Source organism: Aedes aegypti, chromosome 2 (assembly GCF_002204515.2).
Source record: "Aedes aegypti strain LVP_AGWG chromosome 2, AaegL5.0 Primary Assembly, whole genome shotgun sequence".
In the NCBI taxonomy this organism is placed as follows: domain Eukaryota; kingdom Metazoa; phylum Arthropoda; class Insecta; order Diptera; family Culicidae; genus Aedes; species Aedes aegypti.
The window spans coordinates 128,039,735-128,265,298 of record NC_035108.1 but is presented as its reverse complement, the minus strand read 5'-3'; the positions used below and the strand labels follow the sequence as shown (position 1 = coordinate 128,265,298).

Genomic DNA, 225,564 nt, shown 5'->3' with positions numbered 1-225,564 from the left:
AATACAACAGCGCGACGACTGAAGTGTTAACGGATGTCTGGTTCTCCAGATCCGTGCTCTTGAAAATTTGAACTTTGGCTTCGATTCATCTTCACCTTAATGACTAAAGCTATGAAAAAATCATATACAGTGAAACCTCCATGAGTCGATATTGAAGGGACCATCGACTCATGGAAATATCGAGTCATGGAACAGCAATCCTTTGGAAAGCTGCTTCTAGGGACCATCATAGTAACCATGATATTTTGTTTTTAGTATGGTTCCATGAGTCGATATCGAGTCATAGAACATCGACTCATGGAGGTATCACTGTAGTAAGCATAGCTTACACAGCGTAACAATAATGACATTTTTGCGTGTCTCAAGAATCAAATTATGTGTCTCTAGTAGATTTGGGTCTGCTGAATCTAATGCCGTTCTCAGAAATGTTCCAGCACGTCACAATTTTTAGCTACAGGTCGCCAAAGTTGTATAAAACACTGGTTTTATTACTGTTTACATCAAATTTGAACAATGATTTTTTAAAGAATATTGTGATCTAATCTACCAAACATGCCAAATAGGACTTCAACTTTCACTTCAGATATAATTTAGTTGAAATTGCTCGATTAAATTGAGGTTAAATCGATTTTCTCAACATGCTTGCAGTATCCATATGAAATTCTTCGTTTCTCTTATATGGCAAAATACTTTTCTAAATTAACAAAAAATAAATTTTGAGCTTCGGAAGTATTATGAACTTTGTTGATAAGTATTGTTATATACATAAAGTTTGAGTTCTGAAGCAAATTAAGCAAATAAATTGCCATACAAGCTGGCGAACTTGCATGCAAGTTGGTTGAAATAGTCAATTTCAGCATTTTCAACAGCCAATATCTCAAAAACAAGACGTGCTATGATATTTCTGAAAATGGCAATGGATTCAGCAGCCCTTAATTACGTTAATAGCGGTATTTTGGCGCTTGAGACAAAAAAGTGTTCCGCAGTGTTATGTGTCTCTAATAGATTTGGGGCCGCTAAATCTGAAGCCGTTCTCAGAAATGTCCCTACACGTCACAATTTTTAGCTATAGGTCGCCACATTTGTATAAAACACTGGTTTAACTGATGTTTCCATGAAAACTGAAGTATGATTAATCAAACTTTTATGTGATCCAATCCAGCAAGCATGCAAAATAGGACTTCAATTTTCATTTTAGATATAATTTGGTTGAAATTGCACGATCAAATTTAAAATAAATCGATTTTTTCGACATGGCTGCCATCTCCATACGAAACTCTTTGTTTCTCTTATATGACAAAATACAATACTTTTCTAAAACACCAAAAAATAACTTTTGAGCATCGATAGTATTATGAACTTTGCTAATAAGTATTGTTACACACATAAAGTTTGGATTCTATGGCAAATTATGCAAATAAATTGCCTTACAAGCTGGCAAACTTGCATGCAAGTTGGCTGAAATAGTCAAATTTTGCATTTTCAACAACCAATATCTCAAAAACTAGACGTGCTGTGATACTTTTGAAAACGGCAATGGATTCAGCAACCCTTAATTAAGTAAATAGTGGTATTTTGATGCTTGAGACAAAAACGTGTTCCGCAGTGTTAGCTTAGACTCACAACACATACTTATCAATGGTTGCTATTCCGTGATTGGCCGAAGTCAGTGAAGATGCACAAAAAACCAACTAGAAGTTGGGCTGGGATTAGCCATAATCTTCTCGAGTGTCCATAATTCAGTGTCACTATTTATACAGGGTCAATAACGGCACCGACCACGTCCTTGCAGTCAGGTGGGATTGGGGGAAGGAATGTTAGTGTTTAACCTTTGCTATTTGGAGACCGTGTTCACTTCTGCATCTCTACAAAGGTTACTGATAGGGATGTTTGTTAATGGGAAGGATCTTTGGAGACACTTCGAAATACTTTCAAATAATATGAAAAATTTCCAAGTAGAAGAAAATAATGTCAACACTTAAAATTGGTTGAACAATCAGCTAAACGCAACATTCCTCCAGCTATCAGGACGAAAGCATATTATATGTTGTCATATTTTACTTATATAAAAAGAAAAAAAAATAGATTGGCTGGACCACCACAGAGCATTCTTATGCTGACACTAACAGTGATCCGAAGCTTTTGCAAGTCTACATTATGGTATCGAACCATTTAAAGTTTTTTTTTAATACAAAAATAAAGGTAAAAGGAAAAGGGTGTTTTGACAAAAAAAAATATGTAAAACATAAATAATGTATGAATAGGAGTTTATGCCGACACTCACAGTAACGAATTCATAGTTTGTTGAAAAATCATATTAACGTCCCACCGTTGTAACATCTAAACGGGCAGTCATACATATTTTACTTATTTGAAACAAAAGCATGAAACGAGCTCACCAATTGATTCCCTCCACAACAAGAATTTACATATAATGAAATCACCTTTTGCGTTATGCGATGCTTATATGCGCAAAGTTTCACGTATAAGATGTCGCGAAAAGGCCTTATACGTACAAAAGTGGAGGCGATATACGTCTATATTTTATATGATGAAAAGTAGTATGCAATGCGAGTGTGTATATTTTATTGCGAACTAATCTGTACTCTTATACGACTTAATTTGTAGCAACAAAATTGATTTGACAGCTGCTACGGAATGATCCGACTTACTTTGTATGTTTATGCGGGACGAAACGAAATGTACATATGAACCCATAAAAAAGCGTTTTATACGAGGAAACTCGTCGGTCAAACGATTTCGCACTCCATGTAGTGCGGGTGTGATGCTATTTGTACTAATAAACGACTTTGTTCGTTAACTGTTATGCGACTTCTGGTTGTCTGGGCCTTCATCCTTGACTGAACAGCCACAATCTACTTTCAGCTTCACTTGACGCATACAGACTAACTGAGAAAGAAATCACTCTGGAGACGTGAGAAAAATACAAACTCATATACCAAAAAACTAAATATTTCATATACTTTACAATTGGATTAAATGGACAACTTGATATTAAATTTGCGAAAAAGCGCCCGCACTATACAAATCTCAGCCAGCATGTCATTGGCGAGTAGTGAGTGGTATTTCAATACCTAATAAATAATGCGCCCTCGGGCTAGGCATTGCATATACCAGGGTTTCCCTGCCGGTGGTCCGCGGACCCCTAGGGGGGCGTAAAGACTTCTCAGAGGGTCCGCGAAGCTGTTGTAAATGAGTGCCATTTTCCATTGATATTTACATAAAGAGCAATATTTCTTACCTCACTAATTGATCCTCATCAGATTTGTTATTTTCAGTGCAAACTAGAAAGCCTAATTAACATCCTTCCTTGTGGTATTGAGCTTGAGCTTGAGCTTGAGCTTGATTGGCCGCCCGTGGTTGCTTCTCCAGTATCGCCAGATCAGTTGCACTTACACAAAGAAACAACCGAATGACTGCTTGGGACTAACAGACACTCTCTGTGTATAAGCACTAGTGATCTTCTATTTTTAGGCGACAATGGCGCCAATGACAATGCAGACCAATGAGGGGAAGGGGGAGGTATCAGGTATCAGGTATCAGAAGGCCGGCTCCAAAGGCACGTTCCCCACCAGTTGGGAGATTTGTGCCATCGCCATATTTGAGCCTATTTCATCATCTACCCGATGGGAGAGGAAAGGGAAGGGAAAGATGGGAGGAAATAGGAGTGGGGTCCCTTGAAGAGGGAAGATCGCATAAGCGAAATGAGAGCATGTAGCTCCATACCACAATGGGTTCGAACAGCGCCCTGAAAAGGGCACTGCAAAACGCATGAGCGTAAAGAGAGCCTATAGCTCATTACCACAGCGGGTTAAGAATAACAGAATGTCCTGAAGATTCAGGCTTCTGAATTCAGTTTCACTTAATAAGTGTTTACCAAGTAATTGGAATCGTATTTGCGCAAAAACTGGACAGTTACATATCAGGTGATACGAAGTTCCATAATCGGAGTCACAACTATCACACACAGATGAGTCAGCACGCTGAATATTTGCCATGTGATAGTTGAGTCGGCAGTGGCCTGTCAACGCTCTGACCAAGAGACTGCAATTCTGCTTTGACAGATTTGTTAAATACTTCGCCACCCTTGGAGATGGCTCAGTAATGTACAATTTTGTTTGACGACTGTTAAGTTCTCCAAACGGGGAAGACAGTCTGTTCAAATTCCGGATAGACTCACTACCGGATTCGATATTACTTTAAGTGCTAATTAGGTTTAATGGATTTCACTGGGGAACTTTCTACTGTAGTCTAAACACGTCCGTTAGGTTTGAGTTCACAGAACGAAGAGAACGACTTCGTTAGTTTTATTTGATTCAATCATGCATCTGGCGGCAGTGTTGCCAGTCTTGCGCTGAACATATTAAGTGCGCTGAATACACACTAAAGTGTTTATAAATATAATGTAATAGAATATACATTAGTTCTTCCCTCTTCAGAAGATTGGAAATCAGAATGAACAATTATTCACAATTTAATTTACATTTTCTTGTCTTAGCTCTAGTTTTCTTCGAACGCCTGGGTAGGCCAGTAAGCGCTACCAGATCTAACAGAAATTTTCTTTTTATACTTCTATACACTATTATTTCAATTGATTGGTTTCTCAAATCACTGTCTCTCCGATCTGGTATTTGCCAGACATTGTTTTCCTCTACTGCTCTTTTGGGTTTCACTGTAGTTGGTATGGACCGACCAGTCTCGATTTCTCGCACCGATCGTCTTGGCTGACCTGGGAATCCTCGTTTATATTTAACCAACCGGATTTGTGTAGAATGTGCGATAGTTGTCGCCTCGTTAACTACCATGATCTGTAATAAGTTTTTGGAAAACCTTTTTAGAAATGATGTGTTTATCAATTTTTCGTGTGAATGCAGAATTCTTCGCTTGTACCACAACTTTGTCCCAGTAATCAAATTATCATCGTCTGAGAAAAATAGTACTAGCATCTGCTTATAGATTTCAGTTAAGTCAACTAATTTGATCATTAGTATTGTTATTTCAGAAGGCAAACTACCTTCCAACGTCAAGTAATAAAGTCCATACACAAATATCTGGATTTCTAAATTCAACTCATGTATTCTTGGTATTGAAAACCGTTTCGTAATAAGATTGTCATACTCATTATTTTGGGTTTTGTGCAACGTAAGAACTATATCACAATCACACGACGCGACGCGAGACAGGACACATAAGTGTTGTGTCCTGTCTCAAGATTGTCATACTTTACTATTTTTCCAAATATCTGTCCCCGGCCAATATTAGCAGGATGATTTAATCTTTTCAATGAATACAAGATGAGAGAAAACCCATTGTCCGACAATTCGTCTGGCAATCCAAAAGTTGTAAGAAATCCAACAAATTTCAACTTAGCTCTTGAAAAGTTTGTACTATTCTTTACCTCCACCCATTTAGAGAAATGCTTCACCATCAAAAAGAAGGTACGATAATCGAAATAAACATTGTAGAATTGTTTCTCACTCAATGGTGTCATGGTAGGTTTGCATTTGGAATAATTATGTAGTTTTAGATGAATTGCCAAACTTGCATTGCTTTCACAAGCAGCAACAAACTTCTCATTATCTACAGAATTACAGGACAAATTGTTCCCCAAATTATTACTGTCTACTAATTTTGACCATACTCATTGGCAGTTACCATTTTTGTTGGAAATCGCAACCAGAAAGCTGCATTGTCAATGATATCAACATTTGCCAGTGTTGTGACTTGAGAAATTATTGTCGATTGTTTTGTAATACATAGATTGATACACTTTATCTTACGGTACGTCATACACAGTTTTAAAAATTGGAACGTTACTATGTAAAGCTAAACCTGTTTTGCAATTATTCGTAGGATTAGAAAGATCCTTGACAATTACGTCAGAAACTTTTGGCCTAGTATGAGCAATTAGTGCTTCATTATTATCTTTTATGTTATTGTTTACTGGCAACGAACCACCAAAAAATTTTCTCCAGTTGGGAAAGAATTCATCCAACCATGGTCTACCTAGCAAAGGCGTGAACTGGTAATCACAATCAAGCACTAAAAGATTTAATTTTGCCATCTTGCCATTGTATTGAACCTCAACCTTAGCTTCTCCAGACACTTCTAATCTGGAACCATTTACCACAACAAGTTGTTTAGAGCTTTTCAACAAGGGAAGGTCAAATTTTGAAGCAAGTAAATTTTTGTCCATTACTGTTACAGAAGAGCCACTGTCGACCTCCATATGTACATCACTGTTTTCAATAGATACATTTAACAAACAAGAATCATTCTTGTCAACGGATGAAACATGCATACATTCTAGATCACCTGATTTATCATCATCCAAACCACAGTCGATGGTCATAAGCCTATCCAGTTCTTCGTCCACAGCATCCGAGTCAGTGGAAATCTCATTGGAAATATGGTTGACCTCTTTCTCACTCATATCGTCCTTGAGTTTGTAGCACTTCCATCGTAAATGTCCTCTACGTCCACAGTAGTCGCAAAAGCGCTGATCCGACGTCCATTGCTTGCCGTCCATTCTGCCTCGCCGAAGAAATGCACCTGCTGGTAAATCTCGACGCTTTTGTTGCTGAAATTGGAAATTAGCTTTGCGACGATCATCCATGGATCGAAAACCAAAACGACTATTTACTGTATTACGATAACCTTGGCTCATTTCTCTCATCCTTTGTTCAGGCATTTGTCTACCATCAGTAAATGGATATTTTATATTTATTGAAGCCACTTGGTCAACATCATTGTTCTTTAAAGCTTTTGTGTGAATATCCGCCATTTCCCATGAAGCGATAATTTTGTCCACCTGTTCCAAAGTTAATTTAGCATTGTCTTCAGTAAAAAGTCTATGTCTGAGGGAATTGTCTATTAAACCAACAAGAATGCGATCAAGAATGAGAAGATTCTTCTGATCACCAAACTCGCAATGTTCCGCAAGCACTTTGAGCGAAAAAACAAAATCACTTGCACTTTCCCCAGGTTGCTGTACTTTAGTACTGAAACTATATCGTTGGAGCAAGACTGAATCAGTTTTGTCAAGTCTCGCCTTAAGCTTTTGAATCAAAATTTCATAGGACACTTCTTCCATCATCGCTTCGGTCGGATAAAGCTTGTCCGCCACACTAAAAAGGTAATCTCCACCTAAAAGAAACATTTGATCTTTTCTCTGTTCGTCATTAATCTTGTTCACTCGGAAATGGAATGATAATCGTCTGATCCAAGTAGCAAAAGATTGACCTTTTCGGTAAGGTTCAATATTAGGAGTTACCACATAAGCCATATTTGCCAAAACTTAAGCAAAATGCAAAAATAGGCAAATTTTATAACTGATCCACAACAGTAATCGAAATTTAAATTTTAAAATGATTAAAAGTTTTTTTGACAAAAAAAAATAAAAATTTATCACTTTGTACGTCAAAATATCTAAAACAAATCACAATAATCTACACAGTTAATTTTTTTTTTTTTTTTGAACCAGTCTAATCTTCAAAATTGAGTCGCAAGAAAAATTTCGTCACTCACCCGATGAAACGTAACCTCACCAACGCACCAGCCAACAAGCGGGAAAAAGTTCCGCAACACTCGCCACCACCCAGCGAAAAACGAAATAGCACCAGAAATCCTCCCGGCAGGCACAGAAAATAACGCCGCACAATCCGCTGCGCAGATGTCTTGTTCTAAATGAAAAAAAAAAAAAAAATACCACTCTTAGTATGTTGCAAATATGAAATTCACCCTGCAAACAATGTGTAATAAAAGGTTTTAATTGTGTTAATGATGTTACTTTTGTTCTTACAAAACCGACGCCACCAAAGCAAATGGCGTTTCGGTAGGCAATTGCGTCTTCTTACCGTTTGAAAGTACCGCCAAAAATGCGAAATATCCACCCGCGTGCCTAGTTTTACCTGTACCTTACCACAAAAACAGCTCACAGACGATTTTGAACCGGTCTATTACTCCTGTCCGGCGGGTGATGAGAAAAAAAAAATCCTCACCCGGGATGACTGCCGCACTATTGTTGGTGTTCGGGAGTAAACGCGTCCTCCGTGCACGGTCGAAAAAATCTGCCGCTTTAAGATTTTCCTCGTCGCCACTGTTAAGTTCTCCAAACGGGGAAGACAGTCTGTTCAAACTCCGGATAGACTCACTACCGGATTCGATATTACTTTAAGTGCTAATTAGGTTTAATGGATTTCACTGGGGAACTTTCTACTGTAGTCTAAACACGTCCGTTAGGTTTGAGTTCACAGAACGAAGAGAACGACTTCGTTAGTTTTATTTGATTCAATCATGCATCTGGCGGCAGTGTTGCCAGTCTTGCGCTGAACATATTAAGTGCGCTGAATACACACTAAAGTGTTTATAAATATAATGTAATAGAATATACATTAACGACATGACTCCAAACTATTCCAATATTGCTTGTGCTGAGTTGCCGCCCAAGAGTCTATTTGAAGTTTCACCCAGCACTTCGAAATTGGAATACCCATACAACCAGAAATCGCATGAAAGTTCACGTTACAACTCGTTTATTTATACTAATTACATCAAACTCGCTAAACACCGTGGATAAACTCGTCAGATTGATGAGTTTCCTCGCATAAAACACTTCTTTTCTGAGTTCATTTGTACATTTTGTTTCGTCCCGTAAACACGTACAAAGTAAGTCGAACTAATTCGTAGCAGCTGTCAAATCATCATTTGTTATCATAAGTTAAGTCGCATAATATTGCAGGTTAGTTCGGTAGAATATTTATACACTCACATTGTATGTTATTATTCATCACATAATATATGCACGCATATCGCCTCCACTTTTGTACGTAGAAGGCCGTTTCGCAACATCTTATAAGTGAAATCTTGCACATATAGAGTAGACTGGCCCACCTTAGTTTGGGAGAAAAATAAAGTTGTATAATTCCACGGGGCATCCGCCAGGATTATTCTTTAGGGTTAGAGGAAGATTTCATGAAAGTTTCAGCTCATTTGGTCGTTCCATGAGCTGGCGCAATTGAATTGAAGTTATTATGGGATTTTCAGCTCCAACATATAGGAAACAGCACATCATCTCCTGTTTGAGTCAGGAAAATTGTTGATCGCATTCAATTGAACCCAGAATGTCAATAACACTTCTTGATACTATAGCAAACAATATTGTAGAAGGTTGTATGATGATGAAAATTGATAAAGTTGGTGTTTTAACTATCTGAAGTAGATTTGCAATATTGCTTAGTATTCCTTCAACTTAGCTGGGTGGTAGCCACTAAGCGCATCATAGCCACCTATGACGCTGGGCGAGCTGCGGCACAAGGTGCATGCACATGTGTGATTGTACGGGAGTGTTGATCTAAGCCTTACTTTCAACAACTGAAAGCTTAATGAAAATGAGGTTAAATCCAGATACAACCTTCGGCAACTATGTTCATTAGCGTATCAACTAGTGAATTTGTCATTCTGGGCTCAATTGAACGTGATTAACTAGTGTACGACACGAAACAGTGACATAGGGTCAATTTTCAATATATTTGAGACGAATATTCCACACAAACTTTGAATTGAATGCGCCAGCTGGGGGACCAACCAAATGAGTTGAAATTTTGAGAGAGCTTTTTTCTTACCCTAAGGCACATATCTAGGGGGTGCCCCGTTGAATTTTACAACTTTTTTGTGTAAGGGCCAGTCTATTATAGAGCCTCCAGGTGATTTCGTTATACGTACATTTTGGTTGTCTGGGTAGCCGGCTCAGGGCCAATGAAGTCATGCGATGCTCCATCGCGAGCTAGCTCATCAGCCAATTCATTTCCCGCGATGGAAGAATGGCCAGGTACCCATACAAGGTTTACAGAGTTGATTGAATTCAGTTCCTCAATTTGAGTTCGACATGCGATAACAAGCTTCGACCTTGAGTTGGCCGAAGCGAGAGCTTTTATAGCAGCCTGACTATCTGAACAGAAGTATATGACTTTACCCATTACGCGCTGTTGAAGTGCTGATTGCACTCCACACATAAGAGCAAATATTTCCGCCTGAAAAACGGTGCAGTTTCTATCAAGTGAGTAAAACTGATTCATCCTTAGCTCACGAGAATATACTCCTGCACCAGCTCTACCTTCAAGAAGGGAGCCATCAGTGTAACATACTATATTGTTTGATATACTTCTTTCCAAATAGCCAGACGTCCACTCTTCCCGTGAAGTGAATTGTGTGGAAAATGTCCTGTAAGGAAAGTGACAAGCAATTGTGAGATCACTTGGAGCAAGGACAATTTTGTCCCAATTCACCAGCAAGAGCAAGAAAGTGCTTCTTGTTTAAGATATATGTGTAGTGGCACAACGTCAAAAAGAGCCTCGAGCGCTGCCGTGGGAGTCGTAGAGAACGCACCAGACATCGCCATCAAGCACATCCTTTGGAGATGGCCCAATTTTGATTGGATTGTTCTCACTTCGCCCTTTTGCCACCACACAAGACATCCATATGCCAATATTGGTCGAACAACTGTTGTGTAAATCCATTTGATATATTTGGGTTTGAGGCCCCAAGTTTTACCAAAGGTTCGCCGGCATTGACCGAAGGCCATGCAAGCTTTTTTGACTCTGAAATCAATGTGAGGTGTCCATGAAAGTTTGGAATCTAGAATGACTCCAACATACTTTACTTGATCAGTCACATTAATCTCAGTGCCAAAAAGACGTCAAGGTCTAATTCCATCGCGGTTTCGTATTTCCGTAAACAGAACAATAGATGTTTTATTCGGGTTAACCGAAAGGCCATATTGGCGACACCAACTCTCGACTACCTGAAGAGCACTTTGCATCAGGTCGAAAAGGGTGCTTATGCACATACCACCTATCAGAGCTAGATAGTCGTCGGCAAATCCATATGTTGGAAAACCGCTATTATTGAGTTGCCTCAATAGCGTATCTGCTACGAGATTCCACAAAAGTGGTGACAAGACTCCCCCTTGGGGGCATCCGCAAACACTCAATTTACTAATCGCTGCTTGACGCAATGTCGAGAAGAGATGTCGGTTTTTGAGCTTTTGATGAATCCAATTGGTAATCATTGTGTTGGAGTATGCAATGATTGTGCCTCGTATGCAAAGCAGCAGCACTGGATGTGTGTTGTTGTATTAGTGAGGCGGCGCTGAAGGCAGTCGCAGCGGCGGCAGCGAGCGCGCCAAATAGGACGAAGAAAGGGAGAATGGAAAGTTTGCCATTCATCCGTTATGAGATGTTCGATCCGTTCAGACGTGTTTATTGAAGATTTCTCGTTGCGTACAGTAGTTTATTAGTTGTTTTCTTTCCTACCGAAATCCTGGTTCCGCGTTCCCTTGGTTTACGAATAGGCGATCAAAGTCAAGAAAAGGGAAGATCCACGACATAGTCAGAGGACAAAAACTCTTTGAATAATGTTTGGTTTAAATTTCGAAGGAGTTCTCTGCGGTTCTTTCAGAAGGTTGGTTGAAGATTCCTTTTTTTTTCCTTGTCTGTAGAGCCTTTTACCCACTGCGTCCAATAATTAGGAATATTGTGGTATGACCCATATTTAATTTTGTGCTCATCAAATATCCTCTCACAATTGAGATGTGGTGGACAATGGTTGATGGAGCACGTTATCCCAACTAGGCTCAACTCGTTTTATAAAGTTTATTACCCTGTTTGGATTGCATTGCCAAACTTCGGAGGACCCTAATAACCCTTTTCCAAATATTGACAACCTTTGATTGAACAATGCTCCACAACTGCAAAGCAAGTGTTCAGCGGTTTCGTTTTCGCTCAAACAAAATCGACATTCTGAGAATTGGATTTTTCCAATCTTGTAAAGGTAATACCTGCTCGGGCAGTGACCAGTCATCAGACCGGTTATTACCCTGGTATTCTTTTTATTAAGATTTAATATGGCCCGGGCTTTTGACAGACTGGGTCTAATAAATCTTTTCGCTTGCTTGGCTGTATCCGTGGCATTCAAATTAGTTTCTACCATGGACATTTCCCAAGTTCTTAGTTTCATCCTAAGAGTACTCTCAGGAACTCCACAACATGGTTCAGGGCCGACGAAGCTCGAAGCTGCACCCTGTCTTGCTAGATTGTCGGCGATTTCATTCCCTTCAATACCACAATGGCCGGGAACCCAGTACAACGTTACTTCGTTCCTACTGGCCAATTGCTTCAAAGAGAGAATACATTCCCACATTAACTTCGATTGACATGTAAATGCCTTTAGCGCATTTAATGCTGCTTGACTGTCCGAGAAAATACAGATCTTAGCAAACCTGTAATTCCTTTTGAGACAAACATTTGTGCATTCTAAAATTGCTTGAATTTCAGCCTGAAATACAGTGGGGCTGCATCCCATAGCTATAGACTTACTAATACCAGGACCAAAAACTCCAGCCCCGGTATTTTTGCCCATCTTGGACCCATCGGTGAGACACAACAGACCCTGGACGTAAACTTGGCCCACCAGATTCCCACGTATTGCGGTTTGGTTTAACCACTTTGAAGGGCACATCATAGTTGGTCTTCGTTATCATCCAGTCTTCTACTGTTTTTATATCTGAGTTCAAGTTGAATTCCTTGATGATCTTCAAGTGTCCCATCAGATCACCATCTAGTATTTTATTGTAACGGATAAATTGCAAGGCATTTTTTGCAGCTTGCAGTTTAACAAATTGATGCAAAGGTAGTATATTGAGAAGGGCATCCAAAGCAACTGATGGTGTGCTTTTCATTGCCCCAGTCATAGATATACACGCCAGCCTTTGTAACTTAGCTAACTTCTTTTGAGTGGTTATCTCATTTGTTTTAGGCCACTACACCAGTGAAGCGTAAGTAATTTTAGGTCGCACTATTGCTCAATAAATCCAATGTACCATGTTTGGGCGTAGGCCCCAGGTTTTCCCCAAGGCTTTATTGCAGACCCACAGGGCATTTGTACCCTTAGTTATGATCTTATTTAGATGAGAATTCCAGTTCAATTTCTTGTCCAGAGTTACACCAAGGTGTTTTACTTCTTCCGAGAACTGAATTCGAATTCCATCCAAAAAAGGCTGTTTGAGGTTCACCTTTTTCCTCCTTGTAAAAGGAACAATTCCTTGTAAAAGGAACAGATTCCAGGGTGGCCACCAATAATCCATTTTGAAATTCCCGCTTTTTTCCCGGTTTTCCCGGTATGATTTTCAAAATTTTCCCGGTTTTCAATTGAGAGGCCCAGATAGCCGTAGCGGTAAACGCGCAGCTATTCAGCAAGACCAAGCTGAGGGTCGTGGGTTCGAATCCCACCGGTCGAGGATCTTTTCGGGTTGGAAATTTTCTCGACTTCCCAGGGCATAGAGTATCATCGTACCTGCCACACGATATTACGCATGCAAAAATGGTCATTGGCATGGTAAGCTCTCAGTTAATAACTGTGGAAGTGCTCATAAGAACACTAAGCTGAGAAGCAGGCTCTGTCCCAGTAGGGACGTAACGCCAGAAAGAAGAAGAAGCCCATACGCAAAAGGATGACCTTCAACTGAATATACTAAAAAATTCTACTTTTCAACTGTATTTTTGACTCTATGACACTACCCCGAACGCCACTACCCCGAATGCCATTACCCCGAAAGCAATTACCCAGAATGGGTCATTACCCCGAACGCCACTACCCCGAATGGGTCACTACCCGGAACGCCATTACCCCGAATGCATAACATTTTGAGAATAATTCTAATTAGAAGGTTGGGAGAAAATTGTAAGATTCCTTATGAGTATTGAACAAGTTTGGCTTAACAGTCAATTTTTCAAATATTAGTAGATAAAAAAGGAGCTAGATTTTTATAAAACAACTTTTACATACTAAGTTTTGCTTGGGCTTGTCCTCTTATTTTGAAGAGATAAAATGTGTACATACAGCTACACATCAATGCTCTGAAGAACAGCCTTTTTCACAAAGGAGGGTGAATTCATTATGAATCGAATAGCTATAATATGCACAAAATAAGGATACAGTAAAGTTTTGTTTTGAACGCTGCTACCCACTAGACCTGTTCATATTTGAAAAAATGTCTGGAAATCTACCGGTCAAGCAGTATTACAAATTATCATGCTAAGAACAATGTCTGGTCAAATTTTCAGCTCATTTGATAAAGATTTCAATATGCTTCAAGTTGAAAATGTGTTTTTGAGCTTATATCAAGGTTTGAAAAATCATAACAAGCATTTGGAAAATCCACTTGCTATTACTACTACTTGAAAGCTAATTCTATTCTGTTAAAGTTTGTCGAACACGCTAATAAGATCAAATTGAGTTTTAACATTGTTTGATCGAGATTTGTTATCCGCAGTACCCTGAAATCACAGTTTTTTGAATTTATATGGTACAAAAAACACACATTGACATTATTTTTACAGACCATAGTCAACGTGAATAGAACATTTATGAGCTATGAATTCGTTAACCATTAACAGCTTACATGTTACCTAAGGCAATAAATTACAAAAAATGCCCAAAGATCGAGCACTGCATCGCAACCTAATGATAGTTAAATCACGCATGGCACATGTACCGACGAATGAATGAATTGAACACGTTAGCATTGCTTTTTCTTTCCGATTGATGATTGTTTTGATCGCATTTCATTGACGATTCAGAACGATTTGAAAACAATCATCATCATCGACTGAAAAAAAAAGCAGTGCTAACGTGTTCATTTTTTACATTCCACAAAGCTCACGATGGTGCTCTTTGCTCCCCCACAGCGGATTCACATATGTGCTTCCTAACTATTTTTTACAATTTATTTTCGTAAGATAGCATGTAACTTTCAACGGGATTGAGTTAAAGATATGTGTAATCATCATGTTCTTGAAATTAAAAATCCGAAATTTTCATACGGGTATGTTTTTAAGAGAGTACGTTTCCTAAAAATAGTGGTTTTCAAGAACCTCGAAGCACAAATCTCAACCAAACTATGTTAAAACTTGCTCCAATCGTAAAATCATATTCGACAAAAGTTCGTAGAATTGAATCAACTACTGTGTAGAGGTATTTCCAATAACTTTTGGTGTTCCGTTCGGTAGTTATGATTTTTTATAGCTTGAAATTATCCCAAAAATACATAATTGATTTGAAGCACACCTAATTTTTCTCCAAATTGATTGAAATTTTGACCAGAAGTTCATTTTAACATGAAAAATCTAAATATTGGTTGACTGGTTGATTTCCCGACATTTTTGAAAATATGAATAGGTCTACTACCCACTTTCTTCACTCATTTTTTTTAGATGTCGACTACTAGCATTGAGATTTTATAAAAGATTTTGTTTCATAAACGATGGCAAAGGAAGATCACCCTATTATCGCTGCAAGTGTTGCTCTATAGAACCCGTTTAAACACCAACCTGATACACAATCGTTCACACATTCGTCCATCGCGGCTTCTGATCATCGTTACAGTAAATACTTTCGTTAGTATGTGGGATCATTCAGCTGAATTTCAATAAGATAACTACAAAAATAGTAGTGTTTGTTTCAATACAATGCATAAATGATGATGGCAGAGAAGTAGTGAGCAGTTCCGTAAGAGACCTAACTGTTTAAATGCAAGGATAAAAGAAGGGGAAATAATTGATGATTATGATTAGAATTAGCAGGATTAACTTCAATGAATGCCTTAAGGATATTCTGCTCTCAAAAAAAAAAGCTGTTACATATGGATATATTAGTGGCTAGCTGATCCAACGAAAATTTATAAGAACTGCCTATTTAAGAAAGAATGGGGAAATTTCTGGTGAAATGCTTGCAGCTATGACGTGAATAATCACTGTTACAACGTTATACTATCGCACGACCTGTATTCATAAGAAAGGAAAATCTTTGTTGAAAAAAAAAGTTGAAGTATTAACACCACCAAGAAGTCCTAATATCGGTGAGCATACAGCTGTTCAGAAAGGCCATATTGAGGGTATGGGTTCGAAATCCTCCAATGGTGGATCTTATTGCATCGAATAGTTTCTTGACATCCCTGGGCTTAGATGCACATGTACAAGAATGGTAAATTGACAAGGAAAGCTCTCAGTCAATAAAAGGCTTGTTTTGTCGAAAGCCCATTCACACATTTCATAACGCTGAAATGTTACACCTCATACAAAATATGTAGGATTTTCATGCAAAACGGTTACGATGAGGTGGATGGGTGTCGAAAATGCCATTTTTTGGCGTTATGAAATTTGTGATTGAACCCTTGTACTGTGGAAGTACCCACTGAGTTGAGAAACAGGCACTGTCCCAGAACGAAAACATGATATTTCGAAAGAATAGCTGACATATGAAAGAAGGGAAAATATATGATGAACATTTTACGACGAATTTTACACACCATTGATAACCATGAATGGTCAATCCTCTATAATAGTATGGTCCTCATTTTTGCACGCAAAACAAGATACCGTCAAACGGGGTGACTTGCAACAGCGGGGTGACTTGCAACACATTGTAATTTACAACTAAATTTCACTATAAAACACAAATTTTAGAAGAAAATTCGTTTCAAATCGTTGCTTCAATACGTTTGACTGACAATTCAAGTAAGAGTCACTATTGAAGCTATTATCATGAATATTTTTATACATTAAACATAATTCCTTAAAATGTCTTGAAACTGATACTTGATGGAGGTTCAAAATCGTAACCTAAAACATGAGATAGATTTAATTTACAAAAGTAATACTCCACCTGGTGTTTCTATAACTAATAAGTGATAATATAAAGAATTTTATTTTACGAAATTGTTGCAACAAGTTTTTAATAAAAATCATCTTTATAAAAATGTACCTATGCGGGGTGACGTGCAACACTTTATTTCCAAGCAATTTAGAGTTTTATAAAAGTGAAAAACTTTTGTGTTAGGTGTACTTTATAATCAAAAGAGTAATAATTCATCAATCAGTAACAAACACTCATTAAAAATATTGTTCAGTTAAGATATTGGACCTTGATGGTTTGGCACATCTTTTTCCCATACAAAAATAGCTCAATTATTTTCTTACAAAAATATATTCAAAATGCTCTTGTACTGTTTCGAATGCTTTAAATACATGAATAACAAAAGTGACTAATAAAAAATATCAACATTTTGTTGGCAAAAACTAAATTAGCATTGAGTGTTGCAAGCCACCCCGCATAAGTACATTTAAAAAAATTTACCTTTTTGATGACTTTTGATATGACAAAATAATTCGATTCAATTTTCTGTCATCCCGTTCTGTATGTGGACCGGCCATTAAAAGTTTCAAAAGGAATTTAGATTTTTAGATGATGTTTAGATCATGGTTTTGGTTGATTGAAATTGAAAAGTGTTGCAAGTCACCCCGTTTGACGGTACTGCAATGTATCTCATACTATTCGGGGTAATGGCTCATTCGGGGTAGTGGCGTTCGGGGTAATGACCCATTCGGGGTAATGGCTTCCGGGGCAGTGACCCATTCGGGGTAGTGGCATTCGGGGTAGTGGCGTTCGGGGTAATGGGATGGAGCCGTATTTTTAGGTGATTTTTCCATCAAAAAAGAAAAATAATTTTCGGGTTAGTTTTTAGTTAGTTAGTACAATTAGTATGGAAAATTGCTGAAAAGAAACTCAAAACTAGGTTTCTGTCACTTACAACCATTTGTTTCTAATCCCCTCAATTGTGCCAATAGGATGGATTCTACTCTTGCCACTTTTGAGTCACTTCAACAACTAGCAGTCCTGGTAAACGTTATATTGCCCAGTAGGTCGTAGAGGCGTTGAAAATAATACCGAAGATTATGTCAAATTTACATTTCGAGTTTTCTCAACTTTTTGGACGATTTTCAAAAATATTATTCCACTTAAACACGTTGGTGCTCTTGACGACAACAAAAGTGAAAAAAAAATCAAATCGGTCGTCCCGTTCTCAAGCCAACTCGTGGCATACGAACACTATTCGATTTTCATTTATATAGATATGCCCCTCTTGTGCATCCTATTACATTATTTCAAATGTTTCAATCTATAATCTCTCGATTTTTTTCTTCATTAAAAAGAAAAGTTCACTAAAGCAAATAAAGTTTAAGGTGAGGATGAAACAAAGCCCCACAAAACTAAAGTAACTAAAGAAAGTTATGAATCCAATATGTTCAAGGTTTAATTCTGCCAGAAGTTTTGAAACTCTGATTCAAAACTTTGAGTCATAAGTTAGTGAAAAAATCAAGCCCTGGTAGTGAGAGAAAAAAAAACAAAAGATATCGAAACATTACCAATCAATTTGAAATATTTATAAGAACTTTAGTGTAGCAAAGTAGACTATTTCTTCGTTCAAAATGGTTTTCCCGGTGACCATCTCAAATTCCCGCTTTTTCCCGTCTTTTTCCCGATGGATTCAAATTCCCGTCTTTTTCCCGCTTTTCCCGTTTTTCCCGGTTCGGTGGCCACCCTGCAGATTCCTTTTGACTCACAGCATTGCTTCAACAGTTGTGAAAATCCACTAGCTAATCATTCAGCATGTTTGTCTGAAAAGGCTCTCGCGACAAAACTTCTAAATACCTCGCTCACAAAATTTATCCAAAGCTCATTTCTAAAATACCAAGCATTTCTCATAGAGAACCGAGAAATAATTCAAACCTTCCAACAGGGCATATTCACCTAAAATTATTAGAATACCCAAATTTCCAAACCTAACAAAGTGTTTGTGTGTGTGTGTGTGATACAATCCACCTCCCACTGGCCGGCAGTGCTTTTATGGAAGAAAATTGTATGCATGTATTTAATGATACCCTTCGATATCTTTATATCTGCAGACAATTTTAGCCCAGGAGATGAAAGGTGATAGCTCTACTGAAATTCCAACGACCCATTTCAAGAATGGCAGTAAATACACACACATTCTGAGGTCATTTTTATTTACAGTAAGCCCCGCATAAAAACATCCAGATATCAAATGGATATATGCAATGTTTTTACACTTCCCGAATCGAAAATTATATTTTCGACCCTGGCACGTATTTAGTTTGAATTGGTAATAAGTGAGTAAAGTAAACAATAATAAAGAACGATTTTACCAGGATGTGAAGCAGTTTTTCTCCGTCGCCGCACTGGGGTTTCCGTAAAATACTATACACTTTTTCACTGCACTCCACGCATAACACGTTCGATCCTGACCGCATCACCCGCCCCGCAGGAGCAAGCGTCGCAGTCAAAGGATCACACACTACTGCAAAACAGGGGAAAAAATTCTCCGGCAACGAAAATACGCGCGAATCGGTCAGAAAAATCAATCGGACGACGCAAAACCGAACTGTCCTGCTTGGGCTTCACAAAGCACTACCCAGCAAGACGCTCCAAAACAGGGGAAACAAAATTCTCCGGCAACGAAAATACGCGCGAATCCGTCAGAAAAATCAATCGGACGACGCAAAACCGAACTGTCCTGCTTGGGCTTCACGAAGCACTACCCAGCAAGACGCTCCAAAACAGGGAAAACAAAAATCCAGCAACGAAAATACGCGCGAATCCGTCAGAAAAATCAATCGGACGACGCAAAACCGAACTGTCCTGCTTGGGCTTCACGAAGCACTACCCAGCAAGGCGCTCCAAAACAGGGAAAACAAAAATCCAGCAACGAAAATACGCGCGAATCCGTCAGAAAAATCAATCGGACGACGCAAAACCGAACTGTCCTGCTTGGGCTTCACGAAGCACTACCCAGCAAGGCGCTCCAAAACAGGGAAAACAAAAATCCAGCAACGAAAATACGCGCGAATCCGTCAGAAAAATCAATCAGACGACGCAAAACCGAACTGTCCTGCTTGGGCTTCACAAAGCACTCTTCCAAACCTAACAAAGTGTTTGTCTTTAAAATAAGAAAAAAGTCCATGAAACAATGTTGTCTTTCTGTTTCAGACTGAAAAGCACACCCAATGTGATCATCTAATAACGAAATTAGTGATTCTAGTGAACTTTTTTTTTCTGAAAAAGTGTTTTTGTCTCTAGTAACTTCTTGACGCTACCAATGGCTTTTTAGTGACCAGTAAGTAATTTCCAGCAAATAATTTCTTCGAAGAGAAGAAATTATCTTCCATTACTCACCGGCAAGAAAATGTTCTTTTCTTCGGAGAAAATACGCGCCGGAATTCGCCTACAGGTCGAAAATATTGACCAAGTCACTAAAAAGTGACTCGCAGTAAGATCACGGATATCCTGGCTAGGCTAGCCCGTTCACAAGCGATTTAAATCCACATCCAATAAATATGAGCAATTCTCGCTGAAACCATCGTCACGCATCGTTAGAATTCCAATTTTATGTCACTGATCGCTGGTACCTATATGCTAAAACTCAAGGGTGGTCCTTTCTGTTTCTCAAATTGGTGGACCCCTCGTACACCAGTTAGCTAAACAGTTTGCGAAATAGCCCATATACAGGGCTGGTAGCAAAAAGTGGTTCCGAAAAAAGTTATTTTAGTGACCAGATTTGAGAAATAAGTGACTAAAAAGTGACTTTCGATCCTCGAAAAAGTGACTAAAAGTGACTTGAACATCAAACCGTAATCAGTTTTATTTCAATTCTATCGTACTGTTCTACGATCAATATCTAATATGATAGGGAATATTCTATATTATCTACTGCATGTAGTGGGTCTAGTTGAGTATAATATTTGGAAATTTTTATTATACTTCCTAAATTTCAAGATATTGCCAATAATTTTTTCAAACAGAAAATGTTTTTTTTTTATATCATCATAGTATTTTAATTTTGTAATTTTTAATAACAATTTGGAACATTTGTGATATCTAAATTTTTGTCGTTTCACATTTTCATGCAAATTCCAAAAAATATGACATCTCAAAAACTGCTAAAATTGAATTCATTGTAAACTGTGTAGATTCCAAAAATTTTCCATGACTTCAAGTCCATAAGAATTTAAGATTCAGTCTAGAAAAAATATAAGCGTATAGATGAAGTTCCGTCAAGTGTGATATTCATAGAAGAATACTTTCTATTCAACTTTATTAGATTCTACGTTATGTTACGTCGTTGTTCAAAATAACGCGTTTTTTTACGAGGGACGTAGACCGTCGTGAAAAAAACCATAATGTATACTCTAGCTAAGATCTATCCAACCATTTTCAAGGGTATGATTTGCAAATAAAGTCTGTCCTAATGAATATGATAAGTTTTTACTCTTAAGCTATGTATGCTGTTTCGCTCAAGAAAAGTAAAAATGTCTGCGGCAGAAATGGTCAAGAAATTTTCTACAGTGAGCTCCAGTTGTATTGACATTTCTTCTCAACTGCGTACTGCAATAAAAAGGCTTTTCTTGAGCTTTTCATGCAAGAAATTTCCCACGCATCGAGATATGTGTTTACTTTTCTGTTGAAGTGCATACTTCTCTTTAAATGAAATAATAAAATTAGTAAAATTTTACAGGGAATTTTGAAGATAAAGAGAATAATTAGGATACATATTTGAAAACGTAGTTTTCTACAGTAAAGGATTAACATCTAATTATCCACCACAAGGTATAAAAATTCATATTAAATGAGAATGCCCGAGATATTCAAAAACGACACTAAACATTCAAAGCTTTAGTTTTATAACAATATAATACTAATAATAACTTAGATACTATTACAAATTACGTGGAACTCTAGGCTTTTTTTCACAAGAAAACTGAATCAATATTTTGATACTGACATGAAGTAGTTCTGGTGTTGACCTAACTTAAAACTTAGACTAAATTGAAAAATAACCGATTCATAATTTTCTCCCGAAAATTTAGCTCACAATAGTTGAAAAAAGTGACTTTTTGATGAAAAAAGTGACTTTTTGATGAAAAAAGTGACTTTAGTTGAAACGGCTTCAAAAAAGAGACTTTAAAGTGACTGGCTTCAAAAAAGTGACCAAGTCACTAAAAAGTGACTCGCTACCAGCCTTGCCCATATAGCTTTCATCCGAGACTTAAAACAATTTTGAAACTCGGGTTTAGTCGGAGTTTCCTTGCATTTTTTAGGATTTCGGTCGGGTCCGGGTTCAGTGTTGATAGACTCACACTCAAAATCTCAATCAATACGCTCTCCGGTGAGAGCAAACTCATTAGAGATCTGCTTCGCAAATCTCACGCTTGAGATTTTGATGCAAAATCAACTCAATCAACTCAAACCGTAAAAAATGATTCAGTCGCAAAACCCGGCAAAAACTCTTGAAACCCGTATGTTTTTGTTTACGTTATGAAAGATTTACATTATTTTACCAGACTAACAAGAAATTATTGCCCGGTGTGAGTAAACTGTGGAAATACGAGACAATGAGTTAAAAAGATGAGCCAACTCATCCATGAATTTTTGACTGCTGAGTTGCATGATTGACAACTCACGAATGAAAAATCTCAAGCGTGAGTTGTGAGAAATTGAGTTTTTCACAACACTGTCCGGGTTTGTTATACACTGATAAAAATCCACACGTTTGATCCGTTTGTTTAAAATATTGGCTCGTTTCATGAACATCGATTTGTTGAGGTTTTCTTACCAACTTCGTGTGTGTTACACATTAAATTGTTTGTTTTGCTTTATGGACTGATTCATCAACCGACAACAAGGATTTTGTAACTTTTCCACATAAGTTCCTGAAGCTTTCCCTTTCAGATTCGTATGCGTCAATCTATGGCTGCATAGATCATCACCAAAAAATGGATTTGTGACACCCCGCTTGTCGCTGGCTTTCTTGTTTGTAAAAAAAAAACATTTAAGTGAGCTTGAGACAAGCAGAGTTGTCTCGAATCAATATTTTGGGGAGCAAGGGTTCTACTACCAAATTTATTTCTTCAATCTCGCGATATTCATGTTCTGTCACGCATGGCTATCTACAGCCACTACATCCGTATTCAATAAGCAAAGCAGTCAGCTCTCATTAAGGGGACACGGGAGACCGTGTTATTTTCCCTATCTTTTGTCTCGCTCTAACAATCATCATCAAAACTTTGCCGAAGCAAATCTCGAGTTTTAGTGAACCGATGAAGCTGAAAATTTAATCGATTGTGCACCACATATATAGAATATAGTGATAAATTTTTCACATCCATATATGGAGTGGTACTTGAGATCTGCTTCTTCAAATGGATAGGATGATTATAATGACGTCCCGTGCGGCCTTAACTAAACTTTAGACATTCATGTTTTGATTTACACGACAATCTAATGTTGAAACCGTGAATGCCGTGAACTCAGTAACTAAATTTATATGGCTACCACACTCGAGTGTTATTTTTTAATGCGCAAATCTGCACTTAAAGCACACGACCTTGACGTGTGGATTTTTTTTCAGTGTAGAACTGTAGAATTATTGACTCAGGTTCAGGTCAGGAAGGTGAAAAACCTCCTACCGAAGTAAATTGAAAGTGTCGAGAATGGGATACGTCTCCCTACCATAGTTGCGCTCAGAGTGTGCGCCTCACTCCACCCATAGAAAAGGCCTGTTAGGACTTGAAAAGCAGAATGTGATATCTCTCATCAACTAACCATAGTGCTCATTTTCAGATCTTTAATTGTTTTTGGAGAAAGATTTTCGTTTTTTTTTACATTTTACGGCTGCCAATTAAATGGTTTTATTGTGCAAAATAAATGTATCTTCACTTAACGCTAGAATCTTTTATACACAGACTGATTACAAATCGTACAATCGTTAGAGAAGTGTTAGAAAAATAACCCAAACCGCCAATAAGGATTTGAGCGAAATTCAATAATGCCTGCAATTTCGAAGCATTATTCGAGCCCACACAGTTTCTCCAAAGAGACAAACCTTAAAATAGGCATAGCATGAATTACTACACAAAACAAATAAGAGTTCGTCAAAATGTGCAACATTTCAACGTAATTTAAATAACTTACTGTGCAAATGTGGATTACAAATAATAAAACTTATAAAAATCAAATTTATTAAAAGACTTTGCTAACGAAAGATATTTAAAATTTTGTTGTGCATTTTGGGCCGGAAAAAATAATTTCAAGAAAATGTACATTTTCCGGTCTCAATTTCCGGATTTGCTTGTTGTTCAAACGATATCACGAATGAACTGTAATTCATTTTGCACTCTTTGAAAAAGATGAAAGTAATCAATGAGATTTACTTAAAATCGGGTAAGTTCAAATGATTCAAACTCAATTACAGGCAACTTTTTCAAGAAAGCATTGATAGCATTGACCAAGAATAAGCGATAAATTAGACAATGTTTCCGACATCTCAATAGTTAGAATTTAGAAAGCCACATTATTCAATCAAATAACAGTAATTTAGCACTTTAGAAGTTTTTTTGTAATGGATATATCAATGCATCACTACGACTTTGTAGTTTTGCTTCAATAATTTAGTTTATCTTTTTATTAAATAGGTAGTTTTGTTACAAGCCTTAACATTACTACTATTGGTATTTCGTATGCCAGCCTTACTTGTCTGAACATGTTCACACAAGAAAAATCTATATAGAAATGTTGTATGCATGTATGGTGCTTATAGATTTACTTAAACGGCTACTCTGACTATGGGAACCAATTCGCGTATAATCTAGCCATCCAACTCCATTTTTCTACATTGATCCAGCGAATCGGTAAACGATCGGCAATGTCGCAAAACCATCTCTGCCAGTTCCTTTAACCGTTTGTACGGCTGTGGATGTGCTATTAGCTCTTGTAGTAGTTCTACTCCACGCTCGTTTTCCACCAGTCGACAGTATTTTGCTGGATACACCTGTTGGAAGAAATTTCGGTCAAAAAGGGGATTCAATACAGATAAAGAAATCAATCTCACTTTGGTTAGATTGGCCAGAGCCCAGACGGCCCAATGTTGGCAAGCCGGTGTATGATAACAGCGGATCAATCCTAGAATCGGCTCAAAGCTACGGTAGTTGATGTTCCGCTCAGCGGCCAGATTCCACCGTTCGATGGCCTCCACCATGCGGATCAACACTGCATCCCTGGTTGGCGCGGTAATTGTCCATGCAGCTTCCCCATCGGAGGCAATGTGCGCTAGTACACCGGCGGCATTATAGCTGACCTGGAATGAGAGAAAAACGATCATCGTATGAAAGTGTGAAAATGTGTATCTGGGGACGTCCATGGACCAAGTTATCAGCTTTTGGCTATGACATTCAATTTGAAATGACGAATCTAGAATAAATTTCAAATGCTTAAAAAAGTGATGTCTTAGGAAACAAGTGTCGAATACGCCTTCGTGTATCAAACGGATCCAAAGCGAACACCATCTTTGCAGGGTTGCTGTCCGGCATTCTTGCAACGTGCCCTGCTCATCATATACTTCCAGCTTTTGCCACCTTCTGAATATTGGGCTCGCCGTAGTGTTGGGTGAACTAGTGGTTTACTCTACGTAGAATTATCGATAATTACTTTTTACCTCTAAACACGACAAAGGTACACCAAAACTTTGAAGTTCGCGAGCTTCTTCTGTACAAACGCCATTTCGATCCAATTTGAAAGTAGACCAGACTCGGTTCATAAGAAAAACGTATAATTTTTTTCAAACAAGGCTTGCTTTAGATTTCATAAGCACATCGTATGAAATGTTATTGAGCCACGTATGAATATTGAATTTGATTCGTATGCTTTTCATAAAAGATTTATGGGAATCATACGAATCGTATGAAATGTTTTTCAACTACACTGAGTCGATTTGGTTGTTCAACGGTATATGGTACGCATATAATTTGGCACTATTGGATTTTCATGTAGCATTCACCTCGGGACGGAAAAGCTCATTACATGTCATATGCAGTTCATATAGAGCGCTTCTTAAGGACCTGTAGCGGAAACAAAGTGGACTGTATTCGAAATTCGGCTCAATACGGAAGAGGAAAATAAAACGCGGCCATCCGCTTGAGCTTCTCTACTTATAACTAATTTTATTTGGAATTCAGTGGTATGTGTGACATAAATGTGTTATGCACTGAACGAAATGCAATTTTACTTCACAAAACATCCTCCGCCGTTGAAATCCTTGGATTTCAAAAGTCATCTGGCTTGTCTTCTTCTGTATCTATTGGAAGCACACAAATGTACTTCACCGCACGCTTGATGATGGAATTTTTCGTTCGCAAAGTGACCACCCTTGGATGGCCGTCTTCACCTGGATGTAGTTCGGTTATACGACCGAGGCTCCACTGCAAATGATGCAGATTGTCATCTGCAACTAACACCAGAGCTCCAATCTTGAAAGTTGTTGTCTTGAAGTCACGTTGTCGTCGCTGCAGTTCATGTAGATAGTCAACAGACCAAGTTTGCCAAAATTTCTCCCTCATACCTTGCAACATTTGCCATCGAGATAGTCGTCCTTGTTTGATGTTCCCATATGAAGGTTCGGCGATCGCTTGAAATTCACGCCCAATTAAAAAATGGGCAGGGGTAATTGCTGTCATGTCGTTCGGGTCATCTGAGGAAGACGTCAAGGGCCTTGAATTCAGTGTCGCTTCAATCTGGCAAAGAACTGTACAGAGCTCTTCAAACGACAGCTTGTGTCCAGCAAGAATGGGTCGCAAATGGTGTTTTACTGATTTCACCCCAGCCTCCCACAGTCCTCCGAAGTGAGGACTGCGAGGCGGAATGAACGACCAGTCGATGTTGCGCTGCGTGCAAAACTCGTTTAGCTTCTTCTGATGCATTTCTGACTTGAACAATGTCGCCAATCGGGGTCTACCCCGTTTGGCATAATGCCATTTGGCATAATGCCGTTTGGCATACAGTCGTTTGGCATAAAGTCGTTTGGCATAATAGTCGTTTGGCATAACAGTCGTTTGGCATAATAGTCATTTGGCATAATGGTCGTTTGGCATAATTTGAAAAAGGAAGATACTGCAGTGGTACAGTAATATGCCGTACCATAAGATGCGTCATCAAATTCCATGTTCCTTTTTTTCAAATGACATGGAATAACTTAGGCGTTGGATATATTTTTGTTAAGGTGAAGATGAATCGAAGCCAAACTTCCAATTTTCAAGAGCACGGATCTAGAGAACCGAACACCCTTCTTCTTCTTTCTGGCGTTACGTCCCCACTGGGACAGAGCCTGCTTCTCAGCTTAGTGTTCTTATGAGCACTTCCACAGTTATTAACTGAGAGCTTACTATGCCAATGACCATTTTTGCATGCGTATATCGTGTGGCAGGTACGATGATACTTTATGCCCTGGGAAGTCGAGAAAATTTCCAACCCGAAAAGATCCTCGACCGATGGGATTCGAACCCACGACCCTCAGCTTGGTCTTGCTGAATAGCTGCGCGTTTACCGCTACGGCTATCTGGGCCCCAGAACCGAACACCCATTTGAGCTGAAAACTTAATGAATTGGTCACCACCAGCTAGTGATCAATCGATTAAGTTTTCAGCCTGAACGGATGTTCGGCTCTTCAAATCCGTGCTCTTGGAAATTTGAGGTTTGGCTTCGATTCATCTTCACCTTAAAAATGCACCATAATATCCCGGGCTTAATGACCCCGGAAGTCATGTATGATGAAATTCCAAAAGAGCTTTATTGGATATTGGTTTCCTTGAAAAATGATGATTAGAAGTATGTCCTATCACTAACTGACAACGGAATGTACGATCGTGAGCAGTTTATACACACCCCTTTGCTTAATGGAAGGAATTTGATCAAATTCAATGTTTTTCACAATTATGCCAAACGGCTATTATGCCAAATGGCCATTATGCCAAACGACCGTTATGCCAAATGGCATTATGCCAAACAGCTATTATGCCAAACGACTGTATGCCAAACGGCATTATGCCATACGGCATTATGCCAAACGGGGTAGACCCCGCCAATCGTTCCAATTCGCCGCTTGCACCAATGAAGTTGGTAGCATTGTCCGAAATTATTTTATCTGGAATTCCTCGCCGACTGACAAAGCGCTGCAAAGCTCCCAAGAAGGCGTCAGTTGATAAATTCGATACTGCTTCCAAATGTAGGGAACGAGTGGCCATGCAAATGAAGACACACACATACCCCTTCGTCATTGATGGCTTCTTGATAGACACGGATGACTTCACTGTAAAAGGTCCAGCAAAATCCACTCCCACAGTTGCAAAGGGGTATGCTCCTTGGACACGATACGCTGGTAAATCGCCCATCAATTGTGTTGCAGGTTTCGGACGCAAGCAATAGCAAAGTGTGCACTTGTGGATTACATTTCGAATTGCATCCTTTGCTCTGAGAGGCCAAAATTGTTGACGCACAACCCCGAGCAGCCCACGTTGTCCGAGATGTAAGTTATCCTTATGGAGATATCGTATGATCGCAGTTGTTATTGGATGCTTGGATGGCAGCAAGAACTGGTGCTTGCTACCATACGGGATGCATGCCTTCTTGATTCTACCGCCAACTCGTAATGTTCCATCATTGTCGTCAACAAACGGGTTCAAACATTTTCACGGTAACTTGAAATCCTTTTCCTCGCTCAGCGCTTGTATTTCAGTCGAGAAACATTCATGCTGTACCAGTCGAACCAAAGACAAATTAAAGACTCCCATGTCGCTTGCAGTTGGCTAAATTTTTATGGCTCATAAGGTAATCTAGAATGCCGTTCAAAGTGTACTGCGATCTGTCAAACTTGGGGGGTACCTTTTGCACTACCGAGGGACCAAATGCAGTACTAGAAGTGGTACCCAATCTGAGCCCGAGTGGGACGGACCTGGTCGAACGATAAGCAGCATAGCTCTTCTCATCTCATCAGCTGTTAACAATCCCTTTGTCAACGCCGTTTTACCGCTCCGAACGAAATCAGTGAATCGAATCACGTAGGCCATGGCCCGCTGAATGATCGAAAAACGACTGATATTATCAAACAGCTTCAACCTTCCACCTGTAGTCACGCTGACTAGCGTTGTTCGTTTTAGTTCTGGTAAGTCCTCATCTGATATGGCACACGGAGGAGGAAACCAATCGGCTGGACAATCGAAGACAGGCGGACCATTCCACCAAATGCTCTGATCCTTAAGCAGATGCGGTTGCACACCCCTGGATATCAAATCTGCTGGATTTGACTTGGACGGAATATAACGCCACTCGAAACCCTCCGTAGCTGTCTGTATTTCCTTCACACGGTTTCCGACGTAAACTTGCAGAGCTTCAGGGGGCTTAGCGATCCAGCATAACACGATTTGAGAATCGCTCCAAAGAACGACTCTTGAGAACTGCACCTCCAATGCCTTCAACAATTTGAGAGTGAGTCGAGAAAGTAGCAGAGCTGCTTGTAGCTCGGCCCTCGGAGTTGTAACCATCTTCTTCTTATCTTCCTTTTTCGGTAAAATCCTGGATTTGCTACATACCAATTTCATTGCAGTACTGCCGTCGTCCATGATCGATCTCGCATATAGACAAGCACCGTACGCCAGATCCGACGCGTCGGCAAATCCGTGTAATTCCGTTTCGACACAGTGCTCGGCGAATAACCATCGTGGAATATGGAAACCGTTGAGATGTTGCAGCTTCGATCGAAATTCCAACCACAAGGAGACCATAGCCTTCGGAAGTGGGTCATCCCAGCGCAAATCCAACAGCCAAAGCTCTCGCATAATGAGCTTCGCCGCTGTAACCGCTGGTCCAACGAGACCCAGAGGATCGAAAATACGGGATATTTCACTCAAAATCACTCTCTTCGTAAATGTCACGTTTTGTTCTGGGTTCATTGTTGGAATACAAATCGTAAAACTGTCACTTACAGGATTCCAAGCAATGCCCAGTGTTTTCATCACTACATTAATGTCTGGATCTTCAATTTCACTTATCTTCTCTCTTTGATGTTCTGGCACCATGTTCATAATCTCGTTCGAATTGGAGCAGATTTTGTGCGCACTAAATCCACCACCGCTCAATAATCCCAGCACTTGTCGCAGCAGCTCAGCAGTACCCTCCTTGATCCTATAACATTTCCCCGAATACCATTACCCCGAAAACCATCACCCCGAAAGTCAATACCCCGAATGGTCAAGTACCCCGAAAACCAATACCCCGAAAACCATTACCCCGAATAGTCCGTTACCCCGAATACCATTTCCCCGAATGGACCATAACCCCGAATTTTCTTGGCACGAAAAATTGAAGATCCGACAAATGAATCCCATATACCTATTTCATAGAATTTTGATTTTCATTTGAATTTTTGTTCTTAATGTTATCAAAGATTTATTATTCTTTTAATCAACAGCTATTCTTCATGAGCCAGGTGAGAACCCAAATTTTACTCACAGGCGTGTACTTGATTTTGTGAGAATGATTGTGTTCACAGCAATAAATCATTTTTCGAACTGATGATAATGCTGACATGTTAATATTAGAGACATTTCCCGCCCTCTTTCAAAAGCGTTATATTATTTGGTAATGTATAATTATATTTTTATATTGCTGGAGGCAATGCGAGTTCAACATATTCTAAAATGTCATTAGACTATGGTTTGAAAAATGTCAGATGAAAATGTTAACTGATATTAAACTGACCACTATTTCAAAAGTACATCGCTAAAGAACAGCCTATGATAAAAGAAGAAAAAAATCACTGTTGAAAGCGTCAATAATTATGATGCCAACAATCACTTTGCTAGTGCAACTTCCGAAAGAATAGCCGATAACTAAAAGAAGGACAAATCTCTTCTTGGAAATTGTAATACTGACAAGATGTAATACAGACAAGTAATGCAGGGGCTTATTTTCATTTATTTTTTGAAGTCACTGCCAACTTTGAATTTCGCTCAAGACAATTTGGCAGTCGATTTTTTTACCGCTATCGCTCAAACTTCAACTCAAACGGTACAACTCGAAAGAACAGCCTATAACTCAATGAAGAGAAAATCATTGATTAAAATTTTTACACTGCCATTATACAACCTCGAAAGAACAGCCGATGTTTGAAAGAATAAAAAATCACCAATAGGAATAGTAGTAACTTAACTCTCCCTTACTCGATATTCTGTATCTCGATATTTCCCCTAACTCGATGGAATGCGCGGTCCCTTCAATCTAGCATACTATGCACTATGGGCGGTTTCCATACAGACTGGCGGCCAAAAATATTTTTTCCATCTCATGTCGTATTTATGAGTTTTATGATACAAATTTGATGTTTTATTTTCAAAAACAAGTTTTCGAGACTAACTTTTGAATAGGGCCTATAGCGAAATATTAAACTTTGTTACTTATAATGCATATAAGCCATTTATGCGATTAACGTTGAGCAAACCATTATAAATATTATAACTTGCATAGAAATGATAATATTAATGATTTAGCGAAATTCAGTTATTTTCCAAATTAGTTTTTAGCTGTTTTCAATAGAAAATGGTTAAAAATATTGGAAAAATTCAAAAAGCCTTAAATTAAAAAAGTGCAAATTTGTGCAGCTAAATTCTTTACGATCCTTTAGTTTACATCCCAAAGTACCCTTGGAACTGAATTTAAGCCTGGGACAACTTGGGACAAAAAAGTACTCGATGTGTTAACTATAAGCTTATTCGATTTTTTAACCGCTTTATAAAAAAAACATCATAAAAGCCACTATTTTGGAGCTTTTTTTTATTTTTTTATTGTTTCTAGGAAGCCTTTCTTGTAAGCTTTCAAATGGTGTAAAACATTTTACGTAAGTATTATAGAAAAAAAGTTATATTCATTTGAGTAAACCATAGTTTTTGTTAATAAAAACAAGTTTTTCTCCATAGGCTCAACTTTGGCACCTCATATCTGAGTGTGCAATGCAAATCATGCCCTAATATTTTGGGGATTTTTTAGCAGACATGTTTACAATGAAATGGCGAACAAGAATTGAAATTTGGGGCACATCACTTTTTTGATTATTGGCCACCTGATAAGCCATAGTGCTATGATCCCTCTGTAAGTTGAAACCTCTCTAACTCGATGTTCCCTAACTCGATGCGATCTGTTTCAGTTTCCTATGCAAGTTTACCTCTCTAACTCGATATTTTCATGGAAATTTCCAAATATTCTCCAAATGTTCATAAATTTCATAAATTTGATAATTATGATTATAGTGATAGTAAAATGAAGGTTCACAGGTCATTTCAGGGTGATAAAAAATTAAATTTTTGAAGACTATGCAAAAAGTGTCACGTTGGCAAATGTACAAAAAATTTACTATTTTTCACATTTAATTTACTATTTTAAATGTACTTTGTCGAAACAATCAAAATTTCGAAAATTGAAAAAAAATGTGTTCTGTATCTCGATACCTCCCTAACTCGATGATCCTTTCAATATCGAGTTAGGGAGAGATAACTGTAGTTACTAAGCCGAAAACTTTCAGGCTCAAATTCGCGAGCTTCCTTGAAGAATTTCTTTCTTCTCATTTTCGGGGAAGTGTCGTATTAGGGGAACTGGTTTTCGGGGTAATTTACCATTCGGGGTAATGGTTTTCGGGGTAATGTGTCATTCGGGGTAACGTTGCATTCGGGGTAATGGTTTTCGGGGTACTGGTTTTCGGGGAGATGGTTTTCGGGGTAATGGTATTCGGGGAAGTGTTATAGGACCCCCTCCTTCGTCTCCGCACCAGTGAGCATATCGTCGATGTAAAATGTTTTCTTCACCGCCTCCGCCGCTAGCGGATAGTTGTGACCATCATCTTCAGCGAGCTGTCGAAGTGCCATCGTGGCCAAGAAGGGTGACGAAGCAAGCCCGTATGTCACCGTTTGCAAAGCGAACGTTTTCAGAGGTTGGTCCTCTGTGTCCCTCCAGAGAATTTTTTGAAAACTTGTGTCGTCATCATGTACATTCACTTGTCTGTACATTTTCGGTATGTCGGCGCTTATCGCATACCGATGGGATCGAAATTGAAGCAATATGGAAATCAGGTCAGTTTGGACCGTTGGGCCAACCATCATTGCTTGATTAACAGAAACACCACTCGATGACTCAGCTGAGCCGTCGAATACCACTCGCAATTTAGTTGTTGAACTAGTCGGCTTCAAAACACAATGATGCGGCAAATAGAATTCTCCTGCATGGTCTTTATCAGCATCCGGTCCTATTTCCTTCATATGACCTAGCTCCTCGTACTCTCGAATAAACGCAGCATACTGCGCCTTCAACGGCGGATCCCGACTCAATCTCCGTTCAACTGCCAAGAAACGTTTTTCAGCCATTGTTCGCGAGTCTCCTAACTGCGATTTCAGGTCGTTGAAGGGTAAACGTAAAATGTATCTACCAACCGCATCACGTTTATAGGTGTCCTTAAAATGGGCCACGCAATCGTCTTCAGATTTATTTATTTGTTCATCAACAGGCTTGATTCTGCCCCAATGATGTGTTCTTAAAACTAGGGTAAACAATAAGCATTTTGACAATATTACAGTAATAAAGACGGCAATAAGACAGTAATAATACAGCAACAAAAAAATTTTAAACATACAGATAAAACAAACCAGTAAATTTCGAATTTAAGCATTTTAAAACTAACAACTTCAAACACAAAACACTAACAACGAGCATATAATTTCAGTGAGACTTGATCAACTAGACGGATACCAAGTACATCTTTGGCGATTGATAAATTCCCTGAATTTTATAGTCGGTGGCCAATGGGATACGTCAGATGAAAATCCTGTAGTTGCTGTTTCGTCATACGTATCAAATTGCCAGAATCGTTGCAGTATTTTGCCGACGTCCTCCTCGGTGACCAAGGTACATAGTGCTCGGCCCACGTTTGTGTGACTGGTCGGTACCACTCCGCTCACTAGCCAGCCCAAATGTGTTTCCTGCACAGCTGGTAGGTGATCTCCCACATCCAACTGCCCATGTTTCAATAACTTGAAGAAAAGTCCGGAGCCAATTAAAACGTCTACCGGACCCGGTACGTTAAACGTTGGATCTGCTAACTCGAGTCCAGTCGGAAAATTCAACTGCTGAGCGTCAAAACCAGTCATTGGGAGATCGCTTGTAATCTTCTTCACAACTAACAGTTCGAGACAAGGGGATTCATACTCGCTTACCCTGGACTTCAGTCGGCCGTGTACCTTGAACTGAATGGACATTTCGTTCCCACCAATACCGCAAATTTTGTAGTCCGTTCGCTTCCTTTTCAGGCCCAGTTTGCTTGCAAATTCTTCGGTGATGAAGTGCTTATGTGATGCTGAATCCAGTACTGCTCTACATGGAACCAGCTTCCTTCCAGCTCCGTAAACCAGAACGACTGCAGTTGCTAGTAGTGTATCCTGTTCACTTTTCAAGTTCGTACACAGCACCGATCCTGGAATATTGTCTGGGGTTGATGACGAGGTCGGTACAGTTGAACCGGCATTCGGTTCCGGAGCCTCCTTATTAACAGCACTGTTGGATTTTGGTTGTTGTGACTCGCTAGCCGTTTGATCCTTGTGTAAGTATGTGTGATGACGGCTGTTGCATACCTTACACGAATGTTGGGACGTACACCGTGACGTAACGTGGCCTCTTTCGAGGCAGTTAAAACACGACCCGGTTTTTCTTAGCGAGATATACTTATCAGCGATACTCGCCTTTTTAAATTGTTCGCACTTCCACAGCTCATGGTCGGATTTACAGTGCGAGCACTTTCCTGTAGTCGTCACCAGACTCTGGGCTTTTATATCGTGTTTCCCTGAGGCACGAACCGGTTTCACGGCTTCCGCAACGGGCTTGCTGCTTCGGCTTATCTTCTCGTAAACTCGGCACCTTTCCTTCAGAAAATCCATCGTAGAGTCGTAATCTTGCAGTTCCTGGTTTCCCTTATCCAGCTCCCATGCTTTGCGCGTTTCGATATCCATTTTCTTCGCCAAAACGTTTAGCAGCATCATCTCGCCTAATCCATCGACTGGTAGCTCCAAGTTCTTCAAACCGTCGACGTTCTTAGTGCATGTGTCGATGATCTTGCGCAATCCCACCGCACTATCCTTGTTCATGACTGGCAGATTGAAAATGGCATCGATGTGCTTATCGATGATTACCTGTTTGTCTTCATACCTTTCGCGCAACGTATCCCATGCAGCCTCATAGTCGTTGTTATTGATTATATCTTGATCAATAACTCCGGCTGCAGAACCCACCAGAGCGTTGCGCAGGTGGTAGAGCTTAATCGCAGGCGCTTCTTGCTCGTATCTGGCCATTACGTTTGTGAACATGTTCTTGAAGGCGAACCAGTTCTCGTAGTTGCCATCGAAAGTTGGCAAAGGGGCTTTCAATGGTGGAACATACGGCAGAGCTCCAGGATGGTTCGTAACTGGTGCAGCTTCTTTTTTGACAGCCGCTTCCAACAGCGTCGTAAGCTTCACGAATAGCTGACTGTAAAGCGCCTCGAAATTAATGAAGTTCATTTCTTCTTCACATCGCACTTCATCGGGGACACAAAGCTCGTATAGCTGATTCTGGAAGTAGCTGTAGTCGGCGTATGCTGTCTCCACTAACTTCTGCTGCAGGTGTAGAAAATGTTTGTTCTCCGCATTCTCCGGACCCGCAGTGAGCGCACCTTGCACCCGAAGCAATCGCATTTTCGCCGATTCTTTTTTCAGCAACAACACTCTTAGTTCTTCACCGATTCTTCTTCGTTCTTCTTTCTGTTTTTGTTGGTTTAACTGTTCACTTATCGAACCACTTCCCACGGTCAGAGTAGAATCAAGATCTACATCACCGGGCTGACCGGGCTCCTGCGCTTTCTTCTTATTTTTGCCTTTCGCAGACATGTTGTTTTCACATACGAATGTTCTCACACGAATGACTCTGTTCTAGGGAGTCGCGCACCGCCGATACAAAATGGCGTCGATCGAATTCGGTACGATCACCGTCAAATTATCGAATTGGCTCATTCCACGCTAGGAACGGCGATCAGTTTTCGTTTTTCGCGAATGTCCACTACATCCGGCTCGTCACGGACCAAAAATGTAGCGGAAACAAAGTGGACTGTATTCGAAATTCGGCTCAATACGGAAGAGGAAAATAAAACGCGGCCATCCGCTTGAGCTTCTCTACTAATAACTAATTTTATTTGGAATTCAGTGGTATGTGTGACATAAATGTGTTATGCACTGAACGAAATGCAATTTTACTTCACAAAACAGGACCAATGACAGAAATTATATGAAGAACACTTAATTTTTACAGACAGGGAGAGCGATAAGATTGCATTTGACTAACCAATACAAACCAGTGAGGCTTGTTTGTAAATGATATATGAAATAATAATTTGTTTCAAAAGCACGACAAATAATTTGGATTGACACGGCATATGCAGTTAATAATATGTTTATAAATAAAATGGTTATTGTTGATTCATAAATTAGAAATTTATTATTTTGCTGAAACATAAACTTGAATAATAACATAATTGAATAAAGAAAAAACATAAAGAATGACGGAATTGTTCAAAGCGAATTTTGCCACTGGGTCCCGATAGCCAAATTATTGAATTGAATTTCACTTCTGCATTTACCTCATTCAAAAATGTTTGAACATGTTTTTGGATCAAAAAAAAATAACTACATAATTAAAACCTCATTTTTTAAATAATAAATCATTTACCTTTGGCTTCAACACAAATGATCTGCCTCTATTTTATTATATTTGCATCTTCCCGTTATTGACCAGGAAGCCTTGAATCTAGAACGAAATCGTTCTAATATTCCTTGTATTCAATTTTTTAATTAATTACTTACCTTCAGAAAGAAATTGCTTTATTAATACTTCATTTCAAATCACAATGAAATTCTGATGATGATCCAGAAATGCTGGTTGATAATACATTATGGTTTCGATACTGACAAACAGTTCACACGAGAGACTCGAAAATTGACCAGCCTTGTGAATGTTATATGCAAAGCACTCACCAAGTATAGGCCAAGAACAAATAATTTTTGTATGGACTCAGAACTTCAACTTTTATTTGAAGCCTTGTAAATCTGAACGAATTTAATGATGATAAGTATTGAAATGTTATTGAAATATGTGTGTAATTCCTGCGTAGAGATTATATGCAATTTCCGATAAATACGCCTGTTCCAATTATTTCAGTGTAGGAAAATACTGAAAATACGAAAGGTGTTATGAATAACATAACTTCAGTTTCCTCAGTGAGGTATTTTATCATGACTTACTCTAAGAATGCCTTCAGAAAAGAAATGAAGGTGTTTTCCTACAGTTTCCTTCAGATGTTGTATTTTTCAGAAGCTCATTTAGTGATTTTTTACGGACATCCTTGGAAATTCCTCAAAGTATTTTGTTCAAAATACGTGAACCAAATATGGACAAATTACGATTTTGGTTAAGCACCTCCTGTCCCTCAGTTTCGGACAGCTTAATTTGTTATATGATATCTTTGTAATTATTGCAGTGTCTCAAAATACTTTGATTTTTCATGGGTTCCGTCGATCATGGTATCAAACATGCAATAAAATTAAGAAGAATGAACATTCAGAACAACATAGTAAAATGTGCTATTTTTCATCATATATGAAAGACGTTTTTAATCGGCATCTTGCAAACTAAGAAAAACTCAAATTATTCTAGTAAATGTTGCAAATGCATTGAATTGGTAATTTTATACTATTCCTATAGTGTACACATTCAATGATGTTCAAATTTGCAGAATTCGAAGCATTTCCAGATCGTGTCCGGTATTGGGTGCCACCTTTCAAGATCGATCAATTTTTATTTTTATTTTTTTTTTGTATGGTATTCAGTTGGAGCTGCCTGACAGCTTAACTTGTCAAGGCTGAACCCTCGGTCTGGCTTTTACCAAGTTTCCCCTCTACCAGGACCAATACTCAGACGGACTAGGCAATGGCGCCCACATGAACACTGCTTTTTTATTAGTATTGTGACGTGGTAGTTTTTGAAAAGTACCCATATTCCCTTGCTTCTGAGAAAAGGAAACATTGTGAAAATCAGCAGCTCCATCAGAATTTGTTTGAAATAGTAGTGCAGTAGTGTCATTACTAATACTGTCTAGTCGAAATGGTTTTGAATAATTTGTCATTCATGTGCTGTTCTGATTACTCCTGTCTTATGCGTAAGATTAGAGTCTTAAATGTCAATTCTTAACAAAATTAAGCTGTTTAGTAGTAGTTCTAGTTGATTTCATTTTTTCTTGTTAAAAGTATTTATTGGTCATTACGTTCATATATCCTTAAAGTAAAAAGTCGCTTTCCTTGTCTGTTCAACAATTTTTCGAAACTATCAAGTTTCCATAGTCGTTTTATAGTGAATATTTAAGAGTAAAGTTACTTTAGGCTTATATTACAGTCTCCTACAAGATTCACTTTTCGGTGGCAAATGCAATGCTTCACAACGCCTACTTTCTACTTGTAAATTTTGCGAAAATGAAGCTGGATTTAGTTTATTTATACCGCTGTTACAAAAGAGGTATTTCTTATTATGGCAACCATGTTAAAATAAGATTGTCGCCACTTATTTCTACTCAGTGAATCTACTAGTCATTTTCCTAAGAGTTCCTAAGTATTCCCTACGTCGTATATGATAACGATGTATCTAGCTAGCTAATAGTAAGAGTGGCTACGGATCATTCTGGTTAGCAAAAGGCAAACTGAACGTCACCAATAGTATTAATGTCCACTTCGAATAGATTAATTATTTGAAATGGGCATCAATTCTATCAATGACGCAGAATGTCCGTTGGATCAGATCCGAGATATTAGTGCGTCTATGCCATATGAATTATGACGCGGCTTTAAGCAAAAAATGCCAAAATGTGATACCACCACTACAGGTTACGCCTTTGGTTTCCATCATATGGGCTAATGGATTATGCCCTCCCATCGCGGCAAGGTCGCATAACCAAGGGGAGGGACCTTTCAAGATCGATCAATTTGATACTAAAATACATCATCAAAATGCAATGTCAAAATTCATATTTATATTTTCAAATTTATTTTTGTTCACTATAAAAATGATAATATTTATCATAAATGGGTAACACGAGCCCATAAAATCAATATTTTTCGAATTATGAATACAGTGGCTTAAGTGTCCGGTACTGGGGGATCTCCCCCTAATTCTACCTGGAGTTTTTTTTAATAATAGTTCGGGGGTCCTGAAATTAATCAGGAATTCATCCAAACATTTTTTCAGGAATTTCTCAAACAGTGCTTGGTTTCCACCAAGATTTTGATTTGACATCTTTGAGAATTCAACCATTGGTTTTATACGGGATGCCTATAGGGGTTCAGGATTTCTTAAAGATTTCAACCAGGATAATTTTTTTTCTAACTGCACATTCGGGAATTACTCCGAAGATTTCTCCATATTTTCCAAGGAAGTCCAGGAATTCTTTCAGAGATGACTTCAGGGAGTATTCAAGGAAATATTATAGGCATTTTTGGAGAAATTCCTGCCAAAAAACGGTAGGTATTTCTAAAGACAGGGGACTTAGGTAAGACTTGGAGCGTTTGCTAGATAAATTGCTAAGATAGTTATTGGAAAAATAATTAATGCAATTTATGGATAACATGAAGCCGCCTCCTATTCTTGGCACTTTTGATCCTCTTCGGCAATGAGGTTATTGAATGCTACCGAGCTCATGTTTGGCCTATCTAGCAGTATTTTCTATAGGATTTCCTTGCAAAAATAGGTTCTGGTGTGAAACCAGATTTCTGGTTGTATTTGTCCGGTAGCCAACCTGACGTTGTTGATGACACTGTACGGAAAATGGTACAGGAGAGCCTTGAGACAAATAAGTTTAAATTGGTGAAGGGGAAAGACCAGCGTATGCTTAGGTTCATTTTTTTCAAAGTTGGCATTGCTGCTGATTTGAAGGAAAAGACTCCGACACATGGCCCCTGGGAATCCGTTTTCGTGAATTCTAAAACCAAAACTTGCCACAAATGGGTTTTGGAGACCAGCTGCTCCTGTTCCCGAGAATAATTATATTAGTAGGCTTAGAATGCAATGCCAAAGACGATCCTTCATCATTTTGGACATTTGTTAAAAATCAGCGAAAATCAAATGATATACCGCGTGAAATAAGCTACCATTTCGCTTTTTGAAATTTCTGGGGAAAATCTTGGAAGTTTCTGGAAAAGTATTCAGAGTAACTCCTGTGGAAATTACTAGAGATAGTAGCGTTGGAATTCTCAAGGATTTCCTGGAGCAAATTCTGGTAAAATTCCTCTAAGAAACTCTTGAATGCCAGAATGAACTCTTGCGTTACACAATACACCCGATTCTGTTTTTGCACGGATTCCATGCAATTTTTTTTTCCAAAACATTATTTTTACATGAAACGTCGAGAAATGGTGTTACTTTTTTACACGGTTTTTGAAATTTTGAACTGAAATCATTTTTTGCACGGTACGCATCCCCCGTGCAAAATCAGAAACGGGTTTAATTATTTCAAATATTTAATTCACCATGCATACTAACCTCAATCCCGTCGCTGGATGAATCCAAAAGGTCGGCAAACTCAGTAATGAACTCCGGTGTCATGAGTCGTGGGCGTAAGTCCTTCACTTCCGCCACATTTCCCAGCAGTCCCATCATGTTTCGCAGCAGGTCGTCTTTTTCCGGAAACAGCTGAAAAGAGCACCAAGTTAACCAAATTCAACACATTCAAACGCTCACTTACTGTCCCGCATACCTTCAAACAGCCGAGGAAGTATTCCATTCCCCGCCCATCCAGAAACCGTTCGCAGTTTTTGGCCGTCTCATCGGTAACGTTCCACATGGTTGACCACGCCACCTCCATAACGTCGTCGAAGATCTTGCGAGACAATCGATCGCTGATCAAATTCAACATGGTCTGATTTTGAAGCACAACTGTTAGTTTCCATTACAGGTTGATGAGATGGATAAACTTACCGAGATAGCACCTAAGTCGCCGAGGAACATTTTCTGACTTCCGTCGACCTGGCAAGCGAGCGAATTCAACAGATAGATTGCGATTCGCTGTACGAATCCTTCCTGTTCTCGGTAAGATACGCCATGCAAAAGAATACGTACCAAGCGTTCGTACTCAAATAACTGTTTAGCAAAAGGAATTACGTTAAGTTTGGGATCTTTTTTCTGTTCCAAGGAAAATAACTTACCACATCCGATGGGATATTGAACTGACATAACGTGAGACAACCATTTCGCATCATGGTATCGTCCGTCAGATGAGTAGACATTCCGTTCAAGAGGGTGTGAATGATGTGATTCTTCAACGGTACTCCAAATTGGATTTTGTTGCGCCCTTTGACGATGTAGAAAAGCGTGGCACTATAATTGATCACAACGTTAGAAAAATATTTCAATGTAACAGCATTCAATCGTTTGTTACCTGCCACTGATTTGAATATTTTTGACTCGAATGTGTTTGTCCATGGCGGACAGTACAACGTCCAGCGCTTTGTGTACTTGCTTGCAGGTTTCAAACCGCAGCAGATGGTAGAGATCATTCAGTACTTTTGCCAGCAGTTCATGCCGATTCTGATAGACGGATGCCGCAACTAGAATCTGATCCTCCGTTGCCTCTCCCGCGATCTGGAAATGAATTATTTTATTTTTGTTTTTACAGGTAAGTGTAGAAGCCCCAATATACGTAAGTTCAATTCATTTACGTATTTATAAATTTTCATAAACTCGAAACATTGTAGCTTGTGTTAAACCAACATCTTAGAGGTAATAGTTAGGTGATATAGTATCATCCGTGAAGATCTAAGATTTGTCTTCTTGAACTCATCAATTCCTTAGGGGTATAAGTTTTCAAGTTCATTAAGGTAATCAGTGATCTTAGGGAACATTAATATTGCAATTTATACCCACGCATGATCAAACAACTACCTATGATCTGAAAACCAAATTTAGTACTATACCATACTATTTCACTAGAGTTTGTATCTATTGAAATACGCGTAGCTGTCAAAAGATACAAACTCTAGTAGAATTAAGAGGAAAACACTAACCCGTAACGCGGATAGATCACCTTTTCGTGGTGCGTTACGGGGTAAGATCTACCAATTTGAACCCTAGTCTCATCTTGTTTGTTGGGCTAGGGTAATATGTTCTGGTAATTCAAGGATTCGCGGTACAAAGTCCTTGTTACTGGCAACAGTTTCTGAAAATTAATCTATTTTACCTAGCAGATGGTTAAAGACTCGGAGTTGATCAGTTCCGAGACTACACTTGAAGCCAGGATAACAATCATGAGTATTAACTCAACAAGGACTGTAAGTATTCAAGGACTCACGTGAATTCTGATTACTAAACAAATTTTCTAGCTTGATTCGGTTTTGCTGCTAGCATAAAGCCCCTTTTTTCTAGTATGTTTCTACTAAACTAAATGCGAAACAAGGATGGGACTAGAGTTCCGTTGCATGGTCAAATATCAGTAGTACCGATTTGGTTTCTCAGAAATTTAATCGATTATGTTTGCTAAGGGGCGCGCCTTCGCTGAGATGTAAATTTCTATGAAGGGTGTAAATAGCGGGACCTTTTCATCATAGTCGATTTGTATCAATATCTGAGGAATCAAAACACGAGCTGTACAGAAATCGATGCTTCATTACCTATCAATGGAAATGGAATAATGCGACATGCACTATACACTAAGGATGCGGGTAATGTCACAATAGATCTAAATACTGGTCGCAGTGGCGCATCCGAACAGAGAAAAAAAGAGGAAAACAACCATCATCGTTTTACAAATTTTCAAAACCAAATTTCAAATTTGAATAATAAAAATGGTTTTTCATTTTTGATGATCTTCTATTTTTAGGCAACAATAATGGCGCCTGCCACATCAGAATGCAGAGCAATGTAGGGAAGGGGGAGGAATTGCACTTATACTGGGCCTACTATAGACCGTGGAATCCGACTGCATCTAAGCCAGTTCGTGCGGAAGTGTATGGGCTGGGGGAAAGGTATGGCAGAGAGGTTTGCTTTTTGTTTAGCAGACTGCCTATGTATCAGGCGTAAGGAAAGGCGTGTTGTAAAGATGGAAGGATGGAAGCGTTAAAGAAACGGTTTCTTGTCCGTCTCTGGTTCTAGCGTTTGCTATGAACGAATAGAGAGTGAGAGAGTGAAAGATAGAACCAAGGAAAGATACAACTACAAAGTACGAGGAAAGGGACGGGCCTGAGATTGAACCCATGACCTGCTGCTTATAAAGCCGAAGCGGTAGCCATTACACCATCAACCCCGTCCTAATTAAATAGAGCAAGGATTGATAGTCAATTCTTTTCCGAGAATGCTGAGTTAGACATAACCCATGGCTGCTTTCTGGTGGAATTGCGAATCTGTCGAAACTCTCGGTGGATCAAAGGAGAGATCTTTATGACAGAAACGATGCCTTGCCAAAAAAAATAACATTCTTTCGATAGTCGGAAATTCGACTCAATCATAATCTTAAAAACTCTCCCAAGGACGCCGAGAATCAATTCTGAAGTCTTTGGGTGGAAAACGTAACTTTTTATCGATAGTTTGTAATCCGAATCAATCATAATCTTGAAAACTCTCTCATGGATGCGACAGTTCTTAACTACCTCACCTTTGATTTATTAAAAAGCAACAAGTTAGTCCCTGCATTTTTATTAGTCTTGTCAAGTGCTTAAAATTAAAACAAACGGAAATTCTTATGTTTGAAATACATAACATATTTTTCAGGGGTGTTAGAGGAAAGTTCTCTATGGCCGGACGTTTTTTTCAAAAACGAGTAATGATATCAAGATTTTAGTATTCCAGGATTATGCTAAAACACATTTTTGCAGTGTATACAAACTATGACGTTTTCATGTCCAAAAGTAAACAGACAGTAGTTGTCAAAAATTTCACCCTGATTCGATCTATTGAAAAAATGTGAAACGAGAAAATTTCATACAAATATAGCCACAATTGTTTCTTATAATTTAAGCTGAATTGTCTCCGTACGTTGACTTCAGTAAATTTTGCATCAATCACAATGCAAAATTTTATTTTATTTTATTTTATTTTATTTTATTGATGTACAAGGGGGTCAGGGGCCAAGTCTCCAGCATAAGTTTGAAAACTCACACCGTCCATAATACACCGGGGGGTTTTGGAGTTTGGGAAGTAGGCAACGCAACATCTTTGACCAGAAGGTTCTTTAAGTTTTGCTTCTACTCTTGACTTCCAATACACGTATGAATGATGCAAGGTCAAAAGAACATGAATCAGTCATACATATAGCGGTAGTGAAGTGTTTTGCCTAAGGATATGGGAAAGGAGGGATTTTGGGTGGTGTTTTGTAAATAGCTCTGTGGAACAAGTTTGTTATTAGTTTAAAATTTAGTTAATCTGATTCACCTTGCAATCAGAATATTTACAAAAACATGATACTTAACTTTTCTCGGCCAATACGCCGCCATGTCTTTCCTCTCCAATGGATTTTTCCTCGTTGTAATGGCGGGTTAGATATGAAAACAAGGATAAAGAGAGAAGAAAAGTTAGTGATTGTTACATGCTTTATTGCTGTATTGGCCTACAATGAAATCATAGAAAATTCGCTCTTTGGATTCCCATGATAACAATCCCCATGCAGCTTACGAGAAACTCCATGGCAATGATCACTGTACGTCATGTGCGGCATTCAGGACATCTCAAAAATACTGAGGACGAACAACAAAAAATGAATCCAAAAGAGCGAAAACCTCAATGTTTCAACGTAGGACAATTCAGCTTTAATGCATGTGAGAAATTCTTGGTGATATTCTCACAACGGCCATTCAGAATGGTTCGACGGATGTAGATAAAAGATCATTATGATAAAATTAACGCGACGACATGTTAGTGAACTCAGAACGATTATTGTATTTGCAACTGTTAATTTCGATAGTTAAACTTAGGGTCGGTTATTGTATATAACTTTTAAGATAAGCAGGAGTAAAGCACGAACGCGAAGTAATGACCTTCCATCCCATCTTCAAGTGCTCCCCACAAGCACAACACTTCATTCTGGCACTTTAGAACGTCCATGTTGTAACTTGTTCACACAAGAAATCTGCTTCGACCGAGTTGGCAGAACGCGCCCATACCCCTTTCTGAACCAAAGGACAGGGACATCAATCACAATGCAAAATTTATAAGAAAATGTAGAATTCTAAAGAAAAGCAATTCTTTTGTAAAACCATGACCAATCAGTGGAAATGTTAACCTAACAGCTGAGATCTAATTCATTATTCGCTTTTTTCGTAAATGTAGGATACAATAAATGAACAACAACAAAAATGGGGCATAAACAACGAAACTTTCGGTCCTTGAAGGCCTTAAAATGTGCTGTAAACATGATGCTTTTAAGGTGACACGGGAGACCGTTTTATTTTCTCTATCTTTTGTCTCATTCTAACAATCATCATTAAAACTTTGTGGAAGCAAATCTCGAGTTTTAGTGAACCGATGGAGCAGAAAATTTATTGGGTTGTGCACTACATATATAGAATCATAGTGATACATTTTTCACGTCGATATATGGAGTGGTTCTTGGGATTTGCTTATTCAAATGGATAGGGTGATTATGGTGACGTCCCGTGCGGCCTTAAGGCAAAATACAAGCGTACGAGAAGCAGCCACAAGATATGATGTACAGTCATCTCTCCATAACTCGATAATGAAGGAACCATCGAGTTAGGGAGATATCGAGTTACAGAACACTAAACCAGTGCAAATGTGGTACAAGAGACTATCGAGGTAGCTATGAACAGCAAATTTTACTATGGTTCTCTAACTCGATATTGAGATACGGAGTATCGAGTAAGGGAGAGTTGACTGTGCCCAAGAGCACATTTCAAGACCGCATAAAAACCTTCGAGCTGGCAAAGAAATGGTCAGGAACTACAAACGCGGTCGATTCCAGAAGACTTTCTCTCCTGAATACGAGCAAACGCTAGCGTAACAAGGAGTTTGTGGAACTGAGCAACAATCTCGCTAATATGCTTCATACATTGTAGCGGAATTTGGGGCAAGTGTGCCACCTTAAGCAAATTGTTCTCTAACTTTGCCTAAAGCTTATAAAATCCACCAATTTAGCCTCATGAGGCTAGTTTCACATCTTTTCATAACCACTGTGCCATTCAAAAAAAAATAATTTCAAAAAGTATTAGTTTTGGAGCTTCTCAAATATCATCCAAAATAACATATTTTTCGACATTATGGGGCAAGTGTGCCACCCATATGGGGCAAGACGGCCACCGAATGAACATCGCATGTAGTTCTACTTGTAATGAAATTTTCTTTATTTCCTATCAATATTACTTACAAAGCAGACGCTAATCGATAATTCAAAAAAATATTTTATGTTTACCGTAACAAGGGGGGGCTTTATAACAAGGTTCGAAACGTGCGTAACTCTCTATTACTTAATTCGAATAAGTAAAATGGTTATTTTTGTCCCCATTCAATACAATATATGTATTACCCTTATGTTATGGCGAATATGTACAATATTAAACTAGACCAGCACTAAATAACGGTAAAATATTGATGTAGATATGTAAAACGTTAGTTAATAAGCCAAAAACATGTTATTATTGAATATTTTGAGAAAAAAATGTTTAGGGGGGGGGGCAAAAATGTCAGTTATTCCCCTACTTTACTTTAAAAACTACTACTGGTGCCTCATTTTAGTTTATTATTATGATTTTGTTGATGATGTTTTAATTTTTATAAATTTCACACCAATAATTTTTGTTTACCAAATAGGTGGCACACTTGCCCCAATAAGTATACATTTCAACCAAACTGGATTTCGTGTGTAAAACTAAATACTTTTTTCGTTCAAATGCCACAATAAGTTACACAATTGAATAGTTTCACGATGTATATTACGTTATAAAAATCTGTTAATAATTTATCGTTCACCATGCTATTTAGAAACAACGAAATCTTATAAAAATCCCGTAAAACGTCATATTCCCAACATGAAGATACAAATTCCAGAATCTCGTTACTAGTTGTTCAATTTGATTGCCTCCAAAATAGATCACAAACCAGCATAAAAATTAAAAATCTACTGATTTTTTCGCAAATTTTGTCCTGGAAACAAAACCCGGTGAAGAACTCTCCCTCCACCTTCCCCTGTATATGATGTCTCAGTATATGATTAGGGGTTGTCCAATGTCCATTAATTAAGTTAGGGTTTATGGGGGGAGGGGGGGTTTGAGATTTCTTACGCGCCATACAAATTATTTTTAGTTTTCATACAAAAAATCTTACTAGGGGGGGAGGGGGTGTCTAAAAACCGCCAAAATTGTCTTACGTAATTAATGGATCGCCACTTACACCCGATTCTGTTTTTGCACGGATTTTTTTTACACGGCCGTGCAAAAAAAGTTTCCATACATTTTTTTCCACCAAAACCTTATTTTTGCATGAAACGTCGAGAAATGGTGTTACTTTTTTTGCACGGTTTTTGAAATTTTGAACTGAAAACTTTTTTTGCACGGTACGCATCCCCCGTGCAAAAACAGAATCGGGTGTATAGGTTTTGTTCATAAACCCTCTAGATATCACTGGTTTCGCTAGTAGATATAAGGTATGATTCCCACGGAGTTAACAACTGACCTAGAGCACCAAGCCAAATAAACATATTGTAGACAGAGCTTAACACAAGCTTTGTCCAAGAAGTTTCGTTTTTAGTCACTTAGTATCAATCTATGGAAATTCGACGGCGAGAATTCCATTTACCTATCCCCGACTTTTTATGTAAATGGAGGCTCCGTGTATTAGAAATCGTTAAGTTACCTTCAAAGCGGGAATATCGTGCCACTTGCAAGCCGAATGTGCCGTGTAGTACAGACCGAGGAACTCCAGAGGACGATCGGCTCGACTCACCAAGCCAGGAATATCCGAACTACTAGCGGTGTTGTTCGTCTTCATCGCTACTCCATCGCCCGCTAGATTGGTACCGGAAATGTCCAGATGTCGTAAGCGGGGAAGGCTCTCGACTAAGTTTGCCAGCAACTGAAATCAATTTGGGCGATGAAACTTCAAATGCAGAGTTTATTGAAATGGAAAGTGAATTCTACCTTATTTGGAGTGAGATAATTTCCATCTACATTTGCCCTCGAGACGGACAGATCCAAAGTTTCCAGGTTTTTCAGCTTGCATATCGTTGGAAACTCGTGATCCAAGGGCCAAACGTTGAACAAAATCAGCGCTTTCAGCTTCGGCAGATCAATCAGCGCCTTCAGACTGAATTCCGCAAATATACATGCCGTCAGGTCTAGGTACGTCAACTCCGAGAGGTGCCTTTGTTGGGAAAAATGAACACATGAATATCACACTTATCGTACACACGCAATCTAGGTTAATTGATGATACTTACCCGAAATGGATCGACGGTTGCAGCACGACCCCATTGAGAATCAGCTGTTGCAGCTGGGGTAGAACCAGCTGGAAGTCGATCGGCGTTTTCTCGTTCGGTTCGCTGTGCTTCAGCATGTCAACAAAACGACCCAGTTCAAGCGAACGCAACTGCCTGCAGTTTTCGGTCAGGATGTTCCATGAGGCCGTCGTAATTTTATTGCAGTACCACATCGAGAGCGAGTTGAGCTTGTGCCGCAGCAGTATTCGCATGCCCTCATTGGTGATTGTGCTATTTCGCAGGCGGATATTTCGGAGCGGCGTCTTTTCCGTATCCCGAAATATCTGAATGAAGCGGTCGTTGATATCCTGACCGCAGTCTTGCTGGTAGCGCAGAAATCTGGAAAAATGAAAGAAAATTTGAACCGAAATATTAGATTGAGGGAATGTGGGCCAAAACGGCCATATGTAGCATACAAAATAGTCAACTGCGCCCAAAACTATCCGGCATCAACAATTTTCGGTAGGTACCGACGGCCGCCTCGGTATGACCTAGAGTGGCCAAAACAACCGTATGTAGCATTTGTATACGCGCAGCACCTCAAGGTTGCATTGCCGGAAAAGAATGAGCTTGATGTAGGGTGGAATCGATAACAAGATTGGTTCGACGAAGATTATAGGCTATAATATTATAAGACTATTATAATATTATAAGACTATTATAATATTATAAGACTATTATAAGACTATAGGCATATTCTTTAGGGGAAAAATGCAGCAAGGGGCCCGACAAAACGTGAATCGTTATGAACGTTATAGACGGAAACGGCAACAACGGACCTGCTTCTTTCTGATGAAAAAAACGCCGCCTGGAGGAGGCGGAGTGCGATAAGATGGAAAAGCTGTGCCGGTCTTAGGAAACGCGGCGATTCCATCAGAAACTCAACGCATTCCGCAATGGCTTCGTGCCACAAGCCGAGAAGAGCAGGGATATGGATGATTTTGATAGACGAACGTGAACGTTAACAAAAGGTGGAAACAGCACTTCGATGAACACCTGAATGGTGCTGAGACCTCTGGAAACGAGGGCTAAGACAACGGAGGACATGTCTTCGTCAGTAATGTGGACGATGGAAACCAACCAGCCCCTACTTTGTGAGAGGTTAAGGATGCCATTCACCAGCTCAAGAACAATAAAATTGCTGGTAAGGATGATTGCCAGCGGGGTGGAAGGAAGGGCTAATATGTCATATCTATAGGAAAGGCGATAAGATAGATTGTTGAAACTTCTAAATGCGGCCTACATTGTGTTATCTCTGTGATTTGTCACCTGTAGTAAACAAGTCCGTGGGAAGTTATCAAGTCGGCTTCGTTGACGGCCGATCGACAACGAACCAGCTTTACTGTACGTCAAATCCTTCAAAAATGTCGTCAATACTAGGTTCCTACGCATCACCTTTTGATCAATTTCAAGGCGGTAACTCTGGAAGCTATCCAGTCGGACGTTCAGACAGCTGAGATGGCAATCGAGCATAAAAGGAGCGGCATCCTTTACTGCGCGGTTGTCACTCTGGCTGTGAAGAATGGTTTCAATAGCGCAAGCTGGGAAGCGATAGCCCACGCGCTTCACCGCCTCAAGGTACCGGTGCAGTTGTGTAAGCTTCTAGAAAGCTATTTTGATGGTAGGATTCTACTGTATGACACAGAGGAAGGACAGAAAAGCGTTCGAATTACCGCGGGAGTTGTTCTATCCTGGGCCCGCTGTTATGGAATGCGATGTACGATGACGTACGGAGGCTGCCCCTTCCGACGGGTTTTAAGATTGTTGGCTTCGCCGACGATATCACTGTGGTGGTAGTGGTGTATGGTGGATCGATGGAGGAAGTAGAGTTGACAGCAGCGCACTCTACTTCCATAGCTGATGAATGGATGAAGTCTAAGAAACTAGGACTGGCCCGTCACAAGACTCGGTAGGTGATTGCACCATAGAGTCCAAGCAATCCCTTAGGCATCTTGGAGTAATGATTGATGACAAGCTGAGCTTCGCTAGCCACGTTGAATATGCATGTAAAAGGGCATCTACGGCTATAGCGGCGCTTTCGAGGATGATGTCTAACAGCTCTGCTGTAATTGCCAGCAAACAAAAGCTACTGGCAACCGTGGCGCTGTCCATACTAAGGTATAGAGGACCAATCTGGTCAAAAGCGCTTAGAACGAGCAGAAACCTAAAGCAGTTGGAAAGCACGTACAGGATAATGTACTTAAGAGTAGCAAGTGCATATCGGACGGTATATAAAGAGACCGTGTGCATCACAGCCGGGATGACGCCCATCGGGCTCATCAACAAGGAAGACGTACAATGCTTCAACCAAAGAGGTACCAGAGGAGTCTACGACACGTGTAAAGAGGAAACGCTCAGAAGTTGGCAGCAGGAAAGGGATAATTCCACTAAGGAAAGATGGACTCATCGGCTAATACCAAATGTGTCAGATTGGTATGGAAGAAGCCATGGGGAAGTGAAGTTCCACCTGACGCAGTGTCAAGACATGGTTGCTATAGACAGTACCTGCATAGGTTCGGGCACTCAGAATCTCCTGCGTGCCCCAATTGTGCTGGTGTGGAGGAAACAGCGGAGCATGTCGTGTTCGATTTTTTTCCTCATCTGTAGAGGCTTTTAACCACTGCTTCCATTATTTAGGAATATTGTGGTATGACCCATATTTTATTTGGTGCTCATCAAATATCCTTTCACAATTGAGATGTGATAGACATTGGTTGATGTGTCACACTGTCCCAACTGGGCACAACTCGTTTTATAAAGTCTATTACCCTATTAGGACTACCTTGCCAAATTTTCAAGGGCTCTAATAACCCTTTTCCAAATGCTAACATTCTTTGATCAAGCAATGCACCGCAGTTGTAGAGTAAATGCTCAGCAGTTTCGTTTTCAGCTTTGCAAAAACGATACTCAGAGGATTGTATTTTCCCTATCTTTTTTTTTTGATACCTACTTGGGCAGTGACCGATCATCAGGCCAGTTATTATCCTAAGATTTCCTTTATTCAGGCTGCTTCTACTACATGTATTATGCTATATGCACTGGACCCTACCCGAAGAAATACCGTAAGGTGGTTCCGGGGAGATAAGGATCTGAGGCAAAGGGTCATGTCGATGCACTACACACCACTTGAGTACAGTGCATGGGTTAGTTTAAGCGGGTCGTCGTTGGTGGTCATCCCTGCATTCCCAGAGTTACCTTCTCATGGGATCTATTTGCAGATTTCCCCCTTGTAAAAAAAACAAAAAAAAAGGACAGTTCTGTTTTGGACCATTTCTTGATTAGAGCAACCTTACCCACCGATGAATCCTGATTCTTGATACATGATCTGTAGTTTTAGATCTGTCCATGAAGCATTTTCATTTGGATGACCCATAATGTTCAAACTGCAATAATCTTAAGCTATAATCCCAAAACTAGTTTTTCGGGCTTCTGCTTCTAGTGACGAGAAAATTTGAACATAATCCGTCAACTTTAAGAGGGGCTTCTTCTTCTTTCTGACAATACGTCCCAACTGGGACAGAGCCTGCTTCTCAGCTTAGTGTTCTTATGAGCACTTCCACAGTTATTAACTGAGAGCTTTCTGTGCCAAATGACCATTTTTGCATGTGTATATCGTGAGGCAGGTACGAAGATACTCTATGCCCTGGGAAGTCGAGAAAATTTCCTTTACGAAAAGATCCTCGACCGGTGGGATTCGAACCCCCGACCCTCAGCTTGGTCTTGCTGAATAGCTGCGCGTTTACCGCTACGGCTATCTAGGCCCCCTGAGGGGCTACACGAGCTTAAAGTTCGTATAAAGAAAATCAAACTAATCTCGTATAACTTATGATCTCGCCCTAAAAGCTATAGGTAACCGAGTTTGTAGTACGTCATTTTTGAGATGGACTAAGTAAAAAATTATCACCCTCTGGGAAATTGAGAAGTGTCTTCTCTTCATCGTATCATTGTTAAAGCTTCACATTCTGTTACCATTTAGAGCATTTAGGGCGAGATCTAAGTTATGTGAGAAAAAGTGAATAAAAAAACAAAAATGTTTTCGATTTAAAGTTTCCCCAACCTATAGAGAAGATACTGCAACAAACAAAACTTGAAATGTACAAAACTTTTATGTAGGCTCCTAGAGCACCGACTGGGCTGAATTTTTACCGCAACTAGGAAATAACTTGAAATTTGTGCAGTGAAAAATTCACATCATTTTGATCACCCACTTTAAAGTTATCGCAAATGCTCCAAAAAATCTTAAATTTTTCAATCCGAGCTATTTTTGAACCAAAAGGATTTAGAACAATATACCCTTCGGCAAAAATGTTTGATTTGACAAGAGAAACAATTACATAAGTAAAACAAAAATGTTCTGTAAAATTCATAGTATTCAAAATATATCAAAACATTTTCAAAGTTCTGACATTTTTTTCAATACAAGACATTTGCAATACCTTCAAAGTGTGTGATCAAAATGGTGTGAGTTCTTTACTGCACAAATTTAGTTAAATTATTTCCTAGTGGCGGTAGAAATTTCAGATCAATCGGAGCTCTAGGAGTCAAGATCAAAGTTTTGAAACTTGGCCATTTTGTATGAAAAACGGCAAATAATCTTTTTTTTCGCCGGTCCCTGTACCTAGGATGCCGTATTTCTACCGTTTGTGTTTCGAGTAACTATTTATTCAAATCTACGCCAAAATTTTCGGTTCTGTACCTAAGGTCAATGACCGGTATAATTAATTTTATTCTATGATACAGAAAACGTCATTTCGATTATATGTCGAATTAGTGGAAGTTTCGCGACTGTTATATGTTACTCCGTTTGACATTAGTTACATTAGTTCTCTGCCACCCAAACAATTCTTCACTTTTACCGACAGTCTTAAGCTCTATGGAGGCTGTTCGGTAAACAAATCTGACAAAGCGCTTAGTGACCTGAATGAAATACGCCATTAATGTGAAACGTCTCAGAATCCTAAATAGCCACAATGATCAAATTGTACCACTACCCACGTTTTCAAAGCAATAAACCAAAGTAAACCAATCAACCTAAATTACAAATACTAAAATAGAAACCACACTGCAATTTGAGACCTCTTCCGTATAATTTGTGCTTTTGGAGCAGTAAGGTACCGTGGGGGAAGGGTAACAGTGGGGTAAGTGGATCACTTGTCCGTAATAAGCATAAATACTTGAATATTTCGAATGTTTTCACACCTTTGCTTCATTTTAGGTTATATTCTCACGTACATACTGATACTACTGCAAAACTGATACTACACGTGCACTAACACAAGCAAACTTGTTGACTTCAAAAATCCATTCATTTTAAAGTTGTTTTCTGTCGACAAAAAGATCATTGTATCTCTGCCTAAAAACGAATACCATTAGTTTTTTCAACATATGGTGAACATTCCAGTTCTAATTGTATAGGGGGATTAGGGGCATAATGAACATACGGGGCGAAATGGACACCCCCTCAATATCTGAGAATATGCATACTTATTCAAAAGATCATACACTGCATGAAATCTGTATTGCATTTGAAATGTTTGACGGTATAAAATTTTATTTTTTGCTCCAATTTTCCTTCAAAAATTGACTTAAAGTTTTTTTCAGTTTCAAATTGGCATATAAGCAAGGCCGTTGAATAATCTAATTTTTGAGCAAAGTAACGAACCCAGAAAGGTTCTTTTTAGCTATTATGATTGAGGGAGAGCTCTTTTAGATATAGGAGCGATTGACAGGCATTAAATATATTGGAATCATTAAATTTCATGCATGTGTTCATTTCGCCCCGATACCTTTTTACCAGCCTTGATTTCGGCTTAATTTTCTATCTCGCTTCTCTGACATATGATATGATTTTTATCACCATGAACGAATGTAGCACGTCGTACTAACATCAAACTTGAAAACTAGCCGGGGTAAATTAAAAACATTGCCATTATATGGTCTTTAAACGAACATTTGCTTAACGTGTCCATTATGCCCCTAATTCCCCTAAATCACAATAAAAAAATGTATTTTTTGTAAATAAATACAGATATATTGGTCATGGTATACTTATTCGCACTTTTTAATGGGATGGGGTAAGTGGATCAAGTATTGTTATCAAATATTGGCAGACTACTTACGCGGATTTTAATAAGTTTTAATGTCATCAAGCGTTGTTTTCCTTTTACATTTTTCATTCCTAGCTTGAATTTTCCAAATTGACCTGAGAAAATTTTAATTAATCCACCTAAAAGTGTTGTCAGTCTTTCTAGTATAAAAAAAAATTAAAATTGAATAATTCAAACATTTTTTTTCGTGGTTTATCTATGCTGAAATGCAAAGAAGCAAAATATACAAATTATCCAACTGAAAGCATACTATCGTACGTTATTTGATCATATTGATTGATTTGGACAGACGATAAAAATATTAGCATATATAACAACATGCCAATAAAATAAAAAGATTTCAGTATGTTAAATGAAAGTAAATGTAATTAATATTTTTCAACTACGAATGTCTATCAAAAACATCGTTAGGAATAATCCTCAATCCTTCCGTATAACTCAGGTGTATAAAATGGATGAATTTTCTCCAAAATATTCTGGTTACAGTGTTTGTTTTTGTTCGAATGAGAATAAACTAATGTACAAATATTTATCATAATATTTTAACAAAATAAAGATTTTTTTAATTTCAAAGCCATCAAAATGTATAGCATAGCACTTATAACAAGAATGGCAGTAATATCATTTTTACTATAAATGATTACATCACATTTGTATTGAGAATAGAGTTTTTTTTTATAGGTGATCCACCATGGTGGAGTAAGTGGATCATTTGGCGTAAATTTTCAAGTCCTTCATACTCAATACATAGCAATCAGAAAAATTGAAACAAATAATGATTTGAAGTATATTAGTTCCTCATTTGTTATCCACAGGAAAAAGTTAGAATAACATTATTCACGTTAGCTGAAATTAACAATGAAGTTGACTTTTGATTTTTCTGTATCCACTTACCCCACGGTACCTTATAATAGTTGGATTCTAGGTAGTTTCTTCTTCTTCTTGGTAAAAAATACTCACACAAAAGTGTTATCATGTTTAGAATTTTTTTCTAGATTTGTTCATTTTAATTTCCATTTAAACCTACATGGTCCGATAATAGCTAAGAATTGATCAGAATTTTATTTCCATCATAAATATTGTAAACATGATATTCGAAATTCAATTTCCAAGGATTTTTAAGAGGAAAATAACCATCATCGTTAAATACATTTTCAAAACCAGTTTTTTTGCTCAAAATCAAAGCAATGTTCAAGAAAATCTATCATTGCATTGCACTTGCTATCTGAAATGCGATGATAGATTTTCATAAGGATTAATTGCAATTTGAACGAAAAAACTGGTTTTTATTTTTTGATGATTGCTGATGATTGAATGATGGATTCTTGAACCTTAATTTGAACCGCTCTAAAAGCACTCGACTAAGTCGAGTTTAGTACACGACACTGAAGACGGCCTTACAATTGAGGTCGAAATACGCATATCTTTCATATGATGAAAACTCTAGTGGAATTAAATGGTATAGTACTGAATTGCGTTTTCATTTTCTCACAAAACAATGTTAAGCAGTTAAACATCAACTTCACAAATTGTTACCGATAAAGGGGCTAAATGCTGCAAACCCTTAACTACCAGAGTAATAACTCTAGGTTGAAGGATGGGTTCGGTTTGGTACAATTTACCTCAACGCACCACGTAAATGTGGTTTATCTGCGCTACGGTGCTAAAATTTGATAAAAAAAAGGTTGATCCTTTTTTTTTATGAAAAAATATACCTATTCCAATGCACACCATTTTATCAGACATCTGGTCTTCTTTGTATCTTTGACATGACCTACAGCTGGTACATACATCGCTTGTTTTAAAGTGTTTCGATATGAGTAATGAGAAACTGATCGTACAATAGTTAGTTCGCTACAATCTCGTTATAGTGAACTACTATCAGTCTAACACTACCCTTCGACGTCGACTCGACAGATCTGCTATACTTCCCATTCAAGTGCAGTTTAAATAAACAAACAAAAAACTGCTCCAACCACACGTACGATAGGGCACAAAGAAAAAAAAGAGCATAGAGCAAACTACAGTAACGTTTCGTTAAAAAAGGTTTTTTTTGCCAGACTAACCGGACGACTAAACACACCAGCGTCGTCGCCGTCATCATGGAGACACCAAAATAAAGAGCAATTGCACAAAAACTTGTTTACATTGATGTCACTGTCAATGCTATTGCCTACATGAACAGTCAAGCCACATACTATGTGGTGATAGTGTGCTCACATGTTATGGGTAGTAGATGCAAGATAAATACTTATGTCGAATTCGTTTTTGAACCTAGGTTGGAACTGGCGCAACCCGTTCTGAATCACAGTTTCAACCCCAACACGATTCAGGTTTGACCGAACTACAATTTGCTTGACGTTTGTTTGTTTATGTGTTGATCACCGACCCAGTTCCAAAAAACGAAAACGACATTAGTGGGTTATTTTGGAAACTGGATAATATGGATTCTATGACTAAGAAGCAATGTTGCAGCAAAAATATCTTTTTAAAAAGCTTGAAAGAAACAACGCACTAATGAAAACGAAAATCCGAATAAAACACATAAGTAGTCAAAATAAACCCAGTCCACACATGTTGGCATAAATGACCGCTAACTTTTATTTTCACTAGGATGGATTGTTGGTCTTAGTTCAGTCGGCTATACAGATTGCTATGTATAATTTCGTTCCATTAAACCTCGACCAGTTGAAGCGAACAATGGATTGTGGTGGTATAATAGCGATATCAGCTAGGCTTTGAGCTTAAATGATTAGCGATTCAACGGTCAAGGCTGTCATGCTCTTTATCATACCTATTGACAAAAAATTGGAGTGCTTTATGAACGATGTCTTTCAACAGATATATGTTAAAGAATTATATGATAGATAAAACCGGACAAAAAAGTCATGAATAAATTTTTCGATATGATTTATAAGCAATGAAAACTCATAAATAATTCAGAGTATCCTAGCTAGAATCAGAGCTCCACGGAAAGACTACCGTGATAGGCTACATATCAATAACGCAACAAATACGAACACTATAGGTAGTTTGAAATTGAATCGCCAAACTTGTTTCGGCTACCAGGTATTCGTATGCACATCAACACCACGACTGATGCTACGGCAGAGATGTTGATGACCTATCACAAGGCAGGCGTGTTTCGTGATGCTAAAACTTGGCACAAGTTCACGATCAGGGACAGTTTCAATCGTTTGTTGCGTGCCGCCTGTTTGAGCACTATTGTCTATAAAAATATTATGCAAGCTTAAAATGAACTGAGAGAAACGTTTCAATTGACCAACTCGGGTTCAATTCGGGTATTGTTAACTTTTTTTCTGAAACACTAAGTTAAGAAGCACACCCAGTTAAGATGTAACGCCAGAAAAAAGAAGAACTTAATGTAACAATGGAAAAAAATATTGTTCAGAGTATCTTCTAACAGTGACAGTATTCTTGTATATTTTCAGTAGGTTTCCTGTGAGATCTGGGATTCAATTCTGGATACCTTCGAAATCTGGGACTCCAATTGGAATTCTGGGCAGCCTTTTGTAAGTTTCGAATTGTATTCGATTACACAGCGGAACAAAGAACAATCTTTACGCGTGTCTAATTATGTTTTTCTTCTTCTTGGCATTACGTCCTTACTGGGGCTGTTAACCAAAATTGCTATTTTCGCATTCGTATATCGTGTGGCAGGTACGATGATACTCTATGCCCAGTGAAGTCAAGAAAATTTCCATTATGAAAAGATCCTGGACCGACCGGGAATCGAACCCAGACACCTGCAGCATAGCTTTGCCTTGTAGCCGCGGACTCTGACCACTCGACTAAGGAAAGCCCCATTATGTTAAGGAAGGTCTAATTATGTGTCTCTATCAAATTTGAGTTTGCTGACCTGTTTGCTGATCTCAGAAATGTTACAGCTTGTCATAAAGTGCTCGTTTTATTAATGTTGAAATAAAATTTTAACTATGATTTATTAGGTTTTTTGACTACTTAATCCACCTTAATCTATATGCCTAAACCTTTTGTATGAGATAAAATTTGAATGAAATTGCACGAATACGGCTATAGGTTCAGTGACTTCATATTAAGTTTAAGGTTTTCATTCCTATTACGGACACTTAAGGCCTGAGTGCAATATAACGCATCAATGAGCACTTAAAACAAATCACTCTGCATGTATCCTCAGCGTTATCTAGTTTCGAAAACACTTAACTTTCGAATGATGATAGAAGATTATGCTTACGTTACTTACATAATTTCAAATAAATTGCAATTTGTGGCCTTTTCATGATTGTTATTTCGGACGTGTCCTCATTTTTGCCTCATATTCCGGACGCTTTGATTCGAATTGTGGACAGCTCGTGAAAATGATAATTGGAATAGTCAAATCAATAATTGAACTCTCAAAAGGCATTTGAGAGGTGTCTAAACCAGTTGGGCAATTTAAATCTCCATAGATATCTTTGGAAAATGTTTGTGAAAATGTTAATAATTCACTTCGACAGTGGTATTTTTTGAGCTACTGAGCTATTGAAGTGCTTCTTATTGCAAAGTTTCAGAAAATTCGGCCGAGAAAAAAAAGCCACAAGAAAGAGAATCATGGAAGTGTCCAAGTAGCTCTGCACACTACTGTAAAAACTATTGCTACAACATACTTTTTTAGACTTTTTACTTATTACAGTGAAACCTCCATGAGTCGATGTTCCATGACTCGATATCGACTCATGGAACCATACTAAAAACAAAATTTCAAGGTTACTATGATGGTCCCCTCAAACAGCTTTCCAAGGCATTTGTTTCCACTTCTCGATATTTCTATGAGTCAATGGTCCCTTCAGATATCGACTCATGGAGGTTTGACTGTATTCTATTGAAGTACCGTTTTGACTCATATTCCGAACACTTAAGGCCAACGGTGCCTTCAGATGCATCCGATATGCATAAATTAGCTGATATTCATGTAAATTTTGATTTATTCGCTAAGTCTAACTGTTAGCTGCTGGGCGTGCCGGTCAAATTGTTTGTTTAAACTTGTTTAGTGTTGTTTTTACGTAAAAGTTTGGAATAAAATTTTGATTCAAATGCCGAACACTGTGTTGATTCTGTCTCATATTTCGAACAGCTTGATTCAAATTCCGAACAGCATGAATAAAACGAATTCAAATGAATATTTTCGCAAGTATATTTTTTAAGCTAGTTTTACTGACCTTGAACTAGAGAATCATAATAACTCCCGATGTATAAAATAGGTTTGAAAACGTTAAGTTTGAGTTGCAAATGACTGCCATTTTCTGATAATTTGGTGACATATTTCAGCAAAATATTTCCACTAAATCGCCATACAAAACCGAGTGTTCGGAATATGAGTCTGTTCGGAATTTGAGTAAAATGGTACCAGCCGAGTGCTTTGCGAAGGCCCAAGCAGTCCAATTCATTTTCACCCGCTCGGAGTGTTTTTTTCGCTGGCTTCGTTCGCTTGCTTAGTGCTTTGCGAAGGCCCAAGCTGTCCGATTCATTTTTCTCGCGCTCGGAGTGTTTTTTTTTCAGTTAGCACTTCATCCGCGCGCCATCGGAGTTATTTTATATTCCTGCTTATACGTGTTGACGCTGCGATTATAACTGTTCAGTCGAGGATATATTACCAATTGATGAGCTCGTTTCATGCTTGTAATAACACATTTGTATCATAACATGTATTTTTTATGAATTTGTTGAACAAACTATGAATGGTTCGTCACTTTAAGTGTTGACATAAGCGCTTATTCATGTTTTATAAAATTTCGAGATTCAAACCTTTGAATAGTTCGATGATTAAAATGTCGACGCATTGATAGATAACTTTTTAAACAGGGGTTACATGAATCGCACCACTTACCAAGGTGAATCCTGATCATGTAGCTTTGAAGCCCCCTCGCTTTAAAAGCCATTGGTAACTATGTGTGTAGCTCTTTGTTTCTATGGATTTGAGTGAATCTACACGTTTTGTAACAACCCTATAATGATAAAAGGATCATTTTCTCAGAAACAATCAGCTACACTCGTGGTTACCAATGGCTTTTAGGGCATTATCCCAGAGTACGCGAGATTTGTCGATTTTTTTTCTAAAATTAAACGTTCTAACAATTTTGCTTATTCCCATAAAAATAATTATGCTGGTGGCAATTTTATTTCCATAATATCTTACAATATTAGACAAAACCGTGTACAAAAAGCCGATTTCGATTTCATTAATAAATTTAAAAGATACAGCATGTACCAGGTGTCCACTTTAAAAAAAATATATGCCTTATGCCACCACGAACTGAGCATTCTGACGTAAAAGTGTTAATTCAATGTTAGCATTTGGAATGCTGATTAACAGTCAAAAACTTTTGAATGTCAGTCCTTTTGCTATTTTAAGGCAGCTTAGTAATCAGTCTGATGTATTAAGGCAGTTAGCATATGGAATGCAATTAGAAGACTGATTTATGGCTTATTCAAATATTGGTTACCTGGGTAATACCGGCAGGGTTGCTTTCGCGCTTAGGAGAATTGCCCGACGGTCGGAATAAGTGGCACAGAGCAGATATTCAGAGGTCATTTTTTTTTAATGAATCTGAAACCTTTCTCGTACACAGCTAAAAAAATGTTGTAAATTTAAGTTTATTTTCATGCACATATTTGGAGCATCAAAATAAACCTAAATTTCAACGACTAATCCATTATTTTTCAATCGAATTCACTTTAAATTTACACGATCATGTAATATTCAACCATTTCTAGTTGAAAATTAAATGTATATTCATTTAAGTTTACATGATGCTGTAATAACACACGAATTTGATTTATTTTTACATTAGACTTCAGTTTACATCACATTGAAAATTAAATATTTTTTTCTGTGTATGTCTCTTGCTCAAGGTGTGCATCAGACTTTATTCTGTTCTTCTTAACATTTCGTCCCTACTAGGACAGAGCTTGTTTTTCAGCTTAGTTTTTTATGAACAATCCCACCAGAGCATTCTCTGTCAAAGTTAGCATTTTTTAGTTTTTTGTGTGTCAAGTATGTTGATATTTTATGCCATGTGTATATCGTGTGGCAGGTACGAAGATACTCTATGCCCCAGGAATCGAGAGATAACTTTGCAGACAACTAAAAAAATGTCCAGTTGAATTAAAATAAGTTATTTTAACTGACTCACATAAAAAAAACCTGATTGATATTGACAAAAGCTATGCATTAGCATTTCTCCCTTCAAGTATATTACCTTTCCCTGATTTTCCAGTTCAAATAAGGAAGGTCACTGATAATTACTGACTTTCCAGTTTATTGAGGTTGTCGACACCCGGGAATAAAAGGCCGAACGACTACCAGTTATCTCTTATACGATATGATGTAGAGATTTGGAATAGTGATTCGGAACACTAAAATGAACATAACTCCGGCGGAACAAAGTTGTTGAACATAGTCACACAATATTTGCATTCTTTCCATAATTTACACATGATCGTTTCATTGTTTAGTCAATTATACAATCTTCATTCAAAATAAACATTAATATGTTGATTTATCACAAAACAAACCTATGTCTCCTAAATGAAAATTTCGATCCATAATGTCAAGTGATACGGAGCAGCACAATGCTTGTATTATTCATTCGCGACAGTATGACGATTACAGGAGTATCTAATGAAACCAGTAACCGACCTTTGATGCGTATCGAAACAAATCTGATCAATAATAACTCGATTGCTTGATAAAGGCAACCATCTAAGATACTAGCCGGATCGTATATCATTATATAAAACAAGTTGGTTTGGCTTATATGCACATTTTCAGATTCAGATTCCATTGTGACACTTATTGTCGCACCGTGGTATGCTGTTCGCATTCGATCGTTAGGATCGACTGATAAGATTGATTTTAGTTTCACTGCATTTGCCCAGCAAAAGTACACAAATGCTTCCGGTGAGATGCATCGGCCAGAACAGTACTTTGTAGTCCTTATCGTGAACCTAACGTGCGCTGACTCGTGCTGCATGGGTTATTACATCAACGGATCATCAGGACACGTAACGGTGTAACAGAGAACTAACGCTTGACTGCATACGTAGTAGTTGTAGTACGTAACTGAACACGAAACAGACTTGTGGTTTGTTCTACATCAGCGGTCATCAAACTGCAGCCCGCGGGCCGCATGCTGATCTATGATTAATTGATTAATAATTTGCCGAATATCGGTAAAGCTTTTACCGAAATTCCGGTAAATGTTTGCCGAATCTTGGTAACGTTCGAGAAGATGTCAGTAAAAAAGAATTGGGCTCTCGACGAATCGCTTCGCTGAGATCGGACCACCCTTTAGTTTTAGCATATACTAGCGATCAGTGCCATGAAATTGGAATTCTAACGATGGGTGCCGATGACGGTCTGGTTTCAGCGAGAATTGCTCGGTGCAAAGGAATCAACATTCCCTCAAACCCCCATATATTTTTTATGTTCACGAGAACACTCACTTTCTTCTTTTGAAGTAACATTTTCGACAAATAAAATGTTTATTGTCAAGGCATTAAAAGAAAGGAAGCATCAGTCTTGTAATCTGAAGTACAAAAGCTACAGAAAGTTCGTCAAGGTATACTTTTTTGCGTTTTTAAGTTGTTTTTATTATTATAACAATCTTTAAATGTTGACAATATTGTAAAATATTGTATAAAATTGTAAAAAATCGAACAGCTCAATCAGTTAGGTGAAAACCACTGCTCTAGACTGTGCCTGTTCAAGCTGTATAAATATACCTATTACACACTCACGCTAGTTTAGCATTATCTGCGAACAGCTGATAATTTTGCTGTGCAATCTGCCAGAAGTCACTTGCTGGCCTGGCACAGCCCGATTACTCCTCGGCGAAAGTATAGCAACAGACAACATTAGGCGTCAAATTGGCATTGTCGTTTGATGACGGAGAAATGACGCCAATCGACCGTTGGCCATTTCGTTTGTGAATGAACATGTCCGACGTCTATCGCTTCGGTGAGATGACACAGGTGCAGTGACCCAACGAGGGGTTAATGTATTAAAAAAAAGTACCGAGATGTTGACACATGTGAGTTTTGTTTTGATTGCATTTGTTTGAAGTAATATGGTTTTGATGGTAAGAATTTTTTATGTTCTAGGTTGCCCGAATTATTTGGGTACCTAATAATGAGTTATCGTGGATTTCTTCGGACAAGTAAATATTTGACAAGCAATCAATTAACAGCAATGTAATTTCTACGAAAAACGAAAAGTACAATCTTTTGATAAGCTGGGAAAGCATAGAAATTTCATGGATATTAGAATTTTATTCCAAATTCGCTTTCGGAATGCTAGGAATCTATAAATAGATTGCCCGCCAAATTTTCATTTAAGGTACCGTGGGGCAGGTGGGTAATGGATTTTGCATAGTTGGGATTCTTCAAATTCTAGAGACCTTAAATTAAAACATATGAGGTCGTGTATATTTTTTAGCTTGACTCCCACCAAATATAAGCAGTATACTGAAATTGATTTTTATGTAAAATTGAAGAAAAAAGTACAGAAAAAGTTTTTGAAAATAGTTTCCTTACTTTTCACTTGCCCCACAGGTGGGGCAAGTGAAAAGTTTATCGTTTTGAACAATAAATCCAAAAACTAACAGTTACATTCACGATTTCTATTACCTTTAACATTTGTTAAGGCGTCTCAATGAACAATAACATAAGAAACATGTATACAAAGAAAATTTTATTCTTATTACTTGAATTTTCTTCTGTTTAGTTATGTTTGTTGAAATGATTCGACAACATTATAACTGCAATATTCCCAATTTTTATTTTTACATCATGGGACAGCAATTGCATTTCTGCTCTGTAGATTTTCCACCGCTCGTTATTTGTTTTTAAGAAAGTCGGATATGACGTCGGATAACTCTTCAAAAGAAATTAAACGGAATACTTCAATAAAGTATTTAAAAACTTTTTTGTGTGGATACACCTATACCCCATTTTTATGTTTTGAGCTAGCTTTGCATAGACATTCCACGAGATTTCCGTGCGTTGTCTTATATTGGAACTTTCCAATCAACGTCTTCCTTTTGATCGGCTGTCCGAAGTAAACATATTAATATCGTAATATTTGGCAACCTTATTTTTAGAGAAGTTCCATGATTGGGCCATGATAATAGCTTTCAACGCTATTAGTATAGTGTTTCTTGAATTATAAGCACGTTCTGTTATTCTATGATAATTGCGAACCTTGTGTACTTATAGCTACCTAGAGAGAAAACACATATTCAATCTCTAATGACAAACTTTTCACTTGCCCCACGTGATTGGAAAATTGACGGTGTTTCAAATTAGTTATTTTTAGGTCTATGTCAAATTAATTTTAAAACTTTTTTTATTGCAGTTTAAAACTGTCAGAGGGGACAACTTAAAAGTGGTACAGAATATTTTTTTCCGCAACTTTTTTCTACTGAAAATATTAAAATAAGATTGCACGCCGCCATCTTGTTACGGAGTACCAGTTAACAGGTTAACAATCTTTTGCTCTATTATGCAATAATGGTTGAAAAATCTCAGGAATCTCTTACCTACCGTAATGTTCTGAATGGCTTCAACGGTTTACGCATGATTTTGAAACGTTAATACACATATTCAGTAAAATATACACATTATTTTCACTTACCCCATTTACCCACTTGCCCCGCGGTACCTTAATTTAAAGCTTTTTAGCAAAATAGTTGCCAAAATTTTATGTTTTATAGAATTACATCTTTTTGAAACCAAATTGTTATTACGCTTTCTAAATTCCAATGTTACTATTCTTGAGGTACACAAGGTGTTTATTCAAACAATATCATATTCTCATGTGAGATCAACTTTTTTCTTCTTTAATCTTACTTGTACAATGGATTCATTTTTGACCAATCGGTACGGTAAAGGAGCTGTAACTTTGTAGAGAAAAGAGATAGAAATCTGAATTTTCTGACACATTATACATGTTGGTATTGAGTTTTGAGCATCCCTAGATTTAGCTTAGCTGAGCTTAGACTGACTACACATATCAATGGTTGCTATTCCGTGATTGACCGAAGTCAGTGAAAATGCACAAAGAATCAACTAGAAGATCGGCTGGGATTGGCCATAATCTTCTTCAGTGCCTCTATTTATACATGGTCAATAACGGCGCCGGCCACGCGTTTGCAGTCAGGTGGGATAGGGGAAGGAATGTTAGTGTGTAACCTTTGCTATTTGGAGACCGTGTTTGCCTCTGCATCTCCACAAAGGTTACTGGGAGGGATGTTTGTTAATAGGGAGGATCGTTGGGTCACAGGATTCACTTTGATAAGCGATTAGACCATGATAAATAATTATTGGTGAGATATGAACATGCTTATATGTAAAAATAATATTTTCATTTGATATGAACAATATCTATGTAGAGAAAAAATATGCCGACACTTGACGTGACGAACCTTTCAAAGTTTGTTGAATAAGGTGAATCTTTCGCAAGTCTACACTCGCAGTATCGAACCATTCAAAGTTTTTTTTTTTCATTACAAAAATAAAGGTAAAAGGAAAAAGGTGTTGTGAAAAAAAAAATTAGATATAAATAATTTATGATTCAGAGTTTATGTCGACACTCACAGTGACGAACTTTTCATAGTTTGTTGAAAAATCATACAGTCAAACCTCCATGAGTTGATATCTGAAGGGACCATCGACTCATAGAAATATCGAGTATTGGAAACAAACGCCTTGGAAAGCCGTTTGAAGGGGCCATCATAGTAACCATGAAATTTTGATTTCACTATGGTTCCATGAGTCGATATGAGTCGATTCTAACAGCTCATCCCTAGAAGAATTTCTAGAGCAAACTCTAGAGAGATTTTTCTCGAGCAATGCTTGAAAAAATTCCTGAAAAAAAGCTAGAGAAATCTCTGCTGGTATCCCTTTACAGACTTTCCTATAGAAATCCCTGGAGGAGTCGCTGGACAAACTCTTGTATGAATCTCTTAAGGATTTTCTCGGTTAATTGCTGAAGGACTCTGAAGGCATCTCTGGAGAATTCTTGAAGGCATCCCAGGAAGAATCACTATGGAGATTTACTTGGTGAAATCCACAGAGAAATCCCTGGAAAACCCCTGTAGAGATTTTTCTGGTGACATCCCAGGAGAAATTTCGGAAGGAATCACTGAAGAGATTTACCAAAAGAAATTTATGTAAAGATTTCACTGGAGGAATTTTTGTTGAGTCTTAGGATAATTTCGCGATTTTCCTGGTTGTAACTCTGGCAGACTTTTTTGAGGAAATTCCTGAGGAATTCGTGAGTTGTAGAACACCTGGACAAATTCCTGATGGAATCCCTGGAGGAATTTCAGGTGGAATCCTTGGAGTGATCTGTGGAGGAGTCCCGGAAGAAATCTCCGGAATAAATCTTGGACGAATCTCGAGAGGATTACTTGGGGATATCTTTGTATGTATTCGCGGAGGAATTCCCGGAAAAAAATCTGTACAAATCACTAGAGGAATATATTGAGTAAGCTTTGAAGAGATCGTCCTACTGCAACTTCTGGAGGAAGCCTTAAAGATATCTCAGCGAGAATCCTTGTAGAGATTTTCCTGGAGGAATTATTGGAGAAGTCTCTGGAAGATTTTCTAGAGGAATTTCTGCAGGAATACCAGAATAAATCACTTGAAAAATCCCTGGAGAAATCCAAATGGACCAAATGTTCATTCGACGAAATGCCTATTCGACCAAATGTACTTTCGACGAAATGTCATTCGACCAAACGTCATTCGACCAAATGTCATCCGACCAAATGTCATCCGACCAAATGTCATAGATTCCACTGGATACATTCCTGCAGAAACTCCTTGGGAAATTTCTAAGGGAATGCCTGTAGATATTTTATTGCAGGAATCCTTGGAGGAATCCCTGGATACTCATGGAGAAATTGCTGAAAATATTCCTGGAGTCCTATCAGAATTGGTCTAAAATATCTCATGGCGAACAAAACTTCTTCCTGGATGAGTCGCTGGTAAAAGTGGAATCCCCGGAGAAATCGCTGTAGCGTTTGCGGTAGAAATTATCTAGGTGAAATTAAGAAATCTCTGATAGAATTTCTGGAAAAATCTCTAGAAGAGTTTCAGGAGATATATCGACAGGAATTTTTGATGAATCTCTGGAGGTTTTCCTGAAGGAGCCCCTGAAGCCCCATTTGAACTGGTTCCAAAAATACGATTGCTATCAAAAGTTATAATGCATTAGCGATAAAATGTTCGAGTGATGCCAATTCCTTATATTATTTTGTTTTTTCGTAACGGAAATGGTATTTGAGTATGATAATTTTATGTTTGGAAGGCTAATAGCATAGCGGTAAACGCACAGCTTTTCAGCATTATCCAGCTGAAGGGTTTAGATTCGAATCCAACCGGTCAGATTTTGTTTTGGGTTGGAAATGTTCTCGACTTACCAGAGCATAGACAATCTTCGTACCTGCCACACGATTTTAATACAGTGAAACCTCCATGAGTCGATATCGAAGGAACCATCGACTCATGGAAATATCGAGTCATGAAACAGCAATCCTTTGGAAAGCTGTTTCAAGGGACCATCATAGTAGGGGAAGGGGTGGTAAAATGAACACCTTAAGGAAATCATCTTGTTTCTGATAGAAAAACGAGAAATTTGTATAATTCAATCGCACAACATCAAAAATAGGGATGTAATCTATAGCAGCGACATGGATTCAGACTAAAATAGATAAATTTTCACATATTTTCATAGCTATCAAAAAGCGATGCAAATGTTCATTTTACCTGCACTATGTGGGCAAAATGAACAGCGGTTGGTGGTAAAACGAACACCATGCAAAAAACGTGAGCAAAAAAAATATTTCTGAAAATTTTCAATGCTCCCAAAAAATACATCCATTAATGATTGCAACCCAATCAAAAATAATTCTAAAGGTATCAGATTTGACATCATATCATAACGATATTCACCTCACTGAAAAACCTCAAGTCTTCCGAGCTAAAAGTTACGTCAGTTCTAATTATCAAACGTGGTTTTCTAAAATGTTAGTTTTCGTTGATATTTTCACTTCAATTGACCTACGTATCAAATCGAACACTCAGATTTATGCTCTAAATCGTCCGTGCGTGATAAAATTTCATCGGCATTTGTTTTTATTTATTTATTTATTTATTTATTCACCGTCTTCGACATTACATTGTACAGACTGCATAACTTAACCTAAAGTTTCAAACAACACTATCAATTACATTTCATAACAAACAAAAACTACACTTCCACAAAATCAACGGTTATACGTACAATATCTAAACACACGAAATCAACATAGTCTTTTAACATTATCATCAAAGAAAGCAGAACATAAATTTAGTAAACATTAAACTCGATCACATAACAAATCTATTATCAGCGAACGATTCATGCAGGTTTCCAAGTCTCATTCAATCGAGAAACAAACTCCCGAAACTTCACTCATATTTTCCCAGTGTATTCTTCAAATTCCTGGGCATTTCTCGTGTTTCCCCTGTTATTTGCAATTCCCGCTGCAAAAAAAAATACCTTCAGAGATTTTTACGCGGTTATTTCAAAAGCTCTTCAGTAACTTCTCCTCAGATCCCTCGAGCAAAAACTCCAGAAATTCTCATAGTGAATTCTTCTGGGATACTTTTGGTGACTCCTCTTGACATCCCTCCAGAAATTCCTCACCAATTCTCCCATAAATTTCGGAGAAATTCCTCCCTGGTTTTTCGAGGGATACTTAGAGGAATTTCTCTAGAATTTGCTCCAGGAAATACATATCTCAACTCCCTCGAGAAATACTCTAAAAATTTTCAGGGTTATCTCTGAAAATTCTCGAGCGCCGCTCGCTAACTAGACTGTCCAGTTATCGAGAAGATGTATTACTGCGGCACTTTGAGATGCCAGATGAATTTGATAATTGAGATCGTTTATATACATTGAACTACTACGATGGAAAAACTATTCTATAAGTTTTGAGCGGGGCCTTCCTTAGCCGAGTGGTTAGAATCAGCGGCTACAAAGCAAAGCTATGCTGAAGGTACCTGGGTTCGATTCCCGGTCGGTCCAGGATCTTTTCGTAATGGAAATTTCCTTGACTTCCCTGGGCATAGAGTATCATCGTACCTGCCACACGATATATGAATGCGAAAATGGCAACTTTGGCAAAGCTCTCAGTTAATAAATGTGGAACTGCTAATAAGAGCACTAAGCTGAGAAGCAGGTTCTGTCCCAGTGAGGACGTTAATGCCAAGTAGTAGTAGTAGTAGTAGTAAGTTTTGAGCGATGCTAAACTTAAAATTTCTGCAATACTTATTATTGCAACGATTCCATACTTTCGGTGGGTCATTCATGCATGAAGCAAAGAGCTCTTCAGGTAGTTAGGTGTTGGTTCATAAGAGTTCTTGTCAATGCATTCAAGTATTAATTGATTATTTATTGACTTGTTTCTGGCAAAAAATTTTAATGTTTTTTTGTTCGAAATATGTATATAATTTTGTGAGAGAATAATCGTAACTTTGTTGCAACCTGACCGTCACCAGTCCCGATTTTTCCCATAGTATACATGTTTCGACCTATATCTACGAACAATGAAATAAAGCAGAGGACCTGCACTTACCTATCACAAATCTCATTCGGGATGACGATATCATCCTTCAGCTCGAGCTGGTGTGTCAGCGGATTGACGTTGCAGACGACGTGCAGATTTTTGGCCAGATAGCGAAACGTCGTCTCGAGCAGCGTGGGCAGCTCCTCATCCATGATGCCGTCCTCTTTAAGCCGAACACGTCCCAACATCGTGACTCAACACCAGTAACAGCGTTTCGACGTTTCTCCTGGCTGGCAGTTGTGGTTGTTGTTCTTCCCTGTTTTGACTGAAGTTAATACACTTTGGATTTCCTATATGTTGTTATGAGCAGCTTATAGCTGATGCAGCAGCTATCACAGCTTTTCGTCTCCGTACCACTACCTCAACAAACCAGCGATATGTCAATACCCTCCCGGAAGATTACTTCGACACGGGCACTAAACGATCACTACGTTTTCAATATCAAAATACTTTCACTTTAATTTAATTTCAATTCTCCACTGCTTTTCTTTTTATCAGACAAGATATCACACAACTTGGAAAGTATCAATTTATTCTATAAAAAACAACACATTATTCCACGGGTTTCCCAACTCTCCTTAACCTTCACCATTTCATATGTGGTCTAATCTTTAGCTAGACAGACAACACAGCCCGTTCTATTTTAATTCAAATGGCAAACAAAAACGCGACACCGTGTTACAAACAACAATAAGAGAGGCTCATTTGACCTCTTTTCGCGTCACTCAACTGCTGTACATACGGTTTTGCCTCTACACTATCAAATCGTGACGTCACATCTCGCGCGGTTTTAACCACAGGGAGCTGATAGTTCAAAGGCAATTGAAAGTGAAAAGTGTGATACGATAATAATTTCGATGATGATTTGAGTGTTCCTATCATTCTGAGCAACCTGAAAGCCTTGATAGTACCTACTAGTACTGATATTTTATTGTGTTTTGAATACAGTCTACACACCTATGGCCCTAGCAGATGTTGTGTTGATCACCTATCTGGTTTATTCATCACACGCTCACCAAAATGCTTCAACGCGATCTAAAAATAAGGAGAATGTTTTCCGTACTGTTGTTGTTTGCCCATTTTACAGAGAGGAAGGTTTGGTGAGCCTCATAAACAGTCACACAGCCGAACTCTTCTCAAAACTGCAGTTCAACGTTTTCGGCTACAGAGCATAACTATGCAGAAAACGATTGAGTTCAAATATTAGGTAAACAGATCTGTTTTTAGAGACTTGGTCACTATTTAATTGTAAGTCTCTTTTATTTTTAAATTTTTTTTTATTTAAAAATCTCTTTTTAGGCAACATGTTTTTAAGGCTCCTTTTTTTAATTTCTCGATGAATTTTTCAAAATTTATTTAAGAAAATTGTTGCGTGAAATTTAGAAAAAAAATCCAAGTGTTCCTTGGAATTTATGAAAAAATCTCTCAAGTAGGATAGGAGTACCAGTTTTGGCCACCCTAAGAAAAAATATTGTTTATACATAAATCAAATAATTTTTGGTTACTGTCAATACATCAAACGAAAGCTTTCAACCCGAGCAGAAGAAAATAACTACTGAATACCAAATTGAGGTATTCCATACCAGATAATTTCCAATACTTACAACCTGAATGAGGTATGAATGAGCCCTGCATAAGAGGGAAAATACCTCAAATAATACCTTCTGCATATTCTACACATACCAAGCTGATAATTAGATCAGATATTGTAATACCTAAATAATACATGATCGATTTTAATATAAAATTGATATTTTTCAATAGTAGTTCAATACTTCCAGTAATACTTAATCATGGTTTGATACCAAAATATGGTATGTTTAAGTTATTGCGAGTTATTCTTTCCTCCTCGGGAATCCATGCTAAGCAGGGAAAATATAAAAAACTAATCAGAAACTTTGTTTTTGTATTAAAATGGTGGTTGCGAATACTGGACCACTTGCACCAGTATTCGCCACGATTTTAATTTCGGTTCTTGAATTCGCCACTTACCAACGTAAGTTTTCTTATGAAGGGTGGCGAATCAGGAACACCATGGCGAAAAATAGGTGCAAAGGAGCAACAGTTTCAAGGAAAATGATTTTTTTCTATTATTTTCTGAGAAAATTTTACGGTTTCCGTATCATCTTAAAGCAATTTAGCGAACACTAAACAATTGACAACCATATATCATAAAATGGTATATAATCTGGGGTGGCGAATAACTGGTACATGGCGAATACGCATACATTCCCTATTAAATTTAAATTTCTGAGCAAATTCTTGTAAACTTCTAAAGACAACGATTTATAGACGAACTCTTCACGGCTTCTTTAGAAGTTCCTTCACAGATGCTTCGAAGGAGAGCTTCTAATGATTCCTCTAGAGATACACATTTCGGGACTTTTAGTGATTCCTCAAGACATTCTCCCATGGATTTTTCCAAAAATTTAAAGTTTGAAGGAATTGCTCCAAATGTTTATCCAGGATATTCTCCCAGGATTTTCTTCAGGTATCCGGTAATACTTCCACTGTTGCAGATTCTTGTAGGATACTTCCATAAAAAACCTATAAAGGCTTATTTCAGAGATTTGAAAGAAAACAAGAAGTCATTTCCAAAGGATTTCCTTTAAAAATTCCTCAACGGATTCTCCTAGCAATTGCTAAAAAAAACTCTACTAATGAAATCTACTGTCTGGCATTGTTTCACAGACGCGCTATGTAATTGCTTCATACGTATGAAGTACACAAGATTTTCTTATGGAATAACGACATAAGAAGTATTTTGTTCTTCATTCGAAATTCTCATAAAATTCCACAACAGTTTTATGAAACAATACTCATTACACAGACAGATATAATTTCATAAGACACTCTCTTCGGTTATCATACGCATTGATCATTGGCTTTCATAAGACAATCTAATGGAGTACGATTTTCTTAACAATTTCATTCGAAAATGTTATGAATTACGTGGAGCGATGGTAATAACATAATATTTACGATAGAGAATCATAAGCGCGCGTATGACAATGATTAGTAACACTTGTGAAAAGCAATCGACTTTCTATCGAAAAACACGTAAGAATTTCATACGAATTTCTTGTGGAATAAAGACATAAGAAGCATCTTTTGAGATTCATAAGAAAAACTTGTGAACTTCCATCGATCATTGCGTTCATAATATAAATGGGTATAATATCATAAGATACTCTTATGACGGATCATAGATGTCAATTATGGAATTCTTTAGGACCATTATGTATTTAGAGAATCGCTCTTTGAACTTAGGAAAATAAAGATATTCATAAGATCTCTAATGATAACGACAAGAATTTATTGTGAATATCGGACGTTTTGTGTTTCATAAGAATCTTATGAAAGAGAGAAAACCAGTCAAGAAATCAATTCACAAGCGTTCTCTTATGAAATTCGTACGCAATTTCTTGCTCAGTGTACAGAAGATTCATTTCACAAAATTATCTAGAAAATCCTCCAATATGTCTTCATGGATCAAGAAGCTTGTCAGCAGATTCTTATATTCTGTGTGACCCCATCAGGTATTTTTCAACGAATTCAAATTACTTCAGCATTTCCTTTATAAATATTTCCGTTCTTTATTTCAAAAATTCTCATAACAATTCCTTGAAAACTTTTTTGACGAAAGCTTTCCTGGAAAAATGGTCAAAGATCGTAGGTTTAAAAAAAATACTAAGAAAACTAAAATTTTCACAAGGAAGCTCTGGAGGAATTTTGTAAGAAATCCTAAAACATGCAGTGAAAAATACAGTGAATGCAAATATGGCGAACTCATGGGAAAAGTTCATAGACAAAAAATCATCAATGTAATTCCACGAAAAATTTCGGTGAAAATCTCCGAAAAGATTCTGAAATAACCTCCGCCGTAGTTCATGGATGTATCCTTATGGGAATTACAGGTTGACGTTTTGAATTGAGAATGTTGGAGAAAAATAAAAGATACTGTACTTGTTTTTATTTATGAATCTTGGTTTACGGCTAACCAGACGAGTGGAAGTTTAACAACTACCGAAAAGCTAAACATTACATATAGTTTGCAATTGGATTAAAAGGACAAATTGATGTGAAGTTTTGCGAAAAAGTTACACGTCTTCTCAGTGAGAATCGAACTCATGACTCCCTGATCTCTAGTAAGGGGGCGTTACCCCTACGCCATGAGAGGACTCATGAACGCAGAAGTTAACCTGAATTCGATTTCAGCTCAATAATCACGTGGTCCTTTTCCGCAAAGTGCACCTCTTTCGGAAGAATTAGATGCCCATCCAAACACAACGCTTTCTATATATATCCAGAGCCTAGCCCGAGAGCGCATTGTTTTTTAGGTATTGAAAGAGATACTGGTTGAACTCCTGAACGAAAATAGGAGATTTCCTTGGAAATTCCTTGAATGAATCACTGGATTCTAATTTTAAAAAATATTAAGATCAACATTTTCAATAACAATTTGGAACGTACCGGGATATGGCCACACACCGAACGCAAAAGACAAACAATATATTTTATTGTTTTGCGCGAAAAATGCTCAGAAAACCATACAATAAAAGTATTATAAATTGTATTGTTTTGGTATGAATTTAACATGACTTTTGTTCCAAAATTCTATAGTAAACTATTGTTAGCCATATATATAAATGACCTCCCTTATTTATTGTGAAAATGTCTTTTACAATTAATTCAACTTTACTAAACATTAAAACAAATTGTAAGAGAAATGTAAAAAATACGTTTCGTTTTATGATTAACGTGTAGGAAATATTGCATTGCTACAATAAAATATTGCATTTTAATAATATTTTTTATCGGGATAGTTCTGTAAGATTTTTTCATTTCTATTCACTCATAACTTTAGTCAGAAATTCATCCTGGTTCTCATAAAAACTTCGGCCAGAAAGTGGCCAAAATTCGTGTCTAACATTTAATCAACAATCCGTCGCTATTTTTTCAAGCCTCGACGAAAAAAACAGACTGTTCGACAAAAATGTCTGAGGAACATGCACCTGAAACTTTCCAGAAACAGCCAAAAATCCCTATCTTTTTGAGCTTTTGAATTCAACAAAGGTGATCAGTCCTTGAAAGAGCAAAAATCTGTGAAACATAATAATCTTGCTGATTGATTTTGAAAAGCTAACCGAGCCCATAATTTCATTGCCATCAAATCAAATAGTAACTTTAGTGACTATTTTTGTGAACAAATAGCTTTACTGCTCCATTAAAGCATAACTGTTCCATATGAATTTTCGAACAACATCATTTTTTCAGTGCAACATTTGTGTCGTTTATTATCGTTGTAGGGTAACTCGACATAATACGCCCCAACGGGGCAATACGCGCCTCTTCATTTTCACGGGGTTCAGGCTTCTTTTACACGTAAATATGATTACACATCTTAAATATTCACAAAAAATGATGTTGCGCGTATGTGTTCTTTGAGAAGTATAAACAATCAATAGAAAATCTAAAAATATCGAAAATCAGGTTTTTGGTTTAAAATTTTGCTTCTGACAAGCAAGCCTCAAGGCGAATGAGAACCATTCTTTGGTATTGTACTTATTACAAAAACTTCTACCGGGAGACGACTGCTAATGGACCCTTGTAAGCTTAGCAGGTGGTGGAAGTGATAGATGTAGGAGTGATTGTTTTGATCCAGAATAAGCTGTCCAGTTTTATTCTGGCAAGGATCATTGATGCAGCCATGGTGTTGTTTTTTTTAATATGGAATTATGTACGGAACCACCTGTAAAAACTCGATTCCATTTCCCGACAAAGTGATTGAAAATCATTGTGAAAACTGTACCTTAGTTAGACTGCTCATAAACGCATAATTGTCCCATGTGAACAGGAAATCCAGCAAACATGGGAATGACATGCATTTACATAAGTTTCCATCACAGCATCAGACCCTGCATTTGGCGATGCCCAATCGCGTAACAATCAGAATGTTAGGCAAATTATCGGATTTGGAGAGTTACTAATTTTCAATACAACTACGGTTATTTCAGAGAATAGGGTCGATGTGTTTTCTCGTTTCAGAGAGCGAGCAATGGCGCAAAAACCAAAGCTCTTTAGCTAGGACACAGGGTGGAAATACTTGTGCCCCATCCCTGGAAGATACGCGCATGAAGTGATATTAAAAATATTACCATCACTCACTTATAGTGAATCCTAGACCATTCCCTTCCCTATCATCATACTCCTTGACATCTATGAGGGCGTCGGTGAGTCGCTGGCCTCTTCTTAAGTAGGTGTCAGACCATCATTTTCCTTTCCCTTCCTAGTAACGGAGAAAATTGGCGTGGCCGGCAATGAAAATTTACATGTCTATTCATCCATAAATCATTGGAATAAGAGTGATAAAGTAAACAACATGACAGTTTTCAGGTTATAATCTACGAAATACTCAGTTACCTCTCAACGCAACGCAACGCAAATATGTAGGGAGCCGGATCCTATTCTTGGCACTTTTGATTCACTTCGGCAGTGGGTTTTTTTGAAAGCTAAAAAGCTCATGCCAAAGTGAATCATGAATATGCCCAAGTAGCTCTGCACCCTAGTTACGTTTTAGTGCCTTCAGCCCTAGCTGGTAAGATCCAGAGTAGTTCTCATCCACATATTGAACTAATGGCATTTGAGCTGCGACTCGTAAGGCATATTCAAGGTGTCCATTCAAAATCAGTTTTCCGATTCCAGGACACCCAAAAAATTGAAAAAAAAAACGATGACAAAATAATCTTGTTCCTTTATACCTGATCTAACTTATTTATAAATTATTTTTGATTCATACTGTGAGCTGAATACGGTTTGAATTGCAAAAGAATTTTGGACAAAAGGAGATAAAATATTTGTTGAAAAATCCAACAGACCGTCCACCACCTTGAATGCATAGGAAGCTCAGATAGATTTTGGAATTATATGAACAAATTAATACTCTGTGTGATTTACACTAAACTTCCCAAAAACGGCAAAGTCCAATAACCAATCTTCTAAGAATGCCTTCAGAATTTCGCGTTAGCCATGGACCATGGCTGATTTCTGGAGAAACTCTTGATCTTGGGAAATTCATGTTAGAGTCAAAGAGAGATGTTTTTAACAAAAACGATATCTCCAAAAACATTATATTGTTCTCAATTGAACTGGCTAAAATTTTTGGCATAAACCCAAAAATTGCATCTTTCAAGCAATCTTTCAATGATTTGGCTAATAATCTCGTCAAGACACAACAAAAATCTCACCAAGAATTCCTGAAGGATTTCGCTATTCAATTATCCATCAAAGATATTTCCATGAATTCATGAATAATCTCACAAGAAATTAGTTGGGAATGATTGGAAGAATTCACTGCAAATCTGCAGAAATCTATACAAAATCTTGTCAGGGGCCTCACAAAAACTTTTGCGTAGATCAAGGACTAGTAGGTACTCCAAGCAAGGCTTCACCAATAATCAGTACCTATCTTTTAAAAAAATCCGCTAATCGTAATTCCGAATTAATCTGTCCAATAGATCAGTAGATCTCTTAAGAAATTTTTCAAATATTTATTTATTCCAGAGGTTTTGCCAACCTCTAGAATTCATTCTCGTCAGTTACTTATGGGGTGTTTTTCTTTGTGAAAAGTTATCAGTTTTACATTTCTGTACTATGATGCAGTCAAAAAACGTTACACACAGAATTCATTCTGATCATAATTGAAGTAGCTATAAAAATGAAAAAATGATATTATAAAAAGGCTTCACTATAAAAACTTAGCTATGGAAAGCTCCATGATAAAAAAGAGAGGAGATAAAAAAGAAAGAAAGTTAGAATAAAATACTCTTTCGCTTGGCAAGATTATTGAGAATAACAGATCTTCCTTCCTTGATTACGGCCTAGCATAATATTGTGAGTATTGTTTTCACACATTTCTAGTAGTATTCTTGCATTTATATCTTACGTTGCAGCAGCTAGTTGAATATAGGGTAACTTGCTGTATTTTGGACTCAAAATTGTTATCAAGACTTTTAGCATATCTGCGCATCTTATTGCAAAATTTCAGAAGATTTGACTGACAAAACTTCACATGACGGAGAGAACAAAACGGCCGAAAATACGTAAGTTCCCTATTTTGATTGTTCAGCATTGAAAATCTAGTGCGCCCCCAAGGTCAAGGTAGCAACGGAACGGTCTTCATCTAAAAGCACTTGAATTTTTTCATCAAATCAAATGGCATGGTGCAAGTCTTTTTAGTAGAAGACAGTCAGTCATAATATAACGCTTAGAAAGTTATTAGAGTTTCTTAGATTTACTCTAGTTTTTATCATACACAACTCTAATTGAACAATTTTCAAATATTAAATCAAAACGACTCAAAATACAACTTCACTGAAATTGTTAAACCGTCTCGTTCCCGTGTAACTGCTCAATTGATTTTTCGACGAACTTGAGACAAACCGAAACAGATGAATATTGTGCAACAAATACTAGAATACAATTCCATACACATCAGATTAATCTAATAATTCGAGTGTTGAACTAGCTGTAAGTTAAAAAACACTATAATAGGAAAAAAGATTAATCTAATAGTCAACTAACTGTTCCAACAGTTCAAATATTGATAAACAATCAATCAACTATTGAAACACAATTGCCTTTTTTAACTGATTTAAACTATTTGCAACACTATTCGTTCAAGCACATTTTATATAAACGCTCTTTTAGAGAAATAGACGATCAAATTCGTGGGAAAAAGAGGGTTAAATTTATATCTGTGAACAGCTGACACAAGAAGGATTTCCGCATCGTGTACTGAATAAGTAACACTGCGAACATTTGCTCTGAATTACTCTATGGCAAAATATGCCAAGAGCAAAACCTACCTTAATCCTTATGATTCAAACAGCTAACTAGTAAAATAGTTACTAACACATTTGTTTTTACCTTTCCAAACATTACAAATAGACAAATAGATAAGCCCTCTGAACAGAATCTCAATTAAGGAGATAAAAAAGAGTAGATGTGAGTAGGGTGCCGGTGCCATTAGTAGACTACCTAAGCTATAAAAAATCATAACAAAATAACGAAAAGCCTTAGCAGAGATCTTTTGGCGTCAATAGAAAGATTTCAACCTCTACTGCATGGGAAAAATATAAAAAGTGATAAAACTTTTTTTTTTTAACATATAATCGCTTGAGCCACTATTGGTACACGTGTTCCAGTAGTTGCGCTAGTGCTCCAGTAGTAGACGTTCGGGAATGGTACAAAGAATTTTAAACAAAATGGTAAATTTTTACATAGGTTTAACATTTTTCCCTCGGAACAGCACCTAATATCTTTCGAATGAAACATAAAGATCATCTCTGGGACTTTTCTTCATTTTTATACATCCATTTTGAACACTGTTTCCATCCGTTGATCCACTACTGGAACACGACGGCAACTATTGGTGCAAGGGAGCAATTTTTTTGCGTAAACTTTATTATTTATATAACTTTTTGATAAAATTACAAGCTGAAATTTGGCAAATCGACTAAACTAGAGGCGATCTATCCACAAAATATTGTACATGTCGTTTTTATCGATAAATGTACGTTTTTTTCCATAGTCCAATCTACTGGTACATTACAACCGTACCAATGGTACCAATGGCACCCTAATTGTTAATTTTAAATTCTGGCATAATTGATTATCTGTTGACAAATAAGCGTATTTTGACTTAAATTTACAGTCTTCTTCAGTGTAAGTTACTTGCATGCACAAAATAATCGTTTTTTTTACCTATTTCACAGACATAAGTTAAATTTTAATCAAATCACTACGACTTTTTTCCTCTAAATAAGAGTGAATAATATTCACATAATTGGTAACATTAGAATAAATGTATGTAAATGTGTAAAAATGTGAATGTAAAACAGACTGAATGCAAAATCGATATCAAACATACATCTGCTAACTTTATGAACACAAACCCCAGCTGATTCCTATTTCCAATCATTGTACTCCCCTCTTGCTCACGGATATAGGTATGGGAGCTGGCTGATAACGATATTACCGTAGGGAAAAGAAACATGTCTGCCGTTTCCCCATTTACTGCCTAGCTAGTACTTCTATTTATTGCTCAGACTGGTTCTGTAAGACTGAACTGCTTGCTTTAGTCGCGAAGTGGATGACCTCCAAAATCCTGCTGGCTCACTCTGGCCACCTCCTAACTACCTACATTGCAGATGCCCTGAACTGTCTGTTCTCTGGTCATCGGCACTTTTGATCTTGAGAATTTTTTATACCTTACTTTTTGCATTTTACTTCCCGTCGTCACCATCATAGTTAGGGCGAGTCAAGTTAGCTTATGAGCCATCAAACATATTTTAATCAACTGACTACTTCCACGACAAATAAATTTAAATATGATAAATGATAAATGTTTAACAGGATATCATTGTCTTTCAATAATTGTTATAATTGATAAAAGATGTTAGAGCGTAATTACCCGAACCGAAAATAGATACTGTCCAGCTTGTTCACTTATTGATCAATCCTATGGATGGGAGAATGTCAACTACTTTAAACAACAATAGTAAGTTTAATTTGAACGAAGATCAAATATATCACCAACTAGGATATCCATATTATAAACATTCTTATTATTACCACTCAGACTACATCGACATCGATCCCGACATTGATATCTTGTTCCACAATGGATCACCCTAATCATCATCGTCATCGTAGCACTTTTTCAGCTCACAACGCAAAAATATCACTTTCACGGTTCCACCCCGATGAAAATCGGATAAATTGCACACTTCAGCATCCTAAACAAGCTGAATTTTACCGAAATTCACATCCCGAATCACCGTGTCACGATTTGGTAGCACTATTGTCCCGAATTGAACCCAAATTTGCACTGAACAAACCGAAAATCTGCGATCGAAAATTCACTTCACCACCATCCGAAAGCTAGCAAACGCACGGGACTGAATAACTGAATGACAATGATGAAGCAGAGCGCAGCGAATGGCAGAAGGAAAACAGTTTACACTTTGACAGCTGGTAGGAGTGCTTGATGGTGTTGGGGTTAGGTGAGTCACAAACACTGCTTTATTACCATATACAAATAGGGGGAAGCGGTTGAAGACGCACCAATCAAGATTTGATATGTCAGTCAGATCTCATATGCATGGAACGGCACCACCCATTTTCCTCCCATTGCAAATCCTCAGCAGATTTCAGTTGGAAGGAGCTAATTTTCCGTTTGACCGGTGTGCAAGGCAATAGAAATATTAGTAGTAGAATGCTAATGGCGTAGTTGTCACAAAACTGATTTTATTTTTTGTTACCTTAAATTGTGGTTTTTCATTGTTTGTTTAAAACCATGACGTTGTTTTGGTTCTTAAAATTAATCTGACACTTCGAGGCCCGGTACTCACGCTGTCAGTTCGTGGCAAACTAGATGTTGGTAACACGAACAGCAGCGACATTAGCATTCTTAGGTTAATGCTTCTACTTGCACGGCATAAAAATTAACAAGGCAGGCTCTTTACTATATTTCTTTAATATGGGGCTCTGCACAAAAAATCAATCCCTCTTTTTCACTCTTCAATGAAATTGTAAACAACAAGGGCAGTACACGTCAAAATCCTATACAAAATCTAAACAGTGCAGAGCCCCATAGTACACCGTGCCGGTGTGTAATTTTAACACATGCTGAAAAAGTTGCTCCTGAAATGTGTGTTTTTTTTTAAATTCCTTCATTAGTATAATTTCAAACATTACATATATTTATTTAGGTGTTCTTTATTAGCTAACACTATCATCCTAATTTGGTGAAACGAAATTAGGCTTTTATTAAAACTTCGCTATAAACATATTGCATTTAATTTGCTGTAGCCGTTCAGATTTTTTTCAGGCGAATTGGATTCACCTGTTTATAAGAGAAAAAATCGCTTTTAATTAACTTAACCTAATTGCACAGACAAACAGACGTAACACTTAGAACAAATCCCGATCAAAATCATAGTCACGATGACATGTACGCCCAATGCTAAAATCGGTGTGTTTGGCCGATGGACCAACAGATGGCGGTAGTGTGTAAACGTCAAACGCGAACAAAAACGATGCGAGCGCTGCGGGTGGTGGATTGGCCACCTACCATATATTTGAATCGGCCGTTAAAAAGATTGTTGATGGACATCGGTGAGAGTGTGACGTCTGTTTGTCTGTGCTAATTGTATAACACATTTATCGTGACAAAAGAAGTATGCAACGATTTGTCTCAAATTATCAACAATGTTATTCGCCATTTGTTTCAATATTTCAACATTGGATATTGCATTAGGGAGCACTAGAGAGAGAGCTTCAGAATCGTTTTTGAAAATTTTAATTTTTGAAGATCAAAAGTTTGACTGTGGTTTGACCTTAAGACAAAGCTTTGATTTTCTGCTAATAATTGGAAACATACATTTTATATATATTTATTTTATTTTATACATATATTTGGCTTGAAAGCCTCCAATGTGATTTTTGAAAGGTTAATTTTTATCTACCACGAGCCCAAGATAGGTACATCATCTGACTAATTTATTGGAATTATTCTCATCGTGACAATAACATGTCTGCTTGAAGGTTTTAAATGAAAAGCTTTTGGTTTATGTAGGAGTGTTATTAGTTGAGTTTTGGAAGCATTAGGAGAAATCTTCTATTTTTGCAAGTATAAAGGAAAAATATCCAAACTTTTATGCAAACAGATGACACGCAGGCTTCGTCTTTTGGCAGAACGGCCTGTGCCAACCGCAAATAAAGATTTTTCAGATCCCTGAGTGAACCTAAGTAAGTTAGACGTAAAAATATTTTTAATATTGCCTTGAGGAACCAGCTCTTACAGAAAGCTTTCCAGACTTGGAGTTCTGATAATTTACCTGAAGTGTACGATTTTACAACTTTGGATTATTCTAACAATGTATGCTGGAATTTTTTTTTTTATTTTGCGATCAACACTGTTGAAAGCATTTTCTATATCTAGAAGAGCGAGGCCAGTAGAATGGCTTTCAGATTTGATGGAACGAATCATGTCGAAATTCCAGGTCGGCATCCGAACTATTCATGACAAAAATTGAATTTTCGTTTTTTTTTTTTTCATTTATTAGTATCATTCGAAACATTACATTCATTTCTTATATCTAGGTGTTCTGGGTTATTAGACAACACTATCATCCTAATTTCGTAAAACAAATCTAAGTTCTTATCAACATTTTGTTAACAACTCATTTGCCGTAGCAGTTCAGATTTTTTACAGGTGAGTTGATTTCACCTGCATATACGAGAAAAAATAACGTTTTCAATTTACTTAACCTAACTTAAGGTGATTATAGAACGAAGCCATACTTCAAATTTTCAAGAGCACAAGACTTAAGAACCGAACAGCGCTCCGCGTTGAAAATCTATCCCATTGGTCACCACCAGCAAGCAACCAATTTGATTGATTTTCAACGTGAACTGTTGTCAGATACTCTCGTCTTGTGCACTTGAAAATTCAAAGTTTGGCTTCTTTTTATAATCACCTTAACCTAAATATATAACGCATTTATCGTGGCAATAGAAAACTGTAACGATTTTTGCCAGAAATTATTAATTATTTTATTTGACATTTGTTCCAATGTTTCAACATTGGATATTCTATGTAATTCATTGGTACTATACCAGGAAAGAAGCTTCAGAATCATTTTCAAAATTTTATTTTGAATCCTCTGTAGAGCTTTCTTCCTGGTATTACAACGGTTAGTCCATAATGGTACAGTATACAACATGGCTGGCCTGAACATTTGTTTGAATATCAAAAGCTTGTTCTTAAGACAAAGTTTGGATTTCCTATTAATAATGGGATAGAGGCTTGAATGCCCTCAATGTGATTTTTGAAAGTTAAATTATCTAGCATGAGCCCTAGATACTTAACTTCATCTAACCAATTTATTGGAACCCCTCGCATCGTGACAACATGTCTACTTGAAGGTTTCAAATAAAGAGCATTTGGTTTATGTGGGAATATTATAAGTTAAGTTTTAGGATTATTAGCAGAAATCTACCATTTTTGCAAGTATGAAGAAAAACTACCCCAACTTTTTTGCAATCTACTACATATGACACGCAGGCTTCGTTCTTTGGCCTGTGTTGTCCGCATACAAAGATTTTTGAAATCCCTGATGTTTATCAGGTAAGTCAGATGTAAAAATATTGTGTAATATTGGCCCCAAAATGCTGCCTTGAAAAACACCAGCTCTTACAGGAAGTCTTTCAGAATTGGAATTGCGATAATCAACCTGAAGTGTACGATTTGACAGTAACTTTTGATTATTCTAATAATGTATGTTGGAAAATCGAAGTTCGGTATTTTATTAATTGGCACAAATTGAATTTTCTTTGATGTGGACCATTCTGTTCAAAATGACCTTTTCAAAAAGTTTACTGATGGAGGAAGCAAGCTAATTGGAGGATAGCTGGAGGATTTTTGTCTGGTTTTAAATTGATACAACAATTTTTTTCCATTTGTCAGAATTTTTTTCGTATTTTTTTAGTAATGATTCTCACTTTTTCCAAATCAGTCTCCGGGAATTTTTGGAAACGTTCTCTTGATTGAGAATGCTTTTGAAGTCCTGATTAACTTGATTTTCAATTGGACTAGTGAGACCTAAGTTAAAATTATTCGCGCTTTCAAACTGCATAGCAAGTTTTTGAGCTTTTTCGCAAATAGTTAGTAAGAATTTGTTTTCCTCTTTCAAGGCCGGCTTCTAAGGTTTTTTAAAATTTTTGATAATTTCCAAATAAATTTCATTTTCAATTTTTTTTTCCCAAAATTAAGAAAAACCGTTTTTTTATTTCTTTTTGCAGATCCTGAAATAATTTTCATAGCAGGATCACGAGTGCGTTAAAATTGCCTTCTCCTCATGTTTTTAAGACGAATCGAGAGTTTAAGATCATCGTTTATGATCACGGATTCGAATTTGACTTGACATTTAGGTATTGCAATGCCCCTTGCTTAAAGAATGGGATTTCGGCTCGTAAATATTTGAAAGTGGAGCTGATAGGATTGAGAATCGCTTCATGGGGTATTTGAAATGTAACAGGGACATGATCAGAATCAAAATCAGCATAAGTAACCAGTTGGCTATAAAGGTGGCTTGAGTCGATTAAGACTCAATCGTAGAAACCCTTCTAGAAGAGGAAAAACAAGTAGGGCTATCATAGGGTCCTAAAATGTTTAATGAAATCTGGTTTTTATTTCATAACACGAAAGAGCATGTCACTGCAACTACTTTAGCAATTTTTCCGATTTTTTTCAACACTTAGACTTTAGTGATCTGAATTTCGTCTTTCTTAGATGAGCAAACATTCCATTTAAAAAAAATAAAAAAATAAAATATTTTGGTTTATTAGAGAAATTGAGAAACATAATCTGATAACAATTTTATAAGTCGATTTTACAGAGCAACATTATGTGACAAAAGGCATTTTCCCCCTTGGCACCACCACAAATCCGGGCCTATTTGAACCCTTCTAGTACATTGTGGTCATTTTTTATCAATCGTACTTGGTGATATTTTTAGGATCAGGAAATCTTTGACAAATTCCTTGAAAAGATTCCCGACGACTACAGGAGTAATTTTCAGAATTAAATGTCATTTAATGCACGGAGAAACCACTAGAGAAACCTATCAAAAATTGTTGAAACAAAGCTCGAAGGATTTTTTGAGTTCCTGGACAAATTCTGAAGGAGTTCATAGGGAAATCCTTAAAAATCACTGGACGAATACTTGGATGCATAAGAATATTCTAGAGGAATATCTGGAGGATTTTCTTCCGCATAGAATATTTGAAGAAAATTGTACTAGATCTTGGAAAAATATAGCATGAACAATGCATAAAAAATATTGAGTAATCTCTAAAAATCCAAATGAAATCATTCGAAAAATCTTTTGAAATTCCAGGAGAAACTCATGATAGAAACATTTTTTGACCTCGCGAAAAAAAATCTAATGAAATTCCTCAAAAAAATACGTAGGGGAATAAGAACACCTAGATAATTATTCAGGAAGGAATCTTTGGAGCAATTCCATGAAGAATTCCTGAAAGAACCTTTGAAGTTTGCTAGCAAACCTTGCAGGTAATTATGGATGATTCCCTGGAGAAATTATTGGTTAAATCCTGGCAAAAATGGCAGATGGCATACCCGGAAGACAGGGGGCTTCCTTAGCCTAGTGGAAACGTCCACGGCTACAAAGTAAAACCATGTTGAAGGTGTCTGAGTTCGATTGCTGGTCGATCCAAGATCATTCAGAATTTCCTTGCCATAGAGCAGGCCTGCCCAACATTTTTGGCTCTTTTTCGACATAAATGGTTGGTGCGTTTGCAAGAATAGACCAATATGAACAAAACTAGTCTCAAATGAAAGCTTTGTAGTATGTCTGTCTAATCCATGCTGAAAATTTTAAATTTATATCAAACTCTTCGCTAGCGATGCAAGCAAAGGTAAAAATCAGTCCGGCCTGCGGGTCGCATCAATTTTCGGACTTACAGTCAGTGACATAAGTTAGTAACCAAATGCTGTTTTTCCATACTAAATGCCCAAGTTGGGGGTGCTGTATCTCAGCTTATGGTAGGCCGAATTGGCTGGAATTTGGATGACGAACTACAAATAACTTGAAGTTTTGCCTGTAAGAGAATTATTACATTTCAGTCATTTTACATAGAGTTTCAGAGGGTTGTTCAAAGACAAAAGTAAGTAATCGAGGGACTTTTTAATTTAATTCGAAAACGGTAAGTCGTGGAAAGTTGGTGTGTTCTGTAAATTTGTGTGACTTCTGAAATTGAACAGCTTTGTGGAACAGACCAACAACCCACAACTTACCGTTTTAGAATTAAATTAAAAAGCCTCTCGGTTACTTACTTTTGTCTTTGAACAACCCTCTGAAACTCTATGTAAAATGACTGCAATGTAATAATTCTCTTACAGGCAAAACTTCAAGTTATTCGTAGTTCGTCATCCAAATTTCAGCCAATTCGAACTACTAGAAACTGAAAAACAGCACCCCAAACTTGGGCATTTTGTATGGAAAAACAGCATTTGGTTACAAACTTATGTCACTGACTGTAATTGCATCGGTGGCAAAGAGGTTGATAATTTTTTTTAATTTACAGCATGGATTAGACAAATATACTACCAAGCTTTTATTTGAGACTAATTTTGTTCATATCGGTCTATTTTTGCGAAAGCACCAACCATTTATGACGAAAAAGAGCCAAAAAGGTTGGGCAAGCCTGCCATAGAGTATCATCGTACCTGCCATTACATATACAAATGCGAAATGGCAACTTTGGCAAAGAGCTCTCAGTTAATAGATAATTTTGGAAGTACTCATTGAAACTGAGAAGCAGACTCTCTTCCAGTGGGGACGTTATGTTAAGATAAAGAAGATTTCCGGAAAAATCTCGGAAAGAATTCTTGATGAAATTACCGTGAGGGCCCCTAACTCTGCGCAGCTCCTAACTCTGCGCACTTTTACCAAAATCCACCAAAATCTGGTAAATTATTTGAATTTTTGTTTAAAATTTGTTTTCCATATATTGATACAATAGTAATAAAAAAGTACGCGAAGAATTTTCTTGACAAATTTACGTTTATTACTTTAATAAAAAATAAAATAGCTTTAAAAATATTGAAAAACGTCCAAATTGACTGCCCGTTAGCAAAAATGCTAAGGGGGGACCTCATCACTTAAGTCATTTGAATCAAGTTAAAGAAAATATATTTCAGATTTTTAGTATGTAGGCACTAGTTTATTTATCGAGCAATCATCACTGGTAAAATGCACCTTATGTTCTCTTCAATTTCTTATTCTTCTCAAGTGCGCATAGTAAGGAACTATTTTTCAGCTATGTCCCTTACTATGCGCAGCAGTTATAAAACGTTATTTTCAACATACAATCAACCCTCCAGAGGTCGATATTGAAGGGAACCATCGACTTGTCGACACCATCGAGATATGGAATGGAAATGCTTTGGTAAATTGTTTAAGGGTATCATCATAGTAAGGGAAGATTAAAAAATGACGTCCAACATATTTTAAGGATTTCTACACTCCGTACCCTCAATCCCCTGTCGCGATTTTAACAGTACCTAATGGATGCATTGTCACATTTTCGTAGACTCCTCCTTCCCTGAACGATGGACGTAATTTTTGAATGCTCCCTAACCATGCAATAGAATAATTTTGATTTTTTGTATAGTTTCATGAGTCAATATCGAGTAATGGAACATCGAGGTTTAATCGTATTTGCTATATACAGTAATGGACAAAACATTTGCAACGTTTTCGATTTTCCATACAAAATGACCGACTTTGGTAAGCTATATCTCAGTTACTTATGGGCCGATTTGAATGAAATTTTGGCAGAACATCAGACATAACTTGAATTTTAACATATATTTTTGAGTGGTTTTTCCGATCACAAGTTTAAAAGCAGTAACGGTTTGATTAAAGTGAATTTTTTGACGATTTTTTATAATTGACATAACTAAACATCTTGAAGGAATAGCTTCATGGTATCTTTAGCAAAGTTGTAGATTTTAACGAGATGAACAAGTTTGCCGAAGACAGTTTTTGTGTAGGGCTATTAGATTTTGAGATAAATATTTTTGAAATTTTCGTCAAAATTTACACTTAAGTTAAACCGATATTTCTTATAAACTCGTGATTGGAAAAAATATTCAAAAATATATGTTAAAATTCAAGTTATATCTGATGTTCTGTGAGAGTTTCATTCGAATCGGTCCATGAATAACTGAGCTCTAGCTTACCAAAGTTGGTCATTTTGTATGGAAAATCGAAAAAGTTTGCAAATGATTTGTCCAATACTGTAGAAACGCCAATAAAGTACTGTTATTGTTCTGAAATATGAATCGTTCATTAATAACGTCACGCTTATACAGGGCGGCGATACTTCTCGATTAAGGGATGAACAATACATTAAGCATGGATATACCCTTTCGCTTAAACTATTCTTCGTATTTAGTAGGAATGTTCGGGTTTCACATATAACAAACCAGAACCAGGTTCTTATTAATTTTCTTCAAACCCGGACCCGAACCTAATAGAAGAAAATTTGGTTTTTATATTTTCTAGTGAAAATACATAAACAGTCAAAGCTAATTTTCCTTTACACGCCAAGGGAGAATGCAAAAAAGACGTAGTTTGTACTCTTTTTGTATGTTGCTTTGGATTATAGAAAGCTAAGTTAATTACATGTTTTGGAAATCATATGATGATTTCGATTATTTTGAGAGTTGCACTTAATGGCATTCAGCAACAGTAATTATCATGGATTGAATTGAAGATAAAATTCACTTCACTTAATAAACTTCTATGTTAGAGACATTCCACGCTCCCCTGGGGCGTAAAGCCGTATAAAGCAAGAAAATTAAGATTAATTCAGAGTTTGAATGCTAGTAATGCGTTTAGCAAAATACTTTAACTGTTATAAATAATGTATCGAGTGCGCAGAGTTAGGAACCTGAATGCGCAGAATAAGGAGCATCGCAAAAATGAGTGCGCAGAGTTAGGAACACGGACAACCTTGAGAAAAAATAAAAATTTGCAATAAAAATCATTACTTAGTGAAGCTTTTATATTTTTTTTCTTATACATGAAATCAATAAGTATTTGCTCCCAAAAATTCAGAGGATTGTGTTTTGTTTTCAATTAATTACAGCTGTTTGAAATTTGAAAATCCTTAAGTGCGCAGAGTATGGGGCCTTCACGGTATTAGTGGAAATTTTTGAATCCCTGGAAAATTCTTGGAGACATATCTCAACGATTTTTTATATGAATTTCTGTTAGATTTTTGTGAAAGTGCTTATTGTGGGTAAGAAGCTCTTCTTGTAAGGACGTTATACCAAGAAGAAGATTCCAGCAATAATCTCGGGATGGATTCTCAATGAAATCAGTAGTGGAAAATTTTGAAGACATACCTTAAGAAATTTCTTAAGATTTCCTCAATATTTCCTAGTGCATTTGATTCGTAAAAATAAATCAAATTTTCGAATATGTTTTGGTTTGAAAATACAACGTAACGGCAGCGCATCGCTTATCAACGCATGGCGCGCTGCCGTTACCATTTTCAGCGTAGACGTTAGATGAATCGACGATGGCGCGTGCCGGCGCATAGATCTAGTTGGGAACCCTCAATAATCGCCGAAAACTCTATTGGAAATCACTGAAACTTCGTTGGAAACATATGAAAACATATTTAGAATAACTTAGAATGCCCATAGAAAGCCTTTTGAAACTTCTAAAATTCACTTGGGGAACCCTGAGAACTCTTGAAAACCACTTGGGTACCCATGAACACTACTCTGAAAACAATATGTTTGTTATTTTAATATCGTTATATTATAAAATTTAGAGCTACGACTTAACCTAAACGATATCACAAGTCAGTACTGTTTTCCTAAAATTGTAACATGCGATTTAAAACTACACAGGAAAATTTCTATATTAACAAGTAGCCCCGTCAAGCAGGGAGATCTGATGCAGTGTACCACATCCAGCTTTCTCCTCCATATAACCTGGAAAATCTGACTCCAATATAAGGAACCGATTGATTTCATGGTCCGGGAACACATCCGTTGCATATAATCCCTCACTGCTCTTGAACACCAGTTTGAAGTTCGACTTCTTGAGACATGTTTTTGTGTCCCAGAAGAATACATTGCTGTCGCCTTCCTCTCTGAAAAACACACCTGTTGCTCCGTCTGGTCCGATGTAAATGAAGGACCCTGGCTTTTCCCCGATATCTGAAAATCAAAAGTTCTTAGAAGACCCAGAATATTGCACATTAGAGAAAATTACCTTCAATGTTACCGCCATGACCTTTTCGTAGGTGATCCGTAGCAATGGCGAATAGTCGTCGTCCACCCAGATAGGTGAAAAATAGTTTTGTTCCATCCTTGTGATACGACAAGAAAATGTACAGAACGTCGCGGAATCTACATCCGTGATGCACAGCTTTCGGCAGTACTACACGATAGCCACGACCTCCAGACACGTCGTAAATGATAATTGCATTGTTTCCAGCGTCGCTGATGTACACGAAGCATTGGCCACCCTTCAAGCACTCGACCTGCATATACTGGAGACGAGACTTCTCGGTCACGTATCGGCCAAGGTTTATCGTCTTCATCTTTTTCCCCGTTTTGGCTTCATAAACCACGATCTTCGCTGGGCATCTTTGAATAGGACTTCTCAATGCATTAAGTATACCATTGTCCAGAACCCACACGAAGTCACCGGTAGCGTAGATGTCAATAACGGACTGTAGCGAATTGCAGTTGTTCTCTTCTTGCTCAGTCCAGCACGGGAAAGGTTCGAACTTGACGTCACAGCCCTTCTTTGTTGCGTAGATTTGTCCCAAGGTTATCGGAATACTATTTCGGTATCTTGGCATCGCGCAGAGGGTCTTGTCGCCACTTCTTGCGCAAGCCATTGCGATGATATCCTTAGGAGTGTACTTTGCAGCAGCCTTAACCAATCGCTTTGTCGTCGGGCATGGCCACTCGATGCGGCCACCTTCCCAGGTGTAGATAGCATTTGAATTGTTCGCGAACGCCGTAACGCTGGTCACCGTCAGCTGCGTCACTGCAGCCAACAGCCAAAGGATGTTACCTCGCATCTGTGGATGTTCAGCAAGATTAGAACGAATTTCTCAGCAGACTCAGCTATGAAGTTCGCCTATCCTCCGTACGTACCTCTTTGTGCGGTCCGCATCCAAATAGCAACGAACACACCCCCTAAATTAAACTGGATGAACTCGTTCCGAATTAGCAGCTTTTATAACCTGCTACTGAAAGTAATAACAGCAAAGCTACCAACTAAAGAAGTGTTTGTTCTTCAGAACATTCATCAATGCCAAATATTTAGCAACGGCAGACAATTGACCTTTGCAACTGAAAGCTGAGAAAAGTTCGGTCACTGGAACACGTGCGATGAGCTCAATGTTGTCCAAATACGTGAATAAATGGTCGAGAACCTCGATGCAATGCATACCACGAGCTATTGCGTAAAGCTGGACATGCTTATGTCCTTTTTGCTGCAATTACGCAACTCGCTGTATTTGGCGTAGACTGGCTGTTGTAAAAATGGTGACTTATTTAGGCAAACCATGGAGCTATTGCGTCAAGCATAGACGCCGTACAAATAAAGCATCAGTTTTGCAAGACTTGCTCTATGTTTGAAATGTTGCAGTAGTTACCAAACTATGGCCAACGGTCTCGTACCGCCTTCGTTTTATGCGGCCCGCGAACTCATTCTGAATATCAGTACGGACAAGGACAACATTACCCTAACCATGATCTTTCAACCAAGTAACTCATTAGCATCATAGCTAGCTTGTCTGTGTTTTTACATGACGAGCAAGTGAATGGTAATCAGGAATTTAATTGGTAATTGAGTGAATTACTCAGACACATATGTAGAGTTAGTGTGAGAAAATAAATTTTCCACAAGGCTTGGAGCTTACTTGAATACGAAAGAAAGTGGATCCATGGGGACCCCTTTAGGTCTAAAAACGCTTTTTCTAAGCTCAACAAATTATAGAGATACATCACGAGAGAATTTGAACAAAATTGGAAGTGCATCCGAGGTTATCTTGGGTTCATTAAAGCTGATTGATGGTTCTTCAGTTACGCTAAGGTATATAGATATGCGAATCGAGAACATTGTTTGGCGTGCATAGGCTTCAACACCACATATCTTCAACATTTTCAGCAAGTTCTAAGTACCACACTAGTGAACTCAATAATGTTTCAAGATATTGATAAGAAATTCAAAAAATTATAGAGTTCAATATTAATGCTAAAATTACATATCTGAGAGGTTAATTCCAAAGAATATTGAACAAGGGGATGAAAGTCAAAGAAGTTGGGGAAACAATGCTCTAGAAGCAAAATATTCCTTAATATAATTCTCTAACGAGTCTCTTCAGAAAACAATCCAGAGGTTCATCCAGGAAGATAACCGAGAGGTTTTAAATTGTACACATTACATTCGACAAAGAATTCCAACATTTATTTAACAAGGATATTTTTATCCAAATACATCTAGCACAAATGCTGCTCGTATATGGATTAATAAGAAAAAACTACTACATTTTTTTTTCCAATAATCACTTTGCTCTCTTCAAAAATTTCAATTGGAGGAATCCTTCCATTAAAAAATCTTAACATAATATAATCAGGAATTTTCCCGAAAATTGCTTCGGAGAAACTCTTAGCTCACAATTTTTTGAAGCGATTTCTCCAGAAATACTTTTAGAACATGCATCAAGAATTCTTCCAGAGGATGGGATTCTTCCATTAGTTTTAATTGATGGACTTTTGACATATGACATCAAAATTATAATAACTTTTGAATTTGTCGGAAGGAAATTTTTTAGCAGGAATTCTATTTGAAGCTTTTTTTAAGCCATTTCATCTAATTTTAAGCAATTTCGATCCATTTAAAGAGACGTTTCGGCCACTTTATGCCATTTAGAGTCATATTTAGGCATCTTAAGCCCATTTAAAGCCATTTTGGGCCATAAAATAATTTTAAGCCATTTTAAGTCGATTTAAGCTGTTTCAAGTTATTTAAAGCAATTTTAAACTATTTTCGGCCATTTAGAGTCGTTTTAAAATATTTTAAGCAGTTTAAGGCAATTTTAAGACATTTTAAGCCATTTTAAGTCGTTTCAAGCTATTATAACCCGTTTTAAACCATTTTACGCAATTTTTACCTATTTCAAGCCGTTTCGGGCTATTTTAGGCAATTCTAAACCCTTTCAAGCCGTTTTAAATTATTTTAGCCCATTTTTTGTCACTTCAGTCGAATTTATGCCGTTTTATGCCGATTAAGACCATTTCAAGCCGTAATAAGCCAGTTTAAGTTATTTTAGATCATTTTAAGCCGTTTCAAGCCATTTTCATCTATTTAAGGCGATATTAAGTCATATTAGGCAATTTTTAGCCGTTTTAACCCATTTTAAGCCGTTTCAAGCCATTTTGAATTATTTTTAAGTCATTTTAAGCCGTGTATGGTCATTTAATTCCATTTTGAGCTGTTTTAAGCCATTTTAAGCCGTTTCAAGCCATTTTAGGCCATTTTAAGTAATTTGAGGTATTTTCAGCCATGTTCAATTTGGGATTTGAAATTTGGAATGTTGAATTTGGAATTTGAAATTTGAAGTTTAGTTTGTAGTTTGGAACTTGGACATGTTAAGACGTATTAAGTGATATTAAGCCATCATAAGCCATTCAAACCAATTTAGTCATTTAAAGTCTTTATAAGCCAAGAGTTTGGAGTTTGGAATTTAAAGACATATTAAGGGCCGATTTCTTCACCTTCGCTTAAGCCGTAAACCACGTTTACCCATACAATTAAACCAGGTTTAAGGCCTAAGCGGTAGTAAATAAACCGCTTATAAGTCATATTAACCCATTGTAAGCTATTATAAGCCATAAAATGGTTTAAATTTGAGTCATTTTATGCCTTTTTAAGCCGTTTTATGTCATATTAAGTCATTTTAGCCGTTTTCAACCATTTTTAGCCATCTTAAGCCTTTTTAAATCATTTATAGGCGGTTTCTTCACCATCGCTTAAGCCTTAAACCCAGTTTAACTATATGGGTAAACCTGGTTTACGGCTTATGCGCCACTTTGTGCAGTTTGAAGCAGTTTCAGGCCATTTTAGGCCATTTTAGAAAATGTAAGCCATTTTATGTCGTTTTCAGCCATTTCACGCTTTCCTAAGTCATTTTAAGCATTTTTAGGCTATTTTAGGTGATTTAAGTCTTTTCAAACCGTTTGTGATTTGAGTCTTTTTAAACCATTTTAAGCCGTTTTAACACAATTCAAGCTATTTTTAGTCATTTTAAGCCAATTTAAGCCGCTTTAAACCATTTAGGCCTTTTTTAACCGTTTCAAGTCATTTAAATCAATTTTAGTCATTTCAGTGCATTTTGAGCCGTTTTAAGCCGATTTAGGCCATTTTAAACCATAATAACCCCTTTTAGGCCATAATAAACCATTCCTTTCCCCCAATCAATACACTTCCACATGAACTGGCGTAGATGCAGGGGTATATTCGGTCTACTGTGGGAGCCAGTTTAATGCATCATCAATTCCTCTCCCTTCCCCTCATTGGAATGCATTCTGACGTGGCAGGCGCCATTGTTGCCTAAAAATAGAAGATCACCAGCACTTATTCACTGAGGGTGTCTGTTAGTCCCAAACAGTCATTCGGTTGATTCCTTGTGTAAATGCTGCTGTTCTGGCGATACTGGAGTAGCATCCACGGGCGGCCAATCAAGCTCAAGCTCTAGTTTTAGAATCAATGTCGATATTGATCGTTAGTCATCTGAATCCGAAGATACTCTAAAGCAGTGATTCCCAAAGTGGGCGAATTCGCCTCCCTGGGGGCGATTTTCAGGTCCAGTGGAGCGAAAATTTGTAAAACTGAATTTGGGGAGGGGGCGAAAATGCTAGAGAGGGAGTGAAAGTGGGATGAATTGAAAAAAAAAAAATAGATTTAAAGTTTGTAAGAGACAATTATATTTTAATGATAGCATATACATCCGAGGAAAACAATATTTGACACCTAACTATTTCATAGGTTCTTTAGCTCTAAAAGCGCTCGTTTTTTAATTATGAAAGGCAAATTGGACAATTGTCATTGTTCAGATCTTAATGGTTGTTGCCAAAAATATTTTGAATGCATTTTTAAAGCAGAAAATATGTGAAAACTGTTGGCTATGTTTGAAATTTATTTAGAATAAGGCAGCTTAAGTTTCTATTATTTTTCACGCATTTGTTAAACTACTCATTTTGATATTTTGATGACATGCATACTGATCAGTATTTGTAGTATAAATCATTTTATAAATAAATTTATGTGGCTTTGATGGAAAAAATCGGAGTTCAATGATATAATTACTGAACGCTATATACGTAAATCACCCAATTCAAAATAGGCCAGAACGACATAAAATCGCATAGATCAAAGCTTCAAACAAATCTAAATTGAACGTCAGTGAATACAGAGTTGAAACAAATCTGGGTTTACTGATATTTTTTTTATTTTTTGTATATAGATTGGACTATTTCCAGAACAGCCGAAAATGTATTATAATATACCTATTAGAGTGGTTCAAAAAAACGTTTTTGCTCCACACCGCTCATTCGATTTAAGATCAAATTCTGAGTGTCCTCCCAAAATTTGAGCTCATTTGGATGAAAAATGAGACTGCACAAGCCCCTTAAAGTTTGTATGAGAATTAGGGTAATTCGCTAATTGTTGAACGAGCTGTAGAAACCATGTTAAAACAGGAAATTGAACTATTTTCAAACAGTTTCAATAAATTATACAGATTATTTTGTGAGTTAGCTGTACTATTGGACACAATAAATTTAATTAGCACATTAATTTCTGAAACGAAATATTTATTGAAAACTTTCATCGGTAGGTGGAACGAATATTTCAATTCTCTTATAAAATAACTTAAGCTGGGGTTGCTATGAAATAAGGTGTGTGGTAAAACATACTACGTATATTGGGTTAAGCACCTATTCACGATATCAGTAAAAGTCTACTTTAGTTATTTTCTAAACATCCGTACAATTTACTCGTACCAATTAATTACATAAAATCATTTCAATTGCACTTTCGTTTCACGTACATTTTCCATTTGTTGAACATGAAAACATGCATAACATGAAAGTTTTGGTTTCATCAACAGTATTGCCAGATTTTTTATTTTTGTGCCAAATACCTATATTGAAATGGAATATTGCATTACACAATATAGTATTGTTTATTGCTTTAAATATCTGTTGAATAATTATTATAAAAAAAATCCTATAATGGTGTCTGTTGCAATGGTGAAAAACGCGATTCAGTAAAGTATAATTAATTGCATCCATGGCTATATCCTGAATCTTTTTTCGAATTTCACTATCTTCACTATGGCATCAATATGCCATCACCGTTTGTTTGTTTACATCATGATTGAAATTATGCATCGGCTGCCGATTTATCCGGAGTATAACCTCCATCTCGCGATTGATGGTGTAATGTCGAAAATAATGTACATTAGGAGAAGCCGCTAAAGTCTATGGAGTGCCGAAGGGGACGATTCACTTCCGTTTCAGCCCAGAGTGGTCAGGGAAAGTGCTTCGCGGACCTAACCCTGCCCTCACAACCGACGAGGAGCGCGAACTTGCTAGTTGAATGAATGCGGGAGTAACATTTAGCGACAATCGTTCAACATTAGGATAAAATGGGTTATGTGCGTGTTCAACAATTGGGTATAGAACTATCTTTTTAAATATATATTTTTTCAATTAAAAATGGACATTGCAGTGCCAAAAATGTAACAGCAATAATGTTAAACAATCGTTTACGGTGTTGAATGCTTTTTAGCAACCTTGCTATTAGAATTTCCATGAAAATCAAACAACAAAAAAAAAACGTCTATCTTAATCGTTCAACATTTGGTGATTTATCCTACTATGGGAAAAGTAAGAAATTCATTCAACCGATCATAGTGTTTGCCCATGAGCTCTTGGGGATTAGAGCTATGTTGATACTGTGAGATACATTCATCAGCTACAACTTTGCCGCAGACCGTTTTCAAATCGGACGTCTCAGTAATTAGTTATTGATTTATATCCAGTCACAAATTCTTCAACAGTGCTCATTTAACTTCTGAACAGGCAACATTGCTGCATCTGGCACGAAAGACAGCCCGCACAAATCATGGCTACTATGTTTTACTGCATATATCCAGTGATGCCAGCAAAATCTCAGCTGATTATTGTATCTCACAGTATTAACGTAATTCAAATCCCTAAGAGCATGGACAAACACTATGACCGATTGAATGAATTGCTTGCTTTTCCCATAGTAATTTCCATACAAACTTTAAAGGGCTTGTGCAATCTCAGTTTTCATCCGAATGATCTCAAATTTTGGGAGGACACTCAGAATTTGAACTTGAATCGAATAAGCGGTGTGGAGCAAAAACGATTTTTTAAACCACTTAAATACCTATATAATTGGTAAATTTATTCCAACAAACTTTTTTAATGATCGCACATCAGCTAGGATAAAAGCTTTGTTGATACAAAAACAATTGATGCATATGAAAGATATTGCAATTCGCTTTTATGGATATACAAGAAGAAGACACTCTTTTTTGGAGTATTTTAGTGAAGCATTGTGATTGACTGCTACACCCTTTAAATTTGACCAATTTGCGTTATACTTATGAGGTGATATTGACATGAGCGATTCTCTTCATCGATCCTCTCTTTCAGTAATAACTTCACTAAATTAGATATATCTGTAATATTTCTTGTTAATGTAGCAAGATATAGTGACCATTTATCCTACAGCACAAAAAGTTACGAAAAGAGAATCAGTTTTCTGCAATAACGCAAAGAGAGCAACGTGGAACAGAAATTGATTAATGCAGATAAGCCAATATGAAATAACAATACTGAAATGTTCAAATTTCATATCAGGGGGCGATTTCAAAAAATATTGGTCTCAAGGGGGCGAAAGTAAAAAAAGTTGGGGAAACACTGCTCTAAAGTTCCTTGGGGACCGACGCGTAGCCAAAACCCATGTAAATATTTCAGGCTACAAAATTTTCATCGCATTCGGATGTTCACTCTTCGGAACAATTCATTGAGAGTATGTTGTGCAGCTGTCTTTGAGTAATGAACTTCTTTTTTTGATGAATTGACGTAAAACAAAATCACCAATGATTAATATCGACACAGACTCTTAAACAAGAAGAGTTTTTTTGAGAACTTGTGAAAAAATGTTGCAAAAATATAGAGAAACAAAAAAGTTAATCCGTGTTATGAATATTTTTTGTGGTAAAAAATGAAGCTGCTGGTAGCGCGGTTAATCAATATTCAGCTGTTTTAAACTATTTGAGGCCATTTTAAGCTAATTTAGGCCATTTTAAACGATTCTAGGCATCTTAAATCGTTTTAAGCAATTTTGAGCCATTTTAAAAAGACACGGATAGTATCTTGAGCCATTCAGCTGCATATACCGCACTAGACAACGAATAAGCATACTTCAGTGGCACAGCCGAAAAACATTTCTGTCGAAAAGTTTCAATGGCTGAGGAAATAGAATCCACACCCCATGGCACGATGCGTTTAACCCTCTAATACCCAACCCCGCCTTTAGACGGGGTACACTTTGGAATTTTGTGTATTTTTTCGTAGCTCGGAAATCAAAATGATTTTATTTTTGGCTTATACCTTGACTCATAAGGGGTCGTCCATAAATGACGTAGCTTTTTAGGGGGGAGGGGGGGCTTCCCGAATTTGTGACGATGTGTGACGAGGGGGAGGGAGGGGTCCTAGCTAGTGGAGGTAGCATTTTGAATCCTGTTGGTAAAAAGAGAGGCGCTGAAAAAATGGAATACAATATTTTTTATTAAGCTCCTTTTTTTGTTTGACTTATAAACTTGGGTTATAAAATGATGATTCGGCTTCCAAACATTCATATGACAACATCGGAAAAAATCAATGAAATTTTAGATTTTCTTGATAAATGCAATCAAACAGTTTTTTTTAAGCTTTAAATAATTATGTGAATATTATATTATATTCGTGTCTAAATTAATAAATCTATATAAATAAAAATAAATGGTGTTTGTATGTCACGAAATGGCTCGAGAACGGGTCAACGGATTGACGCAAGTTTTTCACTGTTGCCCTCCACGAGGGATGCGACGTGTTCGTGCGAGGAAAAAGTTCAAGAAAGTCTCCGGAATAATGGGGAAAACGGGAGAAGACTAAGGTGTCATTTTGTATGGGAGATTTCTTGACGTTTTCCAACAGCCTACTTGATGGCAAGACGAAGTTTGCCGGGACAACTAGTTTATAAATAAACAGAACAAAAAGTTCAATAAATAAGTTAAAAATCAATGCTTTATCGACTTGGAGAATATTGTTTTCCCATATTTTAACAAGACATGAAGTCAACCATTTTAAGTAGATGAAAAAACCGAATTTAGTACTATACCATTTAATTCCACCAGAGTTTGTATCCTTTGACAGATACGCGTATTTCGACCTCAACTGTAAGGCCGTCTTCAGTGTCGTGTACGAGTCTAGTACACGACACTGAAGACGGCCTTACAGTTTAGGTCGAAATACGCGTATCTGTCAAAGGATACAAACTCTAGTGGAATTAAATGGTATAGTACTAAATTCGGTTTTTTCATCTTCTTATAGGTATTCTACTAAACAGCTCGAAGATTTATTGTCAACCATTTTTGTTTTATTCATATATTCGGTTGGGGCTTTATTGCTTCAAGATAATATGCTCTTTTTGGCAAATATTACATTAAAACAATATATTTATTCCGAGGTTTATGCATTCAATGTTGCAGGAGACCTCTACCCAATCAACTCATCGATTAGTGTTGATATATCATTGCTCTTGATGGAATAGCTTGAATAGTAATGAGGACAACAGATTCAAGTGTTATCGAAATTGTCATATCATTCAATTTTCTTAATGACTCGGTAACTTGAAGGAAAATTATTTGTATTATTTCATTATAGGTTGTGTGAGATTATTTCAGTATGATGAACGATAATGAAAATCAGCTGAAAAAATATGGAAATGAATAATGTGTATAATAATCGCTAAAATTTTCTAAACATTTCAAATATTACAAGTGTAATCTTTTCTATATCTGGCCACTGATTGCAAAATGGATTTGAATTCGGATAATAATGACGAAGATACATTTTAAATTAATATATATTGTTGATCATTTTCATAGAAATCTATTTCTTAACAACGAATAATAATAAAAAAAAAACAATCCTCTAATATAACGGAATTTCTGTTCAATTTATTATAAAATATATTGTAACCTTACTCGTTACTGTTATCTTCATCAATGCAATCAATTTTTTTTATTTTGTTCACTATTTCTGTTGTAAACTTATTATTCATGGTATCAACAGCAAAAGTAATACAATTTAGCCTATATTCAACTGGAAACTAAAGTTATCTAACTTAAACAGGAAATATGTTTATTTAAAACTTCTTTCCAAATTACTTTCGAGCGCTACTGTATATCAAACTGTTATTCGTTATGTTACCCTTACGTTTCAGTCAGTAATTAATATTAAACTTTGTACTGAACTTCTGAATTCCAATTTTTTGTTCAGCCAAGGAAAACAGCCAGGAAAGCAAATTTTAAAAAAATATAGAAGGAGGTGGGGGGGGGGGGGGGTGCTTAATATGCTACGTATTTTCCAAGGGGGGGTGTCAGCATTTGTGACGAAATGCTACGAGGGGGGAGGGGGGTGTAAAAAATCAGTGAAAAAATGCTACGTCATTTATGGACGGCCCCTAACACGCATATAAGAAAAGTTTTTTATGACTTTTGAAACTTTTTTGTATTTTTGGAAATTGTTTGAAAAATTGCATTCTTATATAACCTACAAATGCCTGGGCTTCATTTAACGTGTAATATAAAAAATCGTACCTTTTATATTTTTCTACGATTAACCTATCACAAACGAAGAGCCTGGTGGTATTAAAATCATTTCAAACCTGTTTTTCCGTTAGTTACACGAAAAAAAATACGCTCCGAAAAAAAATTAAACATTTTTTTTTTTTTTTCAAAATACCGTAACAATTAAAATTTTTATTATTGTCAAAAATCAACAACTAGAAAAGGCTTCAAGAAAAAATGAAAAAAGCTAGGGATGTTCAAAAATAAAAATTATAAAAATCAAAAACCAAAATTTAAAAATTTGCGAATAAAAATAAATAAATGCCCAAAACGTGTTTAGAACAATTTTAGATAACGAAAAATAATACTTAAATCGAAAATAAAAATTTGGGTATTAGAGGGTTAATTGGCTGGCGCACTAACTGCACGGTCACGAGGCCCATTTTAAGTAATTTAGGCCATTTTAAGCCATTTTAGATCATTCTACGCCATTTTAAGCCATTTGAACCAATCGTTTTCAAGCCATTTTAGCGTTTTAAACCTGGAAAATCATAGACGAGAACAACTTTCCCGGGAAGCTCACAAGACTAACAAGAGCAACGATGGAAGGTGGGCAAAAATGTATGAAAATTTCAGGCGAACATTCCAGTTCGTTTGAATTCCGCCGGGTACCTACTGAGACAAGTTGATGGACTTTCTTGCCTGTTGTCAAATATTACACTGAGATGAGGGTTTTAACCCAACAAGAAAAAGAGAACTTTTTTGTTCGGTCCAATAAGTTAACCCGCTAATACCCAGCCCCGCCTTTCGACGGGGTACCCTTAAAAATTCTCCGTAATTTTTTGTAGCTCAAAAATCAAAATAATAACACTCATATTCAAAAGAGAAACCGAAGTTAGGCCATATAAATTCCTGAATATTGTACAGGCGGAGGAATTCATTGTTTTGTACCATTAAAATATTTCGTTCTTTATCACCAAACTAATAGCTACATATAGCTACCATTGCATGCAATTTCATTGAAAAATTGTAAAACTATTGCAAATTTTGCGTTTCATTTAAAAGGTTCAAAATCGTTTTACCTGTGAAATTCAAACCCATGACCCTTAAGCAAACTTTTGCTAAAAAGCTGCACGTTTAACGCCACGGCCATCTAGGCCCCAACAGAATAGACCCGTGAACAATTTACAAGCACTCGGATCATGCATTGTCAGTACTGGTAGTAAGAAAGTGAAGCTGGCATACAAATGTGACCATGACTATTGTAACCTTCAGTAACTTTGAACCGTGAATGTACATTTTTTGTTTTCTATTGAAAAGATTTATCACTATGAACGAAATAAATTCCGTTAGTTTTCAGTGAACAAGATTTCCTTTCATTTTTCAAATAAATTCGCTACTTACCATAGCATTCGAGCATTCAAATGCCATACTGAACTTTGCATCTTGCTGTGCGCAGATCATTGGCACAATTGGCATGAACGGTCAATGTTTAGCCCTTTCGTCATTACTTCTACGTACTGGTCAAATGTGGATAACATCTAACAACAAGATTGAGTAAGTTTGCCTAAACCTGTTGATAAAACAACTGCCACTGTTTCGAAAACAACAGAGCTTATAAAACCTTGTTGTTACCAAACCTTTTCCCAGTCGCTATACATCCGTCGGTGTATGTTTGATTCGCGTTCGCGTTGTGCGATAGTTAATTTCCCTAGTGATCGAAGACTTTTAGATACCTTACGACATGTGGTTTCGGATACTCTCCGGAAGCCTACTGGCTGCGATTTGCCTAGCCGAAATCAAACCCTGCGAGTACATGGACAGAATCTACCGAATCAACGGAAACTCGATCGACTTTCCTTGTGAATCGACAAAGAACATTTTTATCACTACCGAGCGGTACAAACCGTGCAGTATCATACCGATGCGGTTTCAAATCGACGGAGACAACGAGAGGTGTTTTGTGGTGTTAACTCGACTTCGAAGCGGAAATCCAGTGACGCTGGGAGTGATCGACCTGACCCGTCCGAGCTGCTATGCGCATATCAAACCTTACCCGTGTTGGTCTTACCAGGAAGAAGGCAACTGCAATGCGTTCCAGTCCGTGGTGGATATATTCATTGATGTTAAAGTAAGTGCAAGTGCAAATGAGCTACATGGAAACACGTGAGAGATAAACGGAGTGACCGTGTGTGCTGCAGCATTCTGTTTCGTTGAAGTTTTTTGGTACCTAACAGTTAATATTTGCGCGATCTTAAAGTTTAACTCAAATGACATGCTAGATGTTTTTAAGTTCGAGTTCCGGTACAAGCCAAGTAACAAGTAACATCACTTGGATTAGGATTTGGACATGCTGTCAACCTGAAAGTTTGTGAAGATGCTTGAAATATATCCCCAAGACAGATTTTATTATCGAAGCTCGTACCAATTTGCTCATTTTGTTGAAATAATTGAATTTTTAATAGATGTTAGAAGATTTATTCGAAAATTGCCTACATTTAGGCGTTTTCTGCAGTATTCTTGAAATTTAATTGTTCATTATTTTCGTAAATCTAGCATTGTTAAGAATTTAGCAAGCATATTCAGATTCAGGGAAATTACTTCAAGGCGTTAATCTTCATCACGTCCCCACTAGGACAGAGCCTGCTTCTCAGCTTAGTACTCTTATGAGCACTTGCACAGTTATTAACTGGAAGCTTTCTTTGCCAAAGTTGCCATTTTCGCAGTCGTATATCGTGTGGCTAGTACGATGATATGTTCAGGGAAGTCAAGGAAATTTCCATTACGAAAAGATCCTGGACTGGCCGGGAATCGAACCCAGACACCATCATCCAAGCCCCCCCCCCCCCCCCCCCCCCCAGAATTTTTGATGACAAAAAATGTGAAACAAAAACGATTTAAGATGACGCAAAATCTTCTGAAATTATGTACATGACTCTTGTTATTAACAAAAAAAAAATCGCTTCAGTAGTTACGTTATGTAATGTTGTACAACTCTATTGAGCAAACCTCGTTTACGTTACACAGCTGTTCTGACTTCGGTGAATCGTGCGATAATCGAAAGCTTAACCGTCCGGCTGTCGATCGATTGATTACTGTTAGAACTAGTTTCTTGTTGCATGCGATAAGCGCAATTTTTCGACATCTCCGTTGAGAAAAATACCGTGGTACCAAAAAGCGTCGATATCCTGGAAATTTGATTCTCAATATTCATTTTTTTTTTCTAAATTATCCAAATAATGCTGTTTCAGCATATTCACTGCATTCTGATTTATCATGTTTTTAGATGATACCCCACTCGAGGTGTCCGGAGATAATGATTTCACTTAAGAGAATTCACTAAAAAATCCATACATTAACATCAAGTTGTATGATGTCAGAAGATAAATAATTGAAAAAACAGACAACTTTGGGCAACTTTTCATCAGATTAATGGCTAAAAACAATGTAAAAAATCGGCCATAGTGTTATTCCAGCAATAAATTCTTTCTTTGATTTTGATTCAATGTTTTAATTATTTGGCATGAATAAATTTATTGCTTAAACTATATTTTTTCAAGAAAACTTATTATTTCATAAATTATTTGATTTATTTCCAACCGATTTGTAGCATTTTTTTTTTGCAAATAACTTTTCGATATTATTCATAGATTTTTAGTATTATCAAATTCCTCAAGGAATATTGAAGGGTGGCTTCAGAACTTTTCCAAATCTCATGGAAATTAGTTAAATAATATTGTGGGACTTGTTCATACCTTCAAAGCGAATATCTCCTGGTGCGAGGAAACGTTTGTTGAACAATACCTAGTTATAAACCAACAACAATGATCATGCATTTTTGATATTCACATCGATTGCCTAATACTATTCTTATAGATAATAATTAAAGCCTAAAAGTTAATATTCGTAAGCTTATACTACATCTATTCGTGCCTAAAGTTGAATTAGTGACAAGACACAAACGAATTTATTGAAATAGTATGGTTCGTTATACATGCAATAGTGAAATCAATGAATTAAAACTATGATCTTATGTATTCTTAACTTTAGGATACAAGGGAGGACATACAAAGCTACACTTTAAAACTTAAGTTGACTACTCATTCGTGTACACAGGAAATTGAGTTGAAAGTACGATAAAATTGTTGTAATAACCATAGTTAAAAGAACTTCAATTGATATAGTGATCCAGACCAATTAACCGACAAGTCGTGATACAATCTTGAGATCCAAGGGTCAGCTAAAAATGTAAGTCACAATTAGCTCAATTTCTCCAAACAATATTAATCAAAAGATCGTTTTAGCTTAAAGCTTACTCTTACCAAGATACTGGTATTCGGTTTGCTGTTAAGAAGTTGAAGAATCTTCCCCACAACAACAAAGTTGATTTCGGAATACATTCCCTAATTTGCCAAAAAATGTTACTTATGTCAAATCTAATGCTGGGATATTTCACTGAAAGTTCTACTAGAAATTCTTTTGTGAATTTCTTTCGATATTTTTTTTCAAAAATTTTATTGCAAATTCTTCTGCGTCGCTCACCAATGGTCCTTAATAAATGTTTCCAAAGTACATCACAAGTTGCGTCAAATTCTTCTTTGCTTTTTTTTCTAGAGATTTTGCTTCAAATCCCCGGTAGATTCATGAATTGAAAGACAATTGTTTTTAAAACATCTCTTGCCTTCGAATACCCCAGGAAAACTTTTGCTTCCAAAGTTAGCACAGCGGAAAAGGAATTTGTAGAGAAACATGTAGCAAAATAACTGGGCAGGGGGAAAGGATATTTTAGGATATTCATCTTTTCTAAAACACTTCCTTAGAAATAATTTTCCAATTATTGTTTGATTCCAAATTCCTATATTTTTTGGCGATACGAGGCCGGAATTTCTAGAGGCTTTCTGGCAGAATTCTACAAAACCAGAAGTCAAGGAAAGATAGATTTCAAGGATATTTCCTAAAGATGATTCTGATGGAATCGTAAAAAAGGTAAATTATAGGAGTTTTGAAAAATTTCAGTATTCTTAAACGTATGGTTCCTAATTTCTGAAAATTCATCAGGAATTCCTCAACAAATTTTCAAAGTAATGCACAATACATCTTTGGTAATGTTCTTAAAAAATACCGGCAATATTTCCGCGTTTAACTTCTACTGTACTACAAAATAATAGATTGTAGACTATTCAAGTTAGTTTGTTTGATATTTGTAGAGGTAAGAAAAAATACTTTTTTCCTACATCAATATGTTCACAATATAGTATCATGACGCTTCGGTGTTCATACAAAATATTATCTAAGATTTTGATTTTATTTTACTTTCAGTAAAACTTCTATGCGTTTTAACACCTATATTTTTTTATTATAAAAGACGATTATGAATTTTACGACACGAATGTAGTAAATTTTTCCGAATTAAATGTCAGCTGCAATTATTAAAAAAAAATACCTACAAAGTTCTTTCAAACCTTTTTTGTATGTGTTTCTCTAGATATCTGATATGGAGTGATTCGTAAAGGAATTTGCAAAGCAATTCCTAAAAGTATTGAGATATTCAGAAAGTAGTTTTTGAACCAAAATATGAAGAGCAGATAAATGTTAAATGTTATTTATGAAAGAATCATGAGATCGCCAATAAAAAATGGAATTATTTCTAGAACCTAAAATAATACTTGATGGAATTTCTGGAGATTTTTTGAGAAGTGCTTGAATGAACTGCATAATTTTAGTAAATCGATGAAAAATTTATTCTAAGATATTCTTTTGGAGGAATTTCTTTTGGGAATTTCGTTAGTGCGGTTTGAAGAAAAAAAATGTTTGGAAAATATTTGGATGAATCTCTGGTATTTTGTTCGGGAGAATCTTAGGGCAACAACAATTTAATTCTCTAAGACATCCCTGAACAAATTACTCGGGAAATCTTTGAGTATTTTCGTGGAAGAGTTTTTAAACGAACAGTTCAACAGTTTCCGCTAGAAACTTTATTAGAATGTTAGAACTTTTTATACATTTCATAAATAAGCAAAGAAAATAAAACAAAAATGCCGAGGAAGTTGAGGGATGTTGCTCCTTGATTTTAGAGAAATATAAAAAATGCAGGTAGATCTGCGTTAATGATAGATTGGCTTTTCAGTCTTGACAAAATTAAAAAAAAAACTGTTATTTTATTTTGTCCAACGTTTCTCAATTGAATTATTTTTGATTGCTCATGACATTTTTGTGGAATATTACGAGGAATATTTAGGAACACGCAGAAGATTTTTTTGCGGGAAGTCTGGATAATTTTTGTTGTGATTTTTTTCAGATAGTACTGTAGAGCTTCAAAAGCGAACTGTTCTGAGGAATTCGAGGAATGAACACTTGCTTGGTGATCTTGAAGATATTTTTGGTGATTTTTCCGTGCTATTTTTTTGGAGAAATACTCAGTAATTGATTAAAATCCTAAACAAATTATTATCGAGCAACTGGAGGACACTTTAAAATAACAGTTTATATATAATAAGTACGTAGAGGACCTTCCAGGAGAAATGATGAATTTCTATTGCATTTTCTGGACGAATTCTTTAAGAGATTGTTTAAGCTGATTATAGAACGAAGCCACACCTCAAATTTTCAAGAGCCCAAGACTTGATAACCAAACAGCTCTCCGCGTTGAAAATCTGGTCACAACCAGCAAGCAAGCAATTTGATTGGTTTTCATCGCGAACTGTTGTCAGATAATCTCGTCTTGTTCAATTTAAAATTCAAAGTTTGGCTTCGTTTTATACTCATTTTAAGCAATTCGATACAGATTCTTCGAGATTTTTTCTGGTGAGATCAGAAAGTCTGGGAATGATTTTCAGTGGAAAGTCCAGGACTAACTTCGTGAAAACTGGTAAAAGAGTTCTTGATGAAAGCACTGAAAATTATGAAAATAATTCATAAAGAAATTTCCGTAGGAATTCTAAGAAGAATCTCTTCAAAGAACATGATTGAATACTTGAAAAAAATCGTGGAAGAATCACAAAGGACATTCCTTGTGATTTTTTAGTTAGAAGTCTTGAAGGATTACAAAAAGAATGAATTTGTATATTTTAATACTGATGTGCCGCGAAATGAGGCAAAATCACAAATTATTAAAATCAATACAAATCTGTTAAAAATACGAAATTTGTGATAATCTGTAAATTGGAGATGAACCAGCCGTGGGCTGAAAGTCTCCCTAATAGAGATAATACTAATAATACATCTGTAAAACAGGTATATGCTAGGCCCCCCTAGGCCCCCTCCAGAAAAAAATCCTAGCTACGCCAATGAGCGTTGATATAGCTCGGAAGATTCTATTGATGCCCTACAGAGCGTTAAGATGCACCTAATCTACAGAAATAAGGTTAAATTATTCCAGGGCGTTAATACAGTATGGACATTTCGATTGATGTTCTAAATGATGCTCCTGATCTCTATGTGTGGAATAAAGATCAATTATTTCAGAGCGTCGATACAGTTTGATTGAATGATATCATACAGGGCGTTTATATACATCTAATCTACGTGGAATAATGTCAAATTATTCCAGGGCATTAATAAAGCTTGAAGTTTTCAACTGATGTCATGTAGAGCATTAAGATGCATCGGATTCACACAGAAAAAAGTAAAATTACTCCAGGGCGTCGATACAATTTAATTGAATGATGTCCTGCAGGGCATTAAGATTCATATAACCAACGTGGAATAAGGTCAAATTACTCCAGGGAGTTAATAAGGCTTAGAGTTTTTCAATGGATGCCCTATATGGCGGTAATATGCATCGGATCTACACAGGAAATAGTCAAAATACTGCAGGGCGTCATTAACAACATGAATAGGTTGATCTTGCTGGTTATGTCGAATGTGACACAAATACAGTGAAAGCAGCACTTATTACGAAAAATGATTAAAAAAATCATAACTTTTTGCTAGCGAACCTATCGTGGTTAGAGGTATTCAATTGACATTTTTCTTTCCGACATTCGTTGCTCGCGTTGTGAATGGTTTAGCGCTGCCGAATATCAACGAAAACGTAACGTGTCGACTACCATGATTGCTTACAAAACTGATCTCACCATCAGTTTTTTTTTAAATCATGTCTTGGAATCTGTGAAATTGATACCGTAATCCGGAGTTATATTGATCGGACTAACTCATCTCGTAAACAGTTCGAATCAACATTTATTGATGGAACCTTTTTAAAGGGGCCGTCCATAAATGACGTAGCATTTTTTCACTGATTTTTTACACCCCCCTCCCCCCTCGTAGCATTTCGTCACAAATGCTGACACCCCCCCTTGGAAAATACGTAGCATATTAAGCACCCCCCCCCACCTCCTTCTATATTTTTTTAAAATTTGCTTTCCTGGCTGTTTTCCTTGGCTGAACAAAAAATTGGAATTCAGAAGTTCAGTACAAAGTTTAATATTAATTACTGACTGAAACGTAAGGGTAACATAACGAATAACAGTTTGATATACAGTAGCGCTCGAAAGTAATTTGGAAAGAAGTTTTAAATAAACATATTTCCTGTTTAAGTTAGATAACTTTAGTTTCCAGTTGAATATAGGCTAAATTGTATTACTTTTGCTGTTGATACCATGAATAATAAGTTTACAACAGAAATAGTGAACAAAATAAAAAAAAAATTGATTGCATTGATGAAGATAACAGTAACGAGTAAGGTTACAATATATTTTATAATAAATTGAACAGAAATTCCGTTATATTAGAGGATTGTTTTTTTTTTTATTATTATTCGTTGTTAAGAAATAGATTTCTATGAAAATGATCAACAATATATATTAATTTAAAATGTATCTTCGTCATTATTATCCGAATTCAAATCCATTTTGCAATCAGTGGCCAGATATAGAAAAGATTACACTTGTAATATTTGAAATGTTTAGAAAATTTTAGCGATTATTATACACATTATTCATTTCCATATTTTTTCAGCTGATTTTCATTATCGTTCATCATACTGAAATAATCTCACACAACCTATAATGAAATAATACAAATAATTTTCCTTCAAGTTACCGAGTCATTAAGAAAATTGAATGATATGACAATTTCGATAACACTTGAATCTGTTGTCCTCATTACTATTCAAGCTATTCCATCAAGAGCAATGATATATCAACACTAATCGATGAGTTGATTGGGTAGAGGTCTCCTGCAACATTGAATGCATAAACCTCGGAATAAATATATTGTTTTAATGTAATATTTGCCAAAAAGAGCATATTATCTTGAAGCAATAAAGCCCCAACCGAATATATGAATAAAACTAAAATGGTTGATAATAAATCTTCGAGCTGTTTAGTAGAATACCTATAAGAAGATGAAAAAACCGAATTTAGTACTATACCATTTAATTCCACTAGAGTTTGTATCCTTTGACAGATACGCGTATTTCGACCTAAACTGTAAGGCCGTCTTCAGTGTCGTGTACTAGACTCGTACACGACACTGAAGACGGCCTTACAGTTGAGGTCGAAATACGCGTATCTGTCAAAGGATACAAACTCTGGTGGAATTAAATGGTATAGTACTAAATTCGGTTTTTTCATCTACTTAAAATGGTTGACTTCATGTCTTGTTAAAATATGGGAAAACAATATTCTCCAAGTCGATAAAGCATTGATTTTTAACTTATTTATTGAACTTTTTGTTCTGTTTATTTATAAACTAGTTGTCCCGGCAAACTTCGTCTTGCCATCAAGTAGGCTGTTGGAAAACGTCAAGAAATCTCCCATACAAAATGACACCTTAGTCTTCTCCCGTTTTCCCCATTATTCCGGAGACTTTCTTGAACTTTTTCCTCGCACGAACACGTCGCATCCCTCGTGGAGGGCAACAGTGAAAAACTTGCGTCAATCCGTTGACCCGTTCTCGAGCCATTTCGTGACATACAAACACCATTTATTTTTATTTATATAGATTTATTAATTTAGACACGAATATAATATAATATTCACATAATTATTTAAAGCTTAAAAAAAACTGTTTGATTGCATTTATCAAGAAAATCTAAAATTTCATTGATTTTTTCCGATGTTGTCATATGAATGTTTGGAAGCCGAATCATCATTTTATAACCCAAGTTTATAAGTCAAACAAAAAAAGGAGCTTAATAAAAAATATTGTATTCCATTTTTTCAGCGCCTCTCTTTTTACCAACAGGATTCAAAATGCTACGTCCACTAGCTAGGACCCCTCCCTCCCCCTCGTCACACATCGTCACAAATTCGGGAAGCCCCCCCTCCCCCCTAAAAAGCTACGTCATTTATGGACGACCCCAAAGCATGAATGGTGCTTCTTTCTCTTTCTTATATTCATGAGATAATCAAAATTAGAATTTTTTGCAAAACTTGCGCTTTGCCAACTTTTTGAAACAATGATTTCTATCATTATAGATGACGCTACCGAAGATGTATGTCTCACATTAGTTCTGCAAACGATATTAGCAGGGAAAGTGCGATTGTTACTAGAAATGGCCAAAAGCGCCGAAAACGATTCCGTTGTCAAAACTTTCATAAGTACACTACCCGTCATAAATACGGACTCACTGAAATAAGTATTGCAACACTCAGCTGAATAATGAATCACCCCCAAAAAGTTTAGCATCACCTCAAAACAGGTTAATTCACATTGCTATATCTCGAGATCCTTACGACTTGCAAAGAAGCGATCTTCAGCAAAGTTGTTCAGGGGATCAAGGACATCCGGAAAGCGAACAGTTTAGTTCGCGATTTTGCCGCTAGGTGGCGCTAGTGAGCATGCAAAATTGAGCATTTCAAACTAGTTCTAGCTTGTGATCCATAAGAGATAGAAAGTTCGGGTCTTTGGTAAAGTTACTCAGGGGTTCAAGGACATCCGGAAAGCGAACAGTTTAGTTCGCGATTTTGCCGCTAGGTGGCGCTAGTGAGCATGTAAAATTGAGCATTTTGAACTAGTTCTAGCTTGTGATCCATAAGAGATAGAAAGTTCGGGTCTTCGGCAAAGTTGCTCAGGGGTTCAAGGACATCCGGAAAGCGAACAGTTTAGTTCGCGATTTTGCCGCTAGGTGGCGCTAGTGAGCAAGCAAAATTGAGCATTTCAAACTAGTTCTAGCTTGTGATCCATAAGAGATAGAAAGTTCGGGTCTTTGGTAAAGTTACTCAGGGGTTCAAGGACATCCGGAAAGCGAACAGTTTAGTTCGCGATTTTGCCGCTAGGTGGCGCTAGTGAGCATGTAAAATTGAGCATTTTGAACTAGTTCTAGCTTGTGATCCATAAGAGATAGAAAGTTCGGGTCTTCGGCAAAGTTGCTCAGGGGTTCAAGGACATCCGGAAAGTGAACAGTGTAGTTCGCGATTTGCCGCTAGGTGGCGCTAGTGAGCATGTAAAATTGAGCATTTTAAACTAGTTCTAGCTTGTGATCCATAAGAGATAGAAGGTTCGAGTCTTCTTTGAAGTTGTTAAGAAGACCAAGTACATCCGGAAGACAAACAGTTAGGTTGTAGATTTCCCCGCTAGGTGGAGCTAGTGAGCATGCAGAATTGAGCATTTTAAACTAGTTTTTAAACTATCTTTCGATCCACATGAGATAGAAAGTTCGAGTCTTCGGCAAAGTTGTTCAGAAAGTCAAGGACTTCCGGAAGACAGATAGTTTGGTTCGAGATTTTGCCGCTAGGTGGCGCTATTGAGCATGTAAAACTGAGCATTTTGAGCTAGTTCTAGCTTGCGATCCACAAGAGATAGAAAGTTCGAGTCTACGGTAAGTAAAGAATAGAAATAAAGTAAAGGACATCCAAATATCAAATATTTTGATTCCTTATTTTGCCACTAGGTTGCACTAGTACGCATATTTAACTAAATATATGAAACAAATTCTATCTTTCGAGCCAGATGAGATAGAAAGTTTCAGTCTACGGCAAAGTTGTTCGGATAATCAAGGGCATCCAGGAAACAGTTTACTCTAGATGGATGACTGTACCTTAACATTATAAATTTGATAAGATAGAATATTCTGGAAATGTTCAGAAATCCTTTGACATTTGGAAGTTGAAGTGATAAGGGATGGAATCATATTAAATTAAAGTGATTCATGTCTGATCAAATGTATATTCAAGTGTATCAAATCTGATTCATATTCTAGTGATTCTGGTATGACTTACTTCATGTGCGAGTGACTCAGTCAGGACTCATATTTATCATATTCAAATTATTCAAGTCAGAATCTCTTCATGGTTCAAGTTTGATTGACTTCATATCCAAGTGATTGATGTCTTATTCACTTTATATTCATGTCTTTCGGGTTTGATTCACTCTATATTCAAGAGACATGCTCACTAGCGCCACCTAGCGGAAAAATCGCGAACTAAACTGTTTCCTTTCCGGATGTCCTTGAACCCCTGAGCAACTTTGCCGAAGACCCGAACTTTCTATCTCTTATGGATCACAAGCTAGAACTAGTTTGAAATGCTCAATTTTGCATGCTCACTAGCGCCACCTAGCGGCAAAATCGCGAACTAAACTGTTCGCTTTCCGGATGTCCTTGAACCCCTGAGTAACTTTACTGAAGACCCGAACTTTCTATCTCTTATGGATCACAAGCTAGCACTAGTTTGAAATGCTCAATTTTGCATGCTCACTAGCGCCACCTAGCGGCAAAATCGCGAACTAAACTGTTCGCTTTCCGGATGTCCTTGATCCCCTGAACAACTTTGCTAAAGATCGCTTCTTTGCAAGTCGTAAGGATCTCGAGATATAACAATGTGAAATTACCTGTTTTGAGGTGATGCTAAACTTTTCAGGGTGATTCAATATTCAGCTGAGTGTTGCAATACTTATTTTAGTGAGTCCGTATTTATGACGGGTAGTGTATGTTCAATTTGGCAATATTAACAAATTACTATAAATAATGTAGAATTCCCTAAGGAAATTGCCTACTGTTAGGCGTACTCCACGGTTCAATGTGTTTTCAATTTAGAAGTAATTCAAAAAATGAATGACTTGAAAGAGTTTGACCTATATATTCGGCTTCAGAGGTCATGTTTTAAGTAAGTAATGACATTTTCAATACTACCAAACGTTATTTACATGGGTGATCAATTGTACTTATTCTGCGCGGCGTGTTAGTCGAGAAGAGTCGCTCTCACCGCGAGTGACGTGAGACGACTAATGTTAAGGTGAAGCATCTCGGAGTTCAAAGATGGCCGTCACAATGGCCGACTTGTGACCCTACTTACGTTTTCAAAGACACAAAACTGGAGAAATAATAGACATACGTTCCTGATCTTCTTATTTTAAGCTTTCTGCTAGTGCAAAAAGTCAAAATAAAAAGTACACTGTTGTTGGATGCTTTCTTCGCGAGATTAGTGTCTTTGAAGTTTTAGTGTAATCTGAGATGTAAGATTCCAAACTGTTTCACCTTGATCAAATGGAAGCAAGTCGACAATTGTCACATCATTCGATTCGTCTCACCTCACGCGCCGCGCAGAATAAGCACAAATGTTACCCCATATCTGCAGAACCAAAAAAATCACTTAAAACATAATTCAAACATGTTTAAATCTGTCAAAAAAAAATGGTATATGATCATGAGGTTATGCTTGAATATTTAAGATATGTCAAAAATAACTGATCAATCAAACATTTCATTTATTTAGTTAACATCTAGACAGATAACACTGAATCAACAATTTCACGTCATAATACTCGGTTCGTGGCCGCATCTCTCCATCCTCGGTTCTGCCCCACGCTCGCCAAATCGATACGCACTTGATCCGCCCACCTAGCTCACTGCGCTCCACGTCTTCTAGCACCAACCAGATCCGAAGCGAACTACATCTTTGCAGAGTGGCTGTCCGGCATTGTTGCAACATGCCCTGCCCATCGTATCCTTCCACCTTTGGCCACCTTCTGGATACTAGGTTCGCCGTAGAGTTGGGCGAGCTTGTGGTTCATCCTGCGCAGCCACACACCGTTTTCCTGCACATTGCTTAAGATCGTCTTAAGCACCCGACGTTCGAAGACTCCAAATGCTTGCAGGTCCTCCTCGAGCATCGTCTACGTTTCATGCCCGTAGAGGACTACCGGCCTTATGAGCGTTTTATACATGGTACATTTGGTGCAGGTGTGAATCTTTTTTTACCGCAGCTTTTTGTGGAGGCCATAGTAGGCCCGACTTCCACTGATGATGCGCCTCCGTATTTCACGGCCAACGTAATTGTCATCCGTCAGCAATGATCGAAGGTAGATGAACTAGTCGACCTCGAATGTATCCCCGTCTATCGTAACACTGCTACCTAGACGAGCCCTGTCGCGCTCCACCAGCTAGCATGTACTTTGTCTTGGCCGCATTCACCACCAATCCAACCTTTGCTGCCTCGCTTTACCGACAATGTCCATATCATCCGCGAAGCAAACAAACTGACTGGATCTCGTAAAAATCGTACCCCGGCTGTTGAGCCCGGCTCTCCGCATAACACTTACTAGCGCAATATTGAACACAAGGCACGAGAGTCCACCACCTTGTCGTAGTACCCGGCGGGATCCAACCGAACAGAAGTGTTCGCCTGAAGCCTTCACACTGTTTTGCACACCTTCCATCGTCGCTCTTATTAGTCTCGTGAGTTTCCCGGGAAAGCTGTTCTCGTCCATGATTTTCCATAGCTTTACGCGGTCAATACTGCCGCCTTGAAATCGATGAAAAGGTGATACGTTGGAACCTGATATTCACGACATTTTTTGAGGATTTGCCTTACGGTAAAGATCTGGTCCGTTGTCGATAGAATCTGCCTACATTCCTCTTCGAACCAATCGTTCCGTCGACTCCGTCCGACGTATCCGACGTTGCTCTCAGCTTCACCGTCGATGGCTGCTTCCACTGTTCTCCAGCAATCCTCAAGAGGGGCTTCATCCAGCTCATCCTCTTCCAGTAATGCAGCCTCAAGATGCTGTGCGTATGCAGCTGCGACATTCGGTTGCTTAAACCGCTCTAGATCATACCGGGGCGGCCGTCGGTACCGTACGTTGTTAACGACGGCAAGTTTTAGGCGCAGTTTGACCATCACCAGATAGTACTCGTTGATTATTCGTTGCTTGATTTTTTTTACGGCTGGCTTGCAGGGCCTGACACCAACCCCCTAGATTTCCGGAGGACCATTCCCCCTAAATGTGCGGAGGACCATAGTGCACAGTTTAGCTTAGAGTCCTTCTCTGGCACTCGGACGATGATCAGCCGCCCTTGACATGAGGTACAGACACTGCTGTGAGCCGTTCCTAACATGGAGTACAGACGCTCAAGGTTTGCAGAAGCAAAAGCGAACCCCTCCTTCCCTGTCAGCATACAACCAGAGTTCCCACCGGGATTGGCTAGCCGATCTTCCATAAGGTTACTTGTACCCCGGCCAGTACAGCGAGGAGGTAAGGATAGGAGTTGCTGGGCAAGAGGCTAAAGACCGCACAGAAAGGTCTATTCTATTCATTCAGGTACGCGAGGTACCAATGGCACTGATCAATGTTACCCCGAATTGCGGTATCCGGAATTCTATGTGAATCCTGTCAGAATCCAACCTAGGAAAGTATGAGCCTAGGATTTCATGAAAATTATGTTCCAGATTCAATTTTTATCATGTCACGGATTATGCTAAAAATTCTTTTAGAATCCTGTCCATGAATCATAATCATCATACTCATAAAATTCATGTCAATAATTCTCTGAGAAGTCTGTCCAAGAAGTTGTAAGAAATCTAATTTATTTTTTAAACAATCTAATTCAGTATTTTGTTTCGATGTATCCCACGATTATGTGTAACTTAGATGTTCGATTTGAATGACCAAGTTGGTCTTTTCGTTACAACCTTTTGTTGAAACTTGATAGTTGTTAAATTAAAAAAAAAGTCTATGAGATAAATTGCTAGCCAATCCGAATAAAATGAAATACCTGGTTTTCACACTGTGAACCTTTAAGTGAACTAATACAAGAGTTGTTTGTTTTTATTATTTCACACAGAAAAAGATGTGGGCCCTCGACTCAGGCATTTGCAACTCTTTGGAGCAACCCATAAAACGCTGCACAGCAAAGGTGATAGCGTTTGACCTGGAAACAGATAAAACAGTGAAAACGGTGGATCTAAGCGACATTCTGAAGCCACACTCCAGACCACAGTACCTTGTGACGGATTATTCGCCCAATGGATTCCCGTACGTCTACATTAGCGACGCTGAAGGTGCCATCATCGTACTGGACATCCACCACAACAAGATGTACCGAGTAGTGCTACCACGTGCCATTTCTGCTGGCTGTGGCGAATCGGATGTCCTATATTTGCTACTGGTACGAAGACCCAAAAACCAAAACATGGTCATATTCTCGTATCTGTGCGGTAACAAGGTCTACGGTATCAAATCGGAATTTCTGCGCACGGGACGAGGCTCGAGTGCTATCGTGGAGCTCGGTAGCAAGACTAAGCATTCCGTTTTGCTCGGGACGGACGGAAGCAACGGTGTTATTTTGAGGTATAGAAGCGAAAGCGAACTCTACAAATGGAACACTGATCAACCGTACAAGGAGTGTAACTTCGAATTGGTTCAACTTGCGGAGGAGTGTCGCTTGAGCACGCATGTAAGATAAACGTTTGAAAAGTTGCAAAATCACATGTGTTAATTGCAAAAATCTCTTTTCTAGGTCGCCCCTGGAGGAAAAGATGCTCTGATGTACTCATTGTCATCCAATGTGGCCGATTACTTAAATCACACCTGTGGCGCAGGAGGTGCTTCAGCTCGACTCAAATATATAAGTAAAGAATGTGAAGATGATTGTTATTAAAATAATAATTGAAACCTAGTAATTAACATAGTGTAAGAAAATCAAACTACTCAGATCTACTAAATAAAAACTAAAAAATATGTTCATATGTTTTTTATTATTTCACTTATATTTGCTTCATTTTGGTCACTTCTTCAACGAAACGCTGCCGCTGTGCTTCACCTGTGTAATTTCCAATCATTTTATTCACATACTCCTGTTGGTACCGTACTATGAACTTTTGACATTGTTGTAATGTCGCTCCCACGTAGAGCGTGCGATACCGTACAGTTTCCGTGTCAGCCTAAAATAAAACGCTTATATCAAATCTCTTTCAACCCGCAATCATTCAAATTCAAATCTTACCACCGTCAGCAATGGCAGAATACTCGTTACGAATCGATGCGGACCATGCCGGGTTTGTATGATGCAGAGGCGGGTCTTTTCGTTGAAATAAATCACGTGCAATCGTAAGGTGCTCGCCAGTCCAAACTCACCGTAGTACTTTTCGATTTTTTCCCGCAAAAATTTAGTTAGGTTGTTCGAGGTTAACGTGAAGGCATCCGTGTCCGATCGATTGTTGCACATGAACTGAATCAAAATGTATCTGCGAGATAGACAGTTGGGATTTAATTAATGAAATAGTAGAAGTAGGGAAATTCGGGGCATAATGGACACATCAAGCAAATTCTTGTTTTAAGACCATACAATGACATTTTTCCAAATTACTTCCGGCTAGTTTTCAAGTTTGATATCAGTACGACGTGCTACATTCATTCATGGTAATAGAAATCATATCATATGCCAGAAAAGTGATACAAAAAATGAGGTCCAAAACAAGGCTAGTAAAAAGGTATCGGGGCAAAATAAACACTTGCATGAAATTTAATGATTCAAAAATATGTAATGTCTGTCAGTCGTTCCGATGTGTAAAAGGGCTCTCCCTCTATCATAAAAGCTATAAAGAACCTTTCTAGGGTTATTTTGCTCAAAAATGAGATTCTCCCGCCGTCTTGCTAATATATGCCAATTTGAAGCTTGGAAAACCTAAAGTCAAATTTTAAAGGACATTAGGGTCCTAAAGGCATGTCTCAATTTTAATGCCAAACGCTTAAGTTTAGGCCAAAAACACATGTTTACTCAATTTTTTAATGTTTTTCTTTTGTTTAAGTCCAAAAAACATTTTTTTTTTAGATTTTGTAACACTCCTTGGCTTTAACTCAAATTTTGGGTGTATTTTGCTTTCCGTGTCCCTTCCGAAATGTCAGATAGGGGATCGTTCAAATATTACGTAACGCATCAGGGGGAGGGAGGGGGTCTTACATAGTGTTACGGTCCATACAAAAAATTAAAATTTTCCAAACAAAAGTTGTTACGTGGGGGAGGGAGGGGGTCTAAAATCAATAAATTTTGCGATACGTAATATATGAATGAACCCTAGGAACAACCCCAGTGTTAAAACTAAAAGCCCTGTGTTTTTTTTGTCGATTGAGTGAACGTCAAACATGATCAAAGTGTCAAGGTTCATTTATGGACACAATTTTTAAATTAAAGTTCGAACATGACATACCCGTTATTTGAGCGGGAAAATTTTCTAAAATAGTTGCAGTAACATGCTCTTTCGTGTCATTAAATAAAAACAAGATTTCATTAAACATTTTAGGACCCAATTGAAGGAAAACATAAACTTTTTTACCTTCAAACATTTCAAATGCAATACAGATTTCATGCAGTGTATGCACTTTTGTTGAAGTATGCATATTCTCAGAGATTGAGGGGGTGTTCATTATGCCCCTATTCCCCCTACAAGACAAGAGTGCAGGTGCACTGCCACTGCAGAAGAAGGGTGAAATATAGAGAGTTTACTTATATGGTTTCACATCATGTGTTTCTCACAGTGCATTCTTTACTGTTTCGTCTTTCACGTCTCTATGGATACTAGACTGATGCAAGTTTGGTAATTATCATTCTCCCACATTTTAAGATAATTCAAGCGTGTGCTATAATAAGGGCGCAAGTCGCATGATTGATTCCTCTTCATCGACCTTCTCTTCTGCGAATAAAGATGACAAGATGCAAGTTTGTTAGCATTTTTCACCTCAGGATGCAAAATTGTTTCGCTGTCAAGCGGTCTGGAGTGAAAAATGCTAACAAAGTTGTATCTGGTCACTTTTATTCACAGAAGAGAGGGTCGATAAAGATAAATCGATCATGCGACTTACGCCCTTATAACTAAGGACTGTTCATTTTATACACTCAAAATAATCCAAACGTCATTGTTACGTGAAAACATACGTGATTTTTTTCCATCGCACTTTTCACGTAGCTCTTACGTTAATCATAGGTAGCCCAGAATGAACGCATGAGCTTTTGGACTTCGTCCATTCCACCGTCGCTAAACGTAAGAGCTACGTGGATTTTCCGGTAGCCTTTACGAAGCGTTTCAATAGGACCTAGATGGTTTTGCATTAAATTTAACTGTAATAAAGACCAATCTTATTTCTAACTAGTGGTCCCGGCAAACTTCGTCTTGCCATCAAGTAGGCTGTTGAAAAACACTATGCAAATCCCGTGCAGAAAATGTCAGATTAGTTTACTCCCGTTTTCCCCACTATACCGAAGACTTTCTTAATTTTTTCATCGCACAAACACGTCGGAGCCCTGGACGAATTCAACAGTGAAAGAATCATGTAAGTCCAATCACCCGTTCTCAAGTTATTTCGTGACATACAAACATCATTCCATTTTTATTTATATAGATAGGCTTTGGAAGAAAACTAATTCCCAATTGGAAAAAGTAAACAAACTTAAAAGATTGTGATATTTTTATTGTCAATCTGAGCATTTTGATTCCTGTTCGTTTCCCCAATGTTGTAAGTTTGGTCTGTCTTGTTGTCGCCTTCGCGTGCTATAATTGATAGAGGTTATAAATCACGTATAAAATATGAAGTAATGCACGGATTCTTCGGTATTCAAAGCATATTTACCTTGAAATCAATCTTACACAGGGTTTAAAGCAGCAGCAGCTTCTGAAGTTCTTCTAAAATCATGCGGGCGCCATCTTAGGATTTGAGCTCAACACCGAATGTACGTACACTATGCAGATGTCAAAATGAACTCAGGCACCTACGTGAATTCCACGTAAGCGCGATAGGTAACCTCAGAAAACATTACCGAGTCACTATTTGATGGTTATGAATGGTTTAGTGATCTTTATCTTAGTCAGGTGAAGTGGAGGTAAAATGAATTTGGAATGATCTACGTGATTTTTCACGTAGCAATGACGTTTGGATTTTTTTGAGTGTAAAGTGGACACCTTCATCTTCTTCTTCTTGGCATTATGTCCTCACTGGGACAGAGACTGCTTCTCAGCTTAGTGTTCTTACAAGCACTTACAGAGCTTTCTTTGCCAAAGTTGCCATTTTCGCATTCGTATATCATGTGGCAGGTACGATGATACTCTATGCCTAGAGAAGTCAAGGAAATTTCCTTTACGAAAAGATCCTGGACCGACCGGGATTCGAACCCAGACACCTTCAGCATGGCTTTGCTTTGTAGCCGCGGACTCTAACCACTCGGCTAAGGAAGGCCCCCGAGTTTACCCGAATAAGAAATATTTTAAAAAAGATATCGAGTTATGGAGATAAATTTACCTCACACGTGGCATAAAGATATCGAGTTATAGAAATATCGACTTATGGAGAGCACGATGTATGGAAATATGAAAGGACCGTAAAATCCATCAAGTTATAGAGTATATCGAGTTATGTCGACTGTAGATTATGATTTCCAAATAATGGATGAGATTTATTATTGAAATATATTAACCCCTCTACCGGAAGCTTCATTTTTTACGAGATTTTTTTTATTTTTCTTTATTAAGGTGATTTTTAGCGCATACGGCTAGTTCATCACCATTTGTCAGAAAAGCGCCATTAACCTTCCAGTCGTCGCGCAGTTTTCCACCGGCAGAACCACCACGCTGCTGTTTTGAACGAAAAGCGAGGTTTTTTCAACAGTGTTGTACAAAATACAACAGCGCGACGACTGAAGTGTTAATAAGGAGTTTTACAGACTTTCAAGCAGCATATCAAAATACAAACAAAATTTGAAAAACACGTTTTCGGTGAGATATAATTAGTCGCCAGCAACAGGTTCAAGCTAAACAAATTTTTTTCACACTAGACAGAGAATGGAGGGGAGGCAAGAACAAAGTAGAACTCTCCCGGAGGAAGGTCGAAACCCTCCACCGGCAGAGTATCCCGACTGCGGAAAAGGGTAGTGGTAAGGTTATATTTGGGAGTGTAGTCCAGAATCTTTCAGGGACAGTGTTGAGTGTTGACGTATCGTTGCATAGGTTTTCCCGGACGCTCCCCGTTAGTCCATGGTTTCTACGGTTAAACTCGTCTTGAGGGGTGACGCATAGACGCAATGTTGCACCTTGTTGTGTATATTGCAAGTGGTGCAAATTCTATGGAAAGGCAAGCCTTCCATGTTGTGCGATAAACGGGTGTATCTAGTCCGCAGTCGGGAGATGATCCGCTGTTCTTTTAATGAAATAACGGCGGTCCATGGTTGGGTATCTTGTTTGATCTTGCTTGTTGTTGTTGTTTGAGAGGGACTATAACCCGAAGGTCATTCGTCCCTAGAGTTTGATCTTGCGTAGATGGCACGTGCTCTTCGGTTGCCCACTGCGCGTTTACGGACTTGGTTATCCAGCTTCTGGAGTTTCTGGAAGATATGAACGTCTCACAAACTTCCGCGGAACTTTGGAACCGAGTAAACGCACTGAGCGGCAAAAGAAACTTAGCTCCATTATCAATACAATTGCAGGATAAATTAGTCACTGATCCCGTTGCAGTCGCCGATACCCTTGAGCAATATTTCTCAAGTCTCTCGGCTATTGATAGCTACGACGACCTCTTTAAGCGCCGTTACTCGACAGACTCTGTTCGTAATTTCCCTGTTCCATACGATTTAAGTGGTGTAGCCATCAACCAGGGTGGCCAGTGAAAAGTCAATATCAAATTCCCGGTTTTCTCCCGGTTTTTTCCCGGTATTTCAAAAATATTCCCGGTTCAATTATACGCTACTTTTTACCATTTCAAACGACTTCAAGTAGGTACGAGTTTTTGGCAGCAAAGCATTTAGCGTTCTATGGATTTTTTTTGCGGAGCTCTATAATTTTGTGGGCCCAACCTTTTCTGCTAAATTCCAGTCTGAACTTGAACGATATTTAACGCCAATCTTAGAATGAATCATAGTTTTAATTGTGAACGGACACAGTCTTGGTAGACTTTAAAGCCATTTTATCAATTGTCATACATTTCCCGATCAAAAGGCAATAGCAATTCTATAACATCAGAAGAAAATAGTAAGCCTGCAACAAAAATGTTTTTAAAAAGTTAGGTAAACTTTCCCATAAATTGATTTCGAAAAATTTTTGAAATAATATTATCATAAGAATGCCAAAAACATACCTTAAGCAATAAAAAAAAATAGAAGTATTAAGTGGAGGGATTTTTAGCTAAGATTCATAAAAAGTTGAAAATGTAATTAATAAGAGCATCACGATTTGCAAGCTTGCTTAGAGAAATGCAGTTGATGGCATCCAAATATTGTATTTTGTAACATGAAATACTTTAAGGAACGTTATGAAAAAAAAAAACATTATGCGCAAGATTTTTCAACATTGAAAGGATTTCTCTTTTTATCTAATTAATTAGAGAAAGTCGTCGTTTATACTTTTTTCAGAATATTGATCAAATCAGTTCAAATTGACAATATTTGTAGCAAGATTCTGTTCCCATATACTATCTCTTGACTTTATTGACAAGCTTGAGATTCGAATGTTTAAGCTATAGTAAAAACTCACTAAATAATTTTACAGGGATTGTGTTGGTTGGAATAATATCTGATATGTGCAATTTTCCCGGTGGTCATTGAAATTCCCGTATATTTCCAGGTTTTCTCCCGGTGATTTTAAATTCCCGGATTTTTCCCGGTTTTCCCGATTTCCCGGTGCGCTGGTCACCCTGCATCAACGAACCTTTCTCACTCCAAGAATTGAAATCTCGCGTTCAGTATCATAAGGGCGTTACTGCAATGATCGATTTCTCTTCATCGATTTTCTCTTTGACTTATTTCTCGGCCGGGTGACCACAACACCCTTTTTCTTGTGGCGATGAATGGAGTTTTCCGAAATCTCCCAAGTGGGATTTACTAGTACTTACTGACTCAGCTAGTGTAGTATCAGCTCTTCAGTCCGAGACCTCCGCCCATCCATAACTTCAAGGTATTCCACGGTTTGCTCCATCTGACACAACCTTTGCATGGATCCCTGGACATTATGGTGTACCTGGAAACACAGCTGCTGATCGCATCGCTGGTGCAGGATACGCGTCAACAAGGTATACAAATTGCGATAACTTTCTTGTTTCTTGATATTTTTGCACCATTTTTTCACCAGTTCTCAAAAAAACTCTTCTAGTTTAAGAATCCGTGCCAATATTGATGATTGGTGATCTAGTTTTAAAGATATTCCAATGTTTCTTGGGGGACCGACATTTTCCATATAAAATGTCTTAGGCGGCCATTTTGTTTTACGTCAACTTATCGAAAAAATAACATGTGGGCTATACAATGCTATGTAATAAGGAGCTACTCTAAAAAAAACAAACAAAATGGGTAAGTATTCTCAGAGATATCTAAAAATTACGATATGAGGTTTTTTGAAGTTTTCAAGATCTTTTTTTGGCCAGCGTGGTATTAGCAACATAAACGCTCATTACATAAAGACGGCTGCACCAAATTGCTTCATTTTTTCGCAACGTACTTTCATTAATGTATTGTTCCGAAGAGTGAATTATTCGAATACGATAAAAAATCTGTAGCCTGAGATATATACGTGGGTTATGGTTACACGTCGGTCCCGCAAAGAATTTCGGAATATCTCCAGATCCAGATTACCAATGTTCAATGTTGACACAAATTCTAAAACTAGAAAAGTTTTTTGAGAACTTGTGAAAGAATGGTGCGAAAATATCGAGAAACAAAAAAGTTATAGCGATTTAAATTTTTTCTTGCAGTAAAAAAATAAGCTGCCGGTAGAGGGGTTAAATCATATATCAATACAGTACCAAAAAAACGGCCTAACTGACAAATGTAAACAAGTTTACATTCACCTAACAGTTTATTTGATAAATTACAATCGTATAATGCACAGCTATTCCTTAAAAATAACGTTTTTCGCGAAATAAGTGAGAAAAACATAAAGGCGCATTTGATATTCAATTGTAGACCTCTTGCTAGAAGAAAGAAACCTAAAAGGAATTAAAAAGAGGTCGAAAATAGCATTTGAACATACATTACTGTATGTGTTTTTTTCATGATTTTCGCTTGGAATTTCATCAGAAACATATTCATGTATTCGCCCATATGATCAGATAATACTCCTGAAATGTTTAAAAGAGTCCATTTAGTGATTATTTCCCAAGGAATTTCTCCACGACTTTTCCTAGGGAATTTTTTCAATAACAGGATACTTCAAGTATACCTCAAGAATACCAATTTTCCCAAAGAGTACCACAGAAATGGAATTTCTCCAAAGATTATTTCATAAATCATCTGAATTTCAACATTTGAAACATTTTTCAAGAAAACCTAACTCTTCAAAACTTTATCCGGAGATTCATTCATCGATTTCCCTGGGACATGCTCCAAGATTCCCGATCAAAACATCTTCTAAAATTCAATCAATTACTTCTCCAGAAATCTCTAGGGATTTTCTTTAATATTGTATACTATGATTTATATATCCTCATCAATTGCTCCAGAGATTCCGTCAAAGATTTCTACAAAAAATCCTCCAGTGATTCTTTCAGATTTTCTCACGTAGGTTTTACATTTTTTTAAAGATTTCTTGAAGGAATGTCTCCAAGGAAATGCCTAGGATTTTTTTTCTAAAAATAAATCCGAGAGGTATTTCTGAGGAAAATACTAGAATAACCTCTGATAAGACTTGTGTAAGTTTTTCTTAACAAGTATTCCACAGGTTTTTTTTTAGATTTTTTTCGAAAAATGTTGGACAAAATCTTCATAAAAAGTTGTTCAGGAATTATCGGAGGAATTATTGGGAAAAATTGCTGTAGTGCAAACTGGCGAGAAAATTTGAATAATCTTTTGAAAACTGCATGGATTTTTTTTAAATTTTTTGGTAAAATGGCATGAGTATTTGGATGAAATGCTGGAAAATTCCTAGAAGAAAGAAATAGATTTGTTGAAAAGACCGACCCATCAAGGAATTTCTGAAGTAATCGACATGAATAGGCGGAAGTATTCTCGCAGGGCTTCTTGAAAAAAAAAATCCTTAGGGTATATTTTTAAACACTCTTGAATAAACCTTCTCGCAAAATATACTGTAGAAATCATTGGAACATCTCCTAGAGTAACTACTGGTAAATTCGGTTGAATAATTAGTAAACAAAATATTTGGATGAAATTCTAGAAAATTTAGAAAAAAAAAACAAATAAATAGCTTTGGAGGTAGTAGATTAGGAGTCCTCAAGGATTTCCTGGAGCAAATTCTTCTAAGCATCCTTTGAAAAATCGCTGGAATAATTTGTGGGAGAACAGGTAGAGAAGTATCTAGAAGAATTTCTGGAGACATCCTTGTGAGGGACCCTGATAGTATTCTTAATAAAATCACTATGAAAATTTCTAAAGCATTATTTTATTTTTTGTTTGTTGAATCATGGGTAGGACAACCCTTTGGCTGTCCTACCCAGGCGTTTTTGGGCGTAGGACATGTCCTACCCACTTCCCGCGCCACTGTCCAAAAGCAATGGCACAATATCATTTTTGATTTCAATTAAAAAACAGTAGTGAAACATGCTTATTTTTACTCTTTTTCTATAATAAGTGAAATGTGAAATGTGGCCCTTTTTCAATGTTGGTCTGGATAGACTGAAGGCACACATCAAAACGAAACTGGTGATTTTAACCAAGTCAGCCTTGATTGTCGTTGGCGAGCTAGAATTATCTTGAAGTTTGTTGCATATTTAGTGTGTAGTATCGGTGTCTCCCTCCCAGATTTTGGCCAATTTGTCTCACACGCAGCGAACTGAACTATCGAATTTCATACATTTTGCCTTATGAAAGGTGGAACGATTATTGCAAACGAACGCTTTATGTATCGCTTTAGCATCTCTCCACATCAAGGCGTCGATAGGCGCGTGGTGTACCGGGCCTATCGATCGTAAGATTCATGGTTCGATCCCAGGTTGCCGATAAAACGTATTTTGTTTTCAAATTCTGGTTTCATAAGGCAAATTTATGAATTTCAATCCGATTTCTTGTGGCGAATTTTCATAAGGGGTCCCTACCCAAGTAACCATAAGCATTATACCATTGCATTAATTTTATCGAAAGTCAACTTTTGTTTTGCATTAATAATGTTATCATGCATTTATTCAATAACTGTCAAGCAATGATGCATTTGATTAACATTGTAAATGCTTTGTAGCATTATTTCAATATAGCATTATGCTAAGCGTTTAGAGTGAATATACAGTTATGCTGTCATACAAGATTACATAACCTCATTAAACGCACTCGAATCTGTAATAAATAAGTAAGACGATCGAGCACGTTCGCATTCGCTCATTACGTTTTGTGGGATATGGAAGAATAATGAAATGATTTTCTTTCATCTCGAACCCCCATTTCATGATCTAAGGATATATGTATTCATTCAAAATAGTTGTATTTTATCTATGAGACTCTTCTATTCATAAGGAGCGAGAGGAAATGTCGATCAATTTCTCTCCCCCGAAATCTGTTTAATGCGCCAGGGCTTTGTTTTGTGGGTTAAGTTCTGTTATTTCCTCTACGAGAAAGAATGGTGATCAAATTATTTCTATTGATGTTTCATTTGGTGAGGAAAGGAAATCAATCGCCGAAGAGAATTCTTTCTATTCGTAATAACTGGGCGAATAGTAATGTTAACACACACAGTGGCTTCGTTTTTAAGGAACGTTTATCCTACCTTATTACATCAGCAGCTTTAGCACAGGACACCACCGCGCCAGGCATCCAGCACACCATCATCCTAGTTGTGGGTTCGAATCCTGATTCCAACAAAAAAAATCATTATCTGGTAAAGAAAACCATTGAAAGGTAGTCAATGGATTCATTGTTTCACGCAGAGAAATACCAGCTATTCAAAACAATAAATAACTTTGTTGTTCTCAATAAACTTGTTGAATTTGTTGTTATACAAAAAATGCGTTGGAACAACAATCATTTTTATCAGAATGAAGCAACAGTATTGTTGGATTTACTGAGTACATTTTTAACTAGATTTATTTTTGAAACAACAAAAGAAAAACTTTACGTCAAATGAAAGTTTATTTGTTTCAATTTACATCATTATTGATGCTAATAATTATGCACGTAGCATAAAAACTGTCTCGCCATTTTGTTGCTTAGTAGAACCGGTCAAAAAGCGAATGTTTCCGATACATTATATTAAATTGAAGTACATGGCGTTGTTAAAATGTTCGTGCGAGAAGTTCAGGTCATAGATTTTTGTATCAATTTTGGAGTAAGGAAAACCAGAATCAAATTTATTTCTGGTGAGTATTAACCATCTTTTCTAAAATTTTAATTCCACTAATGCATTCTCCAGTATTGCAGTCAACTCTTACACGAGCCGGTTATTTCATCCCGTCACTTTGTCGCGAAGCGGATAAAGAACATTCTCCAGTTAAATGGATTTTGGTACATGTTCCAATACTTCTACTTTCACAAAATAAAAGTAAACAACAACAAAATAGTGTTTTTATTTCAAACAAGAACATTGTCACAACAAAAAAACAGTGTAATTTAATTTAAAAAATGGAAGGTTTTATTTCAATGCAAAAATTTGTTGTTTCAAAAGAAAAAATAGTTGAAACAAAAAAATATTTTGTTGTATCCCGTTTAACGCAGCTGTCAAATTCAACAATTTTTATTTTTGGAATAAATTAGGAGTTGTTATTGAAACAATAAAAGCCAATTATAAGCCGGCAAAAAATACAGATATATTGTTGTAATGATACAAAATATATTTGATATTAAAATTATTTTCTCTGCGTGTTTGTTTATTTTTAACGCAAGCCCTAAACATACATTATTTTAAGCTAATATACATTATGAACCCTAAATATACAAACATAAATGCTTTAGTAGGGCTTGTGCATTAAAACTGCTTTACCAAGTATTGCATTAATTTGGTTGTTGTGGGGCCCTTTCCGACTTTAATTATGCTTTATAAAGCTCTTAAAGGTTATGTCACTTTAAAACAAAATCTGATAGCATACTATAGAGCAAACATAAAGTATTCATATATAGCTCCGTGGTTACTTGGGTATGTTTATCGATAGTCCATTTGCCTGAGTGCACGATTGCGAATTAAAGAAAATCATTTGGTTTTGCACTGACATAGTTGAAAAAGTATCAGCAAAATTTCTGCATTACTCAAATTGACTGAGTTTTGAAATTGATAGCTGCAAAATCAACATGGCTGCCAAAACGAATGACGGGCTACTTACCCTTTAATCGTTCGAAAACAATATAGAATTGAAATTATGTCCTCTCAGCTAAAAACCGATTTTACTGAAAATGGATTAGATTTCACATTCGCTCTAATTCTGACTCCGTATTGATATACTTTGATAATTGTTTATCAACTTGATGTGGAAACAGTGCTCTGTGTGATTATGAATTTGGTTCACTGTATCAATTATTGGTACATACAGGGCTGGTAGCAGTCAGACAGCAAAATAATAGTGACTTTAGTGACCAAAATGATCAAGTGACCAAATAGTGACCAAAAAGTGACTTGAAAACTACAAGTGATAGTCATAAAAATGGCTACAAAATAAAATACATTCTACGTGTATATTCACCACTCTACTAGCACCATCAATTTCTTCCAACAAAAAGGTTTTCATATTGCGATAAGTTTTTTTGTTTTTTTTGGGCACCATTTTTTTACAAGTTTAAAGAAAACACTTCTATTTTTGGAATAAGTGTCGATTTTATTGATTGGTCGTCTGGATCCAGTGATATTCCCAAATTCCTTGGGGGACCGACGCGTAGCAATAGCCCACGGTAATATCTCAGGCTACAGATTTTTTTTCTCGTGTTCGGTTGATCATTTTTTGAAATGATATGATAATGTCTTAAGAAATGAAACGATTTGGTGCAACCGTTTTTGAGATATGAGCATTTATGTTTGTGATACCACTCTGGCCGAAGGAGGATCTTGAAAATTTCAAAACACACCATATTCTAATCTTAAGATTGCTTGGAGAAGAATCAAGCGATTTGTTTGTTTTTTTTTTGCAAAGAAGCTCCTCATTATCTGACATTGTACAGCTCATATTTTATTTTTTTGATAAATTGGCCAAAACAAAATGGTGGCCAAAGAAATTTTATATGGGGAATGTAGGTCCCCCAAGGAACATCAGAGTCAAAAGAGTGGCGAAAATCGTGAATGATTTTCAGAACATTCTGTAAGAAATCCTGACAGAATTCAAAGTTCAAAACCAAACGAAAAATAGAAACTCATGCTAAATTTGTGACATAATTTCTGTAAATTTAAACCATTTCTCCCAAATAAACATTTAGATGAATGTTGCGCATAAGGAATTAGAATATGATTTCATGCGTACTTCAAATATCTATATTTCAATGGAACGTTTCAATAAATGAATTACTGAAAATATTCATCACTCAGTGGCGTCTCGTAACTGTAAGGAAGATAATGAGATGCAATCAAATAATCTATTAATGCAATATTGAATGGTAAGCAGACTTTGAGAAATGTGAACATGGAAACAGACAAACAAACAACCTTTCAGTTATTGCTCTAATTTTGGATCGCACAGACGTCTCTCAATTTACTACAGTAACCTCACGTGTTATCTTATCTACGACCTTGAACATTACTAATGTTTCATGCTTAGATTACAAAGCAAACAGTAACCGATGGAAATCGCATATTTGTGGCTGAAATCAATGAACAGGTGGATTTGACGTTAGGTAATCGCCAATGATCTCACTATTGGGTAATTTTTATCTTCCAACAATGTTCAAAAGTTCATCATAGAAACGTGTTTTTTATAGAAATAATTGAAGAAAGTTGTGGAAAAAAGCAATGTTAAGAGTAAATCAATGAAAAATGTATTGTTTATTCGTTGGAATTCCGAATGTAATTTCTGAAATGATTTCCAGGAAAATAAGTACTGGCTGTTGAAGTCCTGGACGAGTTTCTGACAAACTCAAATTTTTTGGATGTAATTCCTCACTGAACCAAGAAATATCATAAAAAGTATTAAAAACGTCACATACCGTATGCGTGAAAATGTTTGCACCATCGCACAAATAAGGCGTTTGTTGCACCTGTGCATACAATGCCTTGGTTTTCTTTGCATGCACGTAAGCTATAACTCATACCACAGTAGGCTGCGAGTAAAAGAAACCGATTTCTCTAGTTTGACAGTTCCACCATGACGAAGTGGCATCGGATTCGTGATTTATCCCACGCGCAAATGTCGCAAAAAGACATTTAAATCGCCGTAGGAGTGTCCCGATGGACCGTGAAGAGGATTTTAGACCGAGAAAAGAAAGGACAACTATCCGCAGAGGTGCCCACAGGTCGTCCGAGGTCAGCTCGGGTCCCTAGGATTGTCGCTGCCATCAAACGGAAGATTCGGGCAAATCCTGTGCGTTCAATGCGGAAAATTGCGAAGGAACACGGTATCAGTGATTTTTCGGTACGGAAGATCGTGAAGGACGATTGCGGGGCGAAGTCGAGAGCACGAAAAAAAACTCACATGATTACCAACCGCATCCGGGAGCTACGAGTCGAGCGATGTAAGAAGTTCATGAACTACCTCAAGCGAAAAAAAACGGTAATCCTGTTCACCGACGAGAGCATGTTTATTGTCGATCCCGTATCAAATTCCAGAACCGACCGCTATATTAGTTCTCTCCCGGTAAAAGACGTTTCCGACGAACATAAAAACTTGTTTCTGACCAAGCATCCTGCCAGCGTTATGGTATTTGTATTGGTGGCTTCTGATGGCAAAAAATGGACCCGGTGTTCATTCCAGAAGGCGACAAGGTGAACACGGAGGTTTACATCGGGATTTTAAGTAAGCATGTCCTTCCGTGGATCAAAGAACAATACGGTCCGAATCCAAATGTTGTGTTTCAACAAGATGGGGCTCCGTGCCACACCTCAAACCGCACTCAGAAGTGGTTGCAAGAACATCTGCCGTTCTGGGCAAAGGATATGTGGCCGCCATCCAGCCCCGATCTTAATCCGCTGGATATTCAATATGGCGCGTCATGAAGGCTAAGGCCTGTTCTAAACGCCACCCAAGTACAGCAAGCCTCCGACAAACATTGACCCGTACCTGGAGAGAAATAGACCCCCGCTACATTATTAGGACCTGCCGTGCGTTCCGAAAGCGGGTGAAGGCCGTAATTGCAGCAAACGGAAACTCGATCGATGACTAACATAGTTTAAGACACAAAAAAACAACCCCCTTTAAATAAATAAAAAACATAATACCGAAATTTTTCAGATTTTTTTTTTTACTTTTGACGCAGCGCAATGGTGCAAACATTTTCACGCATACGGTACATCTACAGTAATGGAAATCCTATCAATGTTATATGTATCCATTGCAATTTATGTAGAAAGTACATAAACCTCATTACAATACCCCTTCATGTTTATTGGTTTATACTGTGAATTGTATATGAACAAGAGCCATATATGCTATCCGATAATTATCATGTGATTCGCTGATGTGAAAATTAGTAGTGTTCTAAAGATGGCGTATTTAGTTTGTTCAATTTTAGCAGGTTCATTATTCTTTAAAAAATAATTACAACGTGTTCAGTGGATTTCTACAATGCCATTGATTAACGACAAAGAAAGGTAAGTTCAATGTGTATACACAAAATAATCAAAAATAAATTTGTTATTTTAATTTTAAATTTACAGAAGGATGAAGGACCAAAGGATTAGGAAAACCTCCACTTTAGCAAGTCGTAGACGATGGACCGTGGATGAAAAAAAACATGGAATCGCGGTTTTCAATATGCATGGTATACAGACATTTTTCGTGTAATAATGTTTTGAATAAACAATTTGAAACGCAAATTATGTTTTTCGACTATTTTAGTAGAAGAATCCCTAAAAATAAAAAAAAAATGTATTAAATGATCATATGAGAATCACGAACAAAACCAATAATTTCAATATGAATTTTGCATATAATTTATAGTAATAATCCTTTAACTCATATTAACTTTTCAGATCAAATGTATGTGTTTTATCTGATGAATGTAATAAAAATTAAATCGCAAATGTTCATGTTGTAATCTGAACCTTATGTGAAAAACTACATGGAAAAAAACCATATGTGTTTTCAGATAAATCCGACATGATTACTTGGTTCAGTGTAGCCGTCTCTGGTTTATCTTCCGGAGCAATTTTGATGATGATCAGATATTGGTCTTGGTTTTTGTCAAAATTTTATAAAATATTTCGGACAAAAATTTCATCCCAGGGTTGCTTTCTAAGTTTTGCCAGAATCTTCTCCAAAACTTTTCCTAGGACATTTTTACATTTTCCGTTGGAAATGTCTACGAAATATTGACTTGAACTCTTACATAAAGTTAGCCAAGAGTATATATTTTTACTTGATTCAAGAATCTTGACGCTTTGATTTCCCAAAACACACTATATGTAATAATTACAATTATTGTCTTTATAATAACAAATATCTATTTCTTTCTGTTTGTGTTTGAAAAGCTAACCCCAGCAAAAATATTAAATTTCATTATCATCAGATCACGGAAATAGTGACTTTAGTGACCATTTTCCTGAAAAAATTGACTTTAGTGACTTTTTGTTGGAAATAGTGACTTTTAAGTGACCAGGTCGAAAAAAGTGACCAAGTCACTAAAAAGTGACTTGCTACCAGCCCTGTACATATATAGTACATTCAGCCGATCGGGATATTCGAAGATAAACAGTGTCAAGCGCAATATCAATCCGTTTTATCCATCTATTACAGTTTTCATAAGGTTGACTGGAAGGTTATGAGTGTTATGTATTAATTACCTGTTTTTGACGCGAACCATTTCATTAAAACTGTATTTTAAAAGGAAAGTACACTAAAATTCTAGGAATATTTACGAACCGAAGTGCAACCACGAGATATGTAAACAAACCAACACAACCTCAATTTTTCGCGAGTTTACGATGGGTTGCACAGTCCACACGGTTGTACTAAATTTGACGGGCGTGAGCACCGGCTTTTAAAATAAGCACATCGAACACCCGAAAACTAGAACTTTGCCAGAATTCAAATTCATTTGTTGGCGCGCATTCTCTTAGCCTGGTTGGTTCGCTACGCCTAAGCTAATTGAAGGCCATGTGAGCGAGTCATTAGCAATGCATTGGTCATGATAGCTTTATAATTGTCTTGAATTGCACTATCTCAGGCATTAAAATTCGTTATCACCCTGTAGTCATAAACACTATCTACATTTTTTTTTGCAAAATATTAAACACCACAACCGAGAGCATACATGTATTCGAATCATAATAGGTTCACAGTTTACGTCCAGACATTGACTTCTTCACATCCATTATTCGGTCGAGCCTGAGATCATGTCTCTTGCCAATCTCATCGGAGTTGACGTGGGTACCGGAAGTGTCCGGGCAGCCTTGGTGAGCAGTAATGGCCGGGTGCTCAAAACGCACGTCAAGCCGACCCAAACCTGGAATCCACGACCCAATCACTACGAGCAATCGTCGGACAATATCTGGAGCGCCGTTTGCGAATGCGTTCGGGTGAGTGCCTAGCTATAATGACGACAATCGCATATAACCTTCACCTAAAATGCTCACGGTGCTCCACAGACCGTTATTATTAGAAATTTTTTTGTCCATAAAATCTTTGCTCACTAGTCGTATTTTAGTAACTATTGCATATTGTTTATCAGATTTGATTTGTCTCAAGTTCGTCGAAAATCAAGAGCTCTGGAGCTCTGGAAAAGAGAACGTGAAATGTTGACAATTCACTCTTTGCATACGACTGTTGGATATGGTGTTCAGACATTTTTGGCGTACCAGTTGTTTTTTTTTGTGATCAAAAACTACAATGTGGTTTCTTCCTACATTTCGATCCGTATTGAAAATTACAATTACATGCAACATGAGTTTTCAACAATAATTTTATACTTTTAATAGGCCCAAGTGCTAAAAGGCATTACATGTAATGCTGTACTATTATGTTCATGTTCATCGTTTAAGGACAGTTCCCAAACTGTTCGAAGCTGTGACTCCCTTCGAAAATTTACAAACATCTCACAGACCCCTGGAGTTGATGTTACTGAAATCAATGTTTACGGAAAAATACCAAAGCTTTCAGAATTATTCGGCCTAAAATAGCGTGATATTAATTGCGAATTCGTCAATGTAAGATTTCTGCTATGATCTTTTGGAGGAGTTTATTTGTTTATTTGTTTCCGCTAGGAATTGGGCCATGAATCTTTCTAGTGTCTTTCCAAGAATACAAGAAACTTCTACATATGATCTTAACAAAATCCAATAAAAAAATCATACAACGCGAGTAACATAAACCACCTTGATACCTCCATCATTAACATTAACATTGGAATTTTTTCTTCATCCCATTGTCTTAAACATAGCATTAAGTGGCAATTGCCATTAGTGCACCAGATTCCGTTCATTTGAGGGAAGTTATGTGTTATTTATCATAAAATAACTATTGTGTCGATCAATACAATTTTTAAGTCACAATGTAGCTCCACGTATAGGTAATCAGCGGCAAAATAAAATTAATTTGAGAAACTTTCACAAAACATTATTTACCTGCATTTGTTATCTGCATCAAAACAACGCAAATTGTTGCCAAATATAGCTCAATAGCTTCTAAGAAACCTCCCTGCCAGAATGAATCAAATGTGCCAAGAATATTATGGGAATATTTCAAATGCCACCAGCAATTCCTCACAAATATTCCCATGAATTATTTGATGACTTCTTCAAGGTATCCCCAAGGATTTAGTATTAGCATTAGCATTAAGCAATTCGCACTAATTCGTAGGTGGTACAGTCCTAGACCGTTGTATGAGGGTTGCCTCCTTCCCATCCGTTACCAAAGTCAAAGATTTAGGACCAACCCTTGACTCTTAGGCAAGATTGACGCATCCTCCAACAGTCGAAAGCTGTCCTGGCCACGTCCTTGCGAATGCTGAGGAATGGGAAGGAATGCTTAATTGAACACCTACTTAAGAAAGATGCAGAGAACTCCCTGACCTTTCATAGGTGTTACGGGATATTGTAGAATGTTAATGGGATGGGAAAGGCCATAAGATACGTTTGGTAGACGTTCTGGCACATATGAATAATATTTGGGCATTGGTTCATATTGGAACAAACTCACCGAATTCTGCATTTGGAACCTCTCTGCAATTCACCATTCAATCGACCGTCTAAATAAAACACGGGTTTTGTGTAAACGATCCTGATGGACAGCACATACAAAGACCAAAGACCGAGATAAAAATAATTCCGGCGATGCACTAACCGAACTCGCTTGCTTGGGCTTTTGGAACACACTGCCCAGCAAAAACGAAAACCGATAATTCCGACGACGCGAAAACTAATCATAGCACGTCTAGATTTTGCGATATCGGCTGTTGAAAATGCAAAATTTGACTATTTCAGCCAACTTGCCTGCACGTTTACCAGCTTGTATGGTAATTTATTTGCTTAATTTGCCACAAAATTCAAACTTCATGGGTATAACAATACTTATCAACAAAGTTCATGATAGTTTCGATGCTAAAATGTCTTTTTTTGATGGTTTACAAAAAGTTTTTATTATGCCATATAAGAGAAACGAAGAATTTTGTATGGAGACTGCAAGTATGTTGAAAAAATCAATTTAATCTAAATTCAATCATGCAATTTCAACCAAATTATATATGAAATAAAAGTTTAAGTCCTTTTTTGCATGCCAGTGTTTCATGCAAATTTAGCGACCGGTAGTTAAAAATTGTGACGTGCTGAATCATTTTTGAAAACGGCATTAGATTCAGCAACCCCAAATCTACTAGAGACACATAATATGATCCTTGAGTCACGCAAAAATGTCATTTTTGTTACACTGTGTTATTAGCTCTGGAAACTGTTGTGAGGCTTGCAGATGGGTTTCTTAGAAGCAAACTATCTGCCGTGTGGAGAATTTGTCTAAAACTCAAAACACCTTTTTGGGGATCTTTGCAGAAATCAACTGAAAATCACTGCAACATATATCTGTAAAAAAATTACTAAAGTTTTAATGTTTTGAAAGAGTTCCGCCAATGATTTAGAGGGAAATAGTGAAAGATTTCACTTTCTTCACCCCTTCCAATAACCACCAGAGTTCTGAGAAATTTTCCGAAGCAAACTTGCAAAACTTGCTAAGTAATTTTCGAGGTCACGCTCGATCTACTTGGACACATTATTTGATCCTTGAGACACGCAGAAATGCCATTCTAGTAACGCTGATTTGAAGTTTCTCCCAACAATAGAGAAAAAAATGCAAATCTTTCCTTTGAAAAACAAAACGTAGGGTGCCGTTGAATTCAATTGAACGTTGAATCAATTGAACATGTAATATTTTCTTTTTTTTTTTGCTTCAAGGAATACTTTTGGACATTTAGTTGTCCGTCTTTGCTCAATTTTTCCTATCGATTTTGATTTTGTTGGAATTTCATGATCATGCTTACGAACATCTGTGGTTACGATCAAAGGCGTTTATAAAATATGTTTTGTTGCTGTATTGTATGAAAATGTAGCGTTTCGTTAGATATTGTAATCTGATTAAATTGATCATAACAATTATCTGAAAGATATATCGTCTAGCTCAAACCTTTGTAGGGGTACAGTCAACTTTCGTTCGTTGCACTAAACCCGTAGCCCACCTAGTGAAAGAATTTCACTAATCGGGCTGAGTTTTCAGCTGTCAAAATATCAATAACAATAGAAATTCAAGGCTACCAACATTGATAAATCAAACCTTATGTCAAAAAGTGATATTTGTATTCGTTTTAAGTGGGCTATAGCGGCTTTAGCCCAGCAAACAGTAAAAAACGAAATAATTGTAATTTTGTTGTACAGCGTTTGTGACACGAAAGAAAATTGAGATAGGATAAAGTAGCAACATCAGTAAGATGCTTATAAGAAATAAAAAACAACAGTTATTATTTTGTTTCACGAAATTCAAAATCGTAGCACTTGCAGAGGTTGATTTCCATATCTTTTCTAAAAATCAAAATCTTATTAATTTAGCTCACGAAAGAAATTTAAAGTGCTGATCATAGCCAAAAATCACTAGCTTCAAGATGTAATAGGATGATGGAGTTCACGAAGATGCGAAAGATCATAGATTCTGTGGGTCGATTGATATAATTTGCACAACTCAAATTTGGGCATTTGGCTTTACAAATCAACTTTGAATCAATTTCAATTGGTATATGTACTAGCCTGGTTACATGAAAAATTTAGATTCTCACTCCAGTCAACTTTTTGGATTGCTTTAGGTCCCTTAACAACTATGGAAAATTTCAGCTCGATTGAAGAAACTATATTTTAGCGCCAGCCGTTCAAAGTTTTTATGGGAATTACTATGAGAAAACTTACTTTTTCAAAGAAAAATCGCCAAAGGTCGCCCATTATTCTCTATAACGATTCTGAACACGGATCTCGATAGGTATTTCTACGATGAGCAACATTGTCGAAGACCGCAAAGCAATCCGATGTTTGTGAAAAAAGTTTTTAAGCATTTACTATTCGGAAATTTAACCCAATTTTGTTATTCCTTTACGTGTTAATCATCGTCGCCTTGCCAATAGGTTTTCATTGAATAACTTTTTTCACAAGACTGGACAAACATTTGAAAAGGGCCCAAGAGGTTTTGAGCCTTTTTTCAGAAACGTTGCTGTTGAACCCTTTTTAGCCCGCTCACGCAAACAAACACCACTATCAGAAAGATTAGTATTAGTTCTTCTTGATAGTGGTATTGGTGAGCTTGATCGAGTTGAATTGGGCTCAACAGCAGCTTACAAAGCCAATGTTTACCAATGTCGATGTGCCCTTTTGAAATGTTTGTCCAGCGTGTCGGATTGTTTCGCGGTCTTCGGCAAAATTCTTCATCGTAAAAATACCTATCGAGATCCGTGTTCAGAATCTTTATAGAGAATAATGGGCGACCTCTGGCGATTTTCTTTGCAAAAGTATGTTTTCCCATAGTAAATCCCATATGAACATTGAACGGCTGGCGCTAAAATATAGTTTCTCCGATCGAGCTGAAATTTTGCACAGTTGTTATGGGGCCTAAATGCAATCCAAAAAGTGGACTGGAGCGAGAATCTCAATTTTATCCCACGCTAATATGTACTTCCATAGTAAATGAAAAACCGTTGAAATATCTGGATTTCTTTTGAATTTGTGGAAATCACCATTTAAAAATGGGAGTTTGGCCCAGCTTTTTTTAATTTTGCCCAGCTTAGCCATAGAAAACGACTTGTGAGCACAGATTTGATGGAGATTAATTTGCATATAACAACGGTCAGGGGAGCACCGTGATGTTATTTCGTGATTATGCTATTCGTATACTTTTGTTTTGCAGACTGTGGCATCCTGTTGTCCACGCGAGCATATCAAGGGCATAGGCTTCGATGCCACCTGTTCGTTAGTTGTGCTGGACAAGGGAGGGAACCCCCTAACGGTTAGCGTTACGGGATGCAATGAACAAAACATCGTACTATGGATGGACCATCGTGCCCAGGAAGAGGCCGATTTCATTAACTCGACCAAACATGATCTTTTAAACTACGTGGGAGGATCCGTTTCACTGGAAATGGAATGCCCCAAGCTGCTGTGGCTCAAAAAACATATGTTCGAGCAGACTTGGGCCAAAGCAGGAGCGTTTTATGACCTGCCGGATTTCTTGACCTACAAGGCGACTGGAATCTCATCGAGATCGATATGTTCTGCTGTTTGCAAGTGGAACTACGATGCAATGAAGGCTTCGTGGTCGGCTGATTTTCTGAACAAGATCGGATTGCCGGATTTGATAGAGAACAATTTCCATCTCATAGGAGAGAAACTTAGCAGCCCAGGAAACCCAATCTCCGGTGGGTTGTCTAAAGAAGCCGCCGAAGCTATGGGTCTTTTGCCGGGGACGGCAGTGGCTACTTCGATGATTGATGCACATGCTGGGGCCCTAGCTTTACTAGGGGCACGCAATCCAGACAGTGGCATATCCGAATCCCTAACGTCGAAAATGGCCATCATATGCGGGACTTCTTCTTGTCACATGAGTATCACGGAGGCACCTATCATGGCACCGGGCATTTGGGGCCCGTACAAAAATGCCATCATTCCCAATCTGTACCTTAACGAAGCCGGCCAGAGCGCCACCGGAGTTCTGATGGATTTCGTTCTGCAGACGCATCCTTGCTACAGTGAACTACTGAAAGAACATGGTACTAATGGAGCCATCTATGGCTATTTGAATGACTTTCTCAAAAAACTGACACAACAGAGGGGGCTACTATCCGTGCACAAGTTGACGAAGACATTGCACATCTGGCCTGACTTCCATGGGAACCGATCTCCCTTGGCGGATCCCACATTGAAGGGAATGGTTCGTACAAAATTTATTAAGATGTATTTATTACAACAGCTCATTTTGAATCAACTCGATAGATATCAGGCCTTACAATGACGAATGATGTTGAGAACTTAGCGTTGATATATCTTGCACTGATGCAAGCTTTGGCGGTGAGTATAATATATCCAGGCTTGATCTATGGATCCGTTTTAAGGTGATTATAAAACGAAGCCAAACTTTGAATTTTCAAGTGCACAAGACGAGAGAATCTGACAACAGTTCACGTTCTTCTTCTTCTTCTTTCTGGCGTTACGTCCCTACTGGGACAGAGCCTGCTTCTCAGCTTAGTGTTCTTATGAGCATTTCCACAGTTATTAACTGAGAGCTTACTATGCCGATGACCATTTTTGCATGCGTATATCGTGTGGCAGGTACGAAGATACTCTATGCCCTGGGAAGTCGAGAAAATTTCCAACCCGAAAAGATCCTCGACCGGTGGGATTCGAACCCACGACCCTCAGCTTGGTCTTGCTGAATAGCTGCGCGTTTACCGCTACGGCTATCTGGGCCCACAGTTCACGTTGAAAACCAATTAAATTGCTTACTTGCTGGTGGTGACCAATAGGATAGATTTTCAACGCAGAGACCTGTTTGGTTCTCAAGTCTTGTGCTCTTGAAAATTTAAAGTGTGACTTCGTTCTATAATCACCTTAAGAAAACTGTTGAAAAGGCTTCCAACAAGTCCAGTTGTTAGCAGTCAGTAAACGCAGTTCTTCTCCTTTCGCAGTACGGCACCCGTCACATTCTGGACGTCTTGGCAAAATCCGGCCGTGACCCGATACGCTCCATACTGCTCTGCGGTGGTCTCAGCAAAAACGGTCTGTTTGTTCAAACACATGCCGACATCTGTTCCATTCCAGTCCTGCTACCGCACGAAACCGAAGCCGTCCTGCTGGGATCGGTCATGATAGGAGCATGCGCTGCTGGGATCTATGCGGACTTGAAGGTTAGCAGAATTGATAGTTTTCAACTATTCGCAAAGCTTTAAAAATGATCTGATTCGTTTTCCAGACTGCAGCCACTGAAATGGGAGGAACGGCCGAAGTTGTCAAACCGGACATGAGCGATGCTAATCGAGATTATCACGAGCGAAAGTATCGAGTGTTTCTTAAAATGGTTGAAGATCAACGATCCTACGAGAAGCTAATGACCAGCTAGGAACTAACATTTCAGGGAATTCTCACATACTATGGTTCACATTTTTACAGTTTAAAGCCAAGCCTTTTATATATTACATTTAGGAATAAAGTGTTGTGCAACTTAACTTACCTACTATCAACAGATCCCTGTTTAGGTGATAAATGCGGCCGCTTTGGATTCAATCTTAGATCTACACACGGGACAATTGAGCCGGATTTTTTCTGCGCAGTTTTCGCAGAGACACACATGACCACAGGGCAAGCAAATAACTTCCTTGGGATTGTCTACGCAAACTACACAACGCTGCTCGTCGTTAAACACCTGCTGCCGTGCCAAAGCTCTCCGCTGTACTCGCGACTTTTCTAGTTTTTCCCGTAACCGCCGCTCTTCCCATTCCATCTTTTTGCGCTTGTAGATCTTTCGAGTGATTAGTCCAACTAAAACCGCAGATATCGTACCACAAATGATCACCTTGAACAGCATGGAAGATTTGGCTTCTTCGAATTTCTTCAGGAGCGTGTTCCTCGTGGCCGTGGTCAGGAACATTGGTGCCACGGAAGATGGCTGCAATCTTAAAGTATTGCCGTCGAGCTCAATTTCTCCCACAGCCGTGATAAAACTGCCATCTCGAAGAACTTCCTCGGTCGTTTGCATTCCCTTCTGACGAACTCCGGAGAAGAATCCAAATATGTGATCAAAGAAGGATAAACTCGACGGCTCGTAATTATCGTAAACGGTGTCCATGTCCAGAATTTCCGCTGATAGGCCATCTACAACTTCCACTCCCATCTTGCCGTTGGTCAGTTTGAACGGCACTTCGTTGCACGAGATGTGAATGAGCTTTCTCTGTTCCGCCCAGAATCCGGCGAAACCGCGAGCCACTCTGTGCTCACTGAAAATGATAACGAAGAATAATCTTTAATGCTATATTTACAGAGGGCTAGTAGTGAACAAGTACTTTAAAAATATGAACTTTACAAGCCCTTGAACATTAGGAGCCCTGATAGCCGTAGCGGTAAACGCGCAGCTATTCAGCCAGACCAAGCTGAGGGTCGTGGGTTCGAATCCCACCGGACAAGAATCTTTTTGGGTTGAGAATTTCCTTGAATAACCAGGGCATAGAGCATAAAGAAAACACTCAGTAAATAACTGTGGAATTGCTCATAAGAACAGTAAGCTGAGAGAAGCACGCTCCGTCCCAGTTGGGACATAACGCCAGAAAGAAGAAGAAGAAGAATATGAGCCCTGTTAAAGTGCTTCTTTTTGCTAGGATTCAGATAATTCGGCTGAGAAAACTCACTGCCAAAATGAGTCATGGAAGTGTCCAAGTTGTTCTTTTCCCTAATTGTTCAAAGTTTCCTGCAGATATTATTTCGAATATTTCAGGAGTTCATTTATATAGTGTTTCCTAAGCAGTGGGCTTGGTCATTTTAATATTTCTATCATATGGCTGATATTCTGCAAATAATAATACTGCCAAAAAACTAAAGTGGGCTTCGTGGCCGTGCGGTTAGCGGCGTCAGTCGTTTAAGCGTATTGTGTCACGGGGTGTGGGTTCGATTCCAACTCCGGTCGGTGGAAATTTTTCGTCAAACGAAAAAATCATCACTGGGCTACTGGGTGTTATGTGTTGTCCGTTGCCTAATGTTAGTGATCGTTCAGTCTGTACAGCCTTTAGCTGAAGACGGTGTAAATTGTCTTTTAAAACATTAGGTATTTCCAGGATACTTTTCAATATTGGCTGTGCAAGCATTTAGATTAGTGATTCTTTTACGCACTTCCTAAGAAATCCCTCCAAAAATGTCATACAAAATTCTTTCAACAATTCAACCTGGACTAGATAACCCCAGAAATTCATCCGGAGATTCCACAAGAAATTTCTCCAGAGAAGAAAGTTCAAATTATCAAGTGATTCATTTATTGATTTCTGTAGGGTTACCCGAAAAAATTTGTTAACTAATTACTGAGGCGCCCGATTTGAAAACGATCTTCGGCAAAGTTGTAGCTGATGGATGTATCTCACAGTATCAACGTAGTTGTAATCCCCAATAGCACATAGGCAAACACTATGACCGATTGAATGAATTGGTTGCTTTTCTCATAGTAATTCCCATATAAACTTTAAAGGGCTTGTGCAGTCTCAGTTTTCATCCAAAGGAGCTCATATTTTGGGAGGACACTCAGAATTTGATCTATAATCGAATAAGCGGTGTGGAACAAAAACGATTTTTTGAACCACTCTATTCTATATATATGACTCTAGTAATTTCTTAGGATTGTCTCCAAAAATGTTGTTCAGAAGTTATTTCATAAATAATTTCTCTAAGGATACCTTCAGAAATAACTTCCAAGATTACTCATAAGTTTCCTTTATTAATATCTCCAGAAATATTCTGAGTAATTTTCCAAGGAAGGAACTCCTCAAATAATACATCCTGGAATTCTTCCAGTGAATTGTCATGAAATCCTTTCAGAAGTTGTTGTTAAAAGTCCTGGAAAAAATGGGTGGTATCATTCACTCTCATTTTTGTTTATGGCGGATCCAACTTTCGATAGAATCCTATTCGTTCGAATCCATGGCCCACTTGATTTTGCTGTCGTAAAAGGGGAATGCAAAACAGTTTTTCGATCGAAAGAGCATTCGAACGTATACAAGAATAGGGGCGCATAGAATCCCTGAAGAGGTTTGTGAAGGAATAACCGAAAAATAACTGAAATAATTGCTGTAGTATTTGCTAAAGTGACCCACCCATAAATTAACTGTTGAAGGATTCATGAACTTAATAAGTTAGAAATGATTTCCGAGCATAATCACTCTAGGATTTTTGGAGCAATGGCAGGGAGAGACTATGGATTTTTTAAATCCCTAAACGACTTCACTCAAAAATACTTGAAAGAACCTTGTGGATTTTCTTGGAAAAAAACTCCTGTTAGAATATTTAAAAGATTTTCTAGAGTAGCAACTGAAGGAATCAGTGGAAGAATTTGTAGAAATATATCTGGAAGAAATCCTGGGATAGTGTTTGGGAAAATATTCAAAGAAACTCAGGAAACTGGGAAGAAAAAGGAACTCGAAAAAACTAACCTAAGAATGCGAAAACTCGCGGAATAAATTTCATAGCGATTTGTTTTAGAGAATTGGTAGTATCCTGGAAGAATTCTTAATAAATAATTCTGGCGGATTTTTTCGGAATAAACTATGGTTGAGTTCTTGAAGAAATCTTTAAATAAATGGCTAGAAGAATTACTAAAACCGAAATCGGCTGAGAAACTCCAGGAGGGATTTTTGTTGAGTTTCCAGGAAAAATCTTTAAACGAATTTCTTCAAAAACAAATCTAGAATGAAATTTTGTGGATTTTCTTTGAAAAGCTCTGAAACAAACTGAGGAAACTTGTTAAAAACTATAAAAATAACTAGAAAAAGACCTGGGATAATTCATTGTAAAGTCATTGAAGTAATTCCTGTAGAAAGTATTAAGGGTAGTAGCGTTAGAATACTAAAGAATTTATTGTAGAAAATGCTGGAGAAAATCCTTTAAGCGTCTCTTGAAAAATCGCTGGAGGATTTCCATTACAACTTTGTTGGAGAAATGCTGGAGAGATCACTAGATGAGTTCCTGATAGTATTCTAGAAGAATACTCTAGAGAACTCATTAAAAAGATTGCCTGAAGCATTACCTTAAGAAATCCGTGAAGAGCCTGTGTAATATTCACGTGGCCAAGTCTTTAAAAACAGATCTACTACCTGCTATATACAGGGCTGGTAGTGACTATGTATCTTGAAAATATAACAGGTCAAAAAAGAACCACGAAAACATTTATTCCTCAGACAATCTTACTAAACATTTCGCTAAGAATATTTCTACGATTTTTTTTAATTCCTCATGAAATTGCAACAAGCATTACTGCTCGTGTTATTGCATGTATTTTTTCATTATTTCCTTCTTAGTTCAAGTATTCGCCCAACGTCTGCTTAACGATCAACGCTCCGCCATCGTAATCATCGTCATCATCAAAACTTCAAAAGCAGTTTTTCTGTTCAAAACTGAAAATTATTCGATGAAAATGTGTTCACTGTGTTTCGGTTGGAGAAAAGAATACAGTGAACACATTTTCCTGTAAACATTCTTGATTTTGATCGAAAAAACTGCTTTTGAAAATTCCGAAATCAATGACGGATCCTGCCCCCTTAAGAATCTTAAGTTAAGATAATACTTCAACGATTACTTCAGTCGTGCATTTTGCGATTTTTACGCACTTCCAAAGGAATACTTCTTGTAGTTTCGTTTTATATACCTTGAAGTATTCAACTGGATTTTTACTAAAAAAAATAACCACGGATCATGAATTCCTCCAAAGCTTCTTTCAGATTTGTTTTTTCAAGTGCACCCTAAATCCTACTATGATTCTAGCATAGTTTCCTCAAGACATTCTACGAGATTTCTGTTTAGAACATCTTCAAGAATTCAATTAGTAATTTCTCCAAGTGTTTTCAAGAAATTTCTACAAAATTGTTTTTTAGGATGTCATTGAGTTTCCATATAGACTTTTATCTAAGAATACCTTCAGGATTTATCTTCGGAAATTATTGGTATTTTTTAAATTCAGAAGTTATTTCAGAAGCAAATCCTAAAGAAAGATCTAATGAAATTTGATTGAGTTCCAAAGTAATCCTTGAAAAACTCCTACAAGATTCTTTGAAAGATCTCCTGGGCTCTTAAGGAAGTTTCAAAGTATCTTGTAGAAGAATTGCTTAGATAATTGAAAGTAGAATCAATTAAATTTATGGATCATATTCGGCAGACATATCTTAGGAATTATCGAACGTAAATCCTAATCTGCGCAAGGATGATCGCAGGAATAACTGGAATTATTACTGTAATATTAACTCGTGTCAAACCCTTAATGATCTTTTGAGAACCCATGAAGATTTTACTTGAGACAGTACTCGAGAAATTGTTTGGAAGAACTACAGGAGCAATCTTTGGATGATGTCGGCTTTTCGATCGTCAATATCAGCTTCTATACTCGAATAGCCTATAGAGAGGATTGTGCTACTTTTCCCCGAATGTCGTTTTCCCGAATGTCGGTTCCCCGAACGCCAGTTCCCCGAATGACCCGTTTCCCCGAATGCCATTTCCCCGAATGACCCGTTTCCCTGAAAAGTGTAACAGCTCTAAAAGTTGCTATGATAGTTTTCAGTGGCAGGATGGTGAATTAGAAAGAACGATACGCAACCAAAAGAAGGAGGTATTTTGTCATTCTCAACTATACACATGTTGCCAAAAATGCTGAGGACGGTAAAACTCGTAAGAACCGCCAATCAAATAAAGAAGGGTGCATATCAGATGACCAGTACATTCACCCCGCTGAAATTTATAAAGTTATGAAAAATATGAGTGCCAAAAAATTTTCGAGGAAGTGGGCTATTCGGGGAAACGGGATATTCGGAGAACTGGCATTCGGGTAATTGGCGTTCGGGGAAACGACATTCGGGGAGAAGTAGCACAACCGTCCATCATTCATGCTGTCATGCGTCAAAGCATACCGTGCCTAGAAATGAATGGTTAGAGGGGTCAAGCAGCTTTGAATGCTCCAAAGGCAATCTACATGTCGCTCAAAGTTATTGTGGGAATGCATTTTTTCTCTGAAGCTGTTGGCCAGTAGGAGCAAAGTTACCCTGTACTGGGTGTCTGACCATTGTGATATCGTGATGAATGAAATCGCCGCCAATTTAGCAATACAAGGTGCCACTTCGAGCTTTGTCGGCCTTGAACCGTTCTATGGTGTTCCTGAGTGCAATCTCGGAATGAAACTGGGAAATGTCCAATTGGAATGCCACGGACACTTTCAAGCAAGTGAAAGGATTTATAAAGGAAATATTAGGACCTGGTGTTCAACTACCATAACTAATGGAAGCAGTGGTCAAATGGCTCTAGAGACGAGGCAAAACAAACTTTGAGTAAAATGGATCAAAATTGAGGATTGGAGAAATTTCAAATATATTTCCTCGGATTCTACCATGAGAAATTTAAGGAGCAGCTTGAAGCATTGTAGTGCTCAAGGATTTTGGTGGTATTCTGGTGAAATGCCTCTCAGCATCCCTTGAAAAACCTTTCTGGGCGACTTCGTGGAGATGCCGAAAGAAGTCTCACTGAAGAATCACTGAAAGAATTCCTTATGCTTGTTCTCGAGGAATCTGAGAAAAAAAATCCTAAAGAATAAGTCAAATAAACGAGTAATAGTTTCTGAAGGTTTCTCTGGAACTTCTAGGATTCGGCAGCAGGATTCGCTGCAAGCAGAATAAAGAAAAATGGGACTTTCAAGACCACTTTTTTTTAAATAGAGGCTTTGAAGACCTTCCGTTAAAAATCAACTTTTTTGAGACTTGCACTAACATATTTTGTGTACAGACCAAGTCTCTTAGGAGAGTCCTCCTACCAGCCCTTATAATTAGAACTAATTCCCAGAATTGTACTCACTTCAATTTCATAATCTGCAAAACGCCGGTCACCGAAGGGGACATGACGCACTTAAGCGGAGTTCCGATAGGGGTAACCGTCCCCCGGATGACTCCATACTTGATCTTGTTGTCGCTTCGTTTCAGCCGTTCCGGAAGCGTTTCATCGATTGCTAGTTGGGGTGCTTCCTGTTGGGAGGAAAGTAGGATTAATCGAATAATATCATGACCAAATTCACTGATGACATAATCTTCGACGATCAAAATCCGAATGATGGGAAGCTCTTACCTTTAGTGCCGAACTGATTTTCTTAAACTGATAGTACTCTTTAAAGCACAGGCCAAGTATCAGGACATCCACACCCAGGAAGACGGCTTCCTGGACGAAATCCATTGCAGGTGGCAATTATTTAACAGTTAGTTACGGCGAATTTTACAGAAATTTTTCGCACCATTCATATAAAAAATAAATACCAGCAAATGCGAAACAAAACTGACGGCCCTTTGTTTTGACCTTTTGACACCAGTAATTTAGTACAGACGGTCCAATGAAAATAAAACAACAACGTAAAGTTAAGCATACAGTCAAAGTACATGAATACATCAAGGTAACGAATTCTGTACGCGCAAAGAAAATACAGCCAACTTTCCATAACTCGGAATTGTCGGCGCTGTAGAAAGTACCAAGGGCCTATTCACAAATTTCATAGCGCTGAAGGGGGTGGGTGGGTGTAATCGTCATGTAACACTTCATACAAATTTTGTAAAATGTTCATACAAAAACCGTTACGAGGGGGTGGGTGGGTATCGAAAATGGTAATTTTCGGCGTTATGGAATTTGTGAATAAACCCCAAACGGTTCCTCACCGAAGTTGGATTTCCTCGGAATCTACCCTCAGAAATAAACAACAGTCACCGAATTATTGAAAATTCGAGAGACAATTAGAAGTTCGGCAGTCAAAACTTCGGTGAAGCTCGGCGTCGGCATTCTAATTCAAGCGTGTGCTAGAATAAGGGCGTAAGTCGCATGATCGCTTTCTCTTCATCGATCCTCTCTTCTACGAATAATGGTGACAAGACGCAAGTTTGTCGGCATTTTTTCAGCTAAAAACGCAAAATTGCAGCGCTGCCAAGCGGTCTGAAGTGAAAACATACTAACAAATCCGCATCCGCAAATAGGATCGATGAAGAGAAATCGATCATGCGACTTACGCCCTTATTCCAGCACACGCTTGAATTAAGTACTACGCCGACACATAAGGATTACCTTTGGCGGCGTAGCACTTCGTTAGAATGCCGACGCCGAACCTCGGCGAACTTTTGTTTATGGTATTTCATTTCTCACAATACTAAATGACTAATTAATGACTTCTCGCATAACCTATGATCTCGCCCTAAAAGCCATGTGTGTAGCTCATTGTTTCTGAGCATTTGAATAAATTTACACGTTGTTTAACAACTCTATGGTGAAGAAAAGATAATTATCTACCTACCAGTGATGTTGGTTTGGATGTTTATTCCTTCACTTGCTCAGAAACAACGGGCTACACCCATGGTTACCAATGGCTTTTAGGGCGTTATCTCAGAGTATGCGAGACTTATTTTCTGTCAGCCTCTTTTTCATTCTGCTGTGAAATTTCACACTACCCGTCATTTCGACTGGGTTGTAGCTTGGCGATGCTTCAAGCTTAGGTGAATTGACAATTTAATGACATTGCTTCTCAACTGCGTACCGGGTACCCCTGTTGGTTTGAGCACATTTAATCTGAACACTTTTTAATTCGTACCCCGCTAATTTGCACATCGTTCAGATTAAAAATGGTTCAAACGTCATTTAGCTATTGGAACGGAGTGAAGTGAAATGGAACTCTGCGAAACGGAACGCAAAATCAAAACAAAACAGCCAAAGGGGTAACCAGACACCCGTTTCTAGGGTGACTAGATGTTCAAATTCAAAATGAACCCCGATGGTTTGCATGAGGTACCGTTCAAATTAACGGGGGTGTACAGCGACTCCCATTTGAACTGACAGTTCTTTTCAACTGCGTACTGCGATCAGAAAAAAACGCATTCTTGATCGATTCCTTGCAGAAATTTCCCATTCATCAAGATAGGCCGAGAAATTACTTTTCAGCAGCGAATCAGGCTTTAAGCGCTGTAGAAAATTTCTGCAAGGAATCGGCGAGAAATTTCTTTAGCGATTCCTTTTCAGTAGCAAATCAGGCTTTATCAGGCTTAATGGATCATTAAAATAACCAAAACGGCCGCTATGGAAAGCATAGATAGCGCCACCGTAGCCTTGTGTGTTTGACAGAACAGCAATGCTGTCACAATGTTAAATCCCATATACAGTGGCGCCTTTGTTTTGATGCGGTGAGCACTTGCAAAAACTACATTCAATGATCCATTAAAGAAATTCCTTGACTGAATGGGTCAAGAAATTTTCTACAGAAAACCCCCTTTGAAATGACAGCTCTTCTCAACTGCGTACTGCGATCAGAAAAATGTGTTTCTGGACCATTTCCGAGAAGAAATTTTTCACGCATCGAGATATGCGATTTATTTTCTTGTCAGTAGCAAACCAGCCTTTAAGACTGATTTGCTGCGTACTGCGATCAGAAAAAAACGCATTCTTGGTCGATATCTTGCAAGAATTTCCCATGCAACAAGATAGGCCAAGAAATTACTTTTCAGCAGCGAACTTGGCTTTAAGCGCATTTTTGTCAGCTGTGGAGTACGCTTATTGATCATTGATGGAAAATACAATATTAATAGACCATTTCCGTGATTTTTTTTTATTTGCTCATAAGCTTTCTTTTAATTTACTGGACACACTTTTCCAAGGAACCCATATGTTTTGAAGCCTCTAACTATGGAAAAACAATGAAAAACTGGCGGCACACTAGTTCACCCCACGGTCCCCTACATTTTATTTCTCTCCAATATTTTTGGGAACCCCTTTTTCCCCTATGATTTTATCTCCACGTTGTGGTGAATTTTGATCAGCTGTTCCTCTGTGGTCTCCACTTTGTTGTGATTCTCCTTCTCTATCCCTCTTTTATCACGCTCAATTGATTGTCCTGCTCTTTGAAATTCACTGCTGGAAATGTTGACATTTTTTATTTCGAGGTTATGTCAGGCGTGCAAAGATCTATCTCCTCTAATTATGCCACTTTCATGGTGGCTGGAATCCCCACGTCTATCCCGAAATCATTTTGGTGCTGGTTCTGCCAGTAAAACCTCTATTAAAACAGGTTCCACCATCGGAGACATAAGTTTAATTGCTCGCGCCTACATATTCCCCATTTTTTTTCTCAAGACTCCCCAGAACCATCACGACGAAATCCTCCATGACCACAATAAATATTTTCGTATCCTTCGCATCGCATGAAGCTGCTGTAGAACCTAGAATAATTCCGGTAAGTAGCTCTCCTGCTCTTTCCTGGTTTTGTGGCAAGCGGAAAACTTCACTGCGTGGTAGCATATAATTTTTGAAGCTGTTTGATCTCAACGGGAAATCTGGAAGTTACGAAGTTTCAAGAGCTTCTCGATTGGCATGTCGTTTGATTTGGTTTTCCCGGCACGGTTCCCGAGGAATAACAATATGCTGCCGGGCAGTGAAATCTTCGTCGCCGGTCGCAAGATCGGAAGAGAGCAGGATCCTTTCCGGGGACTATTCGCACAGTCAATCGTGGAGCACTACAGCAGCTTCCGGCAAGGAAATGAAGAGGATGTTTGTTGTGATCGTGTAGGATTCTGGATTGGTAGAAGACCATAAAGTTACAATTATGGCCATTTTCGAGGGAGTCCTTATAATTCTGTTGACCATAATTTGATAAACAAAAAAAATGCTTCTATTTTCTTTATATCGAGGGAGATTCGCGATAAGGGCTTATCTGACCAATCAATAACAATGAGAAAATAATCAATGAAATTCTCAAGTACGATTTTTAGTCCTAACTGAAGAAAATTTAATCAAACTTTAACTTTTTCAATATAATTCACATTTCATGAACCTATTTTCAAAACTCTTTTGAATACTACATCGATATAATTTTCAACATCGCCTATTGAATACTTTGCGCCTTATAAACGGTTTATATTTTGTTTGCACTGTAGCTGTTAACTCTCGTCGTAGTTTTATTTACGAAAGTAAATGGACGAATCTGTAATCGAAAAGATTTCAGATTCGTCCATTACTTTCGTAAACAAAAACACTGTCGTAATCAATGAACAGTGTTGTTTTGTTAACAGTATAGTTTCGTGTTCTACAAATTTCTTCTTCTTCTTTCTGGCATTACGTCCCCACTGGGACAGAGCCTGCTTCTCAGCTTGTGTTCTTATGAGCACTTCCACAGTTATTAACTGAGAGCTTACTGTGCCAATTTTTTGCATGCGTATATCGTGTGGCAGGTACGAAGATACTCTATGCCCTAGGAAGTCGAGAAAATTTCCTACCCGAAAAGATCCTCGACCGGTGGGATTCGAACCCACGACCCTCAGCTTGGTCTTGCTGAATAGCTGCGCGTTTACCACTACGGCTATCTGGGCCCCGTTATACAAATTTATGCTTTTCTTTAAATTCATGATCAAACGTCATCATTCCACCGCAAAATCGCTAGAAAAGTTTCTTGTTAAACAGTAAATAATTAAATTATGGCTAAGAGAAAAGTTTTATTAGTTTCGCCCGAATCGCGAAGGACTCCGGATATGAGCGAGCGAGTCAGTTTTGTTGTGTGCTGGGATTTGACATTTCAGTATGTCTACAAACATGGTGCAGGGATGTTATTGATCGTTGTAGAAAAATCTCCACTTTGTATACCCATAGGGTTGAAACAACTGTGCCGCACGGCGAAACTCACCTCAAATTTGGTGGATATACAAATTTTCAAAAAAATTTAAGAAAATCAGGAGTGCATATTAAAAACATCTGAAAACGTTAATAATCATAAAAAATAATCGCCTTTCGAAGAAAAATATAAAAATAGGGGGTAAGATTTGACGGAAATGGTCTATTAACAGTCATGTAATGCACAGGTATTTCTAAAAAATAACGTTTTTCAAAAAAAAAATAAATAAAGTGAGAAAAACAAGAACATTATCATATCAAAAACAGTGTAATTTTATTTTAAAAAATCTGACTTGATCCACCGATGGTGAGACTGAACCCTTCTTACATTTCCATACAGGTTTAAGGTAATTATTATTCATCATTCATTTGGAACCTTGTAATCAGAATAACCAAACTTTAGTTCACGGAAAAAAATCTGTCGCCCATTCTTTAAACTACCATGGAATTTCAAAGAATATTACTATGTTTGTAGTACATCCCACCAACCTTTCTAGTACATTTGACAGAACTCTTTTTCGTCAATCTGATTTCGACTACAGACATGGTCAGGCTTTGGAAAATTAAACGATCATTGACACATGAGCCATAATTTCATCCTATTTATCCTCCTGAATTCATACAACACGCATGACATTTATCGTTCGAGGAAGATAACGAGCCAGGAACGATAAGGGCTTGTTCACAAATTTCATAACGCTGAAGGGGGTGGGTGGGTGTTCTGCTGGTGTTACGGCTCATACAAAATTTGTAGAATATTCATACAAAAAGCGTTACGAGGGAGTGGGTGGGTGTTGAAAATTGTCATTTTCAGCGTTATGAAATATTTGAATGAACCCTAACAAGACAGACACACATCACCCACTGTTTGTTGCCGATTACTGTGTGTCATCACTTGTAACATTCGCTGACACACTCTCGTTCTAGTCAAGAAACAGCAGCGAATATTTTTAATTTCCCGTGTTCAGGCGTTGCAGAATTCGCTCTCATTTGAGAATGAAGCATGATCAAAGCAAGCAAAGAAAAACATCCCATCTGTTGTGGTCCACGATCGTCATTGTATCGCAAGGTGTAACAAGTCTGATAAATGGAAGCAGCGAGTGAGAGCCCCAAAGAGGGAGCGTTGATAAAATCCATTTTTCTCGCTTGTTTACCGTTGGGAATAGGTGTTTTTCTTTACTGGCACGATAAACAATCCACGAACTTCCAATAACAACAGTGTCCCCCAGGCTTGGAGCATGTTTAGAGGGGTTTTATCATGCACTACTATCCCCCCAATCTGATCAATTTTATAAGATTATAAGGGCCCATTCACAAATTTCATAACGCTGGCGTGTTACAGCTCATACAAAATTTGTTGAACACTCATATAAAAAGCGATACAAGGGGGTGGGTGGGTGTCAAAAATGGCCATTTTTGGCGTTATGAAATTTGTGAACAAACCCTAATTAGGTTGTTAAAGGCTGCATTACCAGAAAATATTAAAGTTGATACCAATTTTATGTAAAACGAACATCACCCGAATGGTTCGATACTGTTGTGGTCTGTGAGAGTTGCTGCTCTTGAACGCTCTCACGCCACGTGCCAAACGAGAGAGTGAATGTTTACATTTATAGGGCTCTTCGATTGCGATGTGCCACGAACTGTTAAACTCTCCGAATATGATTCGATCGGCTTATTCGGATCAAAAGGTAAAATCATGCCACCCAATGGATTCATTTACAATTTTCATAACGCCGAAAATGGCCATTTTCAATACCCACCCACCCCCTCATAACGCATTTTGTAGGAATATTTTCCGAATTGCTTATGACCTGTAATATCTTGAAGACACCCACCCACCCCCTTCAGCGTTATGAAATATGTGAATGAGCCCTATCAATGTATTTGTCTTGTATACACGGATTAAAAATGTTTGTAAAATAAATGCAATATCATATTTGAACTTTAATTTCAAAATTGGGTCCATAAATGAACCTTGACACTTTTGATCATGTTTGACGTTCGCTAAAGCGAAGTAATTATGCACTTCATCAAAAAAGTAATCGCCTATCTCGATGCGTGGGAAGTTTCTTGCAAGAAATGCTCAAGAAAATCATTTTTCTTTGATCGCAGTACGCAGTTGAAAAGAAATGTCATTTCAAATGGAGCTTACTGTAGAAAATTTCTTGACCATTTCTCGAAAACTTATTCAAATAGACTCAAGTCAAAAAAGTATACAAACTTACTTTATCGATTCTACGTGTTTCGCAGACGAAATTCTACAAATTTCGCTCTAAACCAATTCGATTTTTCACTTTCAGAACGTTTAATTTCCGGATTTACAAAACGACGAAAGTAAGATTTGCAACTTTCGCAACCTAACCACTACTTTTGCCGCTCCGCTATATGGAGAGACAAAGTGACTTAACCACGAATCAAAACAAAACACTACTTGAGTCGATTTTACACTGGTACAAAAACGTCGCAAGTAACTGAATAAATCGGCTTATCATTTTGTAATAAAATTTTTGGTGGAAAGTAACAGGATCTCCACGGTTTTTGAACGCGAGCTTATTGTATGCAAAATTTAAGCAATGTACAGGGCGAAAAAATGTTAAAAAGGTGATTCATTTCAAAACAGTTTTAGAAGACAGGTTGTGATTCTTCTGAATTAATTTTCTCAAAACCGTATGGAAGTTACTTACGTCGATTTGAAAAAGTAATCGAGATTTCTTCCGCAGAAATTTTTACTTTTCTTGAGCGGAACAGCATACTTAGCTTAAGGCTGGTTTGCTACTGACAAGAAAAGGAAACGCCTATCTCGATGCGTGGAAAATTTCTTCCCAGAATTGGTCCAGAAAATCACATTTGTCTGATTGCAGTATACGCAGTTGAGAAGAAATGTCATTTCAAATGGGGCTCTCTGTAGGAAATTTCTTGACCCATTTCGTCAAGAAAAGTAAATAATTTCTGAAGCGAAACAGCATACTTAGCTTTAAGCCTGATTTGCTACTGAAAAGGAATCGCTAAAGAAATTTCTCGTCGATTCCTTGCAGAAATTTTCTACAGCGACTCCCATTTGAACTAACAGTTCTTTTCAACTGCGTACTGCGATAAGAAAAAAGCGTTTAGCGTTTAGCACTAAAATTAGGACCCTATTAACCATTTACCGTTACCCAGACTGTCAAAACAGTTTGCGGTAGTGTCAATTTATTGTTAATTTGGATGTTATACGAAGCAGGATAGATATTGTCGTTAGTGGTTGCGGATAGTTTGGAAAATAGTGCCAGTACAGTTCTAATTTATGCGGGCATTCTTCGTTTTACGTCTGCTTGCCTGTGATGAATGCGCAAAAAGAATTCCGCCATCATCTTCACATTTTTTACACCGGGCCAACGAAACGTCAAACTGTCTGGCCAAAAGACGAATGTTTTGATGTCATCGTCGAGTGTGTTACGAATTTTCACATCAGAAAATACTTTCACGTTCGATTAGCTTCATTTAAATCGTCAAAATTACACCTAGTTTAACAATTATCGCGTAGTTCGTACATCGTGAAGTAGGTAAAAGTTCAATCTCTAGGGCTAGGTGATTGGTAAGTACTGAAATTCGCCGAAAGTTGAGATAAAATCGTCATTACATTTTGATTGGTTGACATATACACATACTTTACTGCATAAGTAGGAAATACTAATTACGTGTACTTTTTTGTTTATACGAAAATAATCACAGAAGGGCAATTCCTGCCTCGTCGACATCCGTGGAGGAACAATATGACTAATCAAAAGCCAACAGCCACATCTCGGCTAAAGCAGGATTATATGCGCCTCAAGAGGGATCCAGGTGAGTTGTTTCCCCTTGGTACCCTAATAATGATTAATAATCGTGATTACATTCCGTAGTGCCCTACATAACGGCGGAACCGCTCCCTTCGAACATCCTCGAGTGGCACTACGTTATCAAGGGACCCGAAGATTCACCGTATCACGGAGGTTACTACCATGGCACGCTCCTGTTCACCAAAGAGTTCCCCTTCAAGCCGCCATCGATCTACATGGTCACGCCGAATGGACGATTTAAAACCAACAAACGACTCTGCCTTAGTATATCGGATTTCCATCCGGATACCTGGAATCCGGCCTGGTCGGTGGCAACTATATTGACAGGTATACTGTGAATCTATCACAGAGGTGGTAGCGGGGTTAAAGTTCAAGTCCTGGTTAATATTTTAATGCATGTCTCTAAAAAGTTTGCATTAATCTAAAGCTTCTTTTTTATTAAAATGGTCTTCAAAGCCTCTTTTCTCTTGTTCACAGTAAATCCTGATGCATAATTCTAGAGGCTGAAGAGGTACCATCAGAGACTCTTATGCGAATATTCTTCAGCTATTTCTTTTTTGATTCCTCGAAAATAAGCTTCAGGAATTCTTTTAGTGACTTCTCCAGACATTCATTTTGGAAATCTTTCAAGAAAATCAAACCATCCTAAAGGCATCCCTCAAAAATTTCCACTAATAATTTCCTACCAAATCTTCTAAGAATTGGTCCAACAATTCCTCTAGAGTTTTGAAGGATTAATTAAAGAAATTTAACCAGAAAAGATGTTCAACGCAACCCATGAATTTCCACATGAATTACTCTGATAATTTTCCCAAAAACTATTCGAGGAACACATTCAGAGATTTTCCCACCAGTTCTTCCACCGATTTCTTTAATCCTCTGACTTTATGCCTGCTAAGGACTGTTCATTTTATAAAGTGGACACCTTGTGCATGCTGTATCTTTTTTATTTATCAATGAAATTTCAATCGGTTTTCTGCACATCGTTCGACTAGTATTGTACAATGTTGTGATAAAAAAAAATCTCCAAAATAATTAAAATTCACACAAATATGGGACAACGATTATAACGGTCGATTTTTGGAGGTTATCAAAAACAATGATTGTTAGAAATTGGCTTAAAAATTCGATAATTTATATTTTTTATTTTCAAAAAAGGCTTGTTCTTCAAAAGCATCATCAATCAGAAGCCTGATGGAAAAAATCAAGTAAATTTTGGAGCAACAATTTTACAGATATAATAAAATCATTTTTCCCCTATATATTTTAGAGAAAAATATTTTAAATTTCAAGGGAATTGATATAACTTACGCCTAGTTAGTTATTTAGTCCCCACGCCACATTTAAGGCACAATATAAACACAATTGCTTTATTCTCAGAAGACCTTTCAAAGTTTATTGAAAATCATCAAAATTGGCAACACTGCTGTAATAAAATCGATTTTATTTTCCTCATATTATTTTCATAATATGTCATTCTAAGATTACCAATTGAAATATACGGAGAAAACCGTTTGCATTTTGCTGTATATCGATAAATATGCGTACATGATTTTAAAAGTATGAGACTTTTTAGTAAAACTACCATAAACAGTAAAATTTATACTTAAGACTGTGGTTTAAACTCACGATTTAGCTCTCGTTTATACAAATATATATTCTTTAGCAATCCAAACCAGAGAATATGATTATACTAGAGAAACGCGGAGAGGATTTTTTATTTTGTTTATCAACAACATTTGCAATGACTATCAATAATTGAGGTCATTCGAACAAAATTTTAGTGTGCGTGTCATCCTGTCAGTCGCCATAAGAAACCAAGCTTACCAATGACGTCATTTTTGTATCGCTTTTAACTAACACACATCCATCGTCTCTTTTGCGTAACATCTCTTTGAGTCTCATTGAATTTGCTCGATTGGAACCACGTTTGACGGTTCGATTGGAACCTTTGGTTTCAGAATTCGCGCTTCTCTATAATAAACAAATTCTCTGTCCAAACTAGTTTTGAACACGCTTTTTACTTTTCTCTTTTGCTGGGAGTGAAAGGATGGTGTATCAGCAAATTTCACCATAAATGGGTAAATCACTAAAATTACTAATATCAGAGAATGGTGGCATATAACTGATTTTTTCAAAGCTTTACCTTTAGTAGAATAGAGAAGGATACAAACATACTATTTGTTCATAAAAAATAGGATTTTTGTTTTGCGAAAAATAATGTTGAACTTTGACGAACTGCTCTTTTTAGTAGTTTTTGGAAAAACTATTTAGCTCTTCAACCAAAAGTATTTTCTGAGATCTTATATGTTCCTAGTATTGTAGAATAATAGTTCAACGATGCACAGAAAACCGATTACGATTTTATCAATAAATAAAAAGATATAGCATAAACAAATTGTCCACTTTATAAAATGAACAGTCCTTACCAGCCATATTATTAAGGTCAAGTTATACTCTTTAACGTTGTCTTCTTCACCAGGTCTGCTCAGTTTCATGCTGGAAACGACACCTACCCTAGGGTCCTGTGAATCGACGACTTACGAAAAGCGGAAATACGCTCGCCAATCGCTAGAATTCAACATGAAAAATGAAGTTTTCTGCGAACTTTTCCCGGAAGTATGCGAAGAGATCAACGAACGCCTAGCTAAGATCGAGGAGCACCGGAAGCAGAATGCAGCGAATAATAACACTTCTAGCGCTGCAAATGGCACTGCCGGTGGGTCGGGAACTGCGGCCGAAGGATTGGAGGCGGAATCGGTCGAAGGCAATGCGCTCTCGAACACGGACGATAGCAACATCTGGCATTCCCTGTACACCAATCTGATCGTGCTGATCGGATTCGTCATATTCGCACTAATAGTCCATTATGTGATTAAAAGCATGAACATTGAATGATTGTAAGCATGCAGTACTCTGTTTCCACTTTTTACGTTTATTTTAGTTGGAATGTATGTACACATAGTTAAAATACAATGTTCTGATTGGTCGACGTTTGAAAAAAGCCCTTCAATATTTTACTTTTAGAGGACCTATCAATCATGATTGAACTAAACGCGTTAATTGTTAATAGGTTTTATGTTTGGGGTCAGATAATTCGATTAGGGAAACCCTCATGGTAAACAATATTTAATATTTTCCAAATTACAGTAGAGAACTTAAAACTATCAACTGGATTTGCAGAAGCTTAAAATGCAGATCATCATATTGTAAACTGTAGATATGACAGTGAGATGTAATCGTAAAAGTGATTTTAATAAAACGATAAAACAAACGGAATGCACTTTTTTGCACACAGAAATAGTGACACATTTAGCGATAATTGAAATAGCAGTACCAAATATAATGTCGTTTCGCTAGAATCCAGCAATGTAAAAAAGTAAATCATTTTTTGTTGAGTTCAACTTCGGAAAATGAACGTTCTGACACAAATGTCACTATAATAAATCTATTATTTTTTTAATCCAAACAGCTAAAACAATTCCATGATCGGTGATTTAATTATTACTATTAGTAAACGAAGAGTCAACACTTTGTAATTGTGCGCTCATCATTGCACACACAGAGGACAGCCACACGCTTGACACCGCCTATAAGGTGACAACTATAATAATATAATATAATAATCGACTGAAGCTGCAACGTTTCAGAACAACATATTGAAATGCACACAGGAATGCCCCGTAAAAAGAATCATTCGATAAAACAAATAAGTGCGAGGTAAAACTACACACTAGTGATCGAGAGCGATAATTATCAAAGGAGGATGGACTTCAGTATTTATTGTAAAGTAAAACACATGAGAGAAGGAAAATAAAAGGTGGCTGAATGGCTTCAAACATCTCTTAGCTTTCGAGATTTGGTATTTGTGTACCCAACATTCCAGGGCAAAAAAGTCGAAATGAACTATCGTGACCGTCCCTTACTCTGCACTTTCACAAAAGTCTATCAAAATCTATTGAGATACTTCAATTTTCATATAACATTCATATTTCTATACTATTGCTACAATAGTAATCAAAAAGTACGTAAATTATTTTTCAAAAAACTTACGTTTATTACTTTAATAAAAAATAAAATTGGGTTAATTCTACGAGTGGCGTGAGGTGACAATTGTCGGTGTCGTATAGCGAGGTGACAATTTTCGACTCGAGTGAAGTGACTCTCCATTTGATTTACAGGGCGAGTCACTTCACTCGAGTCGAGAATTGTCACCTCGACATACGACACCGACAATTGTCACCTCATGCCACTCGTAGAATAAACCCAAATATTTTTGAAAATATGGGAAAACGCCAGAAATGACTGTCCGTTAGCCAAAATGCTAAGGGTTAAGTAATTTTAAGCAAGATAAAATAGAAAGTATATTTTTAGAACGTGAGCATTATTTTATTTATCGAGCAATCGTAATCGGTAAAGTGTAAAAAATTGCTGTTAACAAAAACACTTTCGGTTTGTTGCAGCCTTTTTTTACTGCTAAGAGAATCTTAAAGCCACTAACGGAAGCATTTCATCGGCTACAGTGCACTAAATGGCCAAAAAAGATGTTGTTTTCCAATCGATTTACTCCAAACAAACTTCAAGCTCGTTTAAGCCCCACCCCCGTAGAGTTGACGGATTCCGTTCAACTTTTCAAAATTGCTTCTGGGGGCACCTTAATGAATAGTGAATTGTGTCTCTAAAATTTTGAAGTAATTCTCACATTTTTCAAATTTAGAGCTATCTTTAAAAACATGATAATTATTCGGACACATATTTTTGTAAACTTTCTATCAATTTCAATTCTCATTTGATAGACACATTGTCATATAAAATAAGACCAATTAGAACAAATGCCATTCAATGCACTTTGCCATGTATTTTTGCATTTTTGTTTATACAGTCATCTCTCCCTTACTCGATATTTTGTATCTCGATATCGAGTTAGGGAACCATAGTAAAAGTCGGTTTTCATGGCTACCTCGATGGTCCCTTGAATCGCATTTGCACTGGTTTTGTGTTCTATAACTCGATACCTCTCTAACTCGATGGTCCCTTCAATATCGAGTTATGGAGAGATCACTGTAATTGGCATAGTCAGACTTGTACTATGAGTAAGATGAAGTGAGAAGCAAGCGAAAAAAAATGGGGTGGGTAATGTCTGTTACATTACCGCGCGGTTGACGTAGAACTACTATGGACACAACTTCGATCAATTCTGGGTCAGACTCTTACAACAGTGCGGTAGCTTTTTGCAGGTGATAGGATGTTTGATGATAGGTGCTGTGCTTGTGAGTATTCAATTATGTTATGGTTTTAAGGGAGTCTGTCATTTGGTTTGGAAGCTTTTTCAGAGTTTCGGATTTCAAAGTAGAATACTTTAAAAAGGATTTCATTTGTTTATGACGATTGAATGACAGTGAAGTTTGAGTATGAGTGTAGTGAAAGATTATTAATAATTTGTCATGTGTATAAATTTGTAAGTGTACTAGTTTTGTGCTGTTATTTATCGTATGAAGTTTTCAGAAATTACCTCTTTTTGGACTCATTTTGGTGGTCCCGAAAAAGACCAATTGTCGTTCTGTGGTTCCGGAAACTAGTGTTTGGTGTTCCAGGAATAATTCAGTGATGTGCCAGATGATTGAGGGTGTTTGTTTGGTCGTCGCTTTCTTGTGTTGTTTGGTTGGGTGATCGGTTTCACTTCTGGCTCCAGTTGTAGTTTGCCAAACTCCTTCAGTAGATTAAATGTTTGATAGCTCGGGTGCTTCGATCGAGAGAATCGATAGAATCGGTCTATGGTAAGAAAAATATGAACAATATCGACTGCACTCTACACTTATATTTTTAATAAACGTTAATTCAATACAAGAACCACCTAATATGGTCGCTTCATTTGGACGATTTGCCAACTTTAAATTAAAATGTTTATTCATGAAATCGACAAATTAATATTTTCTTGTTTGAACACGTCAATATTCAAGTCACCGGTGATTACAGTATCTTGTTTTACATAATTGATCATTTTCGTATCTTGCACAGTAGTACCTGGAATAAATGTACACTGTTATTAGCAGTACTTCAATGTCCATAACCATAATCGATGCCGCACAAATATCTCCAACCTAATCTGATACACCAAGCATTGCATCATATTCCTCATTTATCCTTTGAATTGTGTGAGGAACAGCTTCGTTGAAGGCCGTATCCTTCTGGTAAGGTTGGTAAATGGCTGGGCATGGCGTATTATTGGTACCTCGCGTACCTGAAGGAATACTGGCCGGGGTATGAGTAACCTTAGGGAAGATCGGGTAACCAACCCCCGGGGGGAACTTTGGTCGTATGCTGACAGGGAAGGGGGGTTTGCTTTTGCTTCTGCAAACCTTGAGCGTCTGTACTCCATGTTTTAGGAGCGGCTCACAACAGCGTCTGTTCCCCATGTCAGGGGCGGCTGATCACCATCCGAGTGCAAGAGAAGGACTCTAAGCTAAACTGCACTATGGTCCTCCGAACATTTAGGGGGAATGGTCCTCCGGAAATCTAGGGGGTTGGTGTCAGGCCCTGCAAGCCAGCCGTAAAAAATCAAGCAACGAATAATCAACGAGAGAATATGAACCGGGACAATCGGCGAAGACCACAGCGACGTACGTGGAACTGTAAATCTCTCAACTTCATCGGGAGCACACGCATACTCGCCGACGTGCTGAAGGACCGCGGATTCGGCATCGTAGCGTTGCAGGAAGTGTGTTGGAAGGGATCAATGGTGCGAACGTTTAGAGGTAACCATACCATCTACCAGAGCTGCGGCAATACACATGAGCTGGGAACAGCTTTTATAGTGATGGGTGATATGCAGAGGCGCGTGATCGGGTGGTGGCCGATCAATGAGAGAATGTGCAAGTTGAGGATCAAAGGCCGGTTCTTCAACTTCAGCATAATAAACGTGCGCAGCCCTCACTCCGGAAGCACTGATGATGATAAAGACCCTTTTTCGCGCAGCTCGAACGCGAGAACGACAGCTGCCCAAGCCACGACGTCAAAATCATCATAGGAGATCTAAACGCTCAGGTTGGCCAGGAGGAGGAAACCGACGATTGGAAAATTCAGCGCCCACCGGCTGACGAACGAAAACGGCCTACGACTAATTGATTTTGCCGCCTCCAAGAATATGGCCATTCGTCGCACCTACTTCCAGCACAGCCTTCCATACCGATACACCTGGAGATCACCACAGCAGACAGAATCGCAAATCGACCACGTTCTGATTGATCGTCGGCACTTCTCCGACATTATCGACGTCAGGACCTATCGTGACCACTATCTGGTGATGGTCAAAATGCGCCCAAAACTCTCAGTCGTTAACAACGTACGGTACCGACGGCCGCCCCGGTGTGACCTAGAGCGGCTCAAGCAACCAGATGTCGCAGCGGCATACGCGCAGCACCTCGATGCTGCATTACCGGAAGAGGGTGAGCTGGACAAAGCCCCTCTTGAGGACTGCTGGAGAACAGTAAAAGCAGCCATCAACGATGCAGCTGAGAGCAACGTCGGGTACGTGGGACGGAGTTGACGGAACGATTGGTTCGACGAGGAGTGCCAGGAGGTTTTGGAGGAGAAGAATGCAGCGCGGGCGGTCATGCTGCAGCAAGGGACCCGGCAGAACGTGGAAACGGCAACAGCAGACCCGCCTCTTTCGGGAGAAAAAACGCCGCCTGGAGGAGACGGAGTGCGAGGAGATGGAACAGCTGTGCCAGTCTCAAGAAACACGCAAGTTCTATCAGAAGCTCAACGCATCCCGCAACGGCTTCGTGCCGCGAGCCGAGATGTGCAGGGATAAGAATGGGAGCATTCTGACGGACGAGCGTGAGGTGATCGAAAGGTGGAAGCAGCACTTCGACGAGCACCTGAATGGCGCTGAGAGCACAGGCAATGAAGGACGGGACAACGGAGGAAATGCCTTCGTCACTACTGCGGAAGATGGAAACCAACCAGCCCCCATATTGAGGGAGGTTAAGGATGCCATTCACCAGCTCAAGAACAATAAAGCTGCTGGTAAGGATGGTATCGGAGCTGAACTCATAAGATGGGTCCGGAGAGGTTGGCCATTTGTCTGCACCGGCTGATAGGCACAATCTGGGAAACAGAACAGCTACCGGAGGAGTGGAAGGAAGGGGTAATATGCCCCATCTACAAGAACGGCGACAAGTTAGATTGTGAGAACTTTCGAGCGATCACCATTCTAAATGCCTACAAAGTATTATCCCAGATCATGTTCCGTCGTCTGTCACCTATAGTAAACGAGTTCGTGGGAAGTTATCAAGCCGGCTTCGTTGACGGCCGATCGACAACGGACCAGATCTTTACTGTACGGCAAATCCTCCAAAAATGTCGTGAATACCAGGTCCCAACGCATCACCTTTTCATCGATTTCAAGGCGGCATACGACAGTATCGACCGCGTAGAGCTATGGAAAATCATGGACGAGAACAGCTTTCCCGGGAAGCTCACGAGACTGATAAGAACGACGATGGAAGGTGTGCAAAATTGTGTGAAGGTTTCAGGCGAACTCCAGTTCGTTTGGATCCCACCGGGGACTACGACAAGGTGATGGACTTTCGTGCCTGTTGTTCAACATTGCGCTAGAAGGTGTTATGCGGAGAGCCGGGCTTAACAGCCGGGGTACTATTTTTACGAGATCCAGTCAATTTGTTTGCTTCGCGGATGATATGGACATCGTCGGCCGAACATTTGAAAAGGTGGCAGATCTGTACACCCGCCTGAAACGCGAGGCAGCGAAAGTTGGACTGGTGGTGAATGCGGCCAAGACAAAGTACATGCTAGCTAGTGGGGCCGAGCGCGACAGGGCTTGCCTAGGTAGCAGTGTTACGATAGACGGGGATGCGTTCGAGGTGGTCGACGAGTTCGTCTACCGTGGATCCTTGCTGACGGCTGACAATAACGTTAGCCGTGAAATGCGGAGGCGCATCATCAGTGGAAGTCGGGCCTACTATGGCCTCCAGAAGAACCTGCGGTCAAAAAAGATTCACGCCCGCACCAAATGTACCATGTACAAAACGCTCATAAGGCCGGTAGTCTTCTACGGGCATGAAACGTGGACGATGCTCGAGGAGGACCTGCAAGCACTTGGAGTCTTCGAACGTCGGGTGCTTAGGACGATCTTCGACGGTGTGCAGGAAAACGGTGTGTGGCGACGAAGGATGAACCACGAGCTCGTCCAACTCTACGGCGAACCCAGTATCCAGAAGGTGGCCAAAGCTGGAAGAATACGATGGGCAGGGCATGTTGCAAGAATGCCGGACAGCAACCCTGCAAAGATGGTATTCGCTTCGGATCCGGTTGGTACAAGAAGGCGTGGAGCGCAGCGAGCTAGGTGGGCGGATCAAGTGCGTATCGATTTGGCGAGCGTGGGGCAGAACCGAGGATGGAGAGATGTGGCCACGAACCGAGTATTGTGGCGTGGAATTGTTGATTCAGTGTTATCTGTGTAGATGTTAACTAAATAAATGAAAATTGATCAATTTAGAGCTTTTTTCATACGGTGACATAGGGTGGTCCAAACAAAACTGGTTTTCTGGCTCTAGATATTTCAATTCAAATATCTCATCAAAGTAGTCTATGAAACACTTCTAGAGCTTTAAAAAATGCGTAATTCGGTGAGTGAATAAACTCGCTATCTCCATCCGTTTGGGAGTTGTTGTCGTTTTTCTCACAAAAACATGCCTCTTCTGATTGTGAATATCTCTGATTTGGGCAAACATATCTTTTGATGGCATTCAAAAGACAAAATTAAATTGTATCTTACGTCAAAAAATTGAACATGTGTTATTTTTGTAACTCTAATAAAATGCCTTGAAATACAAATATTTTCTATCACAAAAACTATAATAATTTTTAAACTAAAATAGATATCAACTTTTTTTGCATGTAAATTTGCTTTTTCTTAAGGTCTAAAAGATGTTCATAGACCACTTTGACGAGAAATTAAGATTAAAAAAACTAGAGTTGAAAAACTTATTTTTGTTGGACCACTCTGCGGTGATTGGGGAAAAATGCTCTAGATTGGTCAAATTTTGAGTTACAGAAGAACTTTTTTTGGCAAAGTTGATCAAAATTTCAAGTTCTACTACTTTGTCTAAGAGTATATACCAGTATTTTTGCAATTAAAAAAGTTTATTATATTATTTATGTGATATTGTGGACCACCCTAGTTTTGAATGACACAGTATGAAAGCTTACATTTTGAGAAACAATTTTATAGAAGATCATTTTTGTCTAAAATTCAATTTTTATGCTTACAATGCAAAATAATAAAAAATATACATACTATGAACATCTTCAAAATAGTTTTATAGCCCTATCTTTCTTATTTCAGATTTCTCGTCAAAGTGGTTCATGAACGACTTTTAGAAATTACAAAACACAAATTTTCATGCTAAAATATTGGTGATATCTATTTTAGTTCAAAAGTTTATGGAAGTTTTGATGCTAAAAATCTTTTGTTTTTCAGGGCAATTTATTAGATTTACAAAAATAACACATCTGTAGTTTTTTGACATAAGATACAATTTTATTTTATCTGTTGAATGCCATCAAAAGATATTTTTTATGTTTGCCCCAACAGAGATATTCACAATCAAAATGGACATGTTTTTATGAGAAAAACGACAATAACTCCCAAACGGATGGAGATAGCGAGTTTCTTCAGTCATCAAATTACGCATTTTTCAAAGCTCTAAAAGTGTTTCACAGACTACTTTGATGAGATATTTGAATTGAAAACGCTAGAGCCAGAAAACCAGTTTTGTTTGGACCACCCTATATCACTGTAGGAAAAAAGCTCTAAATCGGTCAATTTAAGAGATACAAAAAAAACTTTTTTTAGCAAGGTTACTTGAAATTGAATGGTCTACAACTGAAGCATGTATAATATAATTTCTACAAATAAGAAAGTTAGTTATACCATTTCTATGGACCACCCTAATTTTCAATAACACCAAACAGAGGGCCTTACTAATACAAACAACTTCGTGGAAGACCGTTTTCGTCTAATGTTTCATTCTAAAGCTCAAAATTCATCTTTCCGCGTAAAAGTGCTTTCTGGACCACTGTGCATTGTGGAAGAATAAGAAATTCAACAATGTATAATATTCCAACAACTGAACAACGAGAGTATTCAGGAGGATTTCTCACGAAGAATGATGATATTTTGAAAGAATAATAAATTCAACATTGAGCAATAAAAAGATAAAATTATTTCTAAACTTTTACAAAATAGGGTAAAATAAAGCATCCCGTCTTCCAATTCAAAAGGGGTGAAAATATGAATACTTTCAAGAATAATTAATCATATATAGACGCTAGTACATATCAGTGTCGTAAAAATTCAGCCGAATGATACCCGATCAGTGCGAAAACGAACAAAAACAAACTCCGCTAGCAAGAAGCCAATCTGACTTCGAGTGCGAATGCGACGAGGAAGAGAGTGGGTGCAACAAACGCACGCATTCAGTTTCACCCACTGTTGGTGTCATTTCAAAATTCAATTTCACCTAGAGGCACTGAAATTGAAAATTGAATATAAAAAATTACAAATGAATTTCATATTACTGGTGTAAGAAAACGGCAATGTGACGCCTCCAGTTGATGAATCATGATTGTTTTCTAATAAAAAAAAATACAACTTTTGCAATTTGCGGATGTTTTTGTTGGGTTTCTGACGGAAATGAATTTTTTCACTAGCGAAATTGAATTTGCTGTCAGTAGGTGGATGAGAATCAGTAAAGAAAAAGTAATTGAAAAACTGAATGCACGTTCAACCAGATTCGTGCATGTATTGTCAAAAAAACATTCACACAAAGAAGAATTCAACGATGACGGATCCTACTTAGGGTTACCATATTTGCTCTCACCGGAAAGAGTACATTTTTTAAATACTGTAAAAAAGTACTAAAGAGTACACTTAGCCAATCTTGAAAAATCAAAAATGCACTTTCTACACGTTATTGTTTAAATTTTTTTATTTAAATCATATTTTTCCTAATTTTAAAGCCATTGGACTTCTTTTTCGTTTAAACTATGCAAATAGTTGTCAGATTAATAATCACACATTTTAATCACAGTTAAGTTTGTCAGGTAGACACTATTCTCAACTTCTTATTACAATTCTCACAAAATTTAACCTTAGAATTTCACAAATTCGGTGATATATATATTTTTTTAAGGCACTCTGTGCTCGTAGCCACTACTGTGCCGGAATCAGTTGATCAGTAGCATCTTTTTCACCGATACAGATCTATTTTCAACTTATCTATATTTACATCTTATTTTCACTCTCTCCTACTCTTTTACTCTCACACCGAGCAGGGAGTAGAGAGCTCTGTTGTTAGTGAGGCTAGCTGCCTGCGAAGAGGGTCAGTTTGTCTCAGTCACCATCTGATATTGACGGAGGATGGATGTGCTCCCCAAAGCACGGTCCTCCGTGAGGCGTCTTCTGCTGGCTGGACGGGTTTTTTTTTGTGGAGGGGCTGGGAATCGAACCCATGACCTTCCGCTTATGAAGCGAAAGCGTAACCTCAAGGCTACACTGCCCATACTCGCATAACAGTCCCATTTATATATGAAATCCCATATAATATGGGACTGTTTTGCGAGTATGGGCAGTACAGACCCCCCTTAATTCGGTGATATGCTTGATTTTTTTTTGCTGTATATAGACAATAGAGAATCTCAAGTCAGATCAGGTACTAATACAGACAACAAAACGCGGCCTCTAAATCCTTGAAGAAGGCGAAATGTACGCCGAAACGTCGGAATGCTGAAGGAAAACTCGTTTTAGCTGCTCAAAGACTGGTAGAGCCGATAAAACCCAGAAAGAAATAAAGCCTGTCCACGTTAAATTTCGGACACCCAAATAATGGCAGCAAAAAAAAGTTACTCATAATTCAACAAAAACAATTGTTTATTTCAGAATAAAAGAGTTATATCTACAAAATAAACAGTTGACAAGGATGTTAATCCTTCTTTCTGTAAAATTCTCGAACTTTCTGTGGTACAACCGCCATCCGTGTCCGAAATTTATCGTGGACAGGCTTTAAGCCATCACGTCGATAGCAACCACAAAAAAGTCTGTAAACAGATTTATTGATGCATTTTCTTAGAATGTTTTATAATTTTATAAATTTTTAGTTACAATATTGCCTCTGTCACTTGCTTTGTAATAAGATTAGGTTAAGAAACTTTTTTTTTAATATTATTTTTTGAGAATGTTATTTACAAAATGTAGAACAATATTTGTTGGTAAGGAACAAGAAGAACTGAGAAAAGTGAATTTTAAATCAGAAAACTGAAAGAAAACCTCAAGTATTACCTTTAAATTTTTGAAACGCTATGAAAAATTGATACTTAACTGATTAATTTATTGCTTTTGTGTTTTGAAACTATGTTTCAGACTGAAAGCCGTTAATTCCCACTGCTTTGTTCAACAATTGCATTGCTAAACGATTAGTTAGTTGATAGATTATCAATTATTTTATCTTTAGATCACATTTACAGAGGGGCAACTGTATTGAGTGAGATAAATGAGCGTATAAATTATTTCTTATCTTATCATTCCTGAGCTAATCGCACCAACTCGATTCAACCAGTATTTGGTAAAAATGGGAATTAAGTTTTTCTGATTTCTTAAGATGTTTTTAATTCTTTGTTAGTATCGTTAGTATCATACCAAACATTACATTCATTTTTGTTTATCTAGCTGGTTATTCGTTTTTTTTTTTTAGCAATCGTCTGTATTATCTGGAAAAGAGTACAGTTGAGCCCATTTAGCAAAAAAGAATAGTACAGAAATTTTTAAGGCAAAAAAGAGTACATGTACTCTAAAAAGAGTACGTCTGGTAACCCTAATCCTACTGAGGATCGGCGTTGTTGACTGTATATAGTGGTTATCACGCCCAATGGTATGGGTGCCCTAGTGTAGATGTAGTTGTGAACCTTAGAGGAAAACAACATGCACTCTGTCTCGAAAAACACCCAGAATCCGGGTGTAAATTTTTCAAATTGGGTAATATTTCCATATGCAATTTGATGAGTCTGGAAAGCGTGTGCAAGTTTCTTTGAGGAAAACAAAAACAAACTGTATGACGAGCGTATGCTAGTCTACGTGTGTTCAAATGTCACTAAGCTCTATTGAAATATGCAGACACTGGTACATATACTAATCACGTTGTTAAGCGTAGGTAATAATTATCATGTAGATGGATTCGTTACTGACTTCCGATGAAAAATATGTTCACCTCAAATAAGCTTTAGATCATCCATTGAACAAAAATTTAGTTTGGTTTTCTATCTATTGAACCAATCGATATTGCGATCAACTATTGCTAAAAAATCTTTCTACTTCTAAAGTCATTCGACCAAACGTCCATTCGACCAAATGTATTTTCGACCAAATGTCCTAAAGCCGCATGAATCATGACTCGTATAAAGTCTCTGCTACCGATAGGACGATAAGTTTGGATTGTTTTTGTGATAACGATGGAAAACTCATGGAAGCGTCATTCAATACATTTTATTTGTATGTCCCGTTTTCATCTTCAAGATTAACACCATATGTCACGAATTATCTTCGTGCAGTGTTTTCTTTGTTCGACTAATCGATTTGTAATCTAAATATTTACTCATCTTCTTACCTATCGTCAGCTCTGGCCTTCATGCGAGTGATAAATGCCGCGCCCTTATTTTTACGGAAACTCTCGTACGGATCGTTCCTTGCACCGTACGATCCCAGGCCTTCACGGTCATTACCTCCCCATATTTCACCTCCTAAGCCTGGCGTCGCAGCCATTCCACCCATTCCGCCCATTTTCGGCATTTTGTCCTCTACAAAAGCCGGCAGATTTTTGCTTCCAAATCCGCTTCCACCAAAACTTGGCGGAGTGGGCGAACGTTTCTCCCGTGAGCGATCCCGATCTCTACGTGGCGATCGACTTCTGTTGCGTGGTACCCGTCTTGGTGACCTGGACCGCGATCTGGATCGCGAGCGTGACCTATTTCGATAACGTGCCGGAGATCGAGAACGGGATCGTTCCCTCGATCGAGACTTTGAGCGACTACGACTCTTAGATCGGTATACCCGTTTCTTTTGTTTCTTGGTTGCCTTCAACAGCTCAGGATCGATAGGCGTTGGCGATCGTGAGCGATCTCGTACACCGCTTTCTAGTTCTTCTTCCTTCTGTTTGCGAGATGCATTTTTAACTTTGAAATATTCGTACAGCGCTAGCTTTTCCCATCCTTCGCCGTCACGTGGCCTCTCATGGCTAGGGGCCGCATAGAATGCGTCAACGGCCGATAGTAATCGTTCGTTTGGAGGAGCGGGCGGAGGGAGTCGTATGTCCTCCGGATCTAAGGGATGATAATTGAAGTCTTCGAGGCGGATCAAAGGAACCATCAGGCCAGCAGGTAGTTCAAAGTAAGGAATCGATGGCTGCTGTGGACTGAGCGGGCGTTCATCCTCTTTGAACTCTGGCTCGGCTTCTTGTTCTTGCTGGTCATCGATTTCATCGTCCGGAGGTGGATCATCGTAGTCGTCATGCCGTCTCTCATCGGAGTCCTCGTTGTCTCTGTACGGATAGTCGTGCATACCAGGAGGAGGTCGCGTCATATCAGGGATTGGGAAGTTTGGCGGAGGCTGCGAGTAATCTCCGTTGTTGTTACCGTCGCCTGAATTGCTAGATTGCTACAACCGAAGGATACATGAATTAGGTTAAAGGACAAATGAGATCTTGATGGGAAATTCTACCGCATAGTTCCCGCGTCGATCGCGATCATCGCCGCCCAGACTACTGTTCCGGCTGTCGTTGCTGTCCCTATTGTTCTGAACTTGATTGTTGAGGCTTTGCAAATTCTGAAGAGCACCGGATAACAACGTGAAATTGATGTTCTGCTCCAATAGAGATGGAAGCGGCGCATCGCGATCATTATTTCCTCGATTAGTATTAAGTAGCGCGTTTACCTGAGCGAGACCGTTGTTGGATCCTCCGGTTAATTCTGGCAACAAAGGTTGGGGTGCAACACTCTTCTGCTGCGCAGCCAGGGCAGCCTTGAGGGCCTGTTGCTCGATCTGTTGCTTTTGCTTTTCCAGAAGGGTCAACTGCTGTGTAGCGTGCTGAACAAACGCCTGATGCTGCTGTTGGTAACTGTTTCAAAAAAGGTTATTGTGAGTTTGAATAATCTTAGAGTATTCCAAAGTATGCTTACTTCTCAAAGGTTACTTTAGTTGCTTGAGTGACCTGTGCCACGATGGCTGCATACTGCGTGAGTAATGAGTTTTGGTATTCCTGCAGCGACGATGGCGGAGATTTAAGCTTCGAAATTACGCACGCATCGAAAAAGTTCCCCTTCGACTCCCACAAGCACAGAAGCTTGGTCAACTTCGCACGCTGGTCGTCTGTTTGGGCCGCTGGAGTTGGACGAGAACTGTGTTATTTATCTTCTTCACAGATGATAAATTACATCATTTAACTTACTAATTTGAGCGTTGCAGAACATGGGGATGACGGCACTTTCCAAACATTTCTTCAGCTCATCGGTTCGCTTCCGTATGCTGAAAAATTTACTAGTTAGTACATCTTGGGAAACGACAAACTTAAGGGAAAATATCGCCAGAAAGTATGTAGGCAGATTGGACAACAGTTGGATCGTATAATTTGAAAAGTTTTCTTCATGCCAGTGTTAATAAATAACCCGGAAACGGGGCATACGGATTATGCGAGCACCAGAAATGTGTGGAGGTTGATGTTTCACGGATTCGATATTCCACGGACTATAATCGAGATCTCCATCAAAATGTTTGACTTCTTCAAGAATTTTAGAATTGATTTCTGATAGGATATTTCTACAAATTACCCAGAGCTTCTTTCAGGAATTTCTTTGGTTTCTTAGTTCCTGCGTTTTCCATGAATTCATCCAGTGTATATGATCCACAGATGATTTAGGATTAAGATTTCCTCCAAAATGTTCGGTCAGAATTTGTTCACAAATTCCATCAGAAATTTCAAGGCTGGTATTCGGTTGATCAGAAAGCGAATCCACCGCAGAAAGAGAAGGCACCACAAAAATAGTGTGATAACTGAATACATGCACATGAACAATATGGGAAGGGTTTTTGCAATGACTTTGTGATTCATACATACTTTTCGATGGTTCTGTATAAAAATAAGAACATAGGGTAGAGAGAGCATCGAAAATAGTTCATTTTTGCGATAATTGTCCCGAAAAAGTCAGATGTCATTCTAAGAACTGATATGTCTGATTCGACCAGAATGGGAAAACCCCATTTCGATATGTAACCCGAAGTTGTACGAATTTATCCGATGATATGAGATGAGATATGAGATCCTCACTGAGTGACCACAAACATGTATAAAAAGCGAAGGAATAAACGATGACGAGTGAGTCTATAAATATCTATCTTAAAGTTCATTACTTATAAGTTCGAAAAGTTATCCGTTTAGTGAAATACTACAAGAACAATAATCGCTAACGACCGTGGAGGTTTTCTTGCAGCAAAACCTGGAGGAATAGTTCGAAAAACTCCATGGGATAAAAGAGAAGGATCTCTGTAGATATTCTTTGAAGTTTATCTCGGACCTCCAACTGTCATAGAGATGGCACTGTTCATAGAGACCGCCACTAATCAACTCGAAAGCTTTCTCCAAACAAGTTCTCCAAATTCTTGTTCAGTTTTCAAATCGATCTACCAAATATCTAAAGACCGATCCATCCAGAAATTTGAAAAATTGTAGATTTTGTTTGAAGAAGGAGACAATAGAGACCTTCTATTAAAACTGGACACTTGCATTGAAAGAGTGAACTTTGGGGATGAACCTGTCTACGGCACAAAATCCCTTCAATAAAAAGTAATTTAATTCAATTCAATTCGAAAGAGTAACCAAGTCTATGGAAATAATGATAGTTCGTCCCATATTAAAATTGATTTGAAAGTGATTTCCATATTATTTTCAAAAATAGTTTCAGCTCCGAGCACCAAAAATTTTGAAAATTTGGGTTTGTGATTTAGAATATGTTGAAAAAAAAACTACTGTTAAACCACCCTTAGATACAATCCAACTGTTGCCATATTTCCTAAAAGTAAAATAAGAACGTTTTGAAAATAAAAAAGATATTCTTCTTTTGTATACAATAGATAGTTAACAGCTCAATTTCCCAAAGAGCACTTTGTATGAAATACTTTAGTTTGAACAAAAAACATACAGTATGGGACAGAAAAATCAGAGCTGCAATATCTGAAATCAATCGATTTTTTTTGTATTGTATTGTATACTCATTTCCAATCACCGATTGAATTGTCGGTTGAAAAGTATGAAGTATTCAATTGAAGTAGATTTTACATCATTTGAAACCCCTAACGACTGACGGGTGAGCAGATCACAAACTGACTTGAAAGTTTCAAATCGACTGAATTTAAAAAAAAAGATAGAAACACAACGCTTCACATCTTGGTACAACGATTTTGATAATTAAATGAGATAGTTCTCAGAAATTGAATTACCGAAAAATAATATGAATCGATTGAGAAACGGTGCAGATATAGTTATCTGAAGTTGGTCATTATGTTTAAAAAAAGGCTCTTGTTTTGTCTGTCTGATACGGTATATGATTTCTTAATTGAAGCTTAATGTTTTCATGATCAGAAAAAGAAGAAATAATCAAACTTACCAGTGGTGAATTACATCATTTACTAGATATATGAGATGTAATTTCTGCGAGAATAAAACGCCGGCAATAAGCGCCCTATGGGAAGAGACAAGATCGAGAAAAACACAAAATATTCGGATATCCGTTCTAACATTTTTCCGCGATTGAACATTCGAACTCTAATTTTCCTTCCAAAAGTCAAAGGTCGTCACGATTGTCTGCAGAACTAATGTTAAGCACTGCCGTTTTGCAGTTTGTAACTAGATTTATAGAAACAAGGCGTAAAACTATTTGAATTAAGGAACATTCTGCAAAACGAAAGATTGCTTTAAAAACGGCTGTCGGAGTTGTCTTCTACTATCTATAAGTCCGGTTGTCGTCTTTGTCTGTGTTTGTACGGTAATATTATAATAGATGCATAGGAAGAGAGGAAAAAACGTTAGAACGCTTCTAATTACTTTCTCAAAAGATACTGCGAAATAATTTGACATTTTCCCGAATCGGTACAATGCTGTAAAATCCAGCCTTTTCCTAAAATTGTAATCAACAAAAAAATATATGTAAATTGAGATTTGTTTGCGATTAGTGAAGATGCTTATTATTATATGAAGGTTTAGTTAATGTTGAAGAGAAAATAAAGGTCCTCGAGCAGCGATTCTCAACGCAAGAGCATGGTAGATTATTTTTATAGCTTTTAGAAAATGCTTACGACACACTTGGAAACCATCTACCGTGGTACATTTAGCATGAAATGCACTCGTTAGTAATTGTTTACATTGAAACTATCTATGAAATAATCGTGTAGAAGTCATTAACCAGATGTGCGTTTGAAAGTTATTTTTTTGCGAGATTTTTTTTGCACAACGTGTAATAAAGCAACAAAACGTTATTGTAAGTTTAACTAAATTCCAATGACATGCGGCTGATTGGCACGTCAGGAGTTAATCATCAATATTAACCTCCTTTTCCCGATCAGCCTAGATAGCCGCGATACAAGTGCCCACCGCTGCCGTTCGGCTACGGAAAGGTCCGGCAGAAACCCAGGTGGCCTTAGTACGGCTACCTGTGGCGGATGCTAATAAGTCCGCTAAGGTAGGGAAGATCAAGGTGGGTTGGTCAGTATGCTCATTGACCATACACGAGCAACCGATGATCTGCTTCAGGTGTAGGGAACCAGGACACAAGTCCTGGGGCTGTAAAGGCCCTGATAGGACCAAGTTGTGTAGGCGATGTGGTGAGGAAGGTCATAAGGCACTAGGCTGCAAAAACCCTCCCAAGTGTTTGATTTGTGCCGGGAAGTCTGTGAACAACAAGCATCCGACGGGAGGCTCAAGGTGCCCGACCTTCAAAAGAGCCATAATTGAAAAGTCACAGTGCAGGTAACGCAGCTGAACCTGAACCACTGTGACGCAGCTCAGCAACTGCTGTATCAGGCAATCAGGGGTCAAATCCTGCTAGAGGCACTGGCCGTGCTAGATGTCGATCTGGCTAATGTTGGTACCAAAAGTACCTTTAGCCGAAACGGAGAGGAGTCGATTATCGACGTTACTTTTTGTAGTCCTGGCCTAACGAGTAGTTCGAACTGGAGGGTAGACAATGCCTACACTCACAACGACCACCTAGCGGTTCGCTACAGTATCGTTTACAACAACAGCAGACAGCGAGTAGAGGAAGCGGCTAGGTCAAGGCCAAGCCCTCGTAGGTGGAAGACATCGTACTTCAATGACGAAGTACTTAGAGAGGCGTTCCGCCGTGGGCGTAACCTACTCGGCTTAAGCGGGGACGAGCTGGTAGCGGTGCTCTCGCGTGCATGCGATGCGACCATGCCTAGGCAAGTCCACCCTAGGAATGGGAGACCACCGACGTACTGGTGGACTCAAGCGATTGCGAACCTGCGCCGTGCCTACGGGCCAGGAGGCGGTTGCAGCGAGAAAGAAGGAAAGAAGGAAAGAAGGAAAGAAGGAAAGAAGAAAGAAGGAAAGAAGCGAGCACGTACTGAGGAGGAGCGTGATGAACGACGGGTGGTGTTCACTGCTGCCAAAGTCGCCCTGAAGTCCAAGATAAGGGCAAGCAAAAAGGCCTGCTTTGAGGGACTCTGTCAGATTGCCAATGCGAATCCGTGGGGCGATGCCTACAGGATCGTTATGGCAAAGACAAGAGGTGCAATGGCTTCTACAGACCAATCTCCAGCGATGCTGAAGGGAATCATCGAGGGGCTGTTTCCGCGCCACAACCCTAGCCCTTGGCTTCCTTTCGTAGGACAGCCGGGGATTGGGGCTGGCGATGAGGAGAGAGTAACCGATGAGGAACTGGTAGGGATTGCAAAATCCCTCAGAATAGGTAAGGCACCAGGTCCGGACGGAGTTCCAAACCTGGCCCTCAAAGTTGCAATTGCGGAGGCTCCCGGGATGTTCAGATCTGCCATGCAGAGATGCCTGGTCGAGGGAGTTTTTCCAGATGTGTGGAAGCGGCAGAGCCTGGTACTGTTCCCAAAGGCGGGAAAACCACCCGGTGACCCGTCGGCGTATAGACCAATATGCTTGATCGACACGGCGGGGAAAGTGCTCGAGAAGATCATCCTCAACAGACTGTTGAGGTACACCGAGGGTGTAAATGGTCTCTCAAGCAAACCATTCGGCTTCCGGAAAGGGAGGTCCACCGTAGACGCTATTCTGACGGTTGAAAAAACCGTTGAGATAGCACTCCACTCTTGACGTAAGGGACGCATTCAATAGTGCTAGTTGGGCGGCTATTGCTGATGCGCTCCTGCGTCTGGGGATACCCGAGTACCTGTATAAGATTCTGGGAAGTTACTTCCAGAATCGGGTATTAGTCTACGATACAGAAGTGGGTCGGAAGTGCTTTCACATAACCTCAGGAGGTTCCATCATGGTGTTATGTATCGTGCTACCTTGGTGGACCCCCCTAAGCGTGTCATCGATGTTCGTTGCTGCATGGCTACGCAGCTAACCTGGAGGTTGCGATGTGAAATACCCCCTCTCCGAAGCAATGCCTTCTTGGTGGTCCCGGAGAGACGAAGGGTTTGGCGGCAATGGGAATGGTTTAGTGGGTCGGGGATGTAGTCCTGTTTACTGCTTGCATGTAGTAAATGGTACCCAACCCCACACTCCTCGACGGGGTCAGTTGAGCAGATTATCCCTCCATTGCTAAGAAGGAAAAAAAAAGGAAAAAACAGATAGCCGCGTAGTGTCGGTAGCGATTTTTGCAATTGGCTAAGAATTAACACTACGGACTGCCTGTTCCGGTGGTAGAAGTCCACCTCACAGGTGACCCCTAATGCATGATGTGATGCGTATCGTGCCTAAGAATTAATGGTTAGGGGGTTCTAAATAAAACCTAATCGTAAACGGAGCCTGTGGGGTACCAGGGCATCCGCAGGTGCTACCCGGAGCAATGGTGCAGGTGAACTTGTGTTTCTACGAGATAATCGGCTGCCATTGTTCAGTCTCAAGCCTGAGGCTAAATAAGGACGTTTTTCACAGTGTATTCTGTGCTTCTTCGCCTTTGGTGACTTTTAAGAGTTACCGATTTATTTTTTCGCTGCTGATCTGTTCGTGCTGAGATTGTGAAAAGCTTAATCCTGCCTAGTTTGGGTAGTGGCTGCGGTTAGGATAAAATAACAGCATCAATAAATGTTTGCAGACCCATGCAAAATTTACAGCCCAAGTGGCGTTTATTAAAGAACCTTGCTTACTTTCGTAAGGGAAACTTCTATCTTGGTATCCTTGTGGAAACAGTTTTTGTTATTGTCAGTAAATATGATATGGCGAACTCGCGTGTCATGCCTCATGCATATGTACTTCTTCTTCTTTCTGGCAGTACGTCCCCACTGGGACAGAGCCTGCTTCTCAGCTAAGTTCTTATAAGCACTTCCACAGTTATTAACTGAGAGCTTACTGTGCCAATGACCATTTTTGCATGCGTATATCGTGTGGCAGGTACGAAGATACTCTATGCCCTGGGAAGTCGAGAAAATTTCCAACCAGAAAAGATCCTCGATCGGTGGGGATTCGAACCCACGACTCTCAGCTAGGTCTTGCTGAATAGCTGCGCGTTTACCGCTACGGCTATCTGGGCCTCCGCATATGTACGTGCTCGTTGATAAAGCAATCCTTGCTACACTCATTTCTGAGTTAACAACCAGAAATTTATGTGCTTCCCAATTGTTGTTTCTGTTGGTGACCTCAATAGGGAAATACGTCTATTGTTCGGTGTATTAACCACATGATGGATACTCCACAACGGATGATTTCGAACGAGTTGTCGTACATTGTGTAGCACAAGGCCTTCCGCTGATTGTGAGCAGTGATGCAAATGCTCAACACATCGTCTGTAATGATGAAATAAGGTTCAAATATGGCGATGGCACAAATCTCCCAATTTGCAGGGAATGTGCCTTTGGAGCCGGCCTTCTGATACCTGATTGCTATTGTAATGTATTTTTAATTTCATGTTATTATATTTTCTCCCGAAATTTTATCAAAAATTATTGCAAACATTTATTTAAAGAGTTCTTAAGACATTATTTCGAAGATTTTATGAGAAGCAGTGATGCTTTTACGGAATTTCGGAAGACTTGCGTGCAATATACCTTTCTGAAGATAACCCAACTTCAATTTCTGAAGATAACCCTACAGAGATACTACCAGGAATTTCTCCAAAAGCAGATATTTCTTAGAAAAGTCCCAGGTTCTTCTCCATGAATTAATCCAATGATTCTTCCATCGATTTCCCCAGGATTTCCTCCAACAATTTTCGTCGAGGAAATCTTCAATATTTCAATCAGTAATTTACCCAAAACACCAGAGTTTGCTGGAAATTCAACCGAAAGTAGTTTATCAGGATTTCTTTGAGATAATAGATCAAGCATTTCTCTCAAGGCCGAAATTCTCACAAATACCGAATTCTCACAAGGATCTCTCAAAGAACTCCCGGACTTTTTTAAGAAGTTTTCTAGATAAATTGACGCTTATATTGAGCTGTTCGGTAATCCAATCCGCATGGTTATTAAATTAATTAACTCATTACGCGTGGTAAAGATGGACAAATTATGGGTGAAATTATTTCATTTTCATTTTCATTTTGCAGCGTTTGGTGGGGCAATGAGAGCGCAAGTCAGTCCAAAGCCGGGGTAAGGGATAGGTAATGGCCGTAATAGTCTATGCGGACCACTTGAACACCATCGGAAAGGATAAGAAGGGTTGGGGTAGGGTATAGGGAATGGAGAAGACTTGACACAGTAATGCGATTAATGCTGCAAAATGTAAATGTGCTGAAAGCAATTTAATTTGAGTTTTGAAGTTTGATTTGACTTATTAAAATTCCAAATAGATCGGCCATTGTACAAGTAAGAAAGAATATGCTGATCGCTTTCTAGAAATTTTATAAACAACAAAATAACAACAATATGAGAGTGATGCTAAGGGCTGCTGATGGCACAATGCGACGCTTTAGGAGATTTTGATACTGAATGAACATTACTATACAGAGCGCAATTTAATCGATGGTGATAACTTTACAAACTTTATCTGTTTTTACACTGATTGACGATGCTGATTTACATAAAAATATTTTAAAAATAATTGATATTATTAGTTCATTTGTTTGTGTGATCTAAGTGTTAATAATGGAAACATTTTACATACCCTTGATAATAATACTTCCCTGATCAGAAATATTATATTTTGAGCGCCCTTTTCGAAGCTATTCTATCCAGGTATCCATGTACTGCTTTCAATCCTGAAATTATTCTTATTGTGCATGCTCATGCATTATATTAGTGATGATCATAATCATGCAACAGATAAGAAGGAGAGAAAAAGAGAATATAGGAACAGTGATTAGTAATGAGTTAATTATGTAGTTTTGTTAGAATTATAAACAATTAAACAGCAGTAATGAATAACTTATAAAATTACTTTGCAGCATAGCTGAGCCTTTCGGAACGTAAGACCGATGTATAAAAATAATTTGTTTCGAAATTGTCCGCGTGGTCTTCTAGTGCCCCTATTAGATCAGAATCAGTCATAGACATACATATCGAATGCTCGCCATGACCCTATGACCAACATTTGTATATGTATAGACTTAGCTGATGTGGCTTTTCTAATAGGTAGTTCTTTCACTCATTGATTGTCTTCAAAACCTTGTCAAGTATAGAAAATTGATTTTATTTCATTTATTACTACATTAAAGCTACATTGTACTTATTAAGTATTAGGTATTATTTTATGTTTTTATCACTATTGATATTATCAAGGCCAGAATTCCCAGTGAGTGAAGAATTTTATAGTACTAGAACACCATAGAAGATCGCTTAACATTACCTAATCATGGAACGGCTTTTTGCTCTATTATTTTAGGTAGATGCTATTGATCTCCCTTTGCTCCTATCCGCAACCCGGTGCACGCGCCCTGTTGGTTTTCGAAAACCTCGTAGAAGATTACAAACCGTCAATGGCATTCCCAATTACTACCCCACATTGCACATTCAAGGGTCTGATTGTGCTCCTAACCCACCCTCAGTCTGTAATCTTCTCGCCAGTTTGAAATTATATTTTCCCGAAGTGCAAGTAATTTTGATGAGTGATAGCGTAGTGCAGCCCAACTGCATAGTACAGTAGTTTAACCAGAATCTTTAGGTCAGAAGATAAAATCTAAATTTTGTAATAAAAAGGTTGCCATTGCTTTGAAATTTACCCAACATCTAATCAAAACAACTAACAACAGCGATCAATTATCAAAATTCATCGCTCCCTGGAAAATATAATCCCAAGCCCAGGGATGGACAAATTATGGGTGAAATTATGAAAAAAAAATCCACGTGCTCGGCTGGAATTTGAACCCAGGACTCTTGTATGCTAGACGAGCGCTTTACCAACTAAGCTACCGAGCCACTTGGTGACCTAATAACTGAGTTGGTTACAAGTTTAGAATTCAAATCCCTAAAGAACACGCGGAGCCCTTTCAATATAAGCGTCAATTTATATTAGAGTGTTACTGCCTCTCTGTAGTAGTCTTGTCGTCACTTGAGTGAGAACGACACGTTGATAGCCTTCCCACATCTTTACTCTTCCACAATACAATTGTTGTGGAAGCGATGTAGGTACGATAGGCAAACAGTTTCAACACTCAATAAATCGCACTCGCTCTTCTCGCGTGTGTAGTTAACATGAGATGGATGGATATGGGTTATGAAAGGGGTCCGCGTGGTCTGTAGAGATTTGAATTCTAAACTTGTAACCAACTCAGTTATTGGGTCACCAAGTGGCTCGGTAGCTTAGTTGGTAAAGCGCTCGTCTAGCATACAAGAGTCCTGGGTTCAAATCCCAGCCGAACACGTGGATTTTTTTTTCATAATTTGACCCATAATTTGTCCATCTTTACCACGCGTAATGAGTAAATTAATTTTCTAGATAAATTTCTAATATCTAAGAGAAAAACAATATAATTAGTCAATATCTGAGACGTAAATATACATTGCTTCTACGTTTGGTGTGTCGAAACATGATGCCAATAATCGGTTGAGAATCGCTGCTCTGGTATCAGGTGTGATTTGAAAATGGTTAATCACACATTACAGAAGCTTTGAGATTGTTGAGATTGTACATCTAAGGAAAAAGAACTGCCGCCGTGGAAATCAAAAACAGATAACCAAACATTGGGAGTGCAGTTGAACTAGCTATTGGAATTAATGGCAGTATAGTAACTAAACTGCACTCCTCTGGTGTCCCGCAAGGGATCGATTCAATCTCAAATAAGATGGCAAACATCTACAGATTATGAGTTCTGCTAAAGCATAGCAGTATTGGTTGAAAAAAGGGCAACCCTCTTCATTACTCACCATTGGAGATGCTATCCTTGGTGCAGGAATCGATGATGGGCTGCAGCTTGGCATCAAAATCGCTCAATGAAATTTTGCTATCATCGGCCTGTTTGACCAGGGCATCGTTCTGGGCCCGCGTTACTGCTTCGTCAATTTGAACCTGTTGCTGTTGCAGAAGGACCTAAAAGTAAAACGTTCATGGCGTTAATCAAAATCTGTATTAGAATGAATCCGTTAAGTTCCATACCCCATGCTGAGCAGTCAGATTCAGTTCCGATTGCCGGATCTGTTCACGTAGGACATTTTGTTGTGCGTTGACGGCTTCAATCTGGGCTGCTACTTGGGCGGTAATTACCGGTTGCGGAGGTGCAGATTGCTGCACCTGCTGTTGTTGCTGCTGAGAAGCACCTTGTTGAGGCGGTGGCGGATTAGACCAAATTTGTGGCGGCATTTGATTGTTGTTTTGGTTCTGATTTTGCTGCTGCTGTTGGTTTTGTGAGGCAAATGGGTTGATTTGCTGTCCCATCGAAGACAGTGGATGTACTCCTTGCTTCATCACTGGAATAGGAGGGAAATTTCAATTACCATTTATAGGACTGAGTGTCTTAAAATAGGAACTTTATATAGATTCGTGCTTGAACATAGATAGAGACCATACCGGAACCCGAGGATAAGAGTTTTTATGAGATTTTGTTTTCTCACAGAAAATGGTCAGACATTTATTAATGGAATTCCGAAAAGTATTATCCGTGAGCCGTGACGATTCTATAACATTCCCCAGAAAACCATTCCCCCGAAACCCATTCCCCAGAATTCCATTCCCCAGAATCTCATTCCCCAGAATGTACCATTCCCCAGAATTCCACTCCCCAGAATGAACCATTCCCCAGAAAACCAATCCCCAGAATGGACCATTCCCCAGAAAATTATATACCTACTTTAAAGTTTTGAAATAATCTATTTAAAAAACTTGAAAATTAAACTCCATACAAAGTTGTTTACAAGCACATGAGAAGATTAGCATTGGTGCTGCTAATTATGAACACTTTACGCATAATTTCATTTGCAAATGAACTATCACAGTAGTTTCACTTTTATTGGCACTTATAAAAACTGATAGATCAGTCTATGGGGAAACACAATATCAAATATTTATTTAAAAGAATATACAACTCATCACTACTCTGCACAAAATAGAGCTACACCCTTCTTTTGGTATAGTAGATTCCAAATGTATAATTTCACATGTATGTCCAATTTTTATCAAATGTAGTGATGTATGCAGCTTTTCATCAATGTTTTAAGAAGGTGCATCATCTCTTATAAGATACTTTTTAGGGCTACACCGATTAGAATAAAGACGTTGGTAGTATCATATTATACGTTTCCGATATAATGATTACGTAAACTCGGCAGAATAAAAACTTACTATTCTGCACATTAAAATGATACGCCCTTCTTTGCGTCAAGTCTAAATTACAAATGACTTGTTTAATTTTGCACAAAATAGTGATACACCCTTCTTTCAGTCTTATCATGTTGACGATATAGACAAAATTTTCCGTAAGTATACCAAATGGCAAGAAGGCATTTGGCATGATTGATTAAATGATCAAGGACCATTTGGTATAATGGTCATTTGGCCAATGACCATTTGGCATGACATGAAGAACATCCTTTTTGAAAAGAAGGAGCATAAGTATGACTGGATGGCAAATGGCTTTATACCAAATTATTTTATGCCAAGTGACCTTTTGCTATATGGGCTCTCCATCGATATATTTTGCCTATATCATTAATGAGATAATACTGAAAGAAGGGTGCATCACTATATATGCAAAAATAAACATATAGTCTGTATATTTTATGGGAATGTATTAAAAAAGGGTGTATTATAATAATATGCAAAATACTCATGAATAGGGGGATTAGGGGCATATTGGACACATTAGGTAAATGCTTATTTTACATAAAATGGAAATATGTTTCTTTGCTTTAAAATAAATCCACCGCTTCCTCTGCTTTGCTTATAAACTAATTTGAAGCTGAGAAAAAAATATAGTAGAATTTCAGAGGACAAATGAAGCAAAGCGTAAACTTTTATACCGTCAAAACTTTCATATACAATACAGATTTCGTACAGTTTATAAAGTTTTGCTGAAATATGCATATTCCCAGAGAGTAAGGGGGTGTCCATTTCGCCCCGTGTGTTCATTATGTCCCTAACCCTCCTACCTACATATTTGTTTTGTCATATCAGACCTTAGCCTGTCACATAAGTGACTCTTCTTCCTCTTTTCTGGCGTTACGTCCCTACTGGGACAGAGCCTGCTTCTCAGCTTAGTGTTCTTATGAGCACTTCCACAGTTATTAACTGAGAGCTTACTATGCCAATGACCATTTTTGCATGCGTATATCGTGTGGCAGGTACGAAGATACTCTATGCCCTGGGAAGTCGAGAAAATTTCCAACCCGAAAAGATCCTAGACCGGTGGGATTCGAACTCACGACCCTCATCTTGGTCTTGCTGAATAGCTGCGCGTTTACCGCTACGGCAATCTGCGCCCCCACATAAGGTGACTCACGCAAAGCAATAATTAAAAAAAGAAAAAAAAATGGTATTCATATAGCTTTCTGGGGAATGGTGCATTCTGGGGAATGGAATTCTGGGGAATGTTACATTCTGGGGAACGATTTTCTGGGGAATGGTTCATTCTGGGGAACGGAATTCTGGGGAATGGTTTTCGGGGGAATGGTTTTCTGGGGAATGTTATAGAATCGCCGTGACATTACAAGTATTACTGTATGCATTTTATACGATTTTTAGAAGAAAATAGTAAATCCAGGTATCTGCCTAATGTTTCGTTCAGATATTTCTAAAAAGATTTTTCAGGAGTTCTTTGAAAAAAAAAAAACTTTTAAAATCTCTTATTTTTCAAATTTTTCAAGAAGTCCATGAAATTATTTTTACTTTGTTTGCGCTAGGATTTTGTTCAAGATTTCTATTAAGGAGATCTTTATGAGTTCAACCAGTAATTTCGTCAGTGATATTTTAAGATTTCTGACGAAATTGTCGTTGAGCATTTTTTTCAGATTTCAACCAGGATTTTTTTTTCTAAGGATACCTTCAGAGACGCCTCTCAAGATTACTTCAGAAGGCCCTTCATGAAATCTATTTGAAATTTCTTAAGAATGTATTCGAGGAATCCATCCAGGATTGTTTTCGGAGATGCCTCCAGATGATGATAAGGCGCTATTTTTGGAAATTGTTGAAGAAATTCGTCAGTAGATCCGGGCGGCATTTCTAAAGTAAATCCTATTGTAATCTCTAAAGAAACTTATGTGGAAATTCCTGAACACTCAAATAGGAAAAATGTGGAAACGCGTCTATGAAATATTGGTTTTAGAAAGTATTTTTATATTATTCGATCTTCAATTGACGGTTAGTTTTGGGAATTGCTTTGATATTCCTCCAGAAGATCTATTAAAAGTTTTGTTTAAAAATTCATGCTCAGATAGGGTTTAGATAGCGAAAAACGATATTTTAATTTAAAAATGTGGGCTTTAGAGGGTTAAGAGCTTTTTGATGAATTTCCAGGTGTTTTATCTAGGAATTTATTTAACATTTCTTCCCAACATTTTTGGTGTGTGATTTTAATGCACGCAGTCATCAGTGGAACTGTTATAAAAATAAGAAGGCCCAGCTCATCCAACTCATTACCGTAAACAATTTTCTTTTCCACGCACCGATCGAACCTACATTTCATCCAAAAGGTAGAGGACTGGTGTCGACCTGGGAGGGAGAAACCGATACAAAATTTATGTACGTCTCAGTGAGCCGAGATTCTTCTGTCACGAACTGTCACTGTGAGCCCACACTGAAACTAATGCTGTAGTAACTTAAACCATACCATTGTTGTTAACGCAACTATTTTCAATTATTGTTAATTTGAATGAATTTGTTTCAATTATAAAAACAATGTTATTGAAATTACCATGTTGCAATACCACAATACTGTGTATTTTCAACTATGTTGTTATGGTCGAAAATCATTCTTTCTCAAGTTAAACTGACTACCCGTTTAATAATGAATAACGGAAAGTGTTCTCGATTTTACCATGCCCATGGTAGGAATAAGAATTAAAAGAATGTAATTCTCACCAGCGCTCACTTACGTTTCGAGAGCTCACTTTCATTATGACGCCATTTTTTTGTGCACCAGTCAAGCCTGGACCTTGCTTAGTTGTGTGGTTCGCATCAAAATGTATTAATTAAATCCAACAATAAAGGAGAAAAGTAGCTGAATAGAAATAATAAAATAGCAGAAATATAATTATATAGAAATAGAAGTTCTTGTTTTCAAATGTTTAAGATTCAGATCTGCGATATGGTGCGTATGATCTAAATTTGAGTTGAATATAAAGTAATACTCATTTATATTTTTAGCCCGGGCTGAGAATCTAGAGTTCCTCATACCAAAATCCAGAGCTGCCAAGTCTCGAGTCGCACAATGTATAGCAGAGAAATACCAACCAAACCTGCTGTAATTGCTTTTATTTTATATCACAGCATAATTTATCTTCTTATAAGCTCACTCATTTACAGGAGTGTACTTTGACCTACGTATCGAGCAATGAGAACCTCCACCCGGATTATTTTATAATCGATGCCACAGGAAAGCGGAAGAGTTTACAGAAGCTGTCATGCATATCGTCCCTACTTTTGTTTTGCTTCCAAAATTCAACGACGAATTCTTCGATCTAAATAATGATAAGGTATTTTTTAAGTGAAAATTATCGAACTAAATAAAAAATAATATCTTGCAAATATATATTGACTCTATTCAAGGTATGCGCATTTGCATTTAGATTGGAATACCGGTAAATCTAAATGCATTATGCGTGGACCTTGATGAATTAATAATATCCAATAATACAAGCAGCTAGATATATTAACTACTCGGCATTCTTTATTTTAAATGCAATTAATGGTTGAATATTCCACTTCGAATTCTATTTATCGTTACCACGTCTAATAGCATAGCATAGCATAGCATAGACTGACTGTACATGTCAATGGATGCTACTCCGTGATTGATCGGAACTGGTAAGAATTGCACTACGATCCAAATGAATAAGGGATGGGAGTTTCCGCTTACTCTCGAAGTGCAATTTTAGCAGATCTAATATTATTGATCAATAACGGCGCCGGCCAAGTCCTTACAGTCAGTTGGGATGGGGAAGGAATGTTAGGGTGTAATGATTGTTGCTTCTAGAGACCGAGAATACCTCTGCATCTCCACAATCACCACGGGAAAGGTGTTTATTAGTGAGGGAGGAAAAGATCTGGGAGTCACCTTTGGTCGGTGATGCGATCCATGGACAAGGGGGAAATATACGACTTATATTTAAAGCTAGTTTTGTATTCTTGTCTCGAGAAGTTTTTGATAGAAGATTAAAAAAATACGTCAACATCTATAATGTCGAACAATTCAAAATAAATTTTTATTATTAGCGGAAACTGAGAATTACATGTATATATTTTAAATCATATAAAACAGGAATAATGCCGACACTTGTAGTGACGAACCATACATAGTTTGTTTGAAAATTAAATATAAGTATTGCTGTGCATTTTTGTCTCGAGATGGTAGAAGTTTTAAAAAATACGTCAACATTCACAATGTCGAACAATTCAAAAGGTATTTTAATAATGTCAAAAAGAGAAAAATATGTGTATATTGAAATTGTATAAAACAAGTATAATGCCGACACTTATAGTGACGAACCATACAAAGTTTGTTTTAATATTACATAAAAGTTACTCTTTCAAGAAAAAATGTGTTATCATAAGCATGAAACGAACTCACCAGTTGGTAATCCATCCTCGACTGAACACAAATATATCTTCGCACTCACACAGTGCGAACAGAAAAACTTCTTGGCGTCCCGAAAACAAACAGTCTTGCTTGGGCTTTCCCATATACCTCCCCAGCAAGATGCGCGTAAACAAGGAAAAAAGAAGTTCTCCGGCAACGAAAACACGCGCGAAACCGAGAACAAAACCTCTCCGACGACGCACCAACGAACCATCCTGCTTGGACTTCACGAAGCACTACCCAGCAAGACGCTCGAAAACAGGGAAAAAATCTCCGTCGACGAAAACACGCGCGAAACCGAGAACAAAACCTATCCGACGGCGCAACAACGAACCATCCTCTCTATTTACCGTTACCACGTCTAATAGTGAAATTTACTACATGATTGTCGTTGCTTTGAATGCAAGAGATGGTTGAAAGAAAACTTTTCTTGGTTTTCAACATAACCATGGAACATGGTAATTTTCACTGCTTACAATGAATGCAGTGGGTAATCTGCACAAAAGAAGTGGTGCTGTGCATTTATTTTAAACTATCAACATGGTATTTTTTACCGCAATGCTGTTTTCAGTGCAGATCTTAAAGAATGGACAAATATGATGAAATCGCGTAATTGATCAAAATATATTTTTGCATTTCAACAAAGTTGGCAATAATCGTTTCAAAATCAATTCCTGCACACACAAAAGCAATGCCACGAGAGCACCTTTAAATTTGATCGAATATAAAGTATTGAAACATGCATCTTTTTACTCTTTTCCAATCAAAATTAAAGTTCAATGCACATAAAATTATGGCCCTTTTTCCAAGTTAAGGCTGGTTTGCTACTGACAAGAAAAGGAATCGCCTATCTCGATGCGTGGAAAAGTTCTTTCTCAGAAATGGTCCAGAAAATCACATTTTTCTGATCGCAGTACGCAGTTGAGAAGAAATGTCATTTTAAAGGGGGCTCTCTGTAGGAAATTTCTTGACCCATTCAGTTAAGGAATTTCTTTACTTTTCTTGAGCGAAACAGCATACCGTCGGACGGGGCTACTTTTGATTCCAGGGGCTACTTTGGACACTCACCTTTTGTATTTATTAGCAGCGTAAATATTAATCTGAGCATTTTTGTGTCTTCAGCACTTTTACTAACCAATATATGCTCTACCACTAGGCATGATATTTTCTTGGAACAACATCAACAATAACAGGATAAACAAGAAAACATTTAAAAAAAGCCCGAATAAATATTCACAAGGTATAAAACATTGGCTATACAAACATTATTTGAATTTTACCCATGTCTTGGAAACTTATTAGGAGCATCACAAAACTATCGAATCGTCATGTTTCATGAAAATCTTGTGATTTGTTTTGCTTAAAATTGTTGTTTTATTAAAATAATTGATCGAAGGTCTTATTTTTGCGACTTTTATTTTATTATAATGTTTTGGTTTATGTATTTTACAACATAAAAAAATTAAATAAATGTTTGTAAAAGTGAATAGACATAAAACACTTATATTTCAATACGTACCAATGCCAAATTCACAACATAATCTCTACAAAACTATTTTTCGTCATATTTTACATGAATTTGTAGTACCCTGCCCTTAGGTGATGGGATTGACGGTGATTTATCAAGTGATTGCATATTGTTGATATTGTGAAATATACTAATACTAATATATTGATCGCGAAAATAATCGTAATTATAACTTATAAAATGTAAGCTAGTCTAATAGTTTTAAATTAAATAATGACATGTGTTTCAATGCTTAAATATATTTTACACTTGATTTATCACACCTTCAGCATGAGTTTAGTTACTGTCGCATGATCTAACACCAGATAACTACGCGTAATGCTGGAGGGACCGGCAGGGCTCACTACCAGTCTCTACTAACACTCAAATCACTAACAAGACTGGGAAACCAACGATCACCTTCATCAGTAGCACTATTCCTAATAGTAGTATTAGTGCAATATACATAAATCTTTTTCAGTAGACCACGAGGCGCAAGAGTGAGTGCGGGTGGTCTCTGCGTCTCACAGGTCATTGAAAATAGACATTTATGTTAGGTTTACTAACAATGTAGTAATTATTACCTTAGTAATACCGTAAGGTGCCGTAATTCAGCGCATCGCCTAAATCCGCATATTTGGTCCAAAATTAATCGAAATTTAAGAAAATTTTTGAAATTTGTCCATACCGCTATTTGTATATGCTGGTAATGCATAATAATTCCAATTAAAATTGTCATTAACAATAATTTACGATTTTTGAGAAATATTCCAAAATGTTCTGAATTACGGCATTTTACGGTATTGCGTTATTTAGTAAGGCAGGTTGTAGCGGTTTTAGAGATAGTTTAGTAATGTTACTGATATATGTATAATAATTAGAAAACTGATGGCACTGCTGTTACTGAAATGTTTCATTCTGAAATATCTTTCATAATATAATATAATATTGTTGAACAAAATGCTGTAATTAATAACTTATTTAATCCTCTACGCATTTTTGCACTACTTTGCATTTATCACACCAACACTGGCGACAATAGCGTTCTTTGGGTAGTATTTCTGTTATGTAGTAGTAACCTCTATCGTTTTTATTCTAACGATTATAACATAATTATCGTGAGCGTAGTAGTGGAAATAACATAGAAGTAGCTTTTGTATTTGTAATTAAGGTAACATGGTATTAGTTCCCTGTCCTTTGGTTCAGAAAGGGGTATGGGCGCGTTCTGCCAACTCGGTCGAGGCAGATTTCTTGTGTGAACAAGTTACAACATGGACGTTCTAAAATTCCAGAATGAAGTGTTGTGCATTTGAAAATGGGATGGATTCGCGTTCGTGCTTCACTGCTGCTTATCTATAAAGTTATATGCAATAACCGACCCTTAGCTTAACTATTTAAATTAACAGTTGCAAACAAATTAACCGTTTTGAGTTTACTAACATGTCGTCGCGTTAATTTTATCATAATGATCTTTTATCTACATCCGTCGAACCATTCTGAATGGCCGTTGTGAGAATATCACCAAGAACTTCTCACATGCAATAAAGCTGGATTGTCATACATTGAAACATCAAGGTTCTCGCTCTGTTGGATTAATTTTTTGTTGTTTATCATTAGTTTCAGGGATTGTTATCGTGGGAATCCAAAGAGCGAATTTTGTATGACTTCAATGTACGCCAATACTGCCATAAAGCATGTAATAATCACTAACATTCCTTCTCTCTTTATCCTTGTTTTCATATCTAACCCGCTTCGAGGAATAATTCATCGAAGAGGAAAGGCATCTCTTATCATGGCAGCGTAATGGCCGAGAAAACGTCGGTTTGCGGTCGCATCTCTTCATCCTCGGTTCTGCCCCACGCTCGCCAAATCAATACGTACTTGATCCGCCCACCTAGCTTGCTGCACTCCACGCCTTTGTTAAGTATAAAGTTTCTGTAATCATTGAATACTAATTGAAAGGTAAATCACCCTCCCCTAGGACGTGTAATCTTGCCGCGATGGGTGGGCTTACCCCATTAGCACTTATATGGGAACCAAAGACATGTCCAGTCGTGGTGGTATCGCATCAGGAAATATTTGTTTAATGCCGCGTCATCAACCATCTGGCATAGATGCATCAATCTTACGGATGTGATCCAACGGTTATCCTGTTACCAGGCATCGGGGTAACAGGAGCCGTAGCCACGCTTTGATGCAGATAGGTTAGATTTTGTTTAAATGGTTATAATATTGACTAATGAGGAGAATGACTGAGGATCCATCGAATAGAATGTGACACAAATGTTAATTTGTTATGCTTCTCTCATTAGAATCATAATAAAAAACCACATTTATTATGTTGGTATCATAAAACTACAACAACTTCATTCTCGCAAAATTATAATAAATAGATAGGGCTTAGGCGCGATGAAGCTTTATTTTGTCACCGAAAAGTGGACCCGGACAATAAAAAATGACTTTCTATTTCTTTATTATTTCTAGTATAGTTGTTTAACACATAGAAATGTATTTACAACGATTCTAAATGAAAACAGACGAGACCAGATTTGAATACGAATAGATGTATAAAACAAACTGATCAAAATCATTATTGACCAACATGACAAAAGTAGTAAACTTAAAATATTCAACTTGTCCAAGTACTAATAAACATGTTAAAAAAGACCTTTAGCAATACTGACCAACGGGACTGAGGAAAAACTAGATCAACAGTCAACACATAAAGTTTCCGATGTCGTTGACTATAATCAGCGATGTAGTCAAATGTAATTCAATGAAAACTCACTAAATCCTGTTTATTCCTAATACTAATAACTTTCTTTCTTTCTTTCTTTTCATGTATAACAACTAACAACAACACCATCACGAGGGTGCAAGTCGTCTGTCGTATGTATCAAACGTCGTGTTAGGAGCCGAAGCACATAGATCAGCACGGACACGGATCGAATTACCATCAAACTGAGGTAAAAACGATCCATATGCGTTGGTGGGTATACTAAGAAAGGGGTAAGTAACATTTTTAGTTCTTAACGAACACATATTGTATATCATTTCAGCCCCCCTATATATTCATAATACCGTACCAATAACTTTGTCTATCCAAACTGTAAACTAACTTGAGACATTATTCAATTGAATTCTCATTTTAAGAAGACCTCAGAACAATAACAATAAGACGAACATAAAGCACATCGATGACCACACCAAACACATTTACAGTACATTTAGATTTGATACTTCTCATCATATTAATTATCTACAACTTGGATTCGGTACTACAAGATGGCAACATAGACAGTTATCTCTCCTAGAAAAGTATTGTATTGATTAGCATCCCAGTACGACCTTCGAAAGATAAAGACTATTTAAAACCAAACACTTGATTCATATTTTGAAATTTATTCATATAGTATAACACATCACGTTTCAGACTAGTAGCATAAACGACTAAAATACTAGAGAATACATGACGTACAATGACGAGGCACTTCAGATAGTTCTTGTGCGCGTATAGATGGAAGTACATTTCATGTTTTTCACTTCAATAGCCTTCATTCCATTCGGGAAAAAAGGATCTCCCTATCGCTATCGTTTGATATACGACCGCATTCTGTATAATTAACATTTTCTGTCTATCATTGTCAAAAGATGCTTGGAGATGACATCTGTGCTACAATTTGTCAACATAGACTACTACAACATAGCTCTGTATGTTATTTCCAAGAAATGCATTAATTAATAACATATATTTTCATGTCGCTTCTCCATGCGTAAACAAGAATCCGATTGCTCAGAACTAAAGGATGACTATACAAACATGACTACGGGAGGGAAACTGAAGCAAACACAATTTAATAAAACTACTTCTGCACAATATTCATCCAAAATAGTGTTAAAGCGGGCAACATAGCCTATTCCGTCTAAATATTGGCAAAAGTAGAGGTAAAAATTTGCACTACGGGGTCCAGCACAGACAACGAAGCTGTCATACAGCTCCAGCTGAGTACACCACAAAAAAAAATACTAATTGAAAGGTAAATCAAATGAACTTATTATTTAACTAATAACAAATTTGTTCCACAGAGCGATTTACAAAACATCACACAAAATCCCTCCTTTCACATATCCTTAGGCAAAACACTTCACTACCGTTATATGTATGACTGATTCATGTTCTTTCGACCTTGCATCATTCATACGTGTAGGGGAAGTCTAGAGTAAAAGCAAAACTTAAAGAACCTTCTGGTCAAAGATGTTGCGTTGCCTACTTCCCAAACTCCAAAACCCCCGGTGTATTATGGAAGGTGTGAGTTTTTAAACTTATGCTGGAGACTTGGCCCCTGACCCCCTTGTACATCAATAAAATAAAAAAAAAAAAAATTACATGAATTTGTAGTACAGAACAGTTGCATCCTTCAAATGCCTAAATTAAACTACTCTTAAGCCAGCTCTAAACTGCTAAGAAGCTAAAAGCATATTACAAAAGCAAACTTACTTATTTACGATCTTGCAAAACTTTTCTTCATAGATTGCGTTTTTAATGAAAATTACTTACTGGTATTAAATTAGTTACCGGTATTAATGTGATCCTTCAACATATCGTTCATATAACAGTAAGAATAGAAAAAAAGAGTTTTTGTACATAACTCATTTATAATCGCAGTACCTAGTAGTTACGTCGTTCGTTAATGTCAACTTGAAAATCAAGCATTCGTAACTGATAGTTCCATTTAAGAGGAAGTTGAAAATTTAAGTTTCATACTGCAAACTGAGAATAGTGAATGGCATGTTTCGTTGAAATTTGTTATATATGTGTAATTGATTCAAGCTTTGCAATTTTCTACATTAAGTTTATCAATGAAAAACATTCCATAACATCACAGTGGACGACAATCTATTGAATCAGTTTGAAGGAAAAATCATTTCATTAGCAAATTGTGAAAATGTCCAAAGTAGCCCCTTTTTTGTCTTGAAGGACACACTTTTTTCGCTATTCAAGCATTTTTGTTATTTCTTGATGGATTTGCCTCATATTTTGTACATTTGTTACGTACATATACAACTTAAATATAGGCAAAAATTATCAACATCTATCCATAATTCTAAGAGTTACAAATCCTCAAAGTTAAAGAATGCGGAAATAATGTCAAAAGAAGCCCCGTTTGACGGTACTTAGCTTTAGTCCAGAAAGATCTAAGGTACACAACAAAAGAAAACTAGCGATTTACCCCAAGCCTGCCTTGATTATCGTTGCTGAGCGGGAGCTATCTTGCAATTTGGAGAATTGTTGTATCATATTTCGTGTGTAGTATCTGTGCCTCCCTCCCAGGTTTCGACCATCGATCTAGTTATGTCGCACAATCTCGTACACATGTCGATACCAGCGGCCCAGCGGTGCTGAGCGAGTTATCCTTCGGCCATCTGCCTGTTACATTTGAAATAGCTGCAAAACTTACTCCTATAGGAACTGTCAAAACTGTGTTCAACTATCATAGAGTGGACTGGTTCAAATTCGAGAGCTGTACCGATTATTTTGGAGTTCAATGTCACAGACTCAATCAACTCCACTATTGTGTTTTTCAAAAGTGCCATTATGCGAAAAGTTGTGCGGGCAAAGCTCTCAACAATTTAAAGGTAGGCAAGGAAAATATGTGGAAAGTAACACGAGCGCTTCGTAAGAAGTGCAAATACAGCCCTCCACTACAGAATGAAGAACTCGTGGTGTCGTTACCTCAAATGGAAGCGAATTTATTAGCAGACAACTTTGCTAAAGCGCATGACAACGCTCTAGAATCCGATGCTGTGACTACAGCTGCAGTTGCAAATTTAATAGCATTGACCAGCGAGTCACCAAACATTTCCCAAACGTTTCTTGTTTGACCAAACGAGGTCAGTAAGCTAAAACACCTGCCCCGCCTAGTGGTTATAGTGTTAGCTCGGATAAAACAGCAAACATGCGCTGATTACTGCTATACCAAAACCCGGAAGAAAAAAAAAACATTACGAGCACAGTCAACTATAGGCCTATCAGTTTTAGGCTGACCATAAGGTAAAAGGATAAAAATGGGACAAAAAAAGAACAAAATCGGGACAATTTTCAAAACTTATAAATAGCGTTCTTCAGGAAGTTTTAAGAAAATTTGTAACAATTTTAAGCTTTTTGGAACTTAGGAAAACATGTTTATCTGGTGTTAGTAGAATCATTTAATGTTTTCGTTATGATGATCAATCATGAGTTAAAGCAGATGTTTTGAGGGTGTTAGAATTATTAAGCTTTGGAACTTTTTTGAAAATTTTAAATTCGATTTCAAAATCTGGATTACAAGTCATTTGTGAACTTCAAATTAAAATGAAAAGATCATCCAGGCTGGTCCAGACAACTTCGTTTTTAACCTTCGCAATTCGTAACAAATTATGCACACTAATTTGACAATCTAATGACAATCTTCCTAAATCTTTGAATTCTGGTGAAACGTTTGAAAATCCAAACGAAACCTTTGCGATTTTTGCATGAACCTTTCGAATATCTGTAGGAGTCTTCGAAATTTGTAAGAGTAATCGCAAAGTCTTCCATAGGAGTCCTGGGATTTGAAATCCCAAAAATTCAAGCTTCTTTTCTTTCAAAAAATCCAGGAATCTAACTGAAATCTTGAAATTTCTATTGGAATTCCACAAACTATCTTTGATTTTTTCAAGATTCCACCCACCGCTCCATAATGATTAATTCTGGAAAAAATCCATATATATATATATATATATATATATATATATATATATATATATATATATATATATATATATATATATATATGCATGTATTTTTACTCTTCATATCTCGATATCCTCCTTATCTCGATATCACCATATCACCATATCTTGATGTGTTCTCTCTGTATATCGATATGCCCAATATCAAAGGTAACTAGACCGCCCATAAAAGCATAACTGTCCCATATTGAATTAGTAGGCATTGAGAAAGTAGCGCTCAAAATTTGAAGTTTGTCTTCTCATACAAATTTTCTAGTACATTTCTGCATGTCATATTCATTTGGCATTACCGTACAGATAACTCATTTTGCTTCTATTGATCAACAAAAAAAATAAACTTGAACACAATTCACGTTTTTTAGTTGCTATTTGGATTTGAAGTTCATATAGAAACTGTTATGCCTTTATTTTTCAATATGGGACTGCACCAACTTCATATTTTTCCACAACATTTTCAAACAAAATGTGTAAATTTGTATATGCGTCGTAAAGTATATGTTGGTTGGTTGGTTTGACTTTTTAACGAGATTTTTAGCCCTGGGCTAGTTCATCTCGGGACCAACGGCTTTACTTCCCTTCCGAAGGAAGTCGTCACTATAACTTTTTACGTCATAAGTGACTATGTCGGGGATGGGATTCGATCCCAGGTCCTCGGCGTGAGAGGCGAGTGTTCTAACCACTACACCAGGTCCGTCCCCTAAGTATATGTTAAAACATGAATGTTTCGATGAAAAAAAGGTGTTGGTTCGGAAATCTATATGGGACAGTTATACTTTTATGGGCAGTAGACTAGATTTTAGGGATTCATAACAATTTTTGAAGACCAAATCTCGCATAACCTGTGATCTCGCCCTAAAAGCCATTGGTAACCGAGTGTGTAACTTGTTGTTACCTAGCAAACGAATGGATTTACACGTTATTCAACAATGCTACTATGAAGAGAAGATCCTCCTCTATCTCCCAGTGATGATAGTTTTCATCCTGGTCCATTCATTTGCTTAGAAACAAGGAGTTACACACTCGGTTACCAATGGCTTTTAGGGCGAGATCACAACTTGTGCGAGAAATGACGTCTGTTTGTTTTAATTTTTTTCTGGTAACGGAATGATATTCCATCTAGTAATCATAAACAATTTTTTATGTCTCGATCTCTCCCTATCTCGATGATCTCTTCAATATCGAGAAGTGGAGAGTGGACTGTATCAACCGTTTATCCAAATGGAAAGGGCTTTCCTCAGTTTTCCTTTTAAGCTACATTTGTGCTAAGAAATCAAATCAAATCATATAAAAAAAACTGTCAATTTACTGCTGAAAGAACCAGATAATCTTAGTTTACTATAGGTATGTAAATTGTATGTATGTATGAACTAAATAAACAAATAAATGATGATAAATTACCCATTATCCACTTCGCACAAGATATCCATTTTTTTAGATTTTTTTAGAATAGCACGAGATATTCAAAATAGGATATTGTACATTTGAGCCTTTAGCTTCACCACAATGAACTTACGCTACATTAACAATAACCAATATGCCACAGACAGTCTGTGTAGATACTATTTCAAATTGCGTAGAACCTCAAATAAAGAACTTTCTGAAAGATTAACTTTTTACAAAAACGTCTTACCGTGAGTTTATATTTTTTCTCGAAATTTTAGAAAAAGATAATTTATTGACACTAAATAAGAGCGACGTTCTTTGAAATGGCTTCTAAAACGAAACTTTTAAGTGACTCGTTACCAGCCCTGCTGTCTAGTAAAATTTTCAGAGTATTTCTTGTGGAAGTTACTAGAGGTAGTTGCGTTGCATAAAATCTGTGGAGGAATTTCTAAACGACTGCCTAGAAAAGTTTGTGGGAAATCCCTAGAGGAATTCCTGGAGAATAATCGCGTAAAAGTCTTCTCCGGAGCCTCTAGAATTATGCACCAGGATTTACCGTAAGGTGAAAAGGGATTAGGGAGACTTTAGAGACAATTTTGGTTCCGGGACCTTCAATTAAAAATAGAGACCAAGTCTCTTAAAAAAGAACTTGCTACCAGCCCTTGCATTTAGTGTCCCATTTCGATGACCCCAGAGTACTTACTTGCTTGCTGCTTACTCGCCACTTTGTACTGATAATAGTTGTAATACTCGCCACCGTACAAAAAGGCAAACTTGGTGTTTCCCTTCTGTTTCGATTTGGTCATCGACTCAAACTCCGGACCATTTCGGGCAACAAATTCCGCGAGCTTATCGATGATGTTCCTCAGTTCAATATCTGCAGAAGAATGAAAAAGAGAAGTCACAACAGAGAAAAATCGATACAATTCACACACCAGAGAATGACAATTGAACCGCACTTGGCCGTAGCCAGAGCGGCAAAGCAAAGCGAATGGGAAAAATGCCAAAATTTCGCGAAATAGGCCTCTTTCTTCCTTCGGCGGACGGAGGAAGAGTCCAAACGGGGAGCATGTGAAATTGGAGCGGAAAAACTTATGAAGCGCTTACCATTCGGAGGAGCCGGAATATCCATCTTTCCAGGAACTGAATCGGAACAAAAAACTAAAACACCGCGAACCAAACCAAGAATGTCATCAAATTCGAGTAGATTAGCCGAGGAATTGTTGAAAATTGTCCCGATATTCTTGTTGATTTGCCGTAGAAAACGCGACTTTGCAGCCGACTCGACGAGACGCCATGAAAGTTTTTTTGACAGCTGACAAAAGTGTTCGGGTTTTGTTTATAGACTGGCGGCTACCTTCAGCACAAGTTACACGGACGGTTCGTAGTGGATAATGATAAAAGTTAATGCACAAATTCGGTCAAAATAAAATAGATCAGGTAAGGGTTCATCCACATCTTTCATAACACCGAAAATGGCCATCTTTGACACCCACCCACCCCCTCGTAACGCTTTTGTATGAACAATTTACAAATTTTGTATGAACTATAACATCTTGAAGACACCCACCCACCTCCTTTAGCGTTATGAATTTTGTGAATAAGCCCTAAGTCGAGAAGAAAATGAAAATCTGTGTGCGCACCTTGTATTGTCGCAACGCCACCAAACCGGATCGCGCCAGTGTGACTCGCGACGCGCCTCAACGCGCCGCTGCATTCTTACGATTTTTATAAACACAGCGCACTATTCACAAATTAGCTGCAACGCTCGGGCCCGAGAAAATAATAATTTCAATTGACTGTTTAACGATAAACTTGCGACGATCGATGCGCCACCATATTTCATATAACGGAGGGTATTAGAACTAACTTGGAGGTGATGATTTGGAGGTTATTTGGCAATTTGGAGGTTAAAATCCCCTCCAAACAAAAGCGATTTTGCGGTGGGATGTTGACGTTTGATGACGAATAAGTGTGGGTCTTGATGTCTACCCGAATAAATCCAAACCATAACCAAACAATAACGAATAAGGTTTATGGTTCATTTGTTACTATTTATAGAATGGTACTTTCGACCATAACCGGACTGTAGCTACACGGGAAAACATTCTGTGGTAAAAATAACGATTTTAGCTGACTACGCCCATTCTTGAAACTACCATGGAATTTCAGACCAATTCACTATGTTTACGGTACATTCCACCACATTACTGGTACATTTGACAGAAATAGATTATATCAATCTGATTACGACTACGGACATGGTAAAATCTGGTGGGGGCCAGATAGCCGTAGCGGTAAACGCGCAGCTATTCAGCAAGACCAAGCTGAGGGTCGTGGGTTCGAATCCCACCGGTCGAGGATCTTTTCGGGTTGGAAATTTTCTCGACTTCCCAGGGCATAGAGTATCTTCGTACCTGCCACACGATATACACATGCAAAAATGGTCATTGGCATAGTAAGCTCTCAGTTAATGACTGTAGAAGTGCTCATAAGAACACTAAGCTGAGAAGCAGGCTCTGTCTCAGTGGGGACGTAACGCCAGAAAGAAGAAGAAGACATGGTAAAATCAAGCGCATTTCTGGTCTGCTGAAAATTGCCGGTGCGAGCGCTTAAGTTAACCCCCTAAAATAGTAGTTTTTACCGCACAATTTTTTTGCGTGTAGACAAAGTTCTGACTGTAATGATTACTGTTTTTGGTATCTCGACCATATTAACAACGGATTGTTAAGAATGTTTACCGTTCTGAAATCCATTTTTTCCCATGTAAATTTTGACCGTTGACTGTAATGGGAAAATATCCTGTAATGTTGAGAAATCCATTAGCAGGAAGTAGTAGAAATGGTTTTAATATTTATGGTCGAACCGTAACATTGAACAATTATCAGTATGGTAAATAGAGGTAATAAACTATAGAGGAAGAATGTTGCTGGCGTCGCTGTCGAAACATCTTTTGCTGGCGGAGATAGGCGGGGCTATAAATGTCAACACGAAAATGTATGCAGTTTGACACTTATGTACCCGACATGTTTCCGAACGAGAACAAAGGGAACACCAGCGACATTCGTCCTCTATAGTTTTCTATCTCTATTGTATGGTACAAATAAAAATACTTATTTTTTTATGTTATATCCTAAATTGAAGAAACCCCATATTTTGACTGACAATAATTTATTAAACTTCTTAAGAAGCATAATATAACACACATTTACACACTAATAACATTCTCGGTTCGCATTGATGTGCGTATTAAAAGCGGATCGATCCATTTCCTTCATTCCATTCATTTAAACACACTGCCGGTATTCGTATGTTGATTATCCGTGTGAATATTTATTTCTCCTGCCTGCAAGTACAATGCTGGAAAAACAAATTTATTATAATCCGATTGACTTTCAAGAAAATTATCGTTGAATTTAATGATGAGAGTCAAATTGAAAAGCCGCCAACCTAAGTCCAGAACCAGATTTAAGGCTTAAGCTAAGGGCCCATTCACAAATTTCATAACGCTAAAGGGTGCTCCGAATAAAAACAAAACATACAAAAACAATATAACGTATTGTAACAATACCATTCAAAACATTGAATAAACAATACAGTATATTGTAAAATGAGAATACAATTACAGTACAATATATTGTTTTGAACAGTTCAATTTATGGTATATGAGGTTTTTCCAATAGCGAAGTATGCACTTCAACAGAAAAGTAATCGCCTATCTCGATGCGTGGGAAATTTCTTGCAAGAAATGCTCAAGAAAAGCATTTTTCTTTGATCTCAGTACGCAGTTGAAAAGAAATGTCATTTTAAATGGAGCTCACTGTAGAAAATTTCTTGACCATTTCTACCGCAGAAATTTTTACTTTTCTTGAGCGGAACAGCATACTTAGCTATAATGTTTGAGTTGTTGAGTATCGTAACAATACAAATACCGGGTGCCCCCGATGGTTTGACCAGGTCCGTCACACTCGGGCTCAGATTGTGTACCACTTCTAGTACTACATTTGGTCCCTCGGTAGTACAAAAGGTACCCAAGTTTGACAGATCGCAGTACATTTTTCACGGCATTCTAGATTACCTTATGAGCCATAAAATTTTGTGCAACTGCAAGGGACATCGGGGTCTTTAATTTGTCTTTGGTTTGACCACATTTAATCTGAATACTTTTTAATCTGTACCCCGCTAATTTGCACATCGTTCAAATTAAAAAAAGTGTCAAACGTCATTTAGCTCATGAAACGGAGTGAAGTGAGATGGAACGCTGTGGAACGAAACGCAGAATCAAAACAAAACAGTGAAAGAGGTAGCCAGAATCACGTTTCTAGGGTTACTAGATGTTCAAATTAAAAATGAACCCCGATGGTTTGCATGAGGTACCGTTCAAATTAACGGGGGTGCACGGTATTTATATTTTCTCATAGCCTTATACCCACACACCCCCCTTGGGGCCATTCAAAAATTTCATAACGCTGAAGGGTGTGGGTGGGTGCCCTCAAGATGTTATAGTTCATACAAAATTAGAAAAATATTCACACAAAATGCGTTACGAGGGGATGGGTGGGTGTCAAAAATGATCATAGTGGTTTCTGCGCTCGGGTACATACACGTTACATGTCACCAACACTACTTAAAGAGTGCTGGTGGAAAATATCAACAAAGATCAGCTGTTCCCAGCAAAATCAAATGGCAGTATTTTCCACCAGCAAATTTGTGCATGTGTTCGTGACACCACTCGGCGAGAGCTCAATTTACAGCGTTATGAAATTGGGTCCTAAAATGTTTAATGGAATCTTGTTTTCATTCAACAACACGAAAGATGTTACTGCAACTACTTTTGCAATTTTTCCCGCTAAAATAACGGCTCTATCATGTTTAAACTTTAATTTAAAAATTGGCTCCATAAATGAACCTTGACACTTTTGATCATGTTTGACGTTCGCTTAGTCGACAAAAACACCACAGGGGTTTTAGTTCGACCACTGGGGTTGTTCCTATCTGACATTTCGTAAGTGCCACTGAAAACAAAATACACCCAAAATTTGAGTTTAAGCCAAAGGATGTGACAAAATCTAAAAAAATGTTTTTTGGACTTAAACCAACGGAAAACATTAGAAAATTGAGTAAACATGTGTTTTTGGCCTAAACTTAACCGTTTGGCACTAAAATTGGGACAGGGCTTTAGGACCCTATTGGGTCCATAAATGAACCTTGACACTTTTGATCATGTTTGACGTTCGCATAGTCGACAAAAACACCACGGGGATTTTATTTTTAACACTGCACGCAGTGAACTGGACTATCGAATTTCATACATTTTGCCTTATGAAAGGTGGAAAGATTATTGCAATACGAACGCTTTATGTATCGTTTCAGCATCACCCCACATCAAGGCGTCGATTGGCGCGGGGTGTACGCACGAGCCTATCGATCGCAAGGTTCTTGGTTCGATTCCAGGTTGCCGCGTAAACAATTTTTGTTTTCAAATTTCGGTTTCATAAGGCAAATTTATGAATTTCAATCCGATTTCTTGTGGCGAATTTTCATAAGGGGTTCCTATGTTTATCGATAGTCCATTTGCCTGAGTGTGGGGTTGTTCCTATCTGACATCTTGGAAGGGACACGGGAAACAAAATACACCCAAAATTTGAGTTTAAGCCAAGACTCGGTCAACCAGTCAGTGATTTTCGATAGCGATCGATATAGATTCGTTTTGAACCGTTAGCGATCGCCATCGTTGGTCAAAGATCTATAAAGAATTATGAAGACTGGTTGGTCGGGGAGGTGTGACAAAATCTAAAAAAAAACATAAAGAAATGATTTTTGGACTTAAACCAACGGAAAACATTAGAAAATTAAGTAAACATGTGGTATTGGCCTAAACATAAGCGTTTGGCACTTAAATTGGGACAGGGCTTTAGGCCCCTATTTGCGAATATACCCTTTGGCGTTATGAAATTTGTGAATGAGCCCTTAAGCTTCATGGGTTTATTCACAAAATTCATAACGCCGAAAACGGTCATTTTCGATACCCAACCACCCTCTCGTAACGCATTTTGTATGAATATTTTACGAATTTTGTATGAAATTTGTGAATGGGCCCTATTCCAATGTAACAAACAACCTGGCCACCCTGTTTACAGCCGTGTTAATAGTGTGCACGATCCTTAACGATAACTGACTTTCAGTCACAGGGATATGTTTGACACGTATTATGACAGTTCAGTCATCTTCTTCCAGTTCTGCACCCCTTCTTGTTTGAAAAAAGTTGCACTTGAAACTATTGGAATTTGCCAATTCGTTTTTCTCGGATAAAATCCTTGCATTTCCTGCTGGCCAATTCCGCCAATATCGGGCACATCGCAGGCGGAACCATCTCGGGCAGAAGTGCTACGTAAAAATGATCTTCAGTCCCCGTTTGGTACGGTGAAATCAAACGAAAACAGGATCGTCACTACACGGGAGAAGGTTTTGTTCGTACACGCAAAAAGTGTCAGCAGCGAAAGTTTCATTGCGAAGCGATTTCGGTGATTTTTGGAAGGTTGCGGAAATTAATAACTAAAAGGAGATGGCCAGTCCAAGGACGAGACGAGTTTTGAGCGATTTGAAGCCCAACAACGAAAATAATGTAAGTACTGGTGGTTGGTTTGGGAATTTCCATATGTTTTCATAGGGGATGTGGGGGCTCATGTTGTCTAATGTGATACAGTCACGGACAAAACAATAAGATCAGCTCAGCAACTCGCTGATTAGGTTTTGGTTTTCTTTCTAAAATTTAATTTTGAAGTTAATTCATGTTATGGCTTCTTATCGGTCCACAAATCTCTAAAATAAAATATTTCAGGACATGTACAAGTTACTTTTTAGAGACTTGGTCTCATTTTTAATGAAAGTCTCTGAAAAGTCTCTATTTTTAATTCATAGTATTTTTTAACCAAAATGGTCGCTGTTTAGTGGAATACCTATAAATAAACAAAACTACCTATATCTATAAATAAAGGACCTACCATTTAATCGCTAGGATGCATCCTTTGACAGATACGCGTATTTCAACCTCAACTGTAAGGCTGTCTTCAGTGTCACAAATTCCTCCAGGAATTATTTCTGGTATTCCTCAATAATCTCAACCTACAATTTCTCACAAAAAGTACCTTCAGAAATTTTTCTATGTGCTTCTCTCGCATCCATAGTTCTACCAAACATGTCATGCGCAATCCCCCTACCTATTATAATAATCTCCATGATTTTTTCAAAAGTTCGTTAAAGGATTCACATCAGCAAATACTGAAATAATTAGTTCTGTTATTCCTCCGAGCATTCTCAAACATTTTTCAGTCAGCGATATCACCCTATGTTTTCAATATCCCTTCAGAAAATTCTTCACTTCTTTTATATTTTCAATCTTAGCACAGCGCAACAAAAATATCAATTTAGCATGTCTCAAGAATCAAATCATGTGTCTGTATACAGTAAATGAGGGTGCAGAGTTATTTCGACACTTCCATGCTTCACTTTGATAATACGGGTGTACTCAGCACTAGATGTTAAATTTTAGGTTTTATCAATGTGGGGTGCCACATGAATTGCCTAATGAGATTCCTTTTTTTCTGCAGAAATGCTTTGAATGTGGAACTCACAACCCCCAGTGGGTATCGGTAACGTACGGAATCTGGATCTGCTTGGAATGTTCCGGAAAGCATCGCGGTCTCGGAGTGCACTTGTCCTTCGTTCGGTCCGTTTCGATGGACAAGTGGAAGGATGTCGAGCTGGAAAAGATGAAAGTCGGCGGCAATCGGAACGCCCGGACATTCTTCGACGCGCAGGATGATTGGGATGACACGCTACCGATAACGAAGAAGTACAACACTCGTGCCGCAGCCTTATATCGGGACAAAATTTCCACACTGGCCCAGGGCAAGCCTTGGGACCAGGCTTCGGCCATGGCAAGGATAAAGGACAGTGGATTTTCGTCCACGTCTTCTGCACATTCCAATAGTAGTGCCAGCAACGGCATGCACCATTCGAGAAGCAGTGGCTCGATGCAATCCAGCGGGTATTCTTCGTCATCGTCCACCGGGGGATACCAGAATGGGGGAGGTTATCAAGATACGAGCTATCAGCAGTTCAACACGGCTGAATTCAAATCGCAGAAGGAGGATTTTTTCAGCCGCAAACAGGAAGAGAACGCTTCCCGGCCGGAGAACTTGCCACCGAATCAGGGCGGGAAGTATGCCGGATTTGGGTACTCGAGAGATCCGCCCCCAAGGAGCCAATCGCATGAGCTGTTTGATACGGTGCAATCATCGCTCGCTAGCGTAAGTAGTTTTGACTAACGCAGATATTCTAAAGTTTAATATATATTTAGAATAATTAGACATCGATCGGTTACGTAGGTATCGATTATCGGCGTGAAATCGTGTCAAACTTTATTACTAATGCGGCCAAACATGTGCACATCAAACACGTGGCCCATTTTTATATGTGGAAATCTTAAGTTACAACCCACAAATCTGTTGATTCTGACCCGCAGAAGCTACTGTGACAATTCTAACTTTAATATGAAACTAAACTGCTGGTGGACGCATGAGTGTCACATGTGAGAGCTTCTAAAAATCCCTATTTTAAATGAAATTTCACTTTTTCTTGATGCAAAAATATAGACGCTCAAGAAATACCTTCGCGATCACTCCACAGGTTTTTCAGGATTTTCTTTTCAGATGCTTCGAGGACAAGTTTCAAGCCTAGCTTCAGGCATTGTTCTAATGATTTTTCAATAGATTTCAATAGATTTCCTTTGAAATACTTTCAGGAATTCTTCTAGAAATCCTTCGAGAAATTCTTCCACAAATTCTTTTGGAAATTCATCCAGAGATTTTAAAGAGGAATAAGTTCCTTTCTGCAGAATTTGCTCCAGGAAATTCAACGATACTAGAATGTTTCCACGAAAACCCTCAGTAATGTACACCAGATTTTTAACCCGTATAGGCCTGAGTGAAAGAAAGAAAAAACTAAAACTTTTACCGCACAGCGAATACTTTACGGAATTCATTTTTTTTTGTCAGTATACTTGTAAACATATCTAGTTTCTAAAAGTGGTCAAAGGATCTCGGAAATTTGTATGTGGCCGGAGTTATTGCGGTGGGTCACTGGGTCTAGTCGGGTGAAAAATGGGGTAGAATCTTTGAAAAAATATGCTGCATCATTCGTCAATTGAACAAAAATCATCCAATTCTAAGATAACTTTCAATCTATTTTCGTATGACCATCTAAGCAGATAGCTTAGTTATGCTAATCCAAATGAAAAACATCGGACTTTTGACGGATTATGATTTCTTCCATGACCCGAATCGAAAATCATTCTATTATTATCTTAACTATCATACAGAATATTGAAGATCCTACACTGAACGAAATCTCCCGCCATGAATTGAATGATTGTTGATTCTTTGTCTATCGCTTATCAGTACCGATAGACATTTCGGTTCTTTTCTGCTAAAGAAAGATCCGATTGTATGCCAAAGACTTTGGCTCATGCTTTTCAATACAGCTGGAAAAACAAGAACTACACCCAGCACCAAATAGTACGTAACTATGAGGTGGACCGGAAGGTTTGATGAGCAATCCCCACCCGTCAACATTATACGAAATTGAATGATTATCATTATCATAATGATTATGTAAACATCCCTCATTACATGCTTGTTTGTAATTTGAAAGAAATAAAATTGAAAAGAAATAATTGGTGGTTTCGCGTAGCTCATCATTTATTCACAAGGCAATTAAAATATAAAAACAATCACAACAACTACCATTTAAACAAATGCCTGGGACACGGATATATAAAAAATTTAGATTCTCGCTCCAGTCCACTTTTTGGATTGCATTTAGGTCCCATAACAACTGTGCAAAATTTCAGCTCGATCGGAGAAACTATATTTTAGCGCCAGCCGTTCAAAGTTTGTATGGGATTTACTATGGGATAACTTATTTTTACAAAGAAAAATCGCCAGAGATCGCTCATTGTCCTCTATGAAAATTCTGAACTCAGATCTCGATAGATATTTCTACGATGAACAACATTGCCGAAGACAGCAAAGCAATCCGATGCTTGTGAAAAAAAAATATTAAGCATATACTATTCGGAAATTTTGCCCGATTTTGTTATTATTGTTATTCTTTTACGTGTTAATCAACGTCGCCTTGCCAATAGGTTTTCATTGAATAACTTTCTTTACAAGTGTCGGATTGTTTCGCGGTCTTCGGCAATATTCTTCATTGTAAAAATACCTATCGAGGTCTATGTTCAGAATTTTTATAGAGAACAATGGGCGACCTCTGGCGATTTTTCTTTGTAAAAGTAAGTTTTCCCATAGTAAATCCCATACAAACTTTGAACAGCTGGCGCTAAAATATAGTTTTTCCGATCGAGCTGAAATTTTGCACAGTTGTTATGGGACCTAAATGCAATCCAAAAAGTGGACTGGAGCGAGAATCTAAATTTTGTCCCACACTAATGCCCAAGCCGCGCGTAACATAGCTGATTGAAGCGAACATGGTATCTAAATACTCCCTCTGATGCGCGCATAGACGATGACTCGTGCGTTGAATGGTGCTTGGTCCTCCTGATAATAATAAATGAAACTACAGTTGATAATTCCTCTGCATAATTCCATCATAAAATGCGAAATTACCTGTAAAATCCATGAAGAAATCCGCTCCATGCTGCTGCCACCATGTTTATATTAATATTAACAAGGATGATTTCAAGTTTAGCATCATTAACTTCTTATATGAGTTTTTGGACTACAATTGAGTGATTTTTGGGACAGCGGAGAAAATAAAATCCGTCATAAGCTGCATGTTATTCATTTGTATTGGCATAATTCAATTATCTTCTTTTAATCATACGAATGTATACTGAATAGATTGAAAATCATCCTTGTTGGCAGTTTTAATTTAATGGCGGCCGCAGAGTGGTCACTTCGGAACTGGTTCGTGAATTTTACTTGTAAAATCTATTGCATTTTACGATAGAATAATCAAAATTTATATCGTTTTATAGCATTTGTTGTAGGGGCCTTCCTTAGCCGAGTGGTTAGAGTTCGCGTCTACAAAGCACAGCCATGCTGAAGGTGTCTGAGTTCGATTCCCGGTCGGTCCAGGATCTTTTCGTAATGTAAATTTCCTTGACTTCCCTGGGCATAGAGTATAATCGTCCCTGCCACACGAAATACGAATGCGAAAATGGCAACTTTGGCAAAGAAATCTCTCAGTTAATAACTGTGGAAGTGCTCATAAGAAGCTGAGCTGAGAAGCCGGCTCTGTCCCAGTGAGGACGTCATGACAAGAAGAAGAAGAAGAAGCATTTGTTCAGGAACGTCAACGAATGAATACGAACCAGAACAATCGGCAAAGATCACAGCGATTAGTATTTCTACGATGAAGAATGTTACCGAAGACCACCACACAATCCGACACTAGTAAAAAAAGTTATTCTATGAAATTCTATTGGCAAGACGACGTTGATTAACACGTACAAGAATAACAATAATAAGAAAATCGGGCGAAATTTTCGAATAGTCTATGCTTAATAACTTTCTTCACAAGCATCGGATTGCTTTGCGGTCTTCGGCAATGTTGTTCATTGTAGAAATACCTATCAAGATCTGTGTTCAGAATATTTATAGAGGTTAATGGGCAACCTCTGGCGATTTTTATTTGCAAAAGTAAGTTTTTCCATAGTAAATCCCATACAAACTTTGAACGGCTGGCTCTAAAATATAGTTTCACCGATCAAGTTGAAATTTTGCTCAGTTGTTATGGGACCTAAATGCTATCCAAAAAGTGAACTGGAGCGAGAGTCTAAATTTTTGATATAACCGTGTAATCATACCGTCTACCAGAGCTGCGGTAACACACGTGAGCTGGGAACAGCTTTTATAGTGATGGGTGATATGCAAAGGCGCGTGATCGGGTGGTGGCCGATCAAGGAAAGAATGTGCAAGTTGAGGCTCAAAGGCCGGTTCTTCAACTTCAGCATCATGAACGTGCATAGCCCTCACTCCGGAAGCACTGATGATAACAAAGAACGCATTTTACGCGCAGCTCAAACGCGAGTACGACCGCAGGCAAGCCACGACGTCAAGATCATCATAGGTAATTTAAACGCTCAGGTTGGCCAGGAGGAGGAGTTCAGACCGACGATTGGAAAGTTCAGCGCCCACCGGCTGACGAACGAGAACGGCCTACGACATATAGATTTTGCCGCCTCCAAGAACATGGCCATTCGTAGCACCTACTTTCAGTACAGCCTCCGGTAATGGTACACCTGGAGATCACCGCAGCAGACGGAATCACAAATCGACCCCGTTTTGATCGATGGACGGCACTTCTCCGATATAATCGACGTCAGATCCTATCGTGACGCTAACATTGACTCTGATCACTATCTAGTGATGGTGAAACTGCGCCCAAAACTATCCGTCATCAATAATGTACGGTATCGACGCCCGCCTCGGTGTAACCTAGCACGACTGGCACAATCGAACGTCGCCGCCGGATACGCGCTACATCTCGAGGTAGCATTGCTGGAAGAGGGCGAGCTTTACGAAGCCCCTCTTGAGGATTGCTGGAGCAGCCATCGACAATGCAACCGAGAGCATCGTCGGGTACGTGGAAAGGTGGACTTGTAACGATTGGTTCGACGAAGAATGCAGGCAAGTTTTGGAGAAGGATTCAGCGCGGGCTGTTGCAGCAAAGAACGCGACAAAACGTGGAGCGATATAAAAGGAGAACGCATCCTGAAAAGGCTTTGTGCCGCGAGTCGAAATGTGTAGTGATAAGAACGGACCAAAGACAAATTACCTCAAAGACCTCGATGTCCCTTGCAGTTGCCCAGAATTTTATGGCTCGTAAGGTAATCTAGAATGCCGTGAAAAGTGTACTGCGATATGTCAAACTTGGGTACCTTTTGTACTACCGAGGGACCAAATGCAGTACTAGAAGTGGTACACAATCTGAGCCCGAGTGTGACGGACCTGGACGGACGCTTCTTGACGGACGGACGTGAGATGATTGAAAGGTGGAAGCAGCACTACGATGAACACCTAAATGGCACGGAGAACACAGGCGCAGAGGGTCACGACAGCGGAGGATGTGACTACGTCAGCACGGCGAATGAAGGAAACCAACCTGTCGCCACATTGAGGGAATTTAAGGATGCCATCAACCAGCTCAAGAACAACAAAGCCGCTGGTAAGGATATTATTGGAGCTGAACTCATCACAATGGGCCCGGAGAGGTAGGCCGCCTGTCTGCACCGGCTGATCGTCAGAATCTGGGAAACGGAACAACTGCCGGAGGAGTGGAAGCACAAGATCCAGCCAATTTGTTTGCTTCGCGGATGATATGGATATTGTCGGCAGAACATTTGGAACGGTGGCAGACCTGTACACCCGCCTGAAACGTGAAGCGACAAAAGTCGGCCAGATGGTGAATGCGTCAAAAACAAAGTACATGCTGATAGGCGGAACCAAGCGTGACAGACCCCACTTAGGAAGCAGTGTTACGATAGACGGAGATACTTTTGAGGTGGTTGATGAGTTCGTCTACCTCGGATCCTTGTTAACGTCTGATAACAACGTTAGTCTTGAAATACGGAGACGCATCATCAGTGGAAGTCGCACCTACTATGGGCTCCTGAAGAAGCTGCGGTCGAGAAAGATTCACCCCGTACCAAATGTACCATGTACAAAACGCATATAAGACCGGTGGTCCTCTATGGACATGAAGCATGGACCATGCTGGAAGAGGACCTGCAAGCACTTGGAGTGTTCGAACGGAGGGTGCTTAGGACGATCTTTAACGGAGTGCAGGAGAACGGTGTGTGGCGGCGGAGAATTAACCATGAGCTCGCTAGGTTCTACGGCGAGCCCAGTATCCCGAAGGTTGCGAAAGCCGGAAGGGTGCGCTGGGCAGGGCATGTTGCAAGACTACCGGACAACAATCCTGCAAAGATGGTGTTCGTGTCGAATCCGGTTGGCACAAGAAAGCGGGGAGCACAGCGAGCGAGGTGGCTTGATCAGGTGCAACAAGATCTGGAGAACGTGGGCCAAAATCGAAGTTGGAGAGACACAGCCATGGACCGAGTAAATTGGCGTAACATCGTTAACGAGGTTTTATCAAATTAATTGATGTAACACCAACTAAATAAATAAAAATAACACTTTCTACAACGAGCTGTCAATTATTGATTTCATACCAAAGACATGATGTTCAAAATCAACGACTTTTCACTTCAGAGTCTAGTGCTAAAGACAGTAGATCACATCCAAAGTTATAACTCTTCAAATCATGGTGATTGGTGTTATGGATTGTGTCAAGTGATTAATCCATTCAATCAAACGTGCTGATTTTTTACCGTATAAGGATAACTTGGCACGTCCCTAAAATCGCCTATTGTACCCGACTTGATCCAGTGACCCACAGGAATAACACCGACCACAGGAAACTTCCCAATTTCCTCTGACCACTTCTAGAAACTAGATATGTGTACCAGGATATGCACTGACAAAAAATATTTGAAAAAAAAAAACCTAAAGTCAATTTGGACAAATTGAGATGTAAAATTGTGTAAAATAATGGAATCGTTCTGATGCGCTTCGATCCCACGACTCCCAATACGCTAGACTGGGTGCGTTAACCAACTACGCCACAGAACGGGTAACGATTCTGCAGCGCAATCGGCCAACCAGAACCCAAGGTCCGTCATGATCCCATATTCTCCTTCACAATCCTACATCTGCTTCGGCTCTTTTAGATGCCCAATTCGACTCTCCTAAGCGTGCCTACGAACAACAGTGACAGATTTTATTTTTAGCGTCGCACTGTTGCCTTGTTTGTACCACACTACTCATAAGCCAACGTTAGCTCAATGAGATGGTGCAAATCATGTTCAAATGCGTTCCAAATGCGGTAAAGCAAAGAAAATCTATTTTTGACTTCGCCTTCCTTGTGAAAAATCTTACCGCATTTGGTGTTCCCGCATTTGATATTTGCATTTCAAACGCACACAGCAATATAACTGAGAACAAGTCAATAAAATCTTCCAAGTACCTATAAGTATGGCGAAGGGGGTGTAGTTAATGCTTTTTACTTTTCGATTTTCCAATATTAAAATGGGACACTTTAAAGCAGTGATTCCCAAAGTGGGCGATTTCGCCCCCCTGGGGGCGATTTTCAGGCTCAAGAGGGCGAAAATTTATAAAACAGAATTTGTGGGGGCGAAAAATCCACAAAGTGGGCGAAAAGGCTAAAACGGGAGTATATGAAAATAATTACTCATAACCGTTTTAAGACACACATCTGAAGGTTAATAAATTACAAACTTTACTAATTCCAGGAATGTTTTATTTTGGATCGATATATTTCCAATCATGATTATTTTAAAATTATGGTAGACTACACTTGACAATTGGTCGGCGTTAAGTCAGAGTGGTTCAATATTTTTACACGTCTTTATGTTACTTTCAAACAATATAATGTGAAGTGATAATCATGAAAAATCATAATCCAAACCTCTAATAGAACGATTTTTTTTATGGACTATGTGTATTTGGTCCACTCTGACTGTACCAAAAACCACCGTTCAGTGAGCTGGTTCACTCTGACTGAACAATTTCTTGAAAAATAACAATCATTCAATGCTTGCATGGTCAAATTGGGTGAATATCTCTAAGATAAACAGATTATCAAGACCCTTCGACACCAGTATCGTAAATTCTTAAATAACACATATAGTAAATACCAAAATCAGTGGCATTACGATAGCTTGAAAATTAATGTTTCGCAGGGTCAGGGCGTTGAAGACCAGAAATATTCAAATATGCGTTCAGTCAGAGTGGACCAAGTGAAAATCTTGAGTACCGACCAAAATATGCTGGTCCAGTAAGCGGATCGTAGGACATGCCATACATACACCATAGAACTACCGTAAACTTCTATCGGACTATGGAATTGACTCAAAAAATGCAGTAATCAATCATTTTATTGCTTTTCAACACTTGGTCCGCTCTGTCTGCACAGAATTTGTTGCAATTTCTGACCACCCATCCGAATGTGGTAAATTGTCAAAAATCAAAATCAAATGCATCGAATCATGTAATATTTATAAATTTCTATTGATGGATAAGAAAAGAATGATTCGAATGTCGAAAAATCTGACAAATCTCCTGAAATGTCTTTCATTTCCTCGCATTCCTAAGCGCGCTGATCATTTTCGCTTTTATGGTAATAAGCATTTGGTCCATTCTGACTGCACACTTTTATCGATTTTTGTTGATCATCCAAAGTAAATTTATTACATATCTCTTGTAGTTTACAGCATTCATCAAATCTGATCAAAATGTAACGGAGGTAAAATAATTTTGCCTCTAATGAGAGAATAATCCAATTTTCTCAAGTTTTGTACTTGGTCCCCTCTGACTTAACGGCGACCAATTGTCAGACACAAAATGTTTGTGTTATGCATTCATGTTTTTTAATATCATGTGAGTTTTAAAAGCGGTCGGTATTTGATATTATATCTTATGGCACAAATCATTTTAGATTTGTTTTTTCTTGGTGTTAGAAAAAAATACCCTTTTTGCAATATATGCATTGAAAAATAAGTTGAAAAACACTGAAAAATATATGAAAATCCAGAATTTTTCATATATTTTCCAGTGTTTTTGGATTATTATTCACAATTTCTGAAAATTATTGCAATATTTTAGATATGAAAGATAAATCAGTATGAAATCACCATTAAACAATCATCCCCAAGTACGTCACAAGTTGGCACCTATGCATATATTACATTCAAATAGTTTAAACTGGCCCAAACTTGTATAAAAATCTGATTCAGTAGCCTGCAATGCTCGCAAAATATTGTTTAAATTGCTGTTATTAATTGCGATTCAGTAAATTATTTCTAATAATTAAGGGTTATCGATATTTAAGAAAATGTTTTAAAATGTAGATAAAAGTTATTATGTATTATGTATTATGATTCTGAGGATATGCGAGTCGAAGACATTTTTGGACGTACAGTGCTTAAGGTGAAGATGAATCGAAGCCAAGCTCAAAATTGTCAAGAGCACAAATCTGGAGAATCAAACATCCATTCGAGCTAAAAACTTAATCGATTGGTCACCACTAGCTACTGACCATTCGTTTAAGTTTTCAGACCAAACAGATATTTGGTTCTCCAGACCCGTGATCTTGAAAATCTGAGGTTTGGCTTCGATTCATCTTCACCTTAATTAAATAAAATATTGAAATTACATATCAGGAGGCGATTCCAGTTCAGATTGGCGTCAATAGGGCGAAAGTTGAAAAAGTTTGGGAAGTACTGCTTTAAAGTTTTGCCAAGCCTGAAATATTAAATTTTGGGATATTAATTTACGATACATTTTTGTTATTTTCAGGGTTGGAGCGTCTTTTCGAAGGTGGCCAACGTAGCGAAGGAAAATGCCCTCAAATACGGAAGTTTGGCTTCACAAAAGGTAGTTGAAGTTTCTGGCACTGTTACTGATAAGGTAGAACATTTTTTGTTTGCTATTTTGTATTAGTTCGCATTATGTATTATCATTTTCAATTCGAATGTGTAGGTTAGAGAAGGTACACTCCTGGAAGGAGTTGGTTCGCAGGTAACAAATTTGGCTAGTAAGGTTAGTACTTTTGTTTGCTTTATCAACTATTATTTAGAATTTTTCATTTAAATTCCAACGAAGATTATACCATTAAGCTACAAGCACTTAATTTTTATAATTGTAGGTTGGCGACGTTGGTCGCAAAGGCTGGGGTAATTTTGGCGGTGCCGGTAATTACAACACACCTGGAGGAAATGATCAATACAACAACTTCCCATCGGATAACGGATCCGGCGGTTATCAACGGTCGTCTTCTAACGGAAAACTTAGCGGATACAGTGGTAATGGTGGCGGCAGTAGCAACGATTGGAATTCCTGGAACAATGACAATAATTCGAATGCAACAAAGTCATAGTAAGAACCGATTAATTTATATAACATAGGATACATTATTATCTCTTTGTCTGTGTTCTGGGGTCGATATGTTTCTAGAACACTTTGAAGGCCGGTTACTTCTTTGTATTTTGTTTTAGTAAAACTGAATGAAATTCTCTTTCTAAAACAGCAGAAAAATCGGAAATCTGTTCAAATTTCGTGAAGTTATTACGCTTTGAATTGAAGTAAAATGACTTCAAGGCACAGGCAACGTTACTTTTCAATTAACACATACAGAAGATTAATGACCCTTTTACCTTTGTGCCAGTCAAAATACCACTACCGATGAGGACGACGGTTGGTCCGGATTCGAATCCCACATGACCACGACGTCCAAGAGCGATGGCGGTTATCAGAATGCTTCCCTGAGTGCCGCATCGACAGCCACAACGAGTGATTTTCGGAACCAGAACACGACGTCCACTTCCACCAGCCATCAACAGCAGATGAGATCCAGCTCCAGCCGGAGCAGCTTGAAGATGAAGCAAAATGCTAGCCTGGAGAGCGACTTTTCTGCATTGGACATCAAGAGCAAAACTGCCCCAGCGGTGTCCACTGGTAAGAAGAACAACAACGCTGAGGACGATCTGTGGAACATGCTGAACAACTAGAATCTTCTACGAGGACCTTCGTGACCACCGGACTGGTTGGGTGGCCACGAATGCTGGTCAACATGCCGATGATATTTTATTTCTTTTGAATTGAGTTTTTAGCATTTGAAGTTAAAAGAGTCTATGCCGTACGTACATTATAATCCTTTTCCCTGTATCTATTCCTGGAGTCTTTTTTCCTGTTTTAGAAAGAATCAAGAGAAACTTAATCACTGAAAGCAAAGTATTTAGCAGAATACAGTTAGCAAAAAGTTTATTATGAGAACCAATCTTAAACGAATGAATATAAATATATATACAAGAAAGAAGGGAAAAATAGAAAAAAGAAGGAAAACTATAGCAGCCGTCGTCCAATACATATATATCACAATAAGCTACGAAAAAATAGAACGACAGTATAAATCAATTATATGAACCTGAGAAAGGTAATGTTACTGTGGTAATCTGAGCATGCAATCTATATTATATGTGCAACCTGAAAACAGAAAGTGCTTATTGTTTCCGAAAAACCTAACTACTGTTTATTATTAAGTTTTAGAGTAAATGTTCTCTCCTTTCTTCTGTTGCTTTTCGCGAGCCACTATTGGTTGTTTGGTCCAGCTACCGATGAAATTTTCACAAGTATTCCAGGTATTCCACGACAAATAGCTCTATTCTACGAGTGGCGTGAGGTGAGAATTGTCGGTGTCATATAGTGAGGTGACAATTGTCGACTCGAGTGAAGTGACTCGCCGTGAAATCAAATGGAGAGTCACTTCACTCGAGTCGACAATTGGCACCTGGCTATACGACACCGACAATTCTCATCTCACTCCAGTCGTAGAATCAACCCAAGAATCTGTTAGATTTCTTAGAAGAATAGTGCGAGAAGCATCCTTTTGAAATTCATATAAGCATCTTAACACCAATGAAGGACCAGAACACAACACATTGAAATTCACAAAACAAGGAAAAGAAATGCGAAAAATCATTTCGGCAGACGATGGCCCACTCATAAACTGGTGAAATTGTTAGTCAAGAAATTCTAAAGTATGCCGAATTCCTTTCCTACTAGGTCAGTTAAAAAAACCCTGTTTTCCCAGTCAGGTAAAAATAAAGTTCTCCCTGAAACTATTAGAGTCAGGAATCATCGATGATGACGAGAATATGGTTTCTTTCGACGTAGTGGCTCTTTTACCCAGCAAAGAATTCCCTAAATCTTCTCGAAGACTGGTTATTATCCCAAAGGACGGATGCAGAGAGCATAGGTCGGGGAAAGGGTAGGTCGGGACGTACACGAGGTTTCAAGATTGTGCATGGACGAGAACTACTTTCAATTTCGAGGAAACTTCTACAAGCAGACGAAAGGTGCCCCGATGGGAAACCCTCTCTCCCCGTTTTTGTGCGAACCATGGCGAATGTTGATGAAAACTTAAAGAAACAAGGAGTATTACCGGATAAATGGTGGAGATACGTCGACGACATTTTCAGTGTTGTCAAGCGAAAGGATCTACCTAGGATTTTGGATACAATCAACAGTGTGCACAAGGATATCAAGTTCACCCACGAGGAGAAGAAGGGAAAACTAACGTTTTTGATCTACTTGTCATCAGGGAAGAAAGTTCATCGTTTAATTTCAAAATTTATAGGAAGCCTACAAATACCCAGCGAGTCATGCCCTACACATTGAATCATTCGTTCCAGCATAAGATGGCAGCGATTCACCACATGGTCCACAGGATGCAGACTGTACCCCTCAGCGAAGATGGAAAGACTAAGTAACTGTAATATATATTTTCGAGACGGCAAGGATCAACGGATACAAGGAAAGGACGATAAAAGCCATCATCGACAAAAAGGAAAGACAGCATATTCGCAGTGCTTTGACGACACCCAACCCTATCATCTATACCATGGCAGTAGGGACGAAAGTCCAGGGGCTTAACGGAACCGACGTACTTAGAGAGGCGCTCCGCCGTGAGCGTAACCTACTCGGCCTAAGCGGGGAAGAACTGGTAGCGGTGCTCTCGCGTACATGCGATGCGACCATGTCTAGGTCAGTCTTGGGAACTGTGACCACAATTCACCACAGTTCATCGATTCTGCCATTCAACCAAAACACAAAGCAGCAGCAGCATCAATACCATCAGGCGTTGCGCTGCCAACGGTTCACACACTGCTTGACTGTTTTTGTCTCTCCACTATGACCGTTTTCGGGCAGGCATTCCAAGGTGAATGATTGAAAAAAGTGTTAAATCATTCAATCGCTAATATTTCGCTAGTGTTTTCAACTAATTGAAATCTATTAGCTCTAACAGAAAGAGCAAAATCATTCCGTTGCGATACACATAAACAAGTTCAATTTCATGCTACCTTTATCGAGCAAAAATGCAAAACCCCGAAAACCGCAAAAATCGTGTCACCACTGTGCTCGAGTCATTTCGCATTCGGGGTTGAAAAACGTTGCGAAGAAAAAGATTACAGTTTTGAAGAGCCGTGACATTTTTTGTTTTGAACGGTTATGGTTTGCTTTGGATTTTGATGGTCGGGTAGAAAGATGTAAATGTAGAGGCGGTAAATGTTTGCTCCAGTACTTTTCTGATCACTGGTCTAGGCAAGTCCACCCTAGGAATGGGAGACCACCGACTTACTGGTGGACTCAAGCGATTGCGAACCTGCTGCGTCGTGCCTGCATACGGGCCAGGAGGCGGATGCAGCGAGCACGTACCGAGGAGGAGCGTGAAGAACGACGGGTGGTGTTCACCGCTGCCAAAGTCGTGCTGAAGTCCGAGATAAGGGCAAGCAAAAAGGCCTGCTTTGAGGGACTCTGTCAGAGTGCCAACGCAAATCCGTAGGGCGATGCCTACAGGATTGTTATGGCAAAGACAAGAGGTGCAATGGCTCCTACAGAGCAATCTCCGGAGATGCTGGAGGGAATCATCGAGGGGCTCTTTCCGTGCCACAACCCTAGCCCTTGGCCTCCTTTCGTAGGACAGCCGGGGATTGAGGCTGGCGATGAGGAGAGGGTAACCGATGAGGAACTTGTAGGGATTGCAAAATCCCTCAGTATAGGTAAGGCACCAGGTCCGGACGGAGTTCCAAATCTGGCCCTCAAAGTCGCAATCTTGGAGGCTCTCGGGATGTTCAGATATTCCTGGACGAGGGAGTATTTCCAGATGTGTGGAAGAGGCAGAGCCTGTTACTATTGTCAAAGGCGGGAAAACCACCAGGTTACCCGTCGGCGTATAGACCAATATGCTTGATCGACACGGCGGGGAAGGTGCTCGAGAAGATCATCCTCAACAGACTGTTGAGGTACACCGAGGGTGTAAGGGGTGATTCAAAAATGACGTCCATCATTTGGGGGAGGGGGGGGTCTACGAAAGTGTCACAGTACATGTATAAGGTATTGGAAAAAGCGTGACAGAGGGGGGAGGGGATTCGCTACTGCGCAGTAGTGACTCTGGATGTAAGAAACGCATTCAATAGTGCTAGTTGGGCGGCTATTGCTGATGCGCTCCTGCGTCTGGGGATACCCGAGTACCTGTACAAGATTCTCGGGAGTTACTTCCAGAATCGTGTATTAGTCTATGACACACAGGTGGGTCGGAAGTGCTTTCACATAACCTCAGGAGTCTCTCAAGGTTCCATCCTGGGTCCGGTGTTATGGAATGTCATGTACGACGAGGTGTTGAGATTAAAATTCCCGGCGGGTGTGGTCATCGTTGGCTTTGCCGACGATATAACGCTGGAGGTCTACGGTGAATCGATCGAAGAAGTGGAAGCCCACTCGATCGCAATTGTAGAGGAGTGGATGAGCTCCAGGAAACTAGAATTGGCTCACCACAAAACTGAGGCGGTTGTTGTCGAAGGACTCCGTCAAACACTTGGGGGTGATGATCGACGATAAGCTTACCTTCGGTAGCCACGTTGATTATGCCTGCAAGAGAGCCTCCACAGCTATTGTGGCAGTGTCCAGGATGATGTCCAATAGCTCTGCGGTGTACGCCAGTAAGCGTAAGCTTCTGGCCAGTGTCGCCTCGTCCATACTGAGGTATGATGGCCCGGCTTGGGGCACGGCTTTAAATACCAACAGCTACCGTAGCAAGGTGGAGCGTACATATAGGCTAATATGCCTGAGGGTTGCGAGCGCGTACCGTGTCACACGATGCACTCTGCGTCATCACCGGTATGGTGCCTATTGGTATCCTTATCATGGAAGACATAGAGTGCTTCGAAATGCGCGGCACAAGAGGCATACGCAGGACTGCCAGACTGGCCTCTATGGTAAAATGGCAGCGTGCGTGGGACAGATCCACCAAGGGAGTGTGAACTCACAGGTTGATTCCGAGTTAGATATCTGGGTCAATAGGCGCCATGGGGAACTAACATTCCACCTGACACAGGTCCTTTCGGGCCATGGTTGCTTTAGACAGTATCTACACCGTTTCGGTCATGCGGGTTCTCCCGAGTGTCCGGTTTGTGCAGGTTTAGAGGAAACGGCGGAACACGTTTTGTTCGTGTGCCCGCGTTTCCGCACAATGCGTGACCGCATGTTTGCCACATGCGGTGGGGACACGACTCCGGACAATCTGGTTCAGAGGATGTGTGAAGACGAGGCTGGAATGCCGTTTCATCGTCTTGGAATTACAAAGGAGGTGGCCAGTGGACTCGAGAAGTGGCTAGTGCAGATGCTAAACAACAGGTGGTCCAAGGGTTCGCAGTCGGCTACGTAGGTCATACCGGTGCCTTACGGTCGAAATCGACCGTTACAGCGATTAAGTGGCCGCGGGGAGAACATCCTGGTAGCGTTGCTATCGTGGCGCCTTCCTACTGGGCTGGATACGAGCCTCTGGTTGTTCGGGGCAGGTGGAGCCCCTTCGTCAGCAATCCCAGCTGGTGCTAGCTGATAGGGCCTGAGCCTTCAGTAGGTCAAATTGCGAAGCCCGCAGTATCAGTTCTTGATACCTGCGGTGCAGCAGGGCGCGGGCGTTGTAGTCGACCCTGCCCGCCTTCAGCGGACAATGGGAGGTAAGGACCACCTGGGAAGCTGGCAAAGCGCCAGCATGTTACCTTGGTGGACCCCCCTAAGCGTGCCATCGATGTTCGTTGCTGCATGGCTACGCAGCTAACCTGGAGGTTGCGATGTGCAATAGCCCCTCTCCGAAGCAATGCCTTCTTGGTGGTCCCGGAGAGACGAAGGGTTTGGCGGCAATGGGAATTGTTTAGTGGGTCGGGGGTGTAGTCCTGTTTACTGCTTGTATGTAGTAAATGGTCCCCAACCCCACACTCCCGGACCTTGGTCCGGCGTCTGTTGAGCAGATTATCCCCCCATTGCTAAGGAGAAAAAAAACACGATATATATACACACTTGGAAAAAACTACCGATTTCGGTGATTCATTCACCGAAATCTCAACAGCTGATCGGTGGGTAATGAGTTTGGTAAGCAAAAAAATTACCGATTAATCAGTAATTTGGATCAGAAGGACAAACTGTCAAAATTACTGATTGATCGGTAACTTTTACCGAAGCAATTGAACCTGCACTGTAATTTAATTTTCAAATCATTACTGATCCCTGGAAATACAAAATAAATTGTTATTTCTTCAAGTCACCAAAGAATTTATGATATTTTTGAAGGTGTATTCGATATAAAAAAGACATGATAGGTATTCTGTTGAGATGATCGATTTTTTATTTTTAACCTATGGATTTGTTTTTATCAAATTCACTTCGCACTCATAGAAAACACCATTTCACAAATAGTATTCGTTCATTGTAATCCATGCTAAAAATCCGTTCCGGTTGTCCAAGAGTCAATCTGTTGGTGCTTGTAATTACTCCAGCGATGCCAAATGCCTAGCCAAATGTAGCTTTAGGTCACCTCCAGCAGGAATAGCTATCGAACCTTAGCGGTGGTATGCTAATGGTTATCCATCAGACACATTCGGAAAATTTCCTCCTAAAGGGGAGGGGGGGGGATGGTGTGCATTTCTTCCTCACGAAATGTGCCCATTGATCTCGCGTAAATGTTCCAGCACTTGTTCCAATTAAAACTACACTTTCTTCAATTTTCGGTAGATACTTTCTCACTACAGGATTCACACTGCCAGTTAAAAAACGAATATGGCGGATTTGACATTTCGTGCTGCTACGATACCGAATTCGGTAATCAGCGCGATTAAATTTCGATTAAGGGGACACGGGAGACCGTGTTATTTTCCCTATCTTTTGTCTCACTCTAACAGTTATCATCAAAACTTTGCCGAAGCAAATCTTGAGTTTTAGTGAACCGATGAAGCTGAAAATTTAATCGATTGTGCACCACATATATAGAATATAGTGATAAATTTTTCAAATCCATATATGGAGTGGTACTTGAGATCTGCTTCTTCAAATGGATAGGATGATTATGATGACGTCCCGTCCGATTTTTTCAACATGCTTGCAGTCTCCATACAAAATTCTTCGTTTCTTCTATATGGCAAAATACATCAATTCTCTAAACCTTCAAAAAATAACTTTTCCGTATCGAAAGTATTACAAACTTTGATGATAAGTATTGTTATCCACATAAAGTTTGAATTCTGTGGCAAATTAAGCCAATATATTACCTTACAAGCTGGCAAACTTGCATGCAAGTTGGCTGAAATAGCCATTTTTTGCATTTTCAACAGTCAATATCTCAAAAACTAGACGTGCTATGATATTTCTGAAAACGGCAATGGATTCAGCAACCCTTGATTAAGTGAATAGCGGTATTTTGGTGCTGGAGACAAAAACGTGTTCCGCAGTGTAATCAGCGCTTTGTTTACCGAAAAATCAGTTTTATATTTTACCGACATCAGTGTTTCGATTCATTTACTGATTTTTCAGTGAAAATATTTACCGTATTCGTCAAATCTTAATAGAATCACTGACAGTCGGCGATTTTATTCACAGTCTTCGATAAATAAGCTGTTGATCACCGAAGCATCTGTATTTTACTTGATCACCGAATCAAATATGTAAAAAAAGTTATCGAACTCAGAGAGTCTGATTGAGTGTGTACGAATGCAAAAATGGCAACATTGGCAAAGAAAACTCTCAGATCATAACTGTGGAAGTGCTCATAAGAACACTAAGCTGGGAAGCAGTCTCTGTCCCAGTGAGGACGTAATGCCAAGAAGAAGAAGAAGATTATCAGTATCACGAATGTAAATAATGAACCATAGAAGAAAAATGTCGCTGTCAGAACATCTTTTGCTGGCGGCGATAGGCGGG

At 38.2% G+C, this 225,564-nt stretch overlaps 9 protein-coding genes across 15 annotated transcripts; 4 read left to right on the top strand and 5 right to left on the bottom strand.

The window, feature by feature from the left end:
• Nucleotides 1–23,543: 23,543 nt before the first annotated feature.
• LOC5574358 (protein zer-1 homolog) lies at nucleotides 23,544–81,109 on the bottom strand. Of its 3 annotated transcripts, none has more exons than XM_021842321.1 (12): nucleotides 80,999–81,109; nucleotides 70,107–70,632; nucleotides 48,299–48,676; nucleotides 48,000–48,222; nucleotides 47,716–47,934; nucleotides 41,300–41,502; nucleotides 41,067–41,238; nucleotides 40,840–41,001; nucleotides 40,607–40,780; nucleotides 40,405–40,554; nucleotides 24,821–25,066; nucleotides 23,544–24,760 (listed from the first exon to the last, which is right to left on the bottom strand). In XM_021842321.1, the coding sequence occupies exons 2-12, from the start codon at nucleotides 70,283–70,285 to the stop codon at nucleotides 24,578–24,580; spliced, it is 2,289 nt and encodes a 762-aa protein (XP_021698013.1). In that variant the 5' UTR covers nucleotides 70,286–70,632; nucleotides 80,999–81,109; the 3' UTR covers nucleotides 23,544–24,577. The 3 variants fall into 3 exon arrangements, with proteins under 3 accessions (XP_021698013.1, XP_021698014.1, XP_021698015.1); XM_021842322.1 differs by having other exon boundaries at nucleotides 80,917–81,063; XM_021842323.1 differs by having other exon boundaries at nucleotides 23,676–24,760; nucleotides 40,619–40,780; nucleotides 80,999–81,069.
• Nucleotides 81,110–90,600: 9,491 nt separating this feature from the next.
• Nucleotides 90,601–93,320, bottom strand: LOC5568731 (major royal jelly protein 3). The gene is made up of 2 exons (XM_001658061.2): nucleotides 90,983–93,320; nucleotides 90,601–90,927 (listed from the first exon to the last, which is right to left on the bottom strand). The coding sequence occupies exons 1-2, from the start codon at nucleotides 91,800–91,802 to the stop codon at nucleotides 90,629–90,631; spliced, it is 1,119 nt and encodes a 372-aa protein (XP_001658111.1). The 5' UTR covers nucleotides 91,803–93,320; the 3' UTR covers nucleotides 90,601–90,628.
• Nucleotides 93,321–103,082: 9,762 nt separating this feature from the next.
• On the top strand, nucleotides 103,083–118,565 carry LOC5574004 (major royal jelly protein 5). The gene is made up of 3 exons (XM_021842318.1): nucleotides 103,083–103,794; nucleotides 117,670–118,281; nucleotides 118,345–118,565. Exons 1-3 carry the CDS (start codon nucleotides 103,408–103,410, stop codon nucleotides 118,483–118,485), a joined length of 1,140 nt encoding a protein of 379 aa, XP_021698010.1. The 5' UTR covers nucleotides 103,083–103,407; the 3' UTR covers nucleotides 118,486–118,565.
• LOC5574003 lies at nucleotides 118,564–134,785 on the bottom strand. 2 transcript variants are annotated; one of them, XM_001661040.2, is made up of 3 exons: nucleotides 134,651–134,785; nucleotides 118,831–119,071; nucleotides 118,564–118,768 (listed from the first exon to the last, which is right to left on the bottom strand). In XM_001661040.2, exons 1-3 carry the CDS (start codon nucleotides 134,668–134,670, stop codon nucleotides 118,592–118,594), a joined length of 438 nt encoding a protein of 145 aa, XP_001661090.1. In that variant the 5' UTR covers nucleotides 134,671–134,785; the 3' UTR covers nucleotides 118,564–118,591. The 2 variants fall into 2 exon arrangements, with proteins under 2 accessions (XP_001661090.1, XP_021698012.1); XM_021842320.1 differs by lacking the exon at nucleotides 134,651–134,785 and adding an exon at nucleotides 124,698–124,720.
• On the bottom strand, nucleotides 118,990–149,404 carry LOC5574001 (mitochondrial ubiquitin ligase activator of nfkb 1-A). 2 transcript variants are annotated; one of them, XM_021842319.1, is made up of 4 exons: nucleotides 149,171–149,404; nucleotides 148,904–149,070; nucleotides 142,551–143,313; nucleotides 118,990–119,071 (listed from the first exon to the last, which is right to left on the bottom strand). In XM_021842319.1, the coding sequence occupies exons 1-3, from the start codon at nucleotides 149,273–149,275 to the stop codon at nucleotides 142,572–142,574; spliced, it is 1,014 nt and encodes a 337-aa protein (XP_021698011.1). In that variant the 5' UTR covers nucleotides 149,276–149,404; the 3' UTR covers nucleotides 118,990–119,071; nucleotides 142,551–142,571. The 2 variants fall into 2 exon arrangements, with proteins under 2 accessions (XP_021698011.1, XP_001661088.1); XM_001661038.2 differs by lacking the exon at nucleotides 118,990–119,071 and having other exon boundaries at nucleotides 142,481–143,313.
• LOC5568730 (FGGY carbohydrate kinase domain-containing protein) lies at nucleotides 135,129–142,545 on the top strand. The gene is made up of 5 exons (XM_001658060.2): nucleotides 135,129–135,385; nucleotides 140,235–141,254; nucleotides 141,317–141,391; nucleotides 142,009–142,227; nucleotides 142,293–142,545. Exons 1-5 carry the CDS (start codon nucleotides 135,203–135,205, stop codon nucleotides 142,437–142,439), a joined length of 1,644 nt encoding a protein of 547 aa, XP_001658110.2. The 5' UTR covers nucleotides 135,129–135,202; the 3' UTR covers nucleotides 142,440–142,545.
• Nucleotides 149,405–157,094: 7,690 nt separating the features above from the next.
• Nucleotides 157,095–161,399, top strand: LOC5574000 (ubiquitin-conjugating enzyme E2 J2). The gene is made up of 4 exons (XM_001661037.2): nucleotides 157,095–157,307; nucleotides 157,445–157,555; nucleotides 157,615–157,878; nucleotides 160,034–161,399. Exons 2-4 carry the CDS (start codon nucleotides 157,486–157,488, stop codon nucleotides 160,447–160,449), a joined length of 750 nt encoding a protein of 249 aa, XP_001661087.1. The 5' UTR covers nucleotides 157,095–157,307; nucleotides 157,445–157,485; the 3' UTR covers nucleotides 160,450–161,399.
• A 10,699-nt stretch (nucleotides 161,400–172,098) lies between these two features.
• Nucleotides 172,099–200,973, bottom strand: LOC5573999 (calcium homeostasis endoplasmic reticulum protein). Of its 2 annotated transcripts, XM_021842317.1 has the most exons (11): nucleotides 200,756–200,972; nucleotides 200,352–200,525; nucleotides 184,356–184,666; nucleotides 184,127–184,289; nucleotides 176,721–176,793; nucleotides 176,284–176,358; nucleotides 174,072–174,148; nucleotides 173,803–174,004; nucleotides 173,558–173,741; nucleotides 173,345–173,485; nucleotides 172,099–173,281 (listed from the first exon to the last, which is right to left on the bottom strand). In XM_021842317.1, the coding sequence occupies exons 1-11, from the start codon at nucleotides 200,778–200,780 to the stop codon at nucleotides 172,232–172,234; spliced, it is 2,475 nt and encodes an 824-aa protein (XP_021698009.1). In that variant the 5' UTR covers nucleotides 200,781–200,972; the 3' UTR covers nucleotides 172,099–172,231. The 2 variants fall into 2 exon arrangements, with proteins under 2 accessions (XP_021698009.1, XP_001661086.1); XM_001661036.2 differs by having other exon boundaries at nucleotides 173,345–173,741; nucleotides 200,756–200,973.
• Nucleotides 200,974–205,872: 4,899 nt separating this feature from the next.
• Nucleotides 205,873–218,803, top strand: LOC5573998 (ADP-ribosylation factor GTPase-activating protein 1). Of its 2 annotated transcripts, XM_001661035.2 has the most exons (6): nucleotides 205,873–206,273; nucleotides 207,259–207,960; nucleotides 217,111–217,221; nucleotides 217,294–217,353; nucleotides 217,460–217,689; nucleotides 217,979–218,803. In XM_001661035.2, the coding sequence occupies exons 1-6, from the start codon at nucleotides 206,214–206,216 to the stop codon at nucleotides 218,319–218,321; spliced, it is 1,506 nt and encodes a 501-aa protein (XP_001661085.2). In that variant the 5' UTR covers nucleotides 205,873–206,213; the 3' UTR covers nucleotides 218,322–218,803. The 2 variants fall into 2 exon arrangements, with proteins under 2 accessions (XP_001661085.2, XP_021698008.1); XM_021842316.1 differs by lacking the exon at nucleotides 217,294–217,353 and having other exon boundaries at nucleotides 217,111–217,188.
• Nucleotides 218,804–225,564: the final 6,761 nt, after the last annotated feature.

Coding starts and splice junctions, on each gene's coding strand:
- LOC5574358 (XM_021842321.1), bottom strand. CDS start 70,285: ATGTTGGGACGTGTTCGGCTTAAAGAGGACGGCATCATGGATGAGGAG. Junction 41,503..47,715: donor ACGATATTCCCGCTTTGAAG/GTAACTTAACGA, acceptor ATTCATTTCCAG/ATCGCGGGAGAGGCAACGGA. Junction 24,761..24,820: donor CTCTGGCCAATCTAACCAAA/GTGAGATTGATT, acceptor TTCTTCCAACAG/GTGTATCCAGCAAAATACTG.
- LOC5568731 (XM_001658061.2), bottom strand. CDS start 91,802: ATGCGAGGTAACATCCTTTGGCTGTTGGCTGCAGTGACGCAGCTGACG. Junction 90,928..90,982: donor TCATGGCGGTAACATTGAAG/GTAATTTTCTCT, acceptor TTTGATTTTCAG/ATATCGGGGAAAAGCCAGGG.
- LOC5574004 (XM_021842318.1), top strand. CDS start 103,408: ATGTGGTTTCGGATACTCTCCGGAAGCCTACTGGCTGCGATTTGCCTA. Junction 103,795..117,669: donor ATATATTCATTGATGTTAAA/GTAAGTGCAAGT, acceptor TATTTCACACAG/AAAAAGATGTGGGCCCTCGA. Junction 118,282..118,344: donor AGTGTCGCTTGAGCACGCAT/GTAAGATAAACG, acceptor TCTCTTTTCTAG/GTCGCCCCTGGAGGAAAAGA.
- LOC5574003 (XM_001661040.2), bottom strand. CDS start 134,670: ATGGTTCGCGTCAAAAACAG. Junction 119,072..134,650: donor ATGGTTCGCGTCAAAAACAG/GTAATTAATACA, acceptor TCTATCTCGCAG/ATACATTTTGATTCAGTTCA. Junction 118,769..118,830: donor TTCTGCCATTGCTGACGGTG/GTAAGATTTGAA, acceptor GTTTTATTTTAG/GCTGACACGGAAACTGTACG.
- LOC5568730 (XM_001658060.2), top strand. CDS start 135,203: ATGTCTCTTGCCAATCTCATCGGAGTTGACGTGGGTACCGGAAGTGTC. Junction 141,392..142,008: donor CACTGATGCAAGCTTTGGCG/GTGAGTATAATA, acceptor CTCCTTTCGCAG/TACGGCACCCGTCACATTCT. Junction 142,228..142,292: donor GGATCTATGCGGACTTGAAG/GTTAGCAGAATT, acceptor TTCGTTTTCCAG/ACTGCAGCCACTGAAATGGG.
- LOC5574001 (XM_021842319.1), bottom strand. CDS start 149,275: ATGGATTTCGTCCAGGAAGCCGTCTTCCTGGGTGTGGATGTCCTGATA. Junction 149,071..149,170: donor AAATCAGTTCGGCACTAAAG/GTAAGAGCTTCC, acceptor TCCTCCCAACAG/GAAGCACCCCAACTAGCAAT. Junction 143,314..148,903: donor TTGCAGATTATGAAATTGAA/GTGAGTACAATT, acceptor TATCATTTTCAG/TGAGCACAGAGTGGCTCGCG.
- LOC5574000 (XM_001661037.2), top strand. CDS start 157,486: ATGACTAATCAAAAGCCAACAGCCACATCTCGGCTAAAGCAGGATTAT. Junction 157,556..157,614: donor GCGCCTCAAGAGGGATCCAG/GTGAGTTGTTTC, acceptor TACATTCCGTAG/TGCCCTACATAACGGCGGAA. Junction 157,879..160,033: donor GGTGGCAACTATATTGACAG/GTATACTGTGAA, acceptor CTTCTTCACCAG/GTCTGCTCAGTTTCATGCTG.
- LOC5573999 (XM_001661036.2), bottom strand. CDS start 200,780: ATGGATATTCCGGCTCCTCCGAATG. Junction 184,290..184,355: donor ATCTGACTGCTCAGCATGGG/GTATGGAACTTA, acceptor TTTTACTTTTAG/GTCCTTCTGCAACAGCAACA. Junction 176,794..184,126: donor CAAGGATAGCATCTCCAATG/GTGAGTAATGAA, acceptor TTACAATTTTAG/GAAAAGGCTGGATTTTACAG.
- LOC5573998 (XM_001661035.2), top strand. CDS start 206,214: ATGGCCAGTCCAAGGACGAGACGAGTTTTGAGCGATTTGAAGCCCAAC. Junction 207,961..217,110: donor TGCAATCATCGCTCGCTAGC/GTAAGTAGTTTT, acceptor TGTTATTTTCAG/GGTTGGAGCGTCTTTTCGAA. Junction 217,354..217,459: donor TAACAAATTTGGCTAGTAAG/GTTAGTACTTTT, acceptor TTATAATTGTAG/GTTGGCGACGTTGGTCGCAA.